The sequence below is a fragment of the Doryrhamphus excisus genome, linkage group LG10 (assembly GCF_037039965.1).
Source record: "Doryrhamphus excisus strain RoL-2023G ecotype Guam linkage group LG10, RoL_Dexc_Guam_v1.1, whole genome shotgun sequence".
Lineage (NCBI taxonomy): Eukaryota > Metazoa > Chordata > Actinopteri > Syngnathiformes > Syngnathidae > Doryrhamphus > Doryrhamphus excisus.
In genome coordinates, this window is record NC_136366.1 from 896,591 (window position 1) to 1,183,763 (window position 287,173).

At 39.0% G+C, this 287,173-nt stretch overlaps 4 protein-coding genes across 8 annotated transcripts; all 4 read right to left on the reverse strand.

Annotated features, from left to right (window-relative positions):
- Positions 1–6,119: 6,119 nt before the first annotated feature.
- LOC131112972 (uncharacterized) lies at positions 6,120–7,383 on the reverse strand. Its single transcript, XM_058064212.2, has 3 exons — positions 6,899–7,383; positions 6,550–6,773; positions 6,120–6,463 (listed from the first exon to the last, which is right to left on the reverse strand). The coding sequence occupies exons 1-3, from the start codon at positions 7,257–7,259 to the stop codon at positions 6,236–6,238; spliced, it is 813 nt and encodes a 270-aa protein (XP_057920195.2). The 5' UTR covers positions 7,260–7,383; the 3' UTR covers positions 6,120–6,235.
- A 91-nt stretch (positions 7,384–7,474) lies between these two features.
- Positions 7,475–31,303, reverse strand: kndc1 (kinase non-catalytic C-lobe domain containing 1). Its single transcript, XM_078794317.1, has 29 exons — positions 31,028–31,303; positions 28,875–29,073; positions 28,520–28,578; positions 28,043–28,189; positions 27,186–27,303; positions 26,960–27,087; positions 26,214–26,816; positions 26,004–26,118; positions 25,841–25,912; positions 25,709–25,770; positions 25,478–25,636; positions 24,844–24,921; positions 24,650–24,737; positions 23,838–23,910; positions 23,683–23,750; positions 20,827–21,326; positions 19,372–19,465; positions 19,194–19,291; positions 18,926–19,110; positions 18,403–18,513; positions 18,177–18,324; positions 17,497–17,652; positions 16,625–16,813; positions 16,283–16,365; positions 15,441–15,591; positions 14,120–14,242; positions 13,484–13,543; positions 12,003–12,157; positions 7,475–11,465 (listed from the first exon to the last, which is right to left on the reverse strand). Exons 1-29 carry the CDS (start codon positions 31,091–31,093, stop codon positions 11,237–11,239), a joined length of 4,317 nt encoding a protein of 1,438 aa, XP_078650443.1. The 5' UTR covers positions 31,094–31,303; the 3' UTR covers positions 7,475–11,236.
- An 11,417-nt stretch (positions 31,304–42,720) lies between these two features.
- Positions 42,721–189,560, reverse strand: adgra1b (adhesion G protein-coupled receptor A1b). 3 transcript variants are annotated; one of them, XM_058055964.2, is made up of 19 exons: positions 188,953–189,560; positions 174,619–174,690; positions 161,543–161,614; positions 158,747–158,818; positions 158,175–158,246; positions 157,890–158,053; positions 149,321–149,534; positions 140,635–140,799; positions 136,776–136,995; positions 135,788–135,937; positions 134,685–134,846; positions 133,548–133,772; positions 95,363–95,582; positions 94,904–95,112; positions 72,265–72,392; positions 63,724–63,847; positions 52,864–53,009; positions 47,564–47,659; positions 42,721–46,454 (listed from the first exon to the last, which is right to left on the reverse strand). In XM_058055964.2, exons 1-19 carry the CDS (start codon positions 189,168–189,170, stop codon positions 45,044–45,046), a joined length of 4,140 nt encoding a protein of 1,379 aa, XP_057911947.2. In that variant the 5' UTR covers positions 189,171–189,560; the 3' UTR covers positions 42,721–45,043. The 3 variants fall into 3 exon arrangements, with proteins under 3 accessions (XP_057911947.2, XP_057911965.2, XP_057911975.2); XM_058055982.2 differs by lacking the exons at positions 133,548–133,772; positions 134,685–134,846; positions 135,788–135,937; ... (7 more) ...; positions 174,619–174,690; positions 188,953–189,560 and adding an exon at positions 95,794–96,029 and having other exon boundaries at positions 42,763–46,454; XM_058055992.2 differs by lacking the exons at positions 94,904–95,112; positions 95,363–95,582; positions 133,548–133,772; ... (9 more) ...; positions 174,619–174,690; positions 188,953–189,560 and adding an exon at positions 94,270–94,840 and having other exon boundaries at positions 42,769–46,454.
- A 29,264-nt stretch (positions 189,561–218,824) lies between these two features.
- On the reverse strand, positions 218,825–264,553 carry LOC131114089 (gamma-aminobutyric acid receptor subunit pi). Of its 3 annotated transcripts, none has more exons than XM_058064295.2 (10): positions 264,140–264,553; positions 252,064–252,153; positions 238,478–238,590; positions 235,836–235,903; positions 234,576–234,793; positions 230,360–230,442; positions 227,008–227,145; positions 225,272–225,424; positions 224,898–225,088; positions 218,825–223,564 (listed from the first exon to the last, which is right to left on the reverse strand). In XM_058064295.2, exons 2-10 carry the CDS (start codon positions 252,114–252,116, stop codon positions 223,199–223,201), a joined length of 1,383 nt encoding a protein of 460 aa, XP_057920278.2. In that variant the 5' UTR covers positions 252,117–252,153; positions 264,140–264,553; the 3' UTR covers positions 218,825–223,198. The 3 variants fall into 3 exon arrangements, with proteins under 3 accessions (XP_057920278.2, XP_078649946.1, XP_078649945.1); XM_078793820.1 differs by lacking the exon at positions 264,140–264,553 and adding an exon at positions 263,932–264,075; XM_078793819.1 differs by lacking the exon at positions 264,140–264,553 and having other exon boundaries at positions 252,064–253,858.
- Between the last annotated feature and the right edge of the window lie 22,620 nt (positions 264,554–287,173).

The window sequence follows — 287,173 nt, forward strand, 5'->3', positions numbered from 1 at the left end:
TAGAAGGGAAATGATGTTCACTCGAAGTAAGGAGTCCAGGTAAGAGGATTTATTTTTTCACTCTGTGTCCAAAGTTTGTTGATGAACATTTTCAGAACCGCACATTTGGATATGTTACTATGGATAAAACTTCCAGATTCATCATTTAAATGGTGGAAAAGTACAGTCTGAGAGAAGTTAGTGCAGTTTCTACTTCGACTGGTTGCTCTGACCTTGACATTCCATAACAATGTGTGTGTGTGTGTCCCACTCCAGTCCTTGTCTAAAGACCTTGAGAGCTCCCAAGCATGGAGGCCTCTCTTCTGGGAGAGAGATGGAAGACTAAAAACCCTGAACAGATAAGAAAGTGTTCCATCAGAAGGAACAAGGCGTTCTTCCATGATTTGCTTCTGACATGTGCACCAGATAGGATGTGGTAACTGTGACAATAGGCAACTTGTACTGTATCCTTTTTTTTTTTTTTGTACAGAAGCATCTGTTGCTTGAAACCGAGGGAGGATAAGCGCTGACTACGCACAGGGATTTGCTACTCTCTCAAGCATCTTCAAGGTCCCAGATTGGCATAAATGTCCGACAGGCAGCTCCATCCCACAAGAGTCTCAGCTGGATCTCCACTGGGTAAGACCTCCTCGTATCTCACACGCTTTACACCAGCTGACATTTTACTTGAATGTAACAGCCTTGTGAATCTCTATCTTGTCGTTCTGTTTTGTTCTTTCCTTCCTTCCAGGGTGCACGCCGCATACGGGGACGGGACGTCAGGGGCTCCCGGGGCTCGCTGTTCCTTTTTCCTATGCATATACCTCTTTGATGAGCTGTTTTAAAGAGGCATAGGGCATGGGAAAATGGGGCTGCAGAGGTATTCCAACCTCTACTGCATCTCTACTTTACTACTCTACATGACTTCACTGAGTTATGTGAATTGTATGGTTGGTTACTTGTTCAATTTTTTGCAGTATTTTTGTGATGAATAAATTGAATGTGACTTAGTTGTACATCTCACGCCATGACTCGCTGTTCCTTTTTCCTATGCATATATCTCTTTGGGAATTCCTTTAAAAGAGGCATACTGCGTGGGAAAATGGGGCTGCCGAGGTTTTCCACCTGACGGCCGAAGAAACAACACGATATTATGTCTGCTTTTGGATGTTTGCTTTTTTTTTTTTTAATAAAGATCCCATGGACAAGAAATGTGCAACCTTTTTTTTAACATTATTAACATGTGAAACATCATTCCTTCATTAATTAGTGGTGGTACAAATAATACGTAGTACTCAATGAATGGTACAGTATTGTTGTTTTAACCATGTAAAACGTATATAATACCTTGTGAAATATATCATTTTTGATTTTTTTTTCTCAAGTCATAGCATTATGACTTAAGTGTGCTCTTATTGTCTGCTTTCTCGACATTAAGTCACTTTTGATTAGCAACAAATAAAATAACTTTTGATAATTTCGCTCCTGAATGCATCACAGGCTAATAATTGGCCAAAAAGTGATGTTGCTATTTTTGTTGTTGTTGTGCTTTTTAGGTATTTGAAAGGAAAAAAAAACAGTGTATGAGGATTATTATAATTATGTTTTTTATTTTATTGTTTTCTGTTGTGGGTGTAAAGGCGGGTGGGTGGTTCACATACTGGGAAAAAGTGAGCATTCCGATTCCGGTTTATCTGTCTCATATTGCGTTGATGCTCGATGGAGGGGAAAAATAAATAAACCACCACTCAACATAATTATTATTATATTTGGCCCCTCAGTATAACTGTAAAAATCAAACAATATATATATATATAATGATACATTTAAAGACAATGTAAGCTTTAGTAAGACAGTAAGCTTTATTTCCAACCTGTAAGCTTCCATCCATGCAAAATGTGTCCGCTTTGCTCCTGTGTGACACCCAGCTTTGGCTCCAGTGTGTCTGCTGCCATCCAGCCGCCATCTTAGCACCTCCTCACCTCGCCTGATTGAAAAGGATCATTGTCATTCCACTCACAATAGGGTTCACATTTATTGGTGTTGGATCGGCTATCAGGGGCAGGAACCTACTTGCTGCATGCGGGCTGCTGGCCGGGGTTTGTTACTTGGGAAAAACTGGAATATTATATTCATATGCATGCTTTGTGTCTCCTACACTGTAAAAAAAATCAGCTTTTAGTTCCGTTAAATTATTATTTTTGTGCGTCAGGTCAACTAAATTTTGCCATAAAGTTGAGACAACTAGAAATGTTCGCTTTTGATGCTCCCAACTAATAGTTCAGTCTACTTTGAAATGTGGGTGTGGCCAACTTGTGCAAGAGTGTGATGGGTTTTACACATGCTCAGACGCTCACACACACACACCCATCACAAATATCACCCCCCCCACACTGACAGATGGTAAGAAACAGTCTGTCGTATTGTTCTTGTGCTAATGTGCTAAAACATAAAAGTTTTAATGTTTTCAAAATAAATTGTTCCAGGCATTTTTTTTTTTTACTTTAATCCAAATTTCTATTTGGTAGCCTTTTGTTTAGTAACAAAATAGTTGATTTAACATGGCATTTCTCCTTAGTATGATTTGTGTCAGATTTCAACCCCGACTACTGCATTTAAGAAGCTGATACGTTCTGTAAAAAATTCCAAGTTGAACCAAATTTAAAAAAATTGTAACCTCGCTGCCTTAATATTTGGATTAAATCTAGCAAATTATTTCAGGTCATTTCAAAACACAACTAAGTTTCTCCAACTTAAAAGACCAAGTTCACATGACTTATTGATTTGTTGTGGGAACTTCATTTTTTAGATCAAATAACCAAATATTTTGGTCGTATTAACAATATAAATCAAGTAATCTCAAATCAGGTTAACAAATTATTTCAATAAATTTCATTTTAATTGTAAGTTGAATTGACTTGAGCTAATTAGTTAGACTAAATCAAAAGTGAGTTGAGATTACTTGAGTTCTATTGTTGATACAACTAAAATATTTGTTAATTGACCTAATAACGAAAGTTCCCAAAACAAAACAATAAGTCACGTGAACTTGATCTTTTAAGTTGGAGAAACTTAGTTTTGAGTTGAAATGACCGGAAATAATTTGCTAGATTTCATCCAAATTTTAAGGCAGCGAGGTTACAATTTTTTTTTTTAAGTTGAGTCAACTTGGATTTTGTTTACAGTGTATGGGAAGATGTCTGCATTTGTGTGTTTTATGTTTTTAATTTCAACAATCCCCCAATTTCAATTTCATGATAAAGGTGTGAAAAGATTGAGGATGAGACCCAGCATGCCTTGGGCCTGATGACCTGTAGAGGATCATCACTGCACCAGCAGGTTGCTTCCTAGTCTGGGTCCAAAGACTAAGTCTCTTGCATGGAGGGGGGGTTGGGGTGGTGGGGGGGGGGGGGGGCATAGACATCGCTGCTATGACAGAGCCCATCAGTCCCCCGTTTAGCTGGTGCCACCTAATGACTTTAAAGGTGAGGCAATACACACCTTTGGCAGACTTCAGGGCGCCGCTCCTCCGCGGCTTTCATGTACGTGCGAAACGTTCGATTGCGAGACAAAGGAGATCAATGGATAGCAATGATGTGCCACTTACCGCAGCTTTGATGTTCTTTTGAAGATGCAAATCCATCAGGAGCGAGGAACCGTCTCGACTGGGAGTCTTGCCACCGGACGGCAAAGGAAAACGTTTGCCTGCAGCAGCTGGACGCAAAATATATCCACATATCCTCATTAAAATCCTGTTATGGTACAATAATACACCAGTTTTAAAGAATCAATCCCACAGTCACTCGATGGCCACTATATTAGGTACACAATTTAATGAATATATGTATTTTCTAAAACGTGAAACTTTACAAAGCTTATGAAGCAGACTTTTGATTGACACTGCAACACTTATTAATAAAACAACATAATAGATAATAATATTGATGTATTTAAACAACAGGGAATGTGGAAAAAATTGCATAAACGGACCACATTTATATATTCATTAATTTATTTCTTTTCATATAGCTTGGAGTTATTAAATGAATAAATGTCTCACAAAATGTGAATGTATGTATATATGGTTGGATATTCATACATATATACATATCCACTATCCACACATATACACACATAGAGAGAGTGTGGTTTGTGGTGTTTTTTACAAACTTTGTTAAAAACTTATGAATATTTAATGCAATTATGTAGTGGCAAAAACATGTTGAAAAGATGAAAAACTAACTTCAGTATCTCATAAAATGTGAAATTTTTTTTTTGTCTTCAGTTGGTTTGAATTGAACTCCAGAAAACAAATAAATATTTGACATTATTCTGATTTATTGACATTTATTGACATTTATTGATGTTCACCTTTAGGCCAATATAAATATTAAATGTATGGATTCTATAAATATTTCATTAACAAATATATATGATGTGTATTTGTACGTGATACACTGCCCCCCCCCCCCAGCACACATGTACGTATATGGTGTTAAACTTTTCAAATGTGTTTTATTGTTTATTTTAATTTCATTAATATATATATATATTTTGAACAAAATAATAGTTTAGTGTGATTAGTGTAAAAGTTTGGAAAAAAAAACCTTTTGGTGTGTTTTTTAAGTGTGGTTTAATTTTTTCATATAAATCATTTACAAAAAAAGTATAAGTAAATCCATTGCAGTAGTACTTCATACAGTTATTATAATGTTCATAAAGAAAGCACTGCATTCTGGACATGATTGTCTGGGGGGGGCATGGGGGTCAGTAGTAAGGTGACGTCACGAAGACGTGACGCTGTGGTCCTCGTGGGGACTCGTATAAGGCGGGGCTGTGATGGAGCTGTCCCCTGGCGGCGTGGTGCTGAAACTTCATTCTCCTGTTCTGAAACCACGTCTTGATCACCCGAGGGATCCGTGAATGGTGTCAGTCACCGTGGATGATGACATTTCATTCAAGTCACGTTCGTTCCCAAGTGCCACCCACGCGTGTACCTGAGCTTCTGAGAGGTTGAGCTTCTCGGCCATCTTCCTCCTCTGAGAGGCGCCCAAATATTTGTTCTTTCTGAAGGTTCTCTCCAGCTTATTGATTTGCTCTGTGGAGAACTTTGTCCTCATCATGCGCTGCTGGGGGGGTCTCTTTCACTGTCAACCCCCACCTCGCTCTCTGAGCTGGAACCCCCCCCCCCAAACTCCAGCTGTCTAACATGGAGATGGAGGGGCGGTGTTAGTTTAAACAACACCCAAACGCAACACGGTGAGTGGACTTACTTGGTGAAGATGGAGGACATCTTGTCTCTTTACTTCTGTCCTTTGAGTAAAAACTTTGAGCCACTCCACTGACAAGTATAGGGTGGGGTGGGGGGGGGGGTACAAGTTTAAATTCTATGCATATGGTAATGGTTTCATTTTTTTATTACATTTATTACACGGAGCTTTTGTCACGCAGGAAGTTTGATCTCTGTTGTTGACTTCATTTAAATGAGACATTTGCTGCAAGCTATGTCACCCCCCCACCCCCCCGATCTTTTAATAAACCTCATTTTTAATTGCATTTGCTACCGAGAGATTTGCAATAATGTGCTTTTTTTTTCGTTTTGGCTTTGCAATCATTCAAAATCTCATCACCGCAATCAAAGCTCACCACTTCAAACCAGAGATTAAATTCGGGCGCATACTCAAAGTCAGACTCTCAGGAGCCAGGCCTGCCCCCCCCCCCTCCACCACACCCCCCGGGGTGCTAGGTGTAAATTCATCAATGCGAGCCTTAATTGCAACTAATTGTTGACCATGATTTGCCCTGTTAGCTGGCGTTTGAAGTGCAAAATGAGGCATTTGGTGTGTGTGTGTGTGTGTGTGTGTGTGTGTGTGTGTGTGACATCCATTACTGTGCATACTTCATTTTTTCCATGTCTTACAATGATTTCTGATAATTAGATTAAGTCCTGACTGTTGCAGCTTATCATTGTCACGTGATAGGATCCATATATTGAGTAGTGATAAGAAAACTATCTTCATTCCAGCACCCCTCAAATCCCTAATAATTGATAAAGTCATCATCTTTGTGCAAAAAAACAGCCCTGATGTAATACTCAAATATACAAAGATATGCAAATAGAATAGAGTCGAGCACAGAATTATAAAGATAAACTTTATTTGGATGATAAATAGACTTTTTGTAGTATATACAAGAAATAATACACATTGCACCGTTTTAAGTGTTTCTTATTATGAAGTATTATGAAGTTTTTTCTTCAGTAAAAGTGTGGCTTGTGGATCATGAGCTGGGGCTGCAGGACCAGCTGTGGAACGGGTACCGGGTAAAAGGCCGGGCCTGGAGGGTAGTGGCGGGGTTGCTGTCCGGCCATGGGATGGTACTGAGCAGGGACAAGATGCTGGAACATCACTGGCTGGACTTGGGGGGCCAGGTCCTGCACCTCCCGCTTCAGCTTCATCCTCCGGTTCTGAAACCAGGTCCTCACCTTGAAAGGAAAGACGCAACGAAGGTAAGTCAACACATCTGAGGTAGGACACTTTTGGAGTTGGGTTTGTTAAGTCTGGTTTTTACCTGAGTTTCAGTCAGGTCCAACTTGTGCGCTATCTTCACCCGCTCGCCAGCATCCAGGTACTTGTGCTTGTCGAAGATCTTGACCAGTCTGTTGATCTGCTCCGGGGTGAACTTGGTGCGTACCCGGCGCTGGGGCCCCTCTTTCTCCGCTTCGTCCACGGACGGACACTCGGAGGAAGCCGCTTCGCTGTCGTAGCCGGAGGAGTAGCCGCTTGTTTCTGAAACTGCGTTTTTGGAAACACAAGTCAGTATCATTTCATGTTTTGCTCTTTATTGTGCCATTTTGGCCCCCGGGCCGCAATTTGAACACCCAAAAAACATGCATTTGAAAGCTTAGAATCCTACTTACTTGGCGAGGCGCAACGTGCTGAAGGCGAGGACATGCCGGAGGACTCCACGGGCATGGACCTGCTTGGTTTGGGTTTGGGCTGCAGGTACCCTTTGCCATAAACCGGCTGACGCGGCCCCAGCATGCAGGGGACGTGCGGCTTGCAGGGGGGCGCTGTCTCCGTCGCAGCCCCCTCCGGGTGGCTCTGGACCAGCCAGTCCACAGAAAAGTATTTCACCATGTTTCTCAGAGGTGCCCTGCGACTCCTTAAATCCAGCAAATGTGAGAGGAAGCGAGTGGGAGCTGCTCCCGTCGGCTGGGCTTTTATAGGGCGCTCGTTTGCATATGTACGGGGTCTTGTTAACGCCTGATCGATCCCCATGATTAGGGGTTAATGGCTCGTTATTGAAGTCTTTGCATATCCTGTGAGTGTGTGAAGACCTGGCGCCACGGAGTCTGTGAGAAAGCTGGGCTCATACATTTGTCCGCCCTGAGTGAAACCAATAGAAACATCTGTATGCCCCCCCCCCCACAAGACCCCCACCCCTGCAGCTGCATACACTGGAAGTGACGCGTAACTTTACTTATTGTATTCCATCATTAAAATACACAACATGTGCGTAATATTGGCCTCATTGACTTTTATAAGGTCAGTAAATGCAGCATTTACAAACTTCATTTCAATTTCAGCCCACTTTTGTTCACTTTTAATTGTAAAAATAAAATAAATTCATTATTAAAGCTGCATTATCAAATAACTCAACAACCATCCAATTAATTCCAACTATTTTGGTATTCTACTAATCACATTTTGTTTCTAATTCCAGCCTTTCAAATGTGATTTGGATGAAAATCCTTCAGGCATAATAAGATCAATAATGGTGATAGCATTTTGTTGTGTTATGATATGTTGGTTTTAGCATTTTAGCATCTTTACAAAATGTATCAAGATGGCCCCTGATGTTTCCTTTTGCATTTTTTAGTATGTGGCCCTCAGAGTGAGCAATCTACTGCTGGCATTCTTAATTCCAACCTAAAAAACAGGAAGTGATCAAACCTTTTAATGACAAAACATATAAAAGATACAATGTGAGTGAATTATCGTTGATAAACATAAAAAAGCCATGTAATGGATTAACTTCTTTCTGTAAATGTGACGGAACTTCTAGTCTTCTTCTGGACTGCTTTTGAAGATGCAACAAATCCACACTCCATATTCCACAGTGGCTTAGCTATTCATATGATGCTGTTTCTTGCATGTTTATGGCTTCATTTGCATGTTGAATTATGCCATCATCTGGATCAGTCTTTGATATGCTGGAGAACCTGTACCTAATATAGTGGCCTCAAGTGTTCTGACCATTTTTTTTTGCGGCATTATGTTGTGGCACAAATGTTGAAAATGATCCTCTCCAACAATGTTAAAGAGTTAAAAACATTCCTAAATCCAGACTGGTGATCCGGACCAGCCCCAAAATGTCACCAGTTCTTCCATATCCTGTTGCAAAAATTCCTGAAAATGTTCAAATCCAAATCCTTTCAGAACTTGTCAAGTTATTTTGAACACAAACAAACAACAAATGCAGGTCAAAGATCCTCTATACATAGCAGGAGCACTTTGCTGTTTTTGAGACTGCTAAAAAAGATAGTCCCAGTTCTTGGATAGGACAAGAATGCTCTACTGGAATGTTTCCAAGAGAGGATGATTTTGACCCACAGGCCAAAAACCAAAAAACAGACAGCAACTGGCTTTTATTTTTAGTGTTATTAATATTCACATTGATCCAATTGTCTCCTTACATTATTTTTTGTTTGTTTTCTATGTGCAAAGATGGCACCTGGGATACACTTTGGACACCACTGTTGTACTAAATGAATCAAAGTACATTAAATGGTGATTTAACTGCAGCATGCTTTGTACTTTCTAAGGACAAAGTAAGCTATAAGATGTGGAAACAGCAAAAAATATAAAAAATAAAGTTTCCAATGATACTCTTACACTTATGACAATAAATAAACTAGCAGTATTCAGGGCTGTGAAAGTGGATTCGTGTTGCCAGTTGCAGGGCCAAGCCAGCCATCCCGGTCTTGCATTGACATGTCTGGGATGTCCTGGTGCGCCATGGCGCCAGAGCGCCATCAGCATGCTTTTGGCGCAGGCGTTTTCAAACGTCGCAGATCAAAGGTGTGACAGTAGCAACACAATTATAGCCTCGATTGCCGCAGCATTCGAATGCAAATACGACAAAACAAGCTGCGAGGAAGCCTGGTTTGAATGAGCAGACACAAAGGAGCGAAAAGTCATCCTTCAATTAAATCACAAGTAGCAATTTGGAGCGTATGTTCTCGTTGGAGAATGTTATTGCATATGATGTGTTAACACGATCACGTCGTGTGCGTTTAGGTGCCAAGACCCGCCGTGGACGCAGACGACCCCCCAGCTGGAGAACAATGCCGCTGAAGTGATCGTTTAGTTTTACGACAATGCAGATAAGATGACGGCTCTGGTCTTCTTCTTTATCGATCATCTGTCTCTGAGGGGCCGAGAGTCCCTTTGGAATTTTGAGGCTATCTGTCTCTGCAGCTTTGAAGATACTGGTAGATTCGGATTCTGTTAGATAACAATAAAACAGAACCCGCCCCTGACGTCGGCTTCACGCTGTGTGTATTTCCTCATCGCTGACTGACAGGCTTCAGTCTGTCTGTCTGGGAATGTTGCTTGATTGTCTTATAATGTTTTCACTCGTACATAAGTCAACTTTTTACTGTTATTTATGCAACGTTTACTTGCCTGATGTACAAAATCCAACATTATTCCTTACATTGAAACACTCACGTTTTTACATCGCTCAGACTGTGTATCTTATAAAATTATGTGTATATATATTTATATATATAAGTCACCTGGACATTAACATTCTCCTAAAGCAGGGGTCCCCAAACTAAGGCTCGGTCCAGCCCATTTCGGACAGGGTGCAGTTTCTGTCATAGAACCGGAACAAACACACTGACCTTGCCCCCCCCCCATCACCCCTCACTGGAAAATGTTTGGTGACCCCTGCCCTAAAAGCAGATGTTACATTAGATCAAAAGAAGGAAAGGAAAAAGCTGAAGTGCATTATGGACACATTATTCCCATTTTTTGGGGGGATAACATAAAATTTGGCGGGCCACCTCGGGCCCCCAAGCCTTGAGTTTGACACCTGTGCTATAGATGGAAATAACCTAACATTATCTCCATCCTTGCTATTTTGGCTGTGGCTTGAAAACTACTAAAATGTCTTCTATTAGGCTTGATGGCATATCACAGTCTATACCGCAGGTGTCCAAGGTGCGGCCCAGGGGACATTTGCTGCCCATGGTTGTTTTTTGCTGGGCCCTCGGCACATTCTAAAAATATCATTTAACAAGAAAACTTTAAAAAAAGAAACAGCAAAAAATCAGCAATAGCTTTACAACAACAAAGTGAAAATATAGTTGTAATGAGAAAATGTGTCATTTCATGACAATAATGTCATAATATTATCAGCAAAAAAAGTCTGTTTTTAAAGTGGTAATATCATGAAAAACAAACAAAACAATAAATAAAGATGTAATTCATGGAAAATTAGGTTATGGGAAAAGGTTAAGAGAATAAATTGAAAATATGATGGAATAAAGAAAATTTACAAAAGAAAGTTAAAAATAGTTGGCAAAATAATAAAAAAACAAGAATAAGGGGGAAAAGAGCCAAAAAGTTGCATTCTTCTTAAAAAAAGACTAAGAGAAAAACAAAAATATATAATTGAATAGCAGTGACTTAAACTATTTAAAAAAAGTTGCAGTATTATAATAAACAATTTATCACATATCACTGCTTGATAGAAAACAAAGTAAACTTTTCAAAACTAACAACACAGTACCAGTAACATTAGGTAGCGTTAATAGAGAGTAGCTTCAGCCATTTTGAGTGATGCTGATACGTGACTCCGCCCGTTAGCTGCTACAATAACGATATCGCTGTAGCTCGGTTAATATACAGATCAGGTATGGAAAAGGAACACTTTGGCCGTTTTTTTTTTGTTAGTGCTTCGTCAAAGCAGCTGTGTCCCAATGACATGCATTTTAGCTAGCTCGTATTAACTTGACTTCTCATGTTATAAAGCACGGAAAAGGCAAACAAATGCTGTATGTGTTTATGTTTCACAGAAAGATTGTGAATGACGGGCAAATTAAAAAAAAAGTGTTACCCTTTAAGGCAGCATGTCCACCATGTAGAGGGGGGTGTTTCCAAATTCTATACTGTATGACACACACGAGTACTGTAACTGAAAAGACGTTTGATAACCATGGGACTGAGAGGCACGACCAAGGTAGGACTCACTGGAGAGAGGCCTTAACCCTCCTCAGGGTATCTTGAACCTTCCTAGTTTGCCGCTCAGTGGACTGTTCAAAGTTAGCATCACTGGTGGCGGCCAGAAGGTGTATGTCAGAGGTGCCAAGCCGGGTGATGCGGCAGCGAAGGTAGGCCTGCAGGTCCTGATCTGGGCTATAGGTGAACGGGACTTCCTGGAAGGCGTGGATCTGACTCACCACCTTCGCTATTCTCCTTTAGAACGGAAAGATTAGATGAAAATAATATCAGAACATATACCAAAAGTGTCTATTGCCTATCATCTGATTTTCCAATTTCTTTGTGACCTAATTTGGAGACAAGATGAAGGACCCCGGGTTCAGACCAACCAGCTGTAGCTCCGCTTGTCTCTGCTAGAGCTCTTGACCCCAGCATCTGGCTATACCCCGCGGCTTCACAGCATCTGGAAAGCAACCTCTTTTCCAATCAAACCCCCTCCCGTATGCACCATCTGCTACACCGCTGGCACCCCTTAATTCAACAGCTGCGTCATTCCTACCAACCAGCCCACACTGTGACCCAGCATCTGGTCAGCACGGTTGGATTTGAGGTGAGGATGGAGAAAAGCGAGGCAATCGACATTACCATCGTGAGGAAAGTATTTAAATGATCAAATCATATTTGTTTCTGCATGTTAGGGCTTCCTAAAACATGACTGGTAGAAAACAATACCGCACCAGATCTACTGATGTGGACCACTTGACCCCTAAAAGGACGAAAGTTCCCTCATACCTAAGCTTGGCCCACTTGTAAGATCCATTGGTGAACGTGAAGGCTCCGATCTCTCGTTGTTGGACATGCATGGCCAGGATGCGTGCTGATGGCAGGGTGGGTCTTCTCGTGGGTTCCGCCCCCATCAGACACAAGTCGTCACTCTTCAAAAACACCTGAAAGAAGTTTCTGCATACAGATCAGGTCCGACAGGAAAATAGAACTTTGACATAGTTGCTGGATGCAGAAATCAATAAGTGTATAGTAATCCCTCGGTTATCACGGTGATGAGTGAATTTCAGTGAAGTAGGCTTCCTTACTTATAAGTGGAATTTTTTTTGTCACAGCATTGAAACCCTATCTACAACCCTCTAAATACAGTCTTTAACATTATTAGGGGTCCCACGCATGAAATAACACGCCTTTAGTCACATGTACTACACGTATTACTCACTATGATAGATATCATTGTAAATAAGCCATCTGAGACATAAATAAGACTCATATGTGTTGCTGTAAATGTGTTCTTGTGGTTGGGGAGCTGATTGAGGGGTGGACAGGAAGTGACGCTGGGGGTTCTAGCTGGTCGTGTGTTACGGCTGCAACAGTGGGACGTGTTATGAATGATTGTGTCTGTTGCAGGATAATTCAAACCTGCATTAAGTCTGTTGTCCCGGCGATCAAGTCTGGTGCTTGTGTGTCTCACCAAACATTAATTGACACAAGACGGTGACAAGATCAATTCTGGTGCTTGTGTGTCTCACTAAACATTTATTGACATGAGACAGTGACAAGATCAAGTCTGGTGCTTGTGTGTCTCACCAAACATTTACTGACACCAGTGACAAGTGTAGTAAATTCTTCATCTAGGCAAAAATATGTAAGACATGCTTACATACGTATAGGCCGTAATCAACCACAAAATAAGATTTACTAAATTTATTCATTCATTCATTTTCGACCGCTTTTTCCTCACAAGGATCGCAGGGGGGCTGGAGCCTATCTCAGCTGTCTTCGAGCGGGAGGCGGGGTGCACCCTGGACTGGTCACCAGCCAATCACAGGCCACATACAGACAAACAACCATTCACACTCACATTCATACCTATGGACAATTTGGAGTGGCTAATTAACCTAGCATGTTTTTGGAATGTGGGAGGAAAGCAGAGTACCCGGAGAAAACCCACGCATGCACGGGGAGAACCTGAATCTGAGTTTTCTATGCTTAACATGTGCTTTTAACGTTGCTGGCAACAGTGTGAATGTGCTACATTTCTTCTTCACACCAGAGTCTGCCCAGCAAGCGACTGATGCGTTTTATTAATAAAGTGCCTGCTGTAAGCTCTCATCGCACACAAGTAAACCTGCTTGAAGGTGTTACCTATTGATTTGTTTGCCCTGCAGGACGCAGTTTCACAATATGTGGCCAGACAGGCATTCAGCTCTCACTAAAATACATATGTGTGCTCTTGCCGACACATATCTTCATACACACACACACACCTGCACGGCTCGCAGTTCATCAAGGATCTCAAACATCTTGGATGTCACATGTTTCCAAGCCTGTGATAAAAAAGAAAGAAGTCATATTTACTAGTTATATTATTGACTTTTACCGCAACCCCCCATGTGGCTCAAGCATGAATTATGCTTCTGCATAGTCACTATCAGCTTCCAGCAGCGTCTTGATTCTTTTAATCAATTATATAACGATGATAATAATAATGGATTACAGTATATGACGCTTTCAAGGCACCCAAAACTCTTCACAATGAAGTGAACCCATTATTCATTTACTTCTCAGTCTCACACTGGTGGTGGTAATCTATATCTATATCTGTTAGTTTCTATCATCCAAAGTAATGAAAGAGAAAAGGGGAGTATTAATCTAGCTGGACCGAATCGATGAGTTATAACAGTAATTTTTATTGCAAGTGTTGGTCCGAAATCGGAAGAGATGACAGAAATGTATTAGTTTGTGAACGTTTTGGTATGGATTAATGACAAAAATGCTATATTTGAATACTTTAGCATTTAAGAAACAAAATAAATATAATCTAAACCCTATCATAGTTACAAAAAGAAATGTATTAAGCATGAAGGCAGGAATGAAAAGCAATTCTGCTGATGCAGCCTTACTGGTAATTGACTGACAATCATATTCTCCAGACCTCCAAGGACCTGCATGGCTGTGGCAAAATTCCTGGATTCGTAAGAATGTTTCCCAATCCACAGATACTTTGTCAGCAAGGCCGCTTGCGTCTGGATAAGAGGAGAGCATGCAATGATGCAAACTTGAGGGAAACAAATGACTTAAGTCAAGCGACATGCAAATATCTACTTCTGGGGGTACAAGCCGGAGGCCGTGTAATGCAAGAATGAAAACTACTACTGTAATAAATTATGTCTTCTGTTCTATCTCGTTATAGTTATTCAATTTTTATGTCTGCACTTAGCAGCCGCAGCATAACGGACTGTTGCACAATTGAACAAGATCCAAAACAAACACAATAATGCTGGTAGAACTGCACTGCATCTGAGAGGTGTTTCATATTTTGACCATCTCATATCGTATAAATACCTCATAAGTAAGGTAACCAAAATTGTGGTTGCTGAGTAATGGATATTCAACTTTCATATAATGTAAGTTTTCAAAACGTACAGTAGTAGCATTTTGCAGCTTCACTCTATCACAGTAAAAAAAAAAATCCAAAAAAATCATGCTTTTTCATGGTTGAATGCCACCTATTATTAGTCATAAATATGCACATAGGAGCAAATGTTGTGGATTATTTGCCTAAAATTCCAAAGTAAGGCATTCAGAAGATGGCAAGATGATATGTAGTATTCTACACTGGTCACTAGGTGTCAGTAATGTTACTGTAAGATCAGAGTTTTACTGTAGGTTTGAATGATCTCACAACAGGCACAATAACAAAATATACAAATCAATAAAATAATAATATTGACAACAAAAATATTGAATTCATAAATAAAGAATGCTAATTCACTTACACTTGTCATGGTCATGTGTGCAACCAATTAACCCTGATAAATGAGGACTGTATTATTGTAAAAATCATTCCATTCCATTAGTTATTCCCAAAGTGTGGGCCGCGGCCCCCTGGTGGGCCGTGGTGGTACTGCAGGTGAGCCATGAGGTCATTAAAAATAATTCATTTTTGCAAATATTTTTAAAATTATTTTTCTTGTAAAATACTTATTGCACAACTAAAAAAATATTGATAGGCCCAAGCAATAACCTGTTGAGTGTTATTGACCTGTCACAATATTTTAGGAACCTTATACAGTTTATGATAGGAACGTAGCTCTCTGGTCATCATGCCAGGGGGTCATTAATGGACATTTTCAAGTGGGCCCTGATTCGGTAAAGTTTGGGAATCCCTGCATTACATAATGAACAGAATTGACAAAACTGTGGACTTTGTGTGCACCTCACCTTGACTGATTCACAGCTAACTATTTCACCAGCAATCCACTTTGTAACTCTGTCAGCATAAAGGAGCAGTTGCTGGAGAGGGGATTCTGGCGGCACACCCTCATGTGTGCTCTCGGCTGATGTAACTTGCGGGGACACGTTACCAGGGGTGCTGAAGGACAGGGATGTAAGGTTAATGGGGAAACATACACGGTTTGATTGATAAATCATTGAAATGATTTCACATGATGCGTCGGTTTTCAGTGTGAGTAAGTGTAAATCATAAAAATAGAATCCATGTGCCAACAAATGTAATAATCTGTACACATATGACAGCATTTTTTTGTTGATAATGTTAGGAAAAAAAAGAAATATCATGCAACCCTGTTTTTGGATCATTATATTCCCATTTAAAAGAGAGTCTACATGCAAAGTTACTCATTCATACAACTTGGTGTACTGTATGTTGAAATGGACTACAGCTCAGTTTTAAGGAGGAAAAGATTGCGGGTAAAAGAAGATGAGTGACATCAGATCCAACAAGAGATATGATCTGAAGGCCGCTATCCAAGCATCCTGGGCCTCTGTAACGCCTCAACAGTGCCACAGGCTGATTGCCTCCATGCCAGACTGAATTTAAATTATGTGTCATAAATCCAAGATATATGAAGGTTCACGTTTTAAAATTGTATGATGGAAGAAAATGAACTTTTATACTATGTTCTAATGCTTTGACATGGCTCTGGAGACCTACATTAGAGTGGTTTCAGCATCTTTCATGCACAAAATGCATCATTCTGTCGAAAAAGTTTAGCTGCACCTACACCATAAGGCTGTAAAATTATGTTCTGAATTATACTTACTCAGTCTGCATTGATGGTTTGTCCCTGATTCCGTTTATTCTTGAATTCAGGAAATGAACTGGATGACATCTCTGGAAAACTTCCTGTATTTCAAAAGATTACAGATCCGTGGATAAATGTCTCCCTCTAGTGTTCACCAACACGTGTGCATGTTCAACAACCAGCACAGGTACATCATTGTTTATGCACCTAATGTAGATATGTGTGACAAGAACCAAAATAACTGTCCTGTAAATTAACTTCCATACTTGGCTGTTGTAGTTTTTTACGTTTATGTAAAAATAAACAGCAAAATGAAAGAACTAAACTGTTTGGTGGAAACATACTGTATTGTTTGCGTACCTGCTGCAGAAGGGTGAGTTGCTGGGCTACATGCTGTACAATATAATGTTTCTGGCTGAAGGGGAGATGCTCACTGTGGTGCAAGCAAACGCTGAAAGGATCTTCCACTAGGGAGCCGTAGCAAGGCACGGGCAGGGCTGCAGCTATGGAGAAAGCCTCTTTTGGCATGGATGCTGCTGAGATTCTCCACTACAAACATGAACAGATATTAGAGCTGAGGTATTCTCAGTCATTGCAGGAGGATCATTTTATATGAAAACTGATTTTCGATTTTTAAAAGAAGTGTTCTACACGTGTTGCTTTACAATATATAAAAAGTGGCCCTTGAATACTTGCATCCCTTGGATGTGGTCAGAAGTCAATAGCAATGTCAGGACACACAGATGGTGAAGTTTACATTTACTGCTGTGCTTCTTGAACCGATTCATCACCTTTAAATGACGGGGGTGCTTGGTCGCTGTTGAGGGGGCTGTTTTGAAAACCCAACATGACATGGTAGCCGAGGCAGCTGACCGCAAGGTGGTCGGCGGCAGGTGGCAGGCCCTGAACACGATGGTAGACACCAGAGGTCAGGGCTGCCGTCAAGTTTAAGGAGTTGAGGGAAAAACTCGGGTGTGGGTGGAGTTGGTCAGGCCAATGAGCATGGCTTTCGGTCAGAGGTTCTGGCAAACCGTCTAACGCCAAAATGTTTCCCAGACCAAGGGCATGCTGGAGATGGTATGTCTCACAGCTGGCCTGGGAATGCCTTAATACTTTCCCGGTGGAACTGGAAAAGGTGGCCGGGGGCTAGGAATTCTGGGCGTCCCTAAAGACCCGGACCCGTATAAGAGGGAGGAGATGGATGGACATGACATATCATTACTAATACACACCTTTTTTTCAAGATCCTCTGTATACGACGGGGTACAAAGAGATTGATTATCTGCCTCATATCCAAAGTGACTCCCTCTCCTTGTGCTCCAGACAGTACTTGGGGGACTGTGGAGAGCGGCAAGAAGGACCTCCCCTTGACTATCCACAGGAATTACCTGGCAGAAAACAACATTATTAGACACCAAATAAAACACCTCCCCCCGTCAGCTAATGTTGTCTTGACTTTTTAGAAGTTGATTGCAGTTAGCGCCTCTGGTTATGGCGACATAACCATCACAGACAACCCTTGATGCTCCTTGGACTTGTGGCTTGAGCTACCATCTATCCATCTACTCTTTTCCTATCTCAACTCAACCAGTCAAGACAGACGGCCACCCCACAGAGTCTGAGTTCTGTTCAAGGTTTTGCCCCAGAGGAACATTTTTCTTGCCTCATTCGTCAAGGGCTTGTTCATACGGGATTTCAGTTGGTTCTCTGTGTTCATTAATGAATGTGAAACTGTTGTTGCGATTTGGCACTAGTGTATATAAAATACTTCTGGTTTGTACATTGAACTGAATTGAAAGTAGGGTTCAGATACTCTGAAATATCCTGTAATCCAAGGCAAAAATTCATAACAAAATGCAAAAAGGCTTATACTGCACGACTGTTCAAACAAAATCATAATTTGTATGGTTACCTCAGTATGAAGGAACTTTTCCAAAACGTCCACAATGCTGGACTTTGGTGTGAAGTCGATGAGCTTACAGTCCATAATCCACAAATGCAGCAGATCCAAACTGCGATGAAAGACCTTAGTGCTATTTTCCGACCTGTCTGGACCTTCTCTGTCAGTAAAAAAATAAAGCAGTGTTATTAGATGAGTATGAAGCCTTTATCATACTACATGTGTATTTATAGCATACCTCGCAGCACTGAGGAATTTCTCCATAACAAACTGCAATAACTGCTCCGGAGTGCAAAAAAAGCGATAAGTATACAGGAACTGTTGGATGTACCCCTCCAAAGCAGCATTTCTGTGCCAAAGAAAAACACTTTTAATACTGTAATTCAGTTTTTCAGGGAGTAGGGGAGGCCCCAGTCGTATTATTGTCTCGCAAGGGAAGCACACCAATGTGTCCCTTTGGGAACATTTGAGATCGACAGGCTGATTGGCATGGAGTGATGCGGACTCTGAAGTGGTCCATTGTGGTGAAGAGGGAACTGAGACGAAAGGCAAAGCTCCTGTGGTCACGAGCTTTGGGTAGTGATGCCCCACCCCCCACCCCCCGTCCCCCCAAGCTATGGGTTACTATGGTGATATAGCTTCAAAACAGAGCTCCGTTCGCACCCAAGTTCAGCTTTCCGACATAGCTCGCTAACCTATTAAACCCACTTCACAGAATACTCTCTTTACAGAATAATCTCTTCAAATCAGCGTAAAAATACCTTGCATACAGGTATGCCATGAGGCCGAGAGGCGTTCCAGCTTGCAGAGTTCTTTTTCCTTTGCAAGTTGCAAAGCTCAAGATGGTAGCGTCCTCAGAGCTGTGGAGAGCCAAAGTTTTCCACTCACAAGCAGCCAAAGAGGGCAGTAATGACGTGTCTAAACCCCACTGATCCACAATCTGTGTCTGCAGAAAGAGGAAATGAATGCACAGTGTTAAGTGATGTATCCAGCAAGTATGTGTTGGGAATTGTACTACTTTGACACCACCTCTAGGTATTCCTTGACATAATCCAAGAAGATCACTTTGGATCTCAGTTCCTCGAACTGGGACTTGAGTTTGGACAGCATCACTTTGTTCTCCGAACCTTCAGGGTACATGATTTTTTTTTTTATTATACACACTATACAGTACACAATTCACATATAGTGAAATGACTAAACTAACCTTTATTTTTTCTTTCATGCTGAATTAGTTTTTGATAGAAATGTAGAGTTTTCTTAAGCGTCCTTGTTTCAATCGTCAGCTGCTGTTGAAGCTCCTGTCGAACAAAAGCCACATCTTTTATTTCACAAGAGCCTTTGGGTGTTTTAAAGTGTTCTTTTATGTGTTTGTCTCTCTGTTCACCATGGCAACAGAACGCAACAGATCCTTTGAAGTAAACTGCGTGAGAAATTACAAGCGTGACTCGCTACTTGTTGTGAGCTGTTATTTCAGGCTTTCCAAAAAAATAAGTAGGCCATCAAAGTGTGCAAACACAAAGATGGCTTCATTAATATTCCTTTGCAACTTATAATAACTCGCTCTGCCAAGGGCCAAGTTCAACCATGCAGCTCCAGTTTGGAGAGAATAATACGCCGATTCTCTTTAAGGCCACCAAATGCACTCACCTCATGAATAATTGGGGTATTTATGTGGTATAGATTTTTACCTTAGTGTGAATAAATATGATGGTCAAAAATGAACAGGTACAGTAATCCACTTTTCCATTCAGCGAATTAAAACATGCATGTTAGGTTCATTCATTTATTTTCTACCGCTTTTTCCTCACTCCAAATTGTCCATAGGTACAAATGTGAGTGTGAATGGTTGTTTGTCTATATGTGCCCTGGGATTGGCTGGCCACCAGTCCAGGGTGGACCCCGCCTCTCGCCCAAAGACAGCTGGGATAGGCTCCAGCACCCTGTATTTTGTGGTTGAATACATCCTATTATTAGTAAAAAGATACGCATATTTGTGCAATAAATTTATTTTTGGCTAAATTAAGCATTTTCAAACTGAAAAATGGAACTAAAATACAAATATAAGGTATTCAGAAGATGCGTTCAAAGACACTGTGATGATGTGTAGTATTCTACATTGGTCTCTAGGTGTCAGTAATGCTACTGTGATGCTACGGTGAGACACACAAGCATCACCCTTGATCACCAGAACAACAGGCTTTTATTGCAGGTTTGAATTATCTCTGAACAGGTGCAATAATGCCCAACACAAACTACTGCTGCAGCTGTAACACACCAAACTAAAACTCAACTCTGAACTCCTGATGTCACTTCCTGTCCGCGTCCCACTCAGCTCTCCTAGCACCGGAACACATTTAAATACACAAATGAGTGCAAGTCTTATGCCTTCAATGGTTTGGTTACTCTTATTTTGTTTAGTAAATTTAGTAATAGGTGACGCAGGGGTGATATTTCATGTCTCAAGGGCTCCAATGTTAAAATATATGTATTTAGAAGGATCAAAAACAGATTTTCTATGCTTTGGAAAAAAAAATCATTTATAAATAAGGAATCCCACTATTAGGACATTCACTTATAGCAGTGAGCTCTGGAACCAATTAACTGCAATTAACGAGCGATTAGTGTATTTAGCCCATTAGTAAAGATCTGCTTCACCCACCTGTGCTTTCACATCCAGACATGGTGATCCTGCATACTGGCCAAGACTCATAGCATACTGGATTACCTCCGGTTTAAAACAGTCCTCTCCAAAGAAGGCCAAGGCCCAAGGGGGCCTGAAGTCCAGGTCTGGTTCATCTCCTCTGGGTCCAGATGACAGAAGTTGCTCTGATATGAGAGAATCGTCATGCTCTATCTTCTCTGAGCAGTCTACTTGGGACTGACACTCGGCTTGAGTCTGACTTTCATCGCCGGCCCCAGCTGAGTGGTCTTCTTCCTCTGTGATCCCCGTGTCCAAACCGTCCATGTCTGTGCTCAGAAGAAGAGCGTGGAGAGATGGGTCTGTGACGACAAACAAAAGAGAGCTGACTGAATCATGTGAGTGGTGAAAAAAAGCAAACCACTGACAGTGGGGAGGCGACTCCACAGTATTTGAACTACACATTGCATCCATTGTGAAAATGATAAGCCTAAAGGCAAAACCCAACTCCCTTTCCTTTGCTTCCAGTGGTGTTGGTGTCTAATCTAGGACCCGTGTCTAACCAATTTAGAGCGTTTCATTAACACACCACAGATCCCCTGTGAAAAAAGCATTGCCCCGTAAACATGCTAACTGTTTGGGTCACCGTTAGCAGCAACAACTGCAATCAAGCGTTTGCAATAACTTGCAATGAGTCTCTTACAGCGAACAGGAATTTTGGCCGACTCATCTTTGCAGAATTGTTGTCATTCAGTCACAGTAGAGGCTTTTCCAGCATGAAGCGCTTTTTAAAGGTCATGCCACAGCATCTCATTAGGATTCAGGTCAAGACTTTGACGAGGCCACTCCAAAGTCTTCATTTAGTTTTCCTTCAGCCATTCAAAGGTGGAATTGATGGCGTGTTTTGGATCATTGTCCTGCTGCAGAACCCAAGTTGGTTTTAGCTTGCGGGCACAACATTGGCCAGCAACATTCATGGTTCTTTTTGTCGCAGGAAGTCTACCAGGTCTTCCAGGTCCTGCTAATGCTACATCCATTCTCGACTTGACACAAGCCCCCAAATATCTGTCTTCGGCTATGCCTGCCCATAAACAGCTGCTCATAATCCAAATTTTAGCTTGCAGTTCAAAGCAAAAGGCAGCTGAGAGATGGCTCACATCAAAAAAAAAACACTAGTTAGTTGGACAGTATGCCAGGGTACCACTGTATAAATGACAATTTCAAAAATACCGACTGGGACTTCTCGCTTCTCTGTGGCAGGTGACGGAGTCTGTGACACCTCAAATTACAGTAACAGTGAATACAGAGTCACACTGTGTGGCTGTCAAAACTGTCACCGTTTTTCTCAGACATATAACGCATGCTGTTGCCCGTTCCACTGATTCACGGTTGCTGGAATGTGAAATGAGTGTTTACTTGCCCAAGGTCACTGTCTCGCAGTGCTGCCGCTTGCTCATGTCTGCCAATAAGAACTTCAAAAATTCCCGTTTTTTTGGGTCACCCTGTACGAATAACTTTGGTCTTGTTCCGACAGCCATCTGTCAAAGCTTTGAAGCTAAACTTATCAAGCAAAATACCATTTCTTTGTCCATTTATGCTCATTTGTTCCTGCTTGTGTCTCCACAGCCACAGCCTCAAACTACATTCATTTTCTACCGCTTATCCTCACGGAATTCAAATATCCTCACTATATTTGAATTTCCGAGACCTGATGCCAACCTATGTGATGAACGAGTGATGAACAGAGATGTAACCTCGAACCTAAACAAATGTTGAAATGAGTAATATACCAGTTAATATATTTAGTAAGAAAATACAGCCAAACCAACGTTAAAATGAAGCAGGTAGACGATGAAGCGCCAGTTGGAATTCATAGAAGAAGAAAAAATATTCCCTTACAGTCCAACAGTGGGGAGATTCACATTCGACTACCTTAGCCATGTTGCATCCTGACATTAAAAAAGAAAAAAAAACAGTAATATGCCTCCTTTCTGTGAACAGATCCACAAGATAAGAACTGCTGTTCATCTGTCAGCGTAGATAAGATGTGGTACTACAGCAGCTAATTAAATGTATTATCATTGCAGCCTCTTAACAAAGAACATGAACAGGCTGCATTTGTTCTTCGGATCTATAGTGCATATAAATGAAAAGCAACATGAAAACAATGTTGCTTTCATTCATGCATCCATTCATTCATACACATCAGCCCTACCTTAAGGGATTTACATATCACCTACAGTGCAGAAGAGGCTTAACGAACACCCTCAACATGGTCAGACAATGCTCTGCATTCATAAATAAACAAAACATGTTACCATAGGCAACACTTCTCATGAATGCTGCTTCATTAAAATGTATTTCGTGCTTATTTCAATATCTGTAAGTCGTGTCAGCTGGGAAAATGTTATTCAATTACCTCTAAAAGTCTCTTCAGGATACATTTGACTTGTGAAAAGTGGCAAGGGGTTAAATTAACTTTTGAAAAATATTGCAGTTTATAGAGATACACATGTGCATTGTAACGTTTGTGCACTTGAACGGATATAGATGGAAAAAAATGGAACACTCAAAAGTGTGAGCAAACAAGTGTTAGCAATCCTATTAGCATAGCCATGCGAGCTACAGTGCTAATATTACAGTCACATTTTAACACGCTAAAATGCAAGCTGAAAGCTTAACGACATGATAAAACTTACAACTGACTGAAGGCTGGTTGGCAGAGCTGCAGGTTTTATTTCAAGATGTGTAGCAAAGCCTGCCTTTGTTGTTGAAGTTGTGGCTGCACACACAGGGATGGTCCATCAAGCTAGCGGCAGGTCATAGCGGAATCATGGCCATGAGGAACAAGGGTTTCCTTCAAAACCGACTATTTGCGTGCTTTTATCAAATGCCTAGCAAGCAGAGAGAGATGATTTTCCTCAGGTTTGGTGGCCATAAACAGGCTGTAGGGACATAAATGACTGTTATAACATGACTAAAAAGTAAATCTTACACAACAGGGGACATTTTCAATGATAAAATGTCCTTACTTGTTAATGGCAGCTCCAATGTTACGTCTCTTTTCCCCTTCATTGGTCAGTATGATGGGGGTGAGGTCTGTGCCTGTGGAAGGAAAGGTCTCTGGAAGCCCATCGTTGTCCCAATAGCTGAAGGTTGTATGAGGTTGTCATCTCAGTGGGCATGAGTGTGCAATCAATTCTTCACACAGTACTGTAGCATTCATTATATTGGAATTCTAATAAATATACTTCTGTCCCAAATTACATTCATACAGAAAATAGACAAAAATAAATCCATCTTGGGATATGTTCAGTAGCAATGGGGTGGTCAGCCCTGGGATAAAAGTTTTGGGGGCTTATTTCAAATTAAGAACAACAACAAAAAAAATCTAAAAGTTAATTTGTGTTTCCAAACATTTGCTTCTCATGGTTTTTTACTCCATTTTTGCAAATCCATCGCTGCCAATTATGCTCATTTGACAATTATGTCATCATGTAATTTGATTGAATTTGACTGGCAAGATGGATACCCATTCTCACCAGGAGCTGATCAGACTTTTACGACAGAGTGAGTACTTTTCCAGGACAATGATAGGATGCATGTATTTCATATGCAGATAAACAGTAAGAACACAAATATTTTTCAGTTAATAAAAAAAATGTCATAAATGGGAAAAGTATCTGAAAACAATTTGACAACCCTATTAAGTAAAGTGAATTATTCTCGTCTTGTTATCTATGAGCAACCCATATTAGCATAAAAAACTCAGCGCCTCACCAGCCATGCATATCACTGAGTCAAGGTCAAGGTCAAACTCATTATGTAATTTAAACTATCCTACCATCGCTGACATGTGGAGTCTCTTTATGCAACGTTTGTCTGGTCTCATCTGCACCCAAATCTTCTCCGTCAGTGTATCTTGACAGTGGCTGGAAGAGAGCATTGCCTCATTAGGTTATGGACGACTGGACAAATCCCGAGAACCACCTCAAACCATGCGAAATGTTCGATGACAGCTGACAAACTTGAGTTTACCGGGTGAACTCTGCTGATGAGCCGTTTCCACACATCCTCTGCATTTGTGCCTTGACACGTGAGGTAGTCGCAGCAGCTCTGGAATGAATGTACATAACACGTTAAAAGTGTCGGACATGGCAGTAAAATGTAGGGAACAGTGTAAAATCAAGCATCCAATGAATTACAATGTTCTTCCATGGTTCCACTGTCAACAGTACATCTATTGAAGTCTTTTTTGTACTGGAATGCTTCAATTTTAAGTTACCGACTTGATTCTTTCTGTATTACCAGAAGTGGTGGTCCATTTCCATTTCCACCTCTAGATGTTAAGTTGCTGTGTTCTGATTTTAGCCGTCTATCTAAGATGACAAGTGAGTCAGACCGTTACGTTGAGTAATGACCTCCTGCGATCGGGTTAACAAGCACGTTGTGAATTCCCTTATAGCTTGTGAATGGCTCCTGTCAAAGAACTGCCATTTCCTCACTGATTCGTATTTAAACGATTAGTAGTAGATCTGAAGTAAAGCAGGTGTCGTGAGATGAGAACATGTTCATATATTAGCTCCACAGCTGTATAAGCTGCAGGGTTCAAAGTTGAACATAAAAGAAGCGGCGGATGATGCTAATTAGCAAGTATAAAGATGATGATCACCCTTTTAGCCATGGCGATGGAAGGTCTCTCGATGGGTGTGCTCTTTGCCATCTCAAGCAAAAGTCTCTTCAATTTCCGAGGTATTGCAAGCTTCTGACTTGGTGATAAATTGGACTTTGCGGTGGCCCACAGGATAGCAGCCACTCCATAAACGCAAGCCTGGAGAGCAGCAGAACATTTCAATGGGATTGGATGTTCATTCTTAAATGGCAGCAGGTATATTTTACAGACCTTCTCAGTTACGATTCTATGTTCTTGATATTCAGGAGCCAGATAGAACTCATCCAGAGATCCTGCACAGACAAAGGAACCTCCGATCTTCATCAGTTTAAAGAGAGATTACAAACATTTTCAGCTTCTTACCAAAGTTTTTAGGTCTCAAGAAAAGCAGCTCTCCTTGACAGCTGATGTGCACCGTGTCCAGGGATAAATAAGCTAATGAAAAAGAAAAACAAGTTGCATAGATATGTACATTAGTAATTATTAGTATAACACAATTAAATGAATAACAAATTAGTGAGATAACCTGGAAAGTCATTGTAGGTCTGCAGCGATGACAGACATATGTAACAGAGAGCCCAGAGCTCATTCACCATCAGCTTGAGTCCACAACGAGAAAGTAACTCCTTTAGGGAAATCCACTGGATAGAATTCAAAGAACAATTGAACATTGACATATTTGCTTCATTCGTGACTTTTTTAACACTTTGAACACATCTATCGGAAAGTTGCTAACCTCATCCTGCCATTCTTCATTGAGGAACAGCATGCTTTTGGTCATGTCGTTATTAGTGGCATCGTGCTTGTGGTTCTTTGACATTTCGTTCTGTTCTAGATCTGTGTAAGAAGAGGTTAAATTTTGACTCCCCTCTTTGAATTTGTTGTATGGAAAATGGGGTTCTCCATAACATGAAGACTTGACGGCATCTTCGTTTGTTCTTCTTCTTGATCTGATGTGATAGTCAGCTACTGAGCAATCCTCGGCGCTACTACGTGGATACGACTCACAGGACCTTCCTCTGGTTATTTTTTTGGGTCTGTTGCTCCATATAGATTTGGAACACAACTGTTCATCCGCTCCGATCTCAGTGAGGTCTGACACAGGTACGTTGATATTTGCATGAGGTGGAGGAGTGGCACAAGGAGGGTTGTTAGAGTCGGGGACAGAGCAGGAGCGATTGAGGGCCCCCCTCATCCTGTTGAACCTTTGCTGGGCTCTCCTCCTCACTGGGGAGCTATTGTGAGACCGGCAATCCAGCTCCTCTCCCAAACCAGCGCAGCATCTGTCTGCACTGTCGGCATCCTCATCCCAGAGAGAGGAGTCCCAGCCCACACACACCTGGAACAGGTTAGACATATTAGTGAAGTCACTAAGTAATCAAGTTACAAGTTGGATGTTAGACGCCTTAACATATAACTAAACATGTATATTACATAACTACAGATTCTAATTTTTTGTATGAAAAATGAAAAATAACCAACCTGTTGTCTGGACAAACCATTTGCCTTTATAGACGTGACCACAGAACATTCTTTGCTTATATCATCTGAACTCAGTCTTTTGGCTTTGGGATGCTGCCATCTTGCCTCCCAGGAGCTGTCCTGTCCATCTGTGGAAAGACACGTACGAAGAATGAGACCAGAAAGTGTGACAACTGTCCACAGAGATCAAATGTCAACTTTTTCTGAGGAAAAACGATGGAAGTACCTTGACAATTTGATACAGATTCAATAGACAGCACACGCCGCCCAACCGAAGACAATTTGCGGCACACAGCAGCAGATGAGCAGCGGTTTAGTCGTGCTTGAGCCACAGAGAGGATATCCTGAAGGGTTTGCCATTAAAAAAATACAAATTAAAGATTAAAAGCCATAAGACCATGTGCCACTATTTGTCGACAGCTCTGTCTCCATTTAACGTGATAGCTAGCGTGCATTAAAAACATTACAAAGAAGGATAGGGTATGTAGGGGAAATTATTTACCTCATTTTCTTACAGCTTTGTGCTTCTAATTTTTCGACTACTCTCAACCACGGTTTTTCAAAAATATTCATACATTGAATACAGCCCATTACTTCTAAAAAAATGCATATTTAAGCAAACTTATTTTGCTTAAATTAAGCATTTTCAAGCATAAAAATTGCCAAATGAAGTAAAATACAAATAGAAGGCATTCAGAAGATGCATTCAAAGGCTTCTTCTGCTTTCTTTTTCAGCTTTTCCCTTCAGGGGTCACCACAACAAATCAATTTCCTCCATCCAACCCTGTCTTCTGCATCTCTCACACCAACTCCCAACGTCACTTCCTTTCCATCCAGCCACTCAATTTGCATAGGCAACACATTTATCTCAACGCACACAATTATGAGTATTATTTATGTCTCAAATTGTATATTTTGGTAATTATGTCTACTGTATTGGGTAATACGATTGTAATTTTGACTATAGGGGAATTAGTTCATGTCTAGAAGACCTGAATAATGTGGAAAAAAAACAAATTTAGAAGGTCAAAAGGTCAGGTTCTCTATGCTCCAACTACAAAAATGGACTTTACTGCAGTAAACCTGAATTAGCGGTCTATCCTCCGGCTTCTTCTGTTGCATTTTTTCCAACAGTTTTTGAGTTTCTTCTTCCAGCTGTGATTCCAGTTCAGGTTCAATGACAAAGTTCACTGCAGCAGAGAGAGTACAGCCTAGGGAAAAAACATGACCCTGCAGCCCAGCACAGAAAAAGAAAAAACAATCAATAGGAAGCAGCAGCATTTGGGAATTTAGAACATTTTATGAAATTGATCAATGTCTATGAAAAATAATTGATCATGACACGCAAATTAAAAACCAAAGTCTTTTTTCTTTAATAGTTTGAATTTTCGCTACTAAAATGAAAAAATGATTATTTATATTTAATTCCTATATAATATTATTTAATATTGTGAGTTTATTCTTGTAATTTTTTTCTCATTAGAATACTTTTTTTTCCTCTTAATACTTTGACAAAATAGCTAAATATAAAAAATGGACCAGTTATTCTGCATCTCTCACCTCAAATGTACTGCCAGTGTTGTCAAACTCTGGAGGTACAAATAACCCTTCTGGATCATCTGTAGATCAGAAACAGAAAAATATATATTTGCATGAATCAGTCAGCTGTGGGGGACGTTATCATGTGCAAACTAAACAAATAAAGCATTGTACATATTTGGCTTTGACTTTTGTCTAAACTCCCTTGGTGAAAAAAATGTGTTGTGTTTAACCTTAGAGGCTTCACTGTTACAGGACAAAGTCAGACGAGACAAAGTACTACAATACTGAAGACCCCATCACCCTCTCATGTGAAACTTTTTTTTTAATCCCCCCAAAACAGTATATGATAGGTGAATATCTGCTGGAGACTCACCGCTGAGCTGCTCCATAAAACAAACATTCCCATGGGCATTGAAGGCCAGTGTGTCTGGTGTGATACACAGCGTGTGGAAAAGGTGGGAGGGTCGAATACTCTGAAGGGCCAGAACACACTCTGCACACACAGCCCACACGTCCTCCTCCGACAGACAGCTGTCCCGCAAAGACAGAATGTCTGCAAGAGACACGTTCTCCTGGAGACAAAAATGCAGAAAGTTATTGGATGTCCACGTAAGCAAACACACTCTTACATGCAAAAATTAGCACATTTCATTGTCTTAACTACAGTTAAAAAAAAAATAAAAACATTCATCGCACATGCCCTGAACACACATTGCTTATCCTCACGAGGGTCCTCGGGGGTTCTGGAGGCTATCCCAGCTGTCTTCGGGTAAGAGGCGGGGTACACCCTGAACTGGTGGCCAGCCAATCCCAGGGCACATATAGACAAACAACCATTCACACTCACATTCATACCTATGGACAATTTGGGGTCGTCAATTAACCTAGCATGTTTTGCTACACGCAAACTCCACACAGAGATGGCCAAGGGTGGAATTGAACTAGGGTCTCCTAGCTGTGAGGCCTGCGTGGTAACCACTCGTGCAGCCTAATATAATTGATTTTCCAAAATAATGCTTTATTCGCTATTTTCTTTGTTTTCTTTAATATTACAAGATTATGCTACGAAAATGAACTTATTTTTCGAATATTATGAAATCACAATTTTTTTTCACAATATTTTGTATTTGTTCTTGTAAAATTACTGCAGATTTTACAATTTTTTTGTAGTTTTCTTGTTAAATAACATTTTTAGAATGTGATGTGGGCCAAAAAAAAACAGACGCTGGCTGCAAACGGCCCCCGGGCTGCATTCTGGGAACCGCTCCCATATATAGTACAATAATTCCACACGACAAAATTGGAAAAAAAAAATGTTATACAATAGCAAGGCCATTTGGCACACGTTCACCACATCCTCCTCATGCACACCACACCATGAAGCGATTCTACACACACCCACACAGTAAAGTGACTCATCTGTGAACAAATGCTTTCAGTTTTCATGGCTAGTACATTGAGTATAGCAACTACCACACTGATGTGGCCTTTCATGAGTGCAGGCTTTTCTGTTCTTCAGTGAATAAAAAAGCTCATAGCACCACAGCTAATGCCATCGCACTCAAGTGACTATTTCTCCTTTCCATGACATTCTCTCATCGTCTATGCATGTTCAGGTGTCACTGAATGGGCTCCCGTACAATGAAGTAGAGTGCACCTGTTTTGGAGAAGGAATGCTTCATTGTGGTTTCTGCACATAGCCAACAAAGCACACTGATGCCATCCTGCAGAATGATCACAGTTATAGGTCACAAAAGTTGTACTTTTGTTGAACAACAGCAGCTCCATAAATAGAGCCTTTCCCTTGAGAACAGTACAAAGTACGGCAAGCTAGAAGTTCTACACACTGTCCTACATAAGTTTGTGGTGCACTACTATGATGATCATTGAAAGATACTGCGGAACTCACAGATGGCAAGTGGTATTACTGTGTGTTTTGTGTGTTGGTGCGAGCTTTGTCGAGACGTCTGGGAGCTGGTATTTGTGACGACTGGGATGAAACAATCAGACAAATCATACAGTCAAAATTTTTCTTTTCCACTGCAGTTCTGTCAAATGACAGTGAAAATGCTCCACACTGGCAATAACATCAGATAACAAATTTGCATTTACAAATACATCAATGTAATTTTTTATTGACATTGAGCAATATGTTTATTGCTGTGGTTAATAGTGATGAAGAGCTGCATTGCATCATAGTGAAAACAATAGTTCATACTTTATGATGGCAAGATCTCACCTAAGCTCAACTCATTTAACCCTCAATGAAGACCCTCAAACCTCCCCCTCCCCTAGATAGACATTGCCACATTAATTATGGCAGCTGTCAGACACAATAAAACAAATATTTGTGCGTTTTATCGTATGAAGTCTAAAATGTCAAATTATTCTGTACATGACTGCACTTTACACAGCAACCTGTTTCATAGCAAATATCCTATGTAGCGTCTTTATGCAACACATGCCATCAAGATTCATACTCATTTCTGTGACAGAATATATATTCATATTTTACAATAATCGTACCTCATCTTCCAGCAGCGGAGGCAGATGATCCATTTCATAATAAGCATCTCTCCACGAAGTCGCCATAGCGTCAACTTAGTTTAGCCGAGTGAAGAGACGACTGTCAGCGACCGCAGTCATGGCAAGCCCCCGGGAAGAAGCACCGAGCTCCGGCTACGGTCCAGTAGCTCCAGTCGATGGGCAACCACCGGCTGAGAGGAAGGCGACGGCTCAGGAATGTTGGCGGATGTAGCTTCTTTGCACATTTTGCGGCAGTCAAGCTAGCATCCAGTTTGGAACATGCCGGAGCGACAGGAAGTACCCCCACCTTCATTTGAGGTGTGATTTCAAAATAAAATAATGTTGCTAAATAGTCAATTCCAGCCTTAATTTATAAAAATGGTAATATTAATGATGATTATAATAATGGTGATAACAATGACAATAATAATGGTAATAACGATAAAGATTACAACAATAATGATATTAAATAATTATATTAATTATAATTATATTAATAATAACAGGGGACTGTGGTATGAACATGATTATATCTTGCAAAAAGGGGTAGGCATTTATAAGCTTTTGCTTCAGCCTACTCTTTTTGGGCTTGTCATCAGATAGTTGAATATAAATGTAAATAATGGAAAGTTATATTTTGATTGATGTAAGAATGCACTTTAATGTTTCATATATTTGCCCAAATAAAATAAAAAAAGAGTCATTCGTATTGTCATTCGTAAAAAAATGTTAAAAATAAACAAATTTGATACATAATTTACATCACGTCTGAATAATAGCAGATAAATGTAGGATTTCAAAATAAAAGCTCATTTAACTCATTTTATTTTTATGGTCTTTTCCTCATTCGGATCACAGGTGAGCTGGAGCCTATACCAACTGACCTTGTGACAAAAGGCAGCGTACACCCCGGACCTGACGCCAGTCAAAAATATCCGCACTGACAATAACAACTACTGCTAATTTAGGGTCTCAAATAACCTAACATGTTGGGGGATGCTGCACGGCGGACTAGTGGTTAGCGCGCAGACCTCACAGCTAGGAGACCCAAGTTCAATTCCACCTTCGGCCATCTCTGTGTGGAATTTGCATGTTCTCCTCGTGCATGCATGGTTTTTTTTTCGGGTACTCCGGTTTCCTCCCCCATTCCAAAAACATGCTAGGTTAGTTAGCGACTCCAAAATTGTCCATAGGTATGAATGTGAGTGTGAATGGTTGTTTGTCTATATCTGCCCTGTGATTGGCTGGCCACCAGTCCAGGGTGTACCCGGCCTCTCGCCCGAATACAGCTGGGATAGGCTCCAGCACCCCCGTGACCCTTGTGAGGATAAGCGGTAGAAAATGAATGAATGAATGTTTGGGGATGTGGGGTGAAGCCAGAGTAACATTAAAAACATGAGTAAAGGGGGATGATCATGAACTTGCAAATTCCTCACAGATATTCCAAAGAAGATTTGCAAAATGCGTCAGAATGTCTTTTTTTGTTTTTTGTTTTTTTCTGAAAATCACCCGAAGTACACCAAAGCAAGCACAGGAGGAAATCTCCATAAAGAGGTTAGAGCCCTGACTGTGAGGCAGACGTGCTAACCACACGCACCACATGGTACTTCTGGGTTCCAAACAGAGCTCCATTGAAGGCATCACTGCATGGATAATGAGGGCCAGTCCATTTTCTAAAGATCCCTTTGAATCCAAAATCTCACTAAATGATCACAAATCAAGTTTGGACTCTGTCCTTTGCTTGTATCTTGTTGTTTTTCACAGTTTGGTAAATGACCAAGTCTTATTTTTTAATGTTACCCTATAATAGTTAAAGCTGTGTAGCCCTGTGTAATTAGTTGTTTTGGTTGCAGATGAATATGATTTGTCCAAAAACTCTTCCCTCTTAATTGGCTACTCTGCTTGAATATGATGTGTGCTGGCAATGGTAGAAAGGCTGTTTGAGTGCCAGAAGGGCCTTGGGTGTGGGGACCGGGATACTGGCTGCGCTCTGTGCCTGTTCGGCAGTGATAGAGATACTCGATCCAGGCAGGAGGGAAATAAACACTTTGAGATTTGTTAACTGCTCATCATGGCATGTTCGGATAATATGACAATACTGTTTTTACAGCAGCCAGGATATTGATGCAATCTCTTTATTGTCTTATTACTTGATAACAAAGCAGACTGTTTGATCCTGGTTGGCCAAGTGGAAAATTAAACCAGACCAGATTTGATCTTTCCATTGATATACTGTGAATATGGAAATAATGACATGCATCGGGAATGACTGAATTGTTGCAATGATGCAGAAATGAGCAGGAATTATATGCAATCTGATGTATAATTGTTTTGCATCACTATTGTGATGACATTGTTATTCTGGGTTGGTTATATTGGATTTTTTTGCTGTAATTATGCACACACACAGATAGGTGAGATAGGTTTTTGTAGGTGACACAGCAAGCCGTGATTTTTAACTCCCACTGGAGCAAAGACGCTGCCAAGATAAATGGACACACCAAATCGGAGTCCATTGTCCTGCATTGGAAAAGAGTGAAGTGAAAGATAATGCGTCAAGGAGTTCAAATATCTCGGGGTCTTGATCTTGAGTGAGGTAAAAATGGAGGGGCATCTCGGTACGACATTTGTAGTTACCCTCACCTATTCTCGTTATCTGTGACGGAAATAACAGGATCATAGTATAAGCAGTCAAAATGAGATTACATTGCATGGTTTCTGTGCTCGTCTTAGAAATCGAGTGAAAAGTTCGACCATCCAGGAGGGTCTCAGAGAAGAGCCACTGGTCCTCCATAATGAGAGTAAACAGGTGGCTAGGTCATCTGGTAAGGACGCTCCGTGGACTCTTGTGTTCCGCCATGGGACTTCAATTCAATCCATTTAAGTGATGATGAGAATAATATGTTCAGTCACATTTGCGGCGGGAACAAATATTGCATAAAAAATTGTTTACCTGAGAAGTATGCAGAATCGGAATCTTCTGTTTGTTCATGGCATATCAAGTTGTCTTAGAAGTTTAAAGAGCTGATGCTGGTGCATCATGGGAACAGATCCACATAGAACACGTTACGGGCCTCAAAAGAAACAAGACTCCCACAATAAATCTTTTCAAATGAAAAGGGTAAATGACAATTTATTTTAACGACCGTTATATGATACAGACTGTCTTTTAGCTTCCTAATTGTAGTGGAGAACCATGGTAAACGGTAAACAATATATGTTCTTATTATAAATACTAATTATTATTATAATATGCACCCATTCAGCATGTTTGGGATGTGCTTGTGTACCAGTTCCCACTGATATCCAGCAACTTTGCACAGCCATTGACGAGACGTGGACCAACATTCCACAGGCCACAATTGACGATTGATCAACTCTATGCAAAGAAGATGTATTGCACTGCATGAGGCAAATGATGTTCATACCAGATACTGACTGGTTCTGGTCCCCAGACACCCAATAAAACAAAAAAAAGCACATTTCAGGGTGTCCTTTTACTGTGGAAAGTCTAAGGCACACCTATGTACCAATGATGGTAATGGTAATGGTAATGGTAACGGTAATGGTAATGGTAATGGTAATGGTAATGGTAATGGTAATGGTAATGGTAATGGTTGAACATGCATCAGATTCCAATTGAGTGCATCCCATAATCAGTTCCCAGTTCCACATGTCCAAAAGGAGTAGGAAGAAGCAAAGCTTATTAAATCCTACCCCTCCATCTGGTACTTTTACAATCAGTAACTGTTACATTTGTTCACTTCCTGCTTTCCATAATACAGTTTAGGGTTTTTTGTTTTTAATAATGCACCTCGTACCTCGTATCATGGTGTCTGATGAGCATCTTGATGTGGCACACCAGTGAGGAGGGATGGATAAGTCCTCACTATCACACATTTAGACAGAAATGTGAACAATGTTTGAGAGAAATGGTAATATTGGGTATCTGGAATGAATTTTAGATCTTTAAGTCTATCTCGTGAAAAATGGGAGCAAAAACAAAAGTGTTTTGTTTTATATTGTTTATATTGTGTTGAGTATAATAATACAGAAATCATTGTATAATATTGTGAAACATTTCAACCCTAACCATAACCCTGACCCGAATCCTAACCCTAACCCCAACCCTAATGTTTTTTGTCAAAAATTGACGCCCTAAAATTTGGGCATTTTATGCCATTTTTGGGTGCTCCTGGGGCCCCTGTTGAGTGTGTGTGAGGTTTCCCTTGTTTTTTGTGACCCGAATAGCGCATTAGAAGCAAGTTGAAAAAAACTGAAAAAAACCCTAACCCCTAACCTTAACCCTAACGCCAACCCCAACCCTAACCCCTAACCTTAACCCTAACGCCAACCCGAACCCTAACCCCTAACCTTAACCCTAACGCCAACCCGAACCCTAACCCCTAACCTTAACCCTAACGCCAACCCCAGCCCTAACCCCTAACCTTAACCCTAACGCCAACCCGAACCCTAACCCCTAACCTTAACCCTAACGCCAACCCGAACCCTAACCCCTAACCTTAACCCTAACGCCAACCCCAACCCTAACCCCTAACCTTAACCCTAACGCCAACCCCAGCCCTAACCCCTAACCTTAACCCTAACGCCAACCCCAACCCTAACCCCTAACCTTAACCCTAACGCCAACCCCAACCCTAACCCCTAACCCTAAACCTCATAATGGTAGCGGTGTTGTGATGTTTGAAATAGCAATAAATGAGATTTCTGAAAATAATAACTGTGTTAGTAATGGCATCATTTTTACTCTCAACGCCGGTCATTATCATCTTTTCTTTGAGGAACATGCAGAGTCCATTCTCCTGAATGCTAAAACAGAAAAGTAAAAATGATTATGGTTGAAGGCACATGGATGAAGTAAACAAAATGGCCATTAAAGACGGTTGGAATCCAACATTAAAATTTGGCAAAATATAACAGATGGCAGAGGAAGTGATTCATGAACGCAATGATTACATAATAACATCATACCGCTCTCATATCGCATCAGCCATTTTCTACTACCCCTGAGCAAAACAATATTTTGAGACTGGCAGGAAAGTATTGATGTGGAAAAGTCAAGTCAGGGCCTCGGCCTGGATGATGAAATTTCTATTTTGCACTATACTTGCAGGGATTATGTGTGTTCTGGTGTGTGATTTATTTGTTTATTTATTTTTACACAGTGTTAGTTGACCTCTGTTCAACCTGGCTTGCGGCAAAAGCATACATGACTTGTGCCTTTCTATACTGCATTGCCGTTCTCACCACCAGGTGGTGCTAATGTATAGAAGGAATTGCTTCTTGTTCCATTTGCTGACTGTTTGTCCAGCCAGTGACTATTTTGTAAATCTGTTGCAAGCCAGAAATGTTAAGTTTTACATTTCCACTATAGTTTTGCTCATTTGGGGACATTTTAAATACAATAAAAGTGAAAGAGGCAAATTTATTCTTTCATTGTGCAATAAACACTTATGAAAACTCCAAAAAATGAATAGTCATTATAGACTTAGTTTAAAAACGGTGGACATGTTGAAGTTTTATGTTCATGGAAACTAATTTAAAAGCCATTGCACGACTACCCAGTTAATACAATAAAATCTTTATGACTTGAGCATTAAAACGATATGTACCATCATGAAAATGACTTTTTCCAACCCAATACTGCAGAATAGAATCATCCATGATCATTGTGGTTTTTTTTGTAATTTCACTTCCTGAATGTGTAAAAATGAAATTTGACATATCAGTGCACCTCGTCCTGGTCATTTCCCCAGCTGTCCTGCTTTCCCCACAGAAGGCGCAACGGAGGAGGTGGGCTGCTTGGCTGTTGTGTTAACAGACGGTTGTAGCAGCCTCTAAGGCCCCTATAATCCACTGGCTTGTTGCAATAAAACCATCACATGAGTCTTTGCTCCTTTGCAGTTGTACAGGGTTGCGTCATCAGTGGGGGAAGCTATAAATAACAAAGACAGGCTGCGGGGGGAGGCAGGGATGATACGGTGGATCACTGTCATACACTAACAACAACACAGATTGGCAGCTATTGGCTCGCCGCGAATCCAGCACTCGTCGTTCATTTTGACAGTGGAGTAATATTCACTTAGCTTTTGGTAGGCATTGCAACGCTCACAAAGCGTTTGATGCATGAAGACGTTTAAGTCGGAGCCAATGGCAGCAAAACAGGCGGAAGGAAATATTCTTGTCTCAATTTGTTATAAGGGGCTGCACGGCGGTCGTGTGGTTAGCGCGCAGACCTCAGACCAGGGTTCAATTCCACCCTCGGCCATCTCTGCGTGGAGTTTGCATGTTCTCCGGGTACTCCGGTTTCCTCCCACATTCCAAAAACATGCTAGGTTAATTAGCGACTCCAAATTGTCCATAGGTATGAATGTGAGTGTGAATGGTTGTTTGTCTATATGTGCCCTGTGATTGGCTGGCCACCAGTCCAGGGTGTACCCCGCCTCTCGCCCGAAGACAGCTGGGATAGGCTCCAGCGACCCTTGTGAGGAAAAGAGGTAGAAAATGAATGAAATTGTAATTAATGTTTTTCAAAACAACAACCACCACAATTCAGGTGCAGTTGTAACTTAGACGAATAGATTAGCCTGGTAACGTTTTGTTAAAAAATATATAAAATAAAAAACTAAGCAACATTCTTGGCACAGCCAAGCTCAAAAAAAAAAATTTTTTTAAGGGTATTTATGTTTACGCTTTATTACTTTTTGCCAACTGTTTACTTGATGTTTATTTTGAAGGCCTGGGGCGGACTTTGATGGAGAAGATGGAGGGATTATGTTTCACATCTGGCTTGGGAACACCTTGGTTTCCCTCTGGTGGAACAGGAAGTGGGAAGTCTGAAACTACTGCCCCTGCAACTCGAATGAAGACAAGCAGAGGAAAATGTGCAGTAATTAGTAAGCCTCTTTGCAACCTCGTTTTCATTAGATCCACAGGTGAGATGGAGCCTATCCCAGCCAACTTCAATACTAGCTGACACAGCCAGTTTAGGGTCTCCATTTAAAAATAGTATGCATGTTTTGTGGGATGTGGGAGACACAAAGGGAGAATTAAAGGGAATCGAACCCTCAATCTGCTGACTGGGAGGCCCACATGCTAACCACTTATACACCATGCAGCCCAGTCACAAGTGAGTCTGAGGATGCATGACTGATCCTATAAATCGACTGTACTTTGTGCAGTGAATTCATAAATTCATATTGCAGTACCACAGGCAGTCATAATCCTATAACCTTGTTTACTATTAGTCACAAGGTATTTGACCCCCTCACATTAAAACCTACAGCACCCCCCCTAACACACACGAAACGTAGCTTCCACTAAACTATGCGAGGATACGATCAAAAACCGGGAAGACTTCCTGCCTTCCTTTCCTCTTTGATCTTTCCACCTCACCCCGTGTGTCTTTCTCCCTCGTAAGCCTCAAACTACCCTTCCAAAATCCTTATCCCTCTCGCTCTCTTCTCCCCCTTTCCATTCAATCTACTACCCATGCCTCGTCTGCCTGCCTGCCTGCCTGCCTGCGAGTCAAGAGGATGTTATTTAAGTCAAGGACGGCATTAGCATGACGATCACAGCCTTCTATCACGAGTCATGTCTGCCAAGGCAGGGAGGAGTGGCGTTTTGTTATCGGGAAAAAAACGTGTGTATGAAAACGAGAGAGGAAGGCAGCCAATAGGCGTACAGCTGGGATAACAGGGCCGACAAAAAGCTGATTATGGGTTAAGATTAGAAAAAGCATACATTAGTCTACATTAACAGGAGACATAATACATTTGCATGCCGTTCCTCCAACTCAAAGCAATTTTTCTTCTTCGTAACAATGTAAGACAAAAGCATTCCTTGCAAGTGTGAAGAGATTGGTCCACAAAGAGACTCAAAAATGAGCCGCTCAATCATACGTACGGTTCTCTGCAGTGCCGGCATTGTTGTGGAAGTGGAGAGATTGTGTGTGAATTTCCTGCTTGTTATTCCACATCTGATTACTCATGCATGCCCACAGGCGTAATACATTGTCTTCGCCTGAGCACACAGGCACATTCTCACTTGGCCTCTCTTAGCTCGTGCTCATGTTTACTAGCCTGTTTCATGCAGTGAGAAATTAAACCTCAGGTAATTGGAGCACACGGCCGCATCTGTGCAACAAGAACCGGTTTCGGTGTAACAGATGCCTTTCCTGCGGATTTATTCTTAAACACATCAGCAGGCCAAACGTGCGTCAGGCATGTTTTGTATTCCAACAACTACTTTTGAGTGCTCTCAAAAATGGCATTAAGTCTAAAACCTAAATATCGAAGGAATTATTGTGAATGACAAGTGAATTTCCGCAAATTAGGATTATTTTGCTTATAAATAAAATATATTCGTAGTTATAGCATAGAAAATGTCACATTCCGGCTTGTGAGTTTTGAGGTTCGACCCCAGGATGCAGAGATAAGGACCCAAATGCAGGTAAAAATATATTTATTTATGCTATGCAGCAGAATGACGCACTAACAAGTCAAACTCAAACATGGCAATGAACCATGAACAATGAACAAACAAAGGAACGCGCACCTGAACTAAATAGGAATCACAAATGGAAAACAGGTGCGGGAGAAAATGGAAATCAACGGAAAACAGAACAGAGTAACAAAGGAAGTGAATACAAAATAAGGGCATGAACTAGGAAGGGAAAACTAGAGGCAAAGAAGGAACTAAACGAGCCGTCACGAGGGGGTGAAGCCCGATTGTGACAGAAAACCTGTTTAAAATCTTCTAAATACAGTTTTTTAACATTGTTAGAGCCCTCTAGACATGAAATAACACCCCTATAGTCACCTTTACACTCATAATACCCAATATAGCAGACAAAATAGGACACAAGATTACTATTAGAAGTCACTACTGCCTTATTTGTGTATAATTATTGTGAATGATATGTAAATTTCTGCAAATTATTTTGTTTATGAATATAATATATTTGTAGTTATAGCATAGAAAACCTGTTTAAAATCTTCTAAATACAGTTTTTAGCATTGTTAGAGCCCTCTAGACATGAAATAACATCCCTATGTGACCTTTACATTCATAATATCAAATATAGCAGACAAAATAGGACATAAGATTACTATTGAATATTACTATTGAAATATGCAATTATGTTCATAGGCATTATCCAATGACAAATCACCATGATTTATGAATGAATATATTTTTGAGAAAGTGATGAAGTGAAACTGTGAAATTTCTTCATTATCACTTTATGAGTAATATTATTTTTACATCATTGCACAGTAATGAAGCTAAAAAGGAGTAGGCTTATGTACGCCTAGCCCATGTTTTTATCCACATTCATGCAATTTGAAGGCACATTTATTCAACTAGATTCCCTCCTTTAAAAAGCATTACCTCAAAATTGCATGAACGTCATTCCAGTATCCAACAGCTGCTATTCCCTCATAGGGAGTACAGTAATACTGATGACATTTATCGTAGTAAACATCCAACATTATGGTGGAGGTGAATGCAGGGAAACGCACCTTCTGTGAAATACATTGTTTATACTGTGTTTTTTGTTCGTTTTTATTATTATTTATATTGCATGTGCCCGTTGTACTACTTCTCCACATACTTGCATCAGGAAGAGGATGTGGCGAAAAACTAAGCCAAGGTCATTCAATTGAGTTTCTTCTGATACACAACTGGACACATGATGAGTGTTTCCTGGCTTAAACGGGTGTTCCGGGTCTTCCAACTCTTATGGACTTATGCCCCCCATCCTGATGTCTTTTCTGCTGCCTCCATGTTGGACTGTACGATTGTTTAAACCTGTGAAGCCCAAAGGTTTCATAAGCCTTGCTGAGGGAACGGCCATCAAATCCCAGTCAACCCACCTCCACCTGTGTTGGCCTGCACTTGGTCCGCCACCGATTTCCTCTCTTTGGTCCTGACCCCAACGTTTCCTCCCAGGGCACAGTCAGCTCCAGGAAGGGCAATTGTCATGTGGCACTGCTCCAGGCCAACTGAAAACACTCTTGTGGTCTTGGTCCGGTGGTGCCAATGTGCCTGCATTCGCTGATCACCTTTCACCTCAGCAATGGGCAGATTTCAATTGGATTTCGTTGAAACTTTTTTTTGTACGTCATTCCCAAACTGGAATTCATCATCCTTTGGTGAAGCCAATCTTTGCAGCCATTGTTTGGGTGGTGTTAAAAGTGGTACTCCTCATCAACTTCAGTAGGATTTGGGCCAAATTGATTAACATTTGAAACCCTTAGACCAGGGGTCGGCAACCTTTACTATGAAAAGAGCCATTTTACCCAATGCCCACTGAAGAAAAATAGCCTGGAGCCGCAAAACATATAGTATGTTTAAAACAACATTGGAGGGAATTTGGGGGTATCAAAGTAGTTCAGATAAGAAAAGACGAGTTGGAGTACTCTTGCTAGTTTTGGAGATAAACTTACATAAATGTATGTGTAAACTACTGTAAACGTAAAAACAAGTTCCCATGCCGCTGTTTTTAAATTATCTCGAATTTATTTTTTAGATTTGTAGGTAAGTATTACTTGTTTTTCTTCATGTACTGAACTGGATAGCAGTCAGAACTCACTCAGGATGCATTCATGGTCTCAGACAAAGTTGGATTTTTTAAAACTCATTACAAAAGACATGCATTTTCCCCACTCGGGTGTTAAAAATATTCAAGCATCGCAAAGGGAGCCACAATAAAGAGGCTGAAGAGCCACATGCGGCTCTGGAGCCGCAGGTTGCTGACCCCTGCCTTAGACCATCATTTTCAGTTTACAGCATTCCGTGTATTTCATGGTTTCGAATGTGCTCCCATAAATTAATTAAAAACGTAATTTTGTTCTGTAAATACAAAACCAGCTTGATAATTGGGTGAAAGAATGCAGTGTGATCTATGCAGCCACAGTCAGGATGAATAACGTAATATAACTCTTGTTAGCTGACCTTGGGCGAGAGCCGGGGTGCACCCTGGACTGGTGGCCAGCTATTCCCAGGGCAAACAACCATTCCCACCCACGTTCATACCTATGGACAATTTGTAGTCGCTAATTAACCTAGCATGTTTTTGGAATGTGGGAGGAAACCGGAGAAAACCCACACATTCAAACTCCACACAGAGATTTGAACCCGATCTCCAGACTGTGTGGCCAACATTCTAACCACTCTACCACTGTGCAGGCCCCCATTAGGCCAGTGATTCTCAATTATTTTCTGTCATGCCTGGAACAGAAAATGTAGTTTTGACGTTATTATTCTTGCTAATAAAATACACACATATGTATATAACTGAATCACTTGCAGTATTCGCTTTACCCTGAACCGTATGATGAATCAATGAATACATTCGACTTTCAAAATTGAATTATACCCAAAGGTGGGGTACACTCTGAAGTTGTCGCCAGCCAATCGCAGAGCAGGACAAACAACCATTCACATCTATATGGACAATTTGAACCCACACAGAAAGAAGAAAATGCAAACTCCACACAGAGATAAGAACCCACAAACTCCCGACTGTGAGGCCAACATGATAAGCACTACGCCACCGTGCAAACTGTATTACCATTTAAAAGAAAAAAACCTTCAAAAGACTCACTGGTTCATGCATGGGTCTACTTATCTACAACGGGTTCACTCAAACATGCATGTAGAGATCCTTCTGAGGGACATCTCCGTCACGAGCAAGAACCGAGACAACAAAACTGTGTTTTTACTTCACACACGTTCACCGCCACATACACGTATTCACAGCCGAGTCACAAACCCAAGCCATGTTGTTGCATGGTGAAAAAATACATTTATTGGAATCTGTGTCAATGTAGAAAAAAGTGAAACTGGCTTTGGGTTTTGTCACAGTACCACAGGTCAGTTTTCAAGCAGCCACCAGGTGACCCGAAACAAAGCCATCATGCTCATTTGGGACAGTATGCGCTAACGCTGACAATAGAAGGGGCTCTACAGGGGCACTATGACACCAAACACATGGAAACAAAACACTTAGCAAATATAATCATACAGCAAATAGTGTTCGCTCAGTTCAAATTGTTTGAAATGTCGCGTTATACCTTGTGATACTGTTACAAATCCATCTCCGGCAGTCAAAAGCCAGAGGGACTGGCTTCCTTAGGATCTAAGGATGTGGGACAATGTTTTAGCACTTTTTCAGTTTGGCCCATAATATCTCATTATGTCCCAAACCGTGCAAAAAACTCCAGTGCCCCCGCAGTGAATGAGATCCATGCATCATCTTTGAAGTCAACTGCTTTTTGTTTCACTGTTTCAAGACTGTCTGCTAAAAAAGAGAGCATCACATGACTGCCTTTCTTCTCTTTTCTACAAAAGTCACATTTTTAATCTCAATTATTTCTGGCTGAACACAAATTTCCCAAACAATCGCACAGAAAGTGACAAAGTCCATTCTGACAGACCGGACATTAGCATGGGTAGTGCATTTCTATTTCTGATATAACAGGTTAAGTCTCACAACACAGGAAGTCTGCATACTTAACGAAGGTGATGGCAACTAAAATGACAACACATACAAAGGCATTTGAAAACAAAAGACGCTTCTAAACTCAGATACTGAGTATTAAATTGAAAGGTCAGTATTTCCCCATACATCTTTCTTCATATATATATATATATATAGATTTATTGAACTTTAAATATCTTAAATCTGGTAGAAAATAATTCATCCGGAACCAGTTTTAAACACATACAGCCAAAAGTGCACATTATGGAGAAAGACACAATATGCCAAAGTGATTTTGCGAGAGCGGGGTTTGCGACCAGATTATACATACTAGATTTATTTCTTTCTACTTTTTGTGGAGTTTCTGATTATCCACACAGCAAAAACAGCATTCATTACAAATAAACATGAGATAAACAGCCCATTTTTACCTTTGTGGTGACAAATAAAATATACACATCTCCTGAAATTCAATACTGGATTCTTTGGGCAAATGTCCAACTGATTTTGAAATAAAATGTGTTTAACCCATTTCTTATTTTTATAAAACAAAAAAACATATATTCCATTTTTCATATAAAAAATATTGTGAGACTTTTTCACTTCCTCAGCAATTTTGCCCATCATCCACTAAAACACATCTTTCCCTTTTTAATGCATTCTGTGTTGCCAGTTTTTCAGAATGCACAAATTAGGATTCTCTTATTCCGCCTATAAAGCCTTCATAAGGCCGCCATCGACAATTCACAGATTGTGGATGATGAGCAAAATTCCCCCCAAAAGTGCAGTTTTATGTTCAAATTGTATCGATACCTGAAACGCTCAGGCTATAACTCAAACCGTGGCTTGAGTTATATCACGTGATGAAGTGCAGCAGTCTTACTGGGTCAAAGGCAAATCAAATAAAGATGGATATTCATTTACAGTGTTGGAGTGGACAAAGCCTGCATGCTTTGGCAATTTTTCTAAAAGCAACGTATGAATGACAAAACACTGGAAATAAAGAAATGCTTTATCTTAATTCTGTGCTTGGTGAGACATATTTTTTGGGGATGTCAGTGGTCCGAAGTCTTCGCCAAAGTCAGGTTCTGCTGTTGTTGATCTTCTCTTACAAGAAGAAAAATATCATAGCATAGTCGTGTTGGATTTCTTGTACATATTCACATTTTGTTGACACTTGTTGGCTCTAAAATTGCTGGTTTATTTTTCGAAAACATTTGGTTTTGGTTAATTTTGTCGGATGGTGTGAAAAAAATCTTGCAGCTTGTTACCTTTGAGCACTAACACACATATTCACACACATGGCCATTCAATTTGTTTTATACATAGCGAGATCTGTGGTGATTAGAAATCTTGATGTTTGTGAGAACTTTATATGGTATCAGGTTTCTGTCTAGTAAAACAGCACTAACAAGTATGCGGACGTTATCCCACACGGATTCAAATGTTTATTATGGTCTTTCTCGAAAGGGGGACAAGTTGTACGAAGCGAGCCGCCGCACCGCCTTAGACTACACAGTAGTTTCATTCTTCCAGGGTCCAGTGCGTATATTCCCGGTGCTGTCCGAGGTGTAAAGCAGTCCCTCGTGCACGGCACCCTTTAGAATCCCGTTCTGATTGGGCGGGTTCTGGGGGTACGATTGTCTGCGTGGTCCGTGCATTTCTATATGGTGATGCGTGATGGGTTCCTCCTCGGCCGCTTTGCTGCAGCCGCACAGGAACACGCCGGCGTCGGCTGCCTCCGCCGGGCACAGAGAAGGGAAAAGGTCTGCCTTGGCGCAGCACATATGCCGGTGGCATGGATTATGACACGCAAGGGCCTCGTGTGCAGTTGCTGCCGCCGCATGACACGTGTGATGGAGGCCCTCGTGGACCAGATGCGGACACGTGTGGGTGTGGCGCTCGTGAGTGCTGTGAGGGCTGTCAGTGTGTGAGCTGTGGACGCTGCCTCCATCCACATTGGAAGGGATATGATAGGCGTATTCCCTCTCGCTCGCCGCGCCGCAGACACCGGAACCGGACCGGCGGCTGAAGTGGCGGCCTTTAGTCCTGGTGCTGTTCTTCAAGCAGGGGTGCAACTGGATCCCTGGTCGGTAACCCTCTGGATCGGCGTGCAGCAGCACATGTGTAGCTGTGGGTTCCTCCTCCATGAGCTGCTGGCTGTGCAGGGCGGCACAACATGGAGTCACGGGAGCCAGGCATGTTACGTGATTTTGCGAGGATGGGAGGGCGGCGTGTTTACAGTGACTGACACCGCCGTGACTGCAGCTCATCACCGCTTTACACGGAGAATCGTGGTGGCAGTGGCTGTGACCGTGGCCGTGCGCAGGCGTATCTCCATTCACGTTGACTTTGGGCGGAGCTTGGCCCTGTCCGTGGGCACCGGGGCAGGCGTTGCCTCGTCGTCCCGGACAACAGGAACACCAGCAATGCCAGACGTCGTCCCGCTTGGCACAGTGATGGATGAGGATGAAGAGACCGAGGGTGACGGAGAAGGCACCGTAGAGGCAACTGAAGATCATGTCCAGGAAGTGACCCTGCGAAACAGCCAGCGCCCCAAAAGTCCAAGTGGCCAGAAACAAGAAAAGAGTGAAGGCCGCCGTGCGTAATTGGGCCTTGAAGGAGTGCTCGTTGGCCAGCAGGGCGGGATTAATTGGCACGCCCGGGCAGCCGGCAGGGCAGTGGCTCCCGGCGGGTTGGCCTGTCAGGGCGCCAGGCTCGGCCGACTGCTGGCAGTGAGTTGGCACGTCGATGGAGGCCAGCCTCTGCTGCTCTTCTGTCAACTGTTTGAGTTCGTACTTCTTTTCAGGGTGGCGCCTCAGCTGCATAAAGGTACAGAGGAAGTAAATGCATGTCACCAGGAAGATGAGGGCCACTGGGCCGAAGAACGCTCCCAGGCTGGGCTCCCATGCCATCCAACAGCTGCATCAAACATACACATAATCACATATTAATGCTCGCAACTATTTGTCAGTATCATAAAGCAGGTTTTCAGTCAGAAATCAAAGTTTACAAATACACAGTTAGACCAGCCGTCCCTCCCAAATCGGAATCGTCCCCTATTTGGAAACAAATTACATGTCCCATATTGATTTGACAGTTGACTGTCGAAATGTCAATTGATTTTATTGACGATTGGCTTCCCACAAGATAAGTCATTTGTTGCCAGCGTGTACTATAATACTGTATTTTTTTTTAAGTAGAAACAAATGGGATCCAGGCTTTAGATTTCATGTATTGTATCACCTTGTACTTCGGTACGAGGTGCATTAGCAAAGCTTAAATTAAATCCTACCCCTCCATCTGGTACTTTTACAATCAGTAACTGTTACATTTGTTCACTTCCTGCTTTCCATAATACAGTTTAAGGTTTTTTTTTGTTTTTTTGTTTTTTTTTAATTCTTCCTACTCCTTTTGGACATGTGGAACTGGGAACTGATTATGGGATGCACTCAATTGTAATCTGATGCATGTTCACATGAAATAAAACAATTACCATTACCATATATACATATTTTTATATTTCATATTATGCCGCAAAAGGCCCCTGTGCCACACTTTGGACACCACTGCTTTTATAGAACAGCATACAACTACGGTGTGTTCAAGGGCTTCCAAACAAAGTGCCAAATCTAAAAGCTTGATGAAAAAAAAAAAAAATTATTATTGTAAACATGGAAAAAACTGCCAATTTACAGAGATCAAAAATGTGTGAATTTGCAGGACTGCGGAATGTCAGACGTGCGGGGATCCGCTGCATTGCAAACACTGACATGTACAGCTAACAAAATCTATTTACTACAACAACTAGGATTCAGAACGCCCTTTGCCAAAACGATTGAGTGCCTTACCGCATTATCAACAGCAGCTGACTCGGGATGCCTTTGAGGTCATGACCCTAAATCTGTTAAAGGCTGGTTGAAGTAATATTCACGCTTCGCTTATTTCAAATGGAAAACTATTTCCATTATTACTATTCAACTTGTTCAAATAGAAGTCACAGAAGAGGAATGTGTGAGACGTCGACTTACTATAGCGCTTGCTCCCCGCTGCCATAGTTGTCTAGATTGACAGCTGCTGTGACCCCACAGATGATGAGGGGCACCCCACCGCTGACTAAATAAAATCTGGAAGAGAAGATGAAAAATGTGCTTAGAAACAGCTGGCAGTGATGAAACTATTGGTGAAAGGCGTTTGAGAAAGAGCAGACTTACAGGTATCAACCAAAACAGAAAATAATATACAAATTAAATATATATCCCCTAGTGAGGATAAACATCATATAAAATGGACAGATATATCCATATTTCCAAAAAAATCTTACTCTTTTTTGTTGTCATTGTTATATTTGTCCAAACAACTGTACTTTGACTTGAGCCAGGTATTAAAATGAACACCAAAGTGGTGTAATATTTGTTTTTCAAGACTGTATATATTATGGCTGAAGGGAAGTTCTTGGCTTACACAGCTCGGAAGTCAGTGAGGAAACAGCTACTGTTTCTTTGGCAGGAGGCAATCATGAGCCATCAGTCCACTCACAACAAGCTTGCCAACCAATTGGGAGTCAGCGGAGGTCAGTATATAGTATACCGCTATAAGAACATAACAGTCTGACTCACAGTCTTTCTAACAGCAAAATACAAATATACAAACATGTCCCGGTATGACTTTAAAAGAAGATTTTTTTTTATAGGTTTCCCACAATGCATTGTATCTGAGCAAGGCATTCATTGGGTCACCATGCTCTCTTCCAATTAAATGGTTTTTTCAAATGCAAATGCAGCATGGGAACACTTTAAAATAAATATTTTTTTCATATAAAACTTTTATCAACCATATTTTATATTTTATATTTTATATTTTATATTTTATATTTTATATTTTATATTTTATATTTTATATTTTATATTTTATATTTTATATTTTATTTTTCTGAGGTATACTGTGTGATGAGTTGTTTGTAAGATGAAACTGTGTCGTACTCTTATATTCAGTATCGACCTCCTGCAATTTGCAATGGGTCCACAAGCTCATTGCGACTTTTCTCATAGCTTGTGAGCTTGTGGCTCATATCAAATAAAAAGATGACTGGTCTTCACGGACATGTGCGTGGCCCCAAAATACCACCTGTGGCTTTTATAGAAACACCATTTTTTTCCTCTCGTTTTTAGGGTTTTTGGGACTAAAGGGTATGACAGCGTTGACGTCACAGAAATTAAACAGTGCGGCCCAAGAATTGTGTACAAAAGCAAAGCTAATCCCCCAACAGATCTTTCCCCGCTGTGTCCTTGCGGCCTCACTTTGCCCTGTCATCCACTTTCCTCCATAACACTACGCTATTTCCTCCTCCATCCTGTTCAATCTCCACCTCTGTCACTGATCTAACCTTTACAGCACTCCATCTTCCTCTGTCCTCCTCGCTCTGTCTCTCCCTTTCACAATATGTCCCCCGTCACACAGCACCCGTCCTGAAAATTCAATTATAATCAAGGTGTTTGTCTGGGCCGTTGGTACTTGGGAAGGGGGGGGGAAGGATTGTGGGGAGGGGAAGGGGGGAGATGGTGTTGGTTGGTAGCATTACCGGCCTGTCACTGCCCCTGAGTGGAACAGCTCCCTCAGGGGACCGCCCTGCCCCCTCCATCAGAAAGCCATTCACAGTCCTGTCAGCGGGATAAGTGTACATGTGAAGAACTGATGGAATGTTAAGAGACCTGACCTTTAACCCTTCTGTACTCAATACAATGCATGGCTTACATACGCAATGCTTATATGCTTTTGCATAAACATTTTCAATTCTTGATTATATCTGTAATCTTTGACTCGTAACATGCATGCTGAAAAAGCGTGTGCAGCCATTTACTTTTATACTGTACATAAACATGTTCTTATATTTTTTATAACTATAGTAAAAGCCAGATGGTTATGGGTTCAAATCTGGCTCAGACCTGTCAGACATTGTGTTTACATGGCCTAAAAAAGGAATTATTGCATGAATTGGATTAAAACATTCTTGAAGCGTCCTTAAAGACATCTAAGCACCTTAAATAGATAGTGATAATCTTTTAAAAATCGGATTGCCTCGATTATGCAACTGGGAACTAGTTTCCTCTTGCAGAAACATCGTTTGGATCAAGCTCATTGAAGTGTTCTACATATGCGCCGGTCTCCGTGGAATATGATGCCGACTCACAAGGGAAGAAGACAAAGTTGGGGGATAATGTCCACAAGAAGACAAATTAAATACGTAGAAAGTGAATTTAACCAATCTGTTCCGAAAGTCAACTATAACGTGTTCTTTAGTTTTACAATTCTATTCACATGCAGAAAACAACTTAAAATGCATATACGTAAATACAGCACATATAAACGATGAATGAAAGGGATAAAAGCACATTTAAGGTTATTTTTCTTGTTTCAAAATGCCAGACAAGAACGTGATGTGGCAGCCAGATAAACATGGACACCATCTTCATGTTTAGATATGACATTCTTAAATTCAGTAATGCTTCTCACCTTAAGTCTCTGCTTTTCTTTGGATTGCGGTTGCAAAATAGCCCAAAATGGAGACAAAGTAAGTTGCAAGTGTCAACATTTTGATGAAGACGGTGAAAAACTGTCTTGAATTCAAGAAATAACTTCTAGCAAAACACAAAGGTGGTGTCGGTGTTTATCTCACTGCCATGTTGTGTCCTTATCACACATTTTCAATAAAGGAAACATAACCTTAAATTGTAATTTTTGCCTTTCATGCATCACTTATGCGTACATGTATTTAGAATTTAAATTATAAAACTATGAAAAAACATTAATTCATTCATATTCTACCGCTTATCCTCACAAGAATCGTGGGGTGTGGGTGCTGGAACCTATCCCAGCTGTCTTCGGGCAAGAGGCGGGGTAAACCCAGGACTGGTCGCCAGCCAATCACAAGGCACAAAAGTTTTGGGAATGTGGGCGGAAACCAGAGTCCCTGGAGAAAACCCACACATGCATGGGGAGAACATGCAAACTCCATACAGAGATGGCCGAAGGTGGAATCGAACTCAGGTCTCCTAGCTAGTGGGACCAACAACTCTGCCGCCTTGTAGCTATGAAAATTTTTTTTTTTACACTTGTGGTGTAACTGTGTTATGTTGCAAAGAATTACACAGTCAACCACCGATGACATCATAGATGGGCGACAGAGCTGACTTCTGGTGCCTGTTTCCGTGTAGTTTTGTGATGGAAAAAAGACGTACAACAACACAGTTGCACCGGAAATTATTTTTCCTGTTAACAGAAAAACACGCTAACCAGGGCATACACTAACCGAGGTTCCTCTGTTTTTAGATTTAAACATGTTTAAAGTCCAAACATGGGAACGTTGATTCTTTAAAAAATGGAGCACTATTTGATACGCCACATGCCGTAGGCGCTGTCAAGATTGGAGGGACAGAAAGGCAGATGAGTAGAAATAGGTTTGATGGCAGGTGATTGGTGGTGATTGGAGAATCTGGGGGCACGAGGGGGAGAAATTGATTTGTCTCCAGCTGCTAAGTCTCATTGTACCAGCCTGTCTGACAGGGACCATTATGGTCAATCACTGCGGATCAACATGGATGCAGTGCTGCACAATCCCTCTGCTTGCCCCCAGACAAATTATCTCATTCACAAGCAATGCATGATGGGAGCCACTCCAGAACATTTCGTATTAACCCACCCCATCATGAAGGTATCAGGGGATTTGCTCTGCACAGAAAAGGGTGTTTAGGGGTGGAGATTCTCCATCTGCTTCTCTGTGCCCCCTCAGCAAGACTTCGGTACAGAGGATCTGTCTCTAATATTGTCAGATTTGATGCCTATAGTTATTTATAGATATTTGATCAATATTTGGAGTGAGAAAGAAATTTCCCTTATTTTCTGGAAATGTTTCAAATACAAATGTGTGGTATTGTAGACATTTGTAGTACTTTTACAATCAGTAACTGTTACATTTGTTCACTTCCTGCTTTCCATAATACACTTTAAGTTTTTTTTTTTTTTTTTTTTAAATTTTGTAATTTTTTGTCCCGTACCGAAGTAGGAGGTGACCATACAATGACATAATGGGTACCATAGTAAGTCAATATAGTGATATATATAGCACATCATGACTGGTTCAAGACTCTTCATCCTCGTATTTAGCAAAACATTTATATTTGTGGTAAAGCTCCTGGCTGTACTCTACATTTTTACTGATTCATTTAGGAGGTTTTTTATGTTCTAAGTCATAAACAGTTGTTAAGCTATTTACGTCAAATACAGTAATGCCTCACCACTTTGTGATTTGAATTTCATGGCTTCATTTCCCAAAATTGAATTTAACCTCAGTGGAAATAAAGTATGTTTTTTTTTTAATTTCCCTTCCCAAATCTAGTATACAAGTCTATAATCATCCCTCGCTACAACGTAGTTCAAATTTCTCGACTTCAGTTCCATTTTTTCTTCAGGTATATTAATGAATCAACTGTAGCATAAAGTTATTTTCTCAGAAATACAACTTTCTTCTTATTTATGATCTCACAACAATCTCGGTAATCTCAAATAAAAATCCCTAATGAAAACATGGGCTACTGTTGTGGTTGTATCCCATGCCAACTGAACTGCTGACATCACTTCCTGTGTCTACTATATTGGGTAATACGAGTGTAAAGGTGACTATCGTCGGTGACTATCGCTCACCTGAGCAGCCTGGACACAGATGGTGGCAGATACATGAGTAGGGCGATGTCTGACAGTGGATGATGGAGCCTTCATTGATTTGATTGATGTCTTATTCATATTCATGATCCATTATTCATTCCACTTGTACCTTCAAGGTCTTTAAAGTAAACATTGTTTCACATCCGACCAGATTCCTGAATTTGGAAATCTGCCGACATTGATCCAATTCCAATGCCAGAGCTCTGTTTGCTTTTATATGCACCCACAGCAAAAAAATATCAGCAGCTGTCTCCACACATACACACACACACACACACACACACACACACAAATGCTCAGCCTGGCACAGTCAAAGCTTCACCAACAGTCGGAAAACACAGAAATTGCTCATAACTTCATAACTGCTACATTATCATTATTGTTGATTTTATATGAGGTTGTAGTAAACAACTCTCGACAGGCCTGGAGGTTTTGTGTCGTGTTAAGAGTTTGTGAGGTCAGACTGTTTGAGTGCGTCAAACACATTGTTGATTCTCCCTCCAGAGGTACATCCTCCTGTGCATCCCTCTATGGGTGTGGTATGGCTCCCTATTGCGTGTAATGCATGTTGTAGAATAAAATTGGTACAATTAAAAAAAAAACAGTTTACCTCAACAGTGGTTGTTTAGGGGGCCGCGGTGGGTCACCATCTTGGCTCTGTGGGGGCTTCTTTGTCACCTGCTTGTAAATGTTCCTGGCAGTCACCCCCAGCCACAGCATGGTTGCCAAAGACGAGTAGTGCAGCACCACCCCGACCTGAAATGGGGTGAAACATGGCAAATATAATCACTGCAATGGTCTGACTCAAAGAGTAAATGATGAGCTCCTGTCAGAAATGTCAGCGTCACACCAAGAGCTTCTCCATGACTGTTTTCCTTCCAGAACAGAATGTTCTGTGTCCTTCATTAAGTGCGAGAATGGTATGGTGGGTTAAGGAGGTGCCACAGAAGCAGTCAAGGTTGGTGCAAGCATTTTGGTGCAGTTTTATATTTGGATACAGAGCAGATCCTCATCAGTTGAGCTTAAGGACATCGGCGGTGCAGCCTGAATAATAATTTGAATAGAAATGATAGTCACATTGAAAACCATAGTGCGAGAAGACTGCACTGCTAATGCGTACCTGCACTCCCTCTCGTTTGAATATTCATAAATCACATTCCAATGGCAGTATTTATCTAACTTTATCAGAGGCCTTTGGCAGTTCGGAAAGACAGATGAGATTTATAAAAGAAGAGAGGAGGGACGATGATGGCGAAATATGAAAAGGCACTTAGTTTTTTTTTTTGCTACCCAATTAATTTAATCTGTCTGTAATGGCAAACTGAGATCTTCCATCAAATGAATGATCTGCTGTCTTCTTGGCCAGGGGACGAATGCTAGTGTACATGAGTTCCGCTGCTAAATGGATGTGTCCTTGAGCTGGGGATGGAGAGCAGAAAGTAGCTGGTGTGGCGTCGGATTCGGTCTCAAGACTAAAGTGCATGGAATTCCCTTCGTTGTGGTCTCAGACGGGGCCACAGTCCTTCTTTGTGGTTTAGAAGGCCTTCTGCAAGGCCCTGGGAGCCTCTCCTAGCTTATCATCGGGCTATCATCCCCAGTCCAACGGCCAGACTGCCACCAGCAGCCTGCTTCATGGTCTGTGAACCTACTTTAGATTGAGTATTCCCATAACTGTCATCAGGTTTTCCCCCCGGCTTTTCCCTCACTGCAATCAGAGTAAGACATGGCCTCTGTGTCCGCCTGGCCTGGGGCAATGCAATGCTTTTACGGCTTCCCCACACATTGGAGCGGGATCAGCGACTGGCCAACCAACATCACTCGTCTGCTCCAAACTACGAGCCTGGACAAAAGGTATGGCTGTCTTACCGTGACCTTCATCTCAACACTGTCTCTAAGAATCTTCAACCCAGGTTTGATGGTACTTATACGTTGGAACGTCTTATTAACTCTTGTTCTGTCCAGCTCCAACTTTGACAATCCTTCAAGTTTCATCCTGTGTTTCATATATTCCTCTTTAAGCCAGTTGCCTCCTACACCCCTCAGCCATCTGGAGATACCTCCTGCTCATCCTGCTCAAGTGTTGGTTGATGGTCACCCAAACCATTTTAGATGTGAGAAGAAGGAAAGGGGTACGATTGCTTCCCTGAGAGGGCAGGAAGGCCGCCATTTGGCGTCCACCCATATGCTCCCCCTGTTCTTTTTTTTCAGAAGCCCTCTTTTTTTGGAGGTAGGTCTTTTTTCTGGCAAGTTGAAAAAAATTTGGGTCCATACAGTGTCGGATGTGGTGGGAACGGATCACTCAGTCAAAGACGATGAAGCTGCCAAATATAAACAATTCCAAATAACTTTTGTTTTTAATTTTGTTTGACCAAAATATTCATAATAGTGTACAACAGTCACAAACAGAAAAAACTGATAACCACAAAGCAAAAAAAATATAGTACGATTAATACACTGTTGACATATGATCAATAAAGACAGCAATTATCTATTCCCGAGCCTGCCAAACTCATATTCGAGACATTTTACTATTCTCATTTGATGTGAGTAAAAGGCATTGTTAGCACGCTACCTTGGGTAAATATGAAATATTTCAGGCAGTGGCCGCATCAGTGAACAGCACATTGATCACACAGTCAACAAAGGATGAGCTGGAAACAGCCAACTGGAATCTAATTAATGTTCCTCCCATTAAAGAGCACCAGGCTGGCAAATGCAGGCTCACTACACACACAGTTAGAGATTTTTAATGACTTGTTTACTGACCTTTTTGACCGCTTTTCCTATTTTAGACCCAACTCGTGCATTGATGCAATCATTTTTTGAACTTTCAGGCAATTTGGTTTTCCAACACGGGTGATATTACAAAAGCAGAAGAAAAGGAATCTGATTTTTATTATGAAGTGCTGCTTTTGGGTAGCACATTAGTGTAGTAATTAAGCAACGATCAAAACAGTACAGAAGAAAACTTTAGTTTAGGAAATATTGACTTGCTTTATGGTGTCCATCTCCAAGTCTTTAATGACATGCACTGTTATGTTGCATTTTTGTACATTATTTTTATTATTTGTGACGTGATTATAGTGGTATTAAAGGGGAATTGCACTTTTTTTTTAAATTTTGCCCATCATTCACAATCCTCACTTGAAACATGTCCATTTTCTGCACATTCCAGTACGAGAAAACGAGTCAATATGAGCTAGCTAACAATGGACGTCATGGGAAAGGCCTATTTTGATGCTAAAGCACTCACAAAAAAACTCAAACGGCAACAGTGGGTAGAATATTAACATCAGAATATTATGGGTGTCCAATAACATCACTCACCGATAATTATCGGCATGATGTCGGTTGATATCGGTATTCAGATATTCCTTTTATGAGAGGAGTCGAGCATGTAGGACTAACATTGCATTTGCGGAGATTGCAGCAAAATGCAGTTAAGACTGTGTTGCTGTAAAGGATATCAAACCCTATGTAAACATGATGTAAACATAATGAACTCACCAGGTTCATTGACATCGTGGGCGGGCTAATATCCGGTGTCTTAAAGTGATAAAACATCCCACAGCAAAGTAATATGTATGCCAACAAAGGATGCAAAACAACCAACAACTAAACATATTTATTCGCCATTTACAACAACAGTACAGCAAAGCACTCTGGGAAACAGGAAGAGATCCCACGTCGAGTGCTGAGCATACTACATCAACGTCACCGCTGTTTTCATTAAGCGTCTTTCTACAACGACATTTAAGGAGGAGTTTCATCCCACAGACAGCACGCAAAGCCCTAGGAAAAAAAACTGGGATGCAAATTATTTTTGGCGTTCACAGAAAAAGCTGGTTGCTCGTAAGGCTAAAGCTAGGCAGGAGTGAGAACGTTGGGAGTTTAAAAGTACATTGGCCGACCAAGGCAGCGGCTGCTCCCACAGCGGGCGACGTCCTTCTAGGGCTGTTCTCCCGACGGGATAGCATGGATGCCGTTGCGAGCGGCTTCTCCTGCTGTACAATCTGGCCACGGCCGACACATTCCCCAAATTACGGAGCCCATGTGTTTAGTAACACGCAGGGGGGTTCATTCATTTTAATGTAAACCTATAATACAGATACATGGGTATTGTGATGAACATTTCTTCCACTTACACAACACCCAACGGCAGCAATAAGCCAGTCATTGCAGATGCTGTAATACGTCTTGGTGTTTTCTTCAGCAGTCAAATCTAATTTCATGGCAGCACTTTAATGATGAGATTCTCTTTATAGCAACTTTAAGCCATCACTTGGATGTAGGTCATATTCATAGCTGGAGTTATCAGCTTCTTAATGGGTTATTTGACTTTGATCACACCCACTGAACCATCCCCTCAATGTGTAATCCAAATTTGGTTGAAGGCCAAAATGAGATAAACAACAAAATAAAACAAAAACAAAGAAAGACTGGCTACAGCCTCTGTGCTTAGTACGAGACAACAGGATATTACAGAGTGTGGCAAACCAGTGATTTGTGTTACACAGATACAAATGCAGAGGGAGGTGTCCTTGGACCTTGAAGACATCACATTGATAGCATATTGATGGAAGAATGAAAATTTAAGAAAACTAAAAAAAATTCAAAGTAGCAAAAACAAAAAAATAGCAGTAATATTACAAGAAGAAAATAATACAAATAATACAAATGCTTTTTTGGGCAGGTTTGAATGATCTCACTGTAACCCACGGCAAGCCAAAAAGCAACTCTGAACATTCAACATCACTTCCTGTCTGCGCCACCGGAACACATTTCTGGCAACACACACAAGCTTATTTTTGTCCTGAATTTACTCTATTTTGTCCACTATTTTGGGTAATATGAACTTAAAGGTGACGATAGGGATGTAATTTCATGTCGAGACAACTCTAACAATCTAAAAAAAATTAGAAGGTCATGTACAGGTGTTCTATGCTAACTCAAAAACCGGAAATTCACTTATCACAGTCAGGTCTAGAACCAAATAAACACAATAAACTACTAATACTATAACTTAATTTACAATTCACCACATATGCTTGAGATCTGATTTGGAACTGAAAATATCTGATTCGTTTTTTTCTGTTTTGCCAGGACTCACATCCAAACCCGATCCAAACCACACAGGAGGAAAAAAAAAATCCAACAGCTAAATTAGGTCACTTGACCCCTCTTGTCAACGCAGGCATAGAGACAGAAAATCATTCACATCCACAGATTCCACGCCTGTGGCAGTTTAGGTCCTGTTCACATTGACATCTCCCAAACCCCAAATCCGATCTTCATTTGAAATATTTTAGTCTCACAAAACAGATTTTAGAGCTCAGTTTGCATCATGTGCAACAGGAAAAAGACGCCCTGAAGACACGGAGGAGGCTTCAATTAAAATCAAGAAGAAGAAATTTTTCTGCAGTGTGGCTTCGTCTTTAGACTTGAACTAATCTAACATATTTGTTTTCCGGCTGTGGGTGGCATTGCTAGTTGAGTAGTAAAGGTTGCTGCCATTCAAGCAGCCAGTGAGGTTGGTTCTCTGCCAGTGCCTCGATATTAATGTGTGCTGCAGAGAAAGTGCAGATGAACGTGGGTGGTAGGTGAAGTATGTGATGCGGACAAAACAGAAACTTGGAAAACTTTGTCACACAAATGATTTGAGTTATAAAGATGACTTGTTGTGGCCCTGAAAGAAAAAGCAAGGGCAGCCACGCAAGCACAAATAAAACAAAGAGCTGATACATAGCAGTGCTAATTCGTCCTCTCTGCTTATGGCACCATTATTACCATTGGCTCCACCGACAAACAGACTCTTAAGTTGCTGTGTGATGATTTTAGCATTGATTGTAAAATGACACAGTGAGTCAACTGCTTTATTGCCGCCTGTCGAATAAAGAGTTACCTGGTCCTTACAGACTTGTGTCATTTGCACTTTCCGTGATCTGGATTTTGAAGTCCCGTAAACAAAGTAGTGGCAAGAAAAAGGTACTGGATTGTAATGGACTGGGTTATGTTAACAGTGACAGTTACAGATCAGTAATGTTATTATGATGTGGGTTGATATCGGTATTCAGGTATTCCTTTTATAAGAGTAGAGCATGTAGCATTAACATTGCATTTGCGAAGATTGCAGCAAAATGCAGTTAACAGTGTGTTGCTGTAAAGGATATCAAACCCTATGTAAACATGGAGCGCAACGTCAGAGCTCATAATGAACTCACCAGGTTCATTGAAATCGTAGGCGGGTTAATATCCCACCTACCATTCTTACTCACGGTGTCTTGAAGTGCTAAAACATCACACAGCAATATAATATGTATACCAACAAAGGATGCAAAACAACCAACAACTAAACATATTTATTCGCCATTTACAACAACGGTGCGGCGAAGTACTCTGGGAAACAAGACGAGATCCCATTTATCCCACTTATGGCACCATTATTACCATTGGCTCCATCAGCAGACTGACTCTTAAGTTGCTGTGTGATGATTTTAGCATTGATTGCAAAATGACACCGTGAGTCAACTGCCTTATTGGCTCCTGTCAAATAAAGAGTTTCCTGGTCCTTACAGACTTGTGTCATTTACACTTGACATGATGTGGATTTTGAAGTCACGTAAACAAAGTAGTAGCACAAAAAAGTACTGGATTGTAATGGACCAGTGACAGTTACGGATCGGTAATGTTATTATTGCTGGTGTTTCGATACTCTGGAGGTCAATAAAGGCACCTCAGGCATGACGTGGCGTCACAGTGAATTTGTATGCTAATTTTCTGATAATCCAATCAGCGTTGATTAGATTGGTGTAGTCTCGTAGTCACCACTGTTGGCAAAAGCTGGCTCATGTGAAATAAACAAATGATTAACGCATCATGTATGTAGAAGTGCAGACAAATAAGGTAAAAAAAATGTTACAGGAGAGAAGGCTGCATTATAACCTCACAGCGGTTTATGATTAAAAGAACCAACACAGCCTATTGATAGAAACGGGCAAGAGCCTGAAGGCAGATGGAACTGAAACGTAGCGTTCATCAGTCTCATTCTGGCCACATCCTGTGTGCAGTTATGGCCCCCCGCTGGGGTAAGCTGCGAGAGGAGGGTTCTCTGCTCCAGATTATGTTTCATCATCACAAAAACCAGTCCGGTGATCAGTCACTTTGTTTGCGATGTTCTGCCATTAATGCTCTTTGGGTGTTCGAATACATCGCTCCTCCTTTGCCCTCAACAAGCGACTCTGCCACGCAGGATAATCTTTCACAACCTCACTCTATATGCAAATAGGTAAACATAAATACTACACTATACATTTGCTCTGTCTCCAAATACAAAATATATCCTTTAACTCTTAGAAGAAGATACCGTGACATTGTTTGTTATTCATTCTGGCTCATAACGTTTCATATACAATCATGCATATGTTTCTCTGTTGAAAGAAAAGTGACTACACTAATCCTTGGTTTATATCATTAAAGAGTTTCCAGGATACGTTTTATTAACATTAACATTATTAGAGCCCTCTAGGCATGAAATAACACCCCTATAGCCACATTTACACTCGTACTGCCCAATATAGCAGACAAAATAGGACACAAGATTACTATTACAAGTCACTACTGTCTGCCTTAATTTGCAATTTTTTAAATACGTAATTATATTCATAGGCATTATCCAATGACAAAACACCATGATTTATGAATGAATATATTTTTGAGAAACTGATGAAGTGAAATTTCTTCATTATCACTTTATGAGTAGTTGACGTATATTATTTTTACATCATTGCACAGAAATGAAGCTAAAAAGGAGTAGAAATAAAAATTCTAGAAATAACTTCCAGTTATGCTTCATTTATAATTATTTCACATTGTTTTCTGCATATAAAACTAGAATTATTCTCTGTAAAATGTATTTTTATGTTACTACTATTAGATGTTTGGAATAGACATTATTATGGGAAAATTGCTTTGGTGTTTGTTGAACCTTTATGAACAAATTAACAGTGAAAATGGAGTTACTACGGTGGATAAATGAACCGTTTTTAGTAAAAAAAAAAGTCTTTGAAGACGTACGCATTAACTAGTGCTTATTTTTGTGGTTGTGGTTTCTAGTGGAGGTTGTGTTCACTGTATGTCTATCTTGCAGCTTTAGAGAGCAACAAAATAAATAAGCTGCCAACAGTAAGAGCCTTGTTTCACCATTCACCGTAAATGGAGCAAAACCATTTCCGCTTCAAGCTACTCCAAGTGCATGAATGTTACTTCATTCACACAAATTGATGACAAGGCAGTTTGGGTGTCTTCCAAGGCTGAGCCATGTGGTTTCCCTTAACGACAGGTATTCGATTCATCAGAATAACCAGCATGATACGATGCACTATACGAAGAAAATATGCAAGGTGTCTGTTTGGGCCATTCCGGCAAAACTTAACCGATATTTATTAACAGCCATATAATACATATAATAGAAGCATACAGCTTATACTTGACCGATGAATACGCATCAATCCGGTATCAGCAAGGTAAAACACCTTCGGAAACACATAGTTAGTTACGAGGCCCCAGGCCGCACTTTGGAAAACACTGGTAGAGATATTCCTTTTCAGGAAAGAACAACAACACAGGTACATGTTCCCTGTTACCTGAAGCACAGCGTTAATAATTCCAGCTTGCAGCCCTGTTCACGAAGTCTACACTGAACACTGCTTTCATTAAAAACGTCAGGGGTGCCTAAAGTATGGCCCGGGGGCCATTTGAGGCTGTTTTTTTTTTTAAAGCCCGCAGAACATTCTAAAAGTATAATTTAACCAAAAAAAAAAAAAAAAACTACCAACAACAAAAATGGAAATATTTAGTTAACAAGAATAAAGTCAAAATTTTATGTAACATGAGGAATTTTTGTAAATATTTATATAAAATATAAACATTTTTAAAAATATATTTTAAAAGTAGTAACATTATCAGAAAGAAAACATCATAAAGCTGTCATTTTTGTCAAATTAGGTTGGGAAAAGTTATAATGTTATAGAAATAAAGTCAAAATATTATGTGAATAAAGTCAGAATATTACAAAGAGAAAAATGGTTATTGAAGAAGAAAGTTGAAATACTTGATAAATAAAACTAAAATCAAGCAAAATAAGTGGAAAATAATGGAGCAAAGACCAAATTTCATACTAATAATACACATTTTCACATACAGTTTTTATCATTAAATATATATAACATCTTAGCATACTCTATCTACATTTGCTGCTATACAAAATATCAAAGTAACCCTTGCAAGCTAGCATTGATGATATTGATGGGTCCTTTTTTCAGTATGTGGCCCTCAGTTTGGACACCTCTGGTTTACGTATTCCACAAAAAGGTCAAGTGTTCAAAAACAGGAGAATGTAAGACGGTCTCCAAGCTCTGGCTCCTGTTAGCCAAATGCTGGTTTACATCGTCTTCATCCCATTATAGACGTCCTCCTGGCCAGTGGGGGTGGTCTGAAAGCCTGGATCTCCACTTCCTTGCCTTTTTCATCCGCTTTTAGACACACACCCAAGCCTTCCTATTCTTCTTGTTAATGAGTGGTTTGAATCCTCCATTGTACTTTTGTTCATGAAGTCTTCTATGAAGAGGAGATAGTTAGACCTTCACTGCTGCTCTCTGCAGGTTGTTGCGGTTGTCACTAACAGTTGATTTCGGGTCTTTCTTTACATCTCTGAGAATGTTTTATGTCATGAAGTGTCAACTTGTCTACCATGTCTGTTATTTGTACACCAGTGTTTTTTTCCTCATTCTTCTTCAGGATATTCCAAATGGTTGTGGTAACTGTGAGCAATGTGTGTGCAAAAGTTTAGATTTTTTTCCATCTTCTCAAAGATTCAGAATTGCTTGTTTGTCAACGATGGACATGTTGTCATGTTGTTTTCACCTCCGAATGCCGTCTCCACGTGCAAAACCTATCCTACCCAAGCTGAAATTGAGCGTGGACGTTCTGTGTTATTTACTGAACGGAATGAGCAATGTAATAGGACACGGCAGGGCAACAAAAGGACACAAGTTCCAATACTTTTGTTTACATGAAAAATGTGTGGATTCAAACTAAAGATGCTATCTTCTAAGCAGGGCATCCGATTTAAGGCTGAAATGTTGCTCCCTTGTTTAATACTGTATTTTCTGGACTATAAGTCCAAAGGCCAAAAATGCATAATTAGGTAGAAAAAAACATACATAAGTCACACTAGAGCAGGGGTCGGCAACCTTTACTATGAAAAGAGCCATTTTACCCAATGCCCACTGAAGAAAAATAGCCTGGAGCCGCAAAACATATAGTATGTTTAAAACAACATTGGAGGGAATTTGGGGGTATCAAAGTAGTTCAGATAAGAAAAGACGAGTTGGAGTACTCTTGCTAGTATTGGAGATAAACTTACATAAATGGATGTGTAAACTACTGTAAACGTAAAAACAAGTTCCCATGCCGCTGTTTTTAAATTATCTCGAATTTATTTTTTAGATTTGTAGGTAAGTATTACTTGTTTTTCTTCATGTACTGAACTGGATAGCAGTCAGAACTCACTCAGGATGCATTCATGGTCTCAGACAAAGTTGGATTTTTTAAAACTCATTACAAAAAAGACGTGCATTTTCCCCACTCGGGTGTTAAAAATATTCAAGCATCGCAAAGGGAGCCACAATAAAGAGTCTGAAGAGCCACATGCGGCTCTGGAGCCGCAGGTTGCTGACCCCTGCACTAGAGTGTAAGTCGCATTTTTTTCTTTTTTTTCCGGGTAATTTATTTAACAAACTACAAAAAAAAAAAACCCAAAAAACAACCTTAAACTGTATTATGGAAAGCAGGAAGTGAACAAATGTTACAGTTACTGCTTGTAAAAGTACCAGATGGAGGGGTAGAATTTATTATTATATTATTATTTTATTATAATTGGACATGTGGAACTGTGAACTGATTATGGGATGCACTCAATTGGAATCTGATGCATGTTCAAATGAAATAAAACCATTACCTTTCTAACAAGTTCTAACAATAAAAGAATAGACGACAGGCTGAATAGGTGTAAGATATGCTAACACAATATTTATTCAGCTACACAAAAAATAAATATGAACAATAAAGGTCATTTATAAGTCACTCCGGAGTATAAGTCGCAGGAACAGCCAACCCATGAAAAAAAGTGCGACTTATAGTCCGGAAAATACGGTAATGTTTTTGGTCTAAAGCAAAAATGAATGAATTGATCTCACTACTCTAATAATTCTGGAGGGCACGCCTGATCTCCAACATCATGGCGAAAACGGCTAATAAAATAAATGTCATCGGGTCTCATAATGCCACTCTCGTGAAGCCGGGTCCCTGTCGGCCTGCAGACCACTTCCAATGCTGACAACACAATAGACACTCCTAATCACTTTCCCGACGAGCTTTGTGAGGGAGGCACACAAAAAAGGACTGCACTTACTGCTTGACAGATGATGGGGTATTTGATTCGATTGATGCCGCCGGCAAACACAGCGAAGGTCAGAGCTGTATGGAAGCAGAAGTTGAGAAGTATATGCCATCCCTTCCGGCTGATGCGGATTGCACTGCCAAAAGAAAGAAACACAAAATGAGTCTCTTTTTTTGTCAAAAAGCAACAAATCAAATACTTTTACCTTAACACACAATAACAGTTTGAAATGTTTTGGTACCCGGACAGCAGTGTCGTAACCACAGCTTTGAGTGAGGTTTTTTTTAAAGCCTTCATCAAACATTTTAGGCATACCCATCAATCAATACGGTAGAAAATTACCGTAGTATTGTATTGTATGTAATAAAAAAGCTTTTCACCTTTACTTCCATGAGCTTGAAGTGCGGAACAATACATAATTTTCAATATTTATAATTACATACGGCATCTGGCATGCATCGCAATGTGGCGCACAATTTAATTTAAAATGTCATATTTTAAAAATAGGCAATATTAGCACATAACACAGCTCATTCAACACAAGTCAGCCATAATTTGCCAACCGTTTTATGCATTTACTTTGCACTTTGAGTGTTTTTTCATCAAACATTGTAATTTTATATTTTTCTCAGCACACCTAAAATTCCGACTCGGTGCAGGAGAACCTTCCTACTTCTCCGTAACGCATGTCAATAGAAACCCTTTCATTGTCATCTGTCTGGTCTATGTGGATGTCATAAAATAAAACGCCATATCTGGTTTAACAGCTGCGGCAATTGTGGTGTCCTTGTTCTGTCAACAATATGAAGTGTGTAAATATTAAACCACAGGTGCAAAAAATACACACGTATTCCAGGTCTAATTCAGTGACTCCACCTCATAATGACTTGGAGATCATCAACTCAGCTCCACATCGGCAAACGACAGTCTGAAAGCTAATGAGCAGGTTTACTGCATTTATGCAGGCAGGAAATCCTTATGAAAAAAAAGTTCTACTTTAATGGTTTAAACAAGTGGAGAAAAAGTGCTTGTTATATAGCAAGAAGACAAGAAGCCACATACTGTTTTTTGTTAAAAATATGAGCACAATAACAATGCGGAGGTTGAGAGTTGCTGATTCAATCCTCATTCACTGCAATAATTCCAATTTCAACATTTCGTCTGCATTTTTATCTTCCAGCACTTCAAACTCTATCATTTTTAAAACAGTTTCCTATAACTTTATGCTACGTTCACACTGACGCTGAATGTCGCGCTTTGAATCGGCGACGAATTCGGCGTCATTTTTCAAAAAATCTCACGATCTCCTCAGATATGTTTATGCTCCGATAAGCTCTGATACGCTCTGATACGAAATTCGTTCCCGCTTTAGGCGACAAATTACTTCCCGAATCGCTACGTCTACTCAGGCTTTGATGCCGATTGATCAGGATTTGTTATGCTTTAAATCACGCTTTGATACGCTTTATTGATAAGCTTTGGTGCGCTTATCACGCTTTCAATAACGCTCTGATACGATTATCAAGCTCTCTTGTGCATTGATAGGCTCTGTTAAGCTCTGTTACGCAATGGAAAATTTCGAGATCCCGACTGCATCCCGCCTCTGATCCAGAGCATATATAAAGATGCAGCAGATCCATTGATCCTTTGAACCAAGCTTTGTTAAGCTTTCCTACGCTTTGAGCAAAGCTTTGATAAGCTTTGTGACGCTTTGATAAGCTTTAATACGCTCTCCCCGCTTTACGCAATTCGTGACAGATCGCCTCAAATTTTTAAACAGTTTAAAAATTTTTGGCGCTCTTGCCGAATGTCCCGAATTGCTCAAACCTTTCTTACGTTGTATTACGGTCTTTACGCTTTCATTAAGCTTTGTTACGCTTTGCCGCCGCTTTGCTCGCCGATTTAATTCGGCGTCGGTGTGAACGTAGCATTAACATCCCACATATTCAGGTGGGAGACATGTGAAAGTAGAGATGTTTTTTCCCAACCTGATGGTTGCAGGTTTGATTCTCAGTCCTCGTGTGGTCGCTCAACATATTTAAACATTCCAAAAACAGTCAGTATTTTTACTTTCCAACTTTTACTCTGCTAAAAATAAATGGCCAAACTGAATGGCACAACCCAATGGTTGCTTGTTTGATCCTCAGTCGTTGTATAAACGTTCAACATATTTACACATTTCAGCAATCATTCTTCATTTTTACATTGCAACATTTCTAATTCTGCCATTTGTCCGCTAACTAATTCCACTCCTCCAACATCAAAATGTTCAGCTCATTCAGGACATGTAGAACATTTTCCATAATTCAATATTCTCTGACGTTTTTCCCATTGAAAATGAGTGGACAATTTCTTCGTTGCCACCTATTGATGTAATTGATTTTTACATTTAACAATATGGGCTCTAATTTGGTGGCGCAGCGCAAGGTGGCACAGGGTGGCAAAGCGTGGCGCAGCCCACGCAGGGGTGATTTGGTCCAATAAACCGCCATGCACAGCCAATTTGGTAGACTGAACTGCGCCGAGATGGGCAACATTTTCAGCCTGGCGCAGTGGGAGCGAAGGAGGCGCCGGTGCGCCGCGACAGCTTGCGCTGCACCAACGCTGCGCAAGCCGGCACTTCTCACTCAAATTGCAAAGTGCACCAGGTCTATAAAATTAGAGTCCTATGTACCATTCTGTGCACGGTGTCTCAGGTTGTAGCGTGCTTGTCTACCAACCTGATAATGGCTGGTTCAATCCTCAGCCAGTGAGTAGATTTCAACACATTTCAAGGATATTTCAACTTTAATTCTACATACATTTCATTTCAGCTTCGGAATTCACATTTCTAATCAAAGGGCTTCATCTTCATTTTTTTTCAATTTCTAAAAATCACTTTCCATGATCCCATGTAGACAGCAAAGTAATTGGACCAAAATGAAGCATGTCCCCAGCTGTTTGCCACCTAGTAAAATCCATTATGCATACATGCATGCAACATGAGCTTGTTAAAATGAATGTCAGATCAATGGTTCCACATGATTGACAATTCTTAATGATCAATTAATCAATAATCACCCAAGCGTGTGCTTTGCCACATCTGCACATCTAATGAGATCTAATCCCAAAGAAATTAAATACTGCTTGACAATAAAACACAATTTTGCTTAACAGTCAGTAAATTATTATTTAATTTGTTAAGATTATTACAGGATGATTTGCAGTGGCATAGAGCTGCACTGTATCACACTGAGAAGGTTTTATATTATTTTTATATATTTTTTCATTATTTTACCTCATCAAAATAAACATTTATACATGACCACAAACAAACAGTATTAAACACATACATAAAACTTATAAATACTACTATAATAAACTCTGATTGTACAAATTCAAAAGACTAATTATTGATACATCTCCACTCCTGCTTTTATTATGTTGCTTATTGAAGAATCTGATGAAAGTATAATAATGTCAATTGGCTTTATCCTCATTGAAAATAAAGGTTTTTCTCTATTTTCACTTCCCAAAGGAACATCTATCCGTCCATCCATCCATCCATCCATCCATCCATCCATCCATCCATCCATCCATCCATCCATCCATCTTGTGTACTTATCCTCACTTTGAAATCATGCTTTTTCATGGTTCAATATGGCCCGTTATTAGTAAAATGGATGTATATTTAAGCAAATACATATACATATGCTTTGCGGGGCTAGGGGTGGTTAGTGCGCAGGCCACACAGCTAGGAGACCCGAGTTCAATTCCATCTTTCTGTGGAGTTTGCGTGTTCTCCCCGTTTCTCCGGGGACTCCGGTTTCCTCCCACATTAAGCGGTAGAAAATGAATGAATATATGTTTTGCCTAAATCATTTGCAAATATAAACATGGCTAAATGAAGAAATACAAATGTAAAGTATTAGTAAGATATATACAAAGATATTGTGACGATATGGAGACTGGTCACTCGTGTAAAATACTGTAAAGTTCGGTAAGAGACAGAAACACTGATTTCGACATTATTGCTGTTTTGAATGATCTCACTAAAGGCACAATAATAATTATTATAATAATTAGCATCATCATAATAACACAGACTTCCTGTCCTCAACAAGTCTGGAACACGGTTGCATGAATCTTAGGCTGAATACTAAAACTAGCCCTTATCTACCTGACCCCTAGGTTTGGTGCGTTCAGGAGAATCAAGTGCTGTCCCAATTCTCCTTAAACCAAGTGGTAAGAGGGAAGTGCCAAGGGGTGGACAGCCCTAGAAACCAAGTGTGGTCAAGGACCAGACTTGAAATGAAGGTGTCTACTCGGACTCTACTCGGATACACTCCAGCGGCAGAGCCGAGTCCGAAAGTAGCATATAAATGTAAGTCATTAGCATTATTATTTATTTTCAAACTACTCTGGGTAAACATTTGACATGTTTTGAACTATTTGTTGTGCCGAGTTACAACTAGCCGACTAACACCGATATCTAGCTTCAATGCAATCAATTATTCAACTTATGGAAACTAAAATTGTCCCTTTTTATGAAAACCATTACTGTATTTTTTTTTCAGACTGTGATTACTATTCTACTATTCTTCTTATTATTGGATTGTCTATGACTTAGTAGGTTATTCCTGTTACTAAGCCAAGTGAAGTCAGCCCTCTGCTACACCACAAATCTCTCCAGAGTCATTAAAAAGCTGCAATCCCAAAATGGAAAAGCCAAAATTCTGGACTTTCTTACAAAAGAATCTGAGGAAGACCAAGGAGAAGGATAAGGGGTAGAATTTGGATTTAGCCTTATTTATGTTATTATTTTCTATTTATTCATTTCTAGTAATTTATGAGTTATGTATATATGATTTATGTTGATTTATATTCATATTGAGTAACGGGAGGCAACAAACGACTGCAATTGGTGAAACTAATCAGCGACGCGTAGCAAACCATTCAAATGAATGGCAATGAGCGATTGTAACCAGCTACACTCGTGAGCGACACACATCCAGTTTCCCAAGGTTTACTCTGGTACCAACGAGTTCCCAAGCTGCTGCTTTTTCTTTATATTCTTTTTTTTTTTTTTAAATATGAAATAGCTCCAACATGGTCAGTATAGTGTGCTCATTGGTCGATCAATGAAACTCCCACTGATTGGTCCTCGTCTGGGCAACTTTTGTGGATTGCGTTGCAAGACACGAATTGCGTGATACGCACAAGCACAAACGTGCATAAAAACATGCACAAATTTCACACGTCACTTAGCCCAAGAAAATTGTTCATTGAAAATGAATGGAGTAGCGGAAATGTCGCCTCCTGTGTGTGGCGCCCATAATACGGATGTAAAGCTGACTATATGGGAGTTATTTCATGTCTAGATGGCTCGAATGATGTTATAACCATATTCAGAAGGTCATAAACGGGTTTTCTGTCCCAATCATAAATAAGAAATTATACTAGCATTACTGTAATACCAAGCTAGCAGGACAGTGTATAACATGGAGGTCATTTCTTTAGGCATCTTATTAATGTTACGGGACAGACTGGTACATGTGCAATAAACACACAGGAATCTACTCTGCTGCTTTAAATATAAACTAAAAGAGGAAGCGGATTGTTTCCAGTTCGCCAGCCCTATTGAAGCGTCATGTGTGTTCTATATGTATTTATAATTGTTTTGTCAAAAAGAACCCGGGGTCATATACTCGCCAAGGGCAAGGCACTTAGCCCATTTCGCCATGTTGGAAAGAGCTGTTAAATAATAGGATAAATAGGTCACACATGGTCAACATGTCAGCCGTGTCAGCTTTCTATGCTTCATACATAAAAAGCGTTGTTTCAGTGGAAAGAACCCAAATATATAACCTGGAAATGGGGTACCTGCAGAACATGAGTAGTAAAGCAGTGAGCTAGTGGCTGGGAATTCACGTGCTCTGGGAAGGAGCTGCTGGTGATGCGGCCTCTGCCACAGTCCAGGTATTGAACTGCATCCAGCAATGAGGTCATAAATCAAGCTGGCTGCTCGGCTCCCAAGAAGGAGGTTTTCATGGGCTGTGTACATGGTTTCACTGGGTCAAGAACGTTAACCTGCAACCCTGAACATCTCCTCCCTAAAGAGGCCGGGATGAATGAAGCCCAACAGGGCTTAGATGATCCGTCTTGAACCTAGTTCAGAATTAACTCATCGTTAAACTAGATGTAGTCGTCATTTGACATGAATATCGTTCCAAGTTGAAACTGTATAGTAATTTAAATACTAGAATATAAAAATAACAAGAGAAGTAGTACATTCACCATTATGAACAAAATTGTCATAACCCAGTAGACAATGTGCAAAAAAACCCACAACAACACAATATTTTAATAAAATGTTCAGACCTCTTTAACAACATTACAAGCAGTTGATGTTTGCTAAATACAAGGATGAAGAGTCTTGAACCAGTCATGATGTGCTATATATATCACTATATTGACACTTACTTCGGTACGGGACAAAATATTACAACATTTAAAAATTAAAAAAAAAAACCCTTAAATTGTATTTTGGAAAGCAGGAAGTGAACAAATGTAACAGTTACTGATTGTAAAAGTACCAGATGGAGGGGTAGGATTTAATAAGCTTTGCTTCTTCCTACTCCTTTTTGGACATGTGGAACTGGGAACTGATTATGGGATGCACTCAATTGGAATCTGATGCATGTTCAAATGAAATAAAACCATTACCATTACCATTACCATTACCATTACCATGAAATTCACAAGCAAAGAAGTTGAAGCTTTAGGAGGAGGACGTGTTGACACAAGGAGACAATACTACAGAGCTGAAAGGTCTATATTTTTCAAGTATCAATAAAACATTTAGCAGTTGTTAGTACACAGTGGTAAAACTACATTTGACGGGTTTATTCCGAATCTTTGGAAATAATACTCAGGATCCGTAGAGTTGTATTTTTTACCGCCATCCCTACTGTTCTATATCACCCTGCGCCAGCTGCTCAGCCATTAAGTGGCGACTGACAGTAACACGACACAATTTCATTGCTTCCCAACACAATGATAAGTTCTATAATACATAGGTAATGGGGCACAGGAAATGTGGAACAGTGACAGAAGGTAGAAGAGCAATGGAGGCAGAGTTGGCTGCAAAGCTATTTCTTCATATAAATAGAATGTAATATGACAACATATTGGATATTTGCATAAAAAAACTAATCGGGAAAGCACAGATAAGGTGAGGCACCATGCCTCAGGTGGAAGTAACACTCAACAGGTCTGTTGAGTCGCTCTCATATGGAGTTAACATCATTGTAAATTGTATTTATTGACAAAGTTTATAATAATATAATATATGTAATATAATTTTTACCAACTTATCTGTATATGAAGTACATGCACCTTATCCTTCTCTGAAAGTCTGAAGGCTGTAATCTTCCATCTTGGCCGTCAAATTCATTCATTCAGCATAAAAATATCTTGCATTTGACTTGCTATGAAAGGACGGCATTATTTTGTAATGGTGTCAAAATCAGCAAGCATTATGCATCATTCTATAACCGATTGACAAGCACCTATTGACATACCTGGCACATATTTGCGTTTGTTTTTAGGCATATGTTCAAGTTTACGCGTTATCACATGTGGGAAAAAGAAATTCTACAATGAATAATCTAAAACTGCCAGCTGCACTTGCGTTTTGCTCATTTAACACCCACTTTAGTGCTTCACAGCTCGGAGGCTGTCAATCAGCCCGAGTGATACTAAACAACTAAAGTGTTGGTAAATAGAGATGCCATTAATATTGGGGGGGTTGGGTGATGGATGGCAGCCATGTTTCCTAGCAATATTGCTCAGATGTTTCTGACATATGCTTGTCAGTCTCTCTAAAAGTGTATACCACATTTTGTGTCAATTTCATACTCTAAAGTTATTGAGCTGTGTGAGAATTTCCAAGTCAATGTGACGTATGGAGTCAAATAAGAGCAGCACCATGTGGTCTATGCATTTGGAAGAAAAAAAATCAGGATCAGAAGAGTTAGCTGACATAAACAAAAACATACCTCTCGGGGAGTACCCATTTTTACACATTATGCACATGCGTGGGTTTTCTTCGGGTACTCCGGTTTTGTCCCACATTCCAAAAACATGCTAGGTTAATTGGCGACTCCAAATTGTCTGGTAGAAAATGAATGAATGAATGGTTACAGCGCTGGATTCTGTTATCAATGATAAAGATCGAAGAAGAGCCCAAAATTAAAGTATGCACAGTCCTGTAAAAAGTGAAACTTAAGCTTGTGTAGAAGTCATTGAGTAAGAACAATGCATCTATTGTGTGTCTCCTCGTATTTTTTCCATGTCAATGTTGCACACCTCTAGTTGTGCTACGTCAGTGTGTGTGTCAAGACGATGAATGTATAAGTGTAATAATAATATCGAAAAAACCCTGAAGGCCATCGGCACTGCACCATTGTCTTTTTTTATGGGAAATTGAAGAGAAGCTACTTAAACGGGTTAAATAGTGATCTGAAGAAGGCCATGGCTGCCAATACAACATTGAACAGAAATATTTCTTACCTGTGATGCACTATATAGGTGATGATGGAAGCAAAGAGGCAGAGCAACATGACTGCCGTGCAGGCATACACGACCGGGTGCAAAAACTCCACAGGGTATGGGGGGAAAGACAGCACCTTCTTCAGATCCTGGGGAATAAAGAGATCAAAAGGACAATTAGAGGAACGTCAGCAGTAGCATGAGAAATAATAGCGAGAATTGGGCTTCCAGCTAAGGACAAAGATGATGAGCTTCACATATGTATGGACCATAGCGTACAGTTGACAAGTGGATACCGTACAGATGCTTTTCAAGGGTTTGTAATGGTGTCAAAATCAGCAAAAAAGACAAAAAAATCTGTTGACTGGCTATGTTCGTATATTATATATATATATGTTTAACCCCGCCTTTTGCCCTAAGACAGCTGGGATAGGCTCCAGCACCCCCGTCACCCTCGTGAGGATAAGCGGTAGAAAATAAATGAATGAATGAATATATACGTATGTTTATATATTTGTTTTAGGCATTTAGCTAACCCACTAGGCCAGAGCAGCATATTGCAAAAACAGCATTAGCTTAATATTCTTTCATCATTAAAAGGGAATTCAAAATGCAAAAGACACACATAAAGAAAAATACACATTTTTGTTCCTTTCCAAAAAGTATTGTTTACAGGCGGCCATTAAGTCCTTATCAGCTTCACAGTTGACATTTTTTTCAGTGTTCAATGTGAAACCAATGCTGTGGTCTATCCAGGATGGATTGGTCATCAGCCAATAACATGACATATTGAGATAGACAATAATTTAACAACAATAATAATAACAACTGTCACCGACCACGAATTGAGCTTCACATACAGGTACTGTAAATATTATCTAACTCCATCGTTCTCTCCAACTGATACAGCAACGACTACTCCCATGAGCTCATCCGCCCGTGAGGGAGCTTACGAAAGCCCTCCATGACCTTCAAATGAGTATGAACTGAGGTGAGAGGTTTTTAGGACAGGACATGTGGGAAATGTGAAGATGCAATGACACTCCATCTTCAGTTCACACCAGTGGGTCTGCAAAAAAACCTTCACGGGCCACTTCCCAAACAACATAGCCCGATAGTCATTTTCGTAAGCGTTTCATACAATGCTTTTTAATTCAACAGTAATTCCTCGTTTATTTTCATTGACTGGTACCAGACCTGATGTGATAACTGCATTCCTGGAAGTAAGATTCCTTATTTTTAAATATTTTCGTAGAAAATCCTTTACATACCAAACAAATTTGCTCTGTCCCCCCTGGAGACCAGCAAGGGTCTGCAGAGAGGCAATCCCGACCAGAAATAGGGCGCTGACAGGCCGGAGGATAGCCTACCCCTGAGACCCACAGACAAACCGGGGAAGGCAAAGACAAGGAAATGTATTGCCTGAAGCGGCAATGATCACAGCAAAGGTTTGCTCCATATTTTGCACTTTTAACAACTGATAGTTCTTCTTTTTGCTTGTACATGACAAATAGCTGTGCTGCAGAAACACATAATAATTCGTGTTTTTCATAAGCGCGTTAAACAGGGACTGTCTGTGAATCCAGCATTGCTATAACTGCGTACAGTAGGTGGGTGCGTGGATTCTAAATCCACCCAGAGAATGACGCAGCAGGAGGGATCGGTGTTGGCAACTTTGTCACTTCTGTTTGAGACAACTACTCAGCCTGAGAGGCACAGAAGCTATACGGAAGCAAGCGTTGTCGTGTTTAAGGAAGCACTATTCATTTGCAGCTATCAGCTTAGCAAATACACAAAGGAAGCGGCCATTTACCCAAACACCCACTTCAATCAAGATGTGACAGAAAGCAAATAAACACCTACGCACAAACAAATACACACCACAAAGCATGGTGGGTACTCCTCGGCTTCTCCGACGACAACCAAACATTTATTCCCAGTCATGCACCAGCGTCCGCAGCACTGGAGGCAAGGTGAAGCGCCTTGCCCAGGGACACAACGGCAGTGAATGAGTGGAGGGAACGAGGATATAACTGTGAACCTTCCCATTTCTGAACAACCTGATTTACTTCTAATTTATTTCTTCGAAATGTAACAAACCAAAAACGTACCACTTCACCGTGGAATAGGAGGAGAGGTTTTCTTCATCCAGTGTTAGGTAATGTAATGTAAGGTAATGTCTCAATGGTTTATGTCATTACTGCCGTTCCAGGGTACTACATATCACGTGTATTTGAATACATGAATAGACCATAATCTATGAAACAGTGATGATTTATTTGTAATTTCTGAAAAAATGGAGGGAGCGCGAAAATGGAACTACGATATTGCGAGAGACAACTGTATCTGTTTTGCTATTCATGTTTTTTGTCCACTTTGTGAGGCTCCATAAAGTACATGCACCACGCCAATTATGCTAATGTGATGATAACGCACCTGCAACCCAATTTTTTGCAACACATGATTTGGGGGTCTACTGTGAAGTGGTCTGAACAATACCGTCATGTTTCATCCTTATGACGATCCGCAATTCATTCATTCATTTTCAGGGTTGCGGGCATGCTGGAGCCTATCCCAACTGTCTTCGGACGAGAGGCGAGGTCCACCCTGGACTGGTCGCCAGCCAATCACAGGGCACATATAGACAAACAACCATTCACACTCACATTCATATTCATATTAACCTAGCATACGGGTCCCCTAGCTGTGTAAACCACTCGTCCACCGTCCAGAGGACAGTACATTACATAAATATGTCCATCACATTAAACAGCTTCAGTTTGTTAATTAATGACTTAAAAACAAATTATTTACCCTCTCAGCGATGTTACAGTAGGATAAAGAAAATGAGTTAATTATAATTACAATGGAATAAAACCATGTTCATAGAAAAAAAATGCCCACAGCACGAGAATGAAACTGTGATGATTTCTTTTAAAAATGGTGTACTTGAAATAACGAATGGTTTATTTTGTGACAAAAATATACATCAACACGCACCAACAGAAATTTAGCACTCACTGATACACGCACCAAAAACTTGCCCACATAAGTCTGCTCTTGCAGGAGGGCCCCAAGGCACCCGAGGGCCACAGGAGCCGCCTCATACCCGTCGTCTGTGTTGTACTGTAGGCCGACCCCCCCCCCCCAGAGTCTCAGCTCACTGAAGCGCTTTTTCAACAGTGTTATCTGACACGGCCCACCAGTGCATGCTATCATGCTTAGCGCATCTAATGCGGGCGTACTGGAGCTTATTTTACTCGTCACTCGTTCCGTAAATACACGGTGAGAGTTTTGCTCATTTTTGAAGAAATTATTTTCTATTTTCTTGAGCGGATTCTGCATAAAATATTCACCAATGCAATCTTAAAGATCAACAGGAGAGCGGAGTGTTTGCTTTGCAGACTCCAGAAGTGATTGACTGCGTTCTGCAGACTGTGACCTCCAACAGGCAGCGAGCGGGTTGCAGCCAAGTGTGAAGCAGTTGGGATGAGTGTAAGCACCTCCACTTCCTCCTCTGCTTGAAAAATCGTTCCAGTCAGTGAGTGAATGACTGAGTGAGCTGCTGCCCCAAGTGAAGGAGCTCATGTATCTTGTAGTCTTTGTTCACAAGTGTGGGTAAAACGGCGAACAGGAAGAGCAGATCTGTGCGACATGACTTGGAATACCAGGAATGTTTCTTCTGCTCGCGGAGAAGAATGACGTTGAGAGAAACGGGGTGTATCTCTAGTCAGTGACATTACAGCTCTCATTGCTATTTAGGTTGTATCCTTCTTTCGTAGTGACCAAACGATGGTAATTGAAGACAGAAGGGGACGGTTATTGAATTATAACTAATGATACATTTTTATTGCAAATCCAAATCTGAAAAAGGAGATGGTTTGAGTGATCAAATTACGAATGCAGCCTGAACCTGGACAGCAGTTAAGTGCGCTTGAGGGTCAAAATGTGTACTTTAAATTCAGGTGTATAAGCTGCACTTACTAAACGGATTTGTTCCTATATAAGCCACAAACGGCCACATGATAAAAATGGCATATTGCAGCGCAAACACGTCCGTGAGGACCAGTCAGCTATAAGCAAACTCACGATGAGCTTGTCAGCTTGTCTGAAATTGCAGGATGTCACTATGCAATATAACAGTCTGACTCACGGTTTCATCTTACAAACAGCATTAAACTCATCGCACAGCAACTGACACTCAAACGTTATAGCTCAGAAATTTACAAGCATGTATCAAAGTTTTACATGACAAAAAAACCCAACAATTTAAAGTGTTCCCACAATGCAATTCGGTTCAGAAGACCATTTAATTGGAGGAGACGGTGGGAAGCATAAAAATGACACTGCAATGCTGCTTATGTCCACCTGGGGGGGCAGAGGACCCAAAGCCGCAAAAAAAAGGGAAGCTGATGTCATTGCAGCGTACCAATGTGTTGCTCAGACACAATGCCTTGTGGGACTGTTTAAAAATGTTAATGTCATACTGGGACATGTTTGTATATTTACATTTACAAATTTTGAGTATTAAGTTGATGGGTGATGAATTAAGTGCTGTTAGTAGTGGCTTATCCAGCAGACCAGAGTTTGCAGTATGCTAATAGGTCTGATGTTGGTCAACTTCCCTTAGTTGACATCATGTTTTTCTTCGAGATATTGAATTATTCTTTCCCAAAGCCATCACTGCAATAAACAATCATAAATGAACATACTTATTTTTTCACTACTAAAACATACACCTCACTGTTAAGTACAATAATGCTTCAAACATGCAATACTAGACTTATGTGCAATAAGATTTATTCATCCAAGTGCAATACTACATTTTGTTTACTGAAATTCCACATTTGGTCACTGCAATTCTACATTTTGTTACTGTATAGGTTATTGTTTTTTATGTACATATACGTATTTACATTTATTTTGAACAGCACCTGCCACTTTATATTGTTATTCCTTGTTTTATTTTTCTCCTTTTCCTTAGTCTTATTTTTATCTTCTACAAAATGCACCGTGGAATTGCACTCAAATTTCGTTGTATGCAATATAGTGACAATTAAGGCGATTCTGATTCTGATTCTGATTCTGAATTGAATGTTAATTTCTGACCGTACGTCTTCAAAGTGAATTTGTCAGTTCACCCAACCGGCCTCACGACTGCAGACCACCTATCACCACAACAATCCAGGACTTTCACATCCATTTTCAACTTTGCGTACCCAAATAATTTTTAAGGCCTGTGTAAAAATCCTCTTAGTGATCTACTACATCACCAATGGGCCACGGAGAACCACAAGTAAAATAAAACAAGTCGAGAAAACAGGTTTGAGATCTGCTAAATAATGACTTGTGTTGCCTAAACGACTAAATTAGATGCTTAGCAAACGTAACAAGCTGTTTTTCCGTTAGGAGTCTTCCAGCTGCTCAATGGCCAGCATTGTGATCCTGCACCACGTACAGCTGCTGTTTTAATGCGAAGAAGCAAAACTCGGAAAAGAACGCATTCTCAGCAAAACCTTCCGATGGGCAAACAAAGGTTGAGAGAAGCCCAGAAGCTACAAAGCTGGAGGATGAAATAAAAAGGGTACAGGGAAGTGAAGAGGAGAAAGTAAAGATGTTGAGCTCTCAGTAAAATCCCCCTCGTTGACATCGGCGTCATGATGACTGATGGGACATCGGCGCGGCTCACAGTGTGTCCACAACAAGTGCCCTCCGTTGCCGAGTCATTCGCAGCGTGTCAGCCGGGGACAAGAACAGCCAGCTCCAGGAAATGTTTCCTCCAGGCCACTTAATGTTATAACTGCAATCATATTACATCACTGCGTGGTGGCCACTTCATTACCGCGCCTCCACAATAACGTAACGTAACCAGCCTTTTGACAGCGCAATTCATTAAAGCCATTTCACTACAATAGACTTTAGCCTGTTCTGGATTAGCACTGGCATGTACCTCTAAACACGCCTCCGCCGTCCCCTAGGCCTCAGCAGCTAAACAAGCCCCTGATCCCCTTGCTTGTGTAGCGGCTACAACTTTAATCCGTGATCTACCCTCCCCTAGCCAAAATCAGATTATAAAAGTCAATTAAACTTGATCTCATCCATAATCTCAGCGCGCAGGCACAGTGGGTGCAAGGTTATCAGGCATGCAAAACAAAATGGAACAAACACAGCGGAGTGCTTGCAGGCCATGTGTGTTATTCCAGACTCTTCTGACGATGCACCGCACAATCTGTTCACGCTGAAAACAAATAATAGCGAGGCTCTTTCAAATTGAATAAACTTTTGTGTACGATTGATCCCAATGAAATAGCAGAATCAGTGTATTATGTCATCAGCAGTATGCAAATGGCGCTGTTGTAATACTACTACTGACAATATCGGACAAAACAAAACAGAAGATAATTATTGGGAAACAAAGAAAACAAATGAAAATCCTCTCGGCAACAGCAGCTCCCGCCCGGCACTGTATTTTATCATCCTCGAGTGGCCACGTGAACACTGGAACGGAACCAGCCTAAGTGCGCAATCAAACTCACTCTGGCTTCCCCACAGCCTACAGGATAACAGAGTGTGACAGAACATTGGTGAGACAGAACGTCCTGGCTTAACAACAGTCTGAAAAACGGCCATGCACCATTAATGTGGGTCATCAATGATTCAGCGCCACCTTGGAGCTGTCACTCAGCTCACAGCGTTCAGATAAAGTCAAGCTTGGAATCGGAATCGTCACCTTGCCTGGCAAGCGTTCAGCAGCGGACGAAACAACTGCATGGTTCTCAAATCCCGGGCGGTCATGTATGGAACCATCATCAGCGTTCATTTCTTAATAAACTCAGATTAGGGGGTTATCTTCAATGTTTGTGAAGGTAATCAATGCTATTTGGAGATATTTCAAGTGTGACTTGACCCAGTTTCAGCTCATAATCCTTCCCTCCCTCAGCAAAATAAAACAAATAATGACATATGCAGTCCTGGGATGGACCAAATACATAGAAAGCATGGAAGACAATGACTTATTGAACAACAGTAAAAACATACATATTTTAGCTTTTTTAAATGAAATACTATTAAAACACTGATATCTATTTATTTAGCTGTACTGAACAGACTTAACACGAACCTGTTAAAGGCAACAAAAATGGAGAGCAGTGCAGCATCGAACCCTATTCAAGAGTCGGACTGCATGCTGAGAATGGTAAATTCATACATGTCGGCACAACTGCATTATTATTACTTACTGAAAATCCTCCCTGCCCACTATTTGTGTTAAACAGATCATGCTGGCTACTACGAGCCACCTAGTCTTTACTCCATACTAGTGATACTTCAGTCGTAGATGCAAATGTTGGATATTGTCATTGCACACTGAGATTCAGTCTATACATTGTCAGGCTAATACAGTAGCGATTATAGAAAGCCTTCTTGACACTCACATAGCACAATCACAGTTACATATGACTGATGGAGAATACTGAAAGAGGCAGACATACAAAAGATGCACTTTTCACTTAGACAAGCTTAATGCTTACTTTTGCACAAGCTTAACTTTCACGTTCAATTTCACAGTGTTGGATATTGTCATTGCACATTGAGATTCAGACTATTAGATCAATGCATTTTCAGGCTAATACAGTAGCAATTATAGAAGGCCTTCTTGACACTCACATAGCACAATCACAGTTACATATGACTGATAGAGAATACTGAAAGAGGCAGAAAAGATACAAAAGATGCACTTTTCACTTACAGAAGCTTAATGCTTACTTTTGCACAAGCTTAACTTTCACGTTCACTTTCACAGTGTTGGATATTGTCATTGCTCATTTAGATTCAGTCTATTAGATCAATGCATTTTCAGGCTAATACAGTAGTGATTATAGAAGGCTTTCTTGACACTCACACAGCACAATCACAGTTACATATGACTGATAGAGAATACTGAAAGAGGCAGAAAAGATACAAAAGATGCACTTTTCACTTACAGAAGCTTAATGCTTACTTTTGCACAAGCTTAACTTTCACGTTCAATTTCACAGTGTTGGATATTGTCATTGCACATTGAGATTCAGACTATTAGATCAATGCATTTTCAGGCTAATACAGTAGCAATTATAGAAGGCCTTCTTGACACTCACATAGCACAATCACAGTTACATATGACTGATGGAGAATACTGAAAGAGGCAGACATACAAAAGATGCACTTTTCACTTAGACAAGCTTAATGCTTACTTTTGCACAAGCTTAACTTTCACGTTCACTTTCACAGTGTTGGATATTGTCATTGCTCATTTAGATTCAGTCTATTAGATCAATGCATTTTCAGGCTAATACAGTAGTGATTATAGAAGGCTTTCTTGACACTCACACAGCACAATCACAGTTACATATGACTGATAGAGAATACTGAAAGAGGCAGAAAAGATACAAAAGATGCACTTTTCACTTACAGAAGCTTAATGCTTACTTTTGCACAAGCTTAACTTTCACGTTCAATTTCACAGTGTTGGATATTGTCATTGCACACTGAGATTCAGACTATTAGATCAATGCATTTTCAGGCTAATACAGTACCAATTATAGAAGGCCTTCTTGACACTCACATAGCACAATCATAGTTACATATGACTGATAGAGAATACTGAAAGAGGCAGACATACAAAAGATGCACTTTTCACTTACAGAAGCTTAATGCTTACTTTTGCACAAGCTTAACTTTCACGTTCAATTTCACAGTGTTGGATATTGTCATTGCTCATTTAGATTCAGTCTATAAGATCAATGCATTTTCAGGCTAATACAGTAGCGATTATAGAAGGCTGACACTCACATAGCACAATCATAGTTACATATGACTGATGGAGAATACTGAAAGAGGCAGACATAAAAAAGATGCACTTTTCACTTACACAAGCTTAATGCTTACTTTTGCACAAGCTTAACTTTCACTTTTGATAGAGACTTGGCAACTGCTATATATTCCGTGCACTTTCATTCTGGGCTCTTCGGCCATCATCTTTGTTGATGTCGATGAAATAGCGCTGTAATGAAATATACTGAAAACCTTCTAAATGACTACTTCTCAGATAGAAGCATCATTACAAGAACTGAGAAGACAGGCTAATGATAAGAAGGAGCTTTAAAAGTACGGCCTAAACAATTACATGATTAATCAAAACAATAAGCTTCAGATTAACTAGTAAGAAAATAATCAATAGGAAAAATGTAAAGAGGTGTTCAGGAGCAAAAATAACTGGTTCTCTCAAAAGAGCCAAAATTCCCATGGGTCCTGCATACTAACAACATCAGACTTTACTGCATTACTTATATATTAAGCTGAAAGTCAACAGCATGATGCAACAGCTGAAAGACGCACTAAATATCCCAACTGAGCATTTACTCTTCAGCTTTACAATATTTGTCAATAAATGTTCATGTGGATTACATGACTAAAACTCAAAGACGCCGCTGAGATGCATTTGCACGCTTACGGCTGTTAGGGATCTCATTTGATTGCCTTTACTTTTCCTCATCAGGCTACATTACTCTGTGGTCTAATTAACGCCTTTTCAGATATTGTGTGGTGTTCATGTTTTTTAATAACTGATTACTTCCCAGCTTTGTGTTATGTAGTACTTATTTAAAACAAACAAAACACACCCTTATCAAGGTTATTGAATAAAAATATTTAGCTAGTGAAATCTCACTGGACTAAGGTATAGCTAAAATAAAACCTTTTCAAAAATTCCGACAGATGTTTTGCCTTTCAGAGAATATTTCTATGAATATGCCCGAATCTGTAAAATGACAGAAGGTTATGTGCTGTCTGAAAGAGGTGACTCATCTCTTTGCACTCATAACACAATAATCTATGTTGAGATGTTGCTTTTGATTCCAGTTGATCATACAACACACCGTTTTGTCTGGCTTATTGAAACATACAACAATGCAGAAGCAAATGGAAGCACACGCTGTAAACATCTTTGTCCTCACAGCCTTCTCAGCTCTCAACGACAGCTTGCATCCTCCAGATTTTTGTCTTGTCAGATGATACTTTTTGCTGATTTCCGTTGTGCAATTAATGAAAATAAAGCAGCCGCCCGTTAAATGTATGTATGGATATTACAACAGGGAGGATAGACGGTAAACCGAGTGTCTGCAGAGCAACACCATGCATGATGCATTATAGTTCGGCCGCAGCGGTCAAGGAGGATAGATGACTACCTCGGTGCTGCTTAATGGCATTACAGAGCTCACAGGCATCTGATGCTTCCTACCGCTTCACTTTCATGTCTCTCTCGGACCTCTAGTGGTTTTAGTAGTGCATGGTGACTGTGCAATGCTGGACATCTGATGGCTCCATTACCATAGAAACCACAATGTTAAGTATATCATTGCCTTCTGATATATTCAACAGCACTGCATTGAAAGAGTGGGCACACTTTTTGGATGAAATTATACATTAATTGGTTCTTAATGATGTTGTATTTTTTTCAACTGAACCTTAATATCAAAGTTATGAAGCAATTTTGCCATACAGTAATCCCTCGTTTATCATGGTGAATTGGTTCCAGACCCGGCCGTGATTAGTGAATTTCTACCCAGTACAATTCCTCATTTCTAAATGGAGTATTTTAGTTGTAATTGAGCATAGAAAACCAATTTATTTTACATTATGATCCATTATTAGAGCTTTGTATACATTAATGACACCCCTTTAGTCACCTTTACATTTGTATTACCTAATGTACATAACAGAAAATAAGCCAATGAGACTTGTTCAGATCACTTTCAGTGGAACCTTGGTTAGCATACACCTCGGTTAGCAGACGCCTCAGTTTAACATAGAAAATGTATGCCAATATTTTGCCTCAGTTTGCGTACATTTTCTGGTTAGCGTATAAATATATTTGTATTCCTTGTTAGCTTGGTTCAACATGGAAACAGGGACCATAAGTCAATGAGACAATGAGGGGGATAGGTGGAGGGCGGACACGACATGATGTTGGGCGTTCAGAGTTGAGTTTTAGCTCGGTGCTTGTGCCTGTAACTTACTTCAAACCTGCAATAAAAGCCTGTTGTTCCCAAAATCAAACTGTGTCTCACCGAACATTACAGCAACAGTAATGATACCTGGTGATTAGTGTAGAATTAGAAAAATCACGTGTTTGAATGTGTCTTTTGAATGCCTTATATTTGTATTTTAGTTCCATTTTACTGTTAAAAATACTTACTGTATGCAAAAAAATGCTTCATTTTTGGACTAAAAATAGGTCCACGAAACAGTATGATTTGTGAATGAAAAACCGTGACAGAATGAAGCTGCAGCATTTGAGGCATGGAGTGGCAAGGGATTACTATATTGAATTTCACAGCGTCACACAACCAGAAGAATGCAATGGATTTTGGTCACATTAGTTTTGCCAACCAAATTGCAAAGTATCAAAAGTCAGAAAATGACCTCCTTTGCCTCATCACATTTTGGCAACACTAATTGTTTTCAGCTTCTGGACTGACGGTCACCAGGCTAGGTTCACAATTCCGAAATGCCACCACAATATGGCCCCCAAATGGAGAAGAGTGCGTGTTGAGGGGGCACTTCAGTGGATCCATTCAAGCACGGATGCATGAGGAATATGCAACAAAATACTCGAACAAAAATGCCTCGTGATGAAAAGCAGTGCGGGCTTGTGAAAGAACACGAGGATACGAGGTGCGATAGAACCGTTGGAGGAGGAGACAAGTTAATAATTACAAACCCTCATCCCTGGGAGCGATTATGTATGTTCCCCACCCCCATGCTCACCACAATGCCACAATGCAATTTTCCACCATTTTTGATTACAGATTGCTGGTGGTGATCTCAGCCCAGACCCATTTCCTCCTCTGACAGATGTGCTATCTGTAGCACTTAGAGCTAAGTGGACACTCCATCTCCTTTGCCAGCAATTTACATGTTTGCATTTCATTAAGAACTCGGTGTCTGAATCCAACAGATTATTTCTCAATAATATGTTGTATTCATATTAATATTCATATTAATATTAATAACCACCTCTTTGCAATGGCCAGGGCATGAAATGAGATGAGCGTTTAAGCATTCAGATCAATAAAACAACAGATGTAGTGTTAAATGCAACGCCAAATCAAGTTCAATGATACGGTTTTAAGGTGTGAGAGACGTACAGCAAGGAAGTACTCCTAAATGAAAATGAAACAGTTGTAGATGATGTTCATCCTGTGTAAATCTTGGATCTCCCTACTGGAGCACTGAGAGCTTGTCTTCTCCGATTAGACACACCAGAGGTTTGTTCTTTTTGTATCTGCTTTAAGGTGGTTAGACTTGCCAAACTCAGACAACTTATGACTCGAACCCAGTTCCTAAATACGTGTTCACTCACTATCCTAAAAGCCCATTTCATGCAGACTTTTGAGATATGCTCTCGATTCAGTCCAGCCTTTCGAAACGTGATAGTGGACAGTTGGTGATCTCAGTAGCCCAAATTAATTCTACATTTGATCAAACGTGCTTAAGATGTGAAGAGATGGCTGCATAACACGTCATAACGTGATATTAGCTTCCACTTCAATCGTCCACGTCACTACTTCCTGAAGCTGCACTCAAGGGAAATGGAATGTTGAGCCATAAATTAGCCACATCGCTGTGCAAGCCGCAGGGTTCAAAGTAGGAGAAAATGCAGCGGCTTATGCACTGGAAATTACGGTCATTATTTGTTTCAGTGTTTCCCACAGCTTAATAATTACCATGCCTTTGGATTCTGAAGGCATGCAGCCTTAATCACTACAAAAATGTGTAAAAGTACAAATATTACTGATTTACCATCTTGGATTCTGAAAGGGATGAAAGGTTTGGGGTCAAATTAACATTTAAGGTTACTTTAACCTTCACTGAAGATGTGATTGTTACCAAAGACACGATGCGACAGTGTCATCAAAAGGAATACCAACGTTTTTTTCCTTGAATTCAATAGCCTTTCTCACCTCAGTCTCTGCTTTTCTTCTCATCACGGCTGCAAAATAAGCCAAAATGGAGCCAAAGAAAGTTGCAAGTGCCGGCATTTTGATAAAGACGGTGAGAAACGCTATTGAATTCAATAAATAACTCACAAAGCAAAACACAAAGATGGTGTCCGTGTTGATCTCGCTACCGCAATGTCTTTGGCAACATGTCCTCAGTGTAGGTAAAAATAACCCGAAAAGTTCATTTATGTGCATTGATAATTGTTTATGCATGTAAAACTAGAAAATTATGTTTGGTGTTAACATTTTTGAGACTTGTAGTGTAAATAGTACAGAACTGAGATCACATCATGACATGATAAACGGCCGACGGAGATGACTTATGGTCCCTGTTTCCATGTTGAACCAAGCTAACAAGGATGTTTTGTGATACAAATATATTTATACGCTAACCAGAAAATGTACGCAAACCAAGGCAAAATATTGGTATACATTTTCTATGTTAACCAGAAAAGACGCTAACTGAGGCGTATGCTAACCGAGGTGTATGCTAACCAAGGTTCCACTGAAAGTGATCTGAACTATATGTGGCAAATATCAGGCCGTGATTGAAATTATGAGTGCTTAGATGCATTGAAAAAAGCATTACAATTGTAATTTTAGCATTTTCACATAAAACACGGCTTCTGACAAAAATTCAGAAGAACTCTTAATAACCCTGCTAAAAAAACACAGCTATCCCTGGCTCTTTCACAATAAAATCTCCTCCTGAAATTACGCAACACTCTCTTTTTCTCTCCGCCTTTATCACGGCATCAATACATGACCCTAATTAAAAGCCGTGCAACCAGCCGCAGAGTAGATTCACAAATTTACAACTGCATCCTTTGCTTGTTCACTTCCTGTAGGTCCATAAAAAATGAGCTTTCATGAAGCGAATCTAAGTCATGAGGCTTAATGCCAAAGGTCAGGGTGATGGTGATTGGTCGTGACGTTATGTACTGGCTAATCAGAGTTTTCAAGTCTGTTATGGAAATGAGAGTCACCTTTCGCCCCATCCGCCTTTTGTGTTTTTGAGTGGTAATCGAGTGATAGAAAGCAGCAGTCGCAGCGAATTAAATGGAAAAGAAGGCGTGTACCACACAGGCGGCCCAACTACATGACCGCCTTGGATCAATTTGGACACTGCCTCAAAAGAGGGAGGGCTCTTTTAATGTGTTTGTCCTGACTGCATTGTGCAAACTGTCAACCGCAGTGCACACATACAGTAACCCAATTAAAAGGCAGTGACAAAAACTCAAACAGAGGCCCGGAGGGGGAAGAAAGGGAGAGAAGCAGTTTACACAGTATGCCCTCGTTTCTACCGATCTGTCTCTGGGGCTCGCACAGTTGACTGGGGAGCAGCTGGTGCGATTGCGAGTGGGAATGTCGGGGCAAAAATGGGCTACTACTATTGCATGGTTGTAGACATCCATATTGTATCCTCCGACTATTTATGAAAGGTTGTTCAACAACATCGGACACAGCGAAGTGAGAAAAGCGAGTACTTGGTGAACCTGTAGAAATTTCTTTTTTTTGGCACACTCATCCTCCTGCTGGCTCCTCTTCTACGATTTTGGATCAATGTTTGCAATAAAAGTCATGAATTCGATAAGATCCTTGTCTGTCTCTCCTACACCATCGCCACCGTGTTTGTTTACAAGCGAGTTAGGACATGTTATGTATTTGCAGATTTGTTTTCATGTTATGCAATTTATTGGTATGATGTCATAATTTCTCATAGTGTTATTGGTTATTTTGCATTATTATATAGAATACATGTCACATTGCAGTTATAGTTTTCAGCACTAGCACTGCAGTATATCACACTAACAGGTGTTTCTATGCTCTATCCCAGGGGTGGGCAAACTTTTTGACTCGCGGGCCGCATTGATATGACAAAATTTACGGGGGGGGGGGGGGGCAAAAATATATTTTACACGTAACAGTCCACCTGGTATTATTGTATCTGTAAAATTGTCATGCAATCTGCTATTATTATTTATTATTTTATATTTATATTTAAATATTTTAAAAATAATAAAATATCATAATAATTACAATAACATTAAAATAATAATTATTATATTATTATTATGTAAAATATGCAAATATAACAATAATATTATATATAATTAATATAATAATTAGCATTAATATAATAATTATAATAATCATAATAGTTCTAATAATAATTACAATAATTATAATAATCTAATAATAATAATAATAATAATAATAATAATAATAATAATAATAATAATAATAATAATAATAATAATAATAATAATAATAATAATAATAATTATTATTATTATTATTATTATTATTATTATTATTATTATTATTATGTGTTTGTGTCCCTTTTTTCAGGAGCACTTTGTAAACAACAGACCATGTCAAAAAACGAAAGTGATAAAACCATCAAAAGGTTGGCTCAGGCCATGATGCCAGGTTGTATGTTGAGTTTAAATGAAATACTTTGGAAAGATTGGGCGGGCCGTAATCAAACACTTGGCGGGCCGGATGTGGCCCCCGGGCCGTAGTTTGCCCACCCCTGCTCTATCCTGTACTCTCAAATTAATTTTATTTTGTAACATATACTTCAACCCGGCCCCATCCAACACACAGAGAGCTCAGCCCGCAAATTGCTAATTACTGCCACTTGCAACTGAAATCAACCTCAAACTAAGTGAAAGGCAAGGAATCTTATATAGGGATCACAGAATGTGATGGTCCATATGAAACGGTTTCTTGTGTTCATTCATTCATACATTTTCTATATAATGAGGGTCAGAGGTGAGCTGGAGCTTACCCCAGTTGACTTCGGTTGAGACGCTGCCAGAAAAAGTACACAGACCACGCCTTCATCAAACAACACCATTTCCCAGCACATCAATGAGACAGCAAAGCTGCTACAGCAAATACAAGCCGGTGAATGTTACACTCTAAAATTTGAAACAAGTTTTGTCACACATTAACGATACAAAAAAAAGATTCTAATCTTTACAAAACTCAAGGACAACTATGCATAATTTGAATAACAATTGTTATAGGATTGCAATCAAAAAAAGATCTGTATTTGTATCATAACCAATCTAAAAAGTGATAGCTAAGATAAATTGCTGTTTTTGAGCTCCAATCCCCAAACAATCTGTGTCACATATGTGATTATTGGCCAGTGGATGAGCCAGACCCTTTCCTGTCTTTTCACACCAAAGCGCATCTGCAGGAAGTAATTTGACACAAATGAGCCACCGCTTTGTCCAGTATGTTGAGATGGCACAAGCGGCAAATAAGCCTGATTGGTGAACGGCTAAGTCAGAGCATCGTGAAGAGGCTGCATGGATGCCCACTCACATTTGAAACAATTGCAAGTGAGAACACGGTATAATGGCGCCGATGCTTAGCACCAACACAAACACATTGTCAATTACTGATTACTCATGTTCTCCAAAAAGTCTTTTGTTCCCAGTCAGCAGAATATATAATGTAATTTTCCGATACACAAAGAGTCTCATTTCACTAAAACATTACAAAAATCAATCCCTTCAATGTGAGGGTTCGTATTCATATTGGGCTTTATTATCTTTGCCAAGTAAGAGACAGAGAGACATGAGCCAGGTTGTTCAGATTGCAGGGTTTTTTCGGGTTTTTGTTATACAACAAAGTTGCAGTTGGCAGTAAGTAGTATTATGTTGTTTAGTATTGCATGGACCTAAGAGTAAGCATGCTAAAAACTACAATAAAAATGAATGAAATAGCCTTTACAACCCCCCCAAATAGCAGCAAAGGTTAGTCCCGTCCCTTTAGAAAGAAATAAGAAGTGACCAATGTTGACGAGATTACTAGGAAATGCTGCAAATATGTACGAATATCTCAGGAGGGATTTTGGTGCAATCCTCTTTACCGCTTATCTCTATATCCTAAAGGTTTTGAGGCTGTTGCTTGGAAAGTTTCAGGTCCCTCTACAATTTATTTTATAGGATTAAGGTCCAGAGGCCGATCAGGCCACTTGAGGATCTTAATGTGTTTCTTCTTGAGCTCCACTTTTGTTATTTTGGCCCTATGTTTTGGCTCATTGTCAGGCTGGGAGATCCAATCATCCATAGCCTGGTTTTCAGTGTTCTGGCTTAGACCAGGAAGCTCTCCTTTAAGATTCTAGTGTACAAGTATGGATGTCCACATTTGCGTTTCACGGTAAGAATTATATTTAACATTTTTCTATCTATACACAGCAAGTCGAGGATCTCAATCTATTCCGAATGTTTGTTTTGGCGACTGCTCCCAGCTCCTTTGAGATCATTTCTGGGCTGGTCTCTCAATTTTCTTGGTCAATAAGCGTCTTGCTAAAAAAACAGCTCTAATTTGTGTGCTTCATGGGCACACAACCCCTCCCGGGGGGAGGGCAGAATTTTTTTATAAAATATTTGGTAATGGTAATGGTTTTATTTCATTTGAACATGCATCAGATTACAATTGAGTGCATCCCATAATCAGTTCCCAGTTCCACATGTCCAAAAGGAGTAGGAAGAAGCAAAGCTTATTAAATCCTACCCCTCCATCTGGTACTTTTACAATCAGTAACTGTTACATTTGTTCACTTCCTGCTTTCCATAATACAGTTTTTGTTTTTTTTAAATAGTGCGTTGATTTCACACAATAACTTAACAAGACCTTGACAATGACCTTTATTTAAAGATGCAGCCTGATTCGATTGGGTGTGCATCTGTATGTCCCAAGTGTGCTTTATATACTATTTTTTTAAGTAAGCTTCCACCTTCCCCTCCAAATGCAAGCAATATCGAAAAAGAAAATATGCCAACAAAAATGCCAGCTATGGCTGCACATTTGAATAAATGTAAGTCTACATGATGTTTGCTCTGCACTGTGCTTCACAGCAGGTTCATCAAAGCTCTGACTGAAAAAAAACTAATTGCTTATTTAATGCTCCACAATGGTGACGGATGTGTTTTACCAACTATAAAAATTAAACAATAGACAAAGACATCCTGCCTTGAGGTATCACCAAAACCAAACATTACATTTAACACGTCTATCACAGTCGAAAAACGGGAAAATACTACCAACGCTGTCAAGATCACGCTGTGCCAGCAGAAAAGGCAAAGTGTGTGAGAGCTGATTCTTAACAAAACACAGCTGCTAAGCTATGTGTTTTGTCACCATTATAATGTTTTCCTCAAATACAGACGGAGCACATGTTGGTACATTCTAAGGATGGTACGGTCGGTACATGGTAAAACCGTGTACTGTTTCCAGGTTTTCACACATCTCAGAGGGGCAAAGAAACAGCACCGACGGATCATATATCTTCCTCCATGTTTGACAGGACTAATAGTGTTGTTGGGGTCGTATTCAGCAGTTGAGGCTGAAGCCAAATAGTTCAATTTCTGACCATATTTTCCCCGTGCCTTGTCTGAATCGTTTAAGGGTTGATTGACAAAGCTCAGATGGGCCTGTACATGAGTGTTCTGGAGCAAGGGGACCTTGTGGGCCCTGACTGATCTCAATCAATTACCGCAAATGGTTTCTTGGTGACTGCGGTCCCAGAACCAGCTCCTCCCTTGTAATTTCAGGCTGGTCCCTCACCTGTCTTTCTCTTTTGTTATTGCAGACCACAGCAAAAGAGCATCAAGATCATGGTTCATCACATCTTACTGTAGTTTATCAACACTAGTTATGTAAAACTGCAGTTTATCGCAGTTAAATGGACCCAACTGTGATAATTTAACTGTGAATTTCCACAAATTAGGATTCAATATTAATAATGAAATGTTTTCGTTGTTTTTAAATGTTTTTTAAATAATTATTAGAGCCCTATATACATGAAATAACACCCCTATAGTCACAGTAACACTTGTATTACACAATATAGCCAACATAATAAGAGAAAATAAGCCATCGCACAGACATAAGATAAGACAAATGTACACATTAGCATAGCCAGCGTACTTCCAGGTGGCCATTGTCTCATTAAAGCAATGCTACTCAACTGGCACTGTTTAAAGAGAGGCACACTTCAATCACTTTCTTAACACACACAGAACACATGCACTTAACATTCACACAGGAGCTGCTGTCGGCCACTCTCTACACTGCTAACCTGCTGCTAGCACTCAACTATGACAGCGCATATCAGCAAGTACATTTTACACTGGCCTGATGTGTATGTATGTATATATATAGTATATATATATATATATAGTCACAAAAACAACCATTATATAAACATAAAAACAAATGTGTTTTAGTGTCTGATTACTGTGGTTTATGTTTTTAAGTGTGCAGCATTATAATGCATGACTTCAGGTGAAATGTCTGAAGGGATGCGGGACTGTCAAACCTTGGGAAGCACTAAGGAACTACATTAATAAGTAAACAGCTTTTTCATTCTTGTCTGCTTTATTATTATGTTGATGTCATGGTAATACATCATCTATTTCTGTAAGTGTGAGTCCCCCCAGAGGCCAAATCAAAGCAATTGTGTGCCTCCAACTTTGTAGGAACATTTTTGGCAAGGCTCTTTATTGTTCCGGCGTGTCCGTGGAAGCATTCTTAGACGAGTTTGATGTGGTTCTTGTGGAGGCAAGAATAAACATATCTTCATGTAAGTCAATAAATGGTCAGTAAGGATAATTCATAATACCGCCTACAGAGAACATACTAACTCCTTATTTCTAAAATCACAAATACTTCAACTTGCTGATATAGCTCATCTTCAAACAGCTAAAATAATGCATAAGGCTAAAAATAAGCAATTAGCTAAAAATGTCATCCAATACTTCTCTACAAGAGAGGAGAAATATGATCTCAGGGAAGAAGTACATTTGAAACACTTCTATGCTAGGACTACGTTAAAAAGCCATAGTATTTCAGTATGTGGACTCAAACTATGGAATGGATTGAGTAAGGGAATCAAACAATGCACAACGATGAGCCAGTTCAAGAAACAATACAAGCAGTTGATGTTTGCTAAATACAAGGATGAAGAGTCTTGAACCAGTCATGATGTGCTATATATATCACTATATTGACACTTACTATGGTACCCATTATGGCATTGGATGCTCATATCACCTCGTACTTCGGTACGGGACAAAAAATTACAAAATTAAAAAAAACTGTATTATGGAAAGCAGGAAGTGAACAAATGTAACAGTTAGTGATTGTAAAAGTACCAGATGGAGGGGTAGGATTTAATAAGCTTTGCTTCTTCCTACTCCTTTTGGACATGTGGAACTGGGAACTGATTATGGGATGCACTCAATTGGAATCTGATGCATGTTCAAATGAAATAAAACCATTACCATTACCATAAATAAGCAAATATGATGATTTCTTGTTTTTTTCAAGTGATGTTTAAAACACCACAAACATTCCACATGCAGAGAGAAGAGGTGTATGTTGCTTGGGGGGGGTGGGATGGGGGTCATAGAGGCTTGTCACAGTGATGGAGACAAATGATGAGGCTGTACTGGAGTGAGTCAGCCCACCCTTCAGACATCAGGAGGGGGAAAAAAAGCATGGGAGCTATCCAAGGTTCTGAAACCTGGAAGCGTTCACATTCATGTAATTTGGGCTCTCTTAATATAACTGACCCTGGTGTTGAACACATGGCATATGGTGTGAAAATGTAACACACACAAACACACACACACAAACACACAGTCGTAAATCCTGTATTTGGAGTCCAGATGAGAAAGTCAAAGTGGAGGAAGAATCAGCACAATGTAATCCCATCTGATACAAAGTCCAAAAGAATGTCAAGGAAGTACTTATGGCTTTCATAAAAAAGCTCAGTCGGTCCCGAGTGACGGTTGCGTTGGGTTGTTAAGTTCTTGGCAGACTCCCACGCTTACTCGTTACACACAAACACAAAACTAAATGTGAAATAACCTCAATCTATAACATATAACATATAACCCTCCATTCCTGTTTCTTTTGGAATAATTATATCACATTATTCCTGTTTCAAAGCTGCCATGGATTGTGATTAAACAAACAAACAAAAAAATCCCTGTCTTGGAGCCTTGCATTGTATAGTCAAAGATACGACATCAAGGCACACAAGGTGATCCAGCTGCATGTTCGGCGGTGATGTAACAGCTACACATGTGTCATAAATCAATCCCATGCTTCTGATGGCTTCACGGTCACAGCAATTGCAACTAACTTTGCTAGTTAACCTTATTTTCCTTGAGGTGCACTGCAGCAGCAGCAGCAGCAGCTGCAGCAGATATTTGGCATTAATCCATTGCCCCATTTCATTTCATCCTCTTTTGGAATAGCATACTTCAAATAATCAACAAACAGGCCAGCTCAATTGAGGGAATGCATGTAAACATCTTGTGCCGTGACAGGATGCAAGCAACAGGTCTGGTGTATTCAGCCTTGCAGAATAAATAAGGCTTCCTGTTTTGGTTATCAAAAAGACGAATGTATTTTAGATAGAGTGATGTCACAGGTCTGTAAACAGGGGTCTTTTTCGCGGGCACTGCGGAGAGCGAGCGGGTGTGGTGACTGCATCCGCAGACGCGCGATCCCAGGCGCAAAGGCTTCCACCAGCAGACCTTCGACGTGCGCGTCGTGCTAACGGCTTTTCCGCCATGTCTGTCGAAGTTCACATCGCCGACGAGAAGCCGGGAGATTGCAAATGTCGCCCCCACCTCCCCCCTCCTCTCCCCACACACACGGCGCGCCTCCCCAAGACGGCGTTTCTGTGAAAAATGCACGCACAATGACAACCTGACATCTGCTCTCCAGCTCCTAACACTTTAGTATTCTCCACGGACGCCACACTCTTCTCTCCAACACCCACCCACACGCACGCACACACGCACGCTGCCTGTATGACCACACTTTGTCATTCCTATGCGGCGTTTTTCCAACCATCTTATTCCCAACACCCGGGAATCGCACCTCATAAAACATGCAGGTAAACTGTAACTTGCATCACATCACTTTTCATGCTCCACTGAAAACTGACCTCCCAGTCTAACGAATCCCACTCTTCGGTAAACATCCGGATGATTTCTTTTCATCCAAAAAAAAAAATAAAAATAATAATCAGACCAGGCGCCAAAGCGACTCTGCGCATGGAGCAACGCGGACGATGCGGTCGCCGATTGCGCTTCGGCTATTATCCTCATGGAATCAATGCGAAGAGGGGGACGTCGTCTGGAGGAGGCATCTCGGCGGCGTCGAGATCAACTTGAGCGGCACAAATGAACCACGCTAGGCTTCGCAGTCCAACATTTTCTCTCGGCGCGATGGTTGCGACCAATTAAAACACCACTTGCGCTCCGAGGCGAATAGCTCCTGACAAGGCGCTCCTTGGCTTCTATTAGCATTCTCTTTATGGAAAAAAATGTCCAAATAGAACAAGCAACTCCTCCTTGCCGGGATATTTAAAGCATTTGGAATTTTAATTAGAAGAAGAAAAAAAATCCGCATATTTGATGCATCTGCGGAGAACTATAAAAGGGAGGTCTAAAACACCCCCTGCGTGAAAACAAGGAAGCTTTCGAGCCATAATAGGCTGCAAGAGCATTGGAATAGAAAGGGGGGGGGGGGGTGCTAGTGTGCTAACATGAATGACACCGCCACATCCGACTACTCACCATGAGCACAGCAAAGTTATTAAGGTGGGTGCAGTGAATGGTGGTCGTGTTGCCCCCGGAGCCTGTTATGTGGCAGCCCTCTGCCCTCCAGCCACCATGTCCATCCAGCAGGTCAAAGTCCCAGTAGGCTGCGGTGGGTTCTACCCCCAATGCAAAGTGCCTGAGTGCGATAGTGACGGAGTGAACGACGCTCCCCAGGCTGCAGCCATCTGCAAAAAAAAAAAAAAAAAAAAAATGGGGGGGGGGGGGTTCAGTTTAGGAAATCAAGTGGAAAGTGTACTTGTAAAGAAGTGCATTAAAACGCATGCAAAGATTAGATCAGGGGTAAAGTGGCAACGACGTACAGTAAATAAACGCTAAGCATGAATTGGAACAACAACGTGTGCGTCAACACGTCGCGACTGTGCGCAAACAAAACAAGACAGAGCGTTGACATCATGAAAATGGATTTCCTCTTACCTAATTTGGTGAATGCAACTGGTGTCGCGACGCTCCTTCGTTTCCCGTCGTCGGCCAGATTGGATGAATTCCCGGTGCATGGGAAGAGTTTTCCATTGCGGAAGACAATAAACTGCAGTCTGCAAGTGGAGTTATCAACAGATTGCCACGCAGAGGAGGAGGAGGAGGAGGTGTGCGGAGCAGCGAAAGGTAAATGGATGGAGGCAACCGCCACTGAGTTCTGCGGATTGAATGAAAAAGGGAGATAAACATTCAGTGGTGTCCCCGATTTGCAAAAGAGGCGCAAAAAGAAGACTCCGCAACAAGTCCCAATTAAAAGACAACGAATGGAAGCCACCACCAGCGACCGCTGGAGTGAGAACCCCGTTTGAAGCGCGCTAGTGCGCCTGTTTGGTCAGACTCCCTGCCGCAGAGGTGGAAATGGTTCTTACCATTTCAGCTTGAGGGCACATCAACACCGCAGTTTGATTTAAAGAGACAACTGGTCTGACTTCATCTTCTTTTCACGCGTTGAAACTAAAGAAAAACTCGCCCCAAACAGAAAACAGGTGAGGGTGAGGGGGCTGTGAGAGAGATTCGATGGTGGGGCAGGTGACTGGGAAATGTCATTTTGCTCTTTTTCCTTGTGGGAACCTGTGGAATGGGACTACATCCTGACTGGCATTTCACTTAAGTTCCAGCGAGAACAGCAACAGTTGAAAAATCACCCATCAAAAAAAAAAAAAAAAAAAAAAAATCACCCATCATTCATTTTTTTAGAATAAAGTCAAAATATATAATAAAAATATAATATATATAAAAAAAATACAAATGTTTTAAACATAATTATTTTATGAAAAAAACATAATTTCATCGGAACAAAGACAAACAAAACAAAGAAACAAACAAAACAACAAATAAACTTTAAATAACAAAAATAAAGTCAAAATATTATGGGAATAAAGCCCTGATTATGAGAAGAACATTTTCCAACACAGAATAAAACAGCTTTATTTTTATGAGAATGAAGTAATATTCTAAGCAGAAAAGTTACAATCTAAACAGAATAATATATTATGAAAAAATGTCATTTTAGAAGCATAAAGTTGCAATATTAAAGAAAAATACATATTATTTTCTAAAGTCCCATTATTAGATATATAATAAAATATATTTTCTATTTATATTACATTGATAATCTTACAAAAAATAAAAAGAATATTTAAGAAGAACATTTAAATATTTGTAAAATATTTTTCCCATCTATATGTTTTACAAAATATCAAAATGGCTACGGATGTATCAATATCTGTATCGGTTCACCCATCTAAATTAAACGTATCCCCAGCTGTACTTGGTTTAAACATTAATGGGTTGGGCTTAAATCAGTACATTATTTTAAGTCTGAAATTGACAGGGGTTGATCAGAAGTTCAATTGGGTCCCCCGATTGAACTGTTTCATGAGCGACTGACACACAGCACAGCGCTGTCTTGTCAAATGCACCGCGTGTATGTTATGAAACAAGTTTACCAAGTGACTTTAGAATATACTTGGCATAAACTTGGAAAAAAACACACAAATACATATATTGTTCGTCATAACTCATTAAGATTCAAGATATTGATCGTGAGACTAAACAATGCATTCTGCAATAATTACAGTATTAAACATTGTCTGACAGAGTGCATCACGTCAAAGTATTACATACTAGTAATACTAGTATTAGAATTTATGATACAGTGATTGGATGCAAAGGCAATTCTAGACCCAAATATTCATATATGTTTCAATAAAATTATTATAAAATTATAAAAAATGTGCAATCCAAAAATACTATTCTTGAAAGAGGGGCAATTTCTCTTAATTTCACATCATTGCGTTTGTCTTCCTTGCCTGTTGGAAAGCTGTGTCCTGATTGGATGCCATTAGACTGTGCAGGAATGCCTAATGTGCTGAAATCCTGTGGTGAGGGAAGGCTGGAGCTCAAGGCTGATTTGTTTTTATTTTAAATTTAGACTTAACATCTATTTTTAATGTCTATATTTATGTTTTCATTCATACATTCATTCATTCATTTTCTACCGTTTATCATCACGAGGGTCACGGAGTGTGCTGGAGCCTATCCCAGCTGTCTTTGGGCGAGAGGCGAGGGTACACCCTGGACTGGTGGCCAGCCAATCACAGGGCACATAGTATAGACAAACAACCATTCACACTCACATTCATACCTATGGACAATTTGGAGTGGCTAATTAACCAAGCATGTTTTTGGAATGTGGGAGGAAACCGGAGTACCCGGAGAAAAGCCACGCATGTACAGGGAGAACATGCAAACTCCACACAGACATGGCCGAGGGTGGAATTGAACTCAGGAACTCGGAACTCGGAATGACTGAATGAATAAATATTTGCTTAAATATGCACATTTTTAACAAATAATTAGCTATAACCATGAAACAGCAATGATTTATTAATTAATCTATTAAAAAAAAACTTGATAGAGTGAAGGCACAAAAGTGACGAGGCATTACTGTATCGCTCATATGTTTGTGGCTGCCTATTGGCCAGATCGTCACAATGAATAACAAACTGAAATAAATGTAAAGTCAACATTTCAATGGTTTTAATCCAACACACTCTGTATTGTTTACATTTATACCGTTTAAAGACCATCTCAAGGATGGATTATTTTGATCCACAATAATTCTTTAGCGGTGAGCAAGCATGTGCTTAAGCATGATTCTTCCAGATTACAAGCACCGTGTCTACAGAGCTGGTGATGATTTTCAAACATGGCCTTTTGGCTATTACGTTTCCTCATTGACTGAATCTGTAAAAGCTATTGATTTCCATCCGACAACGCGGAGCAGTAATAAAGACAGGCGGTCCTTGCGAATTTACAGTGCATGGTTCTCGCCTCTGAACACTTTGGCGGCCTGCCTTCCCAACACCACTGAAAACAGACAATGAAGTCGTCACTCACCATGCCTTGCTTCGAATTTCATAGCTTCACTCTTTCGTGGTTTTTCAAAAATATAAAAGTAATAAATCATGCTGTTTTGTGGTTTAAAATGGCAGATTATTGGTAAAAAATGCTTGATATTTTTGATATTTTTTCTTAAATTAAGAATTTCAAATGGCTATTACAAATTTGAATGATCTCACAACAGACAAAATAATCCCTAACATGGGCTACTGTTGAGGTCGTGACCCACGGCAAGCTAAAACTCGACTCTTAACCCTCTATGTCATTTCCTGTCCTGTATCACCGGAAAATATTTAAAGCAACACACACAAGTAGTAGTAGTAGTAAGTAGTAAGTGTGACTTATGTCTTAAATGACTTATTTTCTCTTATTATGTCCACTATATTGGCTAATACAAGTGTAATACAAGGTCACTATGAGGGCGGTATTTCATGCCAAGAGGGCTCTAATAATGTTAAAAAACTATATTAAACAGCAAAAATATTTGATTTCTAAATCAGAAATCCTATTTTGCGAAAATTCACTTACCATGGATAGGTCTAGAACCAATTAGCAGGTGGAAAACAAGGAATTACTGGACAGTAAAAAAGCTGAGAAGGATTTTTGCATCTGTGATGGTCAAGGCATGGATGAAAAACTATAACTATTTTCTAATATTTACAAAGCATTACCTCGACATGTTGCGTCAAAAGGGATTTCAAAAGGTCCCAGTTGGAACTGTTTTTCCCCCTGCTTGAGCCCCATTTTATGAACCCTTTAATACCTCATCCCACTTCACAGCTTATTTCGTCGGCTAACCAACCTCCTGTCCTTCCTCAAAGATCTCGTGCTGTAACCTTGGTGACCATAATCACACACACCCATACGTCCTCTCTGGTTTTTCTTTTTTGCAGACTCTCATCCACCCCCTCGTCTCCATCCTCTACATCCGTTTTTAATGCCTTGCTTTAGAGAATGCTACAAAACAGGCAGCATGCAAAAACATAATAGTGTGATTGTGGGAAGGCAACAAACCACCTTGGGAACGTCGCATTATCATCAAACCTTCATTCAAAGAGATGCTGATGAAGGGAAGTTTGAACAAACCCCTGTGGGTCATTATAGAAAAAATAAAACATAATAATAATATTTATTTGCACGGGCACAATGGGCAGCTCGCTGAGATTTGGCCTGGAGAACCGCTGACAATCACAACGGGAGATTTGCATTCTTTTTGTTGTAATCAAGGACAGTCCCGTCAGCACAAATACACTTAAAAAGACACACTGACCATGACAAACAAGTGACAGTTCGGGAGGGAAACTAACTTTTCCCCTAGACGGGTGGTGTTCTGTTGTGTGGGGGAACCGAGTGAGCAGAACTGACACGAGAATTTGGGCTGTTTGCTTTGGACGGACAGAGCTGTGCTGCAGCTCCTCAGGCGGCTCTGACTCAGACGGTGACGTCAAAGGCGTGTGCCGCATAAAAAACATGCGCTCGGCTGCAACAGATGGACAGCAGTAAGAGCATTGTGGATTATAACGTTGCAGCGTATATTTGTGATGAACAAAGAGAAAGGAGGCGTGCCTTTAAAACAAGAGAATCCTGTGCTGCGTTCAGGGCAAAGAGCAAAGAGAAATACTGTGGTGGAGGATATGAAAGATTATAGTCTATATTAATAACATTTTGTGTCATATTTGTGGCTTCCAAAATACATGATACATGAAGCATGCTGTTTTGGGATTGAATCTGTTATATTATCAGCAAACAATAGGCATATTAATGACATATTATTAATAATTTAAGCATTAAAGCATAAAAAAGGGCTAAATGAAACTCAACTCTGTAACTTTCTGTACTCCCCCTACTCAACTCCCTTAGCACCGGAACACGTTTACAGCAGCAAATACAAGCACAAATCATATTTATCTTTATTATGTCTACTATATTGGGAAATGCAAGTGTAAGGGTGACTATAGGGGTGCTATTTCATGTATAGCGGGCTCTAATTATGCTAAAACATATGTATTAGAAGGCCGTAAAAAGGTTTTCTATGCTCCAACTACAAAAATATTAAATTTCTGAATAGAAAGAAAATAAGAAAACCTACTTCATTTCAGTTATGAAATGAATAAACAGTGATAAACAAGGTATTCAGTATTTGCATAACTTGCATAAATTTGGATGGTGGTTTGCACTTGATGAGTGACATAAATTGGACATAATCAAAAGGCATAACAACATTGTACTCAGTGATGTTCCTGACCTCTAATTGTAGTTTCGATATCATTAAAGTCCCTCCCACATTGCCTTTTCAAGCTGTGATTGGCTGCTTTTTCCCAGATTGTCGTTCTGCCTGAGCAGCATTGATACCAAATGGGAGGGTTGAAGTTGAATTTGCCAGCTCTGGCGGTCCTGTAGCATCTGAGGTGTAACTCTGTGAAAGGGAATAGTGGAAAGGCAGAACACGGGTGCCAAGTTTAACACCCAAGACTGTCAGGTATTATAGAAGACACACCAGACTCAGGTGTTACAGCGAGACCGGATGACTTTCACCAGGGATTTCCAGAACGAAGTCATCTTTTTTAAATGCTGTTAGTCATCATGAATGGTATTACATTGACTTCCCTCGTATGAGCCTGGTGTTAAAATCCTGAATTGCTGTGCACATCTCATAATCATAAATTGTTCCCGCCTGATCTTCAATAACAACATTTTTTTTAGAAGTGGAATTGGCCTTTCTTAGCCAATGGCTGAAATTACAATGCGACGTTGAAAGATGTACGTAGATTCAATGTGATTTCTATGTTCACACAATCATCATCTTTTGAAGTCAACGGCAAAAAAGCTTTCCGTGTTTGAACCAGGGGATGACGGCAAGGGAAGAAAATGGACATCACTTCCGAAAGTGGATAATCTCCATGAAGCTGGTGCAACATTCCCGCTATCATCCTGTAAACACTGCCGTCAAGCATGCCCAAACCGATTTTTGAGGTGACCGAGTCATTTTTTTGAATAAAAAAACTCCAAACTAATAATAATAAAATGTTCTACTTTAGCATTGTTTACATTTTTTATTTTTATTTTCGCAATGGTCTTGAACTTGAACAGTCTAGTTGAGTTTAATGGCCATTTGCCCACCGGTTTTCTCCGGGTAATCTGGTTTCCTCCCACATTCCAAAAAAACATGCTAGGTTAATTGGCCACTCCAAATTGTCCATAGGTATGAATGTGAGTGTGAATGGTTGTTTGTCTATATGTGCCCTGGGATTGGCTGGCGACCAGTCCAGGGTGTACCCCGCCTCTCGCATGAAGACAGCTGGGATAGGCTCCAGCACACCCATGACCCTGGTGAGGATAAATGAAGATAGATGGATGGGTTGTTTGCAAAAAAAAAAAATTTTCGTCTCACTCCAATTTTTTTTGCTTTTTTGCCTCCTTAAGCTCCAACATTGAAAAATTTAAATTCTTGCAATTTTTAACTGCTCTTAAAATTTTGATCCGGAGTGTATTATGACACATTTAGTGGAAATGAAGTATTCAACTCCAGCAGCTCGTATTGTGTGTGCGGCTGAGCTAGAAAACAAACGGTCATCACTTTGGGCCTTTTCAGATTGTAATTTGAGATTCAGCTCAGAAGTGAAATGAGCGTGAATTGCTCCGTGCTCCGAGATTGCATCATCACATTACATTTCAGGGCACTGGGCTTACTGTGTGTGGATCATTTCTAAAATTGTCAGGTCCTGAACCATGGCTGCCGTCATAACATCAGCAAAAATGTGCAATCAACAAGTCACCCAATCATTGTTACACAAACATGCAAGTGCGTGACTTTACGATTTACGATTTGTCTCCTACATATGTGATATTTAAAACGATTGTATAATGAGGGAAAAACATGGTTCACAATCCTTGCTGCTGTGATTGATGTGATTCACTGGCAGTATTGTATGGCTGGCACTGGCCAAGTATCACCATGGCAACCTTTCTATGAAGCTCCACAATAGCGGATGAGAGCGATCGGGTCCTTATATGGTGAGCACCTTTACCATAAGTCCATGAATATGCATGATGACTATATGGAGCCGGGCTCCTTAAATCAAATGGAAGTTGACATTATGTACTGCAGAGGCATGGCTGCAACCTGATTAACCACTTTCTTAATCTCATTTTTAAAGATAGCTGCTAAAGTTTAAAACAATGAAACTGCATTTTTATAGGTAGGTTGATTTAATTTATTCCTGTTTTTCAACTTCATATTCAAGTATTGAAGTATTTCTGCCAAACAACCAACCAGTGAAACCCGAGTCTTCTCACCGTTGAAATGGTCAGTGCCAATGCCAAACAAACATGCAGTCTCATTCTTTAGCAAAACTGCCAAGAAAAAAATCAAGTGCTGGCTCCAAAATAGATAAGACAAGTTCTTTGAGAGGCCGCACGGTGGGAGAGTGGTTAGTATGTTGGCCTGACATTCAGGCGATCTGGAAGATCTGTGTTTGATTCTCTGCTTGGGCATCTATGTGTGGAGTTTGAATGTTTGAAGCCCGTGCATGCGTGGGTTTTCTCCGGGTACTCCGGTTTCCTCCCACATTCCAAAAACATGCTAGGTTAATTGGCCACTCCAAATTGTCCATATGTGCCCTTTGATTGGCTGTAAGCTTGTAGAGGACTTGTTGTGGAAAACAAGAGGCTTTGAGCAGATAATCATAGCAAGTCAGTGTGACATGAATGTGTATCTTAGCAAAATATATGTATTTTAGTGCATAATCATAACTAGCATTTATCAAATTAAATATAATAATGTACACTGAATGCTTTATAAGTGCGATAACACTCCATTATTTCTTGACAGCAACAAAAAAAATTATGAAGCAAAAAATGTGTGCATATTTTCCAAATATTATTAAAATATTCATATATTTTATATAAAATAAATTATATTTATTTTATTTTATTTATTTATTTTATATAAAATAAAATATATTTTATAAATATAAAATATATAATATATATATATATATATATATATATATAAAATATATAAAATATATTATATCAGCAATTCATTCAGTGACTTGTCAGCAATGCATGCCATTATGCTTTTCTGCAACTTATGTCCATCCGTTTCCTATAGTGCTAATCTTGAAAGGCACTAGTGGGCACATTATCGAAACTCGCTTTAAGGCAACACTGGCTATCCACAAAAAAAATAAATAAAAAAATAAAAATCCACTGTTCTGCTTTTTTCAGTGCGAAAGTAATTTTTTTGCTTGGAAAATACCCATGGGTGTGGGCAGGGCACATCCAGCAGACGTGGGAAACACATTAAAGCGGAATGAAAAGGCGGAGGAAAGGATGTATATTTATGGCTTCTTTTTACCATATTAATTCATTCCCGCTAATCCTTGGCTGCTTCAAATGAAAGTCTCATGGCTTTGGTGGTCATCTAGATATCACTGGATTGATGATGAACTCGCAAGTAAGGACGAGACACTCACTCCAAGGCAATTCAGCTTACTATTTCCTGTCTGCGGTTTGTTTGTGTCTATTATAATTTCAGGTGGGTGGTCATCGGTTCCATTAAGAGTGCTGAGAGCTCAAAAAAAACAAAAAAAACCCCCAAAAAAAACAATAAATGTCACACCAAGCCGAGGATGTGATCACAGTATCTGAATAAAGTGGCGTGTGCCTCCACAAGCTTGGTGTGTGTGCACCGCTGTGGAAGCCTGCAGCCAACCTCCACAAAATATAAAATAAAATCTGAAAAATAAAACAAACTCCACTTTCTCTCATATTACAGAAACAATATGAAATTGTAGTGGTTTTGAAACTGTGACTTTTTCATACTGTGGTATACATTGAAACCATACCCTGGGGTGTAAAATTGTCTATGCCACACTAAACCCGGAGTATAAACTAGTCTAGGTTACTGTAACCTCACGGATACTCTTCATTTTCTTCATATGTGTCTGTTGCGGTTGTAATGCATGCAAGTTGTATTAAATTGAACTTCTCTCTATTCTCACTTACTTGTCTCGTCTCGCATGGATTTTGGAGCTAGAAGCAGATTTTTCCTGACACTCATGCACAGTTTGAATTGCACTGTACACCTTAAGCTCATTTTAAGCCTGATATTAAGTTGCTGCCGCGATGATGTTCTGATGAATTCTGCCAGGACAATGAGCTTACAGTTGTAACGGAGTAAGTAGATTTGGTGCATTTTTTTTTTACTGCGTTTCCACCAAATGGATCAACAGTCCGTAATTAATAGCATCAGTACAATGTACAATTGTAATGTTACGGCATGGATGTTTGACGTATATTTTTTGTAGTTATTTATGTGTGTGCTGTATCATTTGTATTGTACTGCACTAGTGTTGATTTTTTTATAAAACATGTAATGCCTTGTTATTATAATGCTTACAATATCAATATAATATATACACACCAAAAGTAAAGTTATGTGATGTAAGATTCGTTATTTAGAAATGAAATATTTTCATATACGGCCTTCAGAATACTTATTTAAATATTATTAGAGCCCTCTAAACATGAAATAACACCCCTATAGTCACCTTTACACTCACATTCCCTAATATAATACACACAACAATAGAAAATAACCAGTCTAAAATATAAATAACACTTATACTCATATAGTATGTTGGTGTAAATGTTTTTTTTTCTGGTGTTAGGAAATGACATCATGGGATTTATGGGGTTTTAGCATGGATGAGACTATTGTGCCTGTGAGATAATTCATAATTTACATCATTTACAGATCAAAGTCTTATGCATCTTGTGTGTGAATTTCTGACTGAAAGGCAATGTATTTCTGTCCCAGCAGGGGGCAAATGTTATATTTTCCTCCAATATGAAGAAGACAGAAGTTGGTGTATTGCCCTCCGAGAGTAAAATGGTGACATATATGAGTAAATCATGAGTAATCATGAAGGATCATCATGTTTTTTCATGTTTAATAATAATAATCATAATCATAATCATGTTTTTTTTACATGGTTTCAATGCTCATGTAAGAACATGAAAGTTCAGCAAAAACCAACCAAACTATGGCAGTATGGAGCGCCCTATTAGCTCTTGTTGGCTTGGACTACACATGGTATCTAATATTTTTTTGGTCTGCACTGTATGTATCCATAACCATAATAATTGATGTATGTAGCTGATGTTTTGCCTTCTGTGTAAGCATCTCAGCCTCCGTCATGCTGCGAAATCAAATGCTCTTCACCACAAGCAAGCATAGGATGGAGGATTTATTGGAGTGCTCTTGTGCGTCGATTTCACATCCCTATAATCGATCTCTTCAAGTATTGCCATAGTCAGCTTGCTCCTTGCTCCCTTCCCCCCATTCATGTTTTGATCAATGAAGGTCCCCTTCTGTAGTCAACTCCAACCCTCCGGCAGCTACAGTGGGACCAAAGCCAAATGACTCACTGTGTCTGTGCATGCGTGTGTGTATGTGTGTGTGTGTGTGTGTGTGTGTGTGTGTGTGTGAAAAGATGCTTGTATTTCTCAATCAAAGCCATCAGCCCAACAAAAATGATCACTCAGATAGACAGTTCTCTGATACTATTGACAGGCATGCTCATAACGAGAATTGCAACCGAGATGTAGAGACATTAGAAATGGTTCCTGCCTGGTACACACCAGGGTCTTGAAGAAAATAACAACAAAGTCAAATCTCCATCTAATGCTGATGTCTGTGTAGGTTAAAAGGAACCCTGACTGGTTTTCCACTTGTCACTTGTACATCAATGAAACACACATCAATGAATCTGAACGCCTCTCAAAATGAGCATGAAAATGAAGAAGGTCAGAGTCGTGATGAAGCGGAGTGGGTATAATATTTTTTTTTTTCCCCACTAATGCGTCAGCTGAGAGGCATACCGTGTGCAGTAAACAGCTCGGCATTTTATCAGCAGCTGTCCAAGGTAAGCAAATGGATCAATACAGGAGGTCCTTGGTTTACACGCAAGTTCTGTTCATGGACGCAAGTTTTAGTATAGTCATAATTTATACCTAAATAATACAGATATTAGCATCTAAACCAGTCACACAGGATGCTGAACAAAATTGAATAGGAGCAATTTTTATTTGACATGTTTCAAGGATACGATCTTTATCCTTGGTGATGGTCTTAAAATATTGTCCAAGGAAAACCTCCTTTTCTCCCCCCGGATCTACTTATGGAATCTATTACCTTCTATAATTCATTAGCATTCAATCATCGTTTTCCTTAATGATGGTCATGACAGCAGTTGGGACCAAAAGAGTCTACAGTACTTGTGGGAGTATCTCTTGTGGAGTTTTCATTTTGATTGGCGGACCGCCGCTTGGGCGACATAATGGACTGCACCTTGTGCGCTGTAACTAGTTCTCGAGGGACTGCCAACATAAAATCGATTTGGATTTATGGGAGCGCAGCCATACCCAAGAAACATCGTAACATCATAGTACAAACCACCTTACGTATATATAGAGTATAGTAAAAACACGTTGTTAGTAGTTGTTGGTGGCAATGGTGACGGTAATGTAGTTGTACACGCTGTGGCCTCCATAGGAGCTGTCCAGTGCTGATCCTCCCATCAGTGGAATGTCAGGAAGCCAAATCACATCCTATAAGTGACTTGCTGTGAAAATACACTGCTCTTTCCTCCATCATCTGACTCAGGGTTAGGGTCAGCCTAACCCTAAGCCTAACCCTAAGCCTAACTCTAACCCTAACCCTAACCCTAACCCTAACCCAACCATCCAGGTATCTGGCATTTCTTCCTTATTTGGTGTACATTCTCTAAGCTGCATCTACATAAGACACAGATCAATAATTGGTTTCAGACTCTTTATTAAGCACTGATTTAGAAACCAAAGGTTTTTGTATCTGTATATTATTGCAAATGATTATTTGATTGATTGTTTGTGTTTGATTGGCGTGTTCTAAGAAGGCTATTGCTTGAGTCTCTACATAACCCAGCCAAATGTCTATGGCAACCTATCAATATCAATGAGAAGATTGGATTCTTCACTGTGAAAATGTACCATGATCTGTTGTCTCTTAACAGGTGTGAGAATGACTCATGTTTTTATGACTTTTATGACTTACAGTAACCACCAGAAAAAAACAAATCAAATGTAAGATATAGAAATGCATTACTCCTCCACGATGATTCACTCCAGTCGACTAAAGAAGGATGCTGCAGTGATAATGATGACATCAGTTGAAGCGATTCACATCAACAAGCTCATTACCATTGTCCTCAGCCTTAAGTGACACCATCAACTAATGCGTCTAAAGTCCTTGACCCCAAGCTTCTACTGCCCAACTTTCACGAGACTAAAGAGCCTGCCACCAGCCTGAGTGGCTACAGCTAACAGCTATCTCGCAGCGCCGCATCACATGCATCAATCACGGGGTGGGGAGCTAATTGGTCAACTAAATGGCGGCCAGAGTGCCTCAGTCACTCACTTCAGAGGAGGGTAGCCAAATCATCAAGGCATCATTACAGCAATGGTGGTGTTGCTGAAGATACAAAGATCTGCTCTTTTCTTTGACCTCATATTCATTTAAAAGTCAATGTGGTCACTTAATGCTCTTCTCCTCAAGGCGAATTACTTTAACGACTTGTTTCCGTGACTTTAAAGAGGTCATGGAGGAGATCACAATTTGATAAATTGCTTGTTTTGTTTTGTTTGGGTTATGGTTTTCAAAGTGGACAATCAAACACAATGAAATATCACTCTTACTGTATGTCGGTGCAGCCACCTTTACACTCAACATAGTAACCAACATAGTAACCAACATAGTAGTACACACAATAACAGACATACATAAGACTTGTGCATGTATGTTGCCGTACGTGTGTTCCAGTGCAAACTTCAGGAAGTGACATTGGGGGTTCAGAGTTGAGTTTCAGCCCAGTCCTCACTCATTATTCTAACTATGATCTGTAATGTTTATTTATACTGATTATTATGATAGTGATAAAGACTTTGACAAGTATATTACCACTGTGTTACGTTATCGTGTTATTTTCAATTGGCAAAGACTACTTTTGGAAGAAGGACTTGAATACATGTATTTGCTCAACGGATGGGCAGTAGGATTAAATAAGCTTTGCTTCTTCCTGCTCCTTTTGGACAAGTGGAACTGCGATTTGTATGATCATATGCATGCTCAAATAAAATTAAAACATTGCCATTCAACTGTTTTTTTTTTCCGATATGATTAAGTTTGCACATTTTCTAATCAAATACAGGGAAGAAAGCTGAGATGATGCTGCGGAGACCCGAGCTTTGATTTTCTGATTGTGCAATCCTTCATAGTGCCAGTTTGTCAGCATGTTGCCAATACATGTATGCAGAAACATTTATTGTACACCATGGCTTTCTACCGTCTGTGTAATGTCTTTAATGTAAGTGTGACATCATTATACTGTGGATAAATGTCATACAGCACAGCCCACAGTGAAGTGTCAACACGTGAGTTTACCACTTTTACAAGTTATCCTCTCAATGAGCAACCTCTAAGCATGGAAAAACACTCCAAAGTAGTCAGTCACTACGTTTACATGAGGTCAATACTCAGGTTAAGGTAATCACGAATACCTTACCCCCGCGGGGTCGTAGGGCACTGCATTGATGAACAATCCACCGGTCTATTCCATCATGTACGGTCATGGGCAAGGGCCCGGGTCTCTGCTAAATTATTTCCTGTCCATTCTGTGATTTATATATAGTTTTTTTGTTCTTCTTTATTTCAAACATGAAAAACATCCAAAGCACAACAAACCAACCAAAATCAATACAAATAAAAATACCTATGTATGTATAAACATACACATGTTCGAAAGGGAGTGAGCCCCATCCCCCGAATCACCCAGATTCCATCGTCCAGTACAAAAAAAAAAAAAAACACTCCAACTAAACAGTCCTCACAAGCTAACATGGACACAAAAACATCATTGTTATGGCATTGTTTCAGTGAGATTGAAAAAATAAAAGTATGTGAGAGAAAAAAAGAAAAATATTCTTTAAAATACCTCAAATTAAATAATCACACTTGAGTCTTACTACTTCCCAATGGTTGAACAATTTTGCACCCAATATTGACCTCTGAGGTACACCACAAGATATATTTAAGCAAGCAGATATTTGCTAAGTAACTTTTTTACCCAGTTTAATACCAACCCTGTGGGTTATTTATCATATTACTGTGTTTCTTAGTAGTTTCTTAGTTTGGCCTCAACAAAATGTTTAGAGCATTTCTCAACATGATGTATCGAGGTTATACCCTACAAACAATCCAAACTGCATTTTGATACTGCTCTTTTAATACAGTGTGCAGTCGTACGTAATGAATTTCGCTATGGATGTATTCTCCCTGAGACAGGAGAGTAGACGATTCCAAAAGGCCCAACCTGTGAAACAAAGGAAGTGAAAAATCTGCATTTGCACTCGTTCCGCATCAAGTCAGCCAAATCCCTGATTAATCATTCCGGGCAGGAGGATGTTATTGCAGCTCACTGAGTCCATGGTGGCAATTGTGCCGTGTTTCTTCAGATGAGCTCCCTCAAATGTAAGCTGCAAACCTACAGCCTCCGCTGAGACGAGAGTGAGACTTGAATAAGATGAGGTGTAGCGGGCATTGACTGTTGTCCTTTAAACAACAAAGCTGGCATCACTCAGGGGCGACTCAATGACCATCCAAACCCGAAAACCAGTATCAAAGGAAAACTCTGCAAACCTTATGTGCGATACAAACACTTTTATATACTTTTATATACTAGCTTTTATATACATGCTGTAGACTTGTATCAAGAAACAGGTATACTAAAATAAAATAAAATAAAATAAAATAAAATAAAATAAAATAAAATAAAATAAAATAAAATAAAATAAAATAAAATAAAATAAAATAAAATAAAATAAAATAAAATAAAATAAAATAAAATAAAATAAAATAATCTGGTCTAACTGTTCATCAATTGAATGATAATGATTAAATGGAATACAATTGGGTCAAGTGACTATCTCCTACAATTATTCCCAGGTGCCGCACGGTGGCCTAGTGGCTAGCGTCCACAGTCAGCAGATCATGAGTTTGTATCCCCAACCCTAGTGAGGTTAAGCGCGATAGAAAATGGATGGATGGATCCTATTTGAAGACTCCAAATTGTCCATAGGTATGAATGTGAGTGTGAATGGTTGTTTGTCTATATGTGTCCTGTGATTGGCTGGCCACCAGTCCAGGGTGGACCCCGCCTCTCGCACGAAGACAGCTGGGATAAGACTTGGGAATGAGGATAAGTGGTATAGAAAATGGATGGATGGATTCCTTGAAGATGAAAGTTAAATAAAACAGCTTGTTACAACACGTCAGTTTTGTTATTTCAAATAATAAAATGGCACAAATTAACTGGTCCATCTTTAAAAAGGGCCAAAGAAACAATTGGCAGTATGTGAAGAAGCCATCCCCCCTCCTCTAAAAATTGTCACTATTCATAAAGCCCCCCCCGTTGATGCAGCAGTAAATGCAGCAGTTCGCTATCATTGCGACAAATAACACGGCACCTTATCTCCGTGACCTTCTCTAGACCGCCCTCACTCCCCGGTCCCTGGACAGTGGTGAGATGGACAACACACGAGTGCCTCCTCATGTGTTCCCAAACATCATTGACCTTTGTCAGCTCCCCGTGGGAACTCCAGCCTATAAGTCTATAGCTCCAAGACTTAACCTAACTTGTTCCACCCACCGTCTCTTTGCTCAAGGCCACAATGTATCACAACTACCGTCTCATTCACAGCTAAAGCTCTTTTTAAAGCTGCCAATCTAAGCCCAGGAACACTCCAGTGGCTGGAGATAAATGCCCCAAACAGGAAAGTGTAAGTTAACAGGTACTGTCGATCAATGTCCCGAGAGGCGACAAGATTCTAATCCTTCCTTGCACTGAATCTTTAGTGTTGTCACTTTGTCATTCGGACCCCCCTGAGCAGGCAAAAAGCCTGACCCGAGATCAGGGTAAATTGCCGTACTGAAAGTCATACGATGCACAAGCCGAAGCACTTATTTCAGAAATTTGGACCCACTTTAAAAAAAAACTTTAACTGAAATATTGCCTTGGTTTGCGTACATCTTCCATTTAGCATACGATTTGAATACATCTTGTCATGTTATTAATACAGTGCAACTGTGTTCTTAAAGTACTTTGGCCTCTCAATGAGGTAAAAATAAAAATAAAAATAAAAATAAAAATAAAAATAAAAATAAAAATAAAAATAAAAATAAAAATAAAAATAAAAATAAAAATAAAAATAAAAATAAAAATCAAAATAAAAATAAAAATAAAAATAAAAATAAAAATAAAAATAAAAATATTTTGACCACAAAATGTCCTTGTTAGTGGCTGATAGGCTTGCTAATACACGGAAACAGTCTCTCGTCTATGATGTCATCAGAGGTTTATTGTAGTTCTTTGTTAATTAAAACAGTTACGGAACAAGTGCAAGTGCCAGCATCTTGATAACGAAAGTGACAAACACTATTGCATTAAAAAAAACACAAAGGTGGTGTCTGTGTTGATCTCGCTGCCACATCGCTATCTTCATCAAAAAAAAATCAAAGTGATGTTAAATCTAAATTTATCATTTCATTGTCATTTATATGTATTTCAAAATGCATGTAGAACAATAAAAATGTCTTTTATGTTAACATTTTTTGCTTTCTGGAAAGAGTTAATTGGATTCATATTATTTCTTATGGAAAAAGTTAATTGGATTCGAGTATGTTTCTGTTTGAGTCTGACCTTCTGGAATGGATTCATGATGCTAACCAAGGTTCCACAGTATTATATTTTGGAAATAATTTACCTTCCATTTCTGTCAATTAAAACAGAAAACAATATAGTGTAAGCACTGAAATTTTGGTAGTAAAAAGTCTGATAGTCATAACATTCGGTTTTCGACAAATCTTATTGCCTAAAAATGTCTCAGTTTTTGTACACTTTCATGGTCGGACAGTGCGACTAATAAACTAGTCTGCGGAATCCAAACAAACTCAGTTGCTGAAGGATGTATATATAGGGGTTCGCTTAGAGCTGAGATGCTATAAATAGATTCGGCCAGGAAATCTTTTAATTGTCTTTATTATGTGTGTGTGTGTATGTTCTTCGTAGCACCAATGGCTAATGAGGCATTGAGGCGGACTGCGTATTTCAGTTTCAGACAAATCTTTGCAGTTTTTTTCATTAATATGTTGTAAAAAAGTTGCAAGTGCCAGAACTTTGATTTAAAAAAAGGCAAGAGAGACTTTGTGGATTTCACTTATTTTGGGAACATATCCCCCGCAAACAAGGGAACATGTATTGACATGGTTTTGCCTGGAAAATATCCATTTACGGAGTTTTGTAACAATAAACACATTTTAAAGCTGCATGACTACACCTCCTTCCACTCGGTGTTTCTATGCTCATGTTTTCGACTTGTTGTGTTAATTGTCTGTTTACTGCTGTGGTGTGACAACAGAATGTAGCGTTTTTCTCTGCTTCATTATTCATGTGCTCAAGGAGAGGCGCCATGCCATCTTTGGCACTGGCTTGTTTTGTTTAGCGTCCCCTGTTACGTGGGCCCCATCTACCCTTAGTTCTAACATTATAAATTCTTAATCAAGAGCCTGCACTTGTCTACAACCCAATACTTGGTGGATGTTTGCCTCCGCAGTACACCCAGGAACAAGTTCAAAAGGATCATTTCTACACACAGAACTATGGTTTTAAAAGAATTCAACATAAACATGCATTTTATGGGTGTTATTGAGTAATTAATAGGGGTGTAAGAGTGTGCTATAATCATAGTTTGGTTCATTTTCAGTACAAAATGCAAAACATAACATTGTTTAGTTTTTGTGTTTTGCTGGCAGATACAGACACAACTAGGAAAGACATAAACATGTAAAAAGCGTTGGGTTTCTAACAGTGGTAATACTGTATGCTGTACATTTTACATGTATTAAATATCCAACCATACCAACTTTATAGTATGTAGACCTCTTTAACCACAAATACAGGTAAAAACTAATAGCTTTACATAAACATAAGTACAAAACAGGAAAGACAGGATACTGTATATAACATAATAAAACAATAATTCAAAATAATGCTGAGTTAAAGCAAAAAAAATATATTTTTTTAATTTGACTAAAAATCCTAAAATTTTCGGGCGGTCGTGAATTGTCAGTTCAAGTGCAAAAGTAACAGTTTGATTAGCTAGTGTGAATTATTATTTTATTTTTCATAAATGGAAGTTCCTTGTTGGCTGAAGTGCCACAAATAGTTCCAGCAGGAAGACCCGTTCTAAAGCTGGACTGAACGATGTTGAACGAAAAACAAGAGACTTTAATGACAGAAGGCTGTGAATTCTCCTTGGCAATAAATTTCTAGGTCGTTTTTGTCCCACTAAATACCCACTTCTGTACCCATGTATGACATTTTCAGACTTGTGGAGGTCCATCACAATGCCAGATGTACACTTCCTGTCCTTAATTTGAATCGGTATGAAGCTTTACGTACATATACTGTCCACCATTACACCCCTGGTAGTTAATATTCCTTGAGTTGTATTTTTTAATATGATTGATATTCACAGCGTTATGCTTACACTGACATATATCTAATGGGGCTTTCTTCTTTTTTCCGTCAAGGACACACAGGTACAGTAAACAACACGAGGGAAATAGACTGCTTTTGTGCTACCATAATCATTCATCTCAACAAAATTCACTGGGGCTTCAGCCTGATGAGCACAAATTGGAATTTAATTCATCAACAGACATTCACCAGGAACTAAAGGTATGGGAATACTTAACGCCTCAGAAAGTCAAAACAACATCAATTGAAACCACTTTCCAGCACTTACTTGACAAGTTAACTCAAGGGTGAATTGCAGCACGGCTATTAAAAAATGCTTGGCTCTGCTTTAAGCTGTAAGAGTACACTTTCCCTTCTGTCAGAATCTGGTACCAAAACATTGCCATGCGAGAGGATAGGTGGTATTTATTTTATTTTTTTTGTGAAACATTAACTCAATTGTGCCAGCCGTAATTTGATGTTTGCTACCATTAGCGGCTAACAAACCAGTCGCTCCAGGGCATGTCCTGATAAAAATAGAGTGGCAAGACAAGGGCAAACAAGACCGCCACATCCAATCTATGCAATTATAACACTTCTAACATTAGCCCATCTGATTTGGTAATGTCAAGCAAACAAACATCACTTGTGGGCTTCCAACAGCAAGGAGACCCAGGTGGATGGCGAAATCCAACATGGCGGTGTATGTGATGGAGACAGCCATTAAGGAAGAAATGTAGTCTTGCTTTCTGAGTTAAACAAGTGTTTAGGCAAGGAACAAATGGACTTTGAGCGACAGGTCCTATCACCATGAAATCTCGGGCAGGGTGGTTACATCTGAATTCATCTTTAGTCTGTCAGGACCTGTTTTATTCCCGGAGCAGCTGGATCATAATGGGTTATGACAGGACATGTCCTAAGGAATGAGGAAATATGAGATGCAGATGTCACATCGTCATGTCATTTTCTCCTGGGCAAATTGGTAAAGCACCGCCTATGAAGACACTGTTACAGTTGGTAAATATGACTCTTTGCATCTCATTAAATATCCATACATTTTCTATACCGCTTATCCTCACGATGGTCACGGGCATGCTGGAACCTATCCCAACTGTCTTCAGGCGAGAAGCAGGGTAGACCCTGGACTGGTGGCCAGCCAATTCCAGGGCACATATAGACAAATAACCATTCATACTCATTCGTCTACTGTCCAAATATTAATTCATTCATACATTCATTTTCTACCGCTTTTCCTCACAAGGGTTGCGGGGGGTGCTGGAGCCTATCCCAGCTGTCTTCAGGCAAGAAGCAGGGTAGACCCTGGACTGGCCGCCAGCCAATCCCAGGGCACATATAGACAAACAACCATTCATACTCACTCGTCAACTGTCCAAATATGTGATAAATAAGTTTGTTTTGGGGGTTTTGTACCCCCCCCGAAAATAAGGAATTATATTGTAGAATAATTTTTTCTGTGAACTCCAACTGCACTGAAGAAGCGATGACCTTTGGTTGTTTAATTGTTGTTCTTTCATGTTGTGTTAAATTCCTCACATGTGAAGTGCAACCCTTACGTATATAAAAGCATTCATTCATTCATTTTCTACCGCTTTTCCTCACGAGGGTCGCGGGGGGTGCTGGAGCCTATCCCAGCTGTCTTCGGGCGAGAGGCGGGGTACACGCTGGACTGGTCGCCAGCCAATCACAGGGCACATATAGACAAACAACCATTCACACTCACATTCATACCTATGGACAATTTGGAGTGGCTAATTAACCTAGCATGTTTTTGGAATGTGGGAGGAAACCGGAGTACCCGGAGAAAACCCACGCATGCACGGGGAGAACATGCAAACTCCACACAGAGATGGCCGAGGGTGGGAATTGAACCCTGGTCTCCTAGCTGTGAGGTCTGCGCGCTAACCACTAGACCACCGTGCCGCCCTATATAAAAGCATTTATTTGTTATTGTTCAGAACCCTATTTAACTGTTGCTGAACGAACAAGTGGAGCCCCCTTCGACCCCCAAATGCAGATGTGTCATTGAGCGGTTTGTCAATAAGTCACATGTTGCGGAGTTATTGCAGTCAGCCTGTTTTCCAAAGATTTTTCATAATTTTTTTTTTCGTTCAGGTTTGTGAAAAAAATAAAAATACCTTGTGAATCAATATGATATGACTTCTTTGCAGAAAATGTAGCTGGAAGTATTCTTTATACAAGAATAGTAAACACAGAGCATCGATTTAGATTTCTAACATCCTTATCATAAAAGTATTTAATCTAAGAAAGAAAAAAATATGCTGGTTTCTTTTTTTCCCCCTGCCTCATTGCTCATCTCCCTTTCCAATCACTTTCCTTCTGTGCTCCCGCCTACCTGCCAGCCAGGCAGCGAGTGCCTTGAAACAATGCAGCAGCGATTGCACAAGGAGTGTGTACTCCTCGGGGATTGGCTGCTGCTCGGAGCTCGGGGCTTTCCAGACAGCAGCCAAATCCCGTCAGGCTGCCAGGAGCAACGAGCTCTAATGATCGCCTGCTGCCACTGAAGTAGCGCCAGGAACATGTAGACTCGTACTCAGAAGTGTGTTTACAGGGACAGAGGACGGAAACAAAATGACAATTGCAACACTTTCAGAAGTATGAGGAGGATTATTTATCTGCCCTTCTTAATAATCATTTCATTTAAATTCAGCGGGGTGGGATTTGTTTAAAATCCATCCTGCAAATCCCTCTCCAAATTCATTTTGTGTTGAGGTATTGCTGGTTCAGGTTTCTGCAGCTTGGTCGGAAGGATGAGTCAGCGACTGGCTGTTTTGCTCCATATACTCTCTCCTGGCACAAATAACATCTTGGGGATATGTGTTTGAAATGGCAACCTGTTTTTCCTCCGGTAAAATATTTGGAATTCACCCTTGCAGTTCCCTTCACTCATGTTTTATTTATTTCTTTATTTTATTTCTTTATTTATGTCTGCGCTATCTACAAGTCGGCATCTCCTTTGGAGTATTTCTGTTCTTTGATCACTGTAAACTTTACTGTCTCAACCCGATGGACTTTAGTTTGCCCTGCGGCCGTCATTGTCAACTGCTTTTTTTTGGTCCGAGAGGAGAGAGGCTTTTAGTTCTTGGTCAAACTCTCATGAATTATGAATTCACACTGTTCAGTGGCTGAGAGGGAAATATATCTTCCTGCTTACCTTTTTTTGGAACCTGCTCAGACAGGCAAGCAACCACAAATTTGTTACAAATACATTGTTTTGCAGACTATTGTAATTACTGTATTATTGTAATAAGCGTAGGGAAATACAAACACTTGTTCACACATACGGTTTAGTTCCAAATGTGGAAATGGTGTTATATTTCTAAATAAATTGCTATTTTTGATGTAAAACAACCCCGTGTTGGTGTGGCTTATGTTGTGGTGCTGTTTAGATATTTAAGTTTTCGCAAAAGCAAAGTGAAATTCATGCTTGAAATGTGTCTTTTCTCCCATTTTTTTTGTTGGGAATCGATATTTTCCTGAAACTTACCTATGTTCTTTTGCTGATTACTAAGGAACAGAAACCAGGTAGAAACAAACTTCTTTTTTTCCTGGTTCTAATCATTCTCTTGGTAGGTTCCATGTTTATATAGCAACCCGGACCTGGATAAGCGGAGGAAAATGGGTTCCATGTTTATATAGAACACAATATGGTCGAACTACAACAATATTCCATTTATAAATAAGGAAACCAACTTTGTAGAAATTATCTATCTAAACAATTAACCATGATTACTGCAAGTGAGACACCAGTTTTTCTCAAGTCATTCATTCATTTTTAAAATCATAAAAAAAAGCTAAGCAGTTTTATACTTTGCATTTTGTTTCTTTACTGTACTCAAAATTAACCAACCCGTGACCTTAAAACCGAGAGATGTATCGTACACGCTTACTCTGCTGCATATTTTGTCTTGACGGCTTTAAACCACACAGAGACCAAGACCGCACACAAACAGGAATCGCGCAAAGAAAGACATGATGGATGATGGGGCTTACAAAAGGTGTTGGTGACTTGCTCAAGGACACCTTGAAAGTAGTCAGGAAGCAGACAAGCATCTTTCCAGCAACCAGTTGCAATCTATTTTTCTTGCGCAGTATTCAAAATATGACCCAATGTCACAAATGGACTGTAATGGGTTGGGAAAATATATATTTTTTGAAGGGGCAGGAGTTTACTAGAAAACAATGTCAATAATGAATCTTTAAGTCAGACCCTCTGTGACATCAAAAAAGAAACACTTTTACCCCGCCTTTGGAAATCGAGCATTTTGAGCCATCCCAAACTTCTTTCATGGCTCACTTCCAAATGCATAAACGTCATTATCTGAAACGTTGGCGTTGCTTAGTACGAGAATACAACATTCTAACTACATTATAGGTCTGAAAAGTCGAAAAAAAAGCATAATAGGTCCCCTTTAGTCATTGATAGCAAATAAACAAAGCACGTAGCGCCATATAGTGCCGCATTTGCCCATTGTGTTTTTCCATTACGTGCTTACTACATCCTTTTCTATTCTTAATGTTACCTCTTTATTGTGCCTTGGCTGCACCGCATGACTGAAACAAAGCAATTTCCTGCAAAGGTGGTGTGAAAATTGCCAGATAATAAAAGCAAAAGGATGATAAGTACTGTTTTGATTGCTGTTTGTTTGTTTGTTAACGACTGAGTAAATTACACTGAAGCTATGCTACCGATCAAAGGTATTTCTTCCAAATGCAGTAGTAGCAGGTGTGCCACAAGCAGGACATTGGGCGACAATCAGATAGAGCTGCCATTACGTGGTTGAACATCATGATTTTTCAAATAAAACTTTAGGGCCGTTGGGCCATGAGAACAAGAGTGTTTGCAAGGATTGTTGACATCTGAAAACACCAAAGAATTCACATTATCTGACCTTTTTGTGTTTCATTGGTCTTCTCAAATGAAAAAAAAACACCATTAGCAGAGAGCCAAAGACCAGTTAAGTCCATGCCTGGCTAACCAACGTGACATTTCAGTCACCAGCTATCTTATGGCATCAGAAAGTAGCAGAAAACTTGGCTGGCAGCGGTACGAATGCAAAGCGACTCTGCTAACGAGATGAGCCGAGCTGCTGGCAAATACTAAGAGATAATCATGTGTCCTACGATATGCATAGAAAGTGTAAAGAGCTCCAGTATGGAGTAGCCGGGCTTGGAGTTACTCATGCTCTTCACAACGCCACAGGGAAGCATATGTGTGAGCTCATCAATGTCTGCTTATCAGAGGTCTTTAGCATGCACAACATGAACTTTAATGACGAGAGAAATCAATTCAACTCAAATAAATGATTGACGTTGTACACACTCCCATTACACATCTACAGCAAGTAGCAATCAAATAGAATTCAACAAAAACGCAACATTTACGTATAGTACAAGAGAAATTGGCATGCAGTATATTTTAAAAGCTGTGTTGTAAATTGCAGACACGGATCCAATGGAGCTTTATTGTCCTGTAAACAGCAATAAGTAATTCAATAATATTGTAGTGCTGTCATAGTAGTATCTACGGCCCAGACATATACAGTATTGGCCAAATACGTGAATAGATAACCTCTAAGAATAGGACGGGAAAAACACAGCAAGTGATTTATCCATGTAGGAGAGCAGAGACGATGTGTTTTGTTGTGGAAAAAAGTGCATTTAATAAAAACATCGGAAAAAAAGCCACAATGAACTGCTGTGGTGGTTATGCTGGAACTTACATTTCTGGGATCATGACTGGCATAAAACATTTGTATAGAGGACGCAGACTAACTGTATACTTAATGACCCTACAATGGAAGCGCTTTGCAAATGAGATCATAGAAACATAGATTAAAAGGCCACAGAGCTTTGTGGATTTGATGTAGCTCACATTTTTAAAACTGCTGTAAAAGACTAAAGGTCAATCCAAGCATTGTTCAAATTAAGCGGAGGTGCCAAAAAAACGTTTATAAGGCGTTTATGTCGTTTGATTCAGCCACAGGCATATAACTCCTTCATTCATTCATTCATTTTCTATCGCTTTTCCTCACGAGGGTCGCGGGGGGTGCTGGAGTCTATCCCAGCTGTCTTCGGGCGAGAGGCGGGGTACACCCTGGACTGGTGGCCAGCTAATCCCAGGGCACATATAGACAAACAACCATTCACACTCACATTCATACCTATGGACAATTTGGAGTGGCTAATTAACCTAGCATGTTTTTGGAATGTGGGAGGAAACCGGAGTACCCGGAGAAAACCCACGCATGCACGGGGAGAACATGCAAACTCCACACAGAGATGGCCGAGGGTGGAATTGAACCCTGGTCTCCTGAGTCTGTGGTGTAGAAACTTGCATATGTAACTTATGTAATATATGCAACTCCATAAAACGTAGCTGAACTCCTTCCTCCAATAGACTTAGTGATGTACGTGAGAGGTCGTGGTGACAGAGAAGTTTTTAAAAAGGGTTAAAAAATATTAACTGTACTGTACAGTGTCATTTTGTAACATTTTTGGTTAGTGGTGTGCCGCAAGATTTTTTCCAATTTTTCAAAATTTTCCCAATTTTTCAAAATTTTTCCATAACTCAAAAAAGTTTGAAAAACAATGAATTAATATCCTTGCGGAAAAACTGAGTGAAGCTGCAAAATCTGAAGCTCAAGGTGGCGGAGGGATTATTATTATTGTACAGACAATTTTGCAGCATCGATATACTGAGATTAGTATTAGTGGGAATAACTGATAACTTCCACGGAAGGATGGATGTTGATTAGAATACACAGCAGGAGCACGATAGAGATCTGTTCGTGTTGATAGGAGGGTAACACGTTAAAAGCGGCACATTTAACCAAAAGTTGTGTAATATGTTCAGTGAATGAAGGACCAGAAGCTCCATACTAGTGCAGAGTAATTAGAGGAAATCCACTTCTTCAACCGGTATTTAAGCAAACTTGAAACAAGATGTAGATAGACCTTCATGGGAGAAAGGAAGGGGCACACATGTCGTGTTTACGACGGGAGGTTTAGAGTTGAAGGTTAAAATTGCCATGCATGTCAGCTGTGCTCTTCATAAGCAAATTTAGGAATGGCTTTAAGAATCTATTAAATAAACAATGTTCCTCAGATTTTTGAAGGTAGTATAAGCTTCTGGGAAGCTAGATGAGAAAGTGTAAAAATCCATGAGTTTTGGCAGAAGCTGCCTTTGTGAATATTACATGAGATGGTGTGTTGTCTGCATATGCGAACATGACCTTGGGCATTTTAGGCAGTATTCAGAATTGCCTTAATTAAGTAATTATCTCACAGAGTGTGGAACATCAGATAAGCGTATGGAAGCAGCTTGCGACAGACAGAGAAACACAGGGGGGTGCTGGTTTGGGGGTGTGGAGGGGGGGTGGCACAGACAAGATGAATTGTAAGGGCTCCCTGCTGCTGCATCTCTTTTTTTTCTGCAGGAGGCCCTGACAGCAGGACATGAGGAAGGGTGTAGGGGGAAAAAAGGAGGGTAGAAATGAGTGTCAATCGAGCTTTGATTTGTGGACCAGAAGCAAAGGTTGAAGATGAAGCAGGACAGGCACGATTAAATAGCCTAGCAGAGTCATGGGAGGAAGCCAACTTGAGACAGTTGGCTCCGTTTTCTGCGTTTAGCCTCATGGACGGAGAAGAATAGCTGGAGAAACAACAAGTAAAAGGTAAAAAAAAAGCAACGCAGTATCCTTGTATCCAAGATGGATTCAGAGATAATGTGAACATCACAAAAATGTTTGTGTGTAAATAAACAGGAATATTATTATCACTCACTTCAAATTTAATGAGTTTTAATTGATGCTCACAGTTGCTACAATATGTCTGCCCGCGATGGAAAAACAGCACAATTTGGAGTTTCACGATGATATGAGAAAGCGTATAACAAGGGAATCAGACATTTTGATGATACTCTTCGTGTTCCTGGTATCGTGGAGACAGGGATTGACCATTTCTGAAGCCGGTGATGTCATAATATGCAAATTAGATTATATAATTTACTCCAATCACTGGCTTTGGGTGATACTGATGATTTTTTTTCGTTAACCATTTTCAAGCTACAACCTTTTAAAATTGTTATATCAAAACCGAATATTTTCTTGAAAAGAATCTGACGCCTGAGGGTTAATTCAGGTATGCTGCATTTAAGTTTGCTGGAAATTACAGTGATAAAAAGGTATTTACCTTAAATGAAGTGATGTCTGTGAACCCAACCTGCTCATTTAATCGGGATTCAAACGTTCGACTGCCATTAAGTGTTAGACAAATGGATTTTTGGCAGCTGGGTGACCGCGTCGTTCCTCCTTCTTTGCTACAGCAGCTGCTCAACCCGTGGCTGGCGTGCTCAAATTGGCATACCACGGTTCTTACAACTATCGTGATCGGGAGAACCAGAGTGTACAGCGGTAGAAGTCGTCCGCCATGGCCGAGCAAGGCACATTAATCACACCACAGAACAATGGTGCATTCAAGAACTGTCAAATAAAGTGTGAAATATGCTGTATACTGATTCATGAATATGGAGGGATCCACTATGTCTTTAAAGGCGAAAAAAAATGTCAATGTATGAACAAAGTAAAATGTCCGCTCGTATATTTGTTAGTAAACATAGTGTTAGTGTTATACTGGTTAACCCAGTTTAATCAGGACAGTAAACACATGCATTATACCTAAAAATATTTAAATGTCATGGTCCTTACCTTGTACATTGTATATTGTAGTTATATATACAACACACCTAAAACAAACATTGAAATATTTTGAGTATGAGATTAATGAATGCTACCTTCAAGGACATTAAGCATTAGTTCATTTTCACGGACTTCTATATTGATTTCCTAATGTACATTAAATACATATACAATTCATATTTTTGTAAGCGAGTAAACTTATCAAATCAAAACTCAAATAACTACTTTGTTCAGTTTCTTCAGTGTGTCTTAAGTCTACCCATGCCCCCCCCCCCCCCCCCCCCCATGGATGAGCATGCCAGGAACACCTCTCCAGGGAGGCATCCAGGAGTTGGCCACTAAATCCCTGAGACATCTCAAATGACTCGGACCGTAACGAATCAGGACACAGAACATAATGTGGGAGTTCTCGCCTAGCCAATCAGGATGAAGAACACAAAGGTTACATTCAAGGTCGCGGGGGTGCTGGAGCCTATCCCAGCAGTCTTCTGGTGAGAGGCGGAAATTGGCGCTGACTCGCTGCCTTCACTGACAGGAAGAACATCTGTATAAATCAGCTGACATACCACAGGAACATCACGTGACCACTCTGAAAAAGACTGTTCTGTTGTATTGTCTGTTTTTATTTGTTCCACCTTTGTGCCTCCCTTAGATCCCTGACTTCCTGTCGTGGGCGGCACCAATAGACGCACCCGTTTCCTATTTTCCACAGCTTGTGGTTGCAGGATCTCTTTGTCTCAGGCCTTGTAAGCAGACTTGTCCAATAAAGACCGTACCACTCTAATTGGTGTCTGTCGATGGATGGATGGATGGATAGATCAATCGATCCTGGGATCCACCACAATCCACCGCAATCCACCACTCTAATTGGTGTCTGTCATGTATGGATGTATGGATGTATGGATGTAGGGATGTATGGATGTATGGATGTATGGATGTATGGATGTATGGATAGATAGATCGATCCTGGGATCCACCACGATCCACCGCGATCCACCACTCTAATTGGTGTCTGTCATGAATGGATGGATGGATAGATCGATCGATCGATCGATCGATTCTGGGATCCACCGCAATCCACCGCGATCCACCACTCTAATTGGTGTCTGTCATGTATGGATGTATGGATGTATGGATGTATGGATGTATGGATGTATGGATGTATGGATGTATGGATGTATGGATGTATGGATGTATGGATAGATAGATAGATCGATCCTGGGATCCACCGCGATCCACCGCGATCCACCACGATCCACCGCGATCCACCACTCTAATTGGTGTCTGTCATGAATGGATGGATGGATAGATCGATCGATCGATCGATCCTGGGATCCACCGCAATCCACCGCGATCCACCACTCTAATTGGTGTCTGTCATGGATGGATGTATGGATGTATGGATGTATGGATGTATGGATGTATGGATGTATGGATGTATGGATGTATGGATGTATGGATAGATAGATAGATTGATCCTGGGATCCACCGCGATCCACCACTCTAATTGGTGTCTGTCATGAATGGATGGATGGATGGATGGATGGATGGATGGATAGATTGATCGATCGATCCTGGGATCCACCGCAATCCACCGTGATCCACTGCGATCCACCACGATCCACCACTCTAATTGGTGTCTGTCATGAATGGATGGATGGATGGATAGATCGATCGATCCTGGGATCCACCGCGATCCACCGCAATCCACCGTGATCCACCACCTCTAACTGGTGTCTGTCATAGATGGATGGATAGATAGATCGATCGATCCTGGGATCCACCGCGATCCACCATGATCCATCACGATCCACCACGATCCACCACTCTAATTGGTGTCTGTCATGGATGGATGGATGGATGGATCCTGGGATCCACCGCGACCAGTAACCTGACAAGATTACTGCATATCAAATATCGTTAAAACTGCAATATCCAGCACCTGCAAAATCATATCTTCAGGGAGTTGCATACAGTTCAGTTGAAAAGATACTTGACAACAGCCTATCACTAAATATAAAGAAGAATAAAATAATGCTACTTGGCAACAGGATCCAGGGTAAGGTATCCGGGCGAGTTGAGGTATTTCCTGTGGGTTTTCTCATAAATGTCTTCTGTCACAAATCACACTCATGACAAAAGGAGACGGCTGCATATAGATAGGAAATAAATAGGACAAAAGCCTCATCTATTCATTGCGGTGCAGAATGAGAACAAAGACACAAGCAGCAGACCGGACTGGACAAAGCCAAGCTCGTGTCTGAAACTCCAAAGCAGATTATCTTGGATGATTTGACAAAATACTTTGTACAATAAATGAGTGTATCACAACAAATTGAGTGAGGAAGAAAAGAGGACGTAGCAAAAGAAGGCTGGCCTCTGTCAAAAGAGGCTGATATGAGAGCTCCGAGGCAATTTTCGAAAATTATGGGACAAATGATTCATTTGAAGACAATTTGTCCAGCAGAGTCTAGTATACACAAAATGTCTCTGCTTTTCCACAAAGGGAAATTAATCTGTGCCACTCATTCAGTGGAAACAGACAGCCGTCCCCAAGGCCTGCTGGCCTTGAGTCTGTTGAGACTCTTGAGACTATTTGTCTTCCTCATTCTCCAACACAAAGTGTCACCCCCCCCTTGCGCCCTTCTTTGGGTCGCACCACTTCGGTCTGCCACTCCGCCTTCACTGTATCGCCATCCTCTGCTTTTTAATTTCAGTTATTTTTGTCTCCTTGCTCTCCTCCTTGCTCTATCTTCCCATCTTATGATGTGTTTAGTATTCAAGGCCTCTCGCTGCTGCATCACAAGAATATTTGTTTCAGAGAGCTGCAGAGGAAAGGAAAAAAAAACTATTCCACAGGGACCGAGTAACATTTCAGTAAGTCTTCAAACGATGCAGTTAGGACATTTGTCCAAAACATGTTTGATATCTCTTAATATGATGCTCTTGGGACCAACAGCCTTAAGCTTACACGGTATAAAACCGCAAAACGAATGAATGAATACGCAATAATCCATAAACATTAACAACATTCCCCACCCCCTCCCTTTTCATTGAGACTAACTAACCCAACCTAATGAAAAATGTAATACCCGCATAATCTTAATGCTCAACCCCAGCTGACTCAGACGCTTGACTGCAGTATAACAGCCATGTAATTAACCTTTGTATCTCGCTTGTCAAATACACATCCCACGTTTCCTCTTCCTTGACCACGTCACGCACAACAACACACATTTCCTTGGTGAGAACCGTGCACGCCGCGTCCCAACATATTCCAATTAGACGCACATCATCACGACATTAAACATTCATATTCATAAAGTGCTGTGTTCTGAATCGATATGAACTGGGTCATATTTGGTTGCTTGAGATGCCCGTGTTTCCCTTTGCTGTGCAGCAGCTGCCGGCTCCATCCTGCTGCAACCGCGTCCCCAGATAGAGTCTTAACCTGCAGGCCGGTTGACGCATACACACAACAAAATGCAAGCTCACACCATACGTCCACTTCCGCCCCGTCCTCAAATGGAAAAACAGGGTACGTAAACACACCCACGCAGTGCAATTAAAGAGCGGTGAAGCTCTGTGGAGCAGATAAAGGCTGTCTGAGGAAAGAGAGGTGGGGATACGCCGCCATTCAGCCTACAGACTTCCACTAATTACCTGTCAATGGAAAGGAAGGGAGAGGCCTTAAGTAGTAAATATTGTTCCAAACTGTCACCTTCCATGAACCATACGATCTGCAAAGCAGCCTAAATATAGTGACCATTGAAAAAGGAATAATAGGCTAAAATGGCATATGTTTGTATCATTTTGGCATAATTTGGTCTTTTTGTGTTGGCAAATAAAACACAAAGCAATATGAGAATCAAATGTGCAGGTGTAATTATCGGCTAATTATAGCTAATGCATGCATTGTAAAGGGATTTCTTATTCATTCCTTATTTATGAATACATTCCTTATTATAAACCCCTTTTACAACCTTCTAAATACATTTTGTAACATTATTAGAGCCATGCGGGTGTGCAATAATATCAATAAAACCCATGCTTGTGTGTGTGTTGTATTATGGGATGCTAGGATGTTGCAGCAGCAGCAGCGTGAATTACATTTTTGCTTGTTTTGAGGTACTGACCGGCGTGTAGTGAACTGCTAACACTTGCTACAGGTAGCAGGGAACACTCTGATTCGCTGAGATGTTTGACTCCATTTATGTGCAGATCGCCAAGGCAACGTGAAAACGACGAAACGAATCCGTGCCAAGTACAGAAAATGTGTACATGTTGGCTGCTCACTAAATATGGTGCATTCAAGGACCATAAAAAAAGTGCAAAAAAATACAAGCAAAACTTTAGCAATGAAGCGTGAGCGTGATTAATCACAGTTGTGAATTATAACTGACTTCAGGTGAATTAATTAATATTACGTTAATTAATATTATGTTTTAGCGGCACGGCGGTTTAGTGGTTAGTGCGCAGACCTCACAGCTAGGAGACCAGGGTTCAATTCCACCCTCGCGCCACATCTCTGTGTGGAGTTTGCATGTTCTCCCTGTGCACGCGTGGGCTTTCTCCGGGTACTCCGGTTTCCTCCCACATTCCAAAAACATGCTAGGTTAATTGGTGACTCCAAATTGTCCATAGGTATGAATGTGAGTGTGAATGGTTGTTTGTCTATATGTGCCCTGTGATTGGCTGGCGACCAGTCCAGGGTGTACCCCGCCTCTCGCCCGAAGACAGCTGGGATAGGCTCCAGCACCCCCGCGACCCTCGTGAGAAAAAAGCGGTAGAAAATGAATGAATGAATGAATATTATGTTTTATATTTAATATTATGTTTGGTGACCAAAAGTCAGTTATTGTGAAAACTGAATCACTGATGTGCAGTGACCTACAGTATAAACATGAAAAATTATATCCTTACAGTTTTGTGGGTTCCGGATACTGAGACATTTTTTTTTTCTGTGGGAAGGGAAGGTCATTGAGTGGGGACTCGATGTGGCGTCCATCCAACACACAGTTGCAGATATCTGCTGGACAGCTTGGATCATCGATTGTCAATGAGGGATGATGACCACCACGAATTTGTTTCGTTTTAATTAATATTTTTACACAATAAAACAGTAAATACATAAGACAATTAGCAGGACACACGGCAAAGCACAAGAACCAATCACATTTTGGCAAGGATCGGGAATTTATTGTTACGTTTTGAGCAAAAAAATAACCCCCAAGAAGAAAAATAAAACAGATATACGTATATATTTTTTTTCAAACCGACCCGAAGAATACGTTTTATCATGGCTAGTTAAACAGTGAGTGGAATATGAATAGTTCAACAGCACCACACCAGAAAAGTCCGTCCTCCATCCTCCTCCTGAGAACGAAAACCACTCACGTTGTCTTGACAAGCATCAGAATTGAACAGCCTCATAATTCCTGCTTCAAACACTTTGTTAATCTCCTTTTCTCTCTCTCTCCCTCACTGTTTCGAGGTAAATTAGCCATTTAATTTGAGCTATCCTCTTCAATCAGTCCAGCCTTTACAAAGCCGTTGGTGATAGTGGACGCGTGTAGTCCAAACAGAAGCTGTAGTAATTCTACACTTCATCAAATGTCCATAAGATATGTCAGAGATTGCTGCAGGACTTCAAAGCGTAGCTGACTTCTCAGTAACGTCACGACTTCCTGAAGCTGCACTCTAAGCATCATGGGAAATGTAGATTTTAACCATAAATTAGCCGCATAACTGCACAAGCCGCAGGATTCAAAGCCTGACAAATATGTGACTTATGAACCAGAAATGATGATAATTAATAAATCATGCTGTTTTGTGTTTTAATGCACCCAACTATTAGTAAAAAGAAAATCTGGATATTTAATAAAATTTTAATTAAATTAAACATTTTCAAGCATAAAAGTTGACAAAGGCATTCAGGAGATGAATTCAAAGATGCATCCTATAATGGCCACTAGATGTCACTAAGGTACTGTAATGCTCTGTGAGACACATAAAAACCAGATTTCTGGAACATTGCAAGTTTGAATTATTTAAAAATCGGCACAATAATGGCTAACATGGTCTACTGTTATAGCCATAACGCACATCGAGCTAAAGCTCAACTCCTAACTTATATGGCATATTGTCTCTTATTATGTCTGCTATATGAGTGTAAAGGTGACTATAGGGGTGTTATTCAATGTCTAGAGGTCTCTAATATTGTTAAAAACTGTATTGACAAAGTCGTAAACAGTATTTATTTAAGTTTTGCAGTGTTGCGTAATTGATATATATTTCAAACACTAACTTTTAATGTGTTATAACAATGTGTGATACATTTTCCGTATGTGGTATCACGTATCCATCACAAGCTAGCAGAGAAGAAATCTCAACTAGTAGTGCTGAAAAAGGACCACTATGACATTTAACCTTATGGTGATTTGGTGTCAGACATTTTTATGGAAAATAAGATGTTTTTTGTTCTGACAAAGTTGAATAACCTTCAGTGCTGAAAAGGAACACATTGATCTAATCTTTGACCTCACCTCCCTGAGCCTTTGGAAGCCAGAAATGTTAGGAAAAGTTTTTTGTTCTGACATACAGTTCAATAATAATTCCTTCAAAAGTGCTGGCTCGTGGATGCTTGGAAAAGAGAAGTACTCGGCAAAGGTACTGGTGGGGAGGTTAAGCGTAGATTGTTGATTTTCTACTGTATAGCTTGTGATGAATAAACAAATAAATGATATGGAGCATGTCCTATACCAATTTAACCTTTGCAAACAAATACCTGGGCCAGCCAAGAAAATTTAGGTTATGAATTCCAACATGTACATATAGACCACAACAACACATGCCTCTTTAATAGCTTATATTTACAAGTGTAAATCTGAAAAAAACTGCAAGATTATGTTAGTCATTACATTTTTACTCCTGACTCAATGGTCTCTATCACCTGACTGAAGTCATTCATAAAGCAGCATTTTTGAATGAGTAATAACAGAAGTAATTGTACAACACGGTGGCATAGGGAAAACTCTTATGGTCCATTAGCTTTTCTTGCTACAAGGACTGTGAATACACATGCCTTTGTTCCACCTCAGGAATAACTTGGTCTGCAATTTGGAGAAAATGCAATTGCATGGGTATCAGCGCATGCAAAAATGAAATCTAAAGAAGGTGAAAGAAGTGAGCTGCAACTTGCCTGAAGCATTGTGAACTGAGGTGAAGGCCTGTTTATTCAAGTGAAAATTCCTCAAGGTGTGCAATAAATTTATCTAAAGCAATAGGGCAACAGCTAATGAGCTTCAGGCAAGGTTCCATGCAGATGACAGGTCGGCCTCGGCACACTGAACTCACGTAGTATTTGCAGAAACAAATGAGACAGGTGCCAATTAGATCCACTTGCAAAGGTTGAGATTTGAGATATATCGTTTTCCTTTCGGTCCTATTGTGTCTGTGCTCCAATGAACCGCTGAAAAAACGTATCTTCATATAGTTTGAATCTCGTACCTACTTTTGAAATGGTGAATTTCTCTAGAAATCAACAGAAATAACCCTGAAATGTCAGTAAGACAAATAACGCTGTGTTATTAGATATGAAGAGCTTGCAACCAAAAGGCGCTAAATCCATTTTGACTGATTTCGAGAAAATCAATGATTTTTAACTACGCACATATCAATCTATTTGGTCATCAAGTCTATATTGCAAATGAAATAGCTATCGATATAGGTCATAAAAATGCATGCTATAAAAATCCTGCACCCACCATGTATTTTATATATTATTTTTATTTTTATTTTTTTTTCGGATTTAGCGCCTTTTGGCTGAAATGATGGATTTAGCGCCTTTTGGCTGAAATAATTTTGAAGTCACCTTTAACTTCTTCAATGGCATTGTTGTAAAAGAATGTAAGGTGCTTTAATGTGCTATGCTAATAAAATAATTACAACACAGAAGCCATTCTCAACATACAATACAAAATAATTATTATTAAGTTAATAAAAATGTTATTAAAAGCCGTGCTCATATTTGACTGCACCATGAAGGTGACAGTGACAAAAATCATCTCATTACAAACTCTTTACATTGTATGTTTTTTAGTACAAGTAAAATAATGTTTCTCATGAAAGTTGGAGGTGTCAAGGTAGAGACATGCCTTTTATGGCGTAAAAAAAAACTTCCATGTTACAGAATACTGTAAAAACACAATTTGTGTTCTCCTGAATTGCATAACATACTGTAACTATCATAAACAAAACAGGATGCGCACTGATACTGGCTTTCTGTATGTGCAGTGCCAATTGTATTCTTCTCTCTGATTGGTCAGATTATCAATAGATGGGAAACTTGGGCCAATCAGAATAAAGAATAAAGAAAGGGATTTAGCTCCTTTTGGTTGAAATCTGAAATGGAAATAGCGCCTTTTGGTTGAAAGCATGAATTTCATATCACTTTTTTTCACATTTTTTAAAATGATTTCAAGACCAAAATATGTGATTTGGATACACATGACAGAGGTCTATTAAACTCATGAAAATCATGCAACTTAGTGAAAAGTGGATTTAGCGCCTTTTGGTTGCAAGCTCTTCATATACATAACAGTATACCACATATTGATTCTGTGGTTCTGTGGAAATGTGGAACACCCTCACACAAATTAATTCAAAATTTAAACACTCAAACTGCCCGGGAAATCATGTATTTTCCACAATATAAGGCACACTTCCACTCTTCTGGTGGAAAAGCTATCACCGTGACAGTGAATGTCAACAACATCGGAGGAACACCCAGCAATATTGGCATTAAAGTTTCACAGTCACAACCAGTGATGAGGGAAAAAAAGCATCGCTGGAGCCTATCCCAGCTGTCTTCAGGCGAGAGGCGGGGTTCACCCTGGACTGGTCACAAGCCAATCACAGGACACATATAGTAGACAAACAACCATTCACACTCACATTCATACCTATGGACAATTTGTAGTCACCAATTAACCTAGCATGTTTTTGGAATACACAGAAAAAACATGCAAACTCCCCCCGAAGGAATCAAACCGACATCTCCTAGCTGTGTGGCCTGTGCGCTAACCACTCCGTACCGTGCACGGTGCATCCTTAATAATGATCCATATGAATAAGAGGCGTCGTTTTGATGCAGTCTTATTGACAAATGAACTAATACGCATCCGACCAGATAACCGGGACGGAAACAATACCATTTGTCTTTTCCCGTTATTAAAGTGAAAGCCATTTTAGATTTAGACACTTCTCTTCTTCATGAATTTGAGAAAGAAGTGCCAAATCATTGATTTGTGTCCAGGCAACTTGACTCTGTCGTCGTCTTCTTCGAGGAGATCATATTTCAGTGTTGACCAATTTAAGTGCTTTATCCACGTGTATCTTATTTATAGTCCATCTGGAAATTCTAAAGGGGCAATGTTGGGAATAATTCTAAAGCGTTGCATTACTCTGACCAAGGGTGACGTCTAAGCCTGTAGAAACATGCACACTCTATTGCATGGGCACAATACACAGCCCCGAGGTAAAACGTGGGAAAGTACTTTAGCTGCTGCCAAAGCACAGAGACATGACAGTCTTACCAAAGAAGATTACACAAGTGGAATAAGCACATTTCCCCTTATTGTCTCTTGGCATACTCTACTACTTGCTGTAGAGAAGAATTGTTCAAATGTTGTAAAGCAATGTCCTTTGGAATACCGCGGGAATAGGATGGATCACCTGATAGATATCACATGCTGCCATTTGTAACGGCAATGGTGTCATGAGGCTGGAGCGCATTTAAAGTGGAAGGTAGACAAAGCCAAGTCAGCAGAGGTGAGCGTATTCAATCACTCTCACATCACAATACTTGCACAGCTCTGTCCTGATCAACCTTATTTATCGCCAGATAATCTGCAGCATGCTAAAACCCAAAAGATGTCCTCTTGTCAGGACACTTGATTCAGTTCTTCCCTCTTCAGGTGGCACAGCGCAACACAAGAAGTTTGGGCCGGTCAACTAGTATCATTACAAAATGCCCAAAGAGGTGGCAATGAAATCATTTTAATATGTAGATTTATAGGTCAAATCACTGCATATTATTCCTTTAAATGGGAAATGTCCGCAAAGACCAAGAGTTTCCCAAGATCTGTCCAAATTTTGACAGCAGCAGAGCAGCTAAAAAGAAAAAAAGCAAATACAGGGAAGAAGTACATTTGAAACACTTCTATGCTAGGACTACGTTAAAAAGCCATAGCATTTCCATAGTTTGTGGAATCAAACTATGGAATGGATTGAGTAAGGAAGTCATACAATGCACAACGATGAGCCAATTCAAGAAACAATACAAGCAGTTGATGTTTGCTAAATACAAGGATGAAGAGTCTTGAACCAGTCATGATGTGCTATATATATCACTATATTGACACTTACTATGGTACCCATTATGTCAATGTATGGTCATATCACCTTGTACTTCGGTACGGGACAAAAAATTTAAAAATGTAAAAATTGAAAAAAAAAAATTAAACTATATTAGGAAAGCAGGAAGTGAACAAATGTAACACTTACTGATTGTAAAAGTACCAATGTACCAATCATATAATAAAAAAATTAAAATTAAAATTAAAATTAAAATTAAAATTAAAATTAAAATTAAAATTAAAATTAAAATTAAAATTAAAATTAAAATTAAAATTAAAATTAAAATTAAAATTACTCAATTGTAATCTGATGCATGTTCAAATGAAATAAAACCATTACCATTACCATTACCATTACCATTACCATTACCATTACCATTACCATTACCATTACCATTACCATTACCATTACCATTACCATTACATCAACATTTAGTAGCGTTACCTTGCTGAGCTGACTGGCTGGTGATCCACGATTGAGGGTGTCACATTTAAAGTTGAGGAACGATTCGCCCATGGTGTCATGTTCTCTGCTCGGATCCTTCTCCTTGGGGGGGTGGCTACCCGGTGACGTTCCAGACAACGGGGGCTGTTGGAGTGCTGTGCATGACAGGCCCAGAAAGTTGGAGGGTCGGATGAGAAAGGCCTCCAGAGCGATGTTAGCAGACACCTTGAAAGAGACATAGAAATGGCTGAAATGGCTGCAAAGGCAAGAACGAGGCTGGGCTCACACTGAAACTGTCTTGGCTCTGGTCCTGATCCAATCCGGCTTGGACACACTGACCCTCTACACCTCTTGCTTCAATGAATCCTCATTAACCCTTAGATGCATTAGTGGGTCAAAAATGACCCGGTCAGGTTGTTTTCTTGAAATATCTTTGTAATGAAAATTTTTTTATAATTTCAAATTCCAGATATTCCTCAAAAAACATGTTTTTGATATCATGCCATTCACATTTTTAACTTAACTTTTATACATTTTAAGAAATTCTTGATTTTGTGTTACTACCCCAACATTTCATGAGTGGGTCAAAAATGACCCGGTCAGGTTGTTTTCTTCAAATATCTTTGTAATGAAAATTTTTATCATTTCATATTGCAGGTATTCCTCAAAAAACATGTTTTTGATATCATGCCATTCACATTTTAAACTTTTATACATTTTAAGAAATGTTTGTTTTTGTGTTACTACCCCAACCTTCCATAAGTGGGTCAAAAATGACCTGCATGCATTTTCTATGGAATCCAATAGGAACCTTTGATTCTTATCAACTTATCAACTCCGAAATATAATACTAAATATAATACAAGTGATTATTCCTAACGCAAAATTGGTATAAAAAGGCATTGATTCTAATATAGGTCATTTTTGACCCACTTATGGAAGAGTGTACGGACCCGGTCCAGTCACTCGTGCATCAAAGGGTTAAGAGACAGGGCTGATTATCACTACTTCTTAAACACAGTGCTTTGTTTATGAACAAAGGCAAATATAAAATGGAAAGAAATATCTCCGAGTCAAAACCGAGTTGCAGTACAAACAAAATCGCTACTGCTACTGTTTTTTATAATTTACCCATACCTTGGAAATAGCCTGATTGTCTCCGCTCAGTGCCAGATCAGCAATGCGCTCCACACATTGAACGATCCGAGTGCACGCTCTTGCTTCATTCTGGGCCATCCACAGGATATGCTCCTCCACCAGCATCATGTTGCTGGCTATGTCTGAAATATAGTCCCCGAGCTGCAAAGACGGACGCAGACGTGTATTTAAATGACATTGAAAGGACATAAAACAGGTTGACAGATCATGCACATCAATCAGGTTGACAACAGACACATTTATAATCTTGAGTCAGAATTGTTAGGGAGGCAACGGTGGCTTCATTTATTATAGAGAGATTTAATTTAGATTAGCAGCTCTAAAGGGGAGTAATTGCTTCACTGGGATGGCAGCTTGCTATTTACTTACTGTACTTTTCATTGTTGCTTCGTTTTACCATTCCTCATTAGATGAATGTGGGTGGCCTCCGCCGCCTTGTCGTAGGAGATATAAAACTTCAAATATCTCCTAATAATAGCCTCTCCCTCATGACCTGTTAGAGGTAATTGGACAAGTGAGAGCTAGTCTCAGCACTACCCGCCACATTCAGTCGGATTCAGGGCCTCTGGCTGCCTTTGGCCGCAGACATGAGATGACTTCACTTAAATTAAAACAAGCGGCGTTCATCATTCAGGTCTGATGGTGCCATGGTTCAAGAGCGAATTCAGGAGTTAAAGTTCTGCACAATTAATGCACAAAATTATAAGTAGTGTGTTGGAATATTTTTTTGGTCAATTTGGTCTATCAATTTTTGGTCTCTTTGGTCAATTTATGCCTCCAAAAAGACACTATTGTCTCTGTATGAGCTAGCAACACTTGATTGTTTCTTAACAAAATGACAAAACCCTACTTCCAGACATCTGAGAACAAATACCCATTCTCAGAACGGACTATTATCTAACAATGCAAGTACATTTTGATGGTTATAAACAGTACGAGTAAGACAGAAGGCAATAGAAATCACTGAAAGCAAAATAGGTTGCAACTTTAAATATCTTTTAACAATCCTTCATGTTAACTTTCACATCCCAACAATATTGTCTACAATTCAAAACAAAGTCAAATATTATGTGCACACGTACTTCCTTGCGCTTCTCAACCAGTCTGGTCAGTCTCTCCACAAGGTGCGTGACAAAGATGACATCCATGACATCAGAGAAGTGAGCTGCTCTGCTGGTGAAGGCCACCAGCTGCCGTCCCAAAGGCTGGGCGTTGGTGGTGTTGATGGTTATCTGTGGTAACATGAAGCACATGTTGAAGTACATCATCACATGGAATGCCGGGCACTTTTCAGATGTACAATTTTGTGTCAACTCTGTGGGGCTGCGTGCCATTGGGCAAAGAACATTTTCAAATTTTCAAACTTGTTGCATTCACTGTGCTCATTCACTTGAATGGGTAAACTTTTCTACCACCTCTTGGAGCAAATTCTCAAGTCATTTTTTTGTGAATTTCTATTAATAAGTGATCATAATGCCCAAAGTGACGTCGTCTGGTCATGAAATCCCTCTCCCACACTGTCAGTGCCCCTTTTTTTCTAGTTTATTGCCTCTTTCCTGCTCTTTGCACGCTCTCTATGAATGTATATTATTTCATAAATAAATAATGATATTACATTTTACACAACATCTTAAAGTCTTTGAATGCATCTTCTGAATATTATTCCTATTGTTTGCATTTTAGCTTGTATTTTAATTAGTTTTAAGAGTGAAAACAGTGAATTTAGAAACAAAAAAGTTGAATTTACATTTTTTAACAATAATAGGCTTTTTTCAACCATGAAACAGCATGATTCATTCATGAAGATATTTTAGAAAAGTCAAAAGATTTTTTTTTTCATTCTGATTATTGTTAAATGGATACTTCATGTTTTGACTTGCCTTTTGAATACGGCTTAATTATGCCTTATGGTTTGACAGACGCAAATAAACTGAACTTTTATTAATTGATTTTTATTTTATTAGTTTTATTTATTGAAAACCTTTAAGATTTGTATTTGAGTTTTATTTTCTCTCAGCATTCCCACGATAAACTGATATAACTGATATAACTGATATATGCTATTGATACCTGAGTGAGCTCATGTAGCACACGGGTGAGTTCGCTGGCATAAGGACACTGAGTGTAGTCTTCAGCGTCCCAACGTCCGGAACGGTCACAGCGACGCCAAGCCTTCTTCTCCCTATGACCGGAGGAGCGAGGGGCACTCCCTGAGGGGTGAGGAGCAGAGCCAAAGGTGGCAGGGGCACAAGGCAGGAAGGCCAGGATGCCTGCGAGAGTCTTTGGCCACCTGCAATCACAATACCACCAAATAACACGATATTTGGGCTGCGTAGACTACAGCTGGAACAGATGGAGGAACTATGATTTGGGAGTGTCTAGCAAGGTTCCTGACAGGACACAACAGATGGCAAGGAAATTGTCCCTGTTAGCAAATTATAGCATTTGCATATATTGTTTACAGTTTACCCTAATTAGATATAACCTGTCTTTTTAGAAGCTAAGCCACTTCACAAAACCGCTAAATAGTTATTGCATACGTAAAAAAAGATGTGCTGATTCTACATTCAGAAAATGAATAATTAAAGCTTTTAGGGAAGATTAAAAGTATTATAAAAGTCATCCAGATCATAACACTGGGTATATTGTTTATTATTAAATATCTTTATAGGATATCTCCATGAAAAAAAAAATACTTAGCGAAATAGCGAAAGTCATTCACTTAATGTCATATGTTGTCAAGTACATAAAGGGATGGCTGGTAAAATTAATTATATTACATTAAAACTGTTAATATTTGAAAGGTCATTCTCAAGGAGGAAATTTGTGGAGGCACTGAAATCACAAATCACTCTTCTCAGAAGAGGTCCCGTTGTGTGGTCTGCCCTACTTGGAGTGTAATGTATGAATTTTTTTTTTTTTTAACAAATTCTTAAATAAGAACGTTATATAAAATTACAAATATCAATACAATAAATACGGTAAATAAAAATTACCATTAACACTGAATATTCTTTCCGTAAAGGGACCGTTTCATGGATAAAATGTGTATTTTATTTAATTGGTTTCCAATTGGGTCAAAAAATTTATTGTTTTTTTTTTTAAACAAAAAACAATAAAAAATTGTCGGTCGGCATTCCCTTCATCACTTGGCAGAGACGACTTATGGATAAAAACTAACTGCAAGGGTCACACTATGGGAAATAGTCATCCGCTGGAAGTGCTAACATCTCTTTTTTTCCATGCGTACACTCGCACTACCTGGTAATAAATGGCATTAATTTGGTCTCAAACTAAAAAGAGGCTCATTTTCCAGCCCATTACGCCACTGCTCCGAGAGAAGCAAAGTATGGGTGATTGTGCAGTGGAGGAGAGCTGGGAAGTGCATAGGCTGACAGCCACACACACACACACACACACACACACACACCTAGGTAGAGCGAGTCGCTGGGCTGGGGATGTGTGAGATGTGTGGTGTGCGTGTATATATATATATATATATATATATAGATATATATATATATATATATATATATATATATATATATAGATATATGGATACTAGTGAAAGCAATGTGTCCTATCCGGTTTTAGCTGTGCAGTAAAGGTAGCCACATAAGACTGTCATACTTATGGGACTTCATATCGTATATCCAAACATGATTAAAATATATGAACACATTTACCGCCCATACGTATTTATGGTCTATATGGCTTCCGTGTTTAATGTGCATTATACAGCATATAGAAAGATAAAAGCAGAAGCTGTGAATGCTCCCTTTGCATGTCATTTGTTTAAGCCTGACTCTTAAACCTAACCTACCCGAATAATCTCTACTCACCGTCACATTTAAATGAATGCAATGTAAATATGCAAAACCTATTAAAAATATGTCAGACGTTGAAATACAGTGGATGCCCACGTAATCACTATTCAGCATTCGCAACCCCACAAATTCAGATTTTTCTTTTGCCTACGAAGAAAGGGAGTCAGTGGGTAATAATTAGTGATATATGTGATATTCCAGGTGAAATGTACAGCGTACAGTACATACACTACTGTTAGAAAGTCCATGTTTATGTCTTTATGCTTCACTCATGGTGATGTTGTTATATCGCCCATTGTTCAGTGGTCCTTGAACACACCATATTTGTGAGCTGAGATGCAAAAGTGTGTATTTGACACTCAATTAGGCCTCAATGTTGAACACAAGGTAATATATTATCTAAAGGTCACAATTTTATGGCTAATAATCTCTAAAAAACCCTGATGTGACGGCTAGTCTGCATTTTTGTTTTTTTAAATAACCTTCCAATGTTATTTTGTTGAAAATCATTGAACAATACCCGTGAAAAAATATACAACAAACAGTTGTGTTATTTACACTGAACCTTCCATAACATCAGTCGGTATACTAAAGTCCTCGGTTACAGTAGCTTTGCTGTTTCTGCTGCTCATAAGCGCTAACAACCGTCCGCTGCCTGGCTCTTTACTCCAATTAGCTTTGCCGTTAGCGCGATTGCTAGCTGTCAGTCTAGCAGAGCAAAAGAGGGCTGACCTTCAGATCTTTGCAATGGTGGATAAGATCGGAGGATAAGATTGGTTTGATATGTAAGGATTGGTTGATGGCTGATACCTCAGATTCAACGCTGGCCGGTGAATGTTTAATATGGGGAATCATTACTGGAATTACCCCAAGCATGGGGGGAAGGGGGGGTATGTAGATGTAGCTTGAAGAAACGCCTACTCGACACTCCTCGCCTCAATGGTAGCCTGACAACTAGTCTAAATCTGCGACTCTGGAGCTGCATCCAGTTCTTCCACTTCCTTGGTGTGGCTCCCTTCACAATACTTAATATTTTTTAACACCAAGTGGTGAAAATGTGCAATTAATTGCCTGTAACATAAAGTTACAAGTTTTTTTTTTTACTCCTAAATTCTCGCAAATTATGTCTTTATTCTCCAAATTTTTTTTATTAAATTAAATTATTTTAATACTCTGTAACAACAGGAAGTGCCTAAGACAGCAATGAAAACAGGGGACTTATGTGACCTTTGGCCTTGGGCAAAGGTAATATTACTACTTTTTTCTCATAAATGTACAACTTTTTATCATTTTTTTAATGTGTCCCTAATACTCTGTCGTCCCATCGATTTGCATGAAAGTAATGATTCACTGTAGCTTGAGCGTACCATGATGCTATGCAGTTAGTACTTCATCAGAAGTGTGCTAAAAATGCTTAAATTTGTTAATTGAGTATTTTTTTTTAAATCCATATCGTACTAAAATCAACTAAACTACAGTGGTACCTTGGTTAGTGTACGCCCTGGTTAGAATCTTTTTTGGTTAACAAAAAATTTACAACAACATTTGCTATGTAGTTAGTACTTCATCAAGAGTGTGCTAAAAATGCTTATATTTGTTATTTGAGTATTTGTTAAAAATCCATGCCGTACTAAAATGAACTAAACTACAGTGGTACCTCGGTTAGTGTACGCCCTGGTTAGAATGTTTTTTGGTTAACAAAAAATTTACAACAAAATGTATCCTTTTTTGTTATCTTTTATAATAATACACTGTGTGAGTACAACTGTGTTCTTAATGCATTGTTTTAATCACAAAACATCCTTGTTAGCAGCTTGCTAACACATGGGAAGAGAAACCGGAATTCTGCCCCATTATGTTTTCAATGAAGGTAAAAGTCACTGTCAGCATTTATATGTATTTATATGCTTTTGAATAGTTTTCTACATGTAAAACTAAAATTATAAAACATTAAATAAAAACATTTTTATTTAATGTAAAAATTTTGTTAACATTTTTGCCGTTCTTTAAATGTGTCTAAAATGTAACACGACTAGGTTTTGTGTGCTACAAGTGCAGATCTGTCCTCATGCCGTCACCAGAACAGTGGAACTGTGACTCACCTGAACTCCCCCTTGTTGTTGATGACTCGATCAGCAGGGCAATATGGCGCAGATGTCTCCAGAACAACCATGTCCATCTGCTGGGAACTGTTGCCACGGGAACTAGTGACCAGGCACTCCCACGTACCAGCAAGGCCCACATCGATGTTCGCAAGGATGACCTCACTGGCGGAGAAGTAAGATCAGAAGTCATGAAACTGGGATTTAGGGTATATTTCATACTTACATGCTCGTATAAGAAACACACAGAAGGATTAAACATGAGGAGGCAGCACTTCCAAGCAGTTTATGTAACTAGGGCTTAGATTTCGGGTCAAATTTGAGTGTGGATTTGGATTAATGTTGAATTAGTGATTTTAATGACGTACCGTTAGGAATGAATCAAGTATCTGCTTTTCTTTTGATCGTGGCTGCAAAATAATCGCAAATGGAGCCAAACAAAGTTGCCAGCATTTTGATAAGGAAGGTGTGAAACACTCCTGAATTCAAGAAATAACTCATGGCAAAACACGAAGGAGGTGTCTGTGTGTCTGATCTTGCCGCCGCACCGTGTCTATGGTAACAATCACATCTTCTATGAGAGGTAAAAGTAACCTTAAACGTGCTTTTATCCCCTTCATACGTATGTATATGTATCACGTGATACCAACTTCCTCGAGTTTTTCTTTCACTTGTTGGAATAACTCCGTATTGCCAGTTTTTCCTTCGTCCATTCTTGAAATTTAGTTTTAATCAAAAACAAACTTTCCGCAGCAGTCCAGTGCCGATTGCTCGCCTCCGTTTTTTTAAATCGAAGAACGTCTGGAGCTGCGTGTTATGTCATAGCTTAGCATTCGCTGAAAGAACGCACCCAGGAAAAGATAAAGTTCAATCTTGCTAATATTTTATAATTAAGCTCGGCACATGTTTTATATAGATATGTATTTTCTTTTTTTAATAAAAGTGGACTAGTGAATGGCGTATAGAAGGGTTTAGATCAGGGGTCGGGAACCTTTTTGGCAAAGAGAGCCATGAAGGCCAGATATTTTAAAATGTGTATCTGTGAGAGCCATATACGTACATTTTTTTAAACATTGAATGCAATAAAATGTGTGCATTTTTATGTAAGACCAACAGTTTTAGATATAATGAGCTCTAATTACGTAGACCAGGCACACTACCCCACGCCAATGGGGTGTGGCCAGCACACTTTCGTGAGCAGCGCAGTGTCTAATAATAAATCAAATACTTGTTGCCATTAATACAACTTCTGCTGCTGCATAATTTTGCACCGTACTCCGTAGACGTATTTCATTCTTTTGGCCATCTTTGCCAGAAGGCTTGGTTCTGCAGCTTTAGCTAGGTGACTATTTGACTAAAGGAGAAAAGTTTATATTTACATGTTGACATCTCAATGACCGAGGTAGACTACCGCATCACCCAGTAATAATCGAGTTTTGATGTTTGACCTGGAAAATATCAGGAAAGATGGATATAGTCGGCCGTATTGCAGCAGAATATAGATGGACAAATTAAAATGCATAAAAAAGTTGTTGATTTTTTATATTATTTTTAACAGTAATTTCTGTGATGTTTACTTTAAAAATACATTTTTATTGTGGTAAGAAATGCTTGAGAGCCAGATACAGTCATCAAAAGAGCCCTACCTGGCTCCCGAGCCATAGGTTCCCTACCTCTGGTTTAGATTCTGTTCCACAGATGGCGCTAATGCACACCAAAGCTGCTTGCCAACCGCCAATAAACAACAGAAGAAGAAATACACCAGGAAGAAGAACGCAGTCTGACAACTTTCCGTTGTTTCCGTTGAAGATACCTCAATCGGATTGGGGAAAGGAATATTCCACCCTTGGGAATACGATTATATATTCATTCGGATAGGCACTTTTCTTTGGGAATGAGGTGTATACAAAGGTTACATTCTTTCCGTTTGAGCAAATAACCTGAATGGAATTGGAATATTTGGGTCCATGTATAAGTGGCTACTGTTGATCGTCATGTCGACACGTGAAGAGTCTACATTGACATCATCGTTGAACCTGGACCAACTGTCTGAATGCTGGGAAACACGGAGGTAACTCCCTAATCCTCGCCCACACACAACAACAACCCACCTCTCCCTCCCAGTCTGTTGCAGCCTGATCCCAAACATCCCCCCCCCCCAGTGTAGCGCTGCATCCTGCCAAAACAAGCCGAGCCGAGGAAAGCATCCAGCTCTTTTCACAATGTGCTTTTTCAACATTATTAGAAAAAGGTCACCCACACACATTAGATAATAAAAATGAAGAAATTGCTCATTTGTGCAAACCTGACGGCAAAGGGCCACTTATTAGCCACTGACCTACATCCACAGTAACACTGCACCATTGTGGAAGAGGACCCCGAGGACTCATTAGGAACATTAGTGCTTGCCAGCTGACGTTTAACAAATTGTTTCTATAACGTTGCTTATGAGACAGCAAACTTTCAATTTGTCCTTCTGTGCAACAAATGTTTAAATGCTGGCCCATTTTCAAGGATCGTTTGTGCATAATGTATGAGTGGAGCCTTTCCGCTGCAGACATCTTTTAATTCATTTCTTAACCGTTTTAATATTGAAATATTTAGAGGTCAAAAAGGCAACGGCGTGTATTTCTTTCTAATGATCTAATACAAAAACTGCTGCCTTCAAAAACATAATGTTCAGATTTGACTGACAGATATTTCTGTATTATTTATATTACTGGCTGGGATGTCTGATAAATTTGATATTATTATTCAAATGAGGGAGAACATGCAAACTCCACACAGAGATGGCTGAGGTTGGACTTGAACTCGGGTCTCCTAGCTAACCTTGCAGCCCATTTTTATGTTTAATGTAGGCAAAAAGTACTTAATATTTACAATAAAAGCAGAGGTCATCCATGGTGGGAGGAAGGTGTCTTACTTGAATACTTCTAATCTAATAGGTTTCATTCATGTTGCGTTCATGGCGGATGTGCTGAATGAACTTTGCACTTTACTTTGGTCTTTTGTCGATGTTTGTGCCACATACAATTCTATAGTTAGCAGTATTTAATTGTATTTTTATTTGTGAACTTGTTCAATCTAACTAATCTAAACTAATCTTGATAGTACCATGTTGATAGTTCCATGGCGATAAACAACTCGCTGGTGTTTGGTTCGGTCGGAGGCGGTTTAGTGTTCATAGTGACAACGGTCCGCCGAGTAAATACTTCCCCACACAAACGTTCCTTCTCCTCACGATGACAGCATTTCATTCATCTTATGTATCAAAGTCCGCCGCGGTGCGCAACTTGGCTTGTTTACATTTATTATTTGGTATCAGTAATGGTAATTACTATTATGGTATAAGTAATTTTCTTATCATTAGAAGACTCACGACCGATGTACCGGTATGTAAAAAAATCGTCCAACCCTCCCAAATATCTGTCGTTGAAAGACAACAATAAAGTACACCATCGAGTAGAAAGGTTAGTACAGTATAGTATTCGACGTCTGAGCATAAAACATGACATATAAAAAGCAGATTAACATTAAAAAGCAAGGAGGAAAAAGACACAGACATGTAATTCTAGTGGTAACATTTCCAAACCATTTTATTTCACATTTCGTAAAAGATTCCGATGATTAAAAATGGAAAGGATTAAGAATTCTACATCCAAAGTGTCTGCAGCACCTAGCTACAGGGCTATAAAATGTTTGATTAATGAAACATGAATCACAGGCTGGTCCCACTGCTGCTGCGAGTGCAGTTAATACTGGGAGTTTGTCCTGACACCACGACTCAGCAGGAGTCTGGCCCACATCGAAGAACTACTGAGCCTCGGGGGTCCGATGCTGTTATGCTCGTTGTGAGAAATGTAAACAGAGCTTCTTATCAACGCAGCTTCAGCAGCAAATAATTACACGGAGGACGGAAGTGAAGGTTACGAGAAAGACGCTCGTACAATGACTCAACAAGAAACTGAGTCCCGTCAATGTCGCTTCATTCTGTGTAGTCAAAAAAGTACACAACGCTTTGACATCTGGAGTGGCGGTTCACAATCAGGTGAGGAGAAACGAATAGTCGGAAACATGTTGCAATCACCTTGAAAGAGGTCACTTTGCTAAGACTTTGGCATCTCTGCTTCCATTGCTGCAACAATCTGTGACAAATCCACACACAGACCTTAAGCCACGTACTAAATCCTGTGTGTTCAGTCTTTCCATCCTGATAGGACATACGGGGTGAAGCTTAATGACTCAGAGGTCATTGATCCAAGGTGACAAACCTCAACAGACTCATCAATTGTTCACTGTGGCTAAACAAGCATGGATAATGACTATGTGCTAAGTGTTTTAATCATTGTGTTTTTCTTTTGACTCAACTAAACGAAAGAATTAAGTTGAGTTTCCACCTCACGCCCATTTGAGCTGCAGCACTGAACAAAGGTGAAGGTCAGTCCAGATTTTTGTTGGATTGAAATCTGTCATACGGTCATTAGGTAGAAAAAAGAACTTTTTGCTCCTTGTAGGGTTTCCGCAGATGGGGGACATTTCAGACGCCAAAACAAACATGACCTACATCGGCTCCTCTTGGTGGAACAAATGACACAGTTTGTATATACTAGAGAAGAACAGTGGGTAATTCATTAGAACCGGAGCAATGGGAACGGGACTTCCAGTGAAGTCGGAGTTAAAGTCTTGAAAGATCAGATTATTAATGATAAAGGGGTGTCATATTTTGCAGTAGAAAAAACTCAGTCGTACGCTGATGACTAAGGCTGGGAATCTCATGGTAATTCACAATACAATACGATTCATAATATATATGTTCCAGGTTTGTGTCTAATATGATGCATTCAAGGACCGACAAACAAAGTGGAAATCTTGACAATGCTTGACAAATAAAGCTTTCTTTGCAGCATAAAGACATAAACACATACAAACTGAACAGTGTGGTGTTCTGTGCATTATCATGTATTTATGAATTATTACTGACTTTGGGTGAATGAGATGTGTTAATAAAGAAAAATAACTTTTTTTTATTAAAAATGTGCAAATGTGCATTGCTGTGAATGCTGAATCGCAAATCTGCACAGATCTATTTCATATGGCAATGTAGCTCCCGTGCAACCTCATCTGAGGGTATGCTTGTACAGTATGTACTGTATGTTCTTGCAAATTGATTTTTGGTCAAAGTGCAGCCCCAGAAGGTGAAAAGTGAATTGTCACTAAAAAAAAAAAGTGTTGCTTCATAAACTATACAATATCCACCAAGTTTGTAAGCAATCAGATGAGGATTAAATGGAAAAAAAAACGTCTTTTGTGATTGAAATTCAACTCTGAACCCTCAACATCACTTCCTGTCCACCTGTCACTCATCTCCCCGAGCACTAGAACGCTTTTCACCAACACACACCAGCACAAATATGCCCTTTCGTCCCTTTCCAGATTGATTTTTTTGCACTTTTGTCACACATAAATGTAATTTAAATATTAGTCAATGATAGCATAACTGAACAAAAAATCAGTTTTTAATGTAATCTTTTTTTATTATTATTATTAAGGGAGAAAAAAAATTTAAAAAGTCATTGCTTGCCCTCATTAAAACATAACAGATTTTTTTCAAAACTGCATTATTGTTGTTAACTAATATTAAAATTTATGGTATAATTTTGGTTACATTTCAGTGTAGATTTTTTTACACATTTGTCAGAAAAGACGTGTTTTTCTTCCCTGCTTATTTAGCTACATTTTCCATCTACTCAGGAAGGCAGCCAAAGGAGCTTCAGTTGGATTGTGGCGTGAAAAGCTTTAAAAGCTGGCAAGCTTCCACCATGTGTGTTTTCTCACCTTATTTGTCATAACATTGAGCGAGTTGGTGACAAATTGTGGGCTTGTTCGACACATAAACTGGCTCAATCTTCTGACAGTGCTGACAAGATCGTAAATAAAATGCCAACAATATCAAAACATGTCACTACAAAAGAATGATTTGTCGTGAATTGTTTTCCTTGCCACTGTGGACCAGTGCAAGAAGCTGTACGTACACAACAAGATTTGAGATTGTGTATCAGAGATCTCCTCCCATGTCCCGTGTCCCGTGTCCATATTGACATACTATCACACTCACACCTCTTCTATTAACTTAACATGCGTGTATACCCAGAAAAACACACACAAGCACACAAAGTCCAGAGATTTGTCGCTGGATCTCCTCACTTCTCTCTGGCATGAATTAAGGCCGACAGCAGTTCCTGTGTGAACGTTCAGTACGCCATTACAGTAGACGTCTACTATGCTGGCCACTAGGTGTCAGGAACGTTACACTGAGACACCAAGTATGCTTGAAAAAAAAAAAAACCTTAAACTGTATTATGGAAAGCAGGAAGTGAACAAAAGTAACAGTTACTGATTGTAAAAGTACCAGATGGAGGGGTAGGATTTAATAAGCTTTGCTTCTTCCTACTCCTTTTGGACATGTGGAACTGGGAACTGATTATGGGATGCACTCAATTGGAATCTGATGCATGTTCAAATGAAATAAAACCATTACCATTACCATTACCATTACCATTACCATTACCATTACCTAATAATGCTAAAAATCATTTTTAAGCTTTAAGTTTTAAGCAGGTTTTCTATGCTCTAGCTACCAAAATTTATAAATAAGGAATCCTAAATTGTGGAAATTCATTTGCTAACACTCAACTAATTGACATCAATAAACAAGGGACAACTGCATGGATTAAAAATAAATAAATAAATAAAAACAAGTCACAGGCCATAAATAGCGCCCGGGCTGCATTTTCGCCACCGCTGGTCCAGAGGGATATTGTCAATCAACAATAACTTCAGATACTGAAGTACTGGTTCGTCACCTTTGTAAAAGATGGAGCATAAAATGATCTGCCATCCATGTTGCCAAATAAACTAAGATACATAACGGGTTGTTTAATGTACAATAACACTGCTGTCAGCCGCCCATCCAACGCATTTTAAAGACGCCAAGTTAAAACAAACACGCGTTCACAGCATCCATGCTCGACGTACAACCAAAGCGAAAAAGACAGGGACCCTGCGGCAATAGCTTCTTTAGAAACGGTGTGTAAGGTTTCTCCTTCACTTTATTGCTACAATTACGTTGCAGCATCTGTTACTCTTAGCATGTGATCAACGAGAGCTGCGGGATGGGCTGGAAGGCCAACGCCTCTCGAGAGAAGGGCTGCAGATTGCTCGGAGATGTTGGCACGCCGCCAAGTCAATTCTGTGCTGTCCTTTCAGATCCTTATCAAGGGCGCCAATAACGAAAGTTAAATCTTAAAGCCCCTTTGGGTGATGGAGAGATATGGAAGGAAGGGACGGCTGTCTTTTGAGGTTTTTACATACGTTCTGGTTGTGAGCAGAGATCTGAATTCAATTGGTTTTACTGGAATATTCATATTTTTCAACTGCCAAATGATTGTTGTGATCACTCATTCATTCATTCATTTTCTACCGCTTATCCCCACAAGAGTCACAGGGGGTGCTGGAGCCTATCCCAGCTGTCTTCAGGGGTGTTGCAGGGGTGCTGGAGTCTATCCCAGCTGTCTTCAGTGGTGTCGCGGGATGCTGGAGTCTATCCCAGCTGTCTTCAGTGGTGTCGTGGGATGCTGGAGTCTATCCCAGCTGTCTTCAGGGGTGTCATAGGGATGCTGGAGCCTATCCCAGCTGTTTTCAGGGGTGTTGTGGGAGTGCTGGAGCCTATCCCAGCTGTCTTCAGGGGTGTCGTGGGAGTGGTGGAGCCTATACCAGCTGTTTTCAGGGGTGTTGCGGGGTTGCTGGAGCCTATCCCAGCTGTCTTCAGGGGTGTTGCGGGGGTGCTGGAGTCTATCCCAGCTGTCTTCAGTGGTGTCGCGGGATGCTGGAGCCTATCCCAGCTGTCTTCAGTGGTGTCGTGGGATGCTGGAGCCTATCCCAGCTGTTTTCAGGGGTGTCGTGGGAGTGCTGGAGCCTATACTAGCTGTTTTCAGGGGTGTTGCGGGGGTGCTGGAGTCTATCCCAGCTGTCTTCAGTGGTGTCGCGGGATGCTGGTGCCTATCCCAGCTGTCTTCAGGGGTGTCATGGGGGTGCTGGAGCCTATCCCAGCTGTCTTCAAGGGTGTTGTGGGGGTGCTGGAGCCTATCCCAGCTGTCTTCAGGGGTGTCGTGGTGGTGCTGGTGCCTATCCCAGCTGTCTTTGGGGGTGTCGCGGGGGTGCTGGAGCCTATCCCAGCTGTTTTCAGGGGTGTCGCGGGGGTGCTGGTGCCTATCCCAGCTGTCTTGGGGCGAGAGGTGGGGTACACCCTGGACTGGTGGCCAGCCAATCACAGGGCACATGTAGACAAACAACCATTCACACTCACATTCATAACTATGGACAATTTGGAGTGGCCTAACATGGTTTTTTGGAATGTGGGAGGAAACCGGAGTACCCGGAGAAAACCCATGCATGTACGGGGAGAACATGCAAACTCCACAGAGATGGCCGAGGGTGGGATTGAACATTGGTCTCCTAGCTGTGAGGTCTGCGTGCTAACCTGTTGTGATCATAATAATGCAAAAAAAACGAACCTATGCCAGCTGCATCAAATTCATTCATATGCTTGAACGACCCTCCATTCACCTGTTCCATCCCACTCCTCCTCCTTATCTACTTCCATAAATCATCCGTCTCTTTCCTGTACCTGGTGAGGAGACAGCAGTCGTGAAGTAAGGTTTCTTCCACATACACCCCTTGGTCCTCTTGGGTGGTCACAATGCGGCCATTGTGGTGCCACTGCAGCTCCACCGAAGGATCCAGGTAAGTGGCGGTGCACTGAAGAGGCAGACGGTCTCCTTGGAAAACCAGCTGCCTCTGGGAAGGGATCAATTGGAAGAGGGGGATCTCCAGAGCTCCATCTGGGAAATGAAGGGAAGATAAAACAGCACAGTCAGCGTTTAAAGCCTATTCCCATTCTCTGACACATTAAGGTAGAGCAGGAGAGCAAGGGGTCAGTCCTCCATCCTTTAAGTTGTGGTTGTGGGCTGCACAGCGGTCGAGTGGTTAGCGTTCAGACCTCACAGCTAGGAGACCCGAGTTCAATCCCACCCACGTTTGCATGTTCTCCCAAGTTAATTGCCGTCTCCAAATTGTCCATAGGTATGAACATGAGTGTGAATGGTTGTTTGTCTATATGTGCCCTGTGATTGGCCGCCTCTCGCCCCAAGACAGCAGTAGAAAATGAATGAATGAATGAAGTTGTGGTTGTTTTGTTTCCTACCTTGCCCGTGGCTGTAAGGTCTACAAAAACAAGCGATATTCTAATCAATTCTTAATCTACACAAATGTGCCATGACCACAACATAACAAATGCATTCTTTCAAGGTCACGCTCCTCCCCCGTCGTTCTTCCTTTTTGTTGCTGATACTGTGTTAGATGAGGAGCAGCTGATAAAGGAGAACAGCTTTGAGCACTCCCCTGGACTCTCCTTGACTCCTTGCATGTGCATCACAATGGAAGCCCGCCGCTACACCAGTGATTGGATTATTTACAGCGCCTTGAAACCAAGGCGTTTTTTCCAAGTATGAATGATTATGTTCAGGATTACACACCATGTGTACTGCTAAAATGTGTGTAATTATAAGTAAAATCCTGCAGCACAAAATATCGAACCCGTGTAGAAGAAGAAGCTGTTTTGAGACCTTTTGCTGTCCATTTTTATTTATGATCCAGGATTAGCCTCAAGTCTTGCCAGCTAACTGTACCACCTTGGGAATTATTGTGTTCAATACAAGGCCGGACATTTGTTTGGACTTGTTCCAAAGACCAATCTTCCGCTTGTATGCGATCAATTGTGGATGTTGCTGCCATTTGACGGCCAATTTGATAAATGGGACATAAAAGTCTCCTATACCGCCATACGCTACTTTGAAAGAGACATACAAAAGGATTCATGTCAGCACCTGAATGTTTGCAGCAATATTTGTACACAGTGTTTACACGTTAATAACATTAATAATATAGACATACTGCAGTGACAGAAACTGGGGAAAAATACTAAACATAGTTACTTTTTGATATTTACACCAGTGTTGGATAAGAGGTCCCGGTTGTGCGAACAAAATAAATTCTTCCACACAAAACTCTGAAACAGTCATACCGGAAGACGGCTCCCCAAATACGACACCTCTTTCCTATTATCTTGGCTGCTACGGCGTTATGTTGCCTGCAACTGAGACTTTGAGTTCCAGTGAGTGATACAGCATAAGCAGCATGGTGCCAGTCACTGTTGACTTGCCCCGATGCTGATTCTGTTGCAAACAATGCTTAGAGTCAGAATGTGGCCTTGTATTTGCCTGTTGGACACTGCACGCCAGAGCAAAAAAAGCAATTACTGGTGCTGTGCAAATGTGTGTGTTTGTGTGTCACAGGGGAGGAAAAGAACACAAATAAAAATATATCATAATAGATATGGATGTTTGCAGGAGCGGAACAACATCACCAATGTGCCTTTGTCTGTGCTTAAAGCTCTTTAAATAGAGTCAGGAGTATGCCACAATCAGTCAAAAATACATTTGGAAATGTAATGGTAATGGTAATGGTTTTATTTCATTTGAACATGCATCAGATTCCAATTGAGTGCATCCCATAATCAGTTCCCAGTTCCACATGTCCAAAAGGAGTAGGAAGAAGCAAAGCTTATTAAATCCTACCCCTCCATATGGTACTTTTACAATCAGTAACTGTTACATTTGTTCACTTCCTGCTTTCCATAATACCGTTAACTGGTAGTAAATGTAAATCTATTATAATCCAAAAATTTGGTCCAAAAAATAACGACCCAATTTCAGAATGACCACGTATGCCATGTGTGGGACTTCCTGTCTTTGTGACAGTGAGAAGTTTTACACCCTGCAAAACATGCTTTGAAAAGCCTTAGATTGGTGCGGCATTTGGGGGCAAACACATGGCTGGTTGTGATGGCTTTGAGGCTTGCAATGTGATCATCCGTCAGGCGGCGGCTAAAGCCCTGGTCCTTAGCAGCTGTATTTGGGCAAAATTTGGGTAGGAGTGCCATCTCAGTGCGGATTTGGGATCATGCAGACACGATGTAGTACAGGAGGAACTTTGATTTTGTGCCGAGCTGCATTGGACTACGGATGACGTATGGTGCACGTGCCTTCAGCAACCACTTGTGACTCCGTGTTGGGTCAGTGTCGGCACTTCCACAGTTCTGCTGTCCAATGAGCATGCAGAGCTCATGTCACTCATGGATTATCGGGATCGGTATTCGCAGCATACAACCCTGATCAGAACATCCCTATTATGTATCGTCACCATAGATTCATCCCTTACTTCATTCATTTCTTGATTTGAAACAGACCTACAACATATTGGACTCCAGAGAAGAAGCTCATGCAGGAAAGAAAGGTAAGTCTGTATTTTCACACAGCTGGGGGCAATAAACGTGAAAAAAGAGACAACTGACAGTACGGGAGAGGGAATAGCTGACTAGAAGGCATCGCTTTGGGCATTATGATCACGTATTAACATAAAATCACAAGAAAGATCCAAGAAGCTACAAAAAATACTTGAGAATTCCCCCCAGCTTCCTCCAAGAGGTGATGTAAAAGTTAACCTATTCATCTGAATGAGACACATTGAGGCACCCTTAGTTTGCGTTGCGTTTGTGCTGCGTTCACGACAAGTTCCCAGAAATTATGCGTGTCTCAAATTTATTTTGTGTGCTGGCTTGCAGCCATTTTACACATACTTGTCACCTGCCAACGACCATTTTACTCATTTGATCACGTTGGATGCGCTTCATGCAGTTCAAGTCTACAGTCAAACCTCACCAGTACTCGTACTCTGGAATATATACGACATTAATCCTCTGGACAATATAGGATTAAATATGTGCACGTGCACAGAGGTGTCTTGTCACCGCTTTCCTTCCATTTCAATCGTTCCTTAACGTCACAGCACACAAATGGCAACAGTGGGTCGCTGGTTAAGTTGCATTTCTGGTAGCAGGAACCTACTGAGGATATATGACACCCATGTTGTCGATGTGGCTGAGGTCAAAGTTTATACCGAAGCATTTAAAAAAAAAAATTTTTTTTTTGCAACTCTACAATTTCTGCATGCAGTATTTCCCACTGGCGGTGGCAGATAACACACAATTTCCCCGGCGCTCACATTCCGCTGATAAATAGTACAACTTATCCCATAAGGCCACGCTTCTACAGAGCGAGACTTTGCTCATAACACACGGGACCTGCTGGATAGATATGAGAATATTACCATGACCTGTTAGGCTGCCAGTTGAATGCGCCTGCAGCAACAGTGTGAACCATGAATTAGTTGTCTTTCACACAGACATAAAAACAAAAAAAAAGTACTTGCTTGCTTAATTTAGTCAAATTCATGATGCCACTGCAATGTGTCAATGGAGAAGTACGTTAAATCCCCGCTAGATACCTATCTTGAAGTCTTTCTTAAGTAAAATTTCAAACTGTCCAGACTCTGTATTCGGTATCCAACACATACGGCTCTATGATAAAAGCCGACATTTTAAAAAGATACATTGCCATTTATTACAGTGGAGTGTGTGGAATAATCGTCAAGTGTGGTTTGGTGGTCATTGAATGCACCTTAGTTGTGTGCTGTGACTGGCTGCAACGTGACTCCAATTCTATCAGTTCATCAATCATTTTTGTTTATTATTCCTTTGTGCCTACATCTTATACTTTAAATATGTTTGATGAATATGTCAGCTGCTACGAAAACTGTGTTTCAAATGTCGTAAGCAGGTTTTTTTCCCATGTTACTACAAAAATATTCCATTTATAAATAAGGAATCCACTTATCACGGTTGGGTGTGGAACCAAATAACCGAGATAAACAAGGGATTACTGTATTAACATAAATCATGAAATACAGAGGCAATTCTGTAATAATTTGCTTAGGAAGTAACCCATTGATATCATTCAACATTTTCAACCAGCCCTCCGAGGGCAAGTGCTGATGTGTTAAACACGGCTGCTGTGAAATGTTGAAATGTCAAGTGATGTTGTCAAGGTAACCAATAACATATTGCGAGATATACTTGTGCTATGAAGAGGCAGAATGATCCAAGCAGAGCAGTACAGGAGCAGAAAAGTGTCATGGTAATCCCACAATAGATCCTTCCAGGGCTGAAAGAAGTGTGCCTCTTCCTGCTGCCGGATTCCTCTCATGGCTCTTTGACTAGAAATTGCACAGAATTACCCTGTAATTGCTTTCGGTTGTGAGTGCCAATTCAAAGCGCATACAATTAGGATTATATAAAATAACTCCAAAATGTTTTGAGGCGCAGCAATCTCCGAATGCTGCCGCGTGTCAGTACATAATGACAGATAACGCTAACTTTATGGGGGAACGTGTTTTACATCATGCATTCTGTCGTGGAAAATTTCCGTTAACACTGGTACAGAGAAGAAATAAACCGCTCCACGACAGATCTGCCTTTTTTTACAAGCATTTATTCTGCAGAAGGGAAGACAGAAGCATACAGTAGTTATATGTATAAATATTATCAAGACTTTATCAGGTGCAAAGATGCATGGTTAATCATGAAAACAACCATTGGAGAAATGTTTTGGAGACAGAGGGACTCAAACCCCAGCAAATAGTCACAACAAAGGACAGGTTGTTGTGAAAGTAAATCAGTCTGACCTGAATTAGCACGTTATCAGAAATATTGGATTTGTATCTCCATCCAACCCTGTCTTCTGCATCTGTCTCTCTCAAACCAACTACCTTCATGTCCTCCTTCACCCCACCCATAAACCTCCTCTTTGGTCTTCCTCTACGCCTCCTGCCTGGCAGCATCCTTCTACCAATATATTGACCATCTCTCCTCTGGACATGTCCCAACCATCTCAGTCTGGCCTAAAGGACTTCATCTCCAAGGCCTCTAACATGTAATGTCCCTCTGATGTACTTCTCCTTGATCCTATCCATCCTGGTCACTCCCAATGAGAACCTCAGCATCGTCATCTCTGCTGCCTCCAGTTCTGCTTCCTGTCTTTTCCTCAGTGACACTGTCTCCAGACCAAACAACATGGCTGGTCTCACCACGGTTTTGTATACCTTTCTTTTCATTTTAGCTGAAACTCTTCTATCGCACATCACGCTTGATACTTTTCTCCATCACTTCCATCCTGCCTGGACACACTTCTTCACCTCCTTTTCACAATCTCCATTGTTCTGAATTGATGACACCAAGTACTTGAAATTCTCCACCTTCTGTATCTCTTCTCACTGTAACCTCACTCTTCCATTTGGGTCCCTCTCATTCACACATATATATGCGGCTAATCTTCATTCCTCTCCTTTCCAGGGCAAACCTCCACTCTTCCAGCATCTCCTCCACCTGTTCCGTACTCTCACTACAAATCACAATGTCATCTGCAAACTGCGTAGTCCATGGAGATTCTCGTCTAAGCTCATCTGTCAGCCTGTCCATCACCATAGCAAACAAGCAGGGGCTCGGAGCCGATCCCTGATGCAGTCCCACCTCCACCTTGAACTCCTCTGCCTATGCTAAAATGCTAAAATATAAGATTTCTATCACAATCCATACAATGCTTTTTTTATTTCTCTCTTTTTTCTTTCTCTCACAGACACAATCACGCAGACACACACAACCACAACCCACAAACAACCAATGATTTTCTCATTCCACAGCAACATCCCCTTGCGGAAAGCAGATGTAGGGAGAAGTAGAAGATGAATCTATCATATGACACACAATTCCCCTGTGTACTGCAGCATGGAGTAGCAGAGGGGAGACAAGGAGAAAGGAAGGCAAAGATTGTCTGTCTTTTGCCAGGTAGAAAAAAAGTCAATGCGAAGACTTTCTTCTTACTGCAGCGAACAGGTTGACTTCAGTGAAGACACAATTTGTTCTGCTTAGAGATTGTGTTCGGTGCTGACAGACATCGTAGTTAATATTACAATCATCTTTTTAAACATTATGTAAATTTAGTATCACACCATGAAATTGTGGCACGATTGTGGGTTTAAATTAGCAACCTCTCAAGCGAACGCTGGACCCTGAAAGAAAAATGGTAAACAGTAGTGCAAACATATCCCAAATGTAGTTTTATACACTCCCTGAGGGGATTTTCTCGGAAACATAGGCACTTAATCATTGGCTTTGTTAAACTGCTCACAGCAGGTGGCGTGATAATGATGCAAGGAGAGAAAGCTAATATCAAAATGAATTGACTGAACACTCCACTGTTGAACTACTGTAACTTGGATTCTTACTAATTATGGGCAGAAACATTGGGGAAAAAAAATAAAAAAATAAAACATTGGGTCACTTGGTCGAAATGTTATTTAAGTAGGTATTTCATACATTTTTTTAAGTTAAAGTCATACCTTAGTACAATAATAAATATTAGTTGCATTGATGCAACTATGGTTTACATTATATTGTAATGCCATTTGTTATTGTATGGCTGTCTGAAATATATCAACTTTAATTTCCGTTTTTTTTTTTTTTGTACACGTGCGTTAAATGTCCAAAAATATTGGCCAACCAATACTGAAATAAAAATGAGATATCGAAGCATATCAGATTTTCAGCCAATGAGAATATTGGTACACAAGTGAATATGTGCTCCTCAGAGCAACAAGCAAAGTATGGCCATGGTCTGGAATTATTTCACCTTGGGATTGTCAACATGCAATTTGCAATGATTAAAATGTCGTGAGGAAAAAGCGGTACAAAATGAATGAATGAATGAATAAAATGTGATATTGCATGACCACCTAAATAAATAAATGAATAAAATAAATAATAAAAATAATAAAAATAATAAAAATAATAAAAATAATAAAAATAATAAAAATGATAAAAAATAATAAAAATAATAAAAATAATAAAATAAATAAAAAAGGTAAATGGTCTTTTACTTGTATTGCGCTTTTGCACCTCCAAGACTCTCAAAGCGCTTTGACACTGTGAGCATTTTTACCTACTGATGACGCGGCTAGTATGGGTTCAGTATCTTGCCCAAGAATACTTCATCAGGATCTCGGAAGAAAGCAGGATCGACCCCGCAATCTTCAGGTTGGGAGACGACCACTCTACCACCTGAGCCCACTGAGTAGTCGTGCTGATGACTAATAAGAACCAAGTAGCACTACACACGCTTCCCAGCAACCCCGAAGCAGCTGCACATTATACCAAAGATGAAAGCAAAACAAAAACACAACATAAGAAATAATGTGAAAGGTAAAGACAAATAAAATGACTGGCATGCGAAATATGACATAAAGCACCGGTTATAAGAAGGGGGAGTAATATATCTTCCTACAATACTTCACTATAATAATTTGAAGAATCAGATTCACATGCAGCATTTTGGCACTTATCTATGAGTTATATTGCAGTATTTGTCTTATTTTGTACAAAGAGTGCGCAAAATAAGACAAATGCATCCAATGGTGTCACAGTACAAGAAACACAATATGTCCATTTCACAACATGTATTTGAGAAAAGAGCTGTATTGTTATTAGTGGATATCAGTATCAGTTAATTAAGTGCTCGACAAAATCAATAATTGAATATCGGTAAGAAGTCCAATATCAAGCATCTCTAGTAAAATTGCATGTACAGTAATCCCTCATACTATTCAGATTATGTACACAACCATGTGTGGTTATTTTTATTGCCATATTAAATTGCATTGTGAATTATTGAATAATATCAACTATTTTGATTATATGTCAGCTTTAATACTGTGAATGTGAAATACTAATTGTTAATATTTAGTATCGCGATTTCAGAGTTTACGGTATACATACAATATTTACGTATGTGTGTTATATGTAGGTGTTGGGATGATAATTGTCCAACAAATTATTGTCAATAAAAATGAAAAAAAATAGACCCTGTTTCTCAAAAAAACAGAATAAAGCACACAAAATTGAAATATCCCCACAGTGGGGCTGTGACATTTGTCTTAGAAACCATTCCTTCTGTGCCTTCATTCAAGTTACAAGGCTAACTTGCTGCTAGCACGCTGTAGCCCCGCCCCCATGTATTGGAACAAGGGTTCCACTGTCTCCGTTCATTCCACTATAGAACCAGTGCACACCGACAGATTCAAAGTGAACCTTCTGCCATCATGTGATTTTGTCGGCCCTTTAACGATGTGATGTACTCGTTACCCAGAATGATAAAACTGACCACGGTTTTATTATTCTTGGGGCTTACCACAAGTGAGCTGCTGCTGACGTAGATTACGGAACTCCAGACCATGGAGGTGGGTTGGAAACATGCACACCGTGTCGTTGCCAATCCTCACCGAGTTGTTTCGAGCCCAGAGGAGCAACCACTTCAGTTGACAGTCACAGAACAAACTTTCTGTACTGAAGTGTCTGGTGAGAAAACCATCACATAATCAGAAACTGCTTGTGTTTGAAATCTCACTTCAACAAGAAAATAACCAATCCATCTTTTATAATGATTATTCCTCATATTGTTGGGTGTGAAGCTTACAGTACTCTCAGAAGGACGAGGTGCGTGAAAAGTCCCACGGTCAAAGTTGAGAAGATATTCCCTGATAAATCCCTGCAATCAAAACACAGGAATTAATCACCAGAACCACATTTGTTCAACTCAATTATCCAACAATTACTATTTTGGTCTTACAGTCATCATTATTTTATTCATCATAAAATGTAAATCTTCAACCCAAGTGAGGATAAGCAACATAGAAAATGTATGAATGGATGTAAATATCGTCAGGTTTCAGCCTCTCATATGAGAATATTTTTCATTGCTTTAGTCGCCCATTGAAGCAGACCTGTTATCTTTGTGTTTTAGGTAAAACAACATAGTCTTTGGAATACAGTGATCGGTATTTTTGCCTCTTATCTGATATTTTGAACACCAAAACACTAATTGCTTGTGTTTGGTTCATGTTGATTTGATCCATCTAGGTCATGCATGATTTCTCGATTAATTGAAACAAGATTTAGATTAATCAATTAAGAACATGAAGCCGTAGTTACGATCATGATACTTGATGACTCCAATATAATTTCTATATGAAGAAATGGTTTACTTACAATTTGAAAAGTCTGCCCAAATCCAGAAATATTTCAGGGGAGAAGCAACCAATCCTGTTGTTGGACAGGTCTCTACAAAGACATAAAAATACTTAGACATAAAACATACCAGGGAGTATTGTTTAGGTATACAGAGAGTGACTGACATTACTAATCGTTAACATCATTTGCATCACAATTTTCTTCCTCCGACGGGCTTTTGTAGGAACAAGTCAAGATGTGACTTCCCCTTAAAGTGCACTTGTGATCTTGTTGGCAATTTCAATTAAAAAAGGGTTTTTTTGTTTTGTTTTTTTCAATCAAAAAGTATCAAACCGTAGCACAAATGTCTGTGTGATGTTGAATTCCTAAAAAAAATCTCTCCATCCAATTCCTACCCTTTTTTAGCCTTTAACTCCTTACATAACCAGCGCCTATATACAGATGCTGAAACACGTGCAAAATGCAGAAGGTGCCGGAGCACTGCTGCGTCCACGGCTCTGTGCCCTCATGCTCTGTAATTAAAGACCTACTTTGCTGGAGCAGCTGTGGGAAAATAAGCAGAGCACTCAGTAATCACCGGTTGGGGAGCACTTAAATTAACACTTTGCTGCTCCCCATGCTTGGAAACGCACACACGCCCCAAAATGGGCATGGCTAACTCACCGCCTGTGTCCCTGACAGCCCAGATCCCACAAAACTATCCAAGTGCAATCATCATCATCAAAACAACATAATTACTTGACAAAATAAAGCCATTGAAAAAGCTTTAATTTTTCTATTTCTGTAAACATTTGAAGGCTGGAAAGGCTCAGATTATTCCTCATCATAAATGGTAATAATTATAAGCAAACTGTGTGCTATTATTTGGTATTAATGTATACATGTGTGGGCAGACAAGCAGAGTAAATAACAAAGGACATATAAAAAAATACATTGTGGGAATTTGACCTTCAGGGACCTTCAAGGCAGGTTGAGTCAACCAAGAAAACAGTGACTCCTAAGGAAGAAGCACGTCATGCGTGCACACATTTTGAATACAGTTTGTCTGCATATGGGGGTTGAGAATTTGACTTATGTAAAGCATAAAACTGTACTGTACACTTCAAATTCCTAACACAAATACAGTAATTCCTTGTTCATGGCGGTTGATTGGATTCAAACCCTAACGTGATTAGTGAATTGTAGGATTTCTTATTTATAAATGGAATATTTCCATAGTCACAGGATGGAAAATCTGTTTATGGCCTTGTAAATATGTTTTTTTTAGCATTATTAGAGCCCTCTACACATGAAATAACACCCCTATAGTCATATTTACACTGGAATTACCCAATATCATAAAGATAATGACAGAAAACAAAGCCATTTAAGACATAAACAAGACTCATACTTGCATCTGTCGCACTACATGTGTATATAGTCCAGGGGTGGGCAAACTACGGCCCGGGGGCCACATCCGGCCCGCCAAGTGTTTGAATACGGCCCGCCCAATCTTTCCAAAGTATTTCATTTAAACTCAACATACAACCTGGCATCATGGCCTGAGCCAACCTTTTGATGGTTTTATCAATTTCGTTTTTTGACATGGTCTGTTGTTTACAAAGTGCTCCTGAAAAAAGGGACACAAGCACATAATAATAATAATAATTATTATTATTATTATTAGATTATTATAATTATTATTAGAACAATTATGATTATTATAATTATTATTAGAACAATTATGATTATTATAATTATTATATTAATGCTAATTATTATATTAATTATATATAATATTATTGTTATATTTGCATATTTTACATAATAATGATATAATAATTATTATTTTAATTTTATTGTAATTATTATAATATTTTATTATTTTTAAAATATTTAAATATAAATATAAAATAATAAATAATAATAGCAGATTGCATGACAATTTTACAGATACAATAATACCAGGTGGACTGTTACGTGTAAAATATATAGTCTGCCCCCCCCCGTAAATTTTGTCATATCAATGCGGCCCGCGAGTCAAAAAGTTTGCCCACCCCTGGTATATACAGTATGTATGTGTACATGGTTGGGTTAAGAGTTGACTTTTACACAGTAACTTGTGTTGGGAATTATTGGGAGATAATTCAAAGTCAAGTCAAGTCACCAAACATTATACACACCGAAATATTTTAATAATAGGCGTACACAACCACAAAACTGCATGATTAAAAGACGTGACGATGCCATAAAAATTGTGAAGAGGCAAGGGATTACTGTATTTACATTTATAGGATCCAAAATACCTCCGTCATGTAAAGTAACAACCGTGACAACACTTTTTAGCCCACATTTTAGCTCAGCCTACGATCCTATTTTTTAAACTAAGTGACTCATACAAGATGAAAGAGAAATTGTAAGTGACAATAGCGCCAGTAGGCAAAAAAAATCACTTTTAATAAATTGGCCAACGGTGTCACCCGAAGGTCAGTAGCTCTTGTTCCCAAATTCCGAGTAGAGTTAGCAGTTAGTGGTTTTAAGAGTCGAGGGCAAAAGCTTGTAATTTAACTGAGCAGCTCCCAGTTATGAATATGTCATTGTGAATTAATGTAAAACTGGGAAAACGTGCCCTCAGTTAAGTCTTCTTGCCTAGTATAAGAACATCCAGCAATGCCCGAAATTGTACATAGTTGTTTAACTTTGGCGGCATTTATATATTTGAGTCCTTTTTTGACACACTATTTAATACACTTTTTTGCCTGTAATCTCCCAAAGCCAAATGAGTTCTTCCCACGTCCCCTAGAGAAGGTTATTACTAGACTTCATCATACTTACAGTTTCCTCAGAGCCAGCAGACCACGGAAGGCCCAGGGCTCCACTGTGCTTATCAGATTATTCCTCAGATCCCTGGAGAGGACAAACAGAGAGGAAGACGGGAGTTAAGAGTTAAGGCGGCGATGCAGACACTTCAAACAAATGCCTTCCATGGAAATGGGACTCATCCAAAATCACACTTGATGTTCTTACAGATCGGAAAATAATGTTTTGTCAGCGGTGTGCATTTCATTCCAGAGTCACTGGTTTAATATCAGATATACTTCGGGAGGTATGAAACCCTGCCCCATAAATCCATAACAGCGTTTTCCGTATACTCATTTACTTGTGGCGGCCCGCCATGAATACATTTGGACCACCAAAAATACATTACAAATACATTATAATGGCGCTGTCTTCGCACATAAAGTAGTTTCTTGTGCCACGTCGTACAGTAGATGGCATCATCACTCCGCTTCTTATACCTTGTAAGTGCCAGAGAATAAGAAGATGTAGCAGGAGGTATCAGTGTTGTCGGTTTAACAACTTTGTTGCTATATTTAGCGAGTATTCAAACCCCATCTAGATTCTGTTAATAATAACAGTAACTAGCATTATTCTGGTCTTAACGAACACCTTTGGATACGCTAACATGAAACCACACGTCAGTGCCACTCTTTCCCATTTAAAGGAGTTGGCTTTGTGACATACACAACTTCAAAGGAAATGACACAAAAAGGTATTTGTTGTGTATTTCTGTGTTTTGCTTGTTGTGTTTTTTGCTCACTTGTTGTCATCTTTTACCACCACACATAGATAGCAGCCCTGTGGGAATCATTCAACATAGTTTTTTACGCAATAGTCAACCCATTATGTTTTTTTCAAAAATACATTAATTAGTAAATCACACTGTTTCACGGTTGAATAAGGTCTTTTATAATATGCATATTTATGCAAATTGTCCATATGTTTTGCCTAAATTAAGCATTTTCAAGCACACAAATGGCCACAATAACTAATATACAAATATACAAGTATTCAGAAAACACATTCAGACATGAGAATTTGTAGTATTTTACACTGGGTTTCAGTGTAGAATACACAAACACTACACTCGATTGCCAGAACAACAGGCTTTTATTGCAGGTTTGAATTACCTCACAGCAGCCACAATAATCCCCAACACAGGCTACGTTTGCAGTCGTAATTCACTCAATGATGTCACTTCCTGTTCTCCATATGTCCGATACACGTTTACAGCAACGCACATGAGCACAAGTCGTAATTATGTCTTAAATATGGGGGACTCTCGTAATTTTAATAACCACATTTACATTTACAAGGTCATAAACAGGTTTTCTATAGCCTAACTACAAAATATTTGATCTAGAAATAAAATTAATCACAATAGGCAAACAATCAACTAGCAAACACAATTATTATTATAATATAATTATCTAACTTGTACCGGTGTTTATAGACCTTACTTTTGTTTTAATCTGTAAAAAGTACCTGCTAGTGAGACAGTAATAACCATTTCCTGCTTGCTTAGCATCCTGACCACATCCAGCCAAGAGGGAATAACACACATGTTGTGGGTTTTTACAAGGACTCCGTCTACCACCTCCACCCAACCCAAAACTGGTTTTGACACTACTAAAAAAATGACCTCTGGGTTTTGTCTTCTGGCCAAAGAAAATGTCCTAAAATTGTGTCTCTGATTTCCTTTTAATATGCACTTTTGGCAAAGTTTAATGAGAATGAGAATGAAAAAGGGCGCTCCTGTTTCTATAAACGTCAGCAACGTATACGAATGAAGAGCCCAAGGTTCTTTTTTAGCTTTTTTTCAGCCAGGCCAGAGTGGAGCCAGCCAAAAGAAATCAAACCTGACCATCAAAAGTCCATCAAAAACAGTGTGTCGTACACAATGAAGACTCTCAGCCCGTACAAAAAGTCATGAACTGTAATTGCTAAAATGAATTTTTATATATTTTCTATACCTCTTGTGCTTATTAGGGCCGTGACTGAGATGGAGCCAATCCAAGCAGGCTTCAGAGAAGACATGGGGTACATCGCCAGCCAATCACAGGGCACATAGACAAATTATTCACGCTCACTTTGACACCTACTGTAAAATTTAAAGTCTCCAATTAGCGTAACATGCATGTATTGGCGATGCGGGAGGATGAAACCCAAGTAACCACTAGGACATTGTGTGACCTAAAGTATACCTGCTCTATAGGAGTCCACAACTCAGTACAAAGCATAATATGTCCCGTTTAAATTGTCCTTGATCGTGTACAATGTGCTACTAAAGAGGCAGTGGAAGGTGCAGACCCAGAAGTCATCCATTGTGCCTGCAGCTCCGTCCTTCATCTTGACCTATGTGAGCAGTATTAAGCCGTTCCTATCAACCACCTTAATAAATGTAGTAAATGTCAGAAGCCATTCTGACAAGCCATTAAAGTGAAATGAAAATTAAGACCATATGCTATGCTAAAAAAAACGACCACAGTTGACTTGTTTGCCCATGATAAAATATCTGTTCAAAAATATACTACATTTGATTTACAATGATGTGTACATTACCATTAAAATCACTGCACACTTACAATGATTTTTTTTAATTATTTATCACTGCACCACATTAAACCATTTTAAACAAGGTTGAGAAACACAAGATAATATTTTGCATTTCTTATGACACAAAACAAAAAATTCTGTTTTATCCATTTGCACACATACACACTATTTGCTCTCTGGTTGGAGGTTTCCAAATATTAAATATAGTTTTTAAGGACAAAAAAACTTTGCATGTGGACAAGGTCATAACTTATAGAAAAATATATTTTTAAAATATGCATATTTGTGTGGACATGGCTGACATCTCATATCGCATGTTCAGTTTTTAAGCAAGGTTGAGAAACACAAGATCATGTTTTGCATTTATTATGACACAAACCAAAAAATTCTGTTTTATCCATTTATACACAAACACACAATATGCTCTCTGGTTGGAAGTTTCCAAATATTTAGTTTTTTTTTTGGACAAGGTCATAACTCATAGAAAAATATATTTTTAAAATATGCATATTTGTGTGGACATGGCTGACATTTCATATCATTTGCTGTGAAATGTTTTAATTTGAAATTTTATGTTAACTATGTAGAAACAAGATGCTACAACAAAAATAAAACATGAATATGATATTCATGAATCTACAGCAGGGGTGGGCAAACATTTTGACACGCGGGCCGCATTGATATGACAAAATTTACGGGGGGGGGCAGACTATATATTTTACACGTAACAGTCCACCTGGTATTATTGTATCTGTAAAATTGTCATGCAATCTGCTATTATTATTTATTATTTTATAGTTATATTTTAATATTTTAAAAATAATAAAATATTATAATAATTACAATAAAATTAAGATAATAATTATTATATTATTATTATGTAAAATGTGCAAATATAACAATAATATTATACATAATTAATATAATAATTAGCATTCATATAATAATTATAATAATCATAATAGTTCTAATAATAATTATAATAATCTAATAATCTAATAATAATAATAATAATTATTATTATTATTATTATGTGCTTGTGTCCCTTTTTTCAGGAGCACTTTGTAAACAACAGACCATGTCAAAAAACGAAATTGATAAAACCATCAAAAGGTTGGCTCAGGCCATGATGCCAGGTTGTATGTTGAGTTTAAATGAAATACTTTGGAAAGATTGGGCGGGCCGTATTCAAACACTTGGCGGGCCGGATGTGGCCCCCGGGCCGTAGTTTGCCCACCCCTGATCTACAGGATATAAATCCAGGCTGTCAAAGCTAACATGTTATCAATGTGGAATGATTAAAATAAATAAAAATAAAGCCTTTATTACGTGCAAAAATAGTCACGATTGACCATGTTTCATTTCCAGTCTTCTGTTTATTTCTATAGTTCAATGCGGCAGTTATGAAAATGTGACTAAAAGACTGATTCCAACATGGCTGACAGGCTCCTTCCTGTCCAAGTGCACTTCAAAATACAGGCATGAATAAAGGTGTGCTTTACCAAATGAAGGACACAACACGGGGGGATTACTTCAAGCTGACACTCTACACTTCAATCGCATAGCATGACTGACAACCGAAGGAATGTGCAGATTCCTCCCTCCCTGAATCCGTATGAGTACCGCGTACACACAATAAATACACGCAATGACCACATGCACTACTGCACTACCAGGCCACGCACAAGCTGGAGGAAGGGTCTCTAGGTAGAACACTGCAGACTATTTAATCGTGCGTAGCATCACTGAGTACTGGACATCCCAACGCTGATGCAACTGCAAAAACACCGTCATACTCGGAAAAGGTCAAGTTCGACAAAAAGCAGGCAAACAAAGCTGAACCCGTCTGCAGCCACTTGGGCATCCGTCCAAATGGAAAGTGACGCTCGCTGATGTATTTGATTGCTCGTGCACTTAATGAAATGAGACGCTCATTTTTATCACACGAGCATCGGGGTGTCAAATGTGGGAAGCTTATGTATGCATCTTGCTTCCACTAAACATGACCATACGTCAGGACTAATATTCAGGTTAGAGAAGAGAATACGCATAGGAAGTACTATGTCTTGGAATCGATTAAAAGTAATGGTAATGGTTTTATTTCATTTGAACATGCATCAGATAACAATTGAGTGCATCCCATAATCAGTTCCCAGTTCCACATGTCCAAAAGGAGTAGGAAGAAGCAAAGCTTATTAAATCCTACCCCTCCATCTGGTACATTTGTTCACTTCCTGCTTTCCATAATACAGTTTAAGTTTTTTTTTGTTTTTTTTAATAATGTACCTCGTACCGAAGTACAATGATAAGTAAGGAAGGTTATAAAAACAGAAAAGACACTAAGTCATCTCGTAAAACACTTTAAGCACAAAAGTTAAACAAGTTAAATTGATGCTCATTGCAAACAAATCCAGTTTTTAAGTTCATTTATGAAAAAATGTCAACATTTTCAAATCATGCTGAATATCCCAAACTTGTCTTACGTCATTCAGTTCTCTTCATTTTTTTTCTGGCTTTCTCATCATATTATCTTTACACTCTCAACATGTCGTTTTGTGTGAAGAGGCTAATAACAACGCAGTCTAAAAACCATGCCTGAATAACACTTTGATTCCGATTTTAGCAAATTCTCGCAAGCATAAGCTCCATATCTGGTTCCTTTGCCTGTCGTCAGCAGGTACTGGAACAAATACAACATTCAACAAGTACTACTAAAAGCATCAATATAAATGTCGACAAAGAGGCAGACAATTTTGTTGGTTGGACCGACACAGACCGAGATAATGACGTTTCTGCACAGATCTCTGAACACAGAATAATTGAAGGTGACTCAGATGAATATATCAGCATATTTTTGAACAACCGATGCATGCTGGGTAGTCACATGACATACACTAATTAGAGTGGCATGTTATGAAATGACTTTCCTTGAATGTAGATGATATTGATAGAACGAAAAGCACATAGCGCATCGCATTTTAATCCTCCTATTGAATCAGTGTGTGTGAGCGTTGTCTTTCACTTTCACTTTCACTTTCACAATTGCAGTGTTGTGTGGAAAAGTTGCTTGTTTGATTGAGCCGATTTGTTTATTATTGCTTATTATTGTCTGTAGTTGTGGCCAACTGGTGGATACTGGCACTCACCATCGTTAGGAAGACTCAGCTAGATGCTCGTTTGTTCTGAGCACGTTTTTCCCTGAGGACTATCCTGAATTTATCAGCTTAACATGTATTTATTCTTAGATTTGGTTTCATCTTATCATGAATGTACCTGTTACTACATGGTCACAGCCTGTATATAAAAGGTTGTTGGAGGGTTTTGGACGTGTTTTAATAAAGGACTTTTGAGGCAAACTTGGTGAATCCCATTACCAGCATTATTGGCTACCTCGTGCTAGCTGTTTTACTCTATTTAGAATGCACAGAATAAATAAAGATGTGTGTTTATGTGTGTCTCATATAAGGATTGATGGGCAAAATTCCCCCAAAAGTGCAGTTTTTCTTTAAAGGGAATTTCGTGATCATAAAAACATATGTGACAAAAATATGAGTTGGAAGTCATCGCTGGTCCCTTTTAAGGTCTAGAACAGGGGTGGGCAAACTTTTTGACTCGCGGGCCGCATTGATATGACAAAATTTACGAGTCCACCTGGTATTATTGTATCTGTAAAATTGTCATGCAATCTGCTATTATTATTTATTATTTTATATTTATATTTAAATATTTTAAAAATAATAAAATATTATAATAATTACAATAAAATTAAAATAATAATTATTATTTTACTATTATGTAAAATATGCAAATATAACAATAATATTACATATAATTAGCATTAATATAATAATTATAATAATCATAATAGTTCTAATAATAATTAGAATAATCTAATAATAATCTAATAATAATCTAATAATAATAATAATAATAATTATTATTATTATTATTATTATTATTATTATTATTATTATGTGCTTGTGTCCCTTTTTTCAGGAGCACTTTGTAAACAACAGACCATGTCAAAAAACGAAATTGATAAAACCATCAAAAGGTTGGCTCAGGCCATGATGCCAGGTTGTATGTTGAGTTTAAATGAAATACTTTGGAAAGATTGGGCGGGCCGTATTCAAACACTTGGCGGGCCGGATGTGCCCCCCGGGCCGTAGTTTGCCCACCCCTGGTCTAGAATACATTACATTATTTCATTGTTTATTGCAATTGACTTCATTTATATCAGCACTGATTTAACTTCAACTAAATTCAACAGCTCCTTACGAGTTCATATGAGCTAGCTCACAATGCTGTCATTGGGATACAGCTATTTTGACTATGAAGAACAAGTCGGTGCTGGCGATCTTCCAGGGCACCTTCGGCACGCTGTTTTGTCACGAAATTGTGAAAAAAGCTGAAAAAATGGACACCAATCCCGGCACAGCCCAGTTTACCAAATTGGCTGCACACGGTGGTGCACTGGACAAAGTTACCAATGCGTTGCTGCGCCACAAACAAAATTAGAGGCCTTAGTGTTCAGTTAGTATTGATTTGGCCCATCTCGACCTGACCTAGTAATTTAAATTAAATTAAAGTAAAAACATAAACATCATTTATAGCTCTAATATGATATTGCACTGACATATAACAATGTGAATGTAATCAATTAATCTAATTCCTAACAGTAGTCTATCTACTAAAATCACAGAAAAAACTCTCCACAGAAATGTTCGGTTGCCTTTGTTTTAGTGGTCAGTAGTCCTTTAAAAGCAGTGAATGTATTAATATGGTCAGCAGTAGGTGGGATAGTTCCAAAAGAACACAGTAGAAGGTCAAAAAGTGTGAGAAGGATTCTCCGGAGAGTTCCCGCTGGTGCAAGCAGATACGCTATTAAAAAGCAGAACTGAACACAAGAAGAAACAACTCCCAAAACACAAAAGCTGGGAGACTGTTTCATCATGCTGGTTTAAAACATTTATCTGCTTCCTTTGCTCGTTTAAAAACCGTGGCCCAATGAAACCAAGTCAAGACAATGTCACCGAGTCAAGTGTCACCTATAAAACTTGGAAAACCATGAAGACGATTTGCATCTGCTAAAAACTGAAACTTCACTGGAAAATTGACCTTGACCGCCTCCCCTAGGTAATCATCTGCAGGGCTTTTGCTCAGAGAAAAATATTCCCTGCAAGTCAATGGAAGATTTAAGGTTAAGAACTGCTGCTTGAGATTGCTGAGAACATGAATCGTCCAGGTCTCTTTGTCCCAGTGGAACTCGAGCTTGCGCTAACATGTCTGCAAGACAAAAGAAGTAAAGATCACACCGTTGCTAACATAGCTAATGTCATAAATAACGCCGTAATTGAGGAGGTTGAACAGGTCATTAAAAAAAAAACAGAAGGTTGGCGGTTTGATCCTCCTTCCCTCCACCCAGTCATTGTCAATGTGTCCCTGGAGAAAAACACTTCACCAACCTTCTTCTGCAGCCAAAACCAGCTCCAAATTGTAAAACCAGGTTGGCGCACTGCCCGGTGCGCTTGTTTGCATTTATCATTTATACCGGTATAAGTCATTTTCTTATCTTTGGAAAACCCTATACCAGTATAGCACCCAACCCTACTGCAGATGTGTATCTGCATATCAACTGAACTTTGCCGGAGGACCGATGCGACGACAGCCCCCCGAAGGCATCTATTCAAAACTTACAAAACTCCTGTTTGAAATGGTCACTGACTCATTCCATGACAATTCTTGAGAACTGAAGCAATGCATCATAAAATCGGTTGATTCTTTTTCATTAACCCTGTACATAGCCAACAGAATGTTGGGTAAAGGGCTTGGACATCTTCTTCTCAGAGTGAGCTATCGCAAACAATACCCTGAATCATTCTAGTGTTTCTGCACAGATATGTCCATTCATCTTTATTCACATTCTTAAAAATAAAGTTTGTGTAATGTACCAAATATATAAGTTCAGTAAGTAACTAACACTGAAACTTATTTTTGTTGTGTAGTAGTTATTCTGATTAATGATGTAATCGAAGGTTCCTAACTGGAGATCATACACAGAGGTTTGTGTGGTGGGAACCCATTATTAAGTGGCAAAACTAACCAACCAGATAACAGTGACGGCCTTTGTTCCTGCTTTGCTACCGTGGGAGCCAGTTTGGCTTACAGTTAGCAGCATGGGTCCATATTAGAGGTTGGGTGGTAGGGTGTTCAGCTCATTATCTGACACACACAGAGAACGTTGATTAATAGTGATCATTAAGCTTTACAGGCCAAATAATTGTTTGCATTTTATTTAACAACAATATTAATTATGAAATGTTCTCGGATTGAATATATTATATAATATAATTTTAAATGTACAAAAAAAATGGATGGATGATTACACAAATCTGGCTCACTCACATATATATAATTATCAAGTTTACTGGCCTACATAAGCAAACATTCCTAAAGAGACAGTAGACATCAAGATGCATGCTGTAAATAGACACAATAAAGCTTCCGACCTCATTACATTTAAAGTTAATCTTGTTATTTTTGCCTTGTAGAATAATGTTGAAAGGCATTTTTCCAATGAATGTCACTTCAAGAGCACATCCTATCTACTATACTACAAGTGGAACGCATTGTGTACATATTTAATGGTAATGGTTTTATTTCATTTGAACATGCATCAGATTCCAATTGAGTGCATCCCATAATCAGTTCCCAGTTCCACATGTCCAAAAGGAGTAGGAAGAAGCAAAGCTTATTAAATCCTACCCCTCCATCTGGTACTTTTACAATCAGTAACTGTTACATTTGTTCACTTCCTGCTTTCCATAATACAGTTTTAGGTTGTTTTTTTTGTTTTTTTTTTAAATAATGTACCTCGTACCAAAGTACGAGGTGATATGAAGTGCATTTATGTAGATTTTCTGGTTTTTATCTATATTTTTCAGATTCAGAATCCCCTTTATTGTCATTTTATTTGTTTATTGTCAGGTATATAATATACAATTAAAATAAAAAATGTTTTCTAAATTGAGGAGATCATATAGATGATAGCAAGGATGCAACCAAGAACCCTTCACCCTTCATTTTTTTAATAATTACCTATTTGGTCCTTGGAATTATCCTACCTGTTCTCAGTGTCCAGTGACCCTGGCCAATAGCACTCATCATAAATAAATTTAAATTAATAAATGTGATGATCAGTATCGGAATTGACAGCACACCCTGATCGGAACATATATCGGAATATATATTGTTATATTGACTTTCTTTAAAGGGAACGTCCGTCTTCCCCCACCCACCACCTCCATCGCTCCACCTACAAATATTCACAGTTCCACTGAAAAAAAAAAACTCACTATTTACCTGATTGTTACCCCATCACGGCTGTTTGCCATTCCAGAAGCCAAGCTCACTGAGAATGAACGGTGCAATCACACAAACATGCACTATTACACTTGTCAATCTTCTGCCAATTCCCTCTTATTCTGTCATTCGGCCAACCAACCGTGATTCCAATGTGCCGTATCAAGGAACAGTTGGCAGCCACTTTCTAGTCTCTGAGCGTACCTGGCCTGGCATCAAGTGCACAGAAAAATGTATCCAAATGCTGCATGTAGCAGAACAAAGGAATGCTGTGCCCAGATAGGGAGAGGAAGAAAAGAGCAAAGTAAGGTGGGACAAACCTTGGGAATGGGGTCCCATCATTCAAGTGAAGCAAGAGGAATGAGCGTTTAAAGGTTAAATGGTACAAAGACACATTGAGACAGATTACATTGTCATGTAGGCAGACTATATAGCCACTCAATTATAGGCATACTGTAGCTTTAATGTTATTCCATTCTTTAAAAATTAAGCAGGCAGGGAGGAAGTCAGAAAGTGACTGACAGTTGCTTTATTCATAACAGTTGGAGTAGAGATGTCCTGTAGTCATGCCGATTTTTGCCTTTCTTTATTGATCAGAAATCAGATGATAAGCCCACTTGATTTTTACAGCTGCTGTAAAGTGCTTAGTTTTTGCAACAGGCAGGGAAATAAAGAAAGCCATGTCAAACATGTGGGAATATGTGTGTACTGTTAATGAATAAAGTCCTACAGCTACTTGAAAGTTACTTCAAGGGGTGTACTAACAGAGCTGCATTCAGTACCACAATGTTAATACAGTAGAGTCTCGTTATATCGATATCGGTTAAAACGAATTACTACTTATTACGATACTATTTTCATTTCCCGGCAAATTTCTAGTCTTTTATGATATAATTAGCTCCGTTAGTACAATACACGGTTATTATGATAATCCGGTTACTACGATGCCCTTTTCATCTCCCGCCAGCCAATTTGGTCTGCTTATATCGATACAAAAGCAGCTTAAATCAATCTTTGCTTAAGGATTTCAATACCAAAAAAGAACACGGCGAACGGCTGCTTCCAGTCAACTTTATTTTTCACACTTCCACCACCAGAGTGCAGCACACACAGCGGAAAACACCCGTCCCTCGCGCCTACCCCTCCGGGTGGCAACACCTTCCCTATCGATAGTTCCGGGGTGAATTATGTCCCGGTAACCGGTAATCACTACAGCGTAAGTTTATTTCTATTTACTGTAGTACAAAATTTATTGTAGTACAAAAGCATGCTAGATACGCAATCCATGAACTCAAGGAGAAAATTACATGCCATATCAAAGATCCGCCCACTTTTAATGCAGTTCAGCGCAGGATCGGATATATGGATAGTCCGGTTATCGGTATTTTTTCCGACTCCCGAGAATATCGATATAACAAGACTTTACTGTCGTTCATCTGAGGACCAAACACAAATATGAGAATGAAGCGTTTAGCATGGCCACCAATGAAAACACCAACGCAACAAAATCTGAACTTTTCTAGTAAAAGAAAAGACAGTAGAAAGGCAAAGTGGATCGCTGAAATTTAGCCAAATGTATTCCTTCGGAAAACCAGACCATCTTTATTATGGATTGTGGAGGACATGGGTGGGGGCTTAAATTGGTACATTATTTTACAGCTACAGTGCATGTGTGTAAGACTTGGTGATGGGTGAACATTCACTGATGGCAAACAGGGGAATAATCTGTCAGCCTTGACTGTATTTGTATCAAAAATACAGATAACTATGATAACTACGATAATTTTTTTCCTACCAACTTTATATCACTAGCCAAATTAGAAGCAAGAAGAGGGAAAGACAAAAAAATAGATAGTGACCAACGCAACATGAGCCGTTTTCAACTATGTTCTGTCAAATGCACCGCGTCCATAATGACACAAGTTGACCAACTACGTAAGTGTAAATATCATACAAACCAAAACAGTGCAAAATAGAGAACGTCTCAAGAGAGTGAACGGTAAGTTTGTGTAGAAGTGAGAGTTAAGCTCGTGTGAGTGAGAAAAAATATCTACTATATTATATCATATATTTATCACAGCTATTGCCTATCACCTCACAGCTAGGAGACCCGAGTTCAATTCCACCCTTGGTCATCTCTGTGTGGAGTTTGCATGTTCTCTCCATGCATTTGTGGGTTTTCTACAAGTGCCCCGGTTTCCTCACACATTCCAAAAACATGCAGGTTAATTGGTCCATGGGGAGAACGTGCAAACACACAGAGATGCCCGAGGTTGGAATCAAACTTGTGTCTCCTAGCTGTGTGGCCACATAGCCACTGTGGCCTATCATCTTTGTGTTTTAGTTAAAAAAAAGATCGACATTTGTGCTTTGTTCATTTTGAGTTATTTTGTCTAAGTCCTAACTGATTACTTGATTAATCGAAACAACCAGCTTCAGATTAATCGAGTGAGAAAATAATCATTAGTTGCAGCCCTGCTTCTTATACTGCAATGTCATGCAATAACAGAAATGAGCCTTCTCCGAACTATTCCCACAAAGTTGGAATAAAAGAATTGATGCAATACAATTCGGTGGTAATGAACGAGTCCAGTCCATCTCTGGAAGTCTCAATACTTTTCTTCAATAAACCCTCCATCTGAAGGGTGATTGACCTAAAAGTGGAGAAATACATTTCCTTTTTATCTACAAATTTCGGTGTCACCATCCAAGCAGTTATAGAAGCAGTTATCCGAGGGCTCGACAGAGGTGAAAGCAATCAATTGGTGACTTCTGGGGGCAGACATGAGTAGCAGCACGGCCATCATAGATCTCATCTTCAGGCTGCTCCAATGAGGCCTACTGGGACATCACATAAAGTCTGGGATTCATTGACAAGGGTTACATGCTCTCAGGACTCCCACATCCAGCACTACATTAGACTCATATATGATGCTTTATATTATCTTTTTTAAGACATTTACCGAGCCAATTGAGGTTAAGCACCGGGGCTAAAAGGTGAAAACTATTGGCAATCCTCCTGCAAGACACACTTGAACAGGCAACTCCAGCTATGTCTTCCTTTTTTTGCTTTCTGGAGCTCCAATACGATGACAATGACTGTGACTCAGGGGAGGACAAAACAATAAAGCCGTCTTGATTTAAGTACTTACAGTTTTTCCAGCGCTGCCAAGCCGTAGAAGGAGCCGTTCCTCAGCACAGAGATCTTGTTGTTACTCAGATTTCTGTTCAAGGGCAGAATATGATTGGAAATGAGGTCAATATACACAATGTGCCCATGAGTACAATAATGTCAAAGAAAAGTATTTTGAAAACGACATATTCAAATCTAAATACAGTAAAGTCTCGTTATATCGATATCGGTTAAAACGAATTACTACTTATTATGATACTATTTTCATTTCCTGGCAAATTTCTAGTCTTTTATGATATAATTAGCTCCGTTAGTACGATACACGGTTATTATGATAATCCGGTTACTACGATGCCCTTTTCATCTCCCGCCAGCCAATTTGGTCTGCTTATATCGATACAAAAGCAGCTTAAATCAATCTTTGCTTAAGGATTTCAATACCAAAAAAGAACACGGCGAACGGCTGCTTCCAGTCAACTTTATTTTTCACACTTCCACCACCAGAGTGCAGCACACGTCCGGGTGGCAACACCTTACCTATCGATAGTTCCGGGGTGAATTATGTCCCGGTAACCGGTAATCACTACAGCGTAAGTTTATTTTTATTTACTGTAGTACAAAATTTATTGTAGTACAAAAGCATGCTAGATACGCAATCCATGAACTCAAGGAGAAAATTACATGCCATATCAAAGATCCGCCCACTTTTAATGCAGTTCGGCGCAGGATCGGATATATGGATAGTCCGGTTATATCGGTATTTTTTCAGACTCCCGAGAATATCGATATAACGAGACTTTACTGTACGTTGTAATGCGATAAGGATGTAAGCCTAATGCGCTTAAAGTTGTAAATCATGTTTCTATATCCTACATGAGTATTAGCTGATGATACAGAATCATTTTTCATCAATTCAATGTCACATTTTAAAAGTATGAGAACCGCCTGTATTATTCTACAATACAGAACATTCATCCATTCATATTCTATGGATCGCCAGGTGCTGGAGCCTATCCCAGCTGTCTTCGGGTGAAAGGCGTGGTACACCCTGGACTGGTGGCCAGCCAATCACAGGGCACAAATAGACAAACAACCATTCACACTCACATTCATACCTATGGACAATCTGGAGTCGCCAATTAACCTAGCATGTTTTTTGGAATGGGGGAGGAAACCGGAGTACCCAGAGAAATGCCTGAGGGTGGAATCGAACTCGGGTCTCCTAGCTGTGTGGCCTGCACGCTCACCACTTGTCCGCCGTGCAGCAATAAGAACATTTAAGTATCAAATTCCAATTTAGAGGATGTGCGATGCCTTCACTTTGGTCATTACAATTGCGTTGCAAATAAATTATTTTGTTCCTCAATTAATTAAATTGCTGTTTCAATGAATCGAGTAATCAGTTAGGCGCCACATGAACAAATTAATATGAACCATATACAAACAGAGCTTTGATCTTCTGATATGTATGAATATCTTGTTTTGCCTTCAACACAAACATAAAAGGTCTGCTTTTATGAACAACTGAGTCGCTGAAATGAAAAATATTTAAAATTTGTAATAAAATAATAATAATAATAAAATACCAAAAATGTTGTTGATTAAATGCATAATGGATGAATCCTCAATTCATGATTCAATTGTTGCAGCTCTACATGAACGCACCAAAGCATGAACAAACACACTCAAAATGTGTCAGCATTCACGGCCCTGCATATGCAAACAATTTGGACTAAATGGGACATTTTTAAATCACAATTAATCACGCCACTGCTGCAGCTTAATTTAGATTAATCATGATCAATATCCATCCGTTAATGGATTGAGTTTTATTTTGTGGTGGTAAATAGACTCTTCAATTGCGCACTCCCAGACATCTACTTTATCTCTCATGTGGAGCTTCTATTACTCCCAGAAGTCCAATCAGGGAGACATTTTTTTTTCTCAATCTTCTTTCTTTTCAGTTATAGAATTTGTAGATTTTTCTCATTACTTTAGTTTATGACGGCACTTTGCACCAAATCTCTGTGTATGTGTGACTTCCAAAACCTGTATAATCCATCTGGCAAGTGTGTTTGTCAGTTTGTCAGAGGAACCCACGTTCCATGAGCGCTCTGAAGTACTTGCAGAGAATCCCTGTCTAATTTACTGTAAGTTTCGTGTTGGTATGATACTTTAACCTTGGAGTGTGCCTCGCTGAAAGAAAACTTCTTCCTGCATAGTATGCAAAGTACTTGATGCCTGTCGATTTTTTTCATCTCAAGTTGTTGTTGGATGCAAACTTTCCATGAGGAGAGCCAAAGTGTTGTTTAGCTGTCTGTCTTGATTGAGTTGGTTCTGCTACCAGATATTGTGCCAGTGACTGAATCACTAGCCACGTTTACATGGACCCAAATATTCCAATTCCATTCGGGTTATTTGCTCAAATGGAAAGAATCTAACCTTTGTATACATCTCAAAAGTGCCAATCCGAATGAATATATAATCGGATTCACAGGGGTGGAATATTCCTTTCCCCAATCCGATTGAGGTATCTTGTATTGTATTGTATTGTTTTAAGAAGTAGTTTATCTATTGGGCTGAATACTGTATCCAATTGTTTTCTTGAGTGTCTTTTTTGAGATAATTTTATACTGCATACTTATAGACCTTGGGTTCTAGTTTCGTATATCAGGCGCAACGCAAGGCCCAACGGGGTGTGGCCAGCGCACTTTCCAATGCCGTAATATTAACCAATCAAATGCGCCGTTCTGTAATTTTTGGATGGAAATGAAGAATGTAAAGTTAGCTTCAAAGCCCTGGCAGATGGCTCTTGCAGCAAGACCGAAGTTATTTGTATCTACTGTCGCTGTGTATGACTTATCACGGATTACAAATCTTATTTTTATTTTATTAATACATTTTGTGAGTGCAACTGTGTTCTTAATGTATTTTTAAGACAAAAAGTCCTTGTCAGCAGGAAACTGTAAGGGGAAGTTAGTTCAGTCGAATACATCATCAGTCGTTGACTTTGCAGTTCTTTGCTAACTGGCCCAGTTACGCTACAAGTGTCACAAATCCATCCATCCTTATACAGCGGTGCGGCTAATTTATGGCAAAATTTTAATCCTGTGACATATCCTTTACTTCAGACCTACCACTAATCGTTTAAATACAGTGCCGCCAACGAGTCAGTGAGGAAACTCTAACTTTTTATTTGTCAGGAGCCAATAACGAGCTACAAGTGAACAATGAGAAGCTTGTTGAGCCATTGGAAGTCACAGGAGGTCATTAGTCAATGTAACAATCTGACTCACTGTGTAGAATGCTAATGAATGCTAATCTCACCACACAGCAACTGAACACTCAGTTAAAGGTATACCTAAGAAATTCACCCATTCATCCTGTCAAATAAATAGCTGCTTGGTCTTCATGGACTGGTATGTGCCACAATATTTTATGGTATTTATTTACATTTTATTACATTTAATTAAATTTTCTTGTAACTTTTGTCCGTTTCCAGTTTCCAGTCAACAATTTTGACCACATGTATAAACACAGAGAAAATGTCACCGTAATTTGTTACCAGGAATGCTTATGTGACTATATTCTTTGGGGAAAGTACAAATCCTCCCTAGGGTGATAACTCTTGTCTTGGCAGGAAAAGCTGGATCGTCGTTCAGGAAGGCCTCTCTCAGCCCCAGGCCAGGATGGACCCAAGCTTTTGTCAGCAAAATCATATCAGCGTCATTCATGGGCATGCCCTAGAATCTTACTTCTTATAATAAAATATGAAAGAGCTGCCAACCTTTAAGAAATGTTATGAGCCACCGGCTGCAAACGGCCCCTGGGCTGCACTTTGGATACTTGATCAGTGTTAAACTTGCAATGCACCGTCAACTCTGTGAGGAACTACAACTTTCATTGACTGTTTAGCTTGCTAGCTTTCTGTCGCAATGGTAATTCAAGAGAGGAGAGTGTTATCGAAGTTGGAAATATTCGATGAGTGACAACAGTCAGCAGATCCAAAATCAGAGTAGAAGGCGTTGACGAAGATGGCCTGCTCATGTACAGACAAGTAATAATGCACTACAAGTCGACCAATCACAGAGTGACCAATCAACAAATGGTGTTGTAGATTTTTTGGGAGGTGCACACCCGTATATTTGTTCCAGCGTGAAATTGCTCAGCTCAATTGGAATCACCAAGCTGTGGAAGAAAGCCAAACATCAGTATGCAGCAGTCTACGCTTCCGTTGTTGTTGATCCATACAATAATACCATAGCAGGGGTTCTGTCACTTTGGGTTTATTTTAACACAAAGCTCTTCGACATCGGAAAATAGTAGTCAATATGTCAGCATGAAGTCGGGAGGACATGGTGAGAAAGTGCAGGTAGGACCAAGCTCACTGACTGAAATAAGACTTTTGCTTCAAAACAGTTGTTTTGACAAAGACATGTTGAGGCCGTGTTGTAGTGAAGATAACGAATTGTGAGATCATGGAATACATGATGTTGTCGCCGTGTTTTGTTCCTTCTGTTCCCCATACCGCTACACCTCCCTTTGTGGACATCTTACCGTGGGACAGACAGCCTCTGTTTGTGCAAACTCAAGCGTGTCCTGTGCTGTATGTTTGTGTGTGTGCAAATGTGTGTGTCTGTGTGTGCTTTTCGACCCCTACGTGCCTAACTCGGGCTTCTGCGTATTGTCCAGGAAATGAGCAGAATAGCAGAATTGAACATTATGTAAACAGCCCCATGACAAACTTCTGGGTATTTGTCCAACTCTCTATTTACATTGTCAATCATGTTCTCAGTGGCTACACTGCAAATAACATAATTGCAGGAGGAGGAAAAGGCCTCATGGGGTATAAAGTACAATATCTGCCCATATGTTGACATACAATTTGACAGTGGTCACAGTGGTATAATAGGCACAGTTGACAGTGATGCTATATGCAGTATTTACTGTTTTTTTTTTGTTCCTCCAATGCTGTAAGTCACACTGACAGACACAAATTAACACCAATTAAAGTACATTTATTAAATGATCAGGTTCAGCAGCTTAAACAAGTCACACTAATTCATGTCCGCGCTAAACACGAATAAAACTTGTCTACATTGGACAACGGTGTTGTGAAGTGTTGCATCAAAAGTAGCACTAACTGGGCAGAATAATTAATCAACTAATTAATTGATTGTTGAGAATTCAGCCGATTGGTGTGATTCATTTGAATTGTACTTAGAAAGTCCTACAAGATTTTCTTTATTTGTTTCTAAACAGGTGAAAATGAATGTTGTGTTAATGTAATGTAATACAATGTAATAATTGTTGTTACAAACATAAACAGTTTGATCATTTAGGCCAAGCCAAATGAGGAAATTACAAAAATATAATTGTTGAGAGGTAATTCTGTATTACCAAAAATACAGTGGTATGAAAAAGTGATCATTTTCAAGATTAGTTGTTAGGATCAGCCATTTCAGTTAAATATATCCTATATCAGACCAACACAATGATAGATAAGAAGTGGGTAGCAAATTTGTTGGAATTTCTTGATAAAGATTAAAACATAAATATGAGTAACATGGGTCACAGGTAAGTCCCTAAGACACCGACTGACTTGCATTTATTTAACGAGCATCTCTCTTTTCAAAATGAGATAAGCCGATGAGAATACATGCTTCGTATCGAATGCCAAGGCTGTTTTTGGTTGGCTTTCAGCTGTTCCCATGTTCCTAGTTGCCATTACACGTGATGTCTTTGATCTGACATCAGATGTGATGGGACAATTAATAAAAAAGTGCACATGCTGGTTCAAACGGTTACATTAAATGGTGGTTGCTGTGATTGTTTATTGCATTAAAATGTACCTGACACTCTGAAAAACCTGCCTGTGAAGTTTTGGTCACGTGTCTGCACTGTGCGCCTGTCAGTCAATTTACCACTGCGAAAATAGACCACCAAACTGCGATGCAGTTGTTTTCCTGAAATGCTTACGTATATTTACATTAAATTCTTCGCATATCAACATGTGTTGGTTTGCAAAAAATGTTCAATCACACCTTGCTTCAATGATTGGTCATTTTCTCCCCAAAATGGAAATGTTTGGCAATAGACCATTCCCAGCACACCCGATCTGACAATATGGAACTTCGTATTCCGGGCTAGCCACAACTCCTGTTTACGTACATGTCTGCAAATCATCCCAAATTGCCGTTTCATGGAAATGAGCGCGATGATGTGAGTGAGGTCAGCTCTTCACTTATACAGAAGCTGCCGATTTTGTGTCCTCACTACAGCTGTGAGACTTCTGTGTGGTCTGCCTGAAATGTAACTAATCTCGAAACTAGCCTGCCGGCCATGCGCCAGAGACATCCAGCTGTATTATTACACAAGACCAGGAACCAAAATAGCAAACGACACCATCCACACCACCAATCATGAGGACGAAGTGGAGCAGGGATCATAATGTTAACTATTACAAACACTGGATTCCATTGGCCTCGAGGTTTTCAGCCATTTTTCTTAAATCAGCCAAAAGCTGTGTTATTCTAAAAGATAGAGTTACAAGGCATGGCCAATGAAAACAACATATTTTATAACAACCAACACCGACCTTGGATGGGAAACGGACATGCTCCAGGGGTTGCATCCAAAAAGTGTATATTATCAGTACATTACTCCATATAGTCTCTACATGATAGTAAGGCACATCTGCCTGGGATTTAACTCATCACAAGTGGGAAGGAAATTCCTGAGTTGTTTATTCAAGTGGCAGAAAATGAGCCGTTGGGGAATTTACAAGAATAGTGTGCCTAATTAGCCTTGGTTTGGCTTATTGCGGGACAGTTTTTATTTTGTTTTCAACTGAGTTGATGTATTTATTGCATTATGTACTGGTAGCATCGTGTATTCTATTAATGGGATGTCATGGAGAGGGTCAGAGGCATCTCTTAACATCGACCGCCGCAGCCGCACAAAACCACTTCCTTGATATCAACGAGGGATATTGTAACGGCCTTCTTTTATCGAGTAGATGCAGAGACCTGTGGGAGCTGTGGTCAATACCTATACTGGTTTCATGTTCGATTGCATTCCTAAATCTCCAGCAATCCCTCTTTAGTCAATTTATTTTCTACATTGTAAGGTTGTTAATCATTATCAAAGAGCGAAAAACGTGTGATGAATAGTTAAATACCAAGTACTAAGTACAAATACTATGAAACCACAAAACATTGTTAAAAAAATTAATAGTGTTGAATGCAAAACACGTTTATGCTCTGCTGAATGAATGAATGATTAGGAATCAGGAAAGTTAGCGTGCATGTACTTCATATACACATGAAAGGTAAGACCACAAATATTTTTTTACTTATTGAAATTTTTTTTTTTAAAAAATATGAATAAATAATAATAAATATAATAATAATTAATATTTTTTACTTATTGAAAAAATTCTAAAAAAAATAAATATAAAAAAATAATTATAAATATAATATAATATATAGAAATTAAAAAATATAAAAAAATTATAAATGGGATTAAGACGTCTTTGAATTTTTTTTTTAATCAAAGCGAATTATTCTCTTCTTTTTCTTATCCTCTTCATGAGCAGTCTGTACTAACATAAAAAAAACCTCCCATGGAGCACTCACAGTGCCTCGCCAGCCATGAACCTCGCCACACGTCACTCCTACTGACACACCATCCCATTATTGAGAACTCAGTTTGAATAAAAAAAAAGTGACAGACTACATTTGCATTTATTTTCATTTCTCATTCATTGGTAATTCTTTCATTTGTATTTCTAAACAAATTTGTTTTGCTTTTCCTTTTTTTTTTTTGCTCACTTTTTGCCTCACGGAGCATCCATCAAAATGACAAACACATGGTCTATTATGCAGATGAGACGCCGACGTCATTTAGTCATTGAATGAATTTACCTGCAAAGTTTTGCACACTATAGGAGACTATCTGGAGATTTATTTTTTTTTTGCTCGGTTTTATTGCTATTGCTGTTGTTGCTATTGGTGAGCGCCACTGTTTATGAGCCACAAATGCAACCTGCTTGGATTTTTGTTTATATGGCCACCAACATATTGTATCTCATATTAAAGTAAATCAACTGTAGGTAATGCATTATTAAAGAGGGCACTGCATATTCTACTTAAAATGTGTCTCCCAATGTCTCTGTCATCAGTAAATTTGAATTACATTATTACAAGCTAATGCACATTTTTATCTTCACCATGCACCAAAATAAGAACTCAAGAGAAGAAGCTTCAGAGCTTCTTAGATGTAAATAATTCATACCAATTGAGCACAGAGTGCACTCCACGGAGCATAATTATTGTCTGTATTCAGCCAAGTATGCCTGTTGAAGGTGTATCTCCAGACAAATTCCTGTGCCAGATAACTTTGAATACAAATCTCTCCGGATGCATCCGTGTGTTTACTACCCCACTAGGAGGTGTACAGCTACTAGATGTTCTTTTCCAAAGTCAGCAAAAACCAGATATTTGGTGCTGGTAACTTTATTAGCTGTGGTTGTTGATGCAACACTGCTTCTCGGTTGGATCCATGTTGTGATGATCCAATTAGCTTGGCTTTGCTCCCAAGTGTCCTTCATTTCATTCATTCATTACTTGACTGATGGGTCAATAGGTCAAGCTGACAGTGCGGTTTCTACGTAAAAGCCCTCTGCAACATATTTTTTAGACATTATAACAATAACCTGAATTTTGATTGGAATGGGACAGTACCAAACCACAACACTTATTAATTCAGATTCTCCCGCATGCATGCAAGCACAATTAAAATGCTTCCATGATCACGCTATGCAACACAACTAGTCCAAAAATGCAGACTTTCATCCCCATTACATCATAGTATATTCAGTCATTAAAGTTATTAGTGTTTTACAGTGGTAAGTAATTTTACACATACAATATATGGAATATGTCATGTTGTAATTTGCAACCTTTATTAACCTTCAGAAGCTAATGTTGTGCTTCTGAGCGATACACCAGTATAGATGACACGGCACACTTTTGATATTTCAAGCACGTAATGTCAAACAATTCATGGAATTATATGAAGCAAAATGTTGGTCTTGTGCAGTCGCAGGGTTTGCATGAGATGTCATGGATAAGAGAACACAGACACAGGCTTTGTGTGCATGCCAATGAAATATTCATGTCAAACTACTCCGAAGGGCGCAGACAGCACCTTACCAAGAAGGGAAGTGCCCAATATAATAACATGGGGTGCAAAAGAATATTTGTAGGAATCAATAACCACACGGAAATATATTTGAGGAAAAATAGTTGAGGCTGTTTTGATGATTCACAAAAATCCCTCAACACATTTAACTCATTTCATTGTGATCTTCTTCTTTCTTTTTGGGCTTTTCCCTTCAGGGGTCGCCACAGCAAACCAATCTCCAGACCATCTCAGTCTGGCCTAAAGAACTTTATCTCCAAGGCCTCTAACATGTAATGTCCCTCCGATGTACTCCTTCCTGATCCTATCCATCCTGGTCACTCTCAATGTTTGTATACATTTCCTTTCGTTTTAGCTGTGATAGAAGAGTTTCAGCTAAAATGAAAGGAAAGGTATACAAAACTGTCTGATGTACTCATTCCTGATCCTATCCATCCTGGTCACTCCCAATGTGAACCTCAGCATCCTCATCTCTGCTACCTCCAGTTCTGCTTCCTGTGTATTTCCTCAGTGGCACTGTCTCTAGCCCAAACAACACGGATGGTCTCACCACAGTTTCTTAAACCTTTCCTTTCATTTTAGCTGAAACTCTCCTATCACACATCAAGCCTGACACTTTTCTCCACCCGTTCCTCCTGCCTGCACACGCTTCTTCACCTCCTTTTCACAATCTCTATTGTTGAACTGTTAACAAATTTCACGACCATAAAGACCATGTATCACAAGTAATCCACTTACAATCCGGTAGCAAAATATGTAATATCTGTCATATCTCTCAGCCCCTCTGGCCCAGGCATAATGTTCTTACAGCCCAACCCTGGGTTCCCGAGCTTACAACAGCCCCTCTGATGACGAGGACCCACACAGCAGATGACTTAATGCTAAACCCAAAGATTTGGATCAAAAGATTTCTTCTCCCTCTCAAACAGTACTGAAGCAGGCTTTAGAAGAGCTTAGTGTGGTTCCGTCAAAGATGATACGCAAATCCAGAAGAAAATCACTTTCACTTGCACAGAAAAAGCAGTGCATCAGCTACGATGAGCCAGGCTGTACAGTTGTTCCAGTGTGGTGAATAAAGTCGGGATTTAAAATGGTGAAAAAAGACAAATATTATGAATGCACACATGTACAAGCAGTGATAACTACATCTGAAATGCAATTAAAATATGTTTTAAGTGTACGAGTAATCAATTATTTTCTTCATCTGTTCATTTAGAGTTTGTTGTTTCAATGCATCGGGTAATCAGTTAGTAAAAAAAATGTCAGAACATTTACCATCGAGGGCTACATATTGAAAAATGGATTTTGTTGTAATGTGTACAAATGGTTAGCCAGTTTGTTGCCAATAAATAATGTGTTTTACAATTTGAGTGTATTTAATTATGGATTAATGGCTTAAGGTCTGTTGCTTTTTGTTATGCAGGACTCTGCTGAATTTAAATTTTACATCATTTTATATCGTTTTACATGCCAAAAATATAGTTATAATATATGCTAAGGTCCGCTGCACACAGGCCACACAGATACGAGACCAAAGTTCGATTCCATCCATCGTCGGTTTTTTAATTGGCGACTCCAAATTGTCCATAGGTATGAATGTGAGTGTGAATGGTTGTTTAATGAATAAATGATGAATGAATGAATGCTAAGGTCCATAACGGCCAATGCTACTGTTTAGCTTCTATTTCCCTTACTTGATAGTGCAGGTTACACAAGGAGAAAGTTGCATGATCAACAATGTAGGACATCTGTAAGCTTCTTTCCTTATCCTCGTCTTATGCTTGTGTTTATCTATTTGTTTGGCTAGTTTGCTTGGTGTGCAAGTCTGCATTAATCCACATTGTTACGGCTCAGCGGGTGAGTGGGTCAGCTCCTCTGTGGGTTGTCTAATGGTTGGAACTTTGTACTTGGTGGGAAAGTTGCTCCAGTCGGCAAGTTGAGTGTTCCTAAAGTTGTACAACATGGTGGAGCTCAAGAACTGATTAGACCTGTTAAAGGTTTATGGGGGGAAAATGAGGGGCACCAGACCCACAAACAAGGAAATCGGGGCTTCCCTAACTCCCAGCCAATGCCACAGGCTAATTGCTTCAATTCCACGGCCACAAATTGAAGAGTGACATATGGTTTTCATGTCGTCTTTTTTCTTTCTTTTTTTATTCCAAAAACTGTGAGTAAATGGTGATTCATTCATTCATTCATTTTCTACCGCTTATCCTCACGAGGGTCGCGGGGGGTGCTGGAGCCTATCCCAGCTGTCTTCGGGCGAGAGGCGGGGTACACCCTGGAGTGGTGGCCAGCCAATCACAGGGCACATATAGACAAACAACCATTCACACTCACATTCAGAGTGGCCAATTAACCTTGCATGTTTTTGGAATGTGGGAGTCCCCGGCGCGCTAACCACTCGACCACAGTGCAGCCCTGTAAATGGTGATTTCTTCACAATCTTAAAATGTTCAGAATTCCTGTTTTTGTGGATTTTATGAGCTGGAAGTATGTAAAAATAAACAAATAAATACTTGACGTTGTTTAGACTGTGGGCCCTGAATCTATAATCTAGGAAAGTTTAAGTTTTGGAATGGAATTCCGGCGGAAAATAAAGAAAAAAAAAACAAGGAATTTCTTGTCCACATAGATTATAAGACAAAAAGGAAAATAATAAGAGAAAACGATGAGAACGCGTGGGGAGACATTTGCAAGATTTGTTGGGCCGCCTACATTGGTATGTGCACACTTCCCTCGATATATATGTTTATTTGCACAGCACATCGCAACAAAAGAACGACAGGGGAGGCCACTTCAGCATGACAAAGGTCACATTTCCTAGCGCAGGAAAACTGCTTCCTGGCCGGCCACAGCAGCTCACCAAGGAATGAAGCTGAATGAGGAATGGCCTAATAATAATAATAATAATAATAACCTCGAATCTCCTTTAAAACTCTGCTCATTATATAGACAATATGCCAGAAACGCGTCACGCTACTTAGTCTTCTTTGAAACCCCATTTTAATCCAGTCGTATTTTGCTTTATTATTTTGAAAATAAAAACTCTTTATTACCTCTGAGATGCGAAAAGCACCACTTTGACAAATGCTGCATACAGAACACAACCGTTAACCATTCTCCACTTAGAGGAACAAACGCCCGCATGAACCTCCAAAGCGAATAAATGACAGTAAGCAAAGTGCTACTACTAATCAAGTCAGCTTGCAGTTCAGAGGAGCGCTTGGCCATAATTTGTCAGCTGCCTTTACATTTCATATTTTCCTTCCCACTCTGAAGGCACACCTCAAGTCTGGAAGAAATAAGTCTATTAGTGGAGCAGTCAGTCAGTGCACCTGCAGAGCGTTATCAACCCCCCCAAGTGTATGAAGTGCTATTTCATCAACAAGAGAGCATGCAAGAATATTAAGAAAGGCTTCTCAGAGTTGCAATCAAAGTGCAACATCCACATTTGAATAAGTTTCGGTATGATGCAGATAATAGAGCGGGGCAACGGGATGAATATTTTAGTCAAAGGTGACTGCTTGAGACTACGGGAGGTTGCTGTTTTGGGGGCGTCTGTCGTTCTGTTGTGCTGATTTCATGGTAGGCTGCGTTAAGAAATTCTGACATAAAATGGAAATCATCGCCATGATTTATGCATTTCTTTTGGAAATGTAACAGCAGACGTAAGAAAGAAGATGCAAACATTGCAAAAACGGTGATTTGCATGTTGGTTGTCAGCCACTCACATTCATACCAATGGACAATTTGGAGTTGCCAATTACAGTAAAGTCTTGTTATATCGATATCGGTTATAACAAATTACTGCTTATTACGATACTATTTTCATTTCCCGGCAAATTTCTAGTCTTTTATGATATAATTAGTTCCGTTAGTACGATACCCGGTTATTATGATAATCCTGTTACTACGATGCCCTTTTCATCTCCCGCCAGCCAATTTGGTCTGCTTATATCGATACAAAAGCAGCTTAAATCAATCTTTGCTTAAGGATTTCAATACCAAAAAAGAACACGGCCAACGGCTGCTTCCAGTCAACTTTATTTTTCACACTTCCACCACCAGAGCGCAGCACACACACACCGATTCCCGCACTTCCTGGTTCACAGGTCATGCTCAGATTCTATACCGGCATGTGTTTGGCCAGCTATGTGGGGCGGGTTGAGCATGACAGAGATTGATTTAAGCTGCTCGACATTGTTCTATAGTATAGAACAATGCATTATTGCCCACTTTTAATGCAGTTCGGCGCAGGATCGGATATATCGACAGTTTGGTTATATCGATATTTTTTCCGACTCCCGACAATATCGATATAACGAGACCTAAATAAATACAAACTTCACATAGAGATGCCCAAGTGGAGAATATAACCCAGGTCTTCCTGATCTCCTGACTGTATGGCCTACATGCTAACCACTCAGCCATTTTTCAAAATGTACAGTATATTTAAGGCAATATAATCAATACAATACAATTATGCATATTTTGCCTTCATTAAGCATTTTCAGCATAAAAATGGTTAAATGAACTAAGATAAACTATATAAGGTAAGATAAGATGCATTCAAAGACGCTGGAATGAAATGTCACACTCCACTCAGGTCATAAGGTGTCACAACTTCTTTTTGTGCGTCAGGTCAACTAAATTTTGCCAAAAAGTTGAGACAACTAGAAATGTTAGGTTTTGATCCTCCCAACTAATGAAATAGTTCAGTCTAGTTCAAACCAAAATTCACGTGACTTATTGATTTGTTGTTTTAGGTCAAATAACCAAATATTTTGGTCGTATCAACAACGTAAATCAAGTAATTTCAACTCATTTTCAAATCAGGTTAACAAATTATTTCAATTAATTTCAATTTAATTGTGAGTTGAATTGACTTGAGCTAATTAGTTAGACTAAATCAAAAGTGAGTTGCGATTACTTGAGAAAAATATTTGTTTATTTGACCTAATAAAGAAAGTTCCCAAAACAAAACAATAAGTCACGTGAACTTGAAGTTGAAGAACCTTAGTTGTGAGTTGAAATTACCTGAAATAATCTGCTAGATTTAATCCAAATTTTAAGGCAGCGAGGTTCCAAATTTGGAAACAAATTTTGAAAACTTGGATTTTTTTTTGACAGTGAAGTAGCTACTTACAGGGAGAAGGTTCTGTTCGGCAGGAAGCTCGGATGCAGTGTCTCCAACAGGTCCACATCATCACAAACAACTTTGATTCGGATGTGCTGCCTGCTCAGTTCCTTGGACCTCTCCGCCGAACAGTGACAACTGTCCACGATCAGGTCTGGACAGTTTCTGTTGGCCAGGCAGGACCCCCACAGCCCGACCATGGCGCACAGTAAAACCAGACTCCTCATGCCGGACTGGGATTGTTCTCACGCTCATATGTCAAGTGATGTCCTCCCAGCATGTGTTCCAGGTCGGGACCATTTCACATGGGCTCGGTTTCAAGTCCAGCCTGTGGAGCCGCGGTGGAGATTTCACCCCGTCTTGTCCAAAAGCAGCAAATTACCGACGCTACCGATTTTAAAGCAGCGACGTGACACAAAGTTTCACACAAAGTCTTCAAGGCGTCCTGGGCTGCGTCGTGCGTAATAGAACCTTCCCGCAGACCAACTTTGGCGCGCGTCATTGTCACAGTGAAACATCCTGGAATATAAATATATAAATATAAACATGAAGGTTTGCTTGAGCTGCTACACGCCGATGCCTGCAGCCTTGGACTTGTTGCTCCTGCGTCCGCAAAGTCCCTCCCAGCCGTGTTCAATTCCACTTCCAGCTGAACTTTTCATGTTAACCAGCCCTAATGGAGATCACGTGACACATATGTCACTCTCCGCCGTTGGAGTTCAGCAAAATATTGTTTTCAAATAAACATATGAATTTAAATGCATGTGGAAACTCATGATTTATGACGCCCATTTGAAAGAAAAAGTCTAAATTATAAGATAGGAAACAATTACTCATTAGAGATTAAAAGGTCGAATTAAAATAATTAATTATGAGATAAAAGTCATATTTATGACATTAAAAAGTTTATTGAGATTAAAAAGTTGTAATTATGAGATAAAAAGTCAAATTACTGTAAAAAAAAAGTCACCATTGTGAAATAGAAAGTCAAAATTATGAGATTAAGTTATATTTATGAGATAAAATGTCAAAATGTGGGAGGAAAGGGAGGGAAAAAGTCTAAATTATAAGATACGAAACAATTAATCATTAGATAGAAAAGTAATAATTCGAATTCAAATAATTAACTATGAGATAAAAGTCATATTTATGACATTCAAAAGTTTAGTGAGATTAAAAAGTTGTAATTATGAGATCAAAAGTCGAATTACTGTAAAAAAATCACCATTATGAAATGGAATGTCAAAGTTATACTAGTATTTAGAGATAAAATTTCGAAATATGATTTTAAAATGACATAATTATCAGAAGAAAATAATGATTATGATTAAAAATCGAAATTATGAGAAAGTGAGTCATAATTATGAGCTAAAAAGCCACAATTATGGGACATAAACTGATAATTATGAGATACACAGCATAGGAATCTGCAAAACACAGCAACAACACTTAATTTTCATCTTAAATGGCTTATTTTTTTCATTACGTCTACATTATGGAGCAATATGAGATGAGTATAAGAGTGTTATTTCATGTCTAGATGGCTCTTTTTAATGTTAAAAAAGTATATTTAGAAGGTCATAAACAGGTTTTCTATGCTCTAAATATGAAACAAATCCGACCATTTAAATTTTGTATTGATTAGAACCACTGGGCTGAGTTCTTAAAATTTAAATTTTAAGTGAGTTTTAAGGGATTTTTAGTTACATATTCTATCAAAAAATTACATAATAATTTATAAATAATAATAATTTATTTATTATATAATTTATTTATTATAATACAATTATAATAATAATGATAATTAAATAATATTTAATAATTGTAATGGGCAGACACTCTGCTGTTTGAAATCTGCATTTGCAGTTTAAAGCTTGTTCTTCACTTTTGCTGAAAAAAGTGTTCGCTGGTCTCATCGTCTCAATTTTGCATCAAATTTTTTTTCTTTTAAGACAATGAAAGTTGTCCATCAATCACACGGAAAAGGTCATCTTGATTGCATCATGTCCATGTCTCTCCTTTATCGCTTGTGTTCACCGATGTTCTTAAAAGTGTGCAAATTCCTGCCTCGTTATTGACATAGCAGCACAAAAAAGACTCGAGGCCACACTACTGACCTGGCAAAAGTAGTTTGTGTTCTCTATTCCTCCCTCTGACCGGCAAACACTCACGCCATTCTCCTGACATGACTGGCTTGAACACATCCTGCCTTGTTTGTTTATCCGCATATGGAGGCCCGATTCCCTCCCCATTGTGCTTGCATGCTTCCCAGGACTGCCACTCACGCATGTTTTCACAGATGTAAAGTTACCGCGTGGCTAAAAGTGTGAATGAGGATCTTCCCGCAGAGTAAGACCCCTCGGGGAGCAATAGGAAAGTCACCTGATGTGGCTGACATCATCATTTGCGGTGATTCATCTTAAATGGAGCCTGCAGGAACATTTCCTTGGCTGGGAGCCACGGCTCTTCACGAATATTCTTATTGGAGGAGAGAGAGTCTTCTGTTGACGTTTTGGCAAGGGTGCATAAGCTTTACGCTCTGTTGGTGGTTAATAATCATATACAAGATGATTTCAGCGATGACTTATTTATAATGGTAATGGTTTTATTTCATTTCAACATGCATCCGATTCCAATTGAGTGCATCCCATAATCAGTTCCCAGTTCCACTTGTCCGAAAGGAGTAGGAAGAAGCAAAGCTTATTAAATCCTACCCCTCCACCTGGTACTTTTACAATCAGTAACTGTTACATTTGTTCACTTCCTGCTTTCCATAATACAGTTTAAGGTTTTTGGGGTTTTTTTTGTTTTTTTTTATTTATTTATTTTTTAATAATGTGATATGAGCATCCAATGCCATAATGGATACCATAGTAAGTGTCAATATAGTGGTTCAAAACATGAGTTTTAAACATGAGGATTGCTTTTAAAGCATCTCTTCTTGTGCAGTGGCAATTATTTTTTAGCTGAAAATACCTCATAAACACATAATACAATCTATAGCATACTGTACTGTATCAAAACTTGGATGGGACAACATTTTCTTATCATAATCAGTCCCAAAAACATCACAACACCAACCCATAACTTCTATCTTCAATTTGACAGCGCCACCCTCACTCCATCCCCGCTCATCCGCAACCTTGGTATCCTCCTGGACCCCATCCTTTCATTTGAACCCCACATCAAACAGGTAACCCGGACTGCATTTTTCCATCTTAAGAACATAGAAGAACATTCTCTGCTGCTGAATCCCTGATCCATGCATTCATCCCAACCAGAATGGACTACTGCAACAGCTAGTATTCTCTACGGTACACCTTCCAAAACCCTCAACAAACTACAATATATTCAGAACTCCGCTGCCTGCCTCCTCACCTCCACCCGCCCCCGTCCCCCAACGCATTCACTTCGAAGTTCTTCTCATAACCGACAAAGCCCTCCACGATCTGACCCCCCCCATATCTCACAGACCTGCTCCATCCACACAATCCCCCACGTCCCCTTCGCTCCTCGGACTCCCCTGTAAGACCAAGCTCCGAACCTGGGGAGACAGAGCCTTCTCCATCGCTGCCCCCCACCCTCTGGAACTCTTTGCCCCATTCACTCCGTGCTTGCCCTGACCTTCCCACCTTCAAAAAACAACTAAAAATGCACCTTTTGAATCTGTTTTTAATGTCTAACTTTTTAACCAAAAAAATTAACCTAAATATAAATTATAAATATTATAGCCTTATAAATATTTTAGCCTTGTTTTAGCTGTGTATAAACGAATGAATGTTGTATTTTAATGTATCTCTTACTCTGTTTACTTTATTTAACTCAATTTTTCTGTAAAGTATTTTGAAAAGCGCTATACAAATTAAATGTATTATTATTATTATTATTATTATTATTATTATTATTATTATTATTATTATTATTATTATTATTATTATTATTATTATTATTATTATTATTATTATTATTATTATTATTATTATTACATGTGGAACACATGCCAGTTGCATGTGTTTTATGTGCAATTGGTTGTGGATCATTGCTGTGTGTGCCGTGCTTTTGCCCCACTCGTCCAGTCAATAAAGGCTCATCGGGGCACAGTGGTGGAATCGAGTCGCAGCTACTGCAGGGAAACAAACAGTTTATTTGTCTGCAGAGCATGTTTGCATGTTTTCCTTCACACTCGCTAATGTTCACGTCTCTTCATTATTACACGCTGACAGGGATGAATAGGCTATGGCCGGCAGCAATCACAGTCCTCGCTAAATATTTACCTGCTCCACTTGACAAGGCCACGGCGTCGCAGGAGGACAGATTCCCTTTATTACTCCGTGCCCTTAGGGAGGAAAAGCCCCTGGCATTTTAACTTATTTTGTTACGTGTTTGTGAATTGTGTTGTTGAGAAGGTGCCGCAGTGGGTGAGAAATTTAGCTCCCAGCAAATCTGAATTAATATCTGGTTAATAGAATTAGTCCAAAAACTCCAATAAGCCCCCCCCCCCCCAAAACCCTACCAGCCCGTCCATCGTCCATTACTCAGCAGCCAAAGCAGGGAAGCCCAAACAAGTGTGTTAATCAGCCACTTCACTTACACTGATTACAAGACACAGGTGTCCTCCGTAGCCCCCCCGCCCCCCCTCTAAGTTCCACATGTCTGGAACGAGTCAATTACCAAATCTATGTGGAATTCCCTCCTTAACGTGGTGAAGTGCGCAAATGCACTTAGAACCTTTTATCCTTTTAAGTGAACATAAAAGTCTTTTTCCTGTAAGTGCTTTTCATAACCTTGTTTTTATTGTTCTGTTAAATATTACGCAGTCTAACGTCTCAGCGCTATTTCGAGTTCGGCTAAATCCTGGATCATTGTATGTTGTGAGAAGTAGTCCGAACAGTGAGTTCGTGAATTTCATGCTTTTGCTTTCCGTTGGTCTTCTGTGCGTCGGGTTGGAGTCAAAGACCATGCCCAGATGTAACGATTAGATTCCTGTAGAAATAAAATAACACCACCGTACCCCGCCTCTTGCCCAATGGCAGCTGGGATAGGCTCCAGCATACTTGTGGCCCTATATAGTGAGGATAAGCAGCATAGAAAATGGATGGATATTCACCTTTACACTACTATTATTTATTGTTTACACGACATTGCAACTCATTTTCCCTGAACGTTTGCTGTTTTTTTCCGGTTACGATTAACTCCCACATTCCAAAACCATGCATGCTAGGTTAATTGGCGATTCTAAATTGTCCATATAGGTATGAATGTGAGTGTGAATATGTTTATCACTTGTATTTCAATGTATTTTGACTAACAATAATATACTGTAATGTATCGTCTGATTGTCAGGTATTTATTTTAACCTTTTCCGTGACACTTTCTCCCCACTCTAAAAGTCAAGCGCCATTTACAAAAGCATCACCTTTAAGAGCGCCGTCTCATGACAAGCCAGAGTTGAAGACACAATGACCTCTGACATCTATAATTTAGAATTAAATCAATCTTGAGGATACGGTAAAAGCCATTTCAATTAGTAAGCTTTTCTTCAAGGTTGTGGAGAATGTACACCAATGCAAGTTACAACCACAATACGCACCTTTAATTGTGCTTGTAAGGGCAAATATTTAAAGTTCATATTCAATACAGGTGGTCATTAACTCATCCGCTACCAAAAACGTACTTATATGTCTTGTTTTAGAGCCAAAAAGAGGTGATGATGCCACTCCACAACAGAAGAGATCATGTTTGGTGAAGTTTTAAGATGGATGATGAATAAGCAAACTTGTGCGGACACACAATTTAGTTGAAAATGTGGCAATTGTAACTACTAGTTCATGGTGTTATTTTTTTTAATAAATGTAATGTACAAAAGTTGTTTATTTATTTTAGCTAAATATATGAGGCTAAATTTGTGTCAAAGTTCTGCTTGAAAAATATGGTTCTATATAAAGAACTGATATTATGCTGTAACTTACTTATGTTCTACTGTTGATTACTAAAGAACGCAAAAAGGTAGAGAGAGACGGCTGAAAGAGTCTAATCTTTCTTTTGTTATATACCATTTTGAAATAGCCCAAGAACACAATATTCCATGTGCCTTGAAAAATCAGTAAAGATCATAAAAAATGGATGATATCGAGAGGGAAGGCTTTTGAAAAACATTATTAGACCCTTCGAAACATGAAATAAAACCCCAATAGACTCATATTATTCAATATAGGAGACATAAAAACAGAAAAATTAGCCATTCATGCCATAAATAAGACTCATGCTTATGTGCGCTGCTGTAAAAGTGTTCCAGTGCTAAGTGGGAGGGGGGGTGTCACCGTGGGTTACAGCTGCGACAGTAGCCGGTGTTAAGGATTATTGTGGTTGCTGTGGAATAATTCAAAGCCTGTTGTTCTGGCAGCAATAAGCAACAACAAAGTCTGGTGTTGTACATCTCATGCAACATTACAGGAACATTACTGAGACCTAGTGACCAGTGTAGAATACTACATATCACCGCAATGTTTAAATGCCTTTTAATGTATTTCAATTTGACTTCATTTGGACTTTGATATGCTTAAATTATTTATTTATTTATTTATTTATTTATTTATTTATTTATTTATTTTTAAATTTTTAAATTTTTACATTTTTAAATTTTTAAATTTTTAAACTTTAAAAAATTTTAAATTTAAATTTAAATTCATAATTTTAATTTTAATTTTAATTTTAATTTTAATTTTAATTTTAATTTTAATTTTAATTTTAATTTTAATTTAATTTTAATTTTAATTTTAATTTTAATTTTAATTTTAATTTTAATTTTAATTTTAATTTTAATTTTAATTTTAATTTTAATTTTTTTAAATGCTTAATTTAAGCATATAACATATGTAGCAATACTGACAGTGAAGCTGTGGAAATTTGAAGCACAAAAATGACAATAACATGAATTTTCTTCCCTTTTTTGCAATATAAAACTATTTTTAGTTTGTATTTGCATACTCTATACATCATTGTTCCTGCTGCCCTTTACCGTGATTGGCGGTTCGGTGTGCAATTCAGTCTATTCCACAGAGCTGCGTGGAAAGAGCGTAATGGGTACATGCATGAATGCACAGTATTGCCAGCACAACAAAGTCTCAACAGTGAGATTCAATCATAGATATGGCAATTAAGTGACAGCGGACAGCGGAGTCCACTGTATGCTTTACTTGTGAAAAGTCAATGCAGTATCGACTTGGCTTGCTGCGTTTCTACAGTTAGTGAAAACGCAGAAAAGCAGAAAAAAGACAAGTAAAATTTAGTTTAAAGTGAGCATATGCAATAATGTACTATTACTATTTTGGATGGATTTTACACATAGATGCATTGTTAGAATGGATGATGGAATAACAGCCTCGGGGGATGGATTGCATGCGAACTATGACCCCTATTGCTGCAAATTTAGAATAGGAAAGACTCCCTCTTGTCTATTATGTCCATTTCTGTAGAATAATTGCTATTTGTTCTCAGTGGAGGTCATTCCGGAGACAGAACTGATGCTCTCCCACAACAGATATTTCATGCCTGTCAGTGAATTTCTCTCCATATCATTTTCTATTAAAAATACACGCTTTGGTTCTGCAACTCTTTCTTCTTATAGTTTCTGTAAGAAGCTGGATAGTAGATTTCAGTGCAAGCCTTCTCCCAAAGAGTCCACAGAAGTAGTTCCTTTTTTTAAACCATCCTCATTCTCCTCGTTGCCTTCTTGGAGCAATGTCCCTTCTCTGTTCTGTGCATCAAAGACAGCGACTTGGTGGAAATAAGGAAAGCACATGTCGTTCACCACGAAAACCTCACATTCAATCAGTCCCCTTTTCCAGTAGTTTCAGATTAAAACCTTTCGTCTACCATGTCACGGTCTTCTTCATGGTGATCTTTGAACCTGTCTTTATCTGACTGTGCCGTTCAATCAGATGCATTCACCCCTTAAACTGCCACCAAAAGGGAATTGAGATCACCCTTTAATTGCTCAAACCCACGGGTGCGGTTCAGCCCAAGCACATAAAGTTCTGCCGCAGCAAAGACTGGAACCTTGCAGCAGGGCTGTGGGCACCGGGGTAAAAAAGTTTGGCGTCCGAAAAGAAAAATAAACTGAAGGTCAAACGCTGAGTATTCCTCAGTGACGTGAAAGTGCCGTTTGGGTGTCACTCTTTTAAGATAAAGACTTCACCGTGACAACTGAGGTGATTAGTCACAGTAAACAAGTTACAAGTTACCTAATTCTGCAGCTGGCAGTAAAGCCATCTGGATGCTCAGGTATAATGATGACATTATGTCTGACAGAGGTACAGTATATGCATCTGGACATGTTAATTGCGATTTTCCATCAGAGGTGTGTTGCAGCCAAGGGTGTAATATAGATCAATGCCCCATGAAACACGGTTTGACATTGCAGCTCAATTTCTTGGAAGTTTTTTGGACATTACACCCACTGATTTGATATGTATAAAAAATACTGCCAAAATGTCATGCGACGGGCTTGGGATGTGGACCGAAAATTTGGATCATCATGGCACCGGTGCCGACGTGAGCGCAGTGAAAGTATAGTGGTACCTCGATTAGTGTACGCTCCGATTAGCGTGTTTGACGGTTAACATGGAAACATTTTGTTTTGGTCCGATCAGCAGCAACAGTAAATAGTTCATTATTTAGTGTTATGTTCTAAATCTGTGAATGAATGTAATGGTAATGGTAATGGTAATGATAATGGTAATGGTAATGGTAATGGTAATGGTAATGGTAATGGTAATGGTAATGGTAATGGTAATGGTTTTATTTAATTTGAAAATGCATCAGATTCCAATTGAGTGCATCCCATAATCAGTTCCCAGTTCCACATGTCCAAAAGGAGTAGGAAGAAGCAAAGCTTATTAAATCCTACCCCTCCATCTGGTACTTTTACAATCAGTAACTGTTACATTTGTTCACTTCCTGCCTTTCTGGTATAATTTGTATATCTTTTTGTCGTTTTTGTATTTATTTATTTGACACATACCGAAGTACGAGGTGATAAGATCAATAAATGTAGTTATTTTGTCATCAAAATATTTTTTTCCTGGGTTCTTATTGTCGTTTCTTAGAAGTAAATAACTCTTCAGATGTTGGAGGATGTCACTAAAACAAAAAATGTCGACGTCAGTCTCTGTTCTGCTTGAATTTGCTTCTCTGCAGAATCAAGTCAAAATCAGGTGTTTTCAGGTGCTGAAACCACCCTATGTTCTACTGCCAATTTATAAAGACCCCAAAAGGATAGAAACAAACTCTCTTTTTTATGAACGAAAGGAGAGAGTCTAAAGTTTCTTTACATAGCTTCAATGTTTATGTAGTCCTAATACTCAATATCCTAATACTCAATGGTCATATCACCTTGTACTTTGGTACGAGGTACATTATTTAAAATAAAAAAAAAATAAAATAAAATAAAAACCCTGAAATTGTATTATGGAAAGCAGGAAGTGAACAAATGTAACAGCTACTGATTGTAGAAGTGCCAGATGGAGGGGTAGGATTTAATAAGCTTTGCTTCTTCCTACTCCTTTTGGACATGTGGAACTGGGAAGTGATTATGGGATGCACTCAATTGGAATCTGATGCATGTTCAAATGAAATTAAACCATTGCCATTACCATTACCATTACCATTACCATTACCATTACCATTACCATTACCATTACCATTACCAATATTCTGTGGGTCTTAAAAGTTTAGCAAATATGGAACTCTATTCTCTGAAAATGGCTGGCAGTCAATGAGTTAATACACTGCGAGAGTACTACTGTGTTCTTAATGTATTTTTAACACAAAAGGTCATAGTTTGCCGATTGAAGAAAGAAGAAGCCGAAATCAGCTGACATCCACTTTTAAGTTTCATAAAGTAAATGGTCAAAAATGCATTTTTAAACATAAATGTGTGGACTTACAGCTGAATTAAAGGTGCGCTTACTTTTGTGAGCATGTTGTGCGTTAATGTACTGTTGATTGAGGTACATCGCTGACATGATCACTCTTGCAAAGATGCTATGATAAATCTTCATTGACGTTGTAGCTTCAGCACATAGAAGCTCACAGTGAGAATGTATGACCCTGATTGGATAAAGAGCAAAAAACTGCTTCTATGGGGGGGGTCTGTGGAGCGGATTTTGACAGACGGCAGCCAGAGGAGACAGCAGAGGTTCTATTGTTTCTTTGCCCTACACTTTTTTTTTTCCAAGAGTTGATCTGGTTGTTGATCGTGGCTCTAAGGAGAAGTTGCTTGGTAATGACAGGAACTGGAATACGCTGCTGATCCATAGCATCCCAAACATGTTCAATGGGTGACATTGGTTGGGTCCGGTAAGTATCCTGGCCATGCAAGAACTGGGATGTTTTGGGTATCCTTGCAACATTGCGCTCTGCATTATCATGAGGTAATGGTCATGGATGAATGGCTCATTGGGCTCCAGGATTTAGACTAACTGTAGTTCTCTGTGATCATTTTTTAGATTCCCATGTAGAGTAATGTACTGTCGAGTTCCTCGTGTTCACAGTACTCTCCAGGGAGGTCTCGGTAATTTGACTCTGCATGCCAGAACCCTCAAAACCTCCAGGGCTGGCTAACCTCTGCTCCGTTAGTTCTCCTCTCCGCTTGTCCCTGATGGGTGTTTTTTCACTCATTTGCTCTCCACTGAGATGTGGGGCTAACTGAGTCATGATTGCACACAGGCGCCCAGTGACAGAGAATGTCAGTTGGCTGTCAAGTATTCCACAGACTCCAGCTGAATCAACACTCTCTGCATGAAGAACACGTAACACACAGTCAACTGCACTACACACTTACACGCCATGTATCTGGAAATTAGGTATATGACTATTAAAGAGAGACAAAAACAAACATGGAGTTATTTTGTATATTTCGATATAATATTTTATATAAACCATATGTGGTAAATGATGCAAAATGATGCAAAAAATAAGCCTATGCATTTATATGACGCACTGCAGAGTTAAACATATGATTCCTTTTTCCAATTCTCTTTTTACCCGTTCCCCCCCATTTCTCATTTTTAGTTCATGACACTGGAAGCAAGCCAAGCAAAATGTTGACCCCGGTTCCCTCACGGAGTTGCTTCTGCAGGACATCTGCTCATGGCCCCGCAGCGGCCCCACAACCAACAGCTGTCCAGAGTCAACAGGTAGGAATTAGCTGGATTCAAAACAATCGGAAAAGTACTGCAAAACAGGTCTCGGGGTCGTAACCCGCGTAAGGCTAAGTCTGTCTCTGGGACTGCCACTGAGGATTAGGGCCGCAAATAGCGATTTCTTTCTTAGTCAATTAAATCTGAAGGCTGTTGTTTTGATTAATTGAGTAATCGGTTACACCCGAGACGGACCAAATCAATATCAACCAAACACCAACAGTTAGTGTTTCCATCTGCTGACGATCAGAAAAGATGCAGACATGTCAATCACTGTTTACCAAAGTCTACTAAGGATATACTGAGGAAATAAACATTATAAACAACTATGACCATAACTATATAACCAAGTATAACATTTAACCAACCTATTGATACTAATTGATACTAGCAAATGATCCCCACTATGAAACATTCATTCATTCATTCATTTTCTACCGCTTATCCTCAGCCTGGAGCCTATCCCAGCTGTCTTCGGGCAAGAAGCGGGGACTGGTGGCCAGCCAATCACAGGGCACATATAGACAAACAACCATTCACACTCACATTCATACCTATGGACAATTTGTAGTCGCCAATTAACCTAGCATGTTTTTGGAATGTGGGAGGAAACCGGAGTACCCGGAGAAAACCCACGCATGCACGGGGAGAACACACAGAGATGGCCGAGGGTGGAATTGAACCCCGGTCTCCTAGCTGTGAGGTCTGTGCGCTAACCACCGGACCACCGTGCAGCCAACTATGAAACAAATTTATATCAAAATGTTTGCAATATATTGGCAAACATTTGTATTAAATGGGAAATATTATGCTAATTTTTGTTGTTTGAGTTGTTGTTTCCTGTAGAGCAGCTACACACAATAACCAGGACTGTGTTTTCATTTTGATAGAGAATAGTGTTGAATATGCACCCATGCATATTATGCATTGGGTTTTTAACCAGCAATTCTCATTGTATGTGTGTATTTTCTCCGTGTACTGCAGTTTCCGCCCACATTCCAAAAACATGCATGTTAGCTTAATGGTTGACTCCAAATTGTCCATAGGTATGAATGTGAGTGTGAATGGTTGTTTGTCTACAGTGTATGTGCCCTGTGAACCACGGATAAGCGGTATCGAAAATGCATGGATGGGTGTTTTTAACGCAGGTTGCAGACGGGAAGGCCTCGGGTGGCATTTGATTCTCTTCAGCCTCCATTACATCACTCCATCTCTCCCTCAGAGTTCAGTTGCTGAGATTGAACTCCTCTTAATGTACAGTCTGAAGATAACGGCCAAGTGTGACCATCCTTGTTTGGCGGGTCTGGATCAAACCAAAGAGATAAGAACCGACTTAAGAACAAGGAGCAGCTATAGCGCCTGTCTACTCGGGTAAGACAGTCCTCGAAGACGGTGACCTTCTACTTCAGTGACAAGCTAATCTGGAGACGGCTGCTTTTCCTTTGGACTCAATGCTTACAATGTGAATTTGTAGTGGAACCTCTGACCTTGTGGATTTTTCACGTTTTGTCCAGTGTAGGACAAATAATTGTACCACTATATACCAGGGATTGTGAAGTAATTAGATGCATACTTATCTGTAAAATAACATAATGTTGCAAAACTGCCCACACCCATAGAGTTTACAACTACTTATTATTTATTTATAACTACTACTACTTATGCTATGGCCCTTGGGGCTTCAGCTCTTATTTTTTTTAATACAGCCTAATATTAAGCAAAAATATGCATGTTTAAGATTTTTACCTGAATTAAACATTTTCAAGCAAAATTGCTAAATGAATTAAAATGCAAATATGAATATGAAAAAATAAATTGACAGCGCCTTATTTATTGATTTGGACACAACAAACACGGCTATACTCACCAGAAACAGATTGACAGGCGCTTGTATGGTTCATAGTTGGGAAGCACTTCGGGATTCAACCATGGGTGGAATAAATTAAAACAGACCGTTTTTGGCAGGAAGTGCAAATCCAAGGAAATGCAGCTGGAATAGGTGCAGATTCGGCAAAATCGAAAATGTCCAGTCCAAGATGTACCACGCCTCTCGCTCGAAGACAGCTGGGATAGGCTCCAACGTGACCCCGTGACCCTCTCGAGGATAAACGGTAGAAAATGAATAACTGAATGAATGAATTGATTTTCCATTTTTTGTGTGGAAACCGAGAAAGAAAAAATGCTGAATGTGAATCGTCAGCGATGAATAGCAGTGCTTCTTAGAGCCCAGAACCACGGGGGATGATGGCAGCGGTTCTCTTGAAACGTCTGAGTGTCTCTCCAGTAGTGGGTATCACTTGTCGGAGGAGGTCGACACCACTTGCATCCACGGTGATATAGAACTGTTTTTTTTTTACTAGTCGACAAGCCAGTACTTCCTTGCTGGATCATTTTCTCATTAAACAATATAGAGCCGTTTTTTAATTAAAGTGATGTCACTGATGAACGACAAGCTCAATATGTCAATCAATCAATGAGTTTTACTTCATGTTATATGCTGGCGTGTTACTTATGGTACCAAGCTGTATACTGGCAGCAGTATTTCATATAGTGAGGTTTAAAGTACTCGTGATATTTGGAGTGTATGTATTAGAAAACGAAGGCTTACATTAGTCTGACTCTTAACTGTCTAATTCAATTGGCCTTCGGAGTATAACACGCGTCTCTGTCTTTAGCTTCCTGGCTTGATGTGGTCAGTTATATTATATTATGTTTGAGTACATTACCGCACCGCTTTGGCAACTCAGCATGTCCACTGTGTGGAAAATACAGACTGATAGTACGTGTGGTCTATAACAGGGCACGGCGATGCTTAATGCAGCCTCTAATCTCAGTCTGGTCTGGTCAGTTCTCTCTCTGTACGCTTTGCTCCACTCTGTGTGTTTTACATCCCAAAATAAACTGCTCAAGGGTTTAAAGCCATCATGAATTTCACTGAAGCTCTGCAGCATACATGGCTGCATTTCATGAACTGATTATAGACCCAAAATGATCCAAAACCTCAGAGGAGTATTAGAGTTTGATTGCAGCACCCCATTAATGAGGAGTTCAAGTGGAGTTCAGAGTGAAAATAAAGTCTGGCGTTTGGTGAAAAGTCATGTTAGCTTACTTGGGCCTTCATGCAAATGAGAATGATAATAATAACAAACAGGCCTCTGTGGAACATGTATTCAAAATTACTTGAAATTTTAAAAGAAAAAAATTGTTTTCCTTTATGATCTCTGCTATATTAACACCTTTGACCCCTTCACGACATGTCCTCACAAATAGAAGTTTGTGTAGTATTCTGTAGTATGTGAGAGTACTTACAGGATTCCTTAGTACAGTCATCACTCACCACATCGCAATTCAAATTTCTCGGCTTCACTTTTTCATAAATAGATTAATAAATCATGCTGTTTTCTGATTGTATATGGCCTATTATTAGTGGAAAATTTTGAATTTTTAAGAAAGTTTTTTTCCCTAAAATAAGCATAAAAATGGCTAATTAACCCTTAGATGCATAAGTGGGTCAAAAATGACCAGGCCAGGTTGTTTTCTTGAAATATCTTCGTAATGAAAATTTTTTTGTTATTTCATATTCCAGGTATTCCTCAAAAAAACATGTTTTTGATATCATGACATTCACATTTTTAACTTACCTTTTATACATTTTAAGACTTTTTTGTTTTTGTGTTACTACCCCAACCTTCCATAAGTGGGTCAAAAATGACCCGATCAGGTTGTTTTCTTGAAATATCTTAGTAATGAAAATTTTGTTATCATTTCATATTCCAGGTATTCCTCAGAAAACACGTTTTTGATATCATGCCGTTCACATTTTTAACTTTTATACATTTTAAGAAATTTGTTATTTCATATTCCAGGTATTCCTAACAAAATGGTTTTGCTATCATATCACATTTTTAACTTACCTTTTATAAATTTTAAGAATTTTTAGTTTTTCTGTTACTACCCCAACCTTCCATAAGTGGGTCAAAAATGACCTGCATGTATTTTCTATGGAATCCAATTGGAACCTTAGATTCAACTTTGGCTGTCACCCCTCAGGAAGATTATTTTACACATAAAGTGCTAATACAACAAGTATTATCTTCATATAATATTGTGTATGTGTCTTTCATGACTGTTAGTATTATCAACAAATTAGCCTACTTTATAACTAGCTGACACTAGCTGGCTAACATTACTATATGTATTGTTGGGCATTACTCGTTTGTTTCGTCATCCATGCCTTGGCTGCTAGATACACAGCTGAAATGGTCCTACAGATGCTGGATGAAATCATTCTTGTGTGGTCCTAAATATAATACTAAATATCATATTTCTAACCAAAATGGCAAAATTGGCATAAAAACGCATTGATTCTAGTCCAGTCACTCATGCATCCAAGGGTTAATTTGAATAAGGCATTCAGAAGATGCATTCAAAGATGTGATTATATGTAGTATTCTACAATGATCTTTAGGTGTCAGTAATATCACTGACAATCACAAAACTACTGTCTTGTTACTCCGGCGTTACTGGAGATCGTTTTATTTTTAGCACCATTTACCACCACTGCGTGTACTGTATTATAGTACTGTGTGTATTATATTAACTGAACTGAAAGGTCGTAGTTCAACCCAAAGACTTGAGGCTATTCCTGCACCAGCTGGTCCTGGTCCACTGGCACACACACACACACACACACACACATGCACACACACACGCACACCTCCACCCCCGCACCCGATCTCGTTTTCTTCTCTTAACAGCGAGCTACTGACCCTAATCCAAAAGCGCTGCTGTCACTTGTACTTAGCCACAGCAGTGTGTGATGACTCCACAGGGGGATGCCATAAAAACACAGTTTGTCCATGACTGATGGTCACGTATGATCTCGCCAATTTCAACATCAGAGCTTTCATTTTTATTCTCCTGCTGTTGGCACTTTTTGCTCCGACCAACTGAAGAGCTGTGGTGAATTGAGCAGGTGTGGAAGGTTCTCCATTGTTTTATTCATTGATTTCTGCCTACATTGTAATGATTTTTTTTTTCAAAAGGTCATCTGGTATTGTTATGTGGACCATAATAGTCTCTATCTTGACACAATATAGCGAAAAATACCAGAAATTCCATTTTCATAATACACAGTGTTAATGTTGCTTCTCTCCGCCGACACAAAGCCCAGAGTGAAGCTGACGTCATTGCAGCACCCCAAGGAAGGCACGACTGAGATGCAATGCCTTATGGGAAAACTTTTATTTTTACATGTTACATATATACACCTTTTGAGTGTTAAGTTGTGTGATGAATTTAGTGTTGTTCATTGAAAGATGACACCATGAAGCTGTCGTGTTGTTATACAGTTCTAAAAACTTAAAGTGAGTTTAAAAGCTTGTGGCTCCAACCGTTTCCAATTGATTTGTATTTAAGTATTTAAACACATACAGTGGAATTTTAATAAATATAGAAAATATATAGTAGCAGTAGTATAGCAGTATATACTACAGTATACAATATAAGTCTGTGGTTGGCCACAATAAAAGGCCACTAAAAAATGTGTAGTCCACCGTGCGGCTGCATTTATATTTTGTTGGATATATTTATATTGTTTGCAGTTACTTACAGTATGATGGGTGGTTCAAAACTTATTTTACCACTTTTTATGGATATGAAAATTTGATGGATATGCAAAAGAAAAGACAGGTGACATCTTAAAATCGGGCTGAAAATGAAGTGAAGGTGCCCTCGCAACTGTGCATGAGAATTATTAAATGTAATACAGACCTTTTAAAAATGGAACAAGCTTATTGGTATTGTTAAAAAAAATCCAATGTGGACATTATCTTCTCAGAAAAGGTAACCGTTTGCTATTAAAATATTTGTACGGATTCCCACACACAGCTTCACCCTCCATTTAAGAGTGACCTTTTCCAAGCAAATTATAATAGTAAAAAAATGTATATTTTAAACTCTGTTCGTGACTTGCTTCATATTCTATCATACTTGTGTTAATGTCCATGCTGAATAGAAATTTATGGATTTTGCACTCTTACGACTAATTAACTTGGTGTTAATCACTTAAATCAGGCATGTCAAAATTCCATCTCGGGCCATTTGTGCCCCGCAGATCATTTTTATTCAAAAGAATTAGAGATCATCAGAACTATGGTTAATACAAACTAGATAGATTGATAGAAAACCCGTTTATGGCGGTTTTAATATTATTAAAGCTCTCTAGATATGAAATAACACCCCTATAGTCACCTTCACAAACATATTACCCAATATAAAAATAAGATAAACACATATGTCGCTTATAATTAATAAATTAACTTACAATTATAATATAAAAAAAACAAAGACATTCTATGTAAAACTTTATGCTCAGCATCAGTTAGGTATTCCATGTCACAATGATGCAATCTTGATTACATGACATTTTCATATGACTTTTCACTATGCTCTTCCAAATCCAATCGTTGAATAGTCGACTGTTCTAAGACACGCCTATTTAACTGCATAGCATATTTTAACCTACACTGATTTGGTTTTAGCATGTAATTAAAGTTAGCAAAAGGTGAACATTATCATATAAAGTGGCCTCTTCATCCTTGTTTTCTCTTTGTGATCCTCAGTGGAGTTTGGACGCCCCTGATTTTGATACAATATGAAAGCAATGTGGCTCTACAGCACTAAGAAAAGTTCATCTCCTGCATTCATTCATTCATTCATTTTCTACCGCTTATCCTCACGAGGGTTGCGGGGGTGCTGGAGCCTATCCCAGCTGTTCTCCACGTGCGTGCATGGGTTTTCTCCGGGTACTCCAGTTTCCTCCCACATCCCAAAAACATGTTAGGTTAATTGGCCACTCCAAATTGTTCATAGGTATAAATGTGAGTGTGAATGGTTGTTTGTCTATATGTGCCCTGTGATTGGCTGGCCACCTCTCGCCCCAAGACAGCTGGGATAGGCTCCAGAATGCCCGTAACCCTCATGAGAAAAAGCGGTATAGAAAATGGATGAATGGTGAGCGTATTGTTAAATAATAGAATAACTGTTTTGCTTCTTTTGCCTTTTTTGTAGATTGTATGTTTTACCATGCACCTCATAATCTGGTGCATCTTATGGTGCAGAAAATACGGCAATACTCACAGTATTTTGGTGTATTTTGATAATTACCCGAATGTCTTTCCTTGGCGCATTGATTTCAAATAACCCATAGGAGCTAATGCTAGTTACCTCAACAACAGCAGCATAGAAACAGGGACGGCACTTACAATTGGGATGGCTGTGTCTTCCAGCACAAGCTTGAGTCCACAGGTAAAAAAAAAAATGTTTGCCTTTTAATATAATAGCAATAATAATATATCGTATAAAAAGTAGCAGGGCTGCACAGCGGTCGAGTGGTTAGCGCGCAGACCTCACAGCTAGGAGACATGGGTTGCGTGTTCTCCCCATGCAAGCGTGGGTTTTCTCCGGGTTCTCCGGTTTCCTCCCACATTCCAAAAACATTCTAGGTTAATTAGCGACTCCAAATTGTCTATAAGTATGAATGTGAGTGTGAATGGATGTTTGTCTATATGAAGAGCTTGCAACCAAAAGGCGCTAAATCCATTTTGACTGATTTCGAAAAAATCAATGATTTTTAACTACGCACATATCAGTCTATTTGGTCATCAAGTATATATTGCAAATGAAAGATCTATCAATATAGGTCATAAAAATGCATGCTATAAAAATCCTGCACACACCATGTATTTTATATATTTTTTTAAATTATTTTTTTTTTCGGATTTAGCGCCTTTTGGCTGAAATAAATTTGAAGTCACCTTTAACTTCTTCAATGGCATTGTTGTAAAAGAATGTAAGGTGCTTTAATGTGCTATGCTAGTAAAATAATTACAACACAGAAGCCATTCTCAACATACAATACAAAATAATTATTATTAAGTTAATAAAAATGTTATTAAAAGCAGTGCTCATATTTGACTGCACCATGAAGGTGACAGTGACAAAAATCATCTCATTCCAAACTCTTTACATTGTATGTTTTTTAGTACAAGTAAAATAATGTTTCTCATGAAAGTTGGAGGTGTCAAGGTAGAGACATGCCTTTTATGGCGTAAAAAAAACTTCCATGTTACAGAATACTGTAAAAACACAATTTGTGTTCTCCTGAATTGCATAACATACTGTAATTATCATACGTGTACTTAATGTACACAAACAAAACAGGATGCGCACTGATACTGGCTTTCTGTATGTGCAGTGCCAATTGTATTCTTCTCTCTGATTGGTCAGATTATCAATAGATGGGAAACTTGGGCCAATCAGAATAAAGAATAAAGAAAGGGATTTAGCTCCTTTTGGTTGAAATCTGAAATGGAAATAGCGCCTTTTGGTTGAAAGCATGAATTTCATATCACTTTTTTTCATATTTTTTAAAATGATTTCAAGACCAAAATATGTGATTTGGATACACATGACAGAGGTCTATTAAACTCATGAAAAACATGCAACTTAGTGAAAATTGGATTTAGCGCCTTTTGGTTGCAAGCTCTTCATATGTGCCCTGGGATTGGCTGGCGACCAGTCCAGGGTGTACCCCGCCTCTCGCCCGAAGATAGCTGGGATAGGCTCCAGCACCCCTGCGACCCTCGTGAGGATAAGCAGTAGAAAATGAATGAATGAATGAATAATAGCAATAATATCATTAACATAGTCAGTTGACATATTTCAATTAGCCTGCTCAGTTCTATTCACACTTTAACACCACGACAAGACATGATCCATATTGCGTTATAACTGGAAAATGCACAAAAAAGAGGCAAAATTGTAACACAAATGTTGACCAAAAACATGCTAACAGAGGTTCCGCTGTATACGGGAATAGAACACTTTCTGACGTTAAATGTGAATAATACGACCTATTAGCGTTTCTCTGATTCGGGCCACTTGTTTGTGTTTCCGCATCCCTCAAAGAAGTTTCCAAGCTGAGCACTTTTCCTGGGTGGGTGTCAAATCTATGCAGTCATCACTGCAGCACAGCAAGAAAGGGAGCGCGTGAAAAACTGAAATATACATCACAGCATGCTTTTCTTTGGAAATCTTTCTGCAGTCTCCGGAGGTGCTTGGCTGCTCTTTAGTCGCTGAGAGCTTTACCTCACACACTCCTCTGACGAGGGTGTAGCGCAAACCTTCCGAATGTAGCCGTGTGAATTTCAATGAGACTGGAATTAATCAGAGATGCAGAGGGCTCTCGACGATTCCGGTAAAAAAAAAATGTGAATGTGATCACATGGACGTCACAATGCAGCATATTATAGGATCAGGGTTAGACAATGAGATAATCTGCCGAGCCATTATATGCATAACAATGTATGTGAATGAGTGTGTGTGTTCCATGAATATTCTCTTGGCTAAGAGGAAGGTATTACTCCAAAGCGTGTTAACACCTTGTTAACAGTATTCACACTTCCTGTACTGCGGTGAAGGAAAGCTATACTATGCTTCATTCCACATGTACTATGACATATGTGCTCTCTTCTAAGCATCTTGGCACTTCAGCTTGTTTTTTCAACTTCCTGCAAGTGTACATTATACGCTGGCAAATAGTGGGCGCTGCTTAGTATTCCTGACTCCCCGCTGTGATGCAGCGGCTTCAGACTGAGCTATGCATGAGTCATCATGGATGCTGAGCGAGATCTCTGAGGTCAGTCACAAAAGAATGCGGGCAGGCAAAGTGGCAGAGAGATGCAGCGAGTGGAATCTGCCAGGTTAGAGTCATTAAACTCAAATAACCTCAGTCGGAATAGCGAGCTGATGAAAGGAAACAAGGCGGTGACCATCACCGTATATGGATGTGACTGCATGATTACAATGGAAGTGTGGCAATAACAGTCTATTAACAGTAAATCCCCACTTTTTGTGAGTAATTGAAAAATGTATTTTTGAAATTTAATTTTGGATCAACATTTGCAATAAGAGTGACTGTTGTAAATATGAAATATGGGAGCTCCAGAACCCTCTACTTCTGTGTGTAACAACCTTTATAAGTGAAAAAATATATATGATATATATATTTAAAAAATATATATATATAATTTAAACTATTATTTAAAATTATATTATTATTAAAAAATATGCAAAAATATAAAAAAATAAAAATAAAAAATATTATTTAAAAATATGCATTTTTAAAGAATAAAAATGGCTCAAACACACATTTACGGCATTATGGAGATGCACTCAAAGACACATTTGTCTTTGAATTACATTACATTCTACACTGCTCACTGGTTGCCAGTAATGTTATGTAGTAATGTTAGTAATATGGGCCACTGAAGTCCCAACGCCACTTCATGTCCACCTGACACTCAGCTCCCCTAAAACTGGAATTTCCATTTTTTAAAACACCAATTTTGTACCTTTGTTTTTGTATTATTTATCCTGAATCACAATTATGCTGAAACTTCTTACAAGGTTCTGAAGGTAATACAAAAAAAAGTCAAGAGGTAGTCACTGGCCCTGAGGCAGAGGATCCGACTAGATTATCCGTCATGATCCTTGGTTACTGGTGGTGACTGCAGTCCAATGGCCATCAGTGAGTGAGTGGAATGAAGGGTATTAAGAACAAAAAACAGAATCACTGAATTGCCCGCATGGAATTTTCATGAGTGCACCAAATATGGGACATTGAAAGGTGGAGTCCTGATTGCTTCCAATATTACTAGCATGACAAGGAGATCCCACCTGAGATGTTTTCCACGCAGGGGGTATTATCATGATCCGGATTGCTTTTTCCTTCAATGGACCAATGGAGCTTCAGATCGTGCAGGGGCATCAAACAACTGGCTATGTGGAGATGTTGCAGGGGACATCCATTAATCTTCGCCTTGTTCAACAGGTCTTTCAACACCAGACATCCTCGTCAATGGTGGCCAACTGCAGGGTGATGAAGCCCAGGGTGTAATTGCAATTTATATGCACTTTTGATGCGTAGAGCAAAAAACAGAACAGTACGTTATGTCACCATAGTAGAAAACTTCCCAATGACGACCAAAAAAAGGTTTCTGGCTGCCGTGTTCTCGCGAGACAGCTTTTCTCCAAACAAGAAACCTCGTCATGTTTGACACCACAATAAATGTTGCACAATTAGCATGAAGTGGATACAGTAAAGTCTCGTTATATCGATATTCTCGGGAGTCGGAAAAAATACCGATATAACCGGACTATCCATATATCCGATCCTGCGCCGAACTGCATTAAAAGTGGGCGGATCTTTGATATGGCATGTCATTTTCTCCTTGAGTTCATGGATTGCGTATCTAGCATGCTTTTGTACTACAATACATTTTGTACTACAGTAAATAAAAATAAACTTACGCTGTAGTGATTACCGGTTACCGGGACATAATTCACCCCGGAACTATCGATAGGGAAGGTGTTGCCACCCGGAGGGGTAGGCGCGAGGGACGGGTGTTTTCCGCTGTGTGTGCTGCACTCTGGTGGTGGAAGTGTGAAAAATAAAGTTGACTGGAAGCAGCCGTTCGCCGTGTTCTTTTTTGGTATTGAAATCCTTAAGCAAAGATTGATTTAAGCTGCTTTTGTATCGATATAAGCAGACCAAATTGGCTGGCGGGAGATGAAAAGGGCATCGTAGTAACCGGATTATCATAATAACAGAGTATCGTACTAACGGAGCTAATTATATCATAAAAGACTAGAAATTTGCCGGGAAATGAAAATAGTATCGTAATAAGTAGTCATTCGTTTTAACCGATATCGATATAACGAGACTTTACTGTATTAGTATTTTAGATATTCCAGTGGGATAAATATTGAATGATATCTCCTGACAGCAGCTGGAAGAGAGCGCTGCTCCTTCCGGGTTGCCGCCTGTCGCCACAAGTGTTGTCAGCATGTTCTGCATGAGGTAGGATGTGTTGGTCATGAGAGATCAGAGCTTGGCTGCTCTCCTCGAACGCACCACCCCCACAAAATCCAGACTGGACCCCGAGACAGACTTTTCCTTTGCTAACCAGTTTGTTTATTCTACTATTGTTTCCAGCTGAGGTGCCACGGCCCCACGAGACATTCTCATTCACGATTGTTTCAAAAGGTCAGAGCAGTACGCAGTATATTTGTACTCCGACTTTTTAAAAAGAATGTAAGATTTTTAAGTCTCGTCCATCGTGGAAATGAGTCAAAATGACTTTAAGAGGCCACAGCCAATTAAAGTTCACAAAGTAAAAGCTAAATGTGTGTCAAGTCATTAAACACTTAATTATGAAGCTGTCACACCACCGTCCATTATTTATACTCATTTTCTCAAGATTTACTCAAGCTTCTATTTCTTGCTTCAATGCATTGTGGCTTAAATGCAAACATTATAAGCGTAATGAAACTCAAAGTTTTCTATCGACACGAATAAATGAAGTGATTGCATTTGGTGCACAGGAGTCCAAAGTCAGCTGGGATACATACAGACCACCATACCCCGGACCTTAGTGACGATTAAGCAGCATAGAAAATACATGAATGAATGAACGAGAGTTCCAGGTTGGATGGAAGTCACGTATCGGGTCAGGAATTATCCAGGCTCAGCATTTGTTAGCTTTGACATGGAGCTTACGGCGTTGGTAGCTAAATGGTGGCAGGTGGAGAGCTGACACATCAGCCTGTACTGGTTACCATTAACCGTTACAAGCTTTCACAGACCACACATTTAAAAGTAGAATACCATTTACTGTGTAGTTCCAAGGCTCAATACTGTACATCCTTGTATTTGCAATTCAGCGTCACTACCCCAGAAATGCGCGTATATGTATTTGGTAAAAAAAAAAAAAATCAGCAAAATACACATCATTCATTGGTGTGGGCCTTTTTCCTTTAACCCTTAAATGCATAAAGTGGGTGAAAAATGACCCGGTCAGGTTGTTTTCTTGAAATATGTTTGTAATTAAACATTTTTATCATTTCATATTCCAGGTATTCCTCAAAAAACATGTTTTTGATATCATGCCGTTCACATTTTTAACTTGCCTTTTATAGATTTTAAGAAATTTTGGTTTTGTGTTACTACCCCAACCTTTCATAAGTGGGTCAAAAATGACCCGGTCAGGTTGTTTTCTTGAAATATCTTTGTAATGAAAATTTTGTATCATTTCATATTCCAGGTATTCCTCAAAAAACCCGTTTGTGATATCATGCCATTCACATTTTTAACTTTTATACATTTTAAGAAATTTTTGTTTTTGTGTCACTACCCCAACCTTCCATAAGTGGGTCAAAAATGACCCGGTCAGGTTATTTTCTTGAAATATTTTTGTCATGAAAATGTTTTTATCATTTCATATTCCAGGTATTCCTCAAAAAACATGTTTTGATATCATGCCATTCACATTTTTTACTTACCTTTTATAGATTTTAAGAAATTTTAGTTTTTGTGTTACTACCCCAACCTTCCATAAGTGGGTCAAAAATGACCCGGTCAGGTTGTTTTCTTGAAATATCTTTGTAATGAAAATTTTGTATCATTTCATATTCCAGGTATTCCTCAAAAAACACGTTTTTGATATCATGCCATTCACATTTTTAACTTTTATACATTTTAAGAAATTTTTGTTTTTGTGTTACTACCCCAACCTTCCATAAGTGGGTCAAAAATGACCCGGTCAGGTTGTTTTCTTGAAATATTTTTGACATGAAAATGTTTTTATCATTTCATATTCCAGGTATTCCTCAAAAAACATGTTTTTGATATCATGCCATTCACATTTTTAACTTTTATACATTTTAAGAAATTTTAGTTTTTGTGTTACTACCCCAACCTTCCATAAGTGGGTCAAAAATGACCCGGTCAGGTTGTTTTCTTGAAATATCTTTGTAATGAAAATTTTGTATCATTTCATATTCCAGGTATTCCTCAAAAAACATGTTTTTGATATCATGCCATTCACATTTTTAACTTTTATACATTTTAAGAATTTTTTGTTTTTGTGTTACTACCCCAACCTTCCATAAGTGGGTCAAAAATGACCCGGTCAGGTTATTTTCTTGAAATATTTTTGTCATGAAAATGTTTTTATCATTTCATATTCCAGGTATTCCTCAAAAAACATGTTTTTGATATCATGCCATTCACATTTTTTACTTACCTTTTATAGATTTTAAGAAATTTTAGTTTTTGTGTTACTACCCCAACCTTCCATAAGTGGGTCAAAAATGACCCGGTCAGGTTGTTTTCTTGAAATATCTTTGTAATGAAAATTTTGTATCATTTCATATTCCAGGTATTCCTCAAAAAACACGTTTTTGATATCATGCCATTCACATTTTTAACTTTTATACATTTTAAGAAATTTTTGTTTTTGTGTTACTACCCCAACCTTCCATAAGTGGGTCAAAAATGACCCGGTCAGGTTATTTTCTTGAAATATTTTTGTCATGAAAATGTTTTTATCATTTCATATTCCAGGTATTCCTCAAAAAACATGTTTTTGATATCATGCCATTCACATTTTTAACATTTTTTTTGTGTTACTACCCCAACCTTCCATAAGTGGGTCAAAAATGACCTGCATGCATTTTCTATGGAATCCAATAGGAACCTTTGATTCTTATCAACTTATCAACTCCGAAATATAATACTAAATATCATACAAGTGATTATTCCTAACCAAAATGGCAAAATTGGCATAAAAAGGCATTGATTCTAGTATGGGTGATTTTTGACCCACTTATGGAAGAGTGTAGGGTTTAGTCACTCGTGCATCTAAGGGTTAAACACATCCCCTCATTCCAGATTGAAATTCCCAATGAAGTGCTGCCGTCTGCACTCACAGGCTTCGGATAGCGATGTGTTCAGCAGAAGCAGCCGGTTGAATTTGTTCATCCTCCTGTCGATATTTGGGAGCGGTCCACTGATGAAAGTTGGTATTTCCACTTTGTTAGGTTTCTCAAATAGACCATTAAAGTCTTTTTCTTAAGGTTTCACACGGTTGCTTTCTGGCATCCACTGCACATCCACAGGAACAATTAGACGGTTCATCTTCACCCTTGGTGTCTTTCCAGTTCCCGAGGTATTGCTTTTGTGATGTCAGAGACAATAGCACTTGGATAGCCGCAAGTTGCTACTCTGTTTATGTTAGATATGGCGCCGTCTCCAAGCACCAGGGTATCTTTGACCTTGACACTTGGCACAGTTTTTCTGCCTGTCTGCCACTTTGTTCTGACTTCATATACTGTAAGTAATGGTAATGGTAATGGTAATGGTAACTGTTACATTTGTTCACTTCCTGCTTTCCATAATACAGTTTAAGGGTTTTTTTTTTTTTTTTTTTAATAATGCACCTCGTACCGAAGTAGGAGGTGATATGAGCATCCAATGCCATAATGGGTACCATAGTAAGTGTCAATATAGTGATATATATAGCACATCATGACTGGTTCAAGACTCTTCATCCTTGTATTTAGCAAACATCAACTGCTTGTATTGTTTCTTGTGGCATAAGTGGCATAGAAGATGGATGGATGGATGGATGAATGTCAACATTAAGCATGAAGCTAGCTGTAAAAATATTAATTTTTATGAATTATTGATGGATTTAGCTATATAAACATGTCCATTTGCAAACTACCGATGCAATGGCCCTTCAACCCTGTAAGCGCAGCTTCATCTGCTGGATCTATTAGGGCCCTATGTACGCCATTTGACCCTCATGCAAGTAGACTGTAACAGCAGAAAGTGGAAATATGTTATTGTGTCCACAACTTTATTTGGATACTACCAAAGTGTCGTGTGTTGGCCAGTGACGTTTAAGCCGTGAACACAAGACATCAACGCCACTGCATTGATTTGCTGAAAGTGTTCGATATTTTCAGTTTAGTGTCGACCGACATCAGGGATAACTACCCTGCTGTGTGCTCTTACAAACACTTCAGTAGGGAGACTAAAAAATTCCGAAATAGACGCACGTCAAGCACTGTATAGTATAGCAGTCTCTGGGAACATGCAAATATGCCCCATAGTGGCTGGGTAGGAAATGTATAAATTACATGAGTGGAATATTATATCATGTCAGATTAAACCGGAATTACATGTTTAAAAACAAGAGTATTCCTAATTTAGGAATTCAATGTTTAAGCAGACAATCTGACTAGAACACATTTGTCATGTTTGACAAAAAATCCACAGTCATGATTTCAAAGTCATCTCTTTAGCATACAATATTACATCACCTAAGTCATTTTCTAACATGCATATTCCAGTGGCTCCACCTCCAGCTCTGCAATGGTACAACCCGATAATAGCAGAAAATTCTTCTCAAACAGGAAGGCTGTCACTAATTATGCTGATACCTGGCCATAACATCACTGTAGAAATAAATACTGTGTTGTTTTATTGCAGCAGGGTTGGGCAAGTTGAACTGTTATTCCAGGGCGCCCTCTGGTGGTCACACGGAGCATCACACAACCCTTGTGGCGTCATGACAACACGACATGCTATTTATGGTTCAAATTAGCAGAGACTACTTACAGGACTTGCATGATATGGATACGTCACGCATCTTAATTTGCATAATGTGTGCGAAACTGCAAACATAAGCGGATAAGGAGAACATAATTGAAGACCTCAAAGCAATTCAGATGACCATAAAACAAGTCAACTTAGTTTTGACACATAAAATGAATAGACAAGCTTGAGGATATATTAAAAATTGTAATTTTTGCACATGAATATGTTACTCCATGTTCAATACTGGCAATGGCATTAGAATATTCCAGGAATATTACAAATAGAACAAAGATTGTTTAGGAACAAGGTTGAAATATTTGGAAAATACAAAATGAGAAGAGCAAAGTTCATAATAATAATAATAATCATAAGGAGACATTGAGGACCCACTACATGGCTGGAACACACACACATGCATAGAGAGAGATGAATTTCTCTCTCGGGTTCCAAAGGGCCCATCAAGGCGGCATCAATAGTCTCAATGACTTTAGTTATCATTTATCTTCTTTACATTCTTAGGTAGCTTCTCTGCCAAGACAAATGGAGATACTGTATTGCTTTGGCTCATGCTAAATGTGATTGTGAGCTAATTCTTCCTCCACGTTCCATCCGTCAGCTTCACATTCTCCTGCTGGAACTGAATGATGCTTTGGCTTTCTGCTAACTCTTACAATGATATCACTACTAGTGCAAACTACGGTATCTAACCATACAGTACCTGTGTACAATACGTAGTATCACAGAAAGCGTTATTTTCTAAAGGCAGTGGTACCTTTCTGTATGCTGCGTACTTTGAGTATTTTGTTTTAAGGGAAGTAGTCAGCATACAGGAGCAAGTATAGCATAGGCGGGTAAACTTTCTGACTGGCAAATCATATTGAGTTGAAAAAAATTGCAGATCACTTTATCCTCAACGCCCAAGTCACCACTTAGATTTTGCTGCACATCCTCTTATTAGTAAAAATATATATATGCATATTGCATAATTATTACATACGATAATAAAAAATACATCATAATATTATTATATAAAAATCTTCAATTAGGCCAAAAATATGTAATATTTTATTTTATTATTATTATTATATAATAATAATATTCGTATGTTATTATAATATTATATTATAATTATATAATAATAATAAAATAAAATATTACATATTTGTAATATAATATAATAATATATTTATTATATATTATTATATATTATTATTATTATTATTGTTATATTATTATATTATTATATTATTATATTATTATATAATTATATAATTATATTATTATATTACATTGCAAATTAAATAATAATAATATTATTATTATATAATCATTATATAATATTACTATTATTATATTATTATTATATTATTATATTACATTACAAATATGTAATATTTTATTTTATTATTATTATATAATTATAATATAATATTATAATAACATACGAATATTATTATTATTATTATATAATAATAAAATAAAATATATATATATATTATTATATTATATATATATATTATTATATTATTATATTACATTACAAATATGTAATATTTTATTTTATTATTATTATATAATTATAATATATTATAATAACATACAAATATTATTATTATTATATAATAATAAAATAAAATATTACATATTTGTAATGTAATATAATAATATAATAATATAATAATATAATAATATAATAATATAATAATATAATAATATAATAATATAATAATATAATAATATAATAATATAATAATATAATAATATAATAATATAATAAAATATTACATACTTTTGGCCTAATTGAAGATTTTTCCAGCATTAGCATTTTGTCCTAGTCTGAAAAACGTGTAGGGAAACAGAACATAATGTAGGTTGTTGTGCTAATGTAGCTTTTTATCAAAATCTGCCCATAATAACTTCTATTTTTTGAGCCCGGATTATTGGGGCATGTCCTGTAATGTTTGCAACATCAAATGATAACTTCATTTAGCTATTTTTACGCTTCAAAATGCTGCATTCAGGTAAAAACATACATAACATTTGCTTCAATCTGCATTTTTTTTTAACTAATATTGTCTGTATTTCACCACAGTAAAGCATGATTCATGAATATAGTCGAGACAAACAATGATAAAGTGAAGGCGTGCGAGTCAAAGCGCAAAGTGGTGCAGGATTAATTACTTTAATTAATTACTATACTACCAAAATTTGTATTCAGGAAAAAAAAGTCACATCAATCTTGGGTAGCCACTAGTTTTTGTATTTTACAATATGAGGAATAATTTCCACTCCAAAAAGGAATCGTAGCGCCATACAGACATCTGGTCTCCATCCACACTGCTATCATATGGAACGTCCAAACACTGCATTTCTATTTCCACTTTCAAATTGCAGCAATGAGTCACTCGCTGCTTAAAATGAACTACATATCTATCATATATACTTGAATTCTTTTATTGCTGTCATTTCTTTACAATAAACATGCGTGTTGGCGGGATTTATTTACAACAGGTTGCTCAGAACGATATCTATGTCAATATAGTGCTACGGTATTCATACAATTCACATGAAGACGCCCCAGGGTGGCGGTCAACATCACATGAGGTATTATTGGACAATTCCTACAACATGAAAGGGAAAATGGTTCAGTCCATCGCTGAGAAATGTGTCCAATGTCGTAGATTATCACAGTTGATGAAACAAGGCCATTTTGTCCCTGTAATGTCCAAAACCGTTCGTCAGGTCCTTGTGCCCATCAAGAGGAGTCCATGATGAAGTCGGAGCTATGAAGACGCTCTTCATGTTGTAAAATGAAATGTTCCTTTTTTCATTTGCGGTCCTTTTGACAATCGAACTAACTCCCCAACATAAGAGGAAGGTGATCTCTGTCTGTAAAAAGATTGTTCAATCATTGACATGATTTTTTCATTGCGTCGTTGACAATCAAAACATGACGATGGTTCTTTTCCCATCATTTTAAATATAGAATAAACCAAAGTTATATACTGAGAAGCATGCAGGAAGAAGGTATAAAGGAAATATTTGACTATATCATCAGGCAAGGAGGTCATGACGCCATCAATACAAAAATGGATTCAAAACAATGCAGCTGAAATGGTTTCAAAAGGCAATGCGTTACGTGGTCTGCGAGCTTCAGTCCTTTCAAAACACATCAACGAAGATCTGAGACCTGCACGAAGCGTAAATGAACACAAAAAGAGCGAATGTTACAGCAATACTGAATGAACGTGCAGCTTTGTCCGGTTGTCTGATAAACAGTGGCTTAAAAAGTATTCCCTTTGTATTCCCATTTTGCCGTGTTATGACCATAAACCTAAACCAATACTGAAAACATTTGGCTTTGACATGAAAAGATGAATACGAGACCCCATAGCATCTTTTCTTTGAACCCACCTGTTTTCATGCGAGCAAAAGTATTGGAAAATTACTTTGCCTATCAATCATTACATAACACGGAATGTCGATGCTCAGTTTTAGATTTGGTCGGATAGGTTTTGCCTGTGTAGACTACGTACGTTTAGAGGTGAAAACAACATGAAAACCAGAGAACTGCCTGTGGGTAAAAAAAAAAACAAGCTGTGAATCTGGAGGAAGATGGAAAATCAATCAAAACCATTTCACACGTTGGTCGTAATCACTACAACCATTTGGAATGCCCTGAAGAAAAAACATTGACGCATTTGCCAAAGCATTCCATTCCGTTTCTCTCAGAATTCTGTGAGGAATACCCACGGAACATGGGATACCGCACCACCTAATTCAGGCTGTTTGTTCCCAGTGTGAATGGTGTCAGAGTTTTGGTTCGTTCCCAGTGAGGGTTGGATTCCGTCAGAGCTGCCCTTTGTTGGCCTCTGGGGAATATTCTATACCGAAAATTCAACATGGGGCACGGAAGACGATCAGAATTGATGGGAATGTATGTGGGTGGAGCCAAATTCAGGGCAATCTCAGAAGAAAACCTGTTGGAGTCTGCTAAAGACTTAAGACTGTAGTGGGGGTTCACGTTCCACCAGGACAACAACCCAAAACATAAAGCCAAAGCCAAAACGACCCAGTCAAAGTCCAGACCTAAATCCAGAATTCTGAAATCATCTGTCTGACTTTTGTCCCAATTGTCCCAATGAAATAGTTCAAGGGGTATGAATACTTTTTCAAGCCACCGTCTCAGAGGACATGTTGATCTGTTGACTGACTTCCTGCCACCATCAGAAAATGCACTTTTAAACCAATACTGTTTAGAATCTTTGGTTCACATCATCCGTAGCCAACCAGCATCACTCTATGGTGGAAGCTAGCAAAGCTAGCAAAGACTACATCGCATTAAGGTTGTGCTTTGTCTCATTATGTTTCATGATTCATGTATCACTGTAAAAGTGGCTTTAAATGTCCTTTAAAGTATAAATATGTTTTTTTTTTCTTTTTCTTTGTGCTCAGTGGTTGGAGTGAAAGGGACCGAAAATGCAATGGAGGCAAACAGCTTTGCAAATGACAACCGACTCCAGTGAGAACGAGTGGTCGAGAAAATGGAGGGATGGATTGTACGATGTCAATCCAGTGCCAATAACCACGCTCATAAAAACCATAATCACTTTTTTTGTTTTGGCACTCTGGAGGCGGACTTTGAACAGATGCCGCAGTGAAGGTCATCATAGCCTCCATTTTCTCGCTTGTAAGTCAGCAAAAAACACATAGGAGAGTGGTGGTTTTTATGCGCGCGGATTTTGCCACTGTATTGACACCGTATAATAATTACTTAAGTTTCACAGAACTCAAAATTATCAAAAACTGAAAAACAAAAATTTCCGTAGAAAAAAACTTCATTCCTCCACTGTACAACACAAATTGATATAAACATTTAAAAAGAAGTCAAGCAGCAATATAATTCCAGTATAAACACTTTGAGGACATAAAATGATATTTGTATATACTGTAGTTACATGAACTGGTGTTCAATATAACAGCAATACTGTTGCAATGGAAACCAGCATAATGTACACTTCAAAAGGCCTTATTACAATACATGCTGTATAACTTGTATACAGCTGATGATGAACTGCATGAGTATATATTTTTCACTGCAGTAAAAAGGCGTGTCCATGCACAAGAGATGGTCTGTCGTCACGGCGACCATCGTTGTCTCCATTATACAGTATAAAAAAAACATAAATATTACCAGTCAAACTTCCTCCAGTTTTTCGCCAGAATTATGCACCACTTTTCATATACCGTTTCGGTCTTTGTTTCCTTTTCATTGAGTACGAAGGTACCCCCCCTTCCTCTTTTATTGAGTACGAAAGTACCCCCCTTTCCCTCTTTTTATTGAGTACGAAGGCACCCCTCCTCTCCCTCTTTTTTATTGAGTATGAAGGTACCCCTCTCCTCCTTCTTTTTATTGAGTACGAAAGTACCCCCCTCCCTCTTTTAAATGAGTACGAAGGTACCCCTCCTCTCCCTCTTTTTATTGAGTACAAAGGTACCACTCCCCTCCTTCTTGTTATTGGGTACGAAGGTACCCCCCTCCCTCTTTTAATTGAGTACGAAGGTACCCCTCCCCTTTCTCTCCACTCTGCTGGCCGTCTTCACCAACCACAGTCTTCAAACATAAAAGTGATGTTACATTTTCATGTACACATTTCAACCGTCATGTATAAGTATTTCAAACTATATTTATTGACTTTAAAATGTGTTTTCCGTTAATCTGGAACATATTTATATTATTATTGGCTTTTGTACGATTTTTTTTGTCTGACCTTTTGGAACTAAGTCATAATAAAAAACTAGATACATTAGGCTACATACGATACATAAAACATTTGGCTGATTTGATTATGATTTTGTTATGAGTACTATATTTAGTGAACTCATTTAACAGTGACTGATATCAGTATAGTGCGGAGTTATGAGCTTTGTAGGAAATTGTTTGTGCTATTCCCTGTCATGTAATTTACATAAAGACTATACTAGGAAGAACAAGACAGAAAAATATAGGGTTCTATAGTTTTTTAAAACCCTCCATCATAACTGATTCTTCCGCATCGATTTCTCCTTTTTTTTCCATTCAACGCTCTTCCATTTTTTTTCCATTTTCCTCAAAAGTTGTACCTTCAGGCAGAGAGGAAAAATAAAGACGGTATCAATCCATCACAAGTGAGACTAAAAGAGGAACAACCATTCGTCCTGCCTCAGCACTGCTGGACATTTTAGCCATAAATTACAGCTCTATCTTCTCTGTGTTATCCGCTTACCCAGAGCGGAGACGCAATTCCAATAATTGCGCTACAGTGATAAATATGTATATACTTTATGTCACGTTAATGAGTGTCAAAGCTCACCGGTTTGCATCACGGAGGCTAGAACAGCTTAGAATTCAGAGTGGATCCAATATTCAAAGTTTGTGCTCACAAATGAACGCAGTACCGAAGTTATGAAGGCATGAACCTTTTCTTTCCTGTGAAGTCAAACATACAAAAACTCACCTCGTTAGAAACGCTTAAAGTATAATAAAGTCTAAATACTGTGATAAATGCTAAAAGTACAGATAATATGTCCAGTAAAGAAGGTTAACAATGACAAAAGACAAGGGGAAGGTGACTCTTGAGTAGTTGTCTATGTGGTGTGGGTTCTTTATATGACAGCAGCTTATGAAACTGAGCACTTTTCGAAGTGTGGCCAGAAGAGTGAGGCACCAGTTGGTGGGTTCTGGCGGCGGCGCCTCATGTTTGGGCTCGCTGCCCGTTGGGCTCGATGGGCTGGCGGCCAATTCAGTGGAGGCGGGAGCAGGAGCGGGACCCGTGTCGGGCTCCTTGCGTCTCTTTGCCCTTTCGCGGTGGGTGGAGATGGTGGTGACGATGCCGTTCATCTCATCATCCAAGTTGTGCATTTGGTGGCCGTACTGTAGAACAGTTAAAGAGAGTGTTATACTGGGACTGGGAACATCATCATAACTCAAATGGCTTACAGTAGAAAGCAAACCAAACCTGCTAACCAAATACAATGGAACTTTGGTTAGCATCTATACACTAAAATACAGTAAATTTGCCACATTTTACCCTATTAGTATTTTTTTCTATAAGAAATAATGTAAATCTAATTAATTTATTTTAAAAATTAGAGCATAAAAAACCTCTTTGTGACCTTCGAAATAGATTTTTAACATTATAAGAACCCTCTAAGACATGAAATAACATCCATATAGTCACCTTTACACTCAACTTGTATTATATAATAATAGAAAATAAGACATCATATAGACTCAAACATGTTAGCATTGTTACTACCCGTACTTCCTGCGGTGGCTAATTAATTAATGTAACATTTCTGTTACAATAATGACCAATAGTGACTTGAGCTTGTCTTTAAATGTATTTTGTAAATGTCTTGTATTTGTATTTTATTTAATTTAAGCATTGCTATGCTTTAAAATGTTTATAATTCAGGCCAAACATCTTGCTAAAACATGCATATTTCTGATTAATAATAGGCTGTATTCAACCATGAAATTATGATTTATTCGGATATTCTACTATAACTGTGATGTGGTGAGGGATAACTGTAAACGATGAATAAAGTCAATGAGTTATTTCTTGAATTCATTCATGTTTAGCACCTTTTCTTTCGATCTTTCGATAAAGTAACACAAAATGGAGATAAACAAAGTTGCAAGTCCCAGCATTTTGATAAAGAAGGCATGCATAACTGTGTTAGTTAGCAAAGAACTACAGAGTCACTGATGACATCATAGATGGTGCCAGTTTTCCATGTATTTGCAGGCTCCGAACAATACAGTACATCAAGAGCACAGTTGGACTTACGCAATCTATTTATAACACAACATTGACTGCTAACTGAAGCAAAAGTTTGGCCTAAATTCAAATAAAACTCATGCAAACCAAGGTTTGATGATTTGTTTTTTTACTCGATTTCCTGCAGATTTTAAAAAGTTCATCCAGAATTCCGCTGTTCGTAAATGCAACTCAACGTTTGACTAATGTTTAACGTTTAATTAATGGACGTTACTTTCACAAGATCACCTTCAAGCACCCGTTGCAGGTGGTCAAATCTGCATTATTTAGCACAGATTTTAGACTTAGTCTTTCAGTACGCTGACTACCATTTACGACACAAAGTTTCGGTTCCCATCCCGAATTTGAATGCAGTCAACTGATGTTAAACCGCGACTGGGAACTTGAATAACTACCTCAAGTAGAGCAACAGGAGTGTCTCACCATGAGCATGTGCGAGTCGCTATAAGTGAGGGTGCAGAAGTGGGCCACAGCGTACTCGATGAGGGCCCCAAAGATGAAGCTGAAGCAGATTCCCAAGTACACATCGATAGCTTTGATGAAGCAGTTGGCGTTGGGCAGCGAAGTGCGGGCCCCCATCATTAGCGTGGTCATCGTCAACACTGTGGTCACTCCTAGCGTGGAACACAAACTCATTTATTTATGAAGGTAAACATTTGATGTCAATGTCAATCAATGTATTATTATACAAATGGTTGGTTTGTTCCTTTCTACACTTGTCTCACAGTTTGATACCTGGTAAATTCAACCAAACCAAACGAGAAGAAAGAACTTTGAGAAGAAATACTTGTACATACCTATACAAATACGTGCTGGAACAGAGGACAGGGAAATCCAGAACGACACCCAAGACAGGACAACCAGCAGGCTTGAGGGGACGTATGTCTCCAGGATGAAGTATAAGATGCTCCTCTTCAGTTCAAAGTGGAACACCAACTTTGGGTAGTGACCTTTCAGAAAATATATACAAAACATAAGCAAATATCTTGGCTGCACGGCGGTCGGGTGGTTAGCGCACAGACCTCACAGCTAGCATCTCTGTGTGGAGTTTGCATGTTCTCCCCGTGCATGCGTGGGTTTTCTGCGGGTACTCCCGGTTTCCCTCCAAAAACATGCTAGGTTAATTAGCGACTCCAAATTGTCCATAGGTATGAATGTGAGTGTGAATGGTTGTTTGTCTATATGTGCCCTGTGATTGGCTGGCCACCAGTCCAGGGTGTACCCGGCGACTCTCGTGAGGAAAAGCTGTAGAAAATGAATGAATGAATGAATGACACTGTTGCTCTGACTGGTGCTTGTGCGTTTTGCTGTACATTGCAGTAACATTACTGACATCAAGTGACCAGTGCCGAATACCATATATCATTAGCAACAAATATCTAACATTTCCTTGAATACAGTGCATATTTTTCGACAACTAAAAGGCTGCCTTCAACCCCAAAACTGCATGACTTATTGATTAATATATTTTTGAAAAAGCCGCAAAAGTGGTGAGGGATTAATGTACTGTACATACCATTGGGTATGCTCCACAATTTAGCATAAAGCTTAAGACAAAACTAGCAAGTGCTTTATAAATGTAATTTGACATCGAGTTTCAGTCTAACTGCATTTTATTAAATTACATTACATCAGTCAAAATACTTATTTAAAATAGAATGACATCCATCCATCCATTTTCTACCGCTTATCCTCAAGAGGGCAACTGGAGGCATACTGTGGTGGGGTACACCCCGGACTGGTGGCCAGCCAATCACAGGGCACATATAGACAAACAACCATTCACACTCACATTCATACCTATGGACAATTTGGAGTTGCCAATGAAGCTAGCATGTTTTTGGAATGTGGGAGGAAACCGGAGTACCCGGAGAAACCCCCCAAAAATCCCTAAAAAAGTAAGAATTATTTATACTGCATCTTTAAAAAGTGTTTTTCTTTAATAATTCAACTTTCTGCTACTAAAATCATGTTTTGTTTTGTTTTTTTCTTCTGATATTACATTTTTTATTTTCTCTCAATATTTTGACTTTATACTTGTGAAGTGACTTCTGGGTTTTTCCATTTTTTTGCTGTTTTTTTCTGTTTTAGTTTTCGTGTATACTTATATTTTTAGAATGTTCTATGGACTATAATAGCAAAACAGCATTGGGTTGTAATTGACCCCCAGCCGTACTTTGGACATCCCTTGGCTTCAAGTGTCATTAATTGATATTTTTATCAGTAACTCTATGATACAGTACATTGGAACGTAACCTCTGTGTCTAGTTGGCATCTGCAGTACTGAATATGTATTTTTTATTCACAAGGGAATATGTTCTCAAGGACAACAAACAGTTATTGGCCTTCATGTCATTGGATCAAAAAGGTGTTTAGCCTCGGGTTGTTGCTGCCGTTTGGTCATGCTAACGATGCGCTCATCACATGCTCAGATGCAACCAGGGTTCTACTGTGGTTTTTGTGACTCGGCCTTATACAGTACATGCATCAGATACCATGAATGTGTACAAGTATTAAGAGTATACGGAGTTACCGGTTTCGTAGATAGCCTCTGACACGGAAGTGTAGTGGTCCTCGACTGTGTACTGAGCAAGTTGAAGGGTGTCCAGGCCGCTGACAGACTCATTCCCCCTGGTCCAGTAGAACATGACATCGTTGATATTGTAGCCCCCTGGAGAGGAAAAAACAGATGAAAATGAATCAAAACATAGCACCGGTGAGGACACCTTGGAAAGTGAATTAACTACTGTACTAAGTTCTGCCCCTCCCACGGTTGGGTTATTATGGGATTACAAGTTTCAGTTGGCGGTAAAGTCCCTCTTAGAGCAGTTCAAGCGCACGAGTCCTCAGGAAGGCTATATTAAAGAGGATGTGTTCCCCTTGAGGGGCATCTACTGTGGGCAAGGCAATACGACATTCAAAGAGCTGCAACAGCACCCCCCCCCCACCCCCCCATCCATTTCCCAAAGATTCAACCATTTTGCCTCTAGCAAATAAACACGACACAGTACGGCCGAACAATTTGTTTGCTGATCAAATTTGCAATTCCACTCAACCAATCGCCCAAGCTGCTTTTTTTTTTTTTTCAGTGTTCCTGATTCCCCCGAGATTATCCGTGTAGTCTACTGTACACATACAGTACACACAGTACATACAGTATACAGTTTCACTCTACTGCAGACCTGCAATATAAAATAAAGCAGCTTGTGCCCACCCACACATACCCTTGGGGGGGGGGGGGGTGGTAGTGGTGGAGCTGCTGAATGGCAAATACTTTCTTCATGTACTTTGAATGGCTTCAGTTGTAGCAACTGCAGTTGGTCAAGGATTGTGCAGTAATGCCTGGATTATCGGTTCTAAAACCGACGGTGATAAATGAATTTCAGCTAAGTAGGATTCCTTATTTGTAAATGGAATATTTATAGAAAACCTGTTTACAGCCTTCTAATTAAGCTAATTATTTCTAATTATTTCATTTTCATTCTTGCATGACAGCAATAGCTTTTATTGTTTTGATACTATGATGTAATTTTCTGTCATATTTGTACATTTGATTGTACATGGTAAATATTGATTTGGAGCATGCCTCGGCCTTAGTGAATAAATATTTGGTCCATGTCTATGAATATTCTCATTCATCCAAGTCAGTGTATTCACAGGGCATCGAATCGATGATAGCGGGACGATTCCGGTGAAAATACCCAGACTGGAGCTGTCTTATGTAGTCCTGAGTATGAACTGATGAAATCTGCTCAGATGGGAGGCAAAATGTCTTCTAAGACAACTCAAACAGTCCAGTTGAGATCGATTCAATGCCCTGAGAATACGATAACCATGAACACGAAACCTCTACCGAGATGTTAATATTTAATATGTTCTCAATCAATGTTGTCAAAGTTATCAAGCAAACAAAGTTTGACACAAATAGGAATTGTTAACGGATATGCATTTGTGATGAAACACACTAATCATAATGCATATTGCGCCAGCCTTAGAAACCTTTTCATAACCCAGATTGAATATTAATTCAATAACAAGTATGGCCACTGCTCACATATACTCAAATATCACAACAATAGGGGTGTGTAGTTGTGTAAAACTACACTTAGTTGATCTAATGTCTTTAGCTACATAAAAAGGGCAACATACGTTATTCAAACCACAATCATAACAACAGTATTAAATCATAACGTCTGCAGTGATTTTATTTAATACGTTTTTGTGCTTTCCCTTTTATTTCCCTTGTCTAGTTCTTATTTTGTAGTTCTTCCTGGTTTGGTCCACCTTGTTTGGTGCCACTTTTACGCTCCTGTTCTTACCCACCTGCCGCTAATAAAGTCAAAATATAGCAATAAAGTCATAATTATGAAAAGAAATTTTGCAAGTTTGCACAGATATGCAAAAACAGCTGTCATTTTAGGAGAATAAAGTTGTTAAAATTTTATTCTAACTAGAAAAAATCATAATTTTACACAAGAATTATGTCATAAAATTAGGAGGAGCATAAAGTTGAAAAAAAAATGCATGCTTTCAGTTTTTAAATATGTGCAGAATTGAATGTCTTGGGTGTGTTTCCCACATTGTTCACCAGAGGGCGCAAAAGATACAAAAGCGGGACTAAAGTGTTGTGTAGCTGCTGTACATTAATTACCTGTCATGGAGCCATGTTGTGGAATGCTTGAATAATTAACCGGAGCGTGCTTAATAAAGGGCGATGGTTGATGGTTCAACAGCTATTTGTTCTCCCTATCTTGGCTTGACAATTATGGGAACATCTTGTCGAAGAGATGGAACTAATACTGGTAAAGTATTCGTTGAAAATGATATTGTTCACACCGCCATTAAATATTTTAGTGCAATCCTGATATTAAAGCTCAGCGTCTCCCGACTTTCTGCATAACTTTGAAAGAGATAAATCTTTGACAACAAATTAACACATGCGAGAAAGGTGGGAGAATAAAGGACAAGAGAAAGAAGAGCGAGATGAAAGAGGAACTTGAAGAAAGTGTAAGAGACGAGAGGTGCGGATATTTAGCCAGGATTTCTCGAGGCAGCGGAGGAAGGATCCATCATCCTCTCAGTTACTTAACTTCAACCTCCAGATGTCTTTTTGTCTGTGAAGGAGGATTGTGGCTCCTTCGCTGTTTCATTTGGCGCTTGAGGTCTTGGTGGGCTTTTGGCAGGGACCACAATAAGCTAAGCCTGCATGGCTGTCTTTTACAGATCAAGAATGACGACAGATCAGAGAGGCTGGATGGAACTCCTTTTTTTTTTATATAGTTTTTTTTGCACATATAATTTTGTTTTATAAACCTGTGCTGGGCTGCACAGTGGATGAGTGGTTACAGTGCAAGGCCACACAGCTAGAAGACCCGAGTTCGATTCCACCCTCGGCCATCTCTGTGTGGAGTTTGCATGTTCTCCCTGTGCATGTGTGGGTTTCCTCCCCCATTCCATAAACATGCAAGGTATGAATGTGAGTGTGAATGGTTGTTTGTCTATATGTGCCCTGTGATTGGCTAGCCACCAGTCCAGGGTGTACCCCGCCTCTGGCCAATCACGTATCAGTATACTCTCAATGAGCCTGTCAACCCATTGCAGGAGGTTAGTATATAAAACCGTATAACTGTGTCATCTTACTATGAACACTACATGACAAATATACAAATAAGTACCAATATGAGTTTCAAATAACTATTTTAAAGTTTTGCCAGAATGTTTGGATCTGAACATCACATTCATTGGGGTGCTGCGATGGTCTCAGCCTCCTTTGGGCTCCCTCTGGTGGACAGAGGACACTTTGCAGCACCAGCAACCATTTTCTATGCTGCTTGTGCGTTAAAATAAAGTTTGGATGTGGTAGCGCAGCAAAAAGGAGGACTTACAGCTCTCCAGTTGGAGTGTGCAGGTCTGCTTGTCCATTGGGTACTTGGTCAAATCCATGTTGCAGGCCACAGTGGTGGTAATCCTACAGGACATGAATGCAGCGTTTGTTAATGCATCCCAAATTTCAACTGTACAGTATGTTGATGAAACGCATTTGCAAGTGATTATATATAGATTTCAACTATGAATAAACACCAAAAAAACAATCATCAGCAAAAAATGAACAAACAGTATATGTATATTTTCCAGTCCCACTTTTTTCATAGTTTGGCTGGTGCTATGACTTATATATAAAAACATTGTACTGCATAAAACAGTATATTATCCTTTATATGTGCTGCATTTAGGTTAAAATGGGATTATGGTTTGTTTTTGGTGACACCCAGTGGCCGCAACAATTCAGTGATTTGAGCTTATGATGCAGTTAATCGCACAAATTGAGTGATACAGAACATACGGAATACTTTTTAAAAGGTTTTCCCCTTGCAGATGATTTATGGGTAAGTGATCTACCAAGACAAATGTCATAAACGTATGATTTTCAGTCTATTTTTATTCATTTGTCGATACCCAAATGAAGTTTAGGTGTTAAAATTTTGGTGTCATGTTACGTATTGGAAGTATCTTCATTGAAAATATTCTGACATTTATGAAAGAGGTATATTTTTAATGTATCCTTATCCTTAAAAATATGACATATATTACAATTATAGTTTTGAGTTCAGTCTGTACAGCACATATAAATAAATAGATTTTATTAGTTTCTCAATAGAATTTCAAATGGGGTGGGGGGGTGAAAACCTTTCTGTGCCGCGGGGGAGCATGACAGAAAATAAATGAGAGCCACTGGTGTAAACATTGCCCCCCCCCCCCTCTTCTGGCTTCGTCTTCTTCAACTTGTGTATTTAATCTTGTCGGGAGCGGTGCCATGACAAAATAAATAAAATAAGCTTTCTCTGATGATACTGTAAATATCAGTAAACTTATATTCCAGTGCGATTTACATACCGTATGTTTGTTTCCTCTTCACTACGCACTTTTTGACTCAGCCGACTCCAGAGTGACTAATAGTCTGGAATATATGGTAATTACAGCAAGTCGTGCATGACTTAAATAATAACTGATGCACTGCAGGGAAAAAAGTCCATACTTCTGTTATACATTTCTGCAAAAATTATATAGTTAAAATGCTTTTTTCATATACTGGCTTGGTGCATAAGTCCAGTATTCTAACAATGACAAACATGCATTAAATGTAATTGTTTTGTGCGCAGGGTTGATAATGCCTAAAAATGATAAGGCACATTTTTGATATTTTTTTTCAAATAAATTCCGAACAGCAACCCTGTCCGTCTAAATTACTCTCCTGATTGTGATTTTATCACCGGCCTTTTAATGTGAATGAATCCCCAGACGTTGTTTCAATGAATCTCTGCTCCAAACCACTCTACTGTACATTTATCTCAGTGCTTTCTCATGTATTCCCTTAGGCAAAGCACTGAAACATTTACCAAAGCGCAAACACCTCATTCCTCACCGCACTCTTTCCTCAGCCACAATTCCCAAAGGTAGAACCGCCACCCCCATTCTTGTGGCCTGTTTCACTCTCCCCAGGATAAGCTACAGTACTGTATGTGCGCGTATACAACATAGATGAATGAATGGATTGCCACAATAAAAGTGAAGAAAAATGAAAGGGCGATGTCTTTGTATGGCGTGTAGAGATATGATTAAGGGTTCAGGCACGGGTGACCAAAGTGCATCGCAGGGGCCATTTGTGGCACGTGGCTGTTTTTTTTTTTTATTATCCCGTAGAAATTTCTAAAAATATAATTTAACAAGAAAACAAAAAAGAGTTCCGAGAATGATGTCAAAATATTAAAAGCTGTATTTTTATGAGAATAGTGTTATAATATTATTAGTAAAAATAGCATTTTAATAGTATAATGTTAAAATATAAAATTCTTATGACAAAGAATTTTTTTTAAATAAAAAAAATATATATATTTTAAAAAATATTTTTTTAATATCGAATATTTTTTTCGAATTTTAATTTTTGGTGACAATTTGAGAAGAATCTTCTTCTTTCTCTTTGGGCTTTTCCCTTCAGGGGTCGTAACAACAAACAAATCTCCTCCATCCAAACATGTAATGTCCCTCTGATGTACTCCTTCATGATCCTATCCATCCTGGTCACTCCCAATGAGAACCTCAGCATTCTCATCTCTGTTACCTTCAGTTCTGTTTCCTGTCATTTCTTTAGTGGCACTGTCTGTAGACCAAACAACATGGCTGGTCTCACCGCAGTTTCCTTTCATTTCAGCTGAAACTCTTCCTCCTCCTTTTCACAATTTCCACTGTTGACCCCAAGTACTTTAAATTCTCCACCTTCACACAAGAATAAACTCTGAATATTATGAGTTAAAACAATGTCGTAGTAGCAGAGAGTTGAAATATTAAAGTATTTTTTCAAAAACTCGTAACATTATGAGAAACAAACCAAACAAAATGAAGTTTTGTTCTTGAAATACGTACAACTGGTTTAGAAAATATCAAAGTGGCCCGTGCATCCTTTCACTTTTCATTAAGTGGCCCATGGTGGACCCCCCCTTAGGGTTGGGGCTGGAATCATTGTTTGTCTGCATGTACCATGCAACTGACTGAGGATGAATGAGGATGGGGCGGATGAATGGGGCGGATAGAAATAAGACAAACACACAACAGACACGCCCTCCTGGCAGCAGCGTGCCATCCATTATGAGGGATGTAATCCGGTGAAGCCCAACTGAACTGAGTGGGAATACCCAACTCAATTTCGCCACTGCAATATATCCCCATAAATGTCTCCCCCGCTTTGTTGATTGCGTCGCTGCCAATTGCAACAGCGAGGATGTCTCCCATGTGAAATTTGACCTCTTTACTTTGTTGTAGTTCAGAAGAAGTTCACAATCATTGGGTGCAATATCTCAAATTGGTTGCTGAGTCGAGGATTCGGGACTGCAGACTGAGTCTTACATCACCCATTGATAAAGTTAAAGAATACTATACAAAAAAACCATAATCACAGAATAATCATCAGAATACTCTCAATTTTGATCACTCTACACAACTCATTAATGCCGGCTCTTGTTCACAAAGCAATACATGTTAGAAATACTTTATAAGGCTCGCTGAGCTACGTTCACATATTCAATTGTTCCATGAAATTATATTCATTTATTGCCAAAAGTCTATTATGTTAATTTTGTAGCATATCTCGTTAATGTACTGCTTCCAATGGTGTATGTTCGATTATGCCATAACAATGTCATCTGCCCAGGGCCTTCGGAATCAGCAGTGCAGGCCCATGTCACATGCAATCAATCAGATTTCAAACTCATCAGTGCCAGTCAGTGTTGTCAGAATTTGTGATCAAAGCCGATTCCATAACACCCAAAGTTACCAATGTAACTTGAATGCATCATTACATGAATGGCAGCACCTAATTGTTGTTGTGACATGAAGAAATGAGACAGATATGGAGTTGTTCATCGGTATATCTGAGTTATTTAAAAAAATATATATGTCAGCCGGAAAATGATTTGTTTACCACTTTGACTGGAAGTCTTGTGTGACGTATTTTTTTATTTTAATTTTTGTCATGGGCCGTGGACAGTAGGTCACACAGTCAGCAGATTGAGTCTCTGCTTGGGCATCTTTATGCAGAGTTTGCATGTTCTCCCCGTGTTTTCTCCGGGTACTCTCACATTCCAAAAACATGTTAGGTTAGCTGGAGACTCCAAATTGTCCATATTTATGAATATGAGTGTGAACGGTTGCAACATGCAAAGAAGATGGATGTTTTCTGCATTGACAAAAATTGTTTCTGTTGTGTAGAGGCTTGTATTTTGTAGTTGTGGATGTATATTATTAATGGTTTCTATAATTGTGACGTAGCAGGGGTGCTATTAAGAAGTGGATTGGGTTGTTAAGTCTCCACGTTCCACCCGCCACTGTGAGGACCGTTGCTGCTTTGACAGCATATAGTTCTTTGTATTGCACGATCGTATGCGCCTCCTCACCTACAATCCATTGATTGCAGCATTGACACAACTCCCTGCTCTGCAATTACACCTCAAACTCAAACCCACGTTTCTTCATGAGCCTTAGCCAATTACTAATTTAAAAAAAAAAATCCAACAATCAATAAACCAGCAATTCCGTTCATTGTCTGACCTCAGCGCATAAAGGACGGTCCCATTTGGGAAGATGCGGATCAGTCTATTCTCCACAGTGATGTCGTGAAGAAAAGACTTCTTCGAGTCCACAATGAAGGTGTCAGGAACCCAGAGCAGCTCCACTAGCCGTCCATCCAGGCTCAGGCTCTTGTTGCCTTCAAAGACCAAACGCTCATCTGTCCAGCGCTGCCGGAGGAATATGGTGGCCGTGTAGTCCTGAAAGATGGGGGCCCAAAGGTCATAAGAATTCTAATGGATTTCTTCACGAAGCAGGTCCCAAATATGCTGACAGACAAGTAAGGTTTTCACAGACCATGACATCCCTGTGTACTTTGTGAGTATTTTTATTGTTGGATATTGATAGCCTCGGGTCTCTGAGCCCCTTTGTGCCTAAAGCAATTGAATCCAGAACATTACATTAAGTCAGCAACTTAGCTACTATGCCCGAGAGCACACAGCGGGGTCCACGTGCCGTGTGTTATTATGTGTGGATCAGTCTTGTCAGGGTTGATGACTTTGGATCTTCCCGCTGTGTTTCTTCATTGCTCATCAAATGCGATGTTCTGCTAATGTCAGGTAAGTGATGGCAAATGTTCAGATAATTGCTTTACAAACGGGGTTGAGATGGCGGCATTTGCTCGGTTTCTGAAGGGCTCGACTGAAATGGGCAGCAGTCAAGATGGGGTTTATAGCTGGGGGTCTTTTTTGAGGGAAAACACTTCCTAGCTCAGGGGTGTCCAAACCTTTTTCACCGAGAGCTACTGAAAAATGAAAGGATTCTAACTCATTTTCCTTAGTTGGAACGCTTGTGAATAATGGGCAAAATTCCACAAGTTTGTGTGCCGGTGTATTTTTTCTTCAGTCATATGCACGTGTTGCACAACTTTGATTGTGCTATGTGAGTGTGTTAAGAAAGCCGTCTATTAGACTGAGCTATTATAGACCCAATCTATAGGTGTAATAATGCGATCTAAGAGTTTTATAGTTAATTCTTCAAAGTGTAAAGTCAAAATACTATGTGCATTGTGCATAATACAGCCGGAAAATATACACTGAAATTCAGTTTTTTTTCATTTTTTTTACTTGGTCAAATCATGTGGTAACACCTGCAGATTGCAGAACGGCACATTTGTTTAACATTTGCATTACAAATGATATACGGGTGCAAAAATCTGTCAGTGCTATGTGTTCATATATATTTGTATTAAGTGTGAATCACAGTCATAATAAACACACACAATGACAAATATTGTCTTACCATGTTGATCTCTGAAATGGTGTCAATGCTGGCGATGTCCAAGCTCATACCGACCGTAACAGGGCCGTCTAGAAAGAAAGAAGAAACTGTATTCTTCTGCGTCTCATACATTAAATACATATACAGTATATTTGTCATTGAAGCGTTAGCGCCTTATAGCTTATGTTTCTCGTATCGTGAATGTATCTGTACCTGGAATGGCATTTGAGTGAAAGAAGACTTCTCAGTTGAACTGTTCTGTTAACGCCCGATATTGTTTGCAACAAAAAGTTCAAGTCGGACATCCGCTTTGAGAGCACTTTGGAGGTCAGAATGTTTGTCATTCGTTGTTTGTTATTCATTGCATGTCATTCACAGCTCGACTGTAAAGTTGTCTGGTACAGTTTGCCTCCATCCCGGAGTCTGTCTAGTCATTACATCGCTGTGTCCAAAGCTATAATGGAATTCTGGTGTAGGCTTTGGCATTGTCTTGTATACTGGTGGTGATTGAGAACCATGCCATCTCAACTTTTGGCACAATCAACAACTATCATTCGTCGAGCGTGAAATTCCTTTATGGAATTACAGTTGTGACCATTAAAAATGATTTCTTATTTTTCCTTATTTATCATTTCACAAAGAGAATTTAATGAGCCCTGTGGTGCCCTCCGTTTCTCTGCGGTTACGCGTTAGAATTCAATGTATTCCACACAAGATTGTTAGTGTGGATAACACACAAACATAATACAAAGCTCTGCAATCTCTGATAATCTAAATGTGCATACATTTAGATTCCTGGCAGCTAAATCCTTTTTTTAAAAAAAGAAATAGCAAAAAACATCTGAGCTGAGTCAGAAGAATCCCAATTCTACCAAAACTCAAGGCTATTTTAGACTAATTCATAAAAAAATAGTTTTGTTTGGCCTTTATGCATTATACAGTAAAGTCTCGTTATATCGATATCGGTTATAACGAATTACTACTTATTACGATACTATTTTCATTTCCCGGCAAATTTCTAGTCTTTTATGATATAATTAGTTCCGTTAGTACGATACCCGGTTATTATGATAATCTGGTTACTACGATGCCCTTTTCATCTCCCGCCAGCCAATTTGGTCTGCTTATATCGATACAAAAGCAGCTTAAATCAATCTTTGCTTAAGGATTTCAATACCAAAAAAGAACACGGCCAACGGCTGCTTCCAGTCAACTTTATTTTTCACACTTCCACCACCAGAGCGCAGCACACACACCGATTCCCGCACTTCCTGGTTCACAGGTCATGCTCAACCCGCCCCACATAGCTGGCCAAACACATGCCTGCAACAGAAGAACCAACTGACATAGCATACACACCTATTCCAACGAAGACACAAGCGTACAAATACATGTATTTAATTGTGTTGTATTCAGATTTCATATGTACATGCTGGCGTTCGTTGGTTCTTCTATACCAGGGGTCAGCAACCTGCGGCTCCAGAGCCGCATGTGGCTCTTCAGCCTCTTTATTGTGGCTCCCTTTGCGATGCTTGAATATTTTTAACACCCGAGTGGGGAAAATGCATGTCTTTTGTAATGAGTTTTAAAAAATCCAACTTTGTCTGAGACCATGAATGCATCCTGAGTGAGTTCTGACTGCTATCCAGTTCAGTACATGAAGAAAAACAAGTAATACTTACCTACAAATCTAAAAAATAAATTCGAGATAATTTAAAAACAGCGGCATGGGAACTTGTTTTTACGTTTACAGTAGTTTACACATACATTTATGTAAGTTTATCTCCAATACTAGCAAGAGTACTCCAACTCGTCTTTTCTTATCTGAACTACTTTGATACCCCCAAATTCCCTCCAATGTTGTTTTAAACATACTATATGTTTTGCGGCTCCAGGCTATTTTTCTTCAGTGGGCATTGGGTAAAATGGCTCTTTTCATAGTAAAGGTTGCCGACCCCTGTTCTATACTATAGAACAATGTCGAGTGCATTATTGCCCACTTTTAATGCAGTTCGGCGCAGGATCGGATATATGGATAGTCGGACGGTTATATCGGTATTTTTTCCGACTCCCGAGAATATCAATATAACGAGACTTTACTGTACTTATACTTGTCTGTGCATTCTAAAGATAAGAGCTAAAAACAGCTTTAAAAAAGGCCTGCAAAGACATAAAAATCATGAAATCATCATAAACATCTCTCAAACCCTCCAACAATCTTTAATGGTTTTATATCCATGCCGTGGCCCTGTAGTAACAGGTATAGTCATGATAACATAATACTTACAGTATTTTGCCATACATTGGTAATTGTATGCATTACCGGGACTTTTAGAAAAAAAAAATAACAACGGTGAGCCGCAAGGATCAAATGTGAAGGCATGTGTGAAAGACGTGATATTGAATATGATTGGGTCATATTGCAGCAGGTCTGGTTGCCCATTTGTTAGACATGTTAGTAGTTATTATTATGGGACAAAACCATTGAGGAGGATGTCAAATTTCCCATATGATTTCAGCTTCGTAGAGTATAGTGATTGTTTTGGTAAGTTGAAATGAATACTTTTTTTTTTATCACTGTCAAGGGAATTCCAATATGACTTCTCTGTGGAATCAATATTTCCCAAGGCATTTCTCCAGTGACGTGGTTGCAGATTCCTTACTGTCAAAGAAAGGCCTCAGGTACTTGTTATATCCTTTCATAAGCTTCTGGATGGTTGGAGGTAGTATTTCTCCTTCCTTCACTTCTGCATTGAGCATGGTGCTCTCCAACAACCTGAGAATGACAAACAAAGCAAAACAGTGAGGCAATCCTGATTAATTTAAATTTTGTCATGCTTTTGCATTATACCAGGCACATTTTGTCTCCTGTTTACCGTATCTGGTATTAGTTTGGTTCGACTGCAAAACCTAAAAACACATATTGAGGGAAGACTCAGCAGGATACAAATTGGATTAAAGAATGAAGCTCATACATGAAAGGCTTGTTTCAATTGTTTTGAATTATTTTGTTTCAGAATATTTTATGCTAAACACCCGTCTCCCATGCTCATGCATTTTAATTGGTGGCTTTCAAGAAAAGCATGGTCTTCTTTACCATGAGTGCTATCCTTTAAAGGCTCATTGGAGTGTGGAAGATCATTATATTGCGAGAAATTGCGGCATGCAATGGAAAAAAAGATTCTTGTTTTTCCCTCATCAGCGGTATGTGTTTGTGTGGAAACTGGCAAATAAATACCAAACACTTTCTTGTGGAGAAAAAAAAAAAAAGCTCCTAGGCACAGGCGATGATGTAAGAGGGGAACGAAGGCATCGAGATCAAGCCGTGTGCAGCGATAGGAGTCGTTTTCCCTCCACAAGCTGACAGAATCGGATTCTTTTCTGTCGTTTTTATACTTCAAAGTAAAAATTTGTGATAAAGACAGCAAAAATATAACGGGACTGTATTTTTTTTTCACAATGTCCATCAAATATAAAAAAAAATACACAGCCCACCAGAAGTATTGCAACAACTGAGGCCATTTTCTTTATTTTTTCTGGTAGACTGAAAGCATTTGGTTTTAAAAAGATGAATGTGAGACCATAGATCGACGTTTCAGCTTTTATTTATTTTAAGTATTTACAACAGGACCCACCCATTTCTCATTTGAGCAACAGTATTGACTGACGTGTGTTTTGTTGCCCAGGTATGTTCAATCAACACATTGATCAACAGATTGGGTAGGATGGGTTTTGCCTGTGTGGATGGCATTTAGAGGTGAAAACAACATGAAAACCAAAAAGTTGTCTGTGGGTGAAAAACAATCAGAACCATTGGCATTGCTCCTCGAGAGTACAACCACTTGGATTGTCCCAAAGAAGAAATAAACCACTGGTGTACCATGTAACAAAAAACATAAGCATTCGAAGTGAAGGTATCACTATGCCACTAGCAAGGAGAATAAGTAATATATAATAATAATAACTACTCATTTCATGTCTTTCTAACCATCAAAATCTTGTCACTTTACATGAGCTTTTGTGCAAACCCCTGCAGATCGACACTCTGAAACGACGTTGAGATCCACCATAACAGCATCCAAAACCACAGAGTTTGTTGGAGGAGTTATACTGTGGAACCGCCAAAGTTAAACAAGCCATTCACTGGTGGTATTGCAGTTTGTTATAATTACAGAGCCATGTTTCTATTGATGTGAACAATAAAGTGTTGGACCGCCACAGATTTAGAGTTCTGTTCGCCCTCGCTCACAAACAATTTCTAATTTTGCATAGTCAAAGGCGCATCAGCATACTTAAGGAGAGTGCTATTCAATTTGCAAGCGATAGCTAACAACCAGCTTAGCATAGTGCAAACAGTTATCAAACAGAATGAAGCCTTACTCACGGTCGAACCAAAACAACAACAAAAAAACTTCCTCAACCCAGTGTGTGCGCACCACTGTGGAAGCCTGCATCGAGCCTTTGCTTTAAGTGGGTGTCATTTAGTGAAAACACATAGCAAAACAGGAGATTCAACCTCAGATCTTCCCGATGTCCTGACTGTGTGGCCATCATGCTAATCAGTAGGCCACTTTGCGGCCATCAGCCCGTCTAATAAGAGCTGAAGTAAAACGCCCAGAGCTCCCCAGCTCAGACCAGACGAGGAAGTTTAGCAGAGGAACGGAGAGCATGATGCTTAAAGAACTCTGCAGAAATCCTAAAATAACATCACAGGACCGACAGGAAGCTCTTCCCATTGCTGATGTACAAGTACATTTCATCTACCCTCAGAAGGAGACTACACAAGTTAGATTTTTATGGGAGGTATGCAAGGAGAAAACATGTGCTGTTTGCCACAGAACATCAAACCAAATCTATGGACAGATGCAGCTAAGATTAAAACCACAGATAGTATTTGATCAAAAGAGTCTCCTACCAACTGTGAAGCATAAGGGTGGAAAAATAATTGTTTAGGGCTGCTTTGATATAGCAGAACCTGAACAACTCTCTGTTATAAAACCCATGATGAACGTTTGATACATGTTAGATTTTGCTTGTCCATTCGTGAAAACACCACGTGGCCTCCGAAAGGAACTACTGAAACTGACAAGCATCCTCGCACATGAAAGTCACACAAAATGTCTTCCCCGTGAAGCTCAGGTCTCGGTCCACCTGACTGTGTCAAATCAGCCGAGACAGCCGGATAAGTCGCTCCCAGCACCCTGTTGCTATGCTGCATGAAGTCTCACTCACATGGCTTGCAGCCTGTTGTTTCTTGGATGGGGGGACCATGTTGGTGACAGCAGTGTCAGTTCTCAGCCTCTGGTGCTTTGCATTACCATTCGAGCACGCCCTCAGTGACCCAACTTATAGTCTCAATTACTCAATTTCAAAGAGATTGCATCTTGGAATTTTTTTTTTTTTACTGAAACTGCTTCAAAAAATTGTAAATGATACAGTAGTATCACATAAGTATTACATAATGAGCACAAAACATTAAATAATAACCTCAGATAAACCTGTTGTAGAATATAAGAATATAAGTCGATCGCCTGCACTGTGTTCCAAATTATTATGTAAATGATACCTTTCTCTGATTTTGCTAAATAGTCAATATAAATGACCGTCATTCTAATTTTCAAGTGCAACTTTAATGTTGCAAAACAACGGCGGTCTCCTAGCTGTGACGTCTGCGCATTGTGGCCAACACTGCTGATGTACCACCTCTGTTTCATTTACCATCTCTTTTATTTTTGTGCAGGCAGCATGGTAAGAAGTAAAGGAAGATATCACGATGATGTGCCGCAGTTTAAGTAGAACAAGGACTTTAGTAATGAAACTATTCATGCATACACAAGAATCCTCTCTATTCTTCAATGAGAGTAATTCTTTCTCCCAGTTGTGAGCAGGGTCCACAGAGAGCGTATTTCCCCAGGGTGCGTGCTGACAGACTTTGACACACCTGCCCACCGGGCTGCCGATCAAGAATAATAAGATGACACATTGAGTGCCCACAACTGAGCTGAGAGGGCCAATGCCATGCAGGCAGGATGCTTGATTTAAGACTCTGTGTAATCCCCCAACCAAAGAAAATATTCATACATTAGGGGTGCCACGATAGAGGAAGAAAATTCACGGTTCAGTTAGATTTGATACTTTGGTGTCACGGTTCAATACATATTTTCAATACAAAAATATTTAAATATGTAAAATAAAATGTATTAAAAAAATGTATTAAATAAAATTCAATAAAATGAAATGTAAAATATTTGTAAAATAAATCAAAAATAACAAAATTCAATTCAACATGGCAAAAAAGATATATATCATTTATCAATAGTTGTGTTCATAGATACATACGTAGTATTAAATAGTATTATAGTCCAACTACATAGCGTTCATTATTTTCACAATTCATGGGAACGTAAACCAAAGCAATTAAAAGTGACAATAAAGCCGAAATCAAGGCAAAACTTGCATAACAACCACTGGGTTCCCTGCTGAAAAAAACGCATAGACCAGCTACCAGCATGACCAGTATACGTAGAACCACATACCAGCATATGTTGCTGGTGTGCTACCAGCATGAAAACACACACAGAGAAACAAAACACAACATATGCACAAAACAACATGCTTGTCTAGTGTTATTAATTCATTCCAGTAGGCCCGACTTTAACCAAAACGTACTCTATCCAAATTAACCTTCCCCATAAGAAATCATGTAAATCAAATTCATCTGCACACACTTTTATAGTTTTGAAATTATAGTTATACACAAAAAAAACAATTCAAAATGCATATAATTACTGTACAAACAGTGGAAAAGCAACACCCCCATGACTGCGCGGTACAATCGGTGTAGAAAATTGATTGATTCTGTTCAGCGACTCAGCCGAGCCGGTCTATTAGGAAGAAAACATGAAATAATGGCCGCAGTGTGTGTCAAGTAGCTAGCGATCAATGAGTGAAAACAAACAAGAAAAACACCACATTAATGAGCTGATCACCGCTAGTTCTTAAACAAACAATAAATCACCATTGTTGCGACTGTAAAAGAGCTTCTCGCTGGTTCTTGGGACGGCGCTGCCATCGGAGAATAGCAATTTACGAAAGAGTCATATATTTCATCAATAAGGGATATGAACAAAGAACCCAGAATAAAATATATATGCTGTATATACTGTACAGCTTTTGCCATTCCCCTGGAGAAAGTGAACGCTAAGCTTGTGTGAGTGAGAACAATGAATCCATTGTGTGTCTCCCAGTCTTCTTAAAAAATGAATTTATTTCCTACTTAAGGGTCCTCGACTTCTACCGTACAGCTGAGCGAAGCACAGTATGTGACATTTGAGGCAGTAAGCTGGGCAGCTTTAGCAACCACTGGTTGGCCTCCATCTCTCCATACATTATTTGGCCTAAAGGCTATGCTAATACATGGTGGCTTCATGTTGGATGTGTGCTTGAATGAATCGGTTTAGACATCATTATTCAGCAGCGCCTTGCAATGAAGGACTTAAAACCCTGTGGCGGAATCGGCCTTTTCAGATCCAGTTCCATGACATAACCTCCCTAAAGACCTCCGAACCCTGACCAAAGTCTTCTTCCCACTTTTCATTCAATTCACACAAAGTATGAGTCCAAGTGCCTCTTACAGATTTCATAACATATTAATTTAGACACGCATACCCCCCCCCCCTGTGCAGAGAGCCGAGTAACACTCTCCGTGGCTTCAATTTCTCTGTCTTTCCTTGCATTGCTTCCTCCCACTCGGCAATATGCTCCTATGCACTTCCTACTGTTCTTTCATTGATTCATGTCATCTTCCTCTTGGAACCAAAGTGGGTCTTTTCTCTGGTGCAGAAATCCCATGTGTGTTTGTGTATGCACACGGAGCAATTTTATGGATGCAGGGATATACACTTCCAACAAAGTTTGTTGCTGTGCTTCAAACTCTGATTCACAGGGGATTCATTTTCATATATTTATACATTTTCGTGAGATTACTTTACACTATATTCATTAAAACTGAAACGCATACCATACCATACCATGCTTATTACCATAAGCAGTAGATAAATACAAGGATGAAGAGTCCTGAACCAATCATGATGTGCTATATATATCACTATATTGACACTTACTATGGTACCCATTATGGCATTGGATGCTCATATCACCGAGTACTTCGGTATGAGGTACATTATTTAAAAAAAAACAAAAAAAAACCTTAAACTGAATTATGGAAAGCAGGAAGTGAACAAATGTAACAGTTACTGATTGTAAAAGTACCAGATGGAGGGGTAGGATTTAATAAGCTTTGCTTCTTCCTACTCCTTTTGGACATGTGGAACTGGGAACTGATTATGGGATGCATTCAATTGGAATCTGATGCATCTTCAAATGAAATAAAACCATTACCATTACCATTACCATTACCATTACCATTACCATTACCATTACCATTACCATACAAACAATAAACATATTTAATAATAAACACATAAACATAAAACATTTTGTTTGAAAAATGGCCACACAGCGAAAAGACTAGGGTTCAATTCCCTGCTCGGGCTCCACATTTCTGTGTGGTTTTTCTCCGGGTATTCCGGTTTCCTCCCACATTCCAAAAACATGCTAGGTTAATTGTCGACTCCAAATTGTCCATAGGTATGAATGTGAGTGTGAATGGTTGTTTGTCTATAAGTGCCTTGTGATTGGCTGGCCACCATTCCACGGTGTACCCCACCTCTCGCACAAAGACAGCTGGGATAGGCTCCAGCATGCCCCCGCGACCCTAGTCAGGATAAGCGGTATAGAAAATTGATGGATTTGATGGAGTTCCAGAATGATCCCACCAAGAGGGTTTGGAAAGTCACCAGATTTAGTAAGACGGTTGCCAAGTTGGCAACACTGAGCTGCATGGAAGGAGAGGGAAGCCTTTCACAGATGGAGAATACATCCTAAAAATTCATTTAGAAAATACATTCTTAAAAATATCAGAGCATCTGTTCCACAAATTAAAAAAATGAAGCAGGCAATTATTCAGAATATCAAAGAATGTCTTTTTCTGTAAAGTCCAACAGAATGACAACAAACATCAACAGTAGGCAAACTGATGACATTATTAGAGGAGTGTAGGTGTACGTACATGGTATAGAGTTATGATATACAAATATGTGAAGGTTGATGAGCTTTTTTTACACAAATGCAGGAACCACTCAAAAAGGTAAATGGTAATGGTAATGGTTTTATTTCATTTGAACATGCATCCGATTCCAATTGAGTGCATCCCATAATCAGTTCCCAGTTCCACATGTCCAAAAGGAGTAGGAAGAAGCAAAGCTTATTAAATCTGAGCTGGCTCTCAGCCTCCATCTGTTACTTTTACAATCAGTAAGTGTTACATTTGTTCACTTCCTGCTTTCCATAATACAGTTTAAGTTTTTTTTTTTAAATAATGTACCTCATACTGAAGTAGGAGGTGATATGACCATCCAATGACATAATGGTTTACATAGTTCATAGTTCAGTTTATAGTATAGACATAATGGATTACAAGGCTTACATAGTTCAGTGTTTAAATTCATTTTAAGACAGGCAAAATTAAAAAAAATATATATATCTTAAAATGTTCTAAGCTGAATAATCAGAATAATCAGAATGGTTTGCCCTCAGCAATTCTTGACAGTTTTTTGGATGTGAGTGTGAATGGTTTGTCTATATGTGCCCTGTGATTGGCTGGCAACCAGTCCAGGGTGTACAACCGCCTCTCGCCCAAAGTCAGCTGGGATAGGCTCCAGCATACCTCTGCAACCCAAAGATAATAGATGGATGATATCTGAGGCAATCATAATGCTGATATGGACTAAGAAAACAACATGTCAGCTCAACCCTGGAGTTTTATCAAACATTCTGCCTTTTTGACTCTGTAGGCGCTTTATAAATAACACAGTGCTTCTTAAATGTTAGATGCTGCATGTCTAAATGATATTTAATGATATCAATAATGCATGAATCAGTGGGAACTTGATCTGCTGAAGCAGAGTGAGCATTGCTAATCAAGTGATTCATCTCATCCCAGCCTGAATAAGTTGCAGGTTTGCTTGTTTTGAAGTATTACCTCGGCATAATACTTATATCCACGCAGAATTCAATCAATTACACTAACTAAAACACTTCGATTATTTTGACAACTGACAATTTTCATGCAATCTTTAAACAGAATACTTGTGATTACGCTACTAATGGGCATCCGATGGTACTTCTACACGGCGCTGCTCTAAAAAGCAATTTGTCCATCTGACATAACACTTGAGGTGTGAAAAATTGTGTGTGTAAACAGAAAAATAGAGCCATACTTGTACAATGCAACTTGACAAAAGGAAATTGACAGGCCGGACGGCTGTCTTAGCAATGAACCGTTCATGCTTTGATGACTGGAATTCAGCACTGTTGTTTTTCAGCAGCGAAGAACAGCTTCTGCTTCCTGTCGTCTGCTGTGGCACACGTCCAAAACGCTGTGAGGAGCGCTGAAGCCAAAAAATTACCTGGGGTGTTCTGTCAGATGTTTATGGATCCAAACTCCAACTCACCTCTTAACTTCGTTAGTGGAAGACACTGATCTGACAACAAGCTACTCTATTATTAATTGATGCAGGCATACAGTACATAGTCTCCTGAGCGGGCTACACTCTGGCGCCTTCCTGATTATTCCATACACCTGTCTATAATATAGTTAGAAATTCATGAGCACAGTCTAAAAAAAAACCTCCAAATATTTATGATACTGTATGTGGATGTAAGACATACAGTATTGGATATTATTACACATTTAGATTCAGTCCAATACAGTAAATTCTCACAAAAGCACACCGTGAGCACCCAGAGATAATCCATGGGAAAGCAGTGGGAAGAGAAGGTAGTAAACAGACACACTATCAGTTAGAACCAGTTTGAGCCAGCCTCTCACACAGAAAGGTAATTTATACATTCCTGGCACACAAGCTTAAGTTTCACTTTCTAAAGGGGGGCGTCAGCTGCTATATATCTGCTCTTATTTTTTTTATACAATTTGAGAACCTTTTAAATGGTGTGATCATTGACTAGTAGTCCAATAGCAACGCGATCCCAGGAAGCGAAGAAATAGCCTTTACAGTATGTGTGCCGATTGTGCCCACAACTTATCCCGAGTCATGTCTGTAGAGAAAAATCAGATTATACGGCAGTAATGTGTTTAATGAGGGTAGCTTCGTGTAAATAAATTCCCCAAATTAGATTTCAACATTTAATTTGAGTGAATGGTGAAATACAGCGGCTACTGGGCTCACTGATAAAAATCCCTAAAATCGCAAAAAAAAAAAACAAAGACATTGGACACACTAAGCCCAATAATAATATGCCTCTGACATTTATTAAACCCATTTTAAAATCATAAAATGCATAGGAGCCAGGACTGCACTTCCTCAACCCAGTGTGTGCGCACCACTGTGGAAGCCTGCATCGCCTTTGCTTTAAGTGTGGGTCATTTAGTGATAGTCCTACTAAAACACATTTATATTATTTAATTGAAAGAAATAACTAAACTACAGAACGAGCATGAATGAACTAAATTGGACACGTAATTCATAAAATCATCAATAATGTTTAATTAGTATAAGCAGTGAACTGCAACTGCAACAAAATCATCTGTCCTGTAACTTTAGCAACACTTCCAGTGTGTGGTGGAAATTGAATTTATTGATCGTGTTTCTTTCTAGCTTTTTTTGTTTGTTATCAAACTAAGCCTACGTGTACAATATCATTGAGAAACTCTTCCAAAGCTCCAGGGACCAATTATAAAAGTGCAAGTAAAAATCTGGTACTATGGCCAAGACTCTTAATACCATGAAAATACTTGCTGGTGTCATTCTCATTAATTTATATACACCAAATATTGTATTTGTGCCTTCCTTTGAGCTTTTAATGGTTACATTATGTGGAAAATTGGATTTACGCGCTGCAAGCCTTACAAGCTATAACCAGTAGCTCATTTACTTGAATGAGGAGTCTTTATCTTTTGTTTGCGGTCTTGCAGGTTTCTTACCCCCTACCAGCTATTTAAACATTTCAATTTGAACCCTCATGCAAATTGATTGTCATTTTTGACTCTGTGTCTCTTGTAATTTTCCCCATTTTTGCATGTAGCCAGCACATAGGAGGAAGTACATGATGTAACTGGTGATGAGAAGCCACACTTGAAGCAATCAACACAAAGAACCCTGTAGTTTGAAACTTCAATATCCCAGAATAATGTGGTCGGAAATGAGAAAATCCCTCACTGATACTGATAGCGTCAGTGATACCATGACTAATCGCTTTGAAAATTCAAATGGAAGAGAATCCCAACAGAGGGAAGATATTGTTCCAGATAGGGGACCAACAATTAAGGCTAATGAATATGGAAAATGGGGCATTCAGTCAGCGTTGCAGTAGAAATGAATAGAAAAGCTCAATATTGGCTTCAAATTGGTACGGCAAGGCAATATATTTCAAGCTGTTGCATTTGAAGAGAATCCAAAATGCAGCAGTATTATAATTAAAGCTTTGATCCTGTTCATCGGAAAACGATGAATTTCCATGTCATACATGTACTATTTATTTGAACATGTAAACATTTGTTTTAGCTACTGTTGAGTTATGTGTAGTAGGTAGTCTTTAGGTTTGAAAGAGGATGTAAGTGGAGTTTCCGTAACTTCTACCTAAATTATACCTAGATCACTCATACAGTACACAGAACCCATGCATACATTTAGTAGTGTTCTAAGTAGAGCTTCAAAATGAGACAAAACATTTTTGAATAAGCTATTGATCGCATAATCTGCATAATCAAAGCCTCTTGCAGGCTGCCATTGCTGCTGAAGTTGGAAGCAATTAGAACATTATTTGAAGTATAGGGTACTCGAGTTTTATGGAACAAAAAAGTCGAGCGATAGACCCAAAACGAATATCACTGACCCTGAGCCAAAGGGGCCGATTGGCTGTCTGTCAAAACGAGGGATAATCCTTGGCGGCAAGTGCAGTCCAATAGCCATCAGATGGCATCTTTGAAAGAAGGGTTTTAGGAAAGAAAGTCTCCTTCAGCAGCAGAAAATTGTCCGTTTGGAATTTGCAGAGAGCACCAAACATGGGACATTGAAACATGGAAACATGGAAATCTTCTGAGAAAAAAATGCAAACTTGAAGGTCGTCTTGCTTCAAATGTTACTGACATGACGAGGAGATCCAACCTGAGATATTGCTTCTTCCAGAGGAAGAACATCACTCTTTTGAATCACCCTGCATGTTCTCCTGATCGAAATCCAATTGGGAACATTTGGGAATGGATGGCAAGGGATGTTTACAAAATGGACATCAGTTCCAGACAGTGGATGCTCTCCATGAAGTCATTCCGACTAGCCTCCTGGAAACACTGGCACCAAGCATGCCAACACTAATTCTTTAAGTGATGACTAGAACCTGCTTAAAATCCAACAATGCAAAATTCAATACTTTTACATTTTTCCCCAGGACTGTAAATGAGACAATCAAGGTGTAGTTTTCACTGTCTATTTCATACTAAAGATATTTTTAACATGTTCATACCATCTCTATCCTTGATGATGGTAGACTCGCCTGGGTGGACGCTTAGACGCTTATGTCAATTCAAGGGCTCATAATTACTGACCCGTTTTTTTTTTTTTTTTTTTGATGAATCGATATATCCGTTATCGTGACAGGCATAGTTCTGAACTTCAGAAAGTGTTTCGAACTGAGTGGAGAAAAATGAGAAAGTAAAACGCTAAAAACATACCACTTCCACACAGAATGAGAGGAAAACTTTTTGGGGAGACTTCATGCAGTGTTCAATATACAGTAAAGTCTCGTTATATCGATATTCTCGGGAGTCGGAAAAAATACCGATATAACCGGACTATCCATATATCCGATCCTGCGCCGAACTGCATTAAAAGTGGGCGGATCTTTGATATGATTGATTTAAGCTGCTTTTGTATCAATATAAGCAGACCAAATTGGCTGGCGGGAGATGAAAAGGGCATCCTAGTAACCGGATTATCATAATAACCGTGTATCGTACTAACGGAGCTAATTATATCATAAAAGACTAGAAATTTGCCGGGAAATGAAAATAGTATCGTAATAAGTAGTAATTCGTTTTAACCGATATCGATATAACGAGACTTTACTGTATATTTAACTTGAATTCCTCGATTGAGGAGGATCCGCATTCTTCTTACTAAATTAAAGCAACAGTATACAGTTGGAACAAAGGGGAATGTTCAAGTCCCATTAGGGCTATCAATGAAAGCCCAGACAAAATGACAGCAAAGCTTTAAAAGACCGGATGCAAGCATTTGCCATGGTATCTTCTAAGACCACTGGTATACCGCATCTTCACTATGATGCAAGATCAGCTTTATCACTTCAAATAATCCATTCCCGTCTCTAAGGACTTACTCCAGTAGATAAATGAGTGACTTCAATGACCTTTTATGTTCCTGCAATCTGTAAAAATACATCAAGGCACTGGTTTGACTTGAGATTAGGGCCTTTGTTGGACTTTCAAGGTCACATTGGTGGCCACGTGTGTCGGTGCAATGAATAATAGCATTTGTATTCCACTGATGGAGGCCAAGTGATCATCCCTAATCGCGCTAAAGCTGCCAAAGCTTTTGATCACAGCGCCTCGTCATACTCTGTGGGTCTCAGGGGTCTTCAATTAAAATTGAGTAAGGTCCGTTTATGCAATTTTTTTACTCAGCAAAGGTAAATTGCATCAAACAGACTAGCTGTTACCAAATATGAAATATTCATGAAACCCTTCACAACTCAATTGTTTCGATACAACAGAACCAAATTTCACACAAATAATAAAATGTTTAACTGTACAAACAATGAAATGAACACACGCTTACATTTGAAGTTAAATAAACTGCACCGGTTTCTCTGAAATAATAATAATTATATCTGGTAGATTTTTCATTCCGGGCTAAGCTCTGTTATTTTCCGTGCTCTCATGTCAGACTTCAGTGGATACTTCAATTTGAATAATTTGTGCTTTGTCAGGAAGTGGCATTTCCGTCACTTTACCGTTTTTGACCAGCGCTACAGTTTCAGAGCATATGAGACACAGCGGTTTGGGACTGGATTCTGGAAAAATGAACTTAAACTAACATAAACGCAGCATCCTTCTACCAATATATTCACCATCTCTCCTCTGGACATGTCCAAACCATCTCAGTCTGGCCTAAAGAACTTTATCTCCAAGGCTTCTAACATGTAATGTCCCTCTGATGTACTCCTTCCTCATCCTATCCATCCTGGTCACTCCCAATGAGAACCTCAGCATCGTCAACTCTGCTACCTCCAGTTCTGCTTCCTGTCTTTTCCTCAAGGGTGCTGTCTCTAGACCAAATAACATCACATAACAACATTTTTATTATTAACTCTTACTTTTTTGTATTAATTTAATATTTGTTTTTCTCTATCAACTGTTCTTACTTTTGAGCAAGCCATGGTTTGCTCATTCCCTTCCCAGCAGGCAAACAGACAATTTAATTGGCTCATTTTGAGTGACGTCACCGCCTTTGCCATCACATTACCGTAATAACTTAAGTAATTACATGAAGCCAGGAATCAGGTATTAACTCAATTATTTTGATATGGATTGATGGGAAAAGGGTAATAAAGTGTTTAAGTAAGATGTGTAATAGCAGTTTTTCAATCCATTTTCTGTCCCAATGGCACAGTGGTTTGCTTTGGATGTTTTTTAATCTGCATGGACTCTAAAATATTTGACAAATTCATCACATACATTCCGGGCGAACATGATGAAAATCTAAAAAGATCTATCCGACACGGTGAGAGGAGTGGAGGCTTCTTTTCATGGCAACTGACAAATGTAGGGCAAGATATCCCTCCATTCCCATGTGACCTCTGCCGGCATGTCTGCATATCTTATCTGCTGAGGCCTCATCAGATGTGCTCAGCAACATCAGGAATGCATTAATGGAATTTTAATGGCTATTGTCCTAAGAACGACGCTGACTGTCAATGTGCACAGTTCCCACAATAAGAAGCAGCCCCTTCCAACTAAATCACCTCGCATAAAGCGTTTGCCGTTGTTACAAATTACTATCTGACATAAACTAATTATATTTTCCGCTTGTTAAGATAGCTTAGCGTGTGCAGATCCCAGCGGTTGTATTTTTCTGTCTGTAAGCGATCTTACCTGCTAATGAGGAGCATCCAGAAGAGGGTCCCTGCAGATACAAATGGACCCATGGCCGGAGAGGAAATGGGGAGGCTTAGTACAGTTTATCTGGAATAAGAAAAAGAGCGTAATCAATAACAAGCAGTTTAGTTTGCCGTTAGCTGGAGCCTATCCCAGCTGACTTCAAGCGAGAGGCTGGTCGCCAGTCAAATGCAGCCATGGATGACTAAGGTAATGGTAATGGTAATGGTAATGGTAATGGTTTTATTTCATTTGAACATGCATCAGATTACAATTGAGTGCATCCCATAATAAGTTCACAGTTCCACATGTCCAAAAGGAGTAGGAAGAAGCAAAGCTTATTAAATCCTACCCCTCCATCTGGTACTTTTACAATCAATAACTGTTACATTTGTTCACTTCCTGCTTTCATAATATAGTTTAATTGTTTTTATTTTTATTTTTATTTTTATTTTTATTTTTATTTTTATTTTTTATTTTTATTTTTATTTTTATTTTTATTTTTATTTTTATTTTTATTTTTATTTTTATTTTTATTTTTATTTTTATTTTTATTTTTTGTCACATACCGAAGTACAAGGTGATATGAGCATCCAATGCCATAATGGGTACCATAGTAAGTTTCTTGTTGTGCATTGTTTGAGTTCCTTACTCAATCCATCCCATAGTTTGATTCCACATCCTGAAATGCTATGGCTTTTTAACGTAGTCCTAGCATAGAAGTGTTTCAAATTTAGTTCTTCCCTGAGATCATATTTCTCCTAAGAGACTAAGATGGAAGGCGGAAATTAATGCATGCATCGCAGATTAAATTGGCCATTTTCAATCTTTGCCATCTTTCTTTTTAAATTTAGTCGAGTTCAGAGATAACCCTATCTGATCACCTCAAAGGCCCCCTCTATCTTTGTGGCTGCACCATAGTGACATGCCTTTGGGATATTCGCTATACACTATAATGACAGCTTGTTAATGACTTCCCCCTGTGAAGACCGGGAAGCTGCAAGCTGCAGACATGGTTGAAAAGCAATAAGGGACATTGCAGTTTCCGTCAGAGAGGGTCTCTTTGTTTCCCTCAGCTCTCAAGACTTGAAGATGAAAGGAGACAGAAGCTCTTAAGAGACTAGCACCTTCACCACTGGGGAATCCTGCGGAAGGCAAACTAGGCTAAGGAAATATTGAATCATGTTAGCAGTGGGAGCATCTCTGTATTCTGTTGTTTTGTTGGTTTTCGCTTTGGTTAGAGAGTGCTTGTGTACTTTGTAGGGGGCAAATAAAAACAATCAAATATTTAATTCTGGTCTCGAAGGTCAGTCAACATGCTCGCTGATGCGAGAAGCTACAGCTCTAATGTCAAAAACTGCTGAGGTCGTGTTTTTTTTTTTACATTTGACTTAACCCTCCTCTTGTTTTAGGGTCGGGACCGACCCTTTTTACATTTTAATGCATAAAAAGAATCACATAACATTTGTTTATTACATTAAGGCTTTTTGACTTTGTCAGGAAACTCTATTTCAACAAAATAAAACCAAAAAAATAATTTTTACTACATTTTAAAATGGTCTGGTTGAAATTATGACCACTGTATTGTTCGACCCGGTCATAATAATATGACTATAAAGCAATATTTTGAGCCACAACTGAAATCATAAGTGTACAATTAGCCAACAGAATGACAACCAGCTCCTCTTCTCATCATGGAAGCTTCAGGGGATTCTCATTTGGACTGGTTTTCCAGTATCTTGAATACCAAGAAGTACAGTGAACCAAGATCTGGACCTGTTCTGCTTTTTGATTTCACTTTATACTAAAGTTTTGTTGCTGAAAACAATAACCTTTTCTACCTTTTTTTGACATGAATATATATGGGTCAAAATTCACCCGAACACCATTGATGTTTCTTTCGTGATTAATACTAAAATGAGAAAATAAATAAAACTAATTGATTTAAGAGATATGTTCTATAGCCCTAAGTAATAGAAAGGTAACAAAAGAACCTTCAATTTATTAATATGATTCTTTTGACGTTCACCATTTTTGGAAATTGAAATGGAGGGGTATAGTGACAAAAAAAAAGGCCTACATGCCCACACCAAAAATATTAAAACCAACATTTTCATGGATGAGGAAGCCTAAGAAGGTAACCAAGACATGAGAAGCAAATTTGATGGTAACTTATTATTTTAGTGTATTTTATAGCTGATTTAATACACGGGTCAAAACCACGGGTGGGCAAACTTTTTGACTCGCGGGCCGCATTGATATGACAAAATTTACGGGGGGGGGGGGGGGGGGGGCAGACTATATATTTTACACGTAACAGTCCACCAGGTATTATTGTATCTGTAAAATTGTCATGCAATCTGCTATTATTATTTATTATTTTCTATTTACATTTAAATATTTTAAAAATAATAAAATATTATAATAATTATAATAAAATTAAAATAATTATTATTATATTATTATTATGTAAAATATGCAAATATAACAATAATATTATATATAATTAATATAATAATTAGCATTAATATAATAATTATAATAATCATAGTAGTTCTAGTAATAATTATAATAATCTAATAATAATAATAATAATAATAATAATAATAATAATTATTATTATTATTATTATTATTATTATTATTATTATTATTATTATTATTATTATTATTATTATTATTATTATTATTATTATTATTATTATTATTATTATTATTATTATTATTATTATTATTATTATTATTATGTGCTTGTGTCCCTTTTTTCAGGAACACTTTGTAAACAACAGACCATGTCAAAAAACGAAATTGATAAAACCATCAAAAGGTTGGCTCAGGCCATGATGCCAGGTTGTATGTTGAGTTTAAATGAAATACTTTGGAAAGATTGGGCGGGCCGTATTCAAACACTTGGCGGGCCGGATGTGGCCCCCGGGCCGTAGTTTGCCCACCCCTGGTCAAAACCCACCCGTTAACATAAGACATGATACCAGAAATTCTCCAGGTTGGTACCTAAGGACCCATCAGAAGATAAACAGATGGATAGGTAGATTCTGCCTTTTCCTGCAGTCAAGTCCAGTTTATCATCCAGTTGCACTCCAGGTATTTATGAGTGTGAACCACCTCCACATGGTCACCTTTAATGAGAACAGTTTCTGAATGTGTCCTGGGAATAAATTCCTACGGAATAATCACCTGGGAATAAGGGCCATATGTGGCAAAAATGTCCCTGTGGCAATTCCCCGATTGCCATGACCAGCTCCAGTCAAGCCCCACATCTGCTTTACTTCAGTGACCACCTTCAAGGACAGTCATGTTCTCCAGGGTGCGAGTCGTCCAAAGCGATGCATGTCATTCCGGTATGACACCAACAGTGGGCATTTTGATTTAAAACGGACTTGAAAAGGGCATAAACCAAGATACAAATTTATGTCAGGCATTACTGAGTCACTTTTATTGTGCTTCAGCATTTATTATAAACATAAATGAGTCACATCTGAGCCCAAAGCTGCTCGCCATTGCTCAGTTATTCTCATTTGTACACATCTTATCTGTGATCTATTGAATAATGATAGACAGGATAGAAGCAGCTGCTATATATTTTATGCATATATGTTGGTAACTGTTCATAAATGTTATAAACTGTTCGTGTCTTTTTTGTACAGGTGGAAATTATCACAAGACACATGAGACAAGACAAGTTCATGAGGCCGGACAGTAAGTTAAACTGGGTTTAACGTTTTTCAGAAAGGCACATTCATTCATTTTCTACCGCTTCACTAGACTTCTCTAATACACCACAAGGACACAGAACACACGCTGTCATTCATTCATTTTCTACCACTTGTCCTCACGGGTCGCGGGGTGCTGGAGCCTATCCCAGCTGTCTTTGGGCGAGAGGCCGGGTACACCCTGGACTGGTGGCCAGCCAATCACAGGGCACATATAGACAAACAACCATTCACACTCATTCATACCTATGGACAATTTGGACTCACCAATTAACCTAGCATGTTTTTGGAATGTGGGAGGAAACCGGAGTACGTGGAGAAAACCCACACATGCACGAGGAGAACATCCAAACTCCACACAGAGATGGCCGAGGGTGGAATTGAACCCTGGTCTCCTCGCTGTGAGGTCTACGCGCTAACCACTCGCCCGCCGTGCCGCCCCAGAAAGGTATAATGAAAATAAAAAAAATAGATGACATTATGTTGCAATATATAGAACAAACGTCCCAAGCAGCTGAAACCAATGCACAGAGTGAACCCGCTTCCTGCCTGTTTGGATGAGAGAGGCAAAGAAAACAGACACACATGAACATAACGAGATATTGAACCCGAAAAAATTACCAAGCTCATTTTAATTGATTGTGTGACGACTTAATTAATGTATTATTGTCCCTGGCCTAGTGCCCACAACCACAAATCAACGACAAACACAAGTGCTGATGTTTGTTATGAGCTCATATGTGTATATAGTTGATAGTATAAAAACTGCAATACACACTCATTTAATGCTCGGAGGGGTATTACGCTATAAAACGTAAAAAGGGGCTGTGTAATTCTGTATGATGAAAGGCTACGCGAGGGCTAACAGTTTAAATTTACGCCGTAACAATCCGGTGAAAATGTTTCCTGTACATTTTTAACACGATCCCTATTACACGGAAAAGCGTAATCATATGAAGACACTCTAATTTGCATATCATTTGCAGTACCGTGCCTGCAAACCAATTACTTGCCCTCACACTTACTGCATTTAAATGTATTTTTTCCTTTGAGCGAGAACAGCAATGTGTCTTTGATGGTCACAGTAAATGTACACTTCACCGGAGAAGCGTTACCAAGCTCGTTATCCGCCATTCATGAATGATTGTGATGTATTAATAATGTGCAGATTCAGAGTGTTTTTTAAACGGTAGTGCCATTGGTCTAAAAATGTTCGAAAGTTGGTGTTTTCCAATTCTACAAGGGTAGATAAAATTGTCTTGTTTTTCTTGAGAGTTCAACCTGTGCATCGGTTTCAGAACCTTGTCGGGCATACAGTGGCGGCGGGGCTAGTAGCATACACACAGAGTGCAGAACAGTGTAACATAGTATAAATTAAATTAGCAGATATGTATATATTTTTTCATTGTACTTTTTATAAATGTAAAATCTCATCTCGTGAAGCGGGAATACTTCCATTGAATCCAATGCCAAACATTGCAGTATCACCCACCCGCCTACTATATATCCAACTTGCTTTTATCATGTGCTTATTTCCTGTAATATTTTTCTACTTATTCATAAGATAGAAGCCCTAAGCAAAAAGCATAACATGTAAATTGCCGGTGTTTACTGTTTGTTGGTAATTTATTGTGTACAGCAACATGCAGGGCTGTTAAATAAGGGTAAAAGGTTAGGACAGGAACCAGAACCCCTTTTTTTTATAAAAATAAAAATACATTTTCATGGGGCTGGCAATTCCTGGCAGCGCCTGTGGCCACAGGGACAAAGGAATTAAGTGCTATGACTGAGAACTAATCATCCTTTAAATGAAAACAGCTTTTATTAAGAAGTGATTAACAAGCTGCTATTTTGAGATATTGTGCTTTTATTGAGCTTCCTATTTCGGCGGCTGGGATACTAATTATGTTGATGCAACGGGTTTATGTAATCGTCTTTGTCATGCAACACACTTGAATGCCCGCAAAGGTAATTTGTTGTTGGTGTGATTGTATTTACAGAGGGTCCTCGGGCTACGGAAAAGTGAAAAAAACTGTGATTAGACCTTAGACCGACATTATACCTACATTCATTCCTCAGTCACTTTCACTGTACACGGAGTACTAAAGGACATTTAAATACAGCAATAAAAACATTCTTTGTTTCTTTGGGACTTTTACTTACAGAGTCGCCGCAGCAGATCTTTTTGATTCGCATACTGATTTTTGGCTTAAGCATTAAATGGGAAAATTTTAAAAAAGAGTAATAAGAGGAAAATAACTTGAGCGAATTCAAGAAACAATACGAGCAGTTGATGTTTGCTAAATGCAAGGATGAAGAGTCTTGAACCAGTCACGATGTGCTATCTATATCTATATCTATATCTATATCTATATCTATATCTATATCTATATCTATATCCATATCCATATCTATATCTATATCTATATCTATATCTATATCTATATCTATATCTATATCTATATCTATATCTATATCTATATCTATATCCATATCCATATCTATATCTATATCTATATCTATATCTATATCTATATATCTAAATATCACTATCTTAACACTGACACTTACTAGGGTACCCATTATGTCATTGTATGGTCATATGACCTCGTACTTTTGTACAGGACAAAAATTAAAATTAAAATTAAAATTAAAATTAAAATTAAAATTAAAATTAAAATTAAAATTAAAATTAAAATTAAAATTAAAATTAAAATTAAAATTAAAATTAAAATTAAAGAGAATGAGAATGAGAATGAGAATGAGAATGAGAATGAGAATGAGAATGAAAATGAAAATGAAAATGAAAATGAAAATGAAAAAAGAATAAGAATAAGAATAAGAATAAGAATAAGAATAAGAATAAGAATAAGAATAAGAATAAGAATAAGAATAAGAATAAGAATAAGAATAAGAATAAGAATAAGAATAAAAATAAATATAATATATAAATATATATATTCAGAAAGCAGGAAGTGAACAAATGTAACAGTTACTGATTGTAAAAGTACCAGATGGAGGGGTAGGATTTAATAAGCTTTGCTTCTTCCTACTCCTTTTGGACATGTGGAACTGGGAACTGATTATGGGATGCACTCAATTGGAATCTGAAGTATATTCAAATGAAATAAAACCATTACCATTACCATTACCATTACCATTACCATTACCATTACCATTACCATTACCATTACCATTACCATTACCATTACCATTACCATTACATTACACAAGATATTGAAGGATAACCTCCTCTTCTCTTGTCAGATCTCCTTTTGACAGCACACGGAATCCATGACTCCTTTAGCATTCATTAGCATTAGACATTTAGACATTTTTATGGTGTTCATTTCCACTTCCATGAGAACCACTTTCCTTTTCCTTTTCCGCACCTCTGCAGTAACTCAATAACTGTGTTTTAATTTGGTGGTATTCATGTTTAAATCAATAATTATTGCCCGTGTATTATTGCTTTTGTTTATGAGAACTCCACAGAAGCGCTGACAAATAAAATGCCAGCGTTCAGTCTTAATCAAAAAGGACTTTTTTGAAAGCCATTCAACAGCACTTCGCTAAGCTTTGGCCGCATTTCTTTGACATGTAATCCTTGAAAAGTAAAGCCTGAGGGAGACCGATTTATCTGAAGAAGCATCTGGACACTGTGACATTTTAGAAACGGACAATACCAGACGGATTTACGCCGTCACTTGATATTATCTATGACGGATGATAGCGCAGCACAGTCAAGGAAGGCTCCCACATGAACATAAACACAAAGTGGCACAACTTGCCAAACGGCCCACCTGCGCTTGAAACTAACCTGGTGGGTCTGAAATAAAGTGGCGGAAAGTGGTGTCATATGGTCTCCACCTGACATCACTAACGGTGTGATTACGAGGCGCACGTTCCCGATGACACTGAGTAATGCTCGCGTTCAGCTTGCGAGCGTGAGTACAGGAAGTAGTCAATAGGCAGGTAACGCAATAAACCTGATGGATGAAATCAATAAAGGGGAAAAAAAAAAAAAGAGTTAAAGGCCGCCGTGTCTGGATCGTGGCCGCCATCTGAGAGGGAAACACGACATGACTCGCAGCGCTGCAGTTCTGATGATAACACTGAGCCTCGCCATTATCTCGACACAACTCTATTTATGTAAATCGCATTCCTCTCCCCTCCAGTCGCAGTTTGTGATGGTTGGCCTGCATTGTAAGATCTGAAAGCTTGGCAGCTGGCAGTTTGGAAGCGATGAGTGAACAAAATCTGCACCAATTAAGTATGCCTTGCAATCTGGGTTTGTTCCAAAGATAAGCGGCATTATGAGTGTTTCAAATAATTTGTGAAATTAGAAAAGGCCTCGGGGAAGAACAACATAAAGCTTAATAGGCAGAGTGATTTTCAGCGTAGCTTTTCATTATGGAACAGCATTGCCGGATTGTATTTGGATGATAATTTCATCCTCTGTACCATCGGTCATGACAGTTTACAATAATAATTCCAAAAGTCTAATAATGTATGATCATGTGACCCCTTCAGTACATGGCCATTAGCAAACAAAACAGGATGCATTTTGCACTGCGCCTGATCTTTTTATCTTTGTAGGTGACTAGATACGCATCTTGACACACAAGGAACGATACAATTCAAAAACAATATATTTTAATGGTAATGGTTTTATTTCATTTGAACATGCATCAGATTCCAATTGAGTGCATCCCATAATCAGTTCCCAGTTCCACATGTCCAAAAGGAGTAGGAAGAAGCAAAGCTTATTAAATCCTACCCCTCCATCTGGTACTTTTACAATCACTAACTGTTACATTTGTTCACTTCCTGCTTTCCATAATACAGTTTAGTGTTATTATTTTTTTTTTTTTTTTTAATAATGCACCTCGTACCAAAGTACAAAGCGATATGACCATACAATTGTTTTAAATTGTTTAAATTGTTTAAAAACACAATGATTCCATACAATTTGGTACAGTGTACAAATGATTCGATTCATTACAATTCAGTGGTTAAATTTCTTCATGATTTAAAAAAAAAACAAAAAAAAACTACAGGCTGGTGCTGGTGGATGGGGGGTCTGTATTCATTTAGTGCTTTTAATGTGATGTTGTTCCTGTCTTAGTTTTACACAGTGCATAATAAATAAGATTATATCATTATAAAACACTTTTTTTTTCTAATAATAGGCCGTATTCAACCATGGAACAACATTAGTTATTAATGAATACATTTTTAAAAACTGTGAAAGTGAAGCCACAAAACACAGAAAAACTAAATGTAAACAGTAACGGACAATGAAAGCATCAAAAGTACGAAATGAGTGTTAATTCTGGTTAATTCTGAAAATATGATATGGGAGCTTAATACATGATGGTGAAGATGATGGTTAATTATGTTTGATATTCTGGCATGTTCATCCTGCACATCACATAGCTGTTCTGCAAGTGGCAGATTTTGGTTTATTTTCAGCTAAAATTGCAGCCTGTGGTTAAATTTTAATTTAGGAGATAATCCTCAACGTCAAATCAGGTATGTACAATAATACCGTTGTGGAACCACCGCATTAGTGCTGCTACTATTCAGTTAAAACAGTGGCCATGGAGGAGGTGATTCATAGAGCTGACATCATATAAGATAACAATCGCTCGTGTTGGCGGTACATTATCAATTAGTACAAGAGCCATATTGCGTTCTATTGCGCACTCCGCCGCATCGATAGGTAGTATCAGTCTCGGATCAATATCAGCCTGCCAGGATTGATATTTCTCAGTTCTCCTTATTGCCACTCCAGCTCGCTCCCTCAGATCCTCCTCCTTCCACTCACCCCACTGTGCCTGATGCTCGCCTCAGCACCACGGGGAGCTGAGCGGCTGAAAGCCTTGCCAAACTCTGGAACTCATTACCAAGAGACACCTAAAATATTGACTCACTCCCCTTCTTTATATCCAGACTGAAAACTCATCTGGCGAAGACAAAATACTCCCTTTGACTTGTTTATGTTGTTTTTATCCTTTGTTGTTTTATCTGTTGTTTTATCTATCTATCATGGCCGATGCCCTTGGCTTTTTACAAAGCTTTTAAATTAAATTTAAATTTAAATTTAAATTATATACAAATTTCAATTTAAATTTAAATTAAATACATTATAGTTTTCTTCTATTTTTATTTTAAATATCTGTTTTTTGTTGTGTTCATATAGTTCCATTAATTAATATGTATGCTGTATACTGTATTACATGTTTAAATCAGATTAATCACTGTTAAATTAATTATTCATGAGAATTCATGAAATACGGCCAAATATCAAACATGTCTAAAAATCTTGTTGCCTAACATTAGCGACTTTAATAGCAGCAGAACATGTCAGTCACACACTTATTATAGTGGAGCAACAAAGCGTTGCGTTCAAAGACAGCACAAGTTGAATTCATACTTTGAGTGTATTTATAGCAAATTGTACTACTACATTACGAGTTTGACTCCATGTCAAACAATTCCAACTATCCCAGCCATCATTCCAATCAACGTTGGAATGACAAGCTCCATTCCCAGACAGTCCCGTTATAATGTGCTATTGAGCCACAGTAAGCAGTTGTGTTATTAATTCTTAAAGTATTCTTATTAATTCTTAATGTACTTTGATCACAAATCATCCTTGTTAGTAGCATGGAAAAAGAAAGTCAGCTTTGTCGCCCATCTATGATGTCATCAGCAGTCGACTCTGTAGTTCTTTGCTTGTTAGTTATGCCACAAGTCTCAAAAATGTTAACACAAAACATATTTTTATAGTTTAAAGGACAAAAAGGGATGAATGAGCATTTAAAGTTACTTGTACCTTCATTGAAAAGGTTATATGCAAAAATCAACACAGACACCACCTTCGTGTTTTGCCATGAGTTATTTCTTGAATTGAATAGTGTTCTCACCTTCACCTTTTTTATTTAAATACTGGCACTTGCTACTTTCTTTGGCTCCATTTTTGCAGCCGTGATCAAAGTAAAAGCAGAGACTTGAGGGGACAAAAAGTGAATTCAAAAAGTAACTCATGGCAAAACACAACAATGGTGTCCGGGTTGGATTCATGTTTTTGCCAACAACACAACACAAGTGTTCTTTTATCCCTTTCATTCAGCATTTATATTCATTCATTGAAATTGCTTTCTGCATGTAAAACTATCACCGTGTTTTGCATTCACATTTTTTATTTTCTGGCACGCATTAATTGGATTTACATTATTTCTTCTGGGCAAAAATTTGATTAGAGTACGTTTCGGGTACTTTCTGGAACAGATTAATGACACTAACCAAGGTTCCGCTGTATAATCATTTAATTCATTTTCTATCGCTTATCCTCACGAGGGTAGCAGGGGTGCTGGAGCCTATCCCAGCTGTCTTGGGGCGAGAGGCGGGGTACACCCTGGACTGGTGGCCAACCAATCACAGGGCACATATATACAAACAACCATTCACACTCATATTCATATTTATGGTCAATTTGCTAATTAATTTAGCATGTTTTTTTAATGTGGGAAGAAACCAGAGTACTCGGAGAAAACCCGGAGAACATGCAAACTCCACACAGAGATGGCCGAGGGTGGAATTGAACTCGGGTCTCCTAGCTGTGAGGTCTGCGTGCTAACCACTCGTCCACTGTGCAGACCTGTATAATCATGTAGAACAAATTAAAGGCAAAAAATCACAAAATCATTCAGTGATTTTTGTAAAATTCCAAGTAAAGAGTGGTATTAGGTATCGGTATCAGTATCGGTATCACTCACCCTGTCATCACATGTATCAGACTGTAGTACAGTACATCCTGAGGCTATTCATCATCTTTGTCACTTATAACAGTCACCTATGAAACCCAGCTGTAACAACGTATTGCTCCTTCAATTATAAAGTAAACCCAATATCTTCAAATATTGCCCCGGGGGTAAAAAAATCAACGATCAAGTAGCATGTTTAGTAGCGCCAAAACTTGTTAACCTGTTAATCTACAGCCAACCAACTAATAGCACCATCCACCCACCGATGCACACGCAGGAATCGAAGTAAAAGAAGTATACTGCACATTCCATGTACGCGCACATATGCGCTAAATATACGGATGCGTGCCGATGATTACGCACCATCTTCCCGCATGTGTTGGAACTTCAGTCAATCGTTGGCGTCCTTCAAAGTTGCACACTTCAAGCGTGCGTTTGCATGCACGTTTCACGCAATGGCGCACAAAAAGACAGCACATTGCTTTCTTTAAGAACACGCGGCGGAGATTCACCGTGGAAAGGCGCTGCTTTCACTTACAAATCCAAATCAAGTTCAAAATGCAAATCTTACCTGAAGCTGATGTTAGAGACGCCACATATCTCAGCGCATCCTTCGCATGACATTTACGCAATCCGTACCAGAAGAGAAACACATCCGGTGTGCGTCCGTCCGTCCAACGCAGGCTGTCACGCAGTTCTACTAAAGACAACACTTGCCGATTGGAGTCCGTATAAGAAGGACAATACAGCCGATTGTGCTCAGTCAGCAGATTCCTCTATGGGCGCGCTCCTGCGCAATGACGCACGCGTGGGCATGCGGCTGATGTGCAACCTCAAACTAAATGATGTCTTTTAAATTCTGCCATAATAGTGACCACTGTGTCACCTTCCAATTGTGGCGGAGATTTAAAAAGTATATATATTTATGACTTTCAACTCACTGTGCATAGCTGAACATGTACTAAATATGAAATAATATCAGTCTCATCCACACTGCAGGGACTATCATCAGCAAAATGAAACATGATTGTAGCTCGAATGGAATGATATCGGCACACAACATGCACGCCGTGTCATCTATTTTGGTTCTTTGAAGAAATCAAGTGACAATAATCCTGTCAGCACAAATTTAACGCTTGGAAGCAGCACCTGCAGCTATGATGCTTTCTAATCGGCCGTATTGAGAACAGTCTGCTTTAATAAATATATATATATTGGAGAAACAGCAACCAAAAAAAAGAATGCAGGAATGTTGATCTTGTTTTCCTGCAGGAACCCACCACACACACCATACTGTTACAATGTGGAATAACTGTTGAAGCTTGGTTGATCAGAGTGGAGAGGGTACATGCTCCTTTGTTGGCCAACAGCCTTTCAGTTGAAGCATGTTCACAAGTATGACGTTGGCCGTGCTCCACACATGGAGCTTCCGCCTCCAGGGGAAGCTGCTCGGTAGATGACCCCTAACCTTTGACCGAAATGGGAAAAGTGAGGAAGAGGGAAGACCATGAAAGGAGGATTCCGCTCAATATACCATACTGAATATCGCCGCTTAACCGGGGAATCAAAGACGTTGACAAAAAGGGCAATGCTGGAGGTTTATTGTATGGCGTTCACCTTTATTCATTAGCATTCAAGGTTGCCTGGAGGTACACAAAACCGTTGAAGGTCACATTTGTGCACACTGGTTACATATAACATGTCAAAGTTTCCTACTTTAACTACTTAATTTGGCAATACCTTTATACCTTTATCACTGTCACCCTCCCCAATAAAGGTATATGTCAGAAATCGGCTCGTTATATTGTATCTGCTTAGACAAAACATTTCCGAATAAGGATGTTTTGTGATGATGTGGCTCTTCTTTGGCTTATTCGTGCATTAGCACATTAGCATATGGCATTATAATATTGCCAAATAGTTGCTTAACATTTATTTCAGATTCAGGGGTCAGTGGTCTTGAAAAGGTCAGGTCCACACAAACACGGTTATTTAAAAACGACGCATTTTCTCCACTCCGGGGTGAAGAAACTCTCCAGTCACGAAAGTGGAATTAAGAAAAAGTATGTCCATATAAAGATATACAGTCATTCCTTTTGAAGACAGCCTATTATTAGTCCAAAAATGTGCAATTCGAAACATATTTTAGCAGAAATTAAGCATTTTCAAACATAACAAAGTCATATATAATATATATATATATTAATATAATAATAATAATATATATATAGTCAAATATAAGGCATTCAGAAGATGCATTCAAAAATGTTGTGATGATATCTAGTGTTGGTTGCTAAGTTTCTGTAATGTTACTGTAATGTTCGGTGAGACACACAAGCACCAGAATTGATCAATGGAACAACAGGCTTTTATTTCAGGTTTCCTCCTCCTACTTAGCTTCCCCAGCACCAGAACATATCAACCCACACTTTTTTTTTCTAATAATATTGGGTAATATGCATGGAATGGGGTGTTGTTTCATGTCTACAGGGCTCTAAATATATTAAAAATGAAAGTCATAACCAGTTTTTCTTTCTTGAGTGCATCTCATAATCAGTTCCCAGTTCCACATGTCCAAAAGGAGTAGGAAGAAGCAAAGCTTATTAAATCCTACCCCTCCATCTGGCACTTTTACAATCACTAACTGTTACATTTGTTCACTTCCTGCTTTCCTAATATAGTTTAAGGTATTTTATTATAATTTTTAGTTAATTTTAATTTTATTTTATTTTTTAAATTTTTTAAATTTTTTAAAAGTTAAAAAATTATATATATTTTTTTTTTTGTTTTTTTTGTCCCGTACCAAAGTACTCGGTGATATGAGCATCCAATGCCATAATGGGTACCATAGTAAGTGTCAATATAGTGATATATATAGCACATCATGACTGGTTCAAGACTCTTCATCCTTGTATTTAGCAAACATCAACTGCTTGTATTGTTTCTTGAATTGGCTCATCGTTGTGCATTGTTTGATTTCCTTACTCAATCCATTCCATAGTTTGATTCCACGTACTGAAAGTAAGTACGTCTGTAAGTAATGTCTCACGAAAATACAACACAAGAAACATGCACAGTGTAAGAGAAAATGGTGCATAGAAAGAAAAATGTCGAGAATTGTTGTGTTATTATTATTATTATTATTTTTTATAGTGTCACTATTTGTTATATGTATGCTGCATTAGACTGTTGCAGTGACCAAACCAGGGTGTACCCCACCTCTCGCCAGAAGTCACAACCCTAGTGAGAATAAGCAGCATAGAAAATATGGATAGATGGATATATGGAGCTTCTATAATCCTTGAAGATCCAACAGGACCTCTTCCTTTCCAATTGTTAATACGTGTGGAACAGGTGACAAGGCGAGGACAGCAATTTGAAGGCCGTGCGGCTCTCAAGCGCTTCAGTAAGCCGACGTGTGATAGATGCAGCGTTCCATGCCCTGCCATTATAATGCTGCTGAGGAATGTCACCACATGCACCTGAACCCTCGTATGTTTTCTCCAGATATTTCACCCCAGGTAAGAGCAGTATGTGAATACTGTATGCATGTTTTATATGTGCTGTGAGCCATCATTAAATCTGTGTTAAAGGTTTGCACCCTGAAGCCAAACCTCCCACCCATTTTTCCAGTGATGTTTTTAGCTGTCAGCAATGTGTGTGAGATGTCATTCATGCATGGTGAGCTTTTTTTTTCAAGGGTCTTTGTGAAGTCATCGACAAGGGTCGAATCATCACCCAAGCATCGGATAGCGCCTGTGTCCTTTCGAGCTATTTAACCACCGAGCTAGCATATTGGCATGCCCATGCATTATGCAACATTCCATTTGCCACAATCTTGATGGTAAAACAATTTACCTGTTTGGAAAAGGTTCAATTCCTTTGAAAGGTGACCTTGCCTTACTTCCTCATCCGGATGATGGATTTCTTTGCAAGGCTTCAGAAATCACTTATCCAGAATTTACTGCAAGAGGCCTTGCAAAGCTGGTTTAATGTGACAAACCAATTACATGAATTGGACTGGGAACCAGAAGATCAATATCAACTGTGTACTCAGGTCATTTAAGCATCGTCGTAACATTATTTAGTAGAATTCATTTAAAGTCTCACAATGTGTAGAAATTCATAGATTAACTCATGGTGTGTTTTACAAAATCATTGGCAAAGGTCGGAATAAAAAAAATAGTAATAAATAGTATATAAAAATACTAGTAATAAATATAAATATAAAATAAATAAATATAAAATATAAATATATTTTATTAAATTAAGTGCAGTACAGTGTTGTTTATTTAAAAGTACTACATTGCTATATTATGCATAGTATGAGGTAATGATTGACTGCAGCAGATGGTCCTGAGCGATGTTATACCAGGTGTGTACGATCATTTACTTCAAATGGGATAATTTAAACCCTTGTTAGATATTAAACAGTCCAATACCTCAGTGCATTGTCGGTCTCATAAATTCTCATAGAGACCTTGAGGAGGCGTACACATACACAATCGCCGATTCACAATGAAGCCTGTTATGCTTTTTCTACTTTTACGACCTAGAAATGTTGTTGGAATGTCGTATTCTCATGTTAAACGATGCCAAAGTTTCAGATAATGAAGTTTACACGGATTTAAACAGACCGTTTTGGAAAGCCAAGGAAATAGAACTGGAAAAAAAGCTAATTTGATGTGTAAGGAACACAATCACTTTCATTCTACTGCCAAAACACTGGTGTCACAGTCAAAGGTGGGGGCAAAATTTGTGCAAATAATTGCCTTTCTCATATTTGTAAGATATATTATAATATTGAATGTAAACTTTTGAGATGAAGAACTCAAAATTGCTGTAGCATAACACTGATGCCTCTGATCAATGAATGTAAACTTTTGACTCCAACATAACAACAACAACACATTAAATGATCTTTATACCATCCCTTATTGATTTTTTGAATGACAAAAAAAATAATTTTAAACAGTATTTTAAAAAGTATTTTTCTAGTGAGTTTCCATGAAGTAGGATTCCTTATGTATAAATAAATAAATAATATATAATATAAAATAAATAATATTTTATATAAATATAAATAAAATAATATATAATAATAATATAATAATAATAATAATAATTATAATAATAATAAAATAATAATAGTAAAATAATTTATAAATATATATAAATAATATAAATAACCCAAATAGTCACCTACAAGATCCACTCCACCACCAATTTTGTGTTTATTTCTTGAATTCAAGAGTGTTTCTCACCTGCCTTATCAAAATGATTGCACTCGCAACTTTCTTTGCTCCACTGTGGGTGACTTTGCAGCTGATTAGAAGAAAGGCAGAGACTTCGTATGACGTATATGTGTTAGTTAGTTAGCAAAGAACCACTAGTTCCTATTTCCATCCATTAGTGCGCTAATAGGCAGCAGATTAAGTACATTAAGTACACTCTTTGGTACTTTGGTACGAGCTGCAATATTAAAAAAAAAAAAAAAACTTAAACTGTATTAGGAAAGCAGGAAGTGAACAAATGTAACAGTTACTGATTGTAAAAGTACCAGATGGAGGGGTAGGATTTAATAAGCTTTGCTTCTTCCTACTCCTTTTGGACATGTGGAACTGGGAACTGATTATGGGATGCATTCAATTGTAATCTGATGCATGTTCAAATGAAATAAAACCATACCATTACCATTACCATTACCATTACCATTACCATTACCATTACCATTACCATTTTAAATGAGTATTTTTCAAGTTGCCCTCATGACATCAGGGCAGTGTTATGTCTGGCCTCACAGGACCCGCTGTTCATCCTCATTGGACAGATGCTCTTGCCAGAAGCGACTATGCTATCTCTGTTTTCAGCATCTTTGCTTTCCTTGAAGTGGAACATATGTTACAGGAAGCCAGACTGCCTTATCTTTCTACCTGAGATGCCTTCAATTCCCTTTCTGGTGTGTTCATATTCAGTTGTGTTTTGTTTGCTGACACTGATACTGTGATGGAAAGCAATCCTACACACAAGCGGTTACTGCAAAACAGACTCGATCGTAAAAGCAAACACAACTGCGAACTTTCAGCTAAATATTGGCTGCTAAGTAGAAACAGGATGCATATAGGCAAGCAAGCTCCGCCAGTTTTCTTTGTTTCACACTCCACATCCTTATCCTCCCGTGCTGTCCTGCAAACATGTTTTCATGCCTTTGCTGGCTTATTCAGCCATACCATTCAATCTTTTCCATTCTTGCTTTTGTTCTGTCCACATATGCCCACACAGACCCAGAAATAGCTTGGATTATTGCTAGATGCAAAACCTAGGAATCTACTGGCAGGGTTTTGAACCAAAGCATCTGCTGAATGTGTAAAAATGATGTTAAAATCTAAAATACAATACGCTACTGCAGTAATCCCTCACTCACTTCATGCTTAAAGGTTTGAACTCATGCTATCAGGATTTTTCAAAAATACTTGAATAATACTTGTGGTTGAATATGACCTATTTGTAAAAAAAATGCCTAATTTATATATACAGTAAAGTCTTGTTATATCGATATTGTCGGGAGTCGGAAAAAATATCGATATAACCGGACTGTCGATATATCCGATCCTGCGCCGAACTGCATTAAAAGTGGGCAATAATGCACTCGACATTGTTCTATAGTATAGAACAATGTCGAGCAGCTTAAATCAATCTTTGCTTAAGGATTTCAATACCAAAAAAGAACACGGCGAACGGCTGCTTCCAGTCAACTTTATTTCTCACACTTCCACCACCAGAGCACAGCACACACACCGATTCCCGCACTTCCTGGTTCACAGGTCATGCTCAACCCGCCCCACATAGCTGGCCAATAAAAACGATAAAAAGATATCTGAATACAACACAATTAAATACATGTATTTGTACGCTTGTGTCTTCGTTGGAATAGGTGTGTATGCTATGTCAGTTGGTTCTTCTGTTGCAGGCATGTGTTTGGCCAGCTATGTGGGGCGGGTTGAGCATGACCTGTGAACCAGGAAGTGCGGGAATCGGTGTGTGTGCTGCGCTCTGGTGGTGGAAGTGTGAAAAATAAAGTTGACTGGAAGCAGCCGTTGGCCGTGTTCTTTTTTGGTATTGAAATCCTTAAGCAAAGATTGATTTAAGCTGCTTTTGTATCGATATAAGCAGACCAAATTGGCTGGCGGGAGATGAAAAGGGCATCGTAGTAACCGGATTATCATAATAACCGTGTATCGTACTAACGGAACTAATTATATCATAAAAGACTAGAAATTTGCCGGGAAATGAAAATAGTATCGTAATAAGCAGTACTTCGATATAACCGATATCGATATAACAAGACTTTACTGTATGTTTTGCCTAAATTCAGCATTTTTTGGCATATACACAACATATACAGTGTGTATTGTACTACACTGGTCACTTAGGTGTCAGTAATACTACTGTAATGTAACTTGACACTTGAAAGGCACTTGATCGCCCGGAACAACCGGCTTGAATTATCTCCCACAGACACAATAAGCTAAAACTCAACTCTGAACCCGTGTTACTTCCTGTCCCACTCCCACTCAACTTCTGCAGCACCAACTGATTTACAGCAATGTACACAAGCACGAGTTTTAAGTCTTAAATAGCTTATTTTCTGTTATTATGTCTACTATATTGGGTCATTCAAGTGTAGCGGTGTTGTTTTATGTCTAGAGGGCTCTAATAATGTTAAAACTGCACTTAGAAGTCCATAAACGGGTTTTCTATGCTCTAACTATGAAAAATGGGAAATCCTACATCAAGGAAATTCACTTGTTATGGTTGGTTCAAGAACCACTTCATATTAATAATTAATATTGTAGTATATTATGCATATGTTGCTATTGTATTCCATCTAACCACCCATCTTCTTGCACTTATCTGAGGTCAGGTCACAAGGGCAGCAGCCTATGATGAGAAGCCCAGACTTCGTTCAGATCCTCCCGGCGGACCCTTGAGCGTTCCATGGTCTCTCCAACGAGTCCTGTGTCTTTCTCCAGACCTCCTGTCGGTCGAATGCGCCCCAAACACCTCCTCCCCAAGGAGGCGTCCAGGAGGCAATCTGACCAGATGCCCAAGCCACCTCATTAGGCTTCCAATGCGGAGTCGCCGTGGCTTCACTCCAAGCTTCTCCCAGATGACGTTGCTTCTCAGGGAGAGCTGAAGGAAACTCATTTTGCCCACTTGCGCCTGTGATCTTGTACGGTAAATTTAAAGCTTTGCCTTTCGGCTCAGCTTCCTCTTCGCCACAATAGACCGCATCTGCTGTTGTATTGTTGAACATTATCAGAACCCTTGGCCATGCAATATTCTTATCCTGGCAATCCCGGCATTCCGGGATTAAGGTAAATTGAATGTGCTTAAAAAAAGAAGGAAACTGAGAGATATGCACTGATTCTCATAACCCGAAGAAGCAACTGTCTTCCATGTAGGCGGAGGCATGATATGGACGCCAAGGGGTTGAAGTGCAATTGAGCAAGTAACAACACAAGGGCCACCGGACACTAGCAATCCATAGTGATAGCTCCATAAGGGAGTAAACCAGGCTGGTCAGAAGCACTGACGCAGATGGGAATAAAGAAAAAGTCAAAAACCCAGAAGACGTCCGATCATGGAAAAAGCGTACCAGGATGCTAGTAAGTAAGTAGTACGTTTTTTGTAATGTAATGGTAATGGTAATTGTAATGGTAATGGTAATGGTTTTATTTCATTTGAACATGCATCAGATTACAATTGAGTGCATCCCAACATGTCCAAAAGGAGTAGGAAGAAGCAAAGCTTATTAAATCCTACCCCTCCATCTGGTACTTTTACAATCAGTAACTGGTACATTTGTTCACTTCCTGCTTTCCTAATATAGTTATGTTATTTTAAATTTTAAATTTTAAATTTTAAATTTTAAATTTTAAATTTTAAATTTTAAATTTTAAATTTTAAATTTTAAATTTTAAATTTTAAATTTTAAATTTTTAATTTTTTTTGTCACATACCAAAGTACGAGGTAATCCTTGTATTTAGCAAACATCAACTGCTTGTATTGTTTCTTGAATTGGCTCATCGTTGTGCATTGTTTGATTTCCTTACTCAATCCATTCCATAGTTTGATTCCACATACTGAAATGCTATGCTAACGCTAACATAGTCCTAGCATAGAAGTGTTTCAAATGTACTTCTTCCCTGAGATCATATTTCTCCTCTCTTGTAGAGAAGTATTGGATGACATTTTTAGCTAATTGCTTATTTTTAGCCTTATGCATTATTTTAGCTGTTTGAAGATGAACTATATGAGCAAGTTGAAGTATTTGTGATTTTAGAAATAAGCAGTTAGTATGTTCTCTGTAGGCGGCATTATGAATTATCCTTACTGACCTTTTTTGCAGTACGGATAATGTGACAATTGTGCCTTTCAGAAAAGTTGCTTGGGGGACATTTATAATAATCACAACTTTATTTCACTTGACTATGTTCAATTTCAAACATTTCTGTTGACTTGAGAAATTTAAAATCTCGTTTGTGGAATTGAGTATGATGTACCATACGGTTAGCACTTTAGTTGTGGTTTATGGTGTCTGAGAAGATCCTGATGAGAAGTGCTTCCATATTTCCCAAGCGGCAACAAGGTGAAGACTCGATGTCATAAATGTGAGTGATGTTCTATCTGCATAAGTTGTGTGATGGATTGGCAAATGACTGGCTGTCTCCTTCAGACTTCCTTCGAGACATGAGCCAATGAAGAAATTAAATAAACTTCTTCTATAGCATGTGATCTTAAGAAAGCAAAGGACAAAACGCTATTGACTCAAACCTGGATTAAAGGATCCGGGCGCGATGGACGAGTGGCTTCACACTGAGAAATGGATTGCGGCTAAATTTGATTTATTTCCCAGCATTCCCACAGCCTGCTGTCTGTATTTGGTGCTTGTCTGTTCTATATTCGACTGTCTGCAATTAGGCCCCTGTTTTAACTGAGTGAGATGAATACAAACTACCATTGTCACACCAGTGCCATCAAAATGGATGCAGTTGGGGACAGTGAGCCAAGAACACACTTAGATTCAATACTGCAAACAAATACAAAACAGACCTTTATATATGCAGACTGCGCACCGAAGTTAAAATGTTGCAAGTCAAAGCATACTTCAAGGTCATGGACACGTGGATATGGTCATTTATGGCACGGAAGAATCTGGGGTACATAGATAAGATAGACTTGGTACATTGTTCATCGAGTTTCATTTTACAGTGCTTAGTCGATGCAAATTTGCCACAAAACTTTTGAAAAAAGTTGAATGAATAAGCTAAATGCAAATAAATGTAGTTTTATTTGCAAAGAGCCTTGCCCCAGTGTATGAGTGGGTGAGTGTGTGTGTGTGTCTGTGTGTGTGTGTACCGCTAAAGATATGCAGGAAAGGGATGGGCAACTGGCAGGGATACATTTCCTGTAAAGCAATCGCCTATGTGTCCAAGTATGATTAATAACCCACTCATTCACTGAATAGGGACAAGTCTTTGTTGAGGTTATCTTTGTGACTTTGGAGTTAATTACAGCACATGTACGGCAAATATCAATACAGTCTCCGAAAGCCATTGGTGCATTGCAGAGATTGGGAGATTCTTTTATCACTAAGTGAGAATTATGCAAGTCAGCATCCAATTATAATGGAATTATATTGATTTCCAAATACGGTGGAACCTTGGTTAGCGTCATTAATTCGTTCCAGAAGGTCTGACTCGAAACAAAACGGACACCAATCAAATCATGTAATCCAATTAATCCATTCCAGGAAGACAAAAATGTTAACACAAAACCCATTTTTATAGTTTTACAATTATAGTATTACCTGCAGAACACAATCCAAAATGCATATAAAGATTGCTTACTTGTACCTTAATTGAAAACATGACTGTACCAAAGACAAGATGTGGCAATGCGATCAACCACTTTACTGTTTTGATGTGATTCTTAAATTCAATAGTGTTTTGTCACCACAGTATTCAATTATAATGGAATTATATTGATTTCCAAATACGGTTGAACCTTGGTTAGCGTCTTTAATTTGTTCCAGAAGGTCTGACTCAAACCAAAACGGACACCAATCAAATACATTTTCCCCATAAGAAATCATGTAATCCAATTAATCCATTCCATAAAGACAAAATGTTAACACAAAACCCATTTTTATTGTTTTACAATTATAGTTTTACTTGCAGAACACAATCCAAAATGCATATACATATATATAAAATGAATGAAAATTAATTGAAGACATGACTGTACCCAAAGACAAGATGTGGCAATGAGATCAACCACCTTACTGTTTTGACGTGATTGTTTCTTAAATTCAATAGTGTTTTGTCACGGCAATATGAAATGATAATGGAATTATATTGATTTGCAAATACAGTGGAACCTTGGTTAGCGTCATTAATTCGTTCCAGAAGGTCTGACTCGAACCAAAACAGACACCAATCAAATACATTTTTCCTATAAGAAACCATTTAATCCAATTAATCCATTACAGAAAGACAAAAATGTTAACACAAAGCCCATTTTTATAGTTTTACAATTATAGTTTTACTTGCAGAACACAATCTAAAATGCATATAAATATATATAAAATGAATGAATGGGAATTCTTACTTGTACCTTAATTGAAGACATGACTGTACCAAAGACAAGATGTGGCAATGCGATCAACCACTTTACTGTTTTGACGTGATTCTTAAATTCAATAGTGTTTTGTCACCACAGTATTCAATTATAATGGAATTATATTGATTTCCAAATATGGTTGAACCTTGGTTAGCGTTTTTAATTTGTTCCAGGAGGTCTGACTCAAACCAAAACGGACACCAATCAAATACATTTTCCCCACAAGAAATCATGTAATCCAATTAATCCATTCCATAAAGACAAAATGTTAACACAAAACCCATTTTTATTGTTTTACAATTATAGTTTTACTTGCAGAACACAATCTAAAATGCATATAAATATATATAAAATGAATGAAAATTAATTGAAGACATGACTGTACCCAAAGACAAGATGTGGCAATGAGATCAACCACCTTACTGTTTTGACGTGATTGTTTCTTAAATTCAATAGTGTTTTGTCACCGCAATATGAAATGATAATGGAATTATATTGATTTGCAAATACAGTGGAACCTTGGTTAGCGTCATTAATTCGTTCCAGAAGGTCTGACTCGAACCAAAACAGACACCAATCAAATACATTTTTCCTATAAGAAACCATTTAATCCAATTAATCCATTCCGGAAAGACAAAAATGTTAACACAAAACCCATTTTTATAGTTTTACAATTATAGTTTTACTTCCAGAACACAATCTAAAATGCATATAAATATATATAAAATGAATGAATGGGAATTCTTACTTGTACCTTAATTGAAGACATGACTGTACCCAAAGACAAGATGTGGCAATGAGATCAACCACCTTACTGTTTTGACGTGATTGTTTCTTAAATTCAATAGTGTTTTGGGACCACAGTATTCATATTAATTTTTTACCGATTATCCTCACAAGGGTTGCGGGGGTGCTGGAGCCTATCCCAGCTGTCTTCGGGCGAGACGCGGGGTAAACCCTGGACTGGTGGCCAGCCAATCACAGGGCACATATAGACAAACAACCATTCACACTCACATTCATACCTATGGACAATTTGGAGTGGCTAATTAACCTAGCATGTTTTTGGAATAACATGCCAATGGGCCTTGGGCATCTTTTATGCATATATAATATAATGTGACCCTTTGGCCAGTATGTGTTGTTGTGGTGTAGTTTGACGTTTGTGAGAAATTTTGATATCCGTCACAAAGATTTCATTACTGCAATAAAAGCTTGTTATTTTGATGATCGAGTCTGGTGCTCGTGCCGAGCACAGACTGTTATATGTACGTACATCTGTGTGGAGTGTTTCTGTCCTCTTCTTTGCATTGTTGCTCTCACTGTCTGACTGCCTCTAATTGGACTCTGCCTTTTCAATGTCAGGAAATCACATGTGCACAATGTCAATTTAGGAAGTTTGCTGTAGCTTCCAAAAATACATGGGAGACAGCAAAGCCCTGTCAAGTGTCAAAGAGTCACATTGAATCGTTTCTAAAATATGACTGAAAGTCACAGAGACTTTTACTGTAGCAAGTAAAAAGAAAATCATTGAAATCTGAGGGTAAAAAAAACAAGAACAAAGTATATCTGCAGACAGAAAGACAAGTCTGATCTGAGGAAAACAGAATACAAGATATACATCTTTTTCATCATCTTGTAAAATGCCTCCACTAGAGGGAATAACAAAGAATTTTCTTCCTGTTGTTTTTATCACAATATTCTGTATTCTGTAACTGTACAATTGTCCAATAACTGCAGTGATAAATTGCCTGAATATTGAAGGTATTTGCTCACTTTTGCTAGCTAAAGATAAAAGCTAAAACAAACACATAGTCTCACAAATACAAACAAAAGATACTTATACACGCACCCACACAAAATAAGGACTAACGTGACATCTGACAGTTAAGGTGGAAACATCGACCGGGCGGGGAAAGGAAGGGTGCTTTTTTGCAAGCTGCGCTGTAATAAGACCCGCTTACTTGTAGGCATACAGGGACTGCAGATAAGCCCGGACGTCTGTATTAGGTATTGTAGTCAGGAATAAACAATCTGGTTCTCATTCTATAATTTGGTTCGTTAAGATTCCGTTATCCTCTATTCGAAACCCACGTAGAGTCGTCAGGGGGAGGATTTCTACAATATGTCCTACATGAAATTAACAACATGTGACGGTCCTAGTGAAGATTTCCAACTATTTCCACCTGTAATTTGACAGTTTAGAATGATTTCCGGCACCATCGACACCTCTGAGCAATCTCTTCCCTAAAATGTCTCCTAATCAAAGGAAGGGGGTGGAGGGGGACTTCCAGACAGCTCATGATGAAAAGAGGCTCGTTTCCATGGCTCCACCAAAAAAGCAGAAATTGACTCTTCAAAGCTGGTGGATGACCTACTTTTTGCGCTGCCAATTATATAATTTCTCATGCTTGCAAGTTTTTTTTTTTTAGATGGGGCAACATTTTCAGTATAGGAGAAAATGTTTTGAGTGCTTGGTAGATATTGAATTTTATTTTATTTTTTTTAATTGAGTGGGTTGTGAGGATGTGATGATCAGAAATTACCTGCTGAAGCACATTTGAGCACATAGACTCAGAAGTACAGAAGAACCCCGGTTAGCGTACACACCAGTTAGTATGATTTTTGGTTAATGCCAAAAATGTACTGCAACATGTTGCCTTGGTTTGCATACAGTTTTTTGGTTAATGTACAATACGATGCGTGTCTTGTTGTGTTTTTAATACACTACATGAATCTGAAAAGTAAAGCTGGTATCTATGGTCCTATGGTCTACATCAGGGGTGGGCAAACTATGGCCCGAGGGCCACATGCGGCCCACCAAGTGTTTGAATCCGGCCCGCCAGTTGCTTTCAATGTATTTCAACTTTTAACATACAAACTGGCAACATGACTTACAAGTCGGATGTTTTATTTAGTAAAAAAAAATAAAACTGTAAAATTTAATTATATAGTTTGATGTGATCTGATGTTTAAAGAGCTCCTGAAAAAAATGACATGAGAATTATATTATATTATAGAACATATACAAATTAACAATTTTTGGGGGGGAATGAATGGCAGGAATGGGTATATGTTGAAACACGATACAATTTAAAAGCTAGTGAAATGGCTTGCTGTGGCAGGACGCTTGACTATCCGAGACCACAGTAAATGAAGCTTATTATATAAAATAGAATATATGATGAGTGCCAGTCAGTCTGGGATTGTGGAGCGCATATTTTCGCAGATCAGTTAAGAAGGAGACGCTTCTTACAGGTTTGCCTTGAAAAGGGCTGTCAGAACATCTTGATGTAAACGTACAAAAGGCTAAAAGCGTCACATGAGGAATGGCTGGGTCGGCAAAGGCAGAGAAGCAAGAAGCTCAAAAAGTTGAAAGTGGATTCGAGACAAGGATGAAATCTTGCTGACATAAAATAAAGCTTGTGAAAAAAGCGGTGCCTGGAGGAGCGTACTGTTAGGACAGTGAGAGAGTTGTACGGCTTTTATACACTGCTACAATTGATTTTTTTTTTTTTTTACAATGAAAAGGTTACAAAACGTACATTTTCATTTATCTTTCCATGTTATGCAGAATACCTCATTTATCGGGAATCAAAATTATTGGCATAATTTGATTGATTTAATATTTGTATGGAAATTGGACAACAGAATTCAAATACAAGAATATTGAGGAGTTCATGGTCAGGTCAGCACACAGCAAGACGTGATTAAGGTATTGCTCCACCAGACAATTTAATATGCATCTACATACATGCATTTGAAACCAATTTCTTTTAAAGGGGACTTATTATGCTCATTTTCTGTCCCTTTTTATTGAGTTGTGGGTTTCTATAGAAGCAGCTACACACGATAACAGAAAGCTTTCTAGATCTTCCAGAATCTGCACCTATTCCAGCTGTATTTCCAAATACAATACAAAAGGCACGTCCACTCCGATGTGATTGGTCACAATCCCACGCTTGCCCAAAGACTTCTGGACTACTGCCGAACCCCACTTTCGAATTTTATGGGTATAGAAGTTAACAATAAATTAATAAACCATTTGTTCAAAGTAAACACAACATGTGTTTTGCCCATGTACAAAAAGAGTAAATCTTTGGGACAATAGGTGGATGTAATACAATGCTTCTCAAATAGTGGGGTGGGTTCCCCTGTTAGGGAGTGGCGCGACAGGCTTTCAATCTTAGCGCAGATGTGCCAACATGTACAAATTTATAGTACTCAACATGCAATTTGACTCTTGAATATCCCTGTATGCTCTCCATTTGTTGCATTTTGCTACGTTTTCCTACATGCTAATGACAAATGCCAATTGAGTTACTGCCACTGTGGCAGTTTTTTCGACAGTCTAACATCTTGTGGTTTACTTTTTATTTCCACCTATGGGACAGTAACATTTGTTCCACAAAGTCCGACGATCTGACAAGGTGAATGGTGTCCTTGGGATATGTGAAAAACCTTACTCCGTCTCTTTGAGTGTTCCAGCAAAGCGGGTATAATATAAAACATGTATAACAAACAACAGCAATCCATCCACTACTGGACCAGAAGGGTTCAGAAAGGATTGCAGAGAAGTAGCAGTTCTGGGTAGACATCACTAGCGCCGTCTTCTCCAGAAATGGAAGAACTGCACAATTTTTTTTAAATGAATATTTCAATATTCAAGTACACAACTAACTAAAAAACTACCTGCAAGACCATACCTTAAATGTAGAATAAAAGGGATGGAGCAAAACAGAAATGAGCTAATAAAGACATGACAATATAGTGGATGCTCATTCTTAATAGAGCAACAATATGCGATTGTAGAAAAAAAAAATGTTTCTATCAAGGTGTTATATAAAAGTGACTCATGCAGCACTGTTTTGCTGAAGAGTTGCCACTGGCGTGTGCAGGCAGCTTTGTTTTGTCTATGTAGTTGACAGCGAGAACATCTGTGATGGCACCTACTGCAGCATAAAACCGGGAGAAAACAATATGAACTAGGTTGGATGTGTTTCCAGTCAGACGTCTTTGCAGCTGTTGTTCTGTCGGCTCTTCACAGAAGGTACAGAACTGTGCATAGTGATATTGCAATAAGATCCCTTAGAAACACTTTCTCCTCATCCAGGACTTGAATTATCGATGATTTGATTGTGTTCTGTTATAATTTATAATAAATAAAACAGGTGTTACTGTCTGCAGAACTTGCAGAAGGGAGTTCTATCAATTCTTTTAAATAATGTCTAAACAATTACTCTTAGGATTGAATAAATATTAGTTTAAATTTTTAGTTCAAATTTTGCATTTCCAAACATAAAAATAATAAAAATGGCTTAATATCCCTAAAATCCCTAACGTGAGCTACTTTTGCGGTCGTAACCCATCCATCCATTTTCTGTATCGTTTATCCTCACAAGGGTCAACAGCATGCTGGAGCCTATCCCAGCTGTCTTCGGGCAAAAGGCCGGGTACACTCTGGACTGGTCGTCAGTCAATCACAGGGCACATATAGACAAACAACCATTCCCACCACACTCACCCACACCCAGCTAAAAGTCAACTCTGAAACCCTGACATCACTTCCTGTCTGCACCACTGGCTTATTTTCTATTATAATGTCTGCTTATATTGGTTATGACAAGTGTATAGGTGGCCATAATGATGTTATTTCATGTCTAGTAGGGTTTAATAATGTTAAAATCTTTATGCTCGACTGTAACTAAAAAAATATTTGATTTATAAATGAAGAATCCCACTTTGCAGAAATTCACTTAATGACATTGTGGTAAATTATAACGATTCTGAAGAACCAAAGCCTGCGTTGACATGACCCAATTTGGTTATTGACTTATAAATTAGACTGTCATTGGAGATGATGGATGCCCCTGGATTGGTGAACCATGATCAGCATGGGTATTGGATTTGATGGCACCCTGGATGCCTACTTAGCACTAACTGAGTTAATTCCAAATCCCTTTTGGATTAGACATTTAAACAGTAGTTTAAAAAAAAAGATAATATGTATCAAGTTGATACATATGAGAATACATATGGGATACAGTATACTCAATAAATGCGTTTTATTTATATGTTCTGAACTATATGTATTATAGTATTGTATTGATGTGCTTCTAAATACGCAGGAACACCCTAGCGCTCCAAAAATCCTGTATATTAACCATGCAATAAGTGTGCAATAAACCGTGCAATAAACCAGTGGCTTGATCAACATGTTATCTTGGTTTTTGCACTTTTTCTGCTCTTGTGGGCTTTTGTATCTGCTATTGTAAACCTGGAGTGTCCCCTTGTGGGATTAATAAAGGCTTGTATTATCTTATCATCACATACCAAACATACATGGGAAATTGGCATTATTGTTGAGTCATTTCATAGAAGCATGCCAAAAGTCAAGTTCCTGGGCCGTTCAGACACAGACGGATATTTGGGCCTGTAATATGCATTGATTGAGCATGTTGAGTGATTCCAATAGCATCTTTCCAAAATGATGATCCACTCAGCTGGGATGAGTTGTGATTAGCCGTGACTGCGGCTGCTTCACTGACAGTCATCAATAAGCCACTTAACAGACGTCCCGCTAGTTGAAACTTTGCCTTCCGTTTGCTGCCTGGCGTCCTTAAAAAGTTTGGATGGTGTAAAACACGTCATATTTACGGGTATTAGTGAACATTCTCCATATACATATATCTCCAGATCGACAATATTTGCAACCCTAAAACCGGATGAGGGGTAAAAAAAAAAACAGTAAGTAAAAATTTTTTTTTTTGTTTCTCCATGCACAGGTGACAGTTTTTAAACCATCCTCATTCATGGAGCAATGAAGGGTATCTTTAATACTGTTACTCTTATGGTAATAGTAATAGTAATAGTAATGGTAATGGTAATGGTAATGGCAAAAATAAGTATGTTCATTTATTAACCCATTTGATATGAAGTGGCATTCTGACACATGAATATATATATATATCTCATATATTAATGCACTAGTGGTAAAAAAAAAATCACATAACTTGTGTTGTATGTAAAAAAAAAATTTCCTCAGAGCCAGCATATGTATTATAAACTTTATATATTCTTTAGCCTGTGTGTATTTGAAGTTATACCGAGCCCAAATGGTTACTAGAGTGCTGCTTGAATAAGACATCACAGTGATAACATGACATGAGGCTTACGAGCGGAACACATCACAATCTGAGGCCTCGATAAGAATACCATACACTTTTATTTGAGGAAGCAGACCAAGTGGAGATGACGGGTTGGACTCCCAAGAGAAATCTGACCAAATGGAACGGAGGCAGGATGTTCTATCACGAGAAGCAAGCCAGTAGTAGAGGTTCAAGGAGGACCCCTGGAGATATCAAAGACTCCCTTTTCCCTGGTACTGGACAGTACTGGACAGTACAAGGACGATTCTGAGCTGGGAGAAAGTAGACATCGTTTTGATTCAATCACAATGTCAAATATTGTTGATTTTGGGGGGAGGAAAAAAAAAACAAAAAAAAAATGTCTACATTGGTGGCACTACTGAATTTAGTTGTGAATTCAATGAAATGTGACACAGTACAAGCTAAGTGTCTGATTATAAATACAAGTGGGAATGGTATTTTAATAGTGATCATTCTACTGTCTTGTCATCTCTGCTGGAATCTCTGATTGACTGATATGAGAAATGTAAGAATATTACCTTAATACCTTTGTAACTATAAATTGTTAGAGGTACCTAGGCTAACATACATAAATATAGAGGTAGTGATTATCATTATTATTATCATTAATTATTATTAATTATTACTTTACAAAAAATAGTAATAATGGACAGCAAGACATCATTGCTTCAAAAATTGGTTTGAGCACAGACCTAAAACCTTGCTTCCTAATGCACAAGACTAGACACACACAAACTAATAAACACGTCTAAAAACCTCAGGTAGGGTTTAACAAGAAGATACTGATGTTTGGGTTGGTCACCTGTCCAGACACAGTCTCAAGTTCTTGTTTTTTAATGCATAAGATTAGACACATGCAATCCAGAAAATAAGTAAATGTCACAAAAAAGTGGGCTAATAAATTTTAGAAAATAACAGATGAAATGATACAGCACTCTACAAGAAGCAATGAAGTCTGGAAAATTCAATAATTAAAAAATAAAAAATAAAAAAATCACAAAATTTTTAACTATAATGATGAAAATGGTAATATTAATGATGATTATAACGACGGTAGTAATGATAAAGATTATAACAATAATGTTAATGATAATGATAATAATATTACAATGATAATAATAACAGGGAGAAACAAGACAGTGGCATTATATTTTGCAAAAAGGGGTAGGCATTTATAATCTTTTGCTTCAGCCTACTCCTTTTCGGCTTGTCATCAGATAGTTGAATACAAATGTAAATAATGGAAAGTTATATTTTGATTGATGTAAGAAATGCACTGTAATGATTCATATATTTGCCCAAATAAAGGGAAAAAAAAAAAACCAAAAAATTCAATCCGAGACTAGGAATCTGAAACTTGGTGAGTTTTGTTTTGACAATGAAAATTTTCAGCACTAAAACGAAGAAAATCCCACACATATAGTTGTGACTGAAATGATAACCTTGTGACTTGAATGGTTCGAAACAAAGGAGAACCAAGTACGGGATGAAACGGTGTCACAATGTCATTCCAGTTGGATCCACTGTACTAAATGTGTACACCCACCGTAATCGTCAATACATTTGTTTCCAAAGCTGAGTAAATTGTAGCATCAAAGAAGCAGACAGTGGACGCTAGGCGTGATGCATCTCTTAACACATGCCCGATAGGTTGGTTGAACCTTTTTCACGGTTCATGTACCTTCTGTTTCACCAGACTGAATGGCACAGACGAAGGCATTTCCCTCTCAATTCACAATCCCACTTGAGGGAAACACTTTATGTAAGGGCACAGATGGCCATTATGCTTCTGAATGTCGATCCCTTGTGAGCCACAACTTCAAATTCAATTTTATGCAGACTTTACTCATTTCCTTTTGACCCTTCTACCTTGCTGTGTTTCAGTGTCTCTCCTCGATAACTGGCTTTGGTGAATAGCCTGCAGACAGCGAGTCTTCCAAGCACACCACTTCTCTTATTTCCTGGTGTTTTGAATTGTTAGCGCCAATGCAGTGTTTCATCCATAAGCACTTGAAACGAGTTGTCTCTGATGCAACGTGGTCAAAAAAGTGGCATCAGCGTTTGGAAGTTTCTTTTCATACTTTAATTGTTCATCACACATGTGCTGCCTTTATTTATTTTTTTCTTTTTTTTTTAAGCCGTTGCTTACATTTCACTGAAAGAATTGCAAAAACTTGCACATGTAAACCTGTGCCTACAAATTTAGGAATCGGCGTCAGCCAAGTTACACTGTTCTACTTGGGGGGGGGAGGGGATCCCGCTCTGATTTGTCTCCGATATTGTCCTGTATCAGTGGTTCTCAACTGTGCATGACACACCCATTTTGGTTTTCGACAGCTGAATGGAATACTCCCTTGTATCCTAACGACTCTCATCTTATTTGTTGCGGTTAATTGCTTCCAGACCAGATCTTGATAAGTGAATTTCTGCAAAGTATGATTCCTTATTAAGGAATATAATATTTTCATAGCATATCAGAAAGCTGTTCACAACCTTCTACATAAGGTTTTTAACATTGGTGACATGATGAATGTTATTTCATCGAGACATGAAATAACATTCTTATGGTCACTGGCCTCAGATTACCACTGTCCTATGAAGTCGTTAACCACGAACAGTCCAGATGCAATCAATTCAATGACCTGGGAGTGTATAATATAAATGAGAATATTCACAGGCAAACTATTCAATTATTGACGAGAGGTCATCAATGATTTATCAAATCAGGCTGATTCAACAATGGAGAGATGTGAGATGATTTAAGAGATGGCGAAAGTTTGTATCCATCAGATAATGCAAACTGGTTCATTTCAGCCAAGGACTTTGTTACATTATAGATGAGTGGTGTGTTTTGTATGTGTCTATCTTGCTCCAGAAATTGATTAGATTCAATTAGATTTATTGGTCCCCGGGGGGGAGGTTCATCTTCATTGATTGTAAATTACAGAGACAACATTACAAAGACAACAAAGCCCATCACATACAACAGTCACAACATGGAGTCAACGTGACGGTAACGGCAACAGCAGCAGTAAGGATGGGTTTTAATAGAGCTCTGTAGACATGAAATAACACCCCTATAGTCACCTTTGCAGTCATATTACCCAATATAGTAAAAATAATTAGAGAAAATAAGCCATGTAACCCTTGAAGCATACACGTTTTTTTCAGTTAAATCGGAAAAATAATCAGTATGATTGATCGGGGTAAATTTACCCATCTAATGTACATATTTTGACATTTTGTCACAACCCTGTCTACACGATACCACCTCATAAAAATGTCTGATACACTTGTGATACTATTCCTCATGTTTCAAGCAAACCCAGCCGTCATCATTATCTTCGGTTGTGAGATCTTGAACACCGCTGCTGCCGCAACAACTATCATTACTGTGATTTGTCCATTTATTATGCCTGTCAGTGTTCCCATTCATCCATGTCATTGTATTCTCAGGTGTATACCTATCTACTAGAAGTACATTTTGATGTATTATAATATTATATTAATAATATTGTATTAATATTGTTATATTAATAATAGGCCATAGTAAACTAGAAAACAGCATGCTTACTTGACATTACTATATTTACATTTACATAAGAACATTTGACATGTGGAAAACATTGTGTCAGTGATGATACTGTTAGAACCGTTTGGATAAAACACTGTTCCTTTGTGAAATCATCCTGTAAACAAAGTTCCATCTTACCAGCGTGCTCCTGATGATCCTCATTGTTCTAATTGTTCCATCCTGGATTAATTGCTACATTTTGACTTTAATTTCTACCCTAATTGCTTCAAAGTGGATGAAATGGGCGATATATTTTGCTCATAAAAGCATATTAACAGTGTGCCCCCCTGGTAGTGAAGCACGGCGGTAACAGCTTCCTGGAGGTTTGCTGCAATTCATTCCTGGGAAATGCTACAATGATTAATGTTGTTTAGCTATTGGATAGTGCATTATCGTATTTGTTCTCCACCTTGCATTTGTTTTGCTGACAAGATTGCGCCATATGATCACATCGTGTTTCTTCAGAGGTTCCAAATGTGCCACAACTGCAGATAACTGGAAAGTATTTGTTTCCTTAAATTATATATTGTTACAGAACAGCTGCTATATTACGTATGTGTGATTAGACATCATGAAACCATAGCTTCATATTAGGTCATTAAACACAGGTTCCTCCATTATAAATGAAAATACATTTATTTGTCTTTTTTTTCAATATATTGTAGTTCTTTCCTTGAACCAACCACAACGATTGCTGTGACAGTACCCGCTGAAGCCCTTTTCTAGATATATATCAATTATGTTGCAGAACAGGTGTAGGCTTGGAACCTAATGTGTCAGAGGCAGACACATTTTTCATTTTAAAAGCCCAGTCATCATGATTTAGAACCATCTGTGCGGGGCGGGCTGAGCAACTAATTGTTTTGCTTAGCAAGGCCCAGACCATCCTATTATGGATATTACCACTGGAGGACATCAAAATTCACCTTTAACTCAGACTTGTGAAGATGCAATTGTGCCCATTTAAAATACAAAATAAATGGGTGCCATGTTGAATTGGAAACTACTGTAAATAATATTGTAATTTTGTAAAAAAATGTAATATTGTAAAAATAACCCATAATATTGTAATTTTTTCATCAACCTAATTTTCCAAAAAATACAAATTTATATTGTTTGTTTCTGTTATTATTATGCAAAAATAACTATAGGTATACTAAAAAGGCATTGTTTTTC

Excerpts from the sequence above, each read along its gene's own strand:
- adgra1b (XM_058055964.2), bottom strand. The coding sequence starts at position 189,170 with ATGAGGAGTCTGGTTTTACTGTGCGCCATGGTCGGGCTGTGGGGGTCC. Across the intron at positions 149,535-157,889 it reads TCAGCAGCAGCTCACTTGTG|ATGGAGCTCTGGAGATCCCC; the intron begins GTAAGCCCCAAG and ends TTCATTTCCCAG. Across the intron at positions 135,938-136,775 it reads TGCTACATGAGCTCACTCAG|ATAACCATCAACACCACCAA; the intron begins GTATCAATAGCA and ends ATGTTACCACAG.
- LOC131112972 (XM_058064212.2), bottom strand. The coding sequence starts at position 7,259 with ATGGGGATCGATCAGGCGTTAACAAGACCCCGTACATATGCAAACGAG. Across the intron at positions 6,774-6,898 it reads AGCACGTTGCGCCTCGCCAA|TTTCAGAAACAAGCGGCTAC; the intron begins GTAAGTAGGATT and ends CCAAAAACGCAG. Across the intron at positions 6,464-6,549 it reads TGGACCTGACTGAAACTCAG|GTGAGGACCTGGTTTCAGAA; the intron begins GTAAAAACCAGA and ends TTTCCTTTCAAG.
- kndc1 (XM_078794317.1), bottom strand. The coding sequence starts at position 31,093 with ATGGCGACTTCGTGGAGAGATGCTTATTATGAAATGGATCATCTGCCT. Across the intron at positions 27,304-28,042 it reads AGGATAGACCGCTAATTCAG|GATATCCTCTCTGTGGCTCA; the intron begins GTTTACTGCAGT and ends CAAACCCTTCAG. Across the intron at positions 18,325-18,402 it reads AAATTCCTCAGTGCTGCGAG|AGAAGGTCCAGACAGGTCGG; the intron begins GTATGCTATAAA and ends TTTTACTGACAG.
- LOC131114089 (XM_058064295.2), bottom strand. The coding sequence starts at position 252,116 with ATGGGTCCATTTGTATCTGCAGGGACCCTCTTCTGGATGCTCCTCATT. Across the intron at positions 238,591-252,063 it reads TGGATGCTCCTCATTAGCAG|GTTGTTGGAGAGCACCATGC; the intron begins GTAAGATCGCTT and ends TGTCATTCTCAG. Across the intron at positions 225,425-227,007 it reads AGAGGCTATCTACGAAACCG|GTCACTACCCAAAGTTGGTG; the intron begins GTAACTCCGTAT and ends ATTTTCTGAAAG.